At 37.8% G+C, this 225,107-nt stretch overlaps 3 protein-coding genes across 7 annotated transcripts; all 3 read right to left on the bottom strand.

Moving 5' to 3' along the window:
- Positions 1-328: 328 nt before the first annotated feature.
- Positions 329-159,745, bottom strand: CORIN (corin, serine peptidase). Of its 5 annotated transcripts, none has more exons than XM_068942966.1 (22): positions 159,561-159,745; positions 142,194-142,338; positions 130,925-131,377; positions 107,616-107,826; positions 83,780-83,961; positions 68,643-68,756; positions 57,489-57,596; positions 55,058-55,168; positions 54,045-54,161; positions 50,302-50,400; positions 44,065-44,296; positions 40,125-40,270; positions 37,533-37,640; positions 32,388-32,501; positions 29,585-29,695; positions 27,818-27,947; positions 14,481-14,603; positions 11,339-11,388; positions 9,519-9,693; positions 5,705-5,976; positions 3,835-3,968; positions 329-3,380 (listed from the first exon to the last, which is right to left on the bottom strand). In XM_068942966.1, the coding sequence occupies exons 1-22, from the start codon at positions 159,633-159,635 to the stop codon at positions 3,198-3,200; spliced, it is 3,393 nt and encodes a 1,130-aa protein (XP_068799067.1). In that variant the 5' UTR covers positions 159,636-159,745; the 3' UTR covers positions 329-3,197. The 5 variants fall into 5 exon arrangements, with proteins under 5 accessions (XP_068799067.1, XP_068799070.1, XP_068799068.1 ...); XM_068942969.1 differs by having other exon boundaries at positions 130,925-131,098; positions 159,561-159,722; XM_068942967.1 differs by lacking the exon at positions 159,561-159,745 and adding an exon at positions 159,021-159,152.
- Positions 159,746-163,204: 3,459 nt separating this feature from the next.
- NFXL1 (nuclear transcription factor, X-box binding like 1) lies at positions 163,205-215,620 on the bottom strand. The gene is made up of 22 exons (XM_068942953.1): positions 215,446-215,620; positions 213,802-213,972; positions 213,333-213,442; positions 211,086-211,219; positions 209,213-209,391; positions 208,879-209,040; positions 208,644-208,744; positions 207,872-207,986; positions 207,374-207,498; positions 206,065-206,187; positions 202,700-202,790; positions 199,568-199,688; positions 198,781-198,937; positions 197,960-198,051; positions 193,679-193,700; positions 187,595-187,735; positions 185,793-185,959; positions 184,939-185,008; positions 177,235-177,339; positions 174,592-174,678; positions 170,885-170,938; positions 163,205-166,519 (listed from the first exon to the last, which is right to left on the bottom strand). Exons 1-22 carry the CDS (start codon positions 215,603-215,605, stop codon positions 166,346-166,348), a joined length of 2,661 nt encoding a protein of 886 aa, XP_068799054.1. The 5' UTR covers positions 215,606-215,620; the 3' UTR covers positions 163,205-166,345.
- Positions 215,621-219,076: 3,456 nt separating this feature from the next.
- On the bottom strand, positions 219,077-223,715 carry CNGA1 (cyclic nucleotide gated channel subunit alpha 1). Its single transcript, XM_068940997.1, is given in 7 exon segments — positions 219,077-220,494; positions 221,345-221,451; positions 222,121-222,228; positions 222,591-222,701; positions 222,806-222,831; positions 223,223-223,298; positions 223,609-223,715. Coding segments are annotated over 7 exon segments (1,953 nt in total).
- Positions 223,716-225,107: the final 1,392 nt, after the last annotated feature.

The following is a 225,107-nucleotide window of genomic DNA, read 5'->3' as shown; positions in this document are numbered from 1 at the left end:
TTTTTTCAGCTTTACACCAGAAATAATTCAATCCAGAATAATTGCTGGCAGTGGTAATATTCTGAACTGGAAGCATACATGTGGCATAAACTAGAAGTTACACAGTGGTTGTAGTGCCAGACCCTCCACAAAAGCTGTAGTGCTAACAGGGCTATCATCAGTAGTACTTTAAACAGCTAGAGAAGGGGATGCAGATACCGGTTTTAAGGCTATTTTTAAGCATGACTGCTAAAGTTATAATTTTGTCCTTAATCACTTCACACCTCCACATTTAGAGAGTTGATGACAAAAAAAAAAAAAGAATAAAAACACATTTTCAACAGAAAAGTTACTTGGAAAATGATTGTGAATTTTTATTAGTACAGCTAAAAAGAAACACATCTGCTTGACTAGCTCCACTTGGAGCTACAGCTATGGCACACTTGAAAAAGAAACTGTAATCTTCATTATAACCATTATGGCAGCACACAGGGAGGGGCTTGATACACTAGAAGGATGAGTATGTTTGCTTATTTTATGTGCACATATAGAAAAAAAGCAGTATAAAAATACTCTTATAAAATTACAAATTTCCTCTTTACATGGAATGTTGTCGCACACAAAATTGCAGGGAAGGAGAAAAACCCTACTGCTCTCTGCTAAAGCCATTTGGGATGGGGCTCAGTCTATAATTCCTTCAAACTGGTCTTAGACAGGGATTGGACGATAGTTTTGAGCAGGACTCCCCTCCCTTGTTTCTTTGGAGAGACTGCTTGGAAACTGGTGGCAGGCCAAACCCAATTTATTAAAATGAGGAATTACTTTACATCTGATCATGTGATAGTGCCTATAGCTACATGAAATGATTATATGTTCTTCAGTGCTTTACTGTTTTCAAAGCTTCTAACAAACAACTTCACTTGGTGGAGCGATATCAGGCTGGGCTGTTCATTTCACAACACCACCTTTTTGTCTTGATCTCTGGAAAATGGACCTTGCTGAAATCCTCGCCTGTCAGCGTTGCAGCGGACTGTGGGGCAGGCTGGCTCTGGCACTCCCCAGGCCATGTTCTCAGGTGGCTCTTGGCCACAGGCCCCAGAGAAAAGCTAAAGGGGGGACTGAACACTGCAAGTTCCATACATTAAGGCAAGGGTATCAGTAACCCTCACTGCAAAAACATGGTCACAGCTGCATTCTCTCAGTTGTAGCTGGGGGAAGAAGAACAGATGTATGTTACAGAGAAAACAAATTCCCTAGTACCAAAAAAAAAAAAAAAAAAAAAAGCACTAGCAAAGCATTAGGTTTTCTTTGTGAGTATGAAACAGTGATACAATAGTCACATAAATAGAGTTTCAGAACCCATAACATAAATATTGAATATTTATTACTAATGCTCTGTAGAGCACGGTCTAATATGTCTAACATCAGGTGTGTTAAAGGAGGAGATACGGAACTTAAGAGGTAAACCTTTCACTAAAGTCTAAAAGTCAGACTAAACACTGCAAGTCAGAACAATGTAAATTAACTGTAATGTGATTAATAGTACCTGAAATGTCCTTGGCTGTCTTAATGCATGTTTCCACATATGGCAGTCCTGGTATTGACAAGGTCCTGCCACGTTGTCATGGGGGCATGCCAGAGGTAGCAGAGAGGGTCATTTTATTGTATGCCTCAGGCTGGATTCACAGCATACTAGGCACAGCACTGAAAACACCCAAGTTAGTTAGTTATAGCTGTTCTGCTCCCCAGTGAAATTCATGTTATAATCCTCAGCTTCCTGACCCAGGTTTTCAAAAGCAAGGAGGTGTGCAGAAGTCATCTACAGTAGTTGGTAAGAAACACCTCCTCTCTGCCAGGCTCTACTGGGATTTTTTTTTTTTTTTTTAATCATCTGTAGCCTCTCTTGGAGTCAAGGCTTAGCTTTTTATCCACTGCACAAAGCACTCTGCCTTGTCCATCAGGCTAGCAAACATTTGATCACGGGTCTAAGTCGTTGCTGATGAAGCTATTGTATTTTATTTCACATATTTATAATATTAATTTTGAGTAGGACGTAGTAACTCCAAGTCTTATTCAGCTTTTTCTTTTTCTCTCCAATGATTGATTGTTTAATCTTGCCAAGCAAAATGAAACTTCTAGTGCAAGATACTAGAAAAGACCTAGCCAAAACACTTTGCTTCCCAGTATTTAAAGTACTGCTCTGAGACATCTGAGTTCAAGTGTTTGCTCAGAACACTTTCTTTTTGTGTTTAAAAAGAAAAAAAAGAAAATTACATTTTCCATAGCTCACCAGCTGCTCAAACTGGCTCACTGTTAGAGGTTTAGCGATTGTCAATGCAAAATAAGGTTTAAAAAAAAATGCCAACAGGGCACAGATTTGATAAATGTGCTGATCTGTGTACTGTTGTCAAGACATGGGCATTTTCAGGCACACTGCAACACAGAAGTCTCACACTTGACAGGTAGAAACCATCAAAAACGCTGAACAACTAAATGTTGAACTCGGGTGCCTCAAGTTACGCTGCCCTGCCACCCAGCACCCTGCTGGCTCTATGAACAGGAGCAGTGGAGTCAGGGCAGTACATGGTTAGACCCATGCTAATTAGCCACCCTGAAAAAGAATACGTTAGCTCGGGCACACCAGCAGCATGTGGCTGGCACCTTGCGAGACCTGCGCCTGTATTCCTGTGCGCCCTGTGCCACATGTGTGCACGAGCTCAGCCATCTCCAGCACCCTCCAGTGCTTGTGCCGCCATGCCTGGCATTGCCCTTGTGACTATACAGCCCGTCACTGTCCTCTGAATGCACGGAGTTCATTCCTCATGACAACTGCTGCGTGAAATTGCATGTGCTACTGACTTAATAGTATTAAAATAGGTTGTTTTATAGTTTTACTAGCCTGTGCTACTGCTTAGTTTGAATAACTGAAAGGCAGAAAGTGTCTGATGTGTTTCTTTTAAACCTTTTGTTGTGTTTGGAATAGCAACACAACACAGCTAAAAGAAAAGTCAAAAAGGACTATTAGTTCTACCCCAATCTATATTCGCCAGCAGGAGGGTTTACCATTAACATACACTGCGTATTCCATAGCTCCACAGCAAGAACAGATAACAGCTTGAAACTCCTTCTCCTAGAGTTTCTGGACTGCAAAATCTTCAGGGTTGAAACGTCGATTCCTTTTTCCTTTTGTCTGTCAACACAGTTCTTAACATCTGGAGCTAGTTTAGCAGAAAGGTGTGGATGTATATTTGTCTTTCAATCCACTCAATAAAATGTGACACATTGCTGTAAACTCCAGGTCCCAAAACCTTGGAAAAGCAGACAGAGCCCCAAGATGTTAAACCAAACAAAGTCCAGCGCCCTGCAGGTTGCTCACACACAAGTGGTCCTCCACTGTCACCCTGCAACATGAAAGGAAAAACACAGTCTATAGGGGCTGCACATAGCCAACAGTCATATGGTTAAAGCTATGTCTCAATTTCTAGAGAGGTTTGCTTTTCGTAAGTAACTCAGCTGTAAAAACTGGCAGCACAGCTAAACTACATAGCAATATAAAGCGTTACCAGTATTTATTCCATTACATTTGTACAAAAAAAAAAAAAAGAAGCTGTACAATGCCCATACTAATGAAAAAAATATATAACTCATATATATGAACCTAAGAATCCTCAAACAGCACTTCATAATCATAAACTGAAGTTGATTACACCAATAACAACAGCTGTTGGGTTAAAATATGTAACCAGACCATACTATCATTTCTACAGAAGATGAAGTGTGCTATACATAGTAAGTACCATACTATAGATTTCTAAAAGCAATTGTTGCTGTGAGTTTCTTCTTAGAGTGTCCTACCATGCAAGAGTCCACAGTGCCAGACTCATAGCCAGCACATAACATCCTGCTGGTGATGGTTTTCATGTCAAAGTATGACTGGCATTGTTCTAAGGAAATGATGCGAACTTCTCCTTCTTGAAGCTTAAAAGGCACTAAAAAAACAGAATTAAGCATTAAACTACACACAAGCAGACAAGTAGTTATAATGTCTCTTTGAGCTAGGATAAATATTTCCATTAAAACAGATTTGAAATATTACTTAAATGTAAGGAGAGAAGTATTCCCATTTAGCACAAAACTCAGATGAAAGCAGACTTTTTTTTGCACTGCCTCATTGCGGGATTCAGGATTCTTGCGCTCCCAAGTTAGAGGTGTATATGTTGCATTCTGGAAAAGGACCAAGCACATGAGGCAGTGTCACACTTCCACTTTATTCCACATTGGCACTGAGAGATTGAGGAGAGAGAGCACCTTTATATGATACATTATTACTTTTAAGATGGGGGCAGTATTGGACAGAAAACAGTAATGCAAGGGAGGGGAAGGAAAGGTTTGAGCCATTTGTTCAGTGGCAGAATCACTCCGTTTTCCAGGTATCTATCTCCCATATTCACACTTGGTATAATCACCGGCTGTTTTGAGTTACAGTATGGGTAAGTTTGACCCAGAGAGTGCATGAGGAAATCAGAATTCAAAGGTATTGAAATTATTTTAGAGCGTTCAGGAGCCCATAAAGGGCTTCCTCCTACTGAAAACAGTTGACCTAGCTCAAATTCACAGGGAAGCTGTTAAACCTTGAGCATGAAGTACTAAACCTTATGTAGCCATGATGAATTTTACTGCTTTATAACGTAAAAACTTTGAAAGCATTTCCACAACCACATTAGAGAGCAAAGCACTTTTTCCATTGACCAGTGGTACAAAAACATTCTGTTATTTGTTCTGCCATTACATAAAAGCTAGTCTTAGATGGGTAGAGCTGCTAGTAAACAGACTGTCCCTCCCAGGTACAGTTTAATTCTGTGTTTAGGAATGCAGAACATGAATTTTCAGTTATAAATGGAACAATTTGTTCATTATTGCCACAGGTGTGACCTGGCTGCTAGAGGTGAAATGCCACTACTGAAAGGAAAATTTCTTTCTCCAGTGTACAGAATTACACCTTTCTCTAGTAATTACTATACAGAGAAGAGAGAAGCACAGAGGACTGAATGTAACCAAGCCAGGATATTTTTGCATATGAGGTATGCAGGCTCATTCTGTCAAAGCAAAGATTTGCATAACATAGTTGTTATTGTCACGGGACCCAAGGATTACAGTGGCTACAGAACAAAAAAAAAAAAACAAAAACCCACAATAATGTTTCTGTTCAGCGAAACAAAAACAAAACTTGTGATGATGCCAGGATGGAATAAATCACATCACAAGCCCAAAGTGTGACACAGAGCCTTGGTTTAAGAAAATCTTCTTTCAGCTTGTATGCCAGTACTTTCAGTGCCTTCTTCCACTACCTTCTGCTTTCACTGAACTAAGACTATTACCCCCTCCCCAAATTGGCAATTTGATATCTTCTCACAGCTCTGAACACAGCCTAAAAGAGTAAAATGATAACTATTTCAGGCGACTTTCTTGGTAGTAGTTCCTAACTTCTCAGCATTTTTGAATAATCAAACCACTTAACCTAGACGTGAATTTAGGAGCCTAAATTTAGGCTACTGATTTAAAAAAGCTAGGCTCTGGTCATAGCTAGATACCTTCATGCGTAGTTACAGTTCCTTAGTATTCAATAAGATCCAGAAATAATATAAGTGGATAAAGCTTTGTAATAGGATCACTTATTTGATTAAGTCAGTAGAATTTCCAAGAATCCCAAAAGTATTCATCTTACTTTTGTTGCCCATGTGTCCCCAGCCTGTGATGTAGCAGTAGGTATCTGGCTGAACCAACTGGTCTTTGCTGGGTAAACAGACAGGTCGCACATAACTTGTCTCATTGATATCTTCATGTAGTTCTACAATGCTGATATCATAGTCTACTACTGCTCTGTTGTAGCGTGGATGCAGGATAATGGTCTTCACTAGTCGAGTCTGCATGAAGCTTGATGGATGATCCAGATTGCTTATACCAAACACTACTTTCCAAACAGCTGCATTTTCTCTCCTTTGTTAAAAAAAAAAAAAGAAAAAAAGAAAGAAAGAAAAGGAAATTTTAATTGAGATAGTAAATGAAAATACATAACTGAGAATTTTTGTCTTCCTGACTTTCTGTACGTTGCACTTCACAAAACATTGCACGTACAAATACTACAAGAAAAACAAATACTTTATGTATCATATTTAGGATATATATGTAGGGCTTTCCATTTCCTTCCTGCTTGCTACCAAATGAATTCAAGTTCGGACCCTCAAAAGGCATGTAACCACCTACTTGCTGTACTAAATGCCAAAGGTTATCAAAATCATCCTGTGGATCCTGCCCAAGTACTAGGTGCTCACGTGCTCACTGGTGGGCATATACAAAGTTCTCAGGGAATTACACTGTTGTTCAGTAACATGCTGCTGACAGCAGTAACTCAAGCTGAAGTCCCAAATAAGTCTCAAAGAAGCAGTTTAATCATGAAAATTAAATCTTTTATGCTAGCCCTGGGAAAAGGCCCTTCTTACTTATTGGGCCCCCAGTCTGTGACAAGCACACTCTTTATGCCTAAGATCAAAGGTTACTTTGACTCTTACACAAAATTGTTTAGCCTCTTTTTTTTTTTTTTTTTTGGTAAACATCCATGAATACAAAAATGATGGCTATGGTTCAAATGGGAAGACTGAATTAGCATCAGTTGAGCCATGTGAGAAAAACATGGACTTCATGAAGGGCTTGGAGAGTATCATCTCTTGATCATACCTGGTAGCAAGAAGTCACAGGATCCTAGTTAGTCTGTGATTCTAAAAACCCTCAAAAAAACCCTCAGCATTTTCACAACTGATTGAAGATAGTGCAACTAAACACTTGCAGAGACTAAAGCTTAATGAAAACAGGCAAAAACAGCTTTTTTGGAAAGTAATCAACAGAATTGTGGTTTCTATAATTTGTAAAGAGCTTTGGTTGCTAAATAAAAGCTATTTTGATTTTAAAGTTACATGAAAATTGCAGTATTTCAGACTGTAATGATCTTTTTACTCTCATGCTCAGTTTGTGAACAATTTTTCCATAATGTGTCAGGATTACCTGCTAAGAATGTTCATATCCTATCATGTTTATGAACATTATAAAAAAAAAAGCATTGCTCTGAGAAATAAGAAGTTACAGCTGGAATGTATTATCATACAATGAGGAAAAATAATGTCTTGGATGCTTTTATGTAACGCATTTCAAACTACTCTGGACAAAACACAGGGGACTACGCTGATGAAATTAGCCATGGACACCATGGTTAACGTAGCTTTTTCCATTTATAACCTCCACAAGTATTCATGGCCATTTGCATTAATATTTTCTCCTGTGCTACTGATACATGGTCCTCGTGTTTGGGACCCCAAACTTCACAAAATACTTTTGTCTAATGCACCAGAGCACTTATAAAATATTAAAAATTGTTAGCTTATCTAGCTTGGTTTGGTAGATTTAGAAATATTTTGTATCGAGAAAACTTAGTAGTTTTAAACTGCAGTGTATAATGCAACATTATAGTAACCCACTCTGTAACACGTATGAGATCAACAGCAGACAATGAATGAGCTTGCTGCTTATGTAAGACATTATACTACTGAAGAGTGTAAAGATGTCAGGCCCCTGGGAACACAGCCTCTATCTCATCAGAGAGGCAGAAGAGAATTTCATACAACTCCTCAGTACATATTAAACCAAGATACCTTAGTATTTAAAAAACTTTTTGTCATTTTCTTCTGTAAGGCATTTAGAATACAAATGTGAAAGAGACCTCCTCAATATACTACTCTAAGCTTACATTGATATTATGTAGCCCTGTATCAGAGGTAAAGGAACAGCTCTAAAATGTAGTAGTGGTCTTTCTGCATTTGACAGAATGGGAGAATTTTTACTTCATAAATCTGACAGCTTCATTTTTCACTAATGAGAGAAATCTCTTACACATCAAATTCAGCAGCAGCCTAATATTTATGCAGGATCACCTGTAAATCCCACCCTTTAATTTAGAGCACCAGAAAAAGTTCTTCCAAAGGTAAATAAATATTCCAGAAACTATTTAGCTGTACTTAAAAACACATTAGAAAGAAGAGGTCCTCTTTAGGGAGGTCCTCGTGCAGGACCCAAAATCTGATAAATAAAATGCTCTTGTTTGCATTTTTATTCAGGTTTAATATTCTGTTAGTTTAGAAGGAAAGTTATTTAGGTTTGTCTTTGAAGTTTCTATTTTTTTTTCCCTCCTGTCTCAGTGGAATCAGTTCCTCTCAAACATCCTTAGGGCTTGATACGATCAAGAGTTTCTGATACCGATTTTGATAGTCAGAACTGAGGTCTCTCTGACATTACTTTCTCTAACATTTCCATAAATAGCCTTGCACTAAGATATTCATGCTATCGCTGACTTGTCTTCTGGCCTGGAGACAAGATCCAGAGACTGCCTCTGCTGCAAGGTACACTGAGAGCCAGGAAAAAAAAACATAACAACCAAAAATCCTACCCCCTACCCTCACCCCCCAAACTCAAATGCTGGAGAAATCAGTGTTCCAGAAATGAAAAAGATAGATAGAATTGAAATTATTCCTCAAAAAAGGAATGATTGAAGTTATAAAGAAATAGTCAAGATGAAACTGAAGTACCATCTTCTTTCATGCTTACCACAGAATTTCTAGTGGCTTAAACAGGAAGAAAAGGTGTTTAGTCCAAAATTTCCAATGAGCAAGTACCATCTGTGAACAGGATTAAGCACTGGTGACAACCACCTAGCAAAAAAGTACTTGCCAACTACATCAGAAAAATACACTTTGATTATCTTTAGAAACCCAATGGGAAAACTCTGGTGCAAGACAAAACAAGTAAGATAATAAGCTTCATTCCAAAATTTGTGTTTCATTAAAAAGACATGGTGGTTAGCACTGAAAAGCTGACAATGATTAAGACAGTTCCTAAGAGACATGCAAAATTCCCCTCCAGACAGTCCACCCACCACAGGACCTCAGATACCATGACTCAGTGAGTAGTGGTTAGTACTGACTTTTTAAATGATTGACAATTGTAATAAAGAACTGGCCAGTTAGTCTGTAATTAGAAAAGGCAGTGAACTTCAGCATGTCAGTTACACTGTGAGCAAATACTCATTTTTTATTTTTAATGACCACAACATTTTGTCCGGGGTCATTTCTATGCTGACTTCCAGATTGTTTTCTTTAATCTATGGCATTTGTATGAGAGTTACAGGATTAGAGAAGATTAGTCTTTTGCATATTTTTTTCCTGAATTTCCTACTGAAAGTCAAATCTGCTTGTTTTACCTCTCATTAGCAGTAGATACCAGCAATGAATAATAAAGCATGTCAGAACCTCAGCTGACGCTGTTTTATACCATTCACTTTCCCTTTTAGTCTCCAAAAACAGGCCTCCGTGATTTGCCATTCTATGAATGTCATCACCTGCCACCAATGTGTCTAGTGGAGGACTTGGTAATTTTCATGTGCAAGTTATATCCAATTTGTATACAAGCAGTAAAACTGTCTTAGCCCTTCTCACCCTTCAAAGCAATGTGCTACTGTCAAGACCCATCTTGTTGCAATCAAAACACAGCCACATATGTGTCCACTTGGCTCACTCTGCAGAGAGCACTGCCATGGCCATCGGCCTGGGCGACTGGTCCTGCCACCAAGGATCCTCTTGTTCATGCGAGCGGCTGGGCGACGGCCACAATCTAGTGAGGACCAGACACAGAAGGGATTTACTTTCTACCATGAACACAGAGTGTACAGGATGTTCTGGAAGAAACCTGGGTACAGAACAATACTAACAGAGTCGTTAAATTACACTGAACAATACAATAAACAAAATCATCAATGTTCACACATTAATATCAGGCACTTTGAGCCGTTTTAGTCCTTCCTTTACATCAAAGCATTCGCTCTCCTGAGATTAATTTTGATGGCTCAGCCTAGACAAATTAAACTATGAATCAAATTAACGGGAGGGAAGTTGGCCTTTGTTTATCTAAACAACAGAGCTACCCAGCAACCCTTGAGAAGGCGTCTTGGTTTTGTTGCATTGTGTTTCTGTCAGCTACCAACATGTTTGGGCTACTTTGTACTATACATAAGAACTGCCTCTGCAAAATTAGCTCAGCAATAAAAAGCCTTTGCTTAAGGCCAGGCCTGAGACAAATGTAACACTGTTTACTTATCTGCAAGACACAAACTTGCTTTGTTCATGGAAATCACCAAGGGAAATATTTGAAGATACTCTAGCACTCTACCCATTCTACTTTATATACTGCTCCCCTTGGGAATTGTCTCAGAGTCCTATCTGCCAGAGAATTAGTATTTTAAATATAGTTAGCCCTTCACTTTTGGTTTACTTTACATTCTGGATTTGTAAAGTGACAGACTGTTATTATTTATCCTCAGTCTGAGGATAAATATTATCCTATTATTTATCCTATTATTTATACTCAGTCTGTTTTAGAGAATGAATGAACACCATCAGTTTCTGCAATCAGCCTGCCAAGGGAGGATTCCTACTATTGTGTATACATGTGAGAGTTTAGTGGGGAAGAAATAAATCGGAGAAATGGTGATTTGTAATTTCTAATTCTCACTGTGTTCCCTCAGGTAACCTCAGAGGACATGCGGTTTTAAGTGTACTTAAAGCAACATAAGTTAGGAGCATTCCTTTAACAGGCTCCTATGAGGTGGGTTTTTTTGGTAAAGGCAGTAAATATGATTAGATTTGATTAGATTCTCAAATTTAGGTAACACTTTGTGATTACTCTTCCCAGTGTCGCGCTAATTTGTATTTTTAAGTGTTCTTCAGCAACGCTATCCTTGTTTGTAGAACATGACTTCATACAAGATGAAGAATTTCTATACTTTCAAACCACTTAAATTTACACAGTCTGCTATGCCCACAAATTTATATGTAGCTTTCTCCTTTAGGTTCCTCTTTCCCTTGAGATTCACAGCTACAAGCAGATCACAGCTTAAACTTCCAGGTAAATAGCCTGCTAACCGCTCTGGTGGTAAAGAATATTTTTGGCAACAAAGCAGTTTCAGCAAAATTAATTTCTGAAACCTGACGGCTAACAGAATTCATTTTGTGGGAGTGAAAGCCGGGCTAGGCTACTGCAGTTGACAATCTACTGCAAAAGACAGAAAAGCTGATGAAACTGAATGCAGTAGGAAAAAAAAGCAATGCAAAACTGGAGGTTGCAGAGGTCTAGTGGGACTTCAGAATGAACCCACATTAAGTATCTGCATTTTTTTAAAGTGTATTTTAACATATCTTGTCTTAAGAGCCTATATACAATTCACTTTGCCTATTTTCCCTGATATATACGTTTCTCTTACCTTCTTTAGTACAAAGAAGAGACACTTTGCTGCTGCTTCGACACATCTGCCTAAATATTGGAACAATAACATCATGGAAATCTCAATTAGTTGATGTACTTTTTGGTAATTTGCATATCAGCACAGATAATGTAGCTGCTGCTATGAATCAGCTGTTAAAATACCCCCAAACCGTATAAAGAAACACAAGGACTTTCTCATACCAGAAACATCAACATCTGCCAGTGTCTGCCTGGAGACAATTCAAAATATTAGTTCAGCTTTTTAATGCACTTCATGACTGGGTGCTACATATTTTGCAGACTACCTCTTTCTCTGGGCACTGATCCAGCTCTGAGGTCAGCTGAGAGGTACTTTCTGTCAATTCTTAATTTATGGCACCTGAAAGCACAGAGATTGCTGTTCTCCTCTTCCTTACAGCTGAAGGATAGAATTTTCCGTGGACCATCTTTGATGAAAATGTTCGCCCTAAAAGCTGGGGTACTTTGATGAAAGCCCCGGAAGTTTGCAAAGGTATTAAGACAACAGAAAGTAATCACTTCTGTTGAAAATTTTCAAGTGCGAAAGGAAAGAATGGATTCTTATGTTAAAGGAAGGGGTATCCTTGTTAAAACGGAGAACATTGTGGCTCAACTATCTGATTGCCTTTTTACTTCCACCACCACCATTTCCACCACTTCTTTAATTTGTGGCATGTATGTGCTTTTCTGAAGCAGATGCAGAGCTGAGTTAGACCGTATGCATGGATTAGCTATTCCCCAGGTAATTCTTGGAAGGCTGAAATTTTAGCAGGTAGGCAGTACTTTTAAAGTTACAACTACTTAACGAGAGGCTGCACTCAGTGTAAGTACGTACTAATGTGGGCACAACATCAGTGAGTCAATAAGCTCACCATATTAGCCCAAGGACTCAGGCCTGGATCTGTGTTTTGGCCAGGCCCCTGCTCCTTACATTCCGGATAGCCCATTCATATACTGTACAAATCAGCCTATTCTCTGTTCCTCTTCAGCCTGAAAAACACTGACAATAAAATTCTGTTCTTGGAGCCCCATGGAGCCAACTTCACAAATGATATCTGACTGAAAACAATTCTGAGGAGCATTTACATTGCATAAAAAAATACAGAAGATAACAGAACAGCCACACTCAGGAGAATAATTACTCCCCTCTCTGGAAGTTTCTTTGACTTGTGATGGAATAGCCAGTCTCCTAAAAGATTATAAGCTGTTTTGTGCACAATGCCTGCATTCTGATATACCTGCTCAACAAACTTCTGTGAAAATACTGGTCTATTTGTTGGTTTTTGCCAAAGTTTCTGGCACAGACATTTTACATGCTGAAGTTGATCCAGATGAATATACCTAGACTGTGGCGCTCAGGGGCACTTCCCAGGTCCTGAGCTGTCTTAGCTTCGTGCTGGGAAGGGACCAAATGCATATTATCCCCTGCAAAATTTGCTTTGTACTGGAAGGAAAGCCAGGCATGAGAGAAGAGAGAAAGCCATGATGTGCCCCAGCATGCCCTCTACTCCAGCTGGACACCTGGGAGATCAGACTGTAGGTGCATCTGCTCTGCAGCTTGCCCACAGCCAGTGAGGTCCAGGCAGCCTGACACAGTCAAAAAGAAAATGGCCTCAATCTTCATACAAGACCTTAGCTTCTGACCTTGTTGTTACCCATTTTTCAGATTCTAGGAAACTGGAACATCTGTTCCTACGTGTTACTTTCATCTCTGTAACGGCTTTATCAATTATCCACATTACTGATGTTTTCTCTGCTTTAACTTGCACTGGAGGTGAGACTAGATCTTCTGTCAAGTAACTCAGAGGCTCCAATCTAGCCCTTCGCAGATATATCACAGCTGACCACTTTCAAATGTGGCAAAGCACCTTGAAATTCTTGCTTTGCGCTTTAATAACCTAACACAACATGCTCACGAACCCCCCTTTGCAGCTGGTAACAGCCTAGGATGTTTATTATTGTATTAGTCTAGAGAAAAGCACCTAGATACCATTAGGCTAGCAGAAAGAGACTGAGAGAGAGGAAAATTAAGAGATAACAATAACATTTTGAAGTATCAGGAATCACCCTACTAACGGTCCTTTTTCTAGATTAATAGATACAAATTAACTTAAATGAATGGGCAAAATACTAACGTAAAACAAAACTACTACAAAACTGATATGTAGGAAAGCATAAGTAGACACTTGCAGACACAACCTCATTCAGTTTTCATCTGCTGAATAAATCAGCCACTGCAGAAAAGGATCCCTACAGATCATAAGAGATCATTACAAAAGAAAAGTAGGTGTGTTCCTCAGATCTGCTTCTTCATGCATGTGTTGTACCTCTGCCACCTGCATTTAGCCAAGACATTTTTTCTTATGAAACAGAAGTATTTTCTATGGAGGAAGGATGTTTTGGAAGTCTGTTCTGAAATCTCTTTCTAGGCTTTTTAGTTTAAAGAGGAAACATCATTTACTTTTTGAAGAACAGAGTCACAGATGCAGTCACAGATGGCTCTCGCACAGTTTTGTTCTCAATGCTTGAATGAGTTCATTGGCTCTTTAGTGTGATAGTCACACTTTGAATGTCTCAACCATGACTGAAGCCTGGCTTATCATTTAGCAACCCCCTATTTAGTAGGGTTAATTAAAAGGAATAGACCAACGTCTGAAGCAAGAAGAGCTGCTAAGGAAACCTGCTGTAAGTGGATATAGCTTCTGCTGAGGAAGATGTAGACTGTCCAGATGTATGAACCCAAACTACAGGGGCCAAAGAGGGAGATAAGATATTGCTTCGGGTTTTGCTATATATTACTTACTGGACTTTCTTGGTCAGCAGGGATTTAATGAAACTGTCTGGTCAAGGTGCTTCAGGGGCCTCCCCTCCCTAGCAGTGAATTGCTGTTAGACTTGCAGAATGAGGGCCTGAGGATTCACAAGGCTAACCCAAAAGAGACTACAATTCTAATAAACATTAAAATCATCACAGACTGCATCTTAACAAGTCACATGAGTATATACTGGGCTTTATATGCAGATACCTTAGAAAAATAGACCTTACCAAAAAGAGTCTGTCATCCTTCACTGATACATGACTATCCACGAAACTGAAATAAAACTTCATTAACTGTTTCTTACCCATTCACTAGAAGTGCATGTAAAGTGGATGCATTTTTATTCTTCCAATCTGAGTGCAGATTCAGCCATTTGTGATGCTGCAATTCCTCATTTTCTTGTACAATTGTTGTTTTTGATGGTCCTCTGAAACAAATAAAATATATTTATAGATCTTCCAGTATGTCCCTGTGTTACAGTTATGAAGGGAAAGAGGCTTTAATACCTCCTGTTTACACCAAAAATACACAGTTGAAAGGTATTTCAAAGCCAGCTGTGGTAGAATCATAGTTTGGGGAATGAAATCGCCTCAAGAAGCCAGACCAGCTAACATCATAGCTAAGATTATATGTCTTTCACATAGTATTTTCTGAAAACTGTAAGAACGAACAAGAAGCAGGACTGGAAACTACAAGAATCTTCTGGTGGTATTTTCTATACTGCAAACATACCTCTACTTGTTTCATTAATGCTATATTTGACTAGTGAAAATGTCTTAAGTTTTTTTCTCTACACATTTGACATTTGCTTTCATTTGCCCATTCTTTGTCTGTTTAGATTGTTTTCTTACCAAATTACTATTGGAAGTAATATTTAGTTGACTTTATGCTATTCATGATGATGATCAACTCATAGGAAATTTAAAAACATCATGAAATCAATAATCTTTTAAATGAAACGTGGGACATGCATACACGTTGGTGTATGCAAATGTATAAATTCAATTTTCCTCTTTTTTTATCTGTGGCTATTAAAATATTCCATCTTTCTCCATAGTTCTTCACTGTGAGAAAACTAAGAAAAAGAATCAAATCCTCAGCCACTTGACTGGGTCTTAAAGATTCATCAATTTTTTATCATGAGAGTATTAATTATTCTCCTAGATTAATTCCTACTTCAGTGGGACAATAGGATTATATTTAAAAAGCATGTATTAAAGCAAAAACGTACCTTCTTTTCAAACTTTTATGTGTAACACAAGCACACTTAACTCACTATGGGAAAACAAAAAGATCAAATGTATAAGGAAGTGTCAGGCTAGCCTAACCCAGAATATTGTTATCATCTCTTACAGAAAATTTTCTCAAATATATATTTTAGGCCAATTTTATATAGCTGCCAACAGCTCCATGGCCACACAGAACAGGTCAGAAATGGAATAGAAAATCTTTAATCTACCCCATTTCTAGGCAAAATCTTCCTGCAGTATCTGGAAGGCAAGGTTCACATGAGAGTAACACAATACTGTATCGTAAAGTTCCATCAGAATGTGCACAGCAAAGACAGAAGAGTCTAACATTTACCCCTTACTGAAACAGAGATGATTGCTAAAAATAAATACATATTTTGAGAATGGGGGTAAGAAAGTTAAAAAGGAAATTACTCTTTATGGGGGAAAATATTATTGGGGCAAATTATTTGCATGGCAAATCTAGAGGAGCTGGCCGGGACAAAGGGAGGGGAGAGATATGTTATTTTAAATATCTATTATAATAATATCTATTGTTTTAAGAACTAAATTGTTCATCTTGTTGATCAGCCCTACAGGAATATTTAATCCCCCGATAATCTAGGAATTCTCTATGACTTTTAAAACCCTTTCATTTACAGGAATGTACAGTCCTTAAGGCAGACAACTAAGAACTCCTTTATACAAGCTAACACTTTAAGGCATGTTATATCTAATATAAAGACAAGTTCTCCTACACTATGACTAAGTTAAGGTTGCAGTTTACGGCACCCAGTGCACTTAGTATGATGCCGACTGCAAAGAACTGAGTGAAGCTTCTGGTGCAGCCCCCCATCAGTACTGCCCTATATGCATTGATATAGTAGGACTCCTAGGTTCCTCTGGTGGATGAATCCCCATGCAGCTATACCACCTGCACACTGGGTAACCATACCACTGACTGCATGGCACCAGCACAGCAATACAACTAAATGATTACTTTATTAAAGCAATTTAGTCTGACACTAAGTCTAAGTCCTCATGTTACCTATTCAGGACTATTGTATTCAGATGAGCACTTTTTGTAGTGCTCTAAACTGTAGTGAAATACAGAATTTTTTTTTACTATTAAAGCCTATTTTTATTTTGATTTTTTTATTATTTTGATCATATTTTGATTATTCAAGTCTCCTGCATTTTGATTATTAAATTTGATTTATTAATTTGATTAATAAAGTACATTTTGATTACTTTTAGTTTTTTGATTATTAAAGCCCACTGGAAAGGTGTTCTAGCAAAAGCAAAGTCTTATGCTGAGGACTCACAGCAGACTTTTTTAGTAGGGCTGTTTGAAATATTGTTTCTACAATTCCCTGCCTCCGAAAATATAATAAACAGATCTTCATATGTATAATAGGTAGAAGAAAAGGATTTTTTTCCTAAATTCCTATCTTTGGAAATCCATAAAAATTTAACAGTAAATAGCAGTCTGAGTCTTAGTAATAATATCTGAGAACATCTCTGAGTCCAAGTCGCCTACTTTGTTAAACAAAATCAATCATAGGCGATAATGTCAAACCTGGCATTCCACAGCAAATTAACAGAAATCTGAAAGTAAGTTAGCATGGTTTCACTAAGAGGTACTTTCATACATCCATCTCTTCAGTTTAGTTATTCCCTGATAGACTCAAAACAGTGAAAAAAACTGCTGTTTTTGTATATCAAAACTGCTAGATAGAAAAAAGAGTGTATTTTTGAACTAGCTCTACAAGTCACACAGCTTTCCAATACATCCACAATTAACCTTCATAAGAAAAACAGAATATCTCACTCTCCTTGTCAGCAGTGAGAAGAATTTCCAAGGACTGCTCTTCTGAACACTGGTCATGCCAAATTCTAAATCCTAGCTTGTGGAAAAGAAAATGAGAAAAGTTCAGAAGAAGTATGAAGGGCCCTGAAAAACACCTTTCAGACCAAGCCTCTCCTGACAGTACACTGCAATGCCAGCCAGGTTATTAGTTTGTCTTTAAAGTCCATCTTTCAGTATTACTCGCATTTCTTTTTAAAAGCCTTACTAACGTACAGTATCCGTTAGCCAGGTGATTGCACAAATTAATGAACAGCTAAGCATGATGTTTTACGGTAAAGTTGCTGTCAGTGCAACCATACGGAAATGTTTTCAACAGGACTGGCAGAATTAACTAGATTCTGAGGTCCTACCCCTTGATCCTATATGCTACATTACTTATTTCTTGGAGCCTCCCCTGGGCATATTAAACAACTATCACTCCATGATCTACAACTCCAAATGTGTAGGCATATATTAACAAGCATTTTTAAAGTCTGTGTTTTTCCCCTCATTTAAAGAAAAAACTCTTTTGCAGCAAACAGCTTTCTCCATCAGTGCCTCCTTATGGTAAACACATATAGCTGTCTCCTTTCTTAGTCTCCAACATTTTCTCATTCTTTCTCCCACCAAATATACACAAACTTGATTTTCTCTTAAGATGACAATCTGCATTATTAATCTTCTGAGAAAAATTATGTTCAGCAGTTCATATTTGTGCACAGTGCTATTTTATGTGGCTTTAACCAACTATCTGATCTACAAAACACATAATGCAGAAAAAGGTGCAAATGTCATGTCATATCTGGCTATAAACCTAAATTGCCCCAAATACTAGATTATTTTGTTGAAATTTTTGATTTTAGATTATAGCTCCAGATACTATAATCATCATAAAACAGACGCGTGCTTCTAAACCCAGGTCCCCATCCTGCAAGACAGTTAAGCCCAAAAGCCCCAGTTCTAGCTGAAGAAAAACTGAAGAAAGTTGTTCTGGCTGAGTATACAGCCTATTGGCATCCAGCAAGAGGCTGCTATGCCATACCTATACGTTACAATAGAGATTGCATAGCACTCAGCGATCAGGAGGGAGGAAGAGCATTGGTCACTCATTTTACCCAGGCTCATTCCGTTCTTCAACAACACAACTGGCAGCAAGTTCTACACTGCTCCTCTTCGAGCTGCAGCATAGAATTTCTTTTGCAGACAGAGCCTGAAGAGAAGGGAAGAAGGATCTTCCCTGACAAACTGGCTACTCAATTCATGGTATGTATTCTCTTCATATGAATAATTTCTTTTACTGAGTTTCTTACAGACCTCAACAATGCCTTTTAAGTTACTAAAAAAGCATTTTGAATAAAATAAGACTATAGCAGCTAATTACTTGAAGACTTCAGTCTACATATTTGAGGTTGAAATTAGCTCTCTTTCCAAAAGTTAATTTCAGTGGTCTTCCAGAGTTGACCTAAATTAAGTCAATTTGCACAAAAACCATGTGTGTGGTCACATGTAATATCTTTCAAGATTTTAGGCAGCCAAATAAAGAAGCTTCTTATGACACGTTTTCACAAGGCTCTTTCACTTTTAGCAAATTTTTCTTTTTTTTTCTTTCATTTTGTTTGCATATTACAGAGCAGCTTTATTCAGAAACTTTCTGATTTTAGATTAATGCTTTTAATTATTACCCCCACTGCAAAAATTATCAAAATTTTTTGACTGAAACCATGTTTACCTGGAATACAGGGTGCAGTTTTGTGGATCCTCAGTTCAAGAGGGATAGTTAGAAAGTTAGAAAGGATAGGGTCCTGCGAATGGCTCCTGCACCAAGGTGTCTAGGAGCCTGGAGCACTGATGTACAAGGAGAGGCTGACGGAGCTGGACCTGTTTAGTCTTCAGAAAAGGAGGCTAAGGGGCAATCCAAAAGCAACTTCCAACTATTTGAAGACGAGTTACAATGGTGATGGAATCAAACTTTTCTCAGTGATGCCACACAATAAAACAAGGTGAAATTGCCTACATTTGCAGCTTAGGAGATTCATAGCGGATGATAGGAAATACTTTTTCATCAAGATGGTAGTGCAGCCCTGGAACAGAGTGACTGTGGGATCTCAGTCCCTCAAGCTTTTCAAGACTTGGCTAGATAAAGCAGTGGCTGAGCTGAACTGTAGTTGGTGATAGTCCTGCTTCACTTGGGAGCTGCACTAGATGATCTCCAGATGTCTGTTACAGTCGGCATTTTTACAATTCTGGTGCACAGAACAAATACAGTGTAATAGATAGTACCTATGCCGAAGAGCTTAATCTTAAACAATGCTGACAGTTACTAGAACAGTTTTTTTCACACATTAGAACATCTTCTAACATTACAGTATAGTCACTGAAATACCTACATCACTTCAGACATTCGTATCATGGTAATGGTCATATAGGCCTATTGGGTGGTGAACTTTGGATCAGATCTTCCACCAGAGTTTCAAAATAACTTACAAATCTTGCCAGAATCCACTTGACTATATAATAACTCATGGTAATATTTGCCTACAATCATTTGAGTACTGAAATGCATTATAAGGTCATTTTAACACCCATGGGCTTCTAAGAATCTGTTACTGTAAAGACCACAAAAATTTAACTGACTGTCTCATGTGGGTATTACATATCTGAAATAAAGATTTATGTCCAAAACAACTGGGCTAAAACTTCTGGGCTCCCAGCCAAATAACAATCTAATGAACACACTTCAGGGTGCCTATAGTCTCGGTCTATGGGCTTCCTAAAGGCCATGTCAAATGTACCATAATTAGCTACATTTATAACAGATACAACTGCAGACAGCAATGTTTTACAATTTTTCCTCCTCTACGTTTGACCGTGCCATTGAGCTCTATGAACTGATTCAAATAACTAGCTTAATGGTAACACTTGAGCTACAGCTTATGCTAACTGTGTGGTAAAAGACAGGTGTGGTATCTTTTACCCAGGCTTTTACTAGGTCCTCTGCCTTATTTTTAACAATGAAATAAGATTAGGATGCTATTGAAAAAATTCCTTCCAAAAGTCTATCTCTCACTAAACAGTTAACCAAAGCAAAAATGTCATAGAAAACTCAGTTGAAAGGGATGTTCTAAGGTCACCCAATCCATTCCCCTACTCGAAAATATGATTAACTACACCTAAATTAGCTTTGACAGATGTTTGTCTACCCTGTTTGTTAAAATATCCAATGGTGGAGATTCCACAGCGTTTCTAGGTAATATATTCCACTTAATTTAACTACCCTTACACTTAGCAATTTATTTCTAATGTTTGTTCCAAATCTTCCTACCTGTCATTTAAGCTCATTATTTCTGGTCTGTTTCCCATTGGAAATGATGAACAATTTATTCCTTGCTTCTTTGCAGCAGCCTTTCACTTTTTGAAGGCCTCTATGCCTCCCTTTCCCTGACCAACCACCCAGCGCTTTCAGCTTTTCTTCATAGACCATGCTTTCCACGTGTTTGGTCATTCTTGCTGTCCCGCATTCAGACTTTTCCCATCTAGTCCAAATCTAATACAAGAGGAATAGAACAGAGAACTTACACCAAATGTTGTACATAAACCTTTCTGTTTATAAACTATGCTTGCTTTTTGTAAAACAGTATGGTACTGTTTCCTTATGTTCAACTTCTGACCATTATATTCCCCAGGTCCTTCTCTTACAGATTTCTTGCGTTGGCATTTTCCATCATATATTTATTCAATTTATCCCTACATGTACTATTTTCTTAGTATCCCTGGCATTAGTTATTTCAAGCCATCTCACCAGTCTGTCAAGAAAACTGTGAATTCTAATCCTGTCCTCCAAAATGCTTTCAGTTCCTCCCAGCATGATAGTGAATGAGAAATCAGTAAGCACTCCATCATCTGAATGACCCACCACAACACTGAATATCACCCAGACATAGGACAAGTCCCTCTAGCCTCCAACTAATACATCTTTATGGTTTGACAGTGAATCATTCTTATTATTTCATCTTTGTCCATATTTCCTTATTTATGTTAAGTCATATGACATAGTACGAAAAGTTTTACTAAAGATACATCACACCTACTATTTCTTCCCTATTCACAGTGTTTCTACCCTTTCAAGGAAGGAAATTTGGTGACTCTGACATGTTTTGTTATTCATATATATATGTTTTCTGCCATTAAGACTTTACGTAAGTGTTCTTTGATAATTTGTTGGCAATTGAATTTAGGCTGACCAGCTGATAAATCATCTTCTTTTTCCTTTTTTAATGAGAGACAGCATATTTAACAGTTTTCAGTCTTACATAGCCATTCTCCACAACATCTCAAAGATAATGGCTACTGTTATTGCCTACCATAATGGAGATCTGCCGTAGTCATATATCTTAAGCCAGCCCAACTCCTTGGAAAAGTGCTATATAAGCTGGGTTTTTTTTTTTTGTTTTTTTTTTTTTAACTCTAGCCCTAATTCTTAAGTCTTTGCCAGTGGTGGCTGTGTTAGTCATCAGATTGTAAATAACTGTTAATGAGTAGAAGATTAACATTTTCCACTTATAAAATATTGTCTTGGGAGGTTTTTGTTGGTTTTGTTTTGTGTTTGTTTGTTTTGCTTTATTTTTGTTTAATATCCCTTGGCTTTTCTGATTCTTTCCATAGATACTTATGCTCTTCTTTTATATCTGTCCTTACAAGTTTGAGCTAAATCTCCACTTTCTCCAGAATTCCACTTGGAGTTTCAGGTCACTGAAGAGTTTATGTCTTTGCGAAGTTAGTCTTGCTGCTTCACAGAAAGATATCTGTAGGATCAAATGAATGTCAAAGAACACACATAATTCTAACACATCTAATTTCTTTAGTTTAAGAAGTTGTATTTAATCTAAGACAATTTCCAAAAACGTTTTTTTGAAGATCATACTATAAAATCAGTCACTTACAAAATCAGAAAGGCAAGACATTTTAATTTACACTCGCACTTTAGTCTATCTGAATGTGAAATTCTAACTTTAATTCTCCCTATTCCATTGAGCAAAAGTATCTCAAATCTCTCAAATTCTAAGTTTAGAATAAAATACATATTTCAATAATCCAAAAGTCAGATTCTTTCTCTCTTCAAAGTAACATTCCTAGATTCAGCTTCTATAATTCCAATGTTTTAAGCAGAGCAGGCTTGAAAGAGGAAGCTTTGTGGTGTACCAGAAGGTAATGAATAATGTATGTATGGACACTAACACAAAACAAAGCAGGCTTATTTCAGAATTGGAATAGCATGTTTTTCCTGTCTGTACTTACAGGTGAATTTAACTTGTTTCTCACACTTGAGCAGAATTCTATAAAGCCATGGTTGTACTATGGAATATGGAGTAACAGATCAAAACCTTGATTTTAACAACATTGAAATCAGAAGAAACCTATCTGGAGATATGATGTGCAAAGAAGTGGAGACATGGAAAATGGAAATTCAAAAAATTCAGAGCATTTGTGGACATGTATGATTAAATATTTCTTAAAATTTCTGAAGGGATTTACATAATCATTATGCTATTTCCAGATTTCAGAAGGCCTACATTCTTATGTCCTAACTGGAAGGCAGTTCTACCCTATCAGAAATGAATTAGCATGTAATTATGTTTACAGAGATTCATATGGTTGCTTGTTCTCGGCCATTTGAGTCACTGAAAGTTATAGAAATTACAATGTATGATTTTGTAGCTAAACTGAGAAAAAAACATTTTGGACTGATCTAAATTCAAAATTTGAAATAAAATTTAGATTTTGTTAGCTGGAAGTCTTAGTTCAACTTAAAATCAGATTTAAAGTCCTTCATTTAAGCTTTTTATTTTAAAAGATGCAAGTCACATTTAACACAAAAATATTGGTTTGGAACAAAATAAATGTTAAGCGCTTCATTTTAAGATGTTGAAACAAAATACCTAATTTGAGCAAATTTGATTTGAAAGTCATTGGGGAAAAAAAATTGGATTTTATAATGTGATTTATACAAGCTCTGACATAACATCGTTTGAAAACACTGTTTGTGACCAATCATTAGAATAACAACCTTTGTTTTTTGTTTTTATTTTAGTCAAACAATAACAAAAATTACTTTTTTACTTAAGTAAAGTACCTAATCATAGAGCTAAAACAGTGCTGTATGAGGTAATTAAAAATACAATTAAGGACTATTTGAAGCAGTTGTCACAATTTGCAAGGAATTATTAGTTTAAAATTTCTTTGAAAAAAGCCTTCTCCAAATAATTTTATATAAAATTTTAAACTACCTATATACATGAATGATGAGGCATAAATATTAAATATAATAAAATAAATCTGTAATCTATTGCTTTAAATCTATGTATTCTATGTATAATTGTGTTTTACCATTGTCTTATGGTTTCTCAAAACTATTAAAATCTTCCACATCAACCACAACTTGTACTGTTATTTTTGGTAAATCTTATTTAATAAATTATTTGCTGCTCCTCTTCATAAAATAAAAGTAATCCAAAGAATTCTGTGTTCTTTTATTTTATTTTAAAGTTTTAATAGAATGCACTGCTGCCATGGTCAAAATTAATGTATTCAAGGTAGGTCAGACATATTTTACATTCTGTTGAGTGGGTTTAGAATTCCAGATTGAATTAATGAATTGAAATACTTCATTCATGACAAGGAATTTGATTTACTACCTGTCATGTTTATTCTTGGAGAAAATAGAGTAGATTAAATTCAGAAGTTCAGATTTCTAATGTGGATAGAGCATAAGTATTCTAATTAGTTTTCTGTGATATTTCTAAACAAGTAAGACACTATACTCAACTTACATTATTTCTGCTGCAAAAATAGTTAGAAATTTAGTTAGTATAATAACTCATGTTAGAAAAAAGAATATTGGTCCAGCAGCTTGAACTACTCAGTGCAGCAAATACTAATAAAGAATATTGTACCAAAGGGACAGAGTGAGAAAGCATTAGGAAAGACGAAGCCAGGCAGCAGCAAGCAATTGTCCTTCCCCTTCCACAAATCCACACGCAGTGGATGCTGTGGCAGGGAAAGAAAGGAAAGGAACTACCTATTTCAATGGATTACCAGTGGCCCAGCCTCCAAGAAAGGGAGCAGCAGCAGCAACAGTAGTAACTAACAGAGCTTATACTGTAGGTTTTTTGTGGGGTTTTTTTTGTAGTTTTTTACAAAAGCTCGCTTGGGAAACAGCTGTGCTTTTATGCTGATACAGCTAGATCAGACTAAGTAGTTCAGATGAAATTCCTCTTTACTCAGCTGCTGAAGCTTATTATTATGACATTTGTCATTTCATCCTAGTTCAGGAAAGAAAGAGAAACTATTCACTGAATTTCCATAGAGTAACCAAACAACTCCACTAACTTCTGTTTTTGTCAAATTTCAGGTCTCAGCAGACCATAGTTTTTATTACTGTTTTATCAACAAAACTGTGGACTTCGGAGTATGTTAAAATGGTCTTCTTCAGCAAAACATCAAGACAAACCTAGTCTTCTGAACATGCACTACTGTCCATCTTCACCAGTACAGTCTCTGCAGCACACCAGTGATATAGCTAATAACTGATCTGAGCACTGATGGCAATCTTTTCTGTTCTCTACCTGTAGTACCACGAAACCTAATTGCCAGAGACATGCTTTACTGTACTTAAATGTTGGCTCACTAGGAGGCCTCTAAACAAAATTATCTATGCTGAGATGAAGGGGCTGTCATATCAGATGATGCGATAGTCCTATCTGGCTGCAAACTTTATAAAATGTAACACTCAAACTATAAAAACAGTTCCAGTTAGGCTGTTAGCATTATAAACAGAAGTTCAGCTCATAGCTAGCATCCTTTTTGTGCTAGAGGAAAACATGAACTGCTAAGTACATACACTGCAAAACTTGAGCAACAGCCATGATTAGTCTGAAGCCTTGCAGACAATGCTTGGACCTTAGACAGTTTTCTGTGATGTTGCATCCTGTAACTGTTTTGTGCTGTGAAAAACTGGAAAATCACAACACCTGTGGCGTTAGAATTGGCCAACAACCAGGAAAATAGCCCGAGTTTAGCGCAATAGGCAGAATAGTAATTGGGATTTGTCATTTGGGAGAACATCAGTCACAGACATCAGTTATATGTTGCAGAGCTATACAGAAAGTAAAAATATCATACATTCATTGTAATTCTCAGCCTAAGATACTAAGAGGTCACAGCTTTGAATCTCACATGCACTGTTTTGCTCTAAGAATAAACAGGACATTAAACCAAAACAAAGTATCAGCATAAGCCGTTGTTGAATAAATTTGCATAGCTACCCAGCTGGTGGTTTCTGGAATGTGGTGTAATATGGACAGAATTTCTATGTTCACAGCTTTAATTTTCTGAATGACTAAAATGAAATATTTCCAATTAAGGACATCTGAAGAAAAGCACAGCTCAAACTATGTTATCCTTGTAATGAAACATGAAAAATGCTTAGGAAACAAATATTTTTTTCATCATTATTTGAGCTTTATACAATATACAGTCTAACTCACATGTACCCTCAACGCTGATTGGAAATAACTTACTAAGTACGCCAATGTTATCAACCTTCCATTCAGATTTTCTTGTTATTATAAGTCTAATAAATAGTGCAGGAGAGAATGGAAACAGATGAAGTCTGTGGCTTTAAATCAGAATTCACAGTGGTAAGAAATCCCATTGCATTATTTAATCTTCCACCCTTCCATATAGCAAATGTTACCCTCTGTGACACTGAATACCTAAGCAATATTAAAAGAAGAGTTAAATAGTTTATATTAACTCAAATTACTCCTTTCTGAAATTAGTTCTGATGCAGGCATTATAATCTTTGGACTTTTTTTTAATAGATCTTCACAGCTAATTTAGTATGTTTTCTGCAGCGCCACTCCCACACACTGGAAGAATAGCTAAGAAAATCAAGCTTCAGGGACTGACAAAATCAGGCATTAAGAATAGGAAAGAAAAACACTGCTTTAGTTTTCTGAAGTATTAGAAAGAAGAAGTAAAACTATGTATTACAGACAAACTCAAGTAATAAAATTCAGATTTAAACTGAAACTTTCCACAGCCCTTCACACAATCACCTGTTACTACAAAAAGGATTTATAGAAAAATTATTATGAGTCTTTCTGTTAGAAAATTGATTGTGAAATTTAAGAAATATTTGCGTCTCATACATTGTCTTAGAAGTGATAGGCTTGATAATTACTTCTGCAAGCAAGCGTTGTTGAAGAAGCACAAAGATGCAAGTTTCTACTCATGCTAACTTCAGTCTAGACACACCTCTGAGAAAAGGAAGGAATCAGAGGTCTTGTGATAATTTGAAAACCTTTCACATTTCCTAAGAGTAAGTGTTAGAGGAAGATAAAAAATTTTGATGCTAAGGCTATTAGACTAGAATAGTAAGGAAAAAAAAAGCATGATTGAATACTGAGACCATCAGTTTATTCTTAGACAACAAAGAAGTAGTAAAAGCAGTAACTACTTCTGAAGATACCAAAGGAGTTTAAGCTTATTAGAAAGTTATATAAAGTTAGAACATAAAGACAATGTCAAGATTATTTGAATATATTAAACTAGCTAGAGAAGTATAGAATTACTGTGTTAGAATGGCAGGCTGTCCATTCCACACAGGTGGTCTGTGTATTCAGGATCATATGTTAGAACTGATGTCAAGTGTCCACGTAATGCAAGATGATACAGAGTAGGTTAAGAGCAGATGCTGTAACGCAAGCTCTTTATCCTCACGTGTTTTTTGGGAAAGGTACAAAGAACAAGATTGCACATGACTATAGGTAATGGGAAAAAGCAGATAGACTCCAGTCTGGGGACCAGACACTGGCAAAAGTTATCCTTTTACACCATTAGGCTTGTCTATTCCTAGTAGAAGACAACTTTGGATATCAAAGCAAGGTACTTGTTTTGATAGCCAACAGTTATACTCTGCATCAAGTATTCCATAAAGTAACTATTATTTTAGTGCGAATGCACTAGGCATAGAAGCTGTACTTTTTCTGAGGTCCAAACAGAAAGCTCTGTCATCACCAATTCGTTGTTCAGAGATACCTAAATTAAATATATCTGGCTGCCCTAGCTCACAAAATTTATTGCAGAACCCAGGCAAGCTTACAGAAACTCTCTTCTGTTTCATAAGACAACTCTGCTTTAATTGTTTAGGAATACATAGAGTATGACATTTCCAAGTGATTCTAAAAACTCAGAAAAAACTGCAAGTTCATACATTGAGGCTAAGCAAGAGAATATTATCTTTTCACCACACTCTTTTAATAACAACTGTGCAATTAATATTTGTAAAATAGTAAAAAGTGCCTAGATTTAAAGAACTTTTACTCCTGCCACTGTTCAAACAATTTCATTACCCCTTTTCTCTATGAACTCTTTCCATACTAAGTCCATACTAACATTGCAGGGGGTCATGGTGATCAATGATCACACAAACACAAACTCATCTAACTCCATCATGTCAATTCTCCTAAGAAATTCATCAATGCTACAAACTACTGACCTTACCCTAAACCCATCTGATTGCAGGCCAGTTGGCTCAAATTTTCTTGCCACTCATCAGCACAAACATGGTAATCAGTAGCTGACCTGTGAATTGTCAGGAACATCAAGGAATTCATGTTTTTAGACAGGGTAACTGCAAATAAAAAGAAAAATAACTTGACTATTATTTCACATGGTTGGTTTTACATATGGTGCACCGAAAACATATAACTTCAGTCAAAAGTGTCTTCCACTCATGGAAAATGCTGACACTTTTGCTCATTGTCCATTCTCAGTAGATGCTTAATTTCAAAATGGAGGCAACCATGGCTATGAAAATCTTGGTAACATTGAAAAACTTGAGACAGCAAACAACAAAGACATCTTGAGGACTGTTCACACATGTTTCTGATAGCCTTAATCTTGTTAAATGGTATTTTACTCCTCAAATAGTCCAGCTGAAATCACTTAGGTAATTTATGGGAGGAATGCTGCTTGACAGGAGTGATAACATCATTTGATTCTCAATAGTATGCATTGTTCCTGTCAGAACAATGTCTGTGTGTGATTAGCAACAGAAAAATCAACTGCTGCTTACAAGAAAGAGTATGACCATTACTTCTCTGTTAATCCATATATAAAAGTGTGTAAACTGCTTTTATAACACATAAAAGCTTCTCAAAATGGCCCCAAATGAGCCAATAGAAATGTACATCCCTCTCGTGACTCTAGGCTCCTGGATAAGAGGGAGGCTTTGTGTGCAATGTTTCCCAAAATACATACTGGTTTTTTTTTTAAACTATTCTTCTCACTTTTGTTTGGATAGTACTAATCTTAACATAAACAGCCATTAAGCATTTTTCCTATATGCTGAAGGTGCTTTTGATTCTCTCCCCATAAAAACATGTATTCATCTTTGATTACTGCTTTTCAAATATGCATTTCTAGAACATTTCATCCCTGTTGCACAGGTTTTACTAAATATTGTTGTTTACTTATGCTTATACAATATTAAATGTTTATACAATCTACTTCAATATGAATATAAAATATTTGCTTCTATGAGCCATGAAACATCTTTTTTTCTACATTTGAATAACTTACAAAGCATCTCAAAACTTAGCAATATAAAATCCTTTCATGTACAGAAATACATTTTGACTCAGTAAAATATCAGAGTAGGATATACCACTGCTTTCCAACCTGCTTCTTTTCAGTACGATTTTTATGAAATCCATCTTCATTTTTATTTAAAGAGTAATGCTTTGTGAGTTCTACTTTAATAATACACAGAAGCATGAGGCTCATTCTGAGTATGGACAGCATTAGCAGATTCCGTCATTCTGCAGGTCCGTACCCAGTGCAATGTGGAGCTACTAGAACTATCTTCCTCTTCTAAGCTCTGAACCCGCACCACCGTGGCCAGTGGGGATTTCACACTAAATTCCATGAGTACAGAACTGGGGCTTAGAAGTTTTGCCTAGATAAATTCTATACCCGAGTGTCTTCCTACTCTCCACACTGCCCACAAGTTTCCAGATTTTATACATCATCTAGAATTTCCTTGCCACTTTTGTATCTTTGATGCTTCCCACTGAGCCTTTCCTTTCTCTTTTGCCTACTTTCTCTCCTGCTTTCCCAGCCTCAGCCCAGCCTCCTTTCAGAAACAAAGGGAGCAACTCTCCACCACTGCAACTGTATTCTACATCAAATCACCATTGATTATTACCATTAATTTTGCCATTACCCAAACATCACTTCCAGGCAGAGTGCACCAAGGGGGAAACTTACCACAGTTCCATTCATCTGAGCTGTCACTGCAATCTACTTGTCCATCACACCAGAGCTCACGTGGCACACATTCATGGTTGGCACATTCAAGTTCATCCTCCTCACAAAAGGCTGCAAGGACAAAAACATGTTTGACTCTGAGAAAGAAACGATCAACATAAAATGTACACTGAGACTGAAAAAGGTGAAGGAGGAAGAAGGTAGGCACAGGTCAAATTTATGGAGCAGTGAGACAGACTTGCAACAAAATTCATGAAGGACACCACTGAGGTAGAAGGTGGTTGCTGCCACTCGGTCACAGAGGGCACCACAAGCCAAAAGGAAGGAAGGGCTTCTGAACATGGCAAGATCTGTGGTGTATGCGCCAGTCTATCTTCTTTATTCAACATCATTTGTGGTCTTGTCATATGAAACCTAGGCTCTCACACAAGCCTTAACCCAAAATGTGTTCCTTGCCTTTTAGGAGACTGCTCCAAATCTGTTTATTTCTTTGTGTTCTTCAAAAAAATTATATTTTCCTGTAACACATATATTTTATTTCAGCCACAGCAAGTTCTATGTTTCTTTTTTGGATCCTCTTTTGCTATTTAAAATCATGGAATTATTATTTATCCTGGAGTTGCGGAACTGATGTACAGAGAGACTTGCTTCAGGTTACGGTACGCTGCTAGTTTGTAAGGAACCATGAGAACTTCCAATTCGCAAGAGATTTTAAGTTTGCCCCCAACCATAACAAAAATCCCCCAAAAGGCAGGTGTATAGCATTACAGCACCTTCCTCATTAACACATTTCTCTTCCAGCTTTTCTATAAATCTCATCATTAAGGAGTTCTGGGGGTCAGGGAAGAAAGTGCTTGAGAAAAGTTGCATTCAGCTGTGCCTATATTTGGCTGTTGTATACTGTCTATATTGCCATACAAGCTAAGCATTTATTTGCAACACTAGTGGAAAGAATGAACTCCACAGTGAAAATTACATAGAAATAGAAGGCAGTGCTGCCTTCTGTGACATAAGTGATCATTTTGGCTCTGGAAGAAAGCATGAAAAATTAGAAAAAGCTCTCTCATTCTGCCCTCCAGAGAGAGTATATTTCAAAAGCTGGAAGTCCTCAACTGAGCAAACTTTGCTGCCATTTTGGACTATTCATGCCCTGACACAAAAGCAGAAAGGAAATACAGTCTGATAATTAAGAGACCAGGCTAACCTAAGACCTCAGAGAATCTTTTCTCTGCCGTGACCTTATTGTGTGATCATGAGTGAATCACTCACTTTCTCTGTGCTCCAGCTTGTGAGAACAGCGTATTAAAAACTGTGATGCTCTATTTAAGTCACAGGAGACATATATGCTGTGCAGCTTAAGTCTTACAGCTTTTCTGAGATGACAGAGCTTACTCCTTTGATCTGCAATGATTCTCTCTTTATAGGTCTGAAAGTATCCAGATCTACAGATTTTTTAAAAATTGTCAATTAAAAGCCAGAAAAATTTGAATAGTCATGATATGCTTTCTATAAAAGATAAGTGGTTGTATGTATCCTGGCTGGAATTTGTAGATACCTTTAATACCTTCTTCCTTCTTTTTTAGGCATGTAGACCCCTTGGAAGACAAACAGTGTAGTCTTCACAGTGAACAGAATATTAAGAAAGGTTCTGCCTTCTCCTAAGGAGAAACATTAGATCCAGTGATATATCTAAGCTGTCAATCATTTTCACAAATACATTCATATGCTCCATATAGCACAGAAAATGTGCCTATTGTCCTGTCTCTGCTAGCAGAACTCCAGAGTCAGAAGCAACTTTTTTAAATTTGTAAAATGTATTTCCTACAACCCCAGCAAAAATGCTGAAATACTGTGACTGCCCAGAGAACTGAAATTCCAGCTCTCAGTCAGCTTTACCAAGCATCTCTTCTTTCTCATGCAGGCTGAGTCTCGGCCAATACGTCTTTTCCAGTTCCTACTCTTGGACACACACCCATGCAACAGGTTTTCTCAAAAGAAGAGAATTCAGAGTACCACTAATATAGTCATGAAAGTAAAGCAAAATTCTCACAGCACCCACTCCTGGCTTCACATGCAGGTGGGAACCCGCAAAGCAGCTGCCATTCACAGGTCCTCCACCTCTTCCCATCCCACCAGCCAGCTGTGTAGTGGAAACAGAACATAGGCATGCTCCAGCTCCAGCTTGCCTATGGGGAAAAGGGGTCTACTACCCAACGTCAGCAGTTTGGCCCAATTCATATACCCATACTGTCATTTTTCATACTAAGTTTCATACCTCTGATACTTTATCACAGTTTAGAAGTAGGAGATGCCAGAGAGGCCACATGGGAAGAAATGTCAAGCAGATGAATCAAAGAAAACAGGGAGACATATGAAAGTTACTGAAGGACAGGACAGAAGGATAGTCAAGTGGAAATGAAGAAAAAATGACCAGTGAGCAGCTATATTTATATGGAATAAAGCTGAGAAAAGCTGGAAAAAGAAGTCAAAGGGCTACAAAAAGTAAAAAGAAAAGACACACAAAGCTGTGAGGAGCAGAAAGAGAGAGAGAGAAAGGGAAAGAGAGAGGGAGTGACCAAAGAGACAGTGAGGATCTAAGAATGTGAGAAGCAGAGGACACAACGTGAGGAAAGAGAGAAACTGGTGCCACAGAAGGACTGAAAAGGAAACTGAGGGAATGACTGAGCTTTTCTGTCTGGAGAGAATCTTTTTATCTCAATTTATTCTGGACTCCAGAATCCCCAAAATGTGTTCAACCCTTTACACATTACAGTAGCTACCAACAATCTGCATAAGCACTTACAGCAGTTCTTTTCATCCATCTTGTCAGGGCAGTCTGGGAAACCATCACAGATCATAGTGTGCTTGATGCACAGCTTCTTCAAAGGACACTCCCAAAGACCTCTTTCTCTACAGCCTGGAGACAGAGAAGCACAGTTCTGAAATACTTGCATGCAATATCAAATGTCAACAGCTTTTTTTCTTCCTTATCAACCCTAAATTTTCAAAATATTTTGAGATGTAATTTAAGAGTTACTAAGAACTAACTGGGAAACGGAATTAAGACTGTCACAATGCAAACTTGTTCAAATGGATAAAATACAATAATACTTTGCAATACTTCATTGCTTTTTAAGAAATGATCTATATCGTGCCATACATACTGATTTAGGCATTAGCTCAAATACTTATCCATACACAAATACTCTTGAAGTGCATTTACTAGTAATAAACATTTCTAATCCTGAAGTCTGTGGAGTTTCCTTTAAAAGTGTACCATACAGAGCTTTGTTCCTTCAAAATTAAATCCTATAGGAGCATGGAATCTCCATGAAACAACATAAAGATTTTTACTTTCCTGACAGAGTTAATATAGAATCTGATGCAGATCAGAGTGGAAGGTAGGGAGATGCTGTAAGTATTGACCATGAACAAAGTTTTCTTAGTTCCAGTAATCTGAGACCAAACAAGTTTTAAAAGATTACAAGACCATTGGCTGTGTAAATCTTCAAGAGGATATATTATTATGCACAGAATACACTGCATTACTGTCTCTTCAAAGACCTACTAATCAGCAGCACTGATTTGCTAATGCTTCAAGAGGCAATCCTTTAAAAACTGTGTCAAAGTGCTTTGATTATAAAAATCCTGTTAGCCAACTACAGAAAATTAAGAATGGCCTGAGGTATGTTTCATTAAAAAGTTTTCTCGTCTTTTATCCGCAATATTTGCTTTTTACAATTAATAAAGCACCTCACTGTGATATCAGTTTAAGAATGAATTACTTCAACACACTGTCCTGTGCATATGACATTCTGATTTTACTGGAAGCCACAATAATCAACGATAACATAGAGAGTTCTCATGTTCTACTGACCAAAACAGATGTAGTTTTGATTGCCTCATTTGGCCGACAATGCCAGTTTTCATTTTAATCCAAGCTCAAATTCAGGGGACAGCCCTCACGCAAACACACAAAAATAACTTGGGTATATGCTCACATACTGCCTTTGAAGCAGCACCTCTGTTTCCCCAGATCTGGAACTAAAGCAGCATATCAGTGGTAAATTACCAAAATGATACATTGTTTCTAAGAAGTATTATTTCAGAACTGAATTTTTTATAAACATGAACCAGAGAATCACTGCTAGCTCATATGACTATGGGAAAACTAGTTGGGTTTTAATCAAAACAGGATGTGTAAAGTGCTTGATTTTGTTTAGATTCAACAAGCCATGTAAAAAAATTTTATGCACACAGAGAAATAAATAGCCTTCCTAAGAAGGCAGGAAGCGTTGGAGGACAATGAGTAACTTTGTGATGGCCAGGAATGAGGCATTACTGATTTATTCTCTTTTTCAGCCACTTAGTACCAAAACAGAGACCGTTTTTAATAAAAAGACAATTGCAAGGACAAACTCATAAAAGCCATGTTACCATCATTGATATTAGGTTTAGCTCATGTTATATACTTATTTCTTTTCAACCTAAGACTAATGTTTAGGGTAGAGGTGCCAAAAGCTTAAAGACGATTTTGTGATATTCCTGTCTGCTTATCTTTAGTAGATTTCCTATAAAGATAGAAAAGTCCAGGCTGCGGCAGGGATGTGCAATTTACATCTCCCTAGAGAGATGTAAAGAAGAGGTTTAAGCTATTTACCCAATTCTAGACCTCAGTTTCTGCTTCCTGGAAGCATGGTGATTAGCGTTTCTGGAAATATTTTAACAGCAGTGGATCTCTTTCTAACATAAGAGTTAGGCTTATTTGAGCATGAAAAAGAATTTCTTTGGGGTTTGGTGTAAACCTCTGAAGCTAATCAAAGAATTTTCTCACTAATTTTCTCACTTAACACCATTTTCCAGTGTTCCTTCTTGAAAACAATTGTGATAACTATTAACAAAAAATTAATAGAAATGAAATAAAACCTTTATCTAATAAAGAAGAAAGAGAATGTCAGTCATGTTAGGAGCTTGATATAAGAACAAAATAAAAAAGATTTAAAAAAATCTAATTTATGAACCATTGCAATTTGTTAGCTAAAGTGTTAGCAATTAATTAATTATGCTTTTTCCCTTCATTACATTTCATAGCATTTTATTGTGGGGTGTTCCATGGCTCTCCAAACCCTGAGTGCAATAGGGACACAGTCACAACTCCCCAGGAAAAATTCACTACACAGATTTCCGTGTTCAAATATACTGTTTTGTTGGTAGAAGGCCAGTTACCATTTGGGGGCGTTTCTATTCCTCCCCAAATATTTTTATGACATAGACTTTTAAATTAAAGACAATGAAATGAAAGTGAACACAGAGATCAGAAAACTTATCCTTACATTACTCTTGTCTCAAAAATACGTTTTGACAAGAGATAGGGATTAATGTATGATCTTACCTTCATTCTCCTTCTAAATATGAACTGAGTTATCATTTGCTATTCACAAATACATTCCCCAGGAAATTATTATTAAGTCCTTAACAGTAAGACCAACACATTTTTATATCAGCTAAAATACTACAGTCAGATCTCAGAAAGCAGAGAATGACAATATTGTTTTATAATGTTATATCCTCAATTCCTTTAATAACCTTCTATGACCATCTTCTGCTCTCTGCCAGAAGCACTCTGGTTCAGCAGACAATAAATTTATACGATCAATTACAATCAAGCATATTTAATGCCACAAACTCTCTTCACTTCCCTCATGATGATAATTTTCAGAAATTAATTTCCTCAGACTCTCCCAAAATGCACTCCAAAGTCTCACATTCAAAACTCTGGGTCAAATTTTCTCCACATATTCTAGTCTAAATGGCACAGAGACCATGTGAAAGCATGGGAAGGGATTCCAAAAGGGAGAAGACAGTGGGTGCCAAGCACAGCTCGGCTTTGCACGGGCAGAATATACTTTAGTCCCTTTGGAGTGTTCTAGCTTACCTTTTTGGCCAGAGTACCTCGAGCATCCAAAGGCTGTATTCTAACAGAAATAGATTTGGTCATCCCAATAGAAGCATCCTTGTCATTTAAGTCACTTCAAATACAATCTTTTTTTAATTTAAATACTGACTGTTATTTAATGGCATGAAAACTATTTCAAAGAATATAATATAATGTAAGCTAGCCATTTATACAAGGAAAGATCAACAAGTTTTGATTTTGTCCTGCACACATGAGATATGAATGAGTCAGAGACAGTTACTTCTGCAGCTTTACAAGGACTGGCTGTTCTTCCGTAACAGCATTACCCATGGTCAGTGTAATGTCACTCTGACAGCTGTAATTTCCTAGCAGATATAGCCTTTCATATTTATAGAAGCTGATAAGAATTCTGTTGATTGCTACTGACATTCTGTCTAGACCAGAGAGAGAGAGAGAGAGAAAGCAAGAGATCGACTCAAGAAATTAATTTTATGTATCAGAACAATATTTCATATGTTAATGTCTGGGAGTACAAAATTAACCTAAAAGACACATAGCAATTGCTGTTCTCAGGAATTAAGTGGTAACAAAAGTATTTGATGGGGAGGACAATCAAGACAATTGATTCAGAGGTAAAGTGATTATAAACTCTGAAAAGTCACTGTGATCATCAGCTCTGCCTTTCCTTTATAATCTATACAAGAGAATGACCTAGAATTAAATTCCATTTCAATAAGCATATCTTTTTTTCTTTTTTTTTCTTTTTTTTTCTTTTTTTTTAATAAGGAGGAGATGGAATGGGGAAGGAAGAACAAAAAGAATATAATCTTGATTTGAAAATTCCCAAAGGCTGAGAACATATCAGTCCTTCGTGATTTATATATACATCATACCTGTACCTATACAATACCTATACAATAGCCCTTGGCTATTCCAATCATTAAAATAACCTGCTGTTAAAAAAAGCATTTTATAGAGCTGACAAGTTTGAATTTAATCTAGCTTCAGCTTTCAGGTGTTGGTTGGGATTTTGTTTTTGTGCAACTGAGTGGAGAGTCTTTTATTGCCACAATTTTGCTGCCCACAGAAACTGTGCTTCCATCACCTCTTAACCTTCCCCCTGTTAAGCAAAACAGAGCGTGTCCCTTAATCCTACACTGCTGGAGTGTTTTTCAATCCTTTACTCATATTTACATCTCTCCTCTAAATCCTTAGTGATTTACCATTACTCACTAAGGATTTAGAGGTGAGATGTAAACATGAGTAAAGGATTGAAAAACACTAGGGATACCAGGACAACATGTAGATCTCCACAAAGGCTACACTAGAGCCAAATAAGGAAATATTATAAACTCCCTTGTCCTTCTCAAAATTCTCCTGCCAGTATATACAAGGGTATATATGATCACGAGATTTGTTGGTTATTCTGAAACCCAATAATCCTGAAGTTACGAGTCAAGAGTTTCTCTACCTTAAATAAGTTTGTGGTTATCACTTCAGGTGCATACCTGCACCTATGGCTAGAGGTTGACCACTGGGAAAAAAACACGTAACTCTTGACACTTGCAGTACAGAATCCACTTCACTAACACAGACCTTGTGTTAATCCATCAAAATGAAAATGTTGCTGTATATACACTTAAAACTGCATTTACAAATTCAAGATTTAAACTGCCAGGAAGTTAAGTTTCAGCTCAGAAGAAACCTCTACCAGCATCAACAGACAAAAAGAATCAAATCTGTAGTTTTTTTCATCTCAAATACTAAATGAACACACATACACCTGGATTACAGTTAACAGAATCTAATATATTAAATATCATAAATTATGTTAATCAAGAAGAATGCTGGCTAAAGTATTTTTACTGACATGAATCTTAAAAATCACTTTCAAAAATATTTTTCTTACAGGAAAATGGCCTTATCCTTTGAACTGTCACACTATGGTTGAACTAACTGAAGAAAAACAAAACTACTTTTCTGATGCTTCAAATTTCTATTCAAAAAATCTAGCTTGTTGAATTTATTTACCACAGCTTTCCTCATCACTATCATCCTCACAGTCAGCTTGACCATCACATCTTCTGGATGCCAGGACACACCTCCCAGATCGGCACTTGAAGTGACTGGGTGAGCACTCTGTCAATGATAAGGAACAAGAGAAAAACAAAATTCCATAAATTGAAAGCTTAATCATCATGTGGCTATTTATCTGTCACAGTGACTGTTTTGAAAGAGTAAATGACAGGAATAGAAACCATGTGAGATAGTAAACAAGAACTGTGTAGCAGACGAGACTATTCTTAACAATTGCAGTGCAAACGGTGTGAAGCACTGTTTTCCAGAGCTCTCACTCACATGCTTCTCTCTCTCAAGTTTCAAAGTTTTCTGAAATTACGGGCATGTAACATTTACATTGTGGGCACAGATTTTCTAGCTACTTTGCTCACCACTGTGGTGTTATGTGAAGCAGAAAAAGATCATCTGATGTTCTGAACAGAGTATAAGAAATCTCCAGGACAAAAGGTTCTGATTTTAGCAGATTTCTATCTGTTTAAACTAATAAAACCACCTTCAAATGTACAAATCAATCATTACATCACTTCCACTGCATTTTACAGAGTACCATTTTCAGAAGGCTTTATGTGACAATCTGTTTACATGCTTTTGAAAATCCCACCCACTTCTTCACTCTGTATAGCTCAGTGACTTGGATAAACAAACTCCATTACACATTAATTTTTTTTTTCTTCCATCAGAATCTCTCAGATATTTAATACCATGCAGCTCTTTGGGTAAATTTTAGGATTTGATAAACTGTTGTGACAAAAATATCATCAATAAAATTGGAAGCCTGAGAAAATAACATTCTAATGAGAAAAACATGGTGAGCCATACCACCAACTTTTAAGGATAAGTTACTATGAATATAACTAAGTTTATGATACATGCTATCTTAGCACAGCAGTACTCTTGGATTCAGCACTGATTGGAAAGGAAGTTAAGGGGTTCAGCACATTGTAGTTTCTCTGCCAATTATAGTTTAAGTGGGTATATCATCTATTTTTTGCCATCACTAACATTTTAAAGGCTCTCAGAAGCTTAATTTCTTTCGTTACAGATTTTTTTTAAGAAATGTTTATACAATATTTTAAATTTCCCAGGGAATACTGTTTCTAACCAACATTGTTCGGTGATAAGATAATCAACAGGCAACCAATCAGCCTAGCAGTCAGATTCCCTTTAATTAAAGTGAGAATTTCTGAAATTTCTAATTTTAATTAGTGAACAGAATTTAACTCTAGAAACAACGTACTGTAGTCCTCTACAGAGTTGTTTATTTAAAATTTAACCAGGATACGTTATGTGTAAAAAATGAATGATATAGCAACACAGCAAGGAAGGTGAAAGCCATTTATACATGAGAAAATTAAATCGCATTATATTTCTATAACTTGCTACGTTGTTCCAAAAGTTTGGTTTTCCTTTTCTTGCATACTGCTTTCTAATAACAGATAACTCCTTTCCATCATCCCATTGCTATAGGGGGAAATTATCTCCTTGTTTCAGTGTCCCACTACAAAGGATTTTATTATTATGGTATTACATGTTTTATAAAACGACTTTGCTTAAAGAGAGTGCTTACCGCTGTATATGCTTTACTGACTTTTCAGAATGCTTTTCTGTATTTGTCAGCAATACATCTTCACTAAAAGAATTATAAACCAATTAACTTTCACTCACTTCAAGTTCAAAAGACTGTGGAAAGACCTCCATCACCGTGTAGGTGAGTAGGAGGAGAGTAAGAACTGAACATGAGCAGCATTTTGTGGACATTCTAGCACCCATCATCTCACTGTTTTCCCAGCTACTTCACTGACATTTTGACAAGAAAAAGAAACAGCATGTCAGAATCCCCACAGACCTCACATCTGCTCTCCTCTGGCAGAAGGAGAAGTTGCACAGCAGTTCTTTTTATACATACAAAGAATATGCAGAATCATTTAAGGCAATTCCATTCTTTTGTTCTATGTTCACACCCACAATGAGTAGTATTATGGCTGAACTCAAGAAACTGAAATTTGTCAGTTGCTACTGAAGCTGGCTTGGCACAATGCTCTAAAAAACCTTCCCCAAATGAAAACCAAGAGCAAACAACAAGTGGCAAAGACACTAACATCCACAATACTTTTCTCAGAGCTCTCGTGGGGCTCAACTTCTTAATGCTGTCAAAAGTTTACTTCCTGATTAGGAAAGCATTATTATATAATCTAGATAGGTAAAAAAGTGAAGCATAAACATAGGCAAGCAGTAGGTTAGCCACAAATCTCAACTTATTTTCCCACGCTGAGGGTAACTGATCCTTCCTTAGAATAGGAATTTTTTTTACAAAAACTTCCTCTTATCTGAAAATTGTAGATAGCTAAATGCAAGAGGAAATTCTGAGATCTGATTTGGAATCTTTTCCACAACTGGTTGACCACATCAGTATTTAAACTTGCCCTACATGACATACTATAATTTGAAGGGGAAGAATGAAAACAGCCCTCCCGCCCCAAATCAGTGACCTCAGGGAACCTAATTAATCTTTAATTTCCCATTAAATGTATTTATAGGAGTTACCTTCTACATCTTCATCTGGTGTTAGACAAGTTTGGTTGTCTGAGTTCTCGTCTGGAAATTGAGTGCAGTCAGTGTCTTCTGGCCACTGCAGACCTACAATGCCAAGTACAGACTCACAGCGTTCCTTCGACTGCTCACATAAAGTCCTGAGAACACAAAGTGGAGTTGCATAAAACTACTATGGAAAAGCCTTAGGAATTCCCAGTTATTGGAACTTAATAATCCTAGCCAAAGTTAAAGAGGAAGAGCAAGGAAATATATGTTAATCAGATTTCTTTATAAGAAAAAATATATACCAAAAGACATATTGCTGATGTTGATACATGACTTTAAATTACTGTATGCAAGGTATTACCTGACTTATAACGTAATAGACAAACACCACTCCTTACAAACTCCCTCTCCTCTGTAAGAAATGGCAGCAAACCTTTTCTAAGAAGCACTGCCTTTTGTCCTTCAGGAAAAAAAGCCAAATACATATTGTACCAATGAAATGCTACCTCTTCTGATAAAGCTACCTCAGAAACCATTGTACTACAGCAGAATAGATAGCATTTGAAGGGCAATGTAGTACAGAAGAAAGTTTTGCCTCTGTCAGATTTCAATGGACATAAGAACAGACAGGCTCTGAATATTTTGAGTGCATTTTCAGACACTCACAGGGGATACAGTAAAGAACAAACCAGGCTAACCCAATCCTGGTCTGGAACCATGGTTCCAGAAAGACAACACATCTTAAACCCGGAAACAAAAGAGCAAAGCACTCTCCAGTGAATTCAATAAAATTATAAGTGTGGACAAAATCAAAGCATAGATCAATCTAGTTTTGAAGGTGTGGTTAGTTACAGCAACAGAAGCCTTTAATGCACCTAGAAAAGGGCAAGAAAATAGTCCTGCTGTTGCATATTCATTTTTTACCATAAGAACAGAAGACTTGCCATGCCAAATCAATTCAGGTGACCTCGATTCAATCCATCCAGATTCAAACCATCTATATATCATATAGATGGTATCATCATTTAGATGATATCATCTATGTATCATAATATCCTGTCTCTCAGAATACTCTGTGTCAAATGTTTCAAATGCATAGAGAGAACATGCATAATAGGAAATTTCCATAACATATTGGGGAAGGATCATTTTAAACAATTAGCAACTACCTATGACCAGAATTGTAGGCTGATATGCCTCTAAATACTATAGTCTTGTATCTGTGGAATTGTGAATCCCTGTTTGTTTCAACTGTCTCTTTTCAGTGAGTTCAGTGGTTATGGTACCAGTCAAAACGCTGCTTTTCATTTTTGTGGGATATTAACTAGACAACGTGGCATTAAGTACCTCAGCATCCTTTCCATCTCTTCCCCCAGACAGAAACATACATTGTTCTTGGCAGGTATTTTCCAAACTGGTCTTAAAAATTCTTCAGTGAGCAAGATTTCATAAACTTCCTTACCAATCATCCTAATACCTCAATATCTATTATTTTCTTAGTATCTGGCCTATATATACTTTAAATCCACTATTTCTTGGTTTAACATTGGTGAACATTTTGAACAATTCATTTCTTTTCTATTTGAAGCTTACCTTTACTATCTGAAAGCTATGATGCCTCTCAATAGTCTTCTCTTGTCTCTAGACTCAGCAACTCATTCAGTCATTCCTTGTAGATCATACTTTCTAAACCTATAATAATTTCGACTCACTGTTGCAAAGAAATGCCCCCTCTGTTCTTATATGTTGAAAAACATTAAATAGGAGGATCTTACCATTTATATATTTTTCAGTTTTCTTCACGTCACTTTGAAATTGACTTTTATCTAATCAACTTTTCCAAATCTTTCTTCTAGGAAGAAATTCTCCTTTCATGGAAGACATTTTATTCCACTCATCATTTTACTTTAATACTTTGACCAATGCACCATTTTACTCCTGTAATCAGCTTCAGGAAACGGAGTGACCAAAACATAGCAAAAAGATCAACTAAAGGATCCTTAGCCTAATTTGAGATAGCAATATATTATTATTATCTTCAATTTTAATGTTGTTTTGGGAGATTACAAGAACAAGGTTAGATCTTTTTCTGCACCAGATGATTCACTGTTGAACTGAGCAGCTGGAATGAAGACCTGAGTACTGCACTACATTGTGACTGTCAGGTCTTTTACTTATCATATATGCTTCAGAAGAAAGTACAAAACATTTAATAGTCTTGCTGAGATGCAGTGAGAAATCTGAAATCTGCTCAGCATCTCACAGATTCAATCCATAGTTAAGATCATGTGTAATTACAAGAAAATAGAAATTTCTGTGTTTATTCCACATACACTTCATCTATGAAGCTCCATTTGAAGTCAACGGGAACCGAGTACGTACTTAGCTTCAAGGCTCGTTTCATCGGGACTGGACTAATTTTACCAGTGTCTTATCACAGATGAAGAATGCTGTTCAGAATTTGAAAGCGTACTCGATAGATGACTGAATGGCCTGAATAACAGTCACATCTGTTCTTTCAAAAAATCTCTTCATCTGTGCTCCTTACTTTAACAAGCCTCATGGAAGACTTTTATATTTAAAAAATAAATCATGATGATCAAACTAGTAGCAAAAAGATTATGAAAATCTTTACAAGAGGGAGGATATACACATTATATATACACATATGATCATGTATATATATGTATATATACATACATACATACATATATCTTTATATAGAGGGAGAGTAAAATTAAAACCATTGGGTAGTACCACCTAAAATGGAAAGAACAGATCAGTGTGCCAAGTATCAAAAATTCTAATATATCTCTGATAAATGTATTTTATAGCAGATGCAGAATTACAATTTGAATTTGCAATTCCTGGTTGGAAAGTATAATTTGACTTGGAAAGTTTACCACTGGAAAATTTCATAATTACTGGAAAAGACAAGTAAAGCAATACATGCGTCCTGTTTAGCTCAATTAATCACTGCTATCCTTGAACAAGACAATTGTTTTGAAAAGGCAGCAGCAGATTCTTAGAATGTGCTCCGTGTGTGTGCTGTGTGCTCAGACTGCAATATTCTGCCCTCAGGAACTTCCAATTGTACTTAAGTTGATCTAGATTCAGATAAGATAGTTATAAAAGTAGAGCTTTGAATCCCTTCCTTTGCATCTATCCCATATGCAATATTCTAACTTTCCTGTTAGGTTCCTATGTGAGAATTAAGCATTATCTTAGTAAATCTCCCTGCGTCTCACTCTTAACTTGCACTAAGAAGTATACCACTAGATAAATAAATATTATCTATTTGTCAACAGTGTTACATGATGGGATGTCTTTGCACATGTATTGCAATTTTCAGTACAGTCTTCTTTCAATACAGTAGAAAACTATGTTAACCAATGAGGACAGTTGAAAAGTTAATCTGACAAGTGTGAAGCGTAAGTTAGTATATAATAAAGAATGACGTGGCAAAACTGGGCTATATATTTCTATGGCACTTCTCTAGTTTAGAAAGGAAAGCATGATTAAACTTTTTGTTGTTTGGATATATTTGGATAGGGCTTTGCATAGATTAAGTGATACACAAATTCAGAGAACTATTGCGAATGCTTATGTTTCAAATTAAACTAATTTTTCTGCATTTACATACCCTGTATAGTGGTACAGTTCTAATCAAACGCATAGAAATGGAAAATACTTCATAAACTTACCCAATAAACAGATTTAGAAAATTAATTGAACTGAAATTCTTTTATTTGTTTTGAAAATTTCAGAAACTAATGAAATGCATGTAATAAACTACATTTAATGATCTTACAAAATATGATTCTATAGCTGTTGCTATGAAATTCCAAAGCAAAAATTCTAGCCTTTTCAATGAAAGCAGAAAATTGGGAAAGACTAGTATGATAGACAACGTTAGTCAAGAATTAAATTAGGAAAAGTATTGTACCTGCAAGGTGGGATCCGCTGACTTGTGTGGGGGTCACATTTTGGTACTAAGATTGTACAGGCGAAAAACATAAGGTACTTATAGCAGTTGGTCTGAACCAAGGCTGGGAAAAGAGAAGATTCCCAGCTGATAGAGGCTTCCTTCTGAGTCCTGTGGCCCAGATAGTTTGGATAATTAGTATAGTTGTAAGGCAAGTTCATACAGAGTTCCAGAGTAATTGGTTCACACTGACCTTTCAGGAAAAAATAAAAAAAAACAACCCACAAATGGTGTAAGATTTGATGAAATCCTGAAGAAGTAATTGCACAAGTATTTATCAAATTAACCAGTCAGGAGGTAGGTCATGAGAAATACAAGTTTCAGCGCTCGAGACTCCATATGTACCTTACTCATATCAGTAAAGAAAGGAGGTTTTGACCTAATAAGCTCCTCAGAGACTATTCATATTCCATCATTAATATCTTTCTGGGTAATAAGATTTAATAAGGTACAATAAGCCATTCTTTAAAAAGAGATTTATTCTTTTCAAATCAAGCTTCTGATCTTTTTCCAAGCTGGTGCCCTACAACAGCACACTTCCTACTGTGGTGCTATGCTACCATAATGCACCTTATACCTGCAGGGTAGTTGTCAAAATTAAGAGGATAATACAATAATTCAGTCTGGAAGGGATCTCAGGAAGCCACTAGTCCAACCTCCTGCTCAAAGTAGGGTCAGCAGTGAGGTCAAACTAGATCACTCAGAGCTTTATCCAGTCAGGTCTTGAAAATCTCCGAGGATGGAGACTGCCTCCTGGGCAGAAACTCCTGACAGCCTCTCTGGATAGACAACAGAAAGCAGAAAATTATTTCTATTTTTGTTGCATCCCAAGAAGAATTGCCTATTCAGACAATTCACCCACAGAAATAGTACTATAGGTTTGTCTAAGACTGAAGGAAAGTAAATATATGATTGTCTCTTTTATTATACCTCTTATTTATGCAGCTTTGGTTGATTTCTTGAATGCCCTTGTAGGATGGCTCTTTACCTGTTTTCAGTATGATAACAGCTTTCACACTACGTTTAGAAGGCTTCCATCACATTATGAGCAACAGTATCACTGCACGATTGGAAAAAAAACACCTTGAATCTCATGCCCAATTCTTTGCCATAAGGAAGCAGAGTAATAAACAGAGCGTACACTCCAGGTGACCATCTGGTTGAATTTCACAGAATTCAGGCAACCCAGATTTTAATCTTTCTTTCTGAAGTCTATCTCACAGTTTAATAGATCTCGTTACTCCCTTATTTGTAGTATGTATAATTACAACTTAATGAGTGGACAACAAGGAATAAAATCCATTGCATCCGTTATCCTAAATCAACACCCGAACTTATGCCCATTTTTAATGTCTTAATATTTTAATTATTATCCTGCTCTACATACTTTATAGGAATTAGATCCACATAGAGCAAAATCAGAGGTTGTACTAGATAGGAGAACATATTATTTACCTGCAGTAACTCTTTTGAGTTCTCCAAATTACAGCTTCAACAGCAGTGAATAGGATATTTGTTCTGTTATTCTGAAAATGTTGTAACCGCATTATAGTGCCAGCCTAACCTGATCAAAGATCATCACATATGGAGAGCATCCATCATATTCAATATTATGAAATGCTGCCTAGGCTTAGCCAGTAATTTTCCAACAAAAGAGTTATTTGGGTCAGAAAATGCTTCTTTGTCAAAATTGAAATTTTCCATGGGAATTCTCCTTTCTGACTGAAGATGAAATAACTCTAGTCAAAATATGAACAGTGAAAATAACATGAATACAATAGTTCTTCCAGATGTTGTGCAAGAAAACCTCTCACAAATTCTCTTGCTGTTCCATTGTGTAAAAACAATTAAATATGGACTGGATCAGAAAGGGAGAAAGACATCTAATTCAGATTATGTATTATTCCTGTTGAGAATTACAGACTATTGCCCATACTATGATGAGGGAACACCTTCACTGGAAAGCTCTTTGGTTTCTCATAACATTGAGTTGGAACATTGTTTTAAAACTCAGATATCACAAGCCAAAAAAATTCTTCCAGTATGTTGTAATATAATCCTAGCCATTTCAACATTTCCCAAAATTGCTGTCTATACATATGATGAGATACAAAAATCTGCGTTGATCAGGGAAAGGTTTTGGACAAACTGCCTTGGACCATATTGGCTTATTCACAAGGAAGATGAGTTCAAGAAGGAAAGTGCACTTCCAGCTCACTCGCATTGCGTGAAAGACTGAGCTGCAGTCAAATGACTTGAGACACTGTTGTCTTTTACAGTACTGCAGTCACTGTTTACAAAATGAAATTTGTGTAGGAAAAAACTGCCTGACAGAGCCTCTCCTACTACCACTTGAGGACAAAAGAATGAGGGACTGGTGTGGGGAATTCTCATAGGCAAGCTCAGGAGGCATGGGTTAGATGAGTGGACAAGGAGGTGGACTGAGAACTGGCTGAATGGCAGACTGCAGAGGGCTGCGGTCAGTGGCACAAAGTCTCGCTGGAGGCCTGTAGCTAGCAGTGTCCCCCAGGGGCCAGTACTGGGAACAGTGTCATTCAACTTACTCATGAATGACCTGGATGAAGGGACACAATGCCTCCTCAGCAAGTCTGCTGATGATACAAAACTGGGAGGAGTGGCAGATACCCCAGAGGGCTGTGCTGCCATTCTGAGGGACCTGGACAGGCTGGAGAAACGGGCAGAGAGGAACCTCCTGAAGTTCAACAAAGGCAAGTGCAGGGTCCTGCACCTGGGGAGGAACAGCCCCATGCCCCAATACAGGCTGGGGGCTGACCTGCCGGAAAGCGGCTCTGCAGAGAAGGACCTGAGAATCCCGGTGGACAACAAGTTGACCGTGAGCCAGCAACGTGCCCTTGTGGCCAAGAAGGCCAACGGTCTCCTGGGGTGCATTAGGCAGAGTGTTGCCAGCAGGTGGAGGGAGGTGATCCTGCCCCTCTCGTCAGCCCTGGGGAGGCCTCGCCTGGAGTACTGTGTCCAGTTGTGGGCAGGACTGGAGCATCTCTCCTAGGAGGAAAGGCTGAGAGAGCTGGACCTGTTCAGCCTAGAAAAGGGAAGACTGTGGGGGGATCTGATCAGTGTGTCCAAGTATCTGAAGGGAGGGTGTCGAGAGGGTGGGGCCAGACTCTTCTCCGTGGTGCCCAGCAATAGGACGAGAGGCAGCAGGCACAAACTGAAACACAGGAAGCTCCGTCTGAACATGAGGAAAAACTGCTCTATTGTGAGGGTGACCTGAGCACTGGGACAGGTTGCCCAGAGAGGTTGTGGAGTGTCCTTCCTTGGAGACATTCAAAAACCACCTGGACACGATCCTGGGCGATGCGCTCCAGATGACTGCTTGATCGGGGGGCTGGACTAGATGATCTCCAGAAGTCCCTTCCAACCTCAACCATTCTGTGATTGTGTGAATTATGTGCTTTCCTACTTTCTGGGTAAGGCTGCTGCAGGTGCCTTGTTTGCCAGCGAAATAAGGACCACCTGTCTTACGCACATGACTGGAGACCAAATAGCAATTAGCTGTGAGTCTGCTGTTCTTTTCACATACATACATTTTACATGTTTAGTAAGCAGTTTCTTTAAGTTAATAGTTTTTAAAAAAAAAGAAAATTACAAAATGCTCTTTTTTTGCTCACTCTAAAACTAAACCACTGCATACCATTCCCAAAATGTTTCAGTAATACCAAAAACTGATATGCCACATCCTGAGTAAATTTAAAGTTGCTGCAGTTTTAAACATATAAGGCACGATTTTAGTGTAATGCCTGAACCTTTCGGAAGCTTTATGAGTAAAAAAGCTACAAAACATCAGACTAAGCAAAGAAGCCCAGGATGGTGGGTTGATTTTAAAGGAGAGCCTCCTCAGAGCACAAGAACACCCCACTCCAATGTGCAGAAAGTCAAGCAAGTGTGGCAGGAGGCCAGCTGGCTGAACAGGGTTCTCCTGAGCGAGCTCAAACATAAAAAGGAAGAATGCAGAAAGTGGAAGAGGGAATAGGTCACCTATGAGAATATAGAGACATTGCCCAAGCATACAGGCGATGAAGAAAAGCCAAAGCTCATCTGGAGTTGAAACTACTGAGTGATGTCAAGGGCAAGAAGGGCTCTTATAAGTACATTGGCAGCAAAAGGAAGGCTAAGAAAGTCATGGGTCTGCTGCTTAGTGGGGCAGGGGACCTAGTGACCAGGGACATGGAAAAGGCCAAGGGATTCAGTGCCTCTTCATTCTCAAGTTTGCACTGGTGAGGTCTGCCCTTTAGCCTCCCAGGTCCTTGAGCATACTACTAGAATCCGTGAGAGTGAAGCAGTTCCCACAGTACAGAAAGTTGGAGGTAAGAGCACTTAAGTCAACTAGACACACACGAGGCCAGGGACCATATGGAATGCATCTGAGTGTGCTGAGGGAACTGGCCAATGTCACTGCAAGGCTGCTCTTTTTCATCTTCAAAATATTATGTCAATCAGGGGTGGTTCCTGATAAGTGGGAAAAGGCAAACATACCATATATTTTTAAGATGGACAAGGAGGAGGATCCAGGGAACTGCAGGCCAGTCAGGCTAACAGGAAGATTAGGAAGCAAATCCTCCTGGAAGCCATGTCTGCACATGAAAGAAAAAAAAGGCAACTGGGAGAAGCTAGCATGGATTTACCATGGTAAAGTCATGCTTGACTAACCTGATTGCTGCCTGTGACAGGATGACTGGCTGACATTCCCTTTTATTCAGCACTAGTGAGAGCACATCTGGAGTACTGTGTCCAGTTTTTTGGCTTCCCAATGCATGAAAGACACTGACAGACAGGAGTGAGGCCAGCAGTGGACCATCAAGCTGGCTCGGGGCCTGGGGCATATCATACACAAAGCAGAGGCTGTGACAAGAGGGTTCACTCAGCCATAAGAAGAGAAGGCTAAGGGAAGATCTCACTGCTCTTAACAATTATCTTATGGGAGGGTGTAAAGTGGATGGAGCCAGACTCTTCTCAGAAATGCACCAGGGTAGGATGAGAGGCAACTGACAAGTTGGAATACAGCAAATTCCATTTAGATATAAGGAAAAAAAGTTTTACTATAAGGATAGTTTAACACTGGAACGGGTTGCCTATCCTTGAATATATTCAAAACTGAACTGCATGAGGCTCAGGGCAACCTGATCCAGCTGGCACTGCTTTGGGCTAGATGACCTCCAGATGTCCCTTCCAACCGAAATTATTCCATGGTTCTACATAATGTAATAAAGCATCTTGTTAACATTATCCAAAAAGGCTACCATGTAGTACCAAACAGTACCTTGCAGGGATAATTGCTCAAATCCATAAAGCCATTATAGGATATGTCTACACATTCATATGTAAGTGAGGCAAGCTTGCTATGCCCATGCACCAAGGTGACCTGAATTGATGAGATTCTATTAACACATTTTTAATTAATGTGTGCTTTAATTAATAAATCATTCTGATTTCCGTTCTGCTCCAGTTTCAAAATCTAGCCCAACATATTTCACTGTTCACAGTGCTGCATTGCACAGGTGAGAAAGAGAGCTACTTAGAAGCAAGTGAGCGGTGGGTACAGGAGGCTTGCATGGTGTGGTATATAGCACAGGACACACAAAGGAAGATATGCCATGAGGAAGGCCTTGCTCTCCTACAGTATGCATCGGTCAGAAGAATAACTAGTTTTGCCAGTTTGAATACCAAAATTCTTCCCAAGGAAAAGGGCCTTCTCCAGACTACTAAATAGTATCACTCTTTCTTACATTTTGAAAATAAATTAGTAGCTCGCACTTACGCTATGTTGTTTCCTTTGTGTATATACTGAATTTCAGTTAAGAAACAGTTAAGTTAAGAAACAGTTAAGAAACAGTTAAGTTAAGAAACAGTTAAGTTAGTTAAGAAACAGTTAAGTTAAGAAACAGTGCAACTGTAAACACTCATTAATAGTGTATTAAAAACTCAGAGGAGGGAAAAATCTCAATTTCAAACATTATGACTATCTCTTAGTACGTTATGTTTACAATCAAGAGTTATGATAAAACTTTTGTTTGCACTTTGCAATTTTCAACACTTAATCATTATACATTTGGGCATTAGATAGTAAATACAAGTATTACTTACTGTGCCCTGCCCTGCATCTTCATTACATTCTAAAATACCCAAAAAAGTGACAATATGAACATGTGACCTACTTACTGCAGTTTGTCTGGCTGTCTCTCATCTCACAAAGAGAAGATCCACAGGGATCAGGACAGGAAGTACATCTCTGGTCTCCCTCCTGACAGAGGGTTTGACCTGCAGAAAACAGAAATTTACTATTCTAATGATTTACCAGATCATTAAAAATAACTGAGTTTACTGGTGAGAAAATATAGACAGACTCATCACAATTAAGTATTTCCCTTATATAATTGAGTAAGTACCTTATAATACTTTAAAGTTGGAAGGAAGAAAAGTGTGTAGCAATCTCCAGATACTTTTCACTTTTCTTTCTACACTTAATATGAGAATTTATATCCAATTCTGAATAAGACCGAAAGCCTTTTACCATGATCCTGCTTGTGGCAGAGTATGAAAGGTCATGTTAATCAGATTTCAAATGGAACAATAGGTCCTAGCTAAAAGAGAATAATCTCTGGAAATTATTTTCCAGTGCCATTCAGCTGATCTGCTTTTCATTTTAAGATTGTTTTGGTGGACAATAAAAACCATCCTGAAGAAAGGCCATCAGAACTGAAGCTTTATTGCTCTTCTCGGCTGATTAAAAAACAAGCAGGACAAAACCCTACGATGATCTAAAGATGGATATTAAAATAACAGAAAACAGCCCTTCATCAAAAAGCTTCCAAACATGTTACCTGGATAATCAATGTCTCAGACAAACCCCTGACCTTCTCTGTCTCATAGCCGTACCAGCTCCTCTCAAAACCTTTAAAATCTTTGCTAAGACACAGATACTCAAAATCTCTCCTTCACATGATTTTTGCAAAATCAATAATTTAATTTAATCTAATGTTCTTGAACACAAAGACTGAATAGCTTGGATTTTATCACTTCATCCCATTTAAAATAGTTTATGGCAACTATTGCTTAATATTTGTATTGCACTACTGCCCATGAGCATTAATTAGTTGGTCATGACATCCCTGTATTAGGCACATAGAGACCCTGAAGAAACCAATACCTTGTCCCAAAGAACTGACCATCTAGCTTATATAGCTTAACAAGGTAGGCATATCAATCCTTACCTCTGAGAGTTAACTTTTGCTTCCTATACGGTATACACTGAAGCAATGGAGATGCTTTCTTTTGCTGTCACAACTGACTGTCATATTTTACAGAAACATCTAATCGTAAAATGGAACTTGAAAGGCAGAAAAAACCTTTTGACTTCTAAAATTGCTACAAAATCTTTGTATTTTAAAAGTTTACTCCATCCCCTTCTTTTCCTTCAGTGGAAGAGTCTCAACTCTTTAAAAAACTCTGTGTGCTACAGTATAGAGTCTTCTAATCCCAGGATAGTCAAATGCTGAATTTCTATAACCATAAACTGCCTTGTCTACTGGAGGGATTACAGACCCAGCTGTGAGTGCATCTATATTAGATTTCTATTTTAACAAAATGAATGACAGCACTAATGTCAATAGATGCCTTAATTACATTTCCTTAAGGTATGTAGGGAAGGAGCCTATTTTTCTCATTCAGGCACAGATGAAGCTAATGGTCTTTGGTAATCCTTATATGTATAGCTTCATACTCAACAGCTTTGTATCCTCATATGGTCAAGTAGCAAGTGATTACATCTCAGCCTCACGTTTCTATGTTGATTTCACATATTTACTATGTTTGCAGCAAAATCAATATTCCAGGTCACTTCAGTACCAACTTCACCGCCTTTGCTAGGCACATCTAAATTCCTTAACTTGTGGGGAAGAAAAGTCTTGGCATTTAGTGCATGTCCTATTAATATTTTCTCCAGTTGCTCAAATCAACTACATACATAAGAAATACATAAGAAAGTTACAAACTGAAATTCTGCCTTGCTTTTCCATGGACTTTGCAAGGAACTAAAGAGGAATTGCCCAAATGAAGCTCAAACTCTGCCTACATATTCTCAAGTAAATTTAGGCAAAACAAGCTATGGTTGGCTAAGAAGGTTTCTGCACTATAGAATGTTGCAAAACACTAGGCAGAGGTTTTTTAATATTTAGGAACGAATAACAGAGCAAGACAAACTTTTTTTTTTTTATCTAAAAGCATTGCAATTCAATACCAAGAAGAAAAATCTTTTAGGATATAGGCAGAACATTGACAACATAATTGTGACCTCTTCTTGCTTTTCTGTAATTAGTATGCTTGAATCTGTATTTGTTCATTTTACCAAAAAAAGATTTTTAAACATTTCTTCAACTTTCACAGAGGCAAAAAGCAGTGAGAAACAAATACATCACTAACTTTTAACCCAGATCATGCATCAAAGTTTTCAGTGAAGTTCTCTTTTACTAGGGAAAAATAATTTTAAGAGGTTTAACTTAAGTGAATTTGAAAATTTGAAATGATTTCTTCTAGAAGGCTCTAAACAGTTTTATCCTTTCCAGTTTATCCCATTCTCCTGTCTCATCTCTTTCATATTAATAGCTATCCGCAAGAGAAACACAGATGATGGAATTCATAGAATAAAACTAAGGATGGACACCAGGAGAGATGAAGAATAAAAACTGAGCACTTTATGAGATTACACAGTCAGAACTTGGTCCTAGATTTTTATATTGCCAGAGTCAGAACTGGAAGAAATTTCCTGCAAGAGTTTTTTGTAACTTCATCAGGCATTGCAGAGAAGAATGATGTTCATTTCTGTGTTTTATATTCTCAGCTATCTTTTGGAATAGAGATATTTAAACTGTACTATGAAGATACAGAGAACTTAAGGACAGAAGGAACTGAGTAGAAAACATGTACGAAATGATTTTTTCTAGCCTCATTTCCTAAGGAAATAAGGTTTGTATAATCACACTGTGTACTTATCTTACTTTAACTTATCGGTCCTATTCTAATGACCTTTGAATATGTTGTCCTATTACCACTATGTCTGACAGGACACTCGAGTTTTCTAAATGAACTGAATTCTTAAAAGTTTCCTGCACGTAACACTCAGATGAGAAAGATACTAATAATTCTCCCACTGAAGGAAAGGTTGCAATGTGAACCTATACCTTATGAGATGCAAGAGAAAAATATGAAAAAAATATGCAAAATATATGAAAAATACCTTCCAATGCCCCAGCCATGACAATAGTTTTAGGTAGAGATCACCCCGTTCTGAGACGTCAAAAGTTACCTTAAGAAAAAAGTCCTTGGGAAACCAAATTCCTGTGCTCAGGAATCTACTTGTTTTCCTTTCCTTTCATGCAACCAACCATGAGACACCTAGTATGAAAACTTATATTCTCATATATTTTTTCTGTTAGTCAGTTTTCCACTCTAAATCATTAGTATACTGATGAAAACATTCTTTTTCTGATTCCCAATTTCTGATAGAAAAAGGATTTTCTTGAGAAATTTCCTGCTGAAATGATAACAGTCCTTGCAATAGTAGCTTCTAACTGCTGTAGACAATGTGAATATGTATTTTTTTATTTCAAGTAACAGCTGATCAAGTCAGTTAATCAAATGCTATGCTAAATATATCACCTCCACTTCTTCAGCTTTTTAGATTTTTAAGGACTAATACAATTATGCTTACAAGTCTCTGTATGAAAGCAAGTAATACAATTCTGCTTACAAATTCCTTTGTGAAAGCGGAGATTAGACAACCTTAGTAAGTGTTACCTGAAAGGCAAAGTAGGTTCATTTGACAGATACTTTTAGCTAAAGGCACTTCAGAATATGGCAGCCACTGGTAGGTTCAATAAGAAAAGTAAAGTTGTGTATATCCTTACTTTCATTGCAGTTTTCTTCATCACTTCCATCTTTACAGTCATTATCTCCATCACACTGGAACGCACTGGGAATGCACTGCCCATTTTTGCACTCCACTAGACCCTGACTATGACATGCTGGAGAAAAAAGACAACATTCTGATTAACTTAGGTTAATGAAGGTCTCAGTTATTTTTGGACATCATACCGAAGTTATTTCAGGAGGCTCTGATAACACTGCTTTTCACCGAAGTCACTAGACATTTTCCATTATAATAGCTGTGTTTTCAATAGCCTACAACTGTGCTGATTTTTAGGGACGTAAACTTTATATGCCAGGTGTTTGCAACAGGTTGAATTCAAAGTTCAGTTGTTTCCAAGGGAAAAACACCCATAATTTTTACTCATACAAAGATTCTGTCACCTTTTCTCAGCTCACTTATTTACATCCCCTTGTTTGGATTAGGTTCTTAGATTTCAGGGAAAACTGCAGGACAGTGGTTGCATGGTCAAGCACCAAAAGGCAGCAAGATACTAGAACCAAAGCTGCATGAGCATATGGGTTATGATAACCTTAATCATTTTAAAACATTTGCTAATTCCCCATTATTTGATATGGCAACCTCTACATTCTTCTGGTATAGTTTTGTGTATATCTTTGTCATCGTCGTCATCGTCATCATCATCGCTGGGAATACAGAAGTTCAAACCATGACAAGGTGTGATAGGTCAAACACAGACACCAGAAAGTCATCACGAACTCAGAATGCCATACAACTTAAAGAGGACTGGAACACTGCAATTAACAAAAAGCTAAAACATAGAGCAATACTGATACCTTTTCGCAATCATAAGAAATGTTTAATGATATTTGTTGCAACTGTCTACCAGAAAGGACATTTGCCAGTTACAGCCTTCTGAAATCAAATAAGCTTGTGTTTTTTTCTTTCCAAGTATACTTATTATATAACATTTAGGGTTTGCTTTTTAATGAAAGAAAAAGAAAACTTATCTAGAGATTTAAGGAAACTTACAGCAGTTGATTTCATCTGACTTGTCTATACAGTCATGGTCACCATCACATACCCAATCAGCTGTTATACATCTTCCATCTCCACACTGATGATGCATCACTGGGTTACAATCTGAACACAATGTAAAAATAAGGCCAAAAAAAAGGAATGATATATTAGCAATTGCATAATTTCTATGTTTGCTCAATTGTTCCAAGCCTATAAGCTGATCATTTTTGCTAACTCCTGTGTCTTAGAAAATTGTGCCTTAGTAAATTCCAGTAAGATTTTTTCTGCATTTGCAAATTTTTTTGCAGATGGCAGTTACATATGTTCTGAATACTACTGCCTGTTTAGATAATGTTGTGTCCATTTAATCTCTCCGGTGAACAGCTATTTCCATTTGTAAATAAGCAAAATTTTAACATTTATTAAGTAGCTTAAAAGATCTTCTGGCTTCCCATCTCAAGGGAAGATTTTCAATAAGCCAACTTTTCCAATTACCATCAGAGAAAATCATTCCTTACAATTACCTTTTACTAAGAAGTAAAGAAATTGTTTTTCAACCACCATATTTGCTACATTTAGTCAGAAACTGTGAGGTTTTTGCACGTAGACAGAATTTTTCATAAGAAAGATCTAAGAAGAAGCTAGTCTAATCTTTATTTTAGTCTTTTTTATCAGGATGCTTCCTCAAATAAAGAAAAGGATTCTGTTGAGAAGGCTGAGTAAAAGCAATACACATAGTTGTAAAAGCTCTTAGAGTACGTCAAGCTTAAGAGAGTAACCATTATCAAACCATATTTGCATTTTACCTTTAGTGTACTGTTTCTTAGGGGTTTGGCGGAGGGGTGGAGGGAGAGTTGAAAATGTTTGACATGTTTCAGTTTCTCTCCAAACTGACTAGCAATCATACTAATTCACTAAGTATGGAGGGTGAGACATAGATATTATGATTTAGTGGTAAAAATCTAGCATAGCTTATGAAGGAAATGTTCACAAGGCATATTACAAGCAGAAGTATCTGGCTCCACTCCAAGTTCCCTGGAAACTTGATGAATACAGTTTGTAGCACTTGGACTGCATTAGTATATTTGTTCAGGTATGGCACCATGATTGTCCTCACTTTATCATGGACTTAATAAATTGTACACAAAGTGCCTTTATGGTAATGCCTAAGGACTAAGGACTTGACCTTGGAAATGCTATGGCCTGGCAATACACACAAAGTATTTCAGTGCAAGCATTACAATCTGCCCATACATTATACAAGTTCAAAATGCAATATAAATACAGATAAGTTGGTAGGGAAAAGGATTTTGAATATGGTCCAACATTGCTGTTCAAGTTTGTGATTTATTCACTCCATCCGACTCAGGGCCAAACCAAATAGGTTAACTAACGCAGTTTTCTTCAGACAGTTAAGCCACCCTGTCTGACTTTATACTGAAACAGATAGGGAACACACATGCAGTTCAGTCTGCCAAACCTGCTATGAAGCCATTTGTAACTCGTACAAACAGAAAAAGTTGGATCTGAATATTTTATATAGAAAAATGATCTCAAGATAGATGTGGTAGGATTCAGGCTAATGTTTAAAAAAATCTTTCATTACAGAAGGTTTATGAAAAAAAATCCAACCATCACCAATGAAAAGTGGTAACAAAATCTTTGAGTATTTTTAATCTGGAGAAGAAACATAATAGAAACCTCAGAAAAAAATTATACTTTGATCTTTTGGTTTGAAATTGTGTGTGCTTTTTCATTAGAAAAGAGAAAGAAGAAAATGAGAAATAATATTTTAACTTTTAAAGAATTATTTTAAAGTAAGTACTTAATTCTTCTCAGGCGCAGGACTAGGAGCAAAAGTTAGAAAAAATAAGGTTTTATGTCTTTTTAAAGTTTTCAAATATGACATGTAAAGATTATTATTTTTATGGTGAAATTCCATTTTTTTCATGAGAACAATTACAGGTAGAAAGACAATTATAACAAGGTAGAATGTTCAAAGTCAATCAAAAGAGCATTCTAAGGAGCAGCAGATTTTGATGATCAAAATATGCAAATTCCTGATGAAGTTTATGTAAAAACAATTTAGCCGTAAAACTGTCGGCATCTCCAGTTTGTGGCCTCTTCTAGTTTGCTTTAGTCTCAGTTAAATCCATCCAAGTCAGCAAGAAAGCAGCTATAACATCTTAACTAAGTCTAAAACAAATAACAAATCAGATTGTTTCTACAAAACATCATTACCTCCAAAATTTAAATAAACTCCAAACTCTACTTTCTAAACCTTTTCAAATTGTTTATAAAAATGTGTGAATTGTTTTTACTTTGCCCAAAAAGAACGCCACCAAGGTACATTATTGTTTTAGGCAGTGTAAGAAAAATGATTTCCAGTCTAGGCAACACTACCATCTTAAAGACTTCAGAAACATATAAAACTTCCATTTACCACAGTTTTGTTCATCACTAAGGTCTCCGCAGTCATCATATCCATCACAAACAAAGGTATAATTGAGGCATTTTCCCGTGTTACAACGAAATACATCGTCACTGCAATCTACAAAACAAAATTTTGCAACGTGTCAACATAACATTGGATTGTTTTCTTATAAAATATCAAAACCTGAATAAATTAACTAAAACAAGATTAGCTAAAGATACCCTCCAATTTACAATACTACTCAATGTGTATCAATTTTTTTTTAGACTTTAATATGGAAGAACAAGAAAAATCAAAAACATTTTTGGACATTTTTATTTTGTTTCTACAAATTGCTTTTTATCTGTATGTCAATAGCAGGAGGGAAAAGAAGTCCCTGCATCATAAAAACTGTACTTGATTCCGCTTTGCTCTCCTTTCATCTATCACACACTAATAACTGCAAGGAAGTCATCTACGAGGAATTTTTTGGGACACTACACAGAGTGCTCAAAATGGATTCAAGCTGTGGAAGAAAATTAATAACAAGAAACTGAAATATTTAATTCTGGTCACAGATTACATCCTGGTAAATAAGCTAGCAACCAGATGAACGGGGAGAAAACAATGTTACCTCAGTCTTGCTGACAAAGACGACCAAGATTTCAAGGCACAGATGATTTTGTCCCAGGTTTTATCCATGGAGGAACAATACAATGCCTTTTCCATTAATATAGGTGCTGCTTGGAGTCAATAATTTAAAAAAATAAGAACTTTAATGTACTGCAGGGTGAAGATAAATCAGGGCAGTGTTGTTTCTAAAAGATACTGTGCACCCAAAATCTCACCATGATCACACATTCAAGGCAAAAACACTGCACAACTGTTTTGGAATTGGAGATCATCAGCCTTATGAAGAAATGCATGCATTCTCATGACTTCTTATACATCATCATTGTATGCTTTGAACACATAGTAAAAGATGAATTACCTGAGAGCTTACTTTTTAGGTAAAGCTTTTCATAATAATGTAAGAGATTCCTCCTTTTTTTCCCTCATATGTTATCAACCACATCCAGACATGGTGCTGTGTGTCAGTGACTGGTAAGACAGATAGAGTAGCCCATTTCCATAAGAGTAACATTAATTTCTCTGATCTCAATAAAAAGGTTTTTCCAGCTGTCTTTTATTCTAGAAACGTTTTTTCCATACTAGGAAAAAGTACAGTAAACAAATAACTTCCTAACATTGCCTAAGGAGAAAGTGACCTTGCTACAAATACAGACCAAAATATTCAAATATTTATACACAAAAAGTTATCAAAGAAAGTAGTGGGTTTTATAGGCTATATTACTGGGATAACTTTGAGCATCTGACATTGTTATTAGATGGAGCTGAAGCTTCTAACTGCAAAATGAAGATCTGCAGACCCTGCTTTTGAGCGTGCCTTTGATCTTCCAACAGTTACAAAGGATGAATTATGTTTTAGGACAGGTTTAGGTCCAGAATATGGCCTGACGCCTTCTCTTCAAGAAACACTTAACACTGACATTTCTAAGTGAGTTCAGCCTTTTTTTCCATGGCTAACACCTGCAGTAAAGCCCTGATGAATATTCCCTGAGAATACTCAAAATGCATGAATAATATCAATTTTAATAAAAAACATGGAATCCACATTGTAGCTGGGAAAAGAGAGAGGAGATAAAGTAGGGTTGTTTGGTATCTGGTCCCATTAGTAATAAGCTGTGAATACAAACACAAAGTTGGGAAGTGGGAGACCCAGTTTCACTGTCCTCTTCTAGAAGACTTTTCCTTCACATCCGGCCTTTCCAGGGAGAGTGCCAGGCCTAGAGAACAGCTGGGTGGACAATCCCTCCTTCCTGCTGAAGATACATCACTGCAAACAGGGAAGTTCTTTGTGTCATTTCTTCTTGGAACACAAGGGCATTTTACCTGAGCCCGTTCCTGCACAAAATACAGAAATTGCCCACAGAGCAGGACTGGAACCCAGGTCTCTCTTCCCCAGCTGAGAGGCTCAACCACTAAATAACAGAATCAGACTACCACTTGTTTCTCTCTCCTCTTGGCCTGCAATTCCTGCATTCAAGACTGCATAGCTTCAAATGAAGGGAGTCCTTCTAAATACATTATACACTGCTAGGTATAGTAACCTCACAGGAAGTGTGTCATGGGGTTTCTGTCCCTCCAGATCAAAGAAAGTTGAGAATCCAAGTCTACCATCTCTTAGGTGAGCTTTCTAACTACTAAGATGCAAAGGCAAGAAACTACCATACTCAAAAAGCATGAAACTCTACCTTCAAGAAATCTTACCCTGAAAAAAGGACTTCGCATTCTACTTCAAGGTGGTGCTTAATAGGTAGCTCTGAGCCAGGTATTTATGTCTCAGATAAGTGCAAGAGCTCAGAAACTTCCCAGTCCTCAGCATTCCTTCCTGACCAGATCTAAGAACCTCTCTACTAAGTGATGAGGATTTTTGGTTTGTTTTTCTGGCTTGCTTAATGCTCTCTAGGGACTATACAGGGAACCTATCTCCCTAACTTCAGACATCTGAATCACCCTGCTGAGCACTGGTACCTATTTTTAGGTCATAACACCTAAATTGATATTAATTTGATTTCACAGCTCTGATGCTTGCTGAATTTACTGTTGCACTGCCTTAATAGTCACATTAATCTGTTAGTAGGAAAGGAAGTAAGAGATCTTAAGAGTCAGCAGAATATGATAAGTTTTGGAAGTCTGTCAAGGCTACACAAATGTCAACTTTAGAATATGCACATTAATCATTTCTTGCCTTTCTCCCACAAAAATCTACCAGATTCACATCATCTTAGTAAGTCCAAACAGAATTCATAGCACAATGTCAAGAACAGGGCTTCAGGACATGAAACAGAATAATATCGCTGTCATGAGTTTTGTAGTCAATAGTTCATTAGCTGAAAAAAGGCAAAAGGCATGAAAACAGTAAATATAAACAACCCAAAACTAAATGAAAATACGTAAGTTCTAGTTTCATGTAAGTAGAACAATAGCCAGTAAACATTATTTGTTTTGAATCTGCAATAGCATGAAGTACTCTGGCAACCCTTTATCCTCCTTGATCAGCTTGTAACACTGGCAGTTTTCTCTGCTTCTATTGCTCCTTGAGGAAATGAAAAAAAGCTGTCTTTTCCTACAGTGCTTCCTCTGGAAAAGTTCACTGTTTAATTTCCATCCATGCCACAAATTATACCTACATTCATACCTCTGTAGCTGCAGCAGTGACATTTAGAGTATGACAGCTCTCAGGCCCACATAGACAGAGTAAATAAAAAGAATACGGACTTCATTGCAAGGAAATATAATTCACTTGAAAGTAATGAATAAGAAAATCTAAAGTTCTTAACATTTTCATCAAAATATTGGTAATAACATATAGGAAATACTTTTTTCATCACAATAAAACAGGCATCTGCAGCCACCACTTGTAATAGGTACAACTTAAATTTCATTAAAGATGGGGCAGTTTTTATAAAATTAAATATGACTTCCTACTCCATACTCCATTAAACCTAGATTTATTTTAAATTGAACAATCTTTTCCATTCAGCAATCCTTTGACCTCTTTTCGGGTATACCCTGTTTTCACCACTTCACTCTTGCATCAGGTATTCTGACCATGAACTACCTCAGTTCAACACTCAGAGGTGCTTTTAGGAGTCCTACATTTTAAAATGACTATTTTATTAGATTTGTTTAAAAGAAATGAGAAGCAATGCTGACTCATGGCACGAGTTCTGCTACCAATTACCTCTAGGACTAAACAAGACCTTAAGTCAGTCTAGACTGTGGGACAGAGTGACACATGCATAAACATTTTCTTCTGAATTTTATTATTAGAATGGTCTTCCTGATCTTATTCATCCTTCACCAAAGAAAAGTAATATTAAGAAAAAAGTACGTAGGACAACAGTGTGTGTGTGAGTGTGCTCAGAGGGATGTAAGAGAGGCTGTTGCATTTAGTACATTACATGTAAGATTCACTCCTGAAGACTCCTCCTGACAGTTCCAAGTTACGGCACTAATAACTTACGTACTTGCAGAGCAGTGTCGCAGCCTCTTTGCTGTTCGAGTTCCTACGTGAGAGCTAACTGATCTGAATTCTGATTCCTCAGCTTGTGCCTTGTGTTGCACAAGGTCACATAGCAAATGGAATAAGGAACATGACAAAATCCTAAGTATCAGTTTTGGGTTGCAGCTATGTAGACATTTGTAAGACATAAGAAATAAAATTACAGTTCTAAAAAGAGGGATAGATTTTGCCCAACGCTAACTACTACTCACATAACTCTTATATCCCTTCAAAGGGAGGGAGGGAAAAATGCATGCCAGGAGCCAGGAACAGAAGAACAATTGCATCATGTGATCAATTGATACAGAATACTTAAACGCAGATTCTAGGAAGAATTAATGATATGAAAAAGATGAAACTCAGAGATTCCTAAGTTTCTTGCTATATATACTTTTCAACATTAAAACTAAGGACGCAAAAGAGCAAGATTCACCTCACACATCTTCAGACATCTACATATGCTTCTCAGCTAGTCATTTCATTTCTAGAGTATCTAGCCCATTTTCAATGTCTATTTAAAATCAGGTGATTCATGCATCTAAAGTGTCTGCTTCTCTCAAACGACTCTCCATACAGCCACTTAAGACACTTAGCTCAGATGGAGACATCTGCCCAGGGACAGATGAACCCTTCTCTAATGTGCATAACTTTATAACTAAAAATCAGACACAACTCTTCAAATCGATGGCATCTAAAACCAGCATAAGAAGTCCTACATTTTGGGATCGTTTTGACAGAAACCTGAACATTGCAGGGGAATGTATCTGATTACAATAACATTTTTTTATCTGCCAATTATGAGTCAAACCCGAATGAGCAGTACCCTTGAGACCATAGGCATGGAGGTGAATGGGCTTCACCTCTTATTACCTCATCCTGCCACAGCACAGGGCAACCACAGTTCAGCGCACTCATCAGGCTACTGCATTTGACTCCAAAGCATCAGACAAGCAAGTTGTTCTACTATTACTATAGCCAACTTTTCTTTAACAAAAGTATGGGAGAAAACGTAGAGATTGGTAACAGAAATATCAAGATTAGTATGAATGAAATTTGAAACGCAATGAGCGTGTAAAAACTTCAAAAGAAACAGCAGAACAAGAGTTAAAGGAATGCTATGTGTAAATTCCCATAGAGCACACTATGTGTGACTTTATGTAAATGATTCGGCAACAAGAAGATGAAGAACAACCTGACTTAAGCTAAGAGGAAGATCAAGAATGTCACTGCAGATACACAAGACAAATAAAAAAACAAAACCCATGAGTCCCAGGAATATTTTTCAAAAAATGCACACTTCCAAAGAGTGTAAAATGCTTGTCAAAAAAGTAAATCATCACTGTCAACGAAAGAACCCAAGACATTACAAGGACACAAAACCCAGTGTTCTTCATCCTCCCTGTTACACACAAGTGATCCTGGTCAGACCACTTGTGCACAAACATATTGGTGCTCATAAGTACGTGAGGTTGAGAGAATGAAATCTGTGAGAGTGAGTGAAAGCAGTTCTGTTTAGTACGAATACTGTCTTATAACTCTATGAAGTCTCCCATTAAATTTTGTCACACTAATTTCCTACAGAAACAATGACTAATTTGAATGACTTGATTTGCAAACAAAGCCTGAAGTTAAATCATTTATACCAGTTAATAATACATAAAGTCCAAAATCTTACTGGAATTATTTACCAGCAGTTTCTCTTTCCGCATTCCCATATCAGGAAATGACAAAGTAATCGGGTTTAGGTCACAAATAAAAAAAAAATCTTTAAATCCAATTGCAAGCAAGCAAGCAAGAATATTTTAATTTGAATTGTAAAGCATACCTACACAAAAATTTTTCCAAAATCTTGTCTTTATAAAATTATACATCTTTTTAGTGCATTCAATTACACTAGCAAGCTTCAGTATTTTGAATCTAAATCAATCATCTTAAAAGATGCAATAAGTTACACTTCAAAGACTCCTATCTCCAAATTCTATGAAGTGCTTTAACTATTTATTTAGATGAAAAAATATGCCATCTTTTACCTTTCTGAAGCTCTACGTGCTACTGCCTAGACACATGAAGGAGTTAATTTTATTAACATATATCAAATCAAGCTAAATGAACTACTGTAACCCCAATATAGTTTACAATCGAGAAAAATCCATTTCCCAAAAAACAAAAAAATTGTCAACATTAATTGTTGTCATCCCTAAGAAATCTACTTGCTTGCATTCTCTTCCAATCTTATGTTACAGCTCTTAAGGAGAAGAGGAGGCAGAGCAAGATCTCAACAAGGAATGAGCCTGAAGCACATCAGAGACTGAAACGATGCTGGAAAGCACAGGGAACAGACACATGGTCAGGACTCCACTGTGATAGACAAAGAAACCTCTTAAGGGCACAAGAGCACTGTGCAGAATTTACTGAGAAAAAGGAAGTTCATGAGCTGATGGAAATCAAGACTGGAATAAAGGACCCAGCTTTCAAGGACTTGAGAAGAGCTAACGTTGGCCCCTTCAGGGACCTTCTTGGAAGAATCCCATGAGATTGGGCCCTAGAAGGAAGAGGGGTCCAAGAGAACTGGTTAATATTCAAGAATCACTTCCTCCAAGCTTAAGAACTGTGCATCCCTATGAGCAAGAAGTCCAGCAAAGTGGGCAGGAGACCTGCATGGATGAATAAGGAGCTCCTGGTAAAACTCAAACATAACCAGGAAGCATACAGGAGGTGGAAGCAGGGACAGATAGACCACTTGAAAGGAATATAGAAACATTGTTAGAATATGCAGGGATGCAACGAGCAAGGCCAATGCCCATTTGGAATTAAATCTGGCAAGAGATGTCAAGGACAACAAGAAGGGCTTCTTCAAATACATCAGTAGCAAAAGGAAGACTAGGGAAAATGTGGGGCCGCTACCGAATGGGGTGGGGGCCCTGATGACAGAGGACACAGAGAAGGCAGATATACTGAATGCCTTCTTTGCTTCAGCCTTCTCTGCTCAGACCAGCCCTCAGGAATCCCGGAGACCGGGGAGAAAGCCTGGAGAAAGGAAGACTTTCCCTTAGTCAAGGAGGATCAGCTTAGAGATCATTTAGGCAAACCTGACACCCACAAGTCCATGGGCCCTGATGGGATGCAAACACAAGTGCTGAGGGAGCTGGTGGATGTCATTACTGGGCCACTCAATCCTTTTTGAAAGGACGTGGAGAACAGGAGAGGTGCCTGAGGACTGGAAGAAAGCAGACATCCCCCAGCCTTCAAAAAGGGCAAGAAGGAAGAGCCAGGAAACTACAGGCCTGTCAGCCTCCCCTCCATCCCGGGAAAGGTGATGGAACAGCTCCTCCTGGAGGCCGTCTCTAAGGCATGTGAAGGGTAAGGCAGTGATCAGTAGTCAGCATGGATTCACAAAGGGGAAATCACGTGTAACCAGTCTGATAGCCTTCTGTGGTGGAATGACTGGCTGGGCAGATGAGGGGAGAGCAGTGGATGTTGTCTCCCTGGACTTCAGCAAGGCTTTTGACACTGTCTCCCATCACATCCGCATAGGCAAGCTCAGGAAGCATGGGTTAGATGAGTGGACAAGGAGGTGGACTGAGAACTGGCTGAATGGCAGACTGCAGAGGGCTGCGGTCAGTGGCACAAAGTCTCGCTGGAGGCCTGTAGCTAGCAGTGTCCCCCAGGGGCCAGTACTGGGAACAGTGTCATTCAACTTACTCATGAATGACCTGGATGAAGGGACACAATGCCTCCTCAGCAAGTCTGCTGATGATACAAAACTGGGAGGAGTGGCAGATACCCCAGAGGGCTGTGCTGCCATTCTGAGGGACCTGGACAGGCTGGAGAAACGGGCAGAGAGGAACCTCCTGAAGTTCAACAAAGGCAAGTGCAGGGTCCTGCACCTGGGGAGGAACAGCCCCATGCCCCAATACAGGCTGGGGGCTGACCTGCCGGAAAGCGGCTCTGCAGAGAAGGACCTGAGAATCCCGGTGGACAACAAGTTGACCGTGAGCCAGCAACGTGCCCTTGTGGCCAAGAAGGCCAACGGTCTCCTGGGGTGCATTAGGCAGAGTGTTGCCAGCAGGTGGAGGGAGGTGATCCTGCCCCTCTCGTCAGCCCTGGGGAGGCCTCGCCTGGAGTACTGTGTCCAGTTGTGGGCAGGACTGGAGCATCTCTCCTAGGAGGAAAGGCTGAGAGAGCTGGACCTGTTCAGCCTAGAAAAGAGAAGACTGTGGGGGGATCTGATCAGTGTGTCCAAGTATCTGAAGGGAGGGTGTCGAGAGGGTGGGGCCAGACTCTTCTCCGTGGTGCCCAGCAATAGGACGAGAGGCAACAGGCACAAACTGAAACACAGGAAGCTCCGTCTGAACATGAGGAAAAACTGCTCTATTGTGAGGGTGACTGCAGTAGTGTTTCTAGGTAATTTTTGCTTTTAAACAAATCTGCGGAGTTTGCTTGCTAGAAGAAAGAGTCCAAATATTTTTCTCCATCTGTGTTCCCCAAACTTCTTGCTTAGATTACTGACGCAGCCAAAATAGGCATTTATCTACACTAAATGTGTTGGTATTATTTCATTTTCTCCATTCCCCCCAAGGTTTAAAACAAAAATTTTAAAATAGATATCATTCTAGATAAACATTTCCTAGAACCAAATAAAGCTTGGACTTAAAAAGGGAACAAGTTTTCCATGTGTTGTTCTGGGTCCCATTAAACTGGAAAGCTATGTATTTATAAGCATTACCAGTTAGAATTTAGTTTATAAAAAATAGAACAAGGCATATAAAATCAAAATTTGATTTTCTTTCTCAGGTATCACAGCCAAATTGCTAAATACTTAATGACTACATGGTGAATATCGACTATTTTCATTATTATGGAAAACCTAGTCACAGTAAAAATTACTGCTCAAGTGTTGTGCATGTAAAGCATGAACTGAAATACTTTGTTATAGGAATGAACCTAAGACAAGACTTAAACATTCATAGCATATACATTGAACAAATAAGAATTATTCTAAGATTTTATAAATTAATCATGTACTAAATTTAATTACAAGCTCATTATAAAATTAAAAACTTCAGTTATCATTAATGAACCCTATAGGAAAATAGCAGGCTCTTCATACTACTTACACACTTAAAATTTCTATATATTGGCTGGCTTTGAAGAAAATATATTTTTAGGGTTAAAAGTCACTTTTGCCATTCATTTTTTCTAAATAAAAGTTGAGTATTTTTGCTTTTTTCCTCAATAGAAGAATAAATCCTGTCATTCCAATGAGATTAAGAAAAAAGCTGTGCTAACTCATTGTGGTGGTATTTGTCAGAAAAGGGGACATGTATTGTCAAGATGCCCAAATATCTCTTTGTAGCACTCTGAAGATGGAAGATAATGAAAACATAATAATGCACCTTTAAAAGTGTGTTTAACTTAAACCAGGAATAAGACATTGCCATGCATACTTCATAATTTTAGTGTTATTACTTGGTAATAAAAATAGCTACTACAAATTAACAGTAAGGTTGTTCTAGGTATCTTAATGGTGCATTTCCATACCTTAATAGGTTTTGGTAAAAATGTTTCTGTAACTGTGGTGACCAAAGAATATGAGAGGGGCAAGGATTTCAGCAGAGACAGCATCTTTTATCAGATAAGCTTTCAGGCAGACAAGTCCTCCTTTAGGTTTGCTGTTTCTGTTCTATAATTAAAGGGCTTATCTGACAAAAATTTGTCTTCCTCCTCCCTCAACTCTTACCAGCTGATCTAATAAAAGATATCCTTTGCTTATAAACCATGTGTCTTCTAATATACAGGTTTTCTTTTAAAGGTAACCTTAACTCATTAAATTTATAATGCTTGCTGTTTTGAGACATGTAATTTTTTTCCTTATATTACTGAGTTCCTCTTTGCCCATTTCTAAGAGAACTTGAACACCAAAGTCTCAGGCATTCTGAAACTTTTAGACTATATTAAAAACTGAAGCTAAGCCTGACAGGAAAAACTCAAAGATAAAAATATGCAATACTTGTTACATAATGGAAATTACATAAATCTCCATTAAATAAATTGTAGACTATTAAGGAAAAAGCATGCTGTAAACTCATTCATATTGAGACAAGGAGAAGATTGCAGCCAGACATTTATTCCTTAGAGTATCCTGGATAAAATCTATCAGCAGCTTTCTCAAAGCTTTCTCATGGCGTCATGAGTCTTGGAATGCCCAGGAGATACAGGCTTTTAGATCATTAATGAGAAAGAAATCTTCTGAATGGGGTCTCAACTGCATAAATTGGAATTCAACTCAAGGACTGATATTTTCCAAAGTCTGAATGCACAGCACTATAATGTGGCATCATGTTATACAGGAGTCGCTATTTACTCCATGTTCCCCATTTTTTTTATCTTTCAATTTTTTCCCTTTTCATTGTTTTCCCACTGTACATTTGTTCAGTTTTCCTAAAGGTAGTTGTAGTTCTAGGATGTTCTTGTCAGCACGAAAAACCACATTGGAGCTCTACAGATACGCACTATAGGGGAGAATGAAATAAGAAATCAAGACATTAAGCATTCATATCCATTTTTCTTTTCTACAGCATCCTATACTGATATTTATCTAAACAGATCTCATGCAGGTTGAGGCCAAAACTTGCTAAGCAGATGGTTTTGCATCTACTGTAGAATCATTGCCAAGGACTAGAAGAAAGATGCACTGAACACTTTTCAGTTGTTACCTACCAGGAGTGTTATTTTTTGGATATTATTGATCCATTAAAAAATTGCCCCAAAATACTTCAAACCTCCACATTGTTCCTTGTAGAAATCTTAGCAGGTCAATTACTAATGAAATTTGCTTCCAAGCATAGACTTTCAAAATCTAAGACATATTCTGTGGTCAGACGGAGCAAAGCTAAACATATTCACTGGCAACTCAGAAAGAGTTCAAATGCTCATATATGCAAATACCATGCAAAGCTCTTAAGCTGTTCCAATATTCTTCTCTAGTTTTTAGGCTTCCCTGACTGGATTCAGTATTTACTTCAGTAGAGCACCACAGGGCTTAAGAAACTTACTGCAATGGACCTCATCACTCCAGTCATCACAGTCATTGTAGCCATTACATTGCAGTTTCCCTGGGATGCAGATCCCACTAGCACACAAGAAACTCTCCTCTCCTCCACACAGTGCTGGCAAAGAAGAGAAAAAATACATATGTTAAGCTGTTCAGGGTGAAAATAAATAAAAGGAAATGAAAGATACTTTGAACAATGAGTCTTAATTGATGCATTTAAAAAACAAACCCCGAAGTAATCAAATTCAGGCACATTCAGGGTGGCATTTTTACCTAGCTTTGGTTATTTAAAAATTAAGAATTTAGATTGAGTTAGTCAGTGAGGTTCCATATACCACTAGAGGAAAGAGGAAGCACCTCTGCAGGGTAACTCTTAAAACAATGACCTTAGAATGGGATTAAATATGCTTCTTCTTTCCATTGAATAGATACTTGGGATTAAATATCCAATTGAAATTACAATAAATGAATCTTCCCAACCTACGTGTTCAGGCACAAGACCACAAGGTTGAGATTGAATAGAGTCTTAACACAGGCATTTTCTACAATGAAAATATTCCCCAAACATTTTTATAACTCCCTGAACATTAGAAAAATAATTTTCTGATTGCTTCATTATTGCTATTCTATGTATTGGGAACTGAGATACCTAGAGAGACACACAAAAAAAAAAAAGCCCTAGGGCTTTGGATATCCCACTGGAGATGCCTTGCAGGGCCATGATGTTCAGAGGGAGAGGACTCAAAACCTTCTATAGCTCAAGTCCTTCAAGACGCTTAAAAATAGGGAGATACAGATCACTATTAACTGTTTACATCTTAGCCCATGAAGTAGAGGCCAAAATTCCAAGCCTTTGCTTTAAAAACCTTTGGCTGAAAAAAACCTTCTAAAGATACTATTATATGGTGACCCAAAACAAAGATGTCAAGCAAGCAAAAATTATACGGGTTTGCAAAGCAAAGATGTCAAATAAAAACCAAATACTCAGTACAAGATCTGTTTTTCTTTTTTTTTCCAAAAGCTACAACTAACAATAATTATAAACAGCAAGGCTAAACAAATAGCAAGTTTCACCTTCAGTAGAAGATCAGCCATAAAAACCTCCTTGATTTTAACCATACATACTTGAAGTGAGAAATAGCTTTTGGAAGTGAAGAAAAACATCTGTGAATTTTCCAGAGTAAAAATTATTAAATATAACTATGTGTGACAACAGTAAGTTCAAACAATGAAATCTCATGAAAGGTCAAAATTCTGTCCATAGAAATTACTTGTAATTCAGCTTTGCACCTAACTTTGCCAAGAACAATAAAGATCTCTGATTGTAGCCTTCAATCTTCACCATAATGCAAATCACAGATATGACAAATCAGCAGTTTCAGCAGCAGCAGTTGCAGAATCTCTTCCTCCGCTAAAGCCATCTCACACCTTACCACAACAAAGCTCTATATTTTCCATTTCAAATTGTCTAAATTTGCCTAAAGTGCAGTTCGTATTTCTTCTTCCTTCACTTTTTGAACTTGATACTTTAGCAAAGCCTGGAAAGTATATTTATAATCTCATATCTCAAAAGCCTATAAGATGTATATTGAGGATTTTCATGGTAATTTTGTGCTCCTCATAAAGTGTCTAACAAGAAGTGCATTCATAGAGAATACCCTTTAAAATCAAACTAAGGAAACATAACCAAATATCCAGTGACACAACCTTTAGTAATAGGAGTTGCTGTGGCCTCAGTTCAGTGCTGCAGTAAATGATAGTACAAAGGAAATACACTACATAAATTTCAAATTAAGTCAACAATTAATAAATCAATGACTATGAAGATGTTTATGTTAACATTTTATTTAATTTTCACAGTGAACACGTATGTTTAGCCACCAATAACGTGCATTACAGCTGTACTCAGAAGAACTCCTTATATAACTGCCATATAAAATCATTATCCTTAAAAGAAAGTCTTATGCACAATAGCATGTTTATTAAGCACGTTCTTGGGCAAATGAAAACTGAGCTTAAGTGAAAGATCAGTCCTAAATCTCATGCACCACTAACGTCCCACTTAAACTCCTCTTCCTGGAACCAACATTTCACTTACCGAAAGAGGGAAAGTTCTTTGTAATCTTTCCTAACAGAAGTCTGTTGTGAAGTAAATTAAAGCACACAAGTGATTACATTTTATATGTCTTCAGAAGAATACAAATATAAAAGTCAAGCAAAATGGAAAGCAAAGTGATGCTGCTGAAATCTGGGTATGTTTCATGAAGTATACAGAATACTAAAGACAGAAATGCGAAATTACTGAAGTACACTGGTAGACTGTAGAGTATGGCTTTAGAGTCATCCCTAGGTCAGCTCTGCTACTTTCCCATATAAGTTCTTAACCTCATATTTAGGACTTAAGTCGCAATAATACATCCTTAGTCACCTGGATGAACTAAGAGGTGTCCTGTTCATGATGATGTCTAATGGATTATGCACAGACCACATAGTTATCTTGCATCCTATGTAAACCGCTTAAACTGTTTCACAGAAGTAAAGCTAGTAACTCATTACATCTCAGCATGTGTGTTTAAATCAACACTCTACAAAGACAGTAGTTTGGCATCAGCCTTACTTTTAGCCCCATTCAGAAGGTTCACGTGGTCACTCTGTCTATCATGTAAACAGCTGGCAAAATATATAGCAAGTCTTTGGATCTGCAAAAGTTGCAACACAGACTTCCATTTCACCTTTTCAAACTTATTCTTAGTTACCACTTGGCGAGTGTTTGTTTTTGCTGTCTTGCAGATATCACCGATTTGGTGGTAAACTTTTTTTTTTTTGTATGAGCATCTTCTTTTCTGCGTTTTGCTTTTTCCAGGTTGCTTTTTAGACAAGCATCAGGCGCTGTTCAGCATGCTGTCAACTTGTCTGTCTAACCTTCTGGATTCCTTTACATTGAAAATACCTCTGTGCTCATTCTTTCCTGGTGGACGTTGCATGCTTTGATCCCTTTCATGAACGTTTTCATTCTCTTTCTTTAGTCCTAGATCTCTTTCTCTCAGCAGTTTCATCGGTAAGCCAAAATCCAATGCCTCAACTGAAACATTCAGTTTTCTTTTTAAATGGACTTTTATGCCCTGCTGTCTTGGCTCTAGACTAAAAAAGCTAAGAAAAAAACAAATAAAGCCAAGTGTTCTCTGTACAATCTCACATTTTCTGAAGCCCACAGAATGCTTCAGGTAACTTTTCTCAGCTGCTCCATTATCACTCGTAAAAACAGCTCCTCATCAGGTGGTTTACTGCTGTTCTTTGGCAAGTATTAAATGAGTACTCAGTCCTTGTTTCCATGATTCCTATTTCTATTATTCCATTATTTCATGATATGTTTCTCTGCTAAACAATACAACGTTTTTACAGGCCTGAGCTATTCCTTAATGCCTATTTGCTCTGTTTATGAGATCAGTTTCATTTTCCTATTACTTTCACTCTTCTAGCTGTTAGTCTCAAGTTCAGGTAGTACGGACTGAATGACAACAAAAAAGGTCTCCGCGCTTGCAAAACTAAAAGGAGTTAACAAGAAAGAAAACAGTCAAGAAACATTCTAACAAAAAAAAAAATCAAAATCTACCAGATCTATTACATACTGAACAAAGAGTTTAATGCAAGTATATAGTCTCTCCATGTAATAAAGATTTGACAAGAGGCAATAAAAACAAAATGAAATTTTTGTGAAATTATAAAGCAATAATTATAGAACTTAAGTCCTACTCAAAATTTTCTGCAGGTTTTCAGTTTCGAGGAAAAATTTAAGAAAAATGAGATTTAATTTTGCTTTTTCCAGGCGTTCTATTCTTTCTTACCTTTTTCTAAAGTGGATAAAGAAGAACACAAAGCAGAGACAAAAAGGTTCTCGTGGAGGGGGAAAAGACCTCTAATGCAATTTTTTAAAACTCACTGATTTTGATTAAAGAACACCACTATACTACTCCAGAAACCTCTAGTACTACATGTACAAAACAAGGTGACTCATAAAAAATTCACATTCTTTCTATAATATTTATGTCCATATATAAAGCTTTTATACAAACAGATTTCTAGAGTATGAGAAAATGGTTAAAGAATCTTTTATAATTTTGAGTGTTAAAATAATAGTAAATGCTTTTTCCTAAAATCCTTTCTTTTATATTTTCTGATTTATAAAACGTCCTCCATTGCTTCGTCATTCAACAGTAGACAGAAATTTTTCTTTAAAATCTCATTACTTTCTCTAGTAAAATTGAATTTCATGACATATCTATTTTTAGCACTACTAGTTTGACTTGGTTTTTTCATTAGTGAGAAAAGCCAGCTCGTCCAAAAAAAATCCATCTATGATCTTATTTTTTAAAGATCAGCTGATTTATAAACCACTATGAAACAAAACCATATAAGAAGACCGAGATCAGGCAAGATGTTCATAAGGAAACAATGTTTTATGGTTTCCAGAGATAAAGGCTCTCTTCCCAGTTCTGCCACAAACTTTTTGCATCACCTTGGACAATTCAGTTAAACTGTGTCTCAGCTCCTTACCTACAAAAAAAGAAGAAACTTCTCCGTTTTCTTGGGCTCTTTGAGGAGAAAAGTCATTAGCCTTGGTACACTACAAACTATTATAAAGTTAACGCTGCAGGAACTCTTAAGAACTTATTTTTCACACTGATGAATTGATATTCAAGGTTTCCTAGACGGAGTGCAATACATTCCCATTTAGGAAAATATTAGGATAGCTCTCAGAGGAACATTACTGAATGTAAGACGGTCAAGAGGAAAAGCTGAAAGATCAGTCTCAATGGAAGCAATAAAATTTTTGAGATAGAACGAAGCCATTTACACTGCCAGCAATGAACAACACATTTTAAAAGACAAACAAGCGGTCTTAAAAAAACTATTACACCTGTAATCTGCCCTTGAGACTAAAGAAGGAGCCTTCAGGGTGCCTACAAAAAAAATATCGTTTCTGGTCACAGTCAGCCTTTCTGTATAGCAATGTGATATTCATTCTCCACATTTTTTTAAACTGCTACGTGCACAGTGGATGCTGTGATGTACCACTGAGTACCAGACATGCCTAAGCATGCAGAGCGTGTTTTTCAAAAGTGACAAATAGCTCCAGCTTACACTGACTGCAAGTGCAATTAATTACCTAGATTTCCAATTTTGTTTTTGGTCTTGGCATAACTGTTCTTCCTATTACATTATAGCAATAGACACATACACAGAACACACTCTCTCAGCGCCTCCATTTTTACTCTTAACTTTTGACAGCAGGGAATTATTTTTTTCAATGTATTTACATGCTTTTCTAAGCCTGGAATATTATTTTATTATCCCCAAGAAATAGGGTAATTTTAGACTTAGTCAACTGACACTCTTGTACAAAACATGTGCTTGTAATAAAAAGTTACATGAATAATATCAACATCTTTTCTGTAACATTCCCAGGTGCACTCTACTTGGGAGCACATGATCTTGATTTTCCAGTAAAAACATTATTTTCCAATTGTGTAATGGGGTCATGGATACTGCAGGGAAAGATACCTATGCAATTTCTTTTCAAGAGGGCTTCTCATTCTGCAGCAAGGCAACCCAAACACATACGAGATGTTAAAACAAAGATTTTGGAGTAGTTCATGCCATTTAAACCTGATCTTTTATCAGAGACAAGGTAGGGCAAAACCATCAGAACCATCCTTTTGCACACCCTTAGAGTGTGCTTCCCAGTGGGTTCTCCTCACTATCTGCTGCATTATTGGATATGTTTGCTAACTTCTGCCTGTGGAGTTATAGCCTCACCTCTTTTTGGAAGAGTGCTACAAAGTGCAATATATGATAGTCTTAACAGCAACATAAGATTAGATAGCATTCACATTTGAATTTCACAGAGGAAAAAACTGAGGCACAGAGAAATTTTAAGTCAAACTTATATGAAATAATGAATAATAATTTTCACTGCCCAAGCTGAGACACATCAGTATGATTTTTTTCTGAAAGATTCTGACGCCATTTTGGATGTCCAATGTACAGCTCCTATTTCCTTTAGTTGTACCTGAAAAACATGTTCCAGTTGCAAATCAAACCCCAGGTATACAAACTAAGAGTGCAGTTAATCAGCAATGTGCAAAGAAGAGTTGTGAAAATTTTCATTCCAGTGCCTTGGTCAACATTACATAGGGTATCTGCAACAGTACTAGGGAAAGGATCTCATTCTATGTGATAGCGTTATTATTTTTTAATTATGAGCCAATCTTTTCTTCTTCTAGTTTCCTGCCTTATACACTGCACACTTTCCAATTTCTGCAATCAGTAAGCAATACAAAGGGCCCTAGAAACAGTAGCCTTCCTTATAGGGTCTAATTCTCTGTAGACCAGTGTTTATCCCGGAAATAATGATCCTGGGTACAAATAAAATAGAACATAACAGAACACTGGAATTTGGCAGTCAAGAAAGGTTGTTTAAGGTTGGAAGGAAATCTTTAACTGCCTTTGAAACCTTACATTGTTCTAACTTGCTTATTAACAAAAGAAATCACATAAATAGATTAAAAAGAACTGTCAGAGGAACCCTCTTGATGTTTACTGATCCGTGCAATCAGCGTAAGTCTTCATTTGTACTAAGAGCAACAGGAACAGACTTTCACCTCCTATGTGAATAGGCCAATATAGTACAAAGGCAGATAATAGGAAAAATATTTATCTGATCGTTTTTCCTAGACAGAAGAGAAATAAAGAGGAGTTCCACACTCATTTTTGGACTGTGGACAAAAGAGCGCTCAAGCACTTACAGATCATTCTAACTCCATTCCCTCCTGATACGTCCCTACCCTGCTCTGCTCCCATCCATTCTGATTCCAGTCCCAACCCACTTTTCCATTTCTCCTGTTACCTAAAGTGAGCACTTTCCTATTTGTCTTGGATGCTATATGCAAACAATAGGAATATTGAAATTACTGTTTTCTTTCTCTCAGTTGTAGCACCTAGCAGCAATCAGAAAGAATTATAAGAATAATTCATCCCACCTTTGACAGCCTTCTGACAGACCATGACTGGATATGTTGGTCCAATCAGTGCAGTGATTAATGCAAGGAGAGCACATGCACTGTGAATACCTCCAACGAATGTATCTTCTGCTTTCTACCAAGCTTGTGCGAGAAGAGTTTTTCAGGCTAACAATTTGATCTTATCGCCACAGACCAGATTTTAACAGAAATGATAAAAGCCTTGTCTTGTATGCAAAAACAAACACTTTCACTGAATTTCAATATTTGACCTAAAACATAGAGGATTTAGAAATGCAATCATTTATATGACTCTACTGAACACAGGCAAAGAGCTGCATACTCAGAAATGCTGGAGCTAATTGAAACAAAGTGTAAGAATAAGAAGAAAGAAAGCCTGAAATAGAAGTCCAAAGTAAAAACTTATCAATAACTCCACTCAAATTTGCCAAAGTCATAAAAAGTTGTGAAGGTGTTACTAGAACGGGATGTGTTGGGAAAAGTTAGCTATTTGTACCTGCGCCAATAAGTCACACATTTTTTTAACATCAGTGAGCAAAAATCCATGCATCTGAACTCCTAAGGAGGACAGAATGTTAGATGAACAGAAGGCAAAATAAAAGGGAAGCAGTTCTGGCTGATAGAAAAACAAATTGCTAGTGCTTGTTTCAGGCCTTTGAGAGTAAGATTTAAAGTCTGGAGTCTTTAAACTTCCAAAATCCCTGAGCAAACACCTCCTGTGGCAAAAAGTGTTTTATTTTGCCTGCACCTGGTGTACTATCAAAAATATCTCTGAAGTGACAAGATCATTTATGTCCTGTAATTCCCAGCTGGATTACTGGAATGCTATCTATAGAGGATTATGCCTTCAGATCTCTGGAAAGCTACAGATAGCACACAATGAAAAAAACATACTACTTTACAGCCCTCAAGATTGACTTCTGGTTGCATTTCAAGCTATAGCAATTGATAAAGCACTGCATATCTGTGAAAAGGATCGTGAAAAGCACTGATCATTTTTCTTCCAGAATGAAGAATAATAATAATATTCATTGTTCTATGCAAGAACTAGGAGTTATCAAGCAAAATCACCTTTAAAATAAGGCAAAGGTGGTATTCTTCATACAATGCACAGATAAGCTACGAAATGTTGCAGCATGATACTACAGATGCTAAAATGTACATAGATTCATGAAACAAATGAACAAAATAGAAGAAAAATCTATGGTGGGTCACAAAGCGCAGAAAAGTACTTGAATCACAAACTGATTGGAAACTGGGGGAGTATTCTCCTATTCTTCTGTAGGCATCTGATTTTGGCATTTTTTGAAGACAGCACTGCAAGCTAGATGGACTTTTAGTCTGACTTAACACAGTCTTTCTTACATTCACAATAGCACAGTGGGACCCAGAGGAATCCCTGTATTCTCTTGCCTACAGATTTTCATCACCTGCTCCCTGTGTACCCTGAGATATAGCAGATGCATCTTGTAGCTGTCAACTCTAGAAAGATCTGGTGCGAGAATCATGATCACAGAACTACAGAAGCTGGCAACTCCTTCCCAGCAAGAAACTTTCCATCTCTCTGTTTCCTTAGGATGCAAAACCCTGTGGGAGAAGAACACAAAGGACCTCCCTCTTCCACTCCAGTGAACTGACCTAAAAAGGCCACACGGGAGACTCCAAGTTGGAAACAAACAGGCAAAGAGTAGGAAGGTAGGCAGAGATAAATGGTGAGGGAGGCAGAGAGGGAGTAAAAACGAAATCAAAGGACATAATAAGATATAAAATATAATATCTACTGCGTCAATGGAAGTAAAGAGTTGGGTGCTTGAGGCAAACAGTTTCTTTGACTGTGAATGTTTCCTCACAAGATACACCACAATCCTGAAAAACATTTTGTCTCCTTCAAAGAATTGTTTTACTACCACTGTTTTTGCAGCTGATCGGTGTCAGTTTTTCATATTCGTAGATGGCCTTTGTCCTCTTTTCACCGCATTAAATGAATGCAAGGCCACAAAAGAAAGCTAATATTTTCCTGATTTTAAAAGATTTTTCTTAATTAAATTCTGTATTGGATGTATGTAACTAGCCTTTCAATGTCTACAGAGAATCTCTCTATAAACAGATACTGCTTCTGAGTTTCTGTTCAAAGCTGTTCATTCTCTAAATTCATACCAGTGTGGAAGGTCCTGGAAGATAAACCTGGCAGCACGGAAAGAAGTATCACAACAATTTTTATTGGTGTTTGATGCTAGGAACAAATAAATGCTCTGCATTAGTTCAACATATGTTTAGTTAGGAAAAATAGTAGTTTTCTTGTATGCATTGCATTCATTCTCTTGAGTCTTTTCTGTGTTATTTGCACTATGGCAGCTTACACAGGACAAAGTAATATATGATGAGAGATGCTAGAAGAAAATTTGAACTATTCAGCTGAGTTATTGCAAAACTCGACGCTAAACCTGGGTAAAGGCAATGTTGTTACCATAGCAGAGAAACAAATTCTACTGCTGAAGTTTATAGTTGTGGCATTAATACATTTATTAGCTATTTGTTTTTGCAGTACCTTAAGGTGGCATGCATAAAAATAGTGACCTTTATTAGACTTGTTAATGCAGTGCTCCAGTTAAACACGTCTTATAAAGATTAAGATGGGCTAAGAGCTCCTGCGGTGTCATCTTCAAACAGATTAAAGGGTTCACTCCAGTTATTAATGCATTTAGCCTTTTCATGCCCCCAAACATTGCACGGCATAAATCAAAATGCACAACAATTAATTTCTATGTTTTTGCCAAGAAAGAAGATTATCCAGGATATCAGTACCGGTTCTCCTGCTCAGCAACCATTGTAACTTTTCTAACCAGAAAATTTAATTCAAAGATTGTATGCAATTGACAAACTGCTCCAATAAGCAGTGGGTAAAAAGTTCACCAAATTTTTCTGTATTGCAGAATAAAAAAGTTCTGTGTTATTTATAATTTCATAGGTTTCACCGTTTTGGTGCAGAATTCATTCCTTTTTACAGATGTAAAGTTTAACTACTAATAGGAGCACATATGCATTTGTAGTATATAGGAACGACTAGAATAGCCAGAAACTATTGGAGCATGTAAAGTCCTTTTCCTATGTCATTCAAAAAACCCAAACAAACAAAAAGAGGACTATTTTTTCAGGAAATTAACAAAAGGAATAAAAAGTAAATTAATGCCTCCACTAAATTTGAGTCAAAACTAAAAACCACAGCATTTAGTGTAATAGGAATGAAACCGTGGTCACACGAGGACTTGCAATAGAAGGTACATGAAGAGAAAGTGCTTTCATATATTTAACAGTCAGTTCACAAAACATTGCAAAAACTATCTATGGAGAGATAAAACCTCCAAAGAGAAAACTGGCTAGTTTGTCTTTGAAAAAAATGCCATGAAAAATATTCGTATAATTTGGCATAGCCTATAGCTATTCAAAAAAATAGTCTTCACTGGAAAAAAGGTCTTATCTGATTTTTGTTATATACATTTTGCATATCAGCAGAGAGCACCTTTCAGCACTGACAGCGTAAATAATAATCAGCATAACAATGCAATGGAATTTATAATCTATACTTAAATTTTAATTTACTATGTCTTTCATATAATTTTAATAGTCTTAATATATTACAAATCTCATGAAGTGCAATTTGAAATGTATAAAAATAAATACATTTTGCAAAGAAAATATTATGTCTGTTTCTGATCTGATTATAATATTTTGCCCACATCCTGTTACCTGGGTCTCGTATGCATTGTTTTTAAAAGAAAAGCAGAACTGGACATTCATAATGCCTCTTCAGTATAATGCAGAAGTGAACACTGCCTGCCAGTTCTGGACTATCTCTTACATAGGTTTCATTGTATAAAGTGCAGAAGCATCAATATTCACTGCTATTTTTGAAAGCGTTTTACAGTCCAGATTTATTAAAAAATAATTCCAGTGCCTTCCTGAGAACTCTGTATTAATGAAAGTCAGCTCAATGTGTTGCTTTACTTCTCATTCAAGCTCTTGTTTTTTCTCCACTGTTTAACAGCATCAGCGATTGGCTGGTCAAAGCAACTAAAATAACAGAGAAACACAGGGACAGTTGAAAGAAAGAAAAACAAAGCTGAAATATTTCTGTGAGGGGAGGAGATGCATAGCAGCCCCCAGGAATACTTCTGAGATTTTTTTTCCACAGGAACGTATTACTGAATTAATGTGGAATGAATAAATGAACCAATAATGGCGCTTGAGCAGGAAACCAGGATTCCTAAAGCTTTTATGTTCATAGTAGCTGATTTTCTCAACTATTGGTTGTCCACGGTAAAACACTGAGAGATGAAAGAATAAAGATTCAGAAGGTGACTTGCCAGAATATAAGTAATTTTTATGAGCTTAAGTAATACATGAAACTGCTATGTTATTTCATTGTCAGTGGCTTTTTTCCTGCCAGTCCTTACTGAACAGCAGTGTCAGGAGTTCCTAACATATTTCAAAATCATCCCGTCCTTTACCATGCTCATAACTAAATACCATCATTACCTTAAAATATGGTCTCTTAAATTAGTGATATTTTATCTTTAAAAGTTCTAATGTCTGCTTGTTCTGAAGCAAGTTATAGAGAATCTTGAAATTATTGCTTTTCAACATCCAGGTGTTGTATTATTTGTGTTTCAGTAATGCAGGTATAAATGTTGGTAAGGATGCCATATTAAAGGGGATAAACTGAGTACTTTTCCCTCCCAGATGATGGTAGAGAAGGACTGAGAGGAAAGACTCATTCACTCTGTCTCCCTTCCTCCTTTTGGCAAATTTGGCTATGTGTGAGGTACCTGGGCTTTTCTATACACGACCTTTACTCCTTCTAGCATAGCTGGGTAACTCATGTGAAAGGACATCAACCTGACTGATGCAGCCCTGCCTAAAAAATTGCACCTTTTCCTGTGTAACTCATTTCTTAGCTGGGACGGTTTTAGTATAGTTGCACGCAGCTCAGCTTTATCAGAACGTCTATGGCCACCTCAGGCATGTCTGCCAGATTAGTTTCTCCGTAGCAGTAAAGTGCTTTAGTGATTTAGACTGCCAGTGGAAGAAAATTCTAGGCAAAGAGATAAATATCAGCAGTGACACATAAACAAACATATATCCATTAGATAATCCCAATTCTAACTAATAAACATATATCAGGAAAGCTGATAATTGTCCTTGAGATAAATGCTCTGGATTCTAACTAGAAAATCAGTCAAGCATACATTCTTCAACAGAGCTTGGAAAGTCATGTGAAGTTCAAGGCTTTTTTGGAGGAACGGCAATTTTCAGTTAAGAAAATGTGGAGGGTATACAGTGCTTAGTCACAATTTGATGAAAAGTGCTGAGGGAAAATTTTGTTTTGGACTGCATTATACTTCGTTGAAACAAGCAGGTATAAGAGCCAGACCTTATTATTAATAAATACAAGGAACAGCTAAACCCCAACAGGCGAAATGCATCCTCACACAAAACAAAGTATATGCAAGGCATATGTGTGGGCAGGGAGGGCTTCATTGCACACAGCCTGGAGGTATTAGTCCCCAAGAGAAAACACAAAGTTGAGATATGAAGAGCATACAACATTGCCAAGGACACACTCTTGGAATATCGAGAAATTTAGCTCTGAAAAAAGCCTGAAGAGTGCTTTAGGATGAGGACTAGGTAAAAAGGGATTGGAACAGTGAACCAGCGGCGGCTGTTTGATGCTGCTGTGTTCAGAGAAATAAATTCTTTTAAATATACAAATTGCAAACACAAATATCTAACTTCAAAATTAACATTTTTCTGCAGGAGAAACAACCTGGGGAACCTTGACTCTTACCTTTTTCAGTTAAAAAGGAATAGCATTAAAAACATTATTTTAAACAAAAAACAACCCCAAACTATTCCCTATATGATTTCTTCCACATGTAAACTGTTCATATCCAGTATCATGAATAATAGCTCATGTAAACAAATTATTTTAAGATGTCGTTTGTTTTAAACAATAAAATGTCAGAACTGCCAATAAGTGGCATAGGTCTCTGCAGTCTTTCAGGTAGGGGCAATTAATTTCACAATCAGCTCAAGACATTTTCCTCTGGTGAGAAACAGTAAGCTTCCACCGTGTACTTTTCTGCTACTCATGCAATTTACCATCAGACAGATACAAATCCTGCCATAAATATTATGGAAGAATAATCAATCAGGCACTATTCTAACAGACTCTTCTCTAGAATTATGTAATATTAAATCTACCAGAAGAGATTCTGGAACTTGCAGGTTTCAGAAGCCAGCAATCTCTCTGGCTTGATCTACCAAATCAGTCATCAAGATTCAGTGGGGCTTTTGAATGCTTCAGCCAACTATGATTTGCCAAAAGTTAATAGGTATGTTTATATCTTACCTTCTGTTCAGTATGTGTACCATGCATGAATTGAACCCTAGGTATCTAATATCCTGTTCTTTCTTCAGAGCTATAGCTCTTTCTGTGCGAAGTATGAACATGCTCAATTAATGATATGCTAATCACTCCTTCTTTTACCCTCACTGCTCAGTATACAAACCCTTACCGTATTTATATATTGACTATATAAACTCTTACCTCATTTGTTATTTGTGCCTGCCATAACTATATTCCTAATTTCTATGGTGTTCATCACTATGATATCAAAGACATCAATGCATTTGTCCTTACAACATCCTTGTGAGGAAAAAGGATGGGTTTATTCCCATTTTACACATGGAAAACTGAGGCGAGGAAAAATTATGCATTTTTATATCTACTTAATTAGGATTCCCATTTGGAGAGGAGCATGAGACCTAATTTTTCAGCATATTTAGCATATATTTGTTTCATGTAGTGAAAACATAGCTCCCAGTGGCTTTCATTACAGCAACTTGCCCAAATGCTCTTCAGAACTCTGCGGGAGACTTATGGATAGCGTTCAATTTTCCTGAAAGGCATTCAACTGTCTTCAACAAGACACAGTTCTTCATTGTGTATTTCCCTGCCACAGTCATTACAAGCTTCCTTCACTTCATGACCCCTCAACGCATGCCCTAACACACAGAGGGAATCCCACTGAAAAAAGGACTTGATCACATCATTAAAGGCTGTACCATTATGCATATTCAGAAAATGCAAGGAGAATAACCAAGGCTGTACAAAAATTCTTAATTGTGGTATTACCTAACACGTGAAGATAAACTTTACAACCTCATTTATATTTTAAGGTAAATTCGTATGTATAATTTTTTTAAACAAAAAATGAAAAATAATTTTCAGCATATCGGCGTATCTTCTTGTCTACTGTCACCCGAAAGTCATTAACACAGTTAGAATCTATAGATTGCCTATACAAGCCCTCTGACCCTCAGGCTCACATGATGATGCATATCAGCAGTAAAGCATCATCCTCTCTCTGGGCCAGCAGCAGAGGAACACAAATGGCAGCAAGAGAACTCCAGCAATGGAAGAAAAAAGAGAGTCAGGCTTGCTGCTTTCAGGTCTGATCTCACCTAGATTTGGATCCACAGAACACAACAGTGACTCTGAGGAGATGGAAATACTTTATATATGAGATGCTTCTGGAGACCTTCCGTTACAAAACTCTAAGGAGCCACTACTGGGTGTATGCAAACCAAGATTTTTGAATAGTTTACAACTTGATCAGCTTTGAGTTCATTTTTACAGCAAAGACAAAAGAGATGCATTTGAAATTTGGCCCGTGTATCAAGTTCCTGCTCCAGACTAGTAATCTTAGTAATCTTGGTTAGAGCTTAGCAAAGAAAAAATCAGCAGAACTTTATTTTAAAGGGCATATTCCTATCTCTAGCTTCTTTCTCTGAAACAAATGAGATTTTTCTGATTGCCTCAAATCAATTCAAGTCTTAGAAGAATTCAAACTACACAATTAAAGCACCGCAAAACATGACAACCAGGCTTTATCTTTATCAAGGTAATCTGAAGTCACTTAATAACAAAACTAGAACTTATAAATTTCCTCCCAGATTTTATCCTACAGAACAAAATAAATGCATTATTAAATAGTAACTCATGAACATAGTCTAACACTTAAGAATGGAAACATACATTGCTTTCCTTTTTCTTGGTGTGGTGAGAAGCATACCCTTGTGGTGGTGTCATTTTCAGTTTTGTTTTGAAATTGAGAGCACTTGAGGAATTCTGGCCAAGAAGCATTTACCATCCCCAGGACTGGTTCACACCCTTCTTTTGCTGCCTCACAAAATGTCCTGCAGGGCAGGAGACCTCGACTGGAGAAAAGAGACAAAGATAACAACGATTATTATTCTAATAGGTTGTGAAAACTTTGAAAAAGAGAAAAAATAATAAAAGAAAATTAAACATATTTGAATAATTTTATGTTGTACAAAGCTGCACCAGAAAAGGTGATCTAGAGCCAACTCTTCATTATTCATTGAAGGTGATATCAGGTCTGGCTTTCAGGCCAAATTTAAGCCCAAATCAGGGTCAGAGCAGTCTGTAATTTCAACTCTATGCAAGTTGACACTGAGATTTCATCAGCAACTGAACCAATGTAATGGTGTAGTGACATAAGACAGGAGAAGGTTTGCTCCCTTATCCTCTCCCTCCTCCCCACAATCGTGCAGTCCTACTCCCTCTGACTTTTGCCAGATGTTTCCATGAGGTGATGAAAAAATCACTAACCTGAAGAAAACTTTGCATGTTTTTGATTGGGTAAGTTTTCTGACAACTTCAGCAAGTTGAATCTGCTCATGGAGGGAACCAACAACCACCAAAGCTAAGCTGTAGTAAACCATAGAACCACATCACCCGCATTTATGAGCTGTTACACTGATTTCCCCTGAGCATTTAAAATATCCTCAGTGCCAGGAAAAAGACCAAAGACAATAAATACCAGAACATGACTTATATTGCATTGAAAAAGGAGCAAGATAAAATGGTAATTTTTAAAGCATCACAAGTTTAAAGGAAGCATACTTGTCCATTTCTTACTCTGAGATATATACCTCCATAGCTATTTTTTCATTACTCTTCCTCTACACAGGAGGAGGAATTAAAATAGGTAACTATGAACTGTCTCCAGTTCTACACAGTTAGACTCAAAAAAGTCAAGCAGAAAGGCAAGAAAATCTATGAATATGTTTACTATAGATCTGGAAAAGGACAAAAGAACAGTAAAGTCACAAGATTACAGGTGGCATAATGTTAGCCTAGTTAGTCAAGATCTACTAAACAAAAGATAACAAGGAATTTCAGAGAGCCCTTCGCCAGGTTACGTAACATGTGGGAGCTGTAACTCAGGGTAGACTACTGCAGCATAATGTACCCAGGAAGGAATAACTGAAAGTCTACATGCACAGTGCTCTGCTTTACTGCCAGCTTACACTAACCTTCTGTCTGAAAACTGTTCTGGTGGAACAGAGGAAAAGCTCTTGCACAGTCAACACTAGTCTTAGTCGTAAAGAACACCTTTCCTGGCAAGGATCAGCACCATCTGTGGGAACACTTCTCTCTGTTACTTGGCAGAGTGGACTAACATAAACTATCACTGGAGCATAATGGAGTAAAACCTCTCAGTAAGTAGGTGCAATTGTACCTGAGAGTGCCCAGACACAAACAAATACCAGAGCCCAAGTGAGACCCATTGCCTGCCTATGCAACACTTTTCTCATCCATGTGAGCGCTAAGTCAAAAAGATCACTGCTGGAGAGCAGTAGCACTGATGGAGCTTGATGGTGCCATCTAATAATACCAATCTGTTAACACTGAATAAATATCTAAACTCCAACTTGCCAGCATGATAGCCTTACACAGCCTCTAGAGCTACAAAGTCTGTTATACTCGTGAAGAAGTTAGAAAGAAAAGAGGTTTAGATATGCAGCAGGAAAAACAAGACATCTGAGTGGTCTTTGTCAGGAGACTGCTAACCTTCTGAATGCGGTAATAGAAAGACCTAAAAATGGCAAAATTGCTCTCTCATATACAAGTGTAATGACCTACCACTACATTTTGCCTACATGTGGATTCCTTCATGGCATTTACTTTAGTGCTCTTTGCATTTCTTAAAATATTTTTTTAAAATTACCAGCAAAAGATTGGGAAGCTAATGTGTATTCATAATTTATAAATTAAACCATATTTATGAATTATGACAAAAAAACAGAAGTCACACACATATTCAAACCAGAATAGATTTCACTCATGTTTAAAACAGTTCAAGTTTTCTTGGGCCTAATTAAGATCAAGGCACATATTCCTAAGAACATAACGAAAAATGTAACTCTGGCTCTGACTTGCAAGTAAAATAGTTTTTGCCTGAAAGCATTATTACGTATCATTGGCTCTGTTTTATTGCAAAATACGATATAAATTGTAATTTTTTACTTACCTTGAAATCAAAGTTTTGTCATTCATTTCTATGCTCAGGGAAAAGAATGATGATTTTCTAAAATAATGTGCTGTTTAAAATATGATTAGCATGTTAACTTAATATGTATTCATTATATTCTTAATGATACTTCTGGCTTTATAATATGACATTTTATTCTACACAATCATTTTTTTTAAATTCACCAAGACTGGGAAGGCGTGTCTTGTCTTATTAATTTTCTTATCCAATTTAGAAACACAGTTATGAATGTCCATTGTCTTCACTGTCTATAATTTCAGAGTCATCTGCTGCCTTGTAACAATACAGGCCAGGTACTGACTGGCTGGGAAGCAGCTCTGCTGAAAAAGACCTGGGGGTTTTGGTAGACAGCAAGCTGGACATGAGCCAGCAGCGTACCCTGGGGCAAAGATGTCAAACAGTATCCTGGCCTGTATTTACAGTCACACAGCCAGCGTATTGAGGGAAAGAATTGTTAGAATGCATCTGGATACTGTGTCTGGTTTTGGCTGCTCCAATACAGGAAAGACATTGATAAACTGAAGCAAGTTCAGCAGAGGGCCGCCAAGCTGGTCATCGCCTGAAGGACAGGCTGAGGGAACAGGACTTGTTCAGCCTGGAAAAGAGAGATCTAATAGCAGCACCCCAGTACCTACTGGGAGGTTCTCAAGAAGGCAGAGTCAGGCTCTTCACAGTGGTACATGGTAGCAGGATGACAGATAACTGGCATACGCTCTAAGAAGAGGTGTTCAGACAGGATATAAGGAAAAACTTTTCCGCCATGAGATCAGTCAGGCAGTGGAACAGGTTGTCCAGAAGGGTTGGAGGTTTTGAAGACACAAGCGGATAAAGCCCTGAGTACATAATAAATATACTTCTGCTTCACTGAAGAGACAAGTTGTATCATGTTATTGATGAACATATTCAATAAAATGAAACAATTTACTATTTAAGTTCTTCTGTTGATGGAAATTTGTCTAGCAAATGAGAACAAAACTGAAAGAAATATCACAAACTAACATGAAATGTGGAAGCTATGCGGAATATTCTGAAATGTTTTTCATAATGTTGGACAAACTGCAAATGCCTTATTTCTTGATGTTACTGGAATCTGGAAACAACTTCAAGAACTATTACAGAAGGAATTACCCAAAAGAAGTCAAAGTGCCTAGCCAATGATTCAGTCAGAATACTGAATCATATATATATTTATACATACACACACTTTTAAATATCATTTTTGCTTATTTTAAGTAGATTATAATAAGTTTAGCCATTAATTAAAGTTTTCATATTTGAAACAGTTAATTTATTGCAAAAAATGTTAAAAAGTAAGACTCTTTGAACCCTTACCATATTCATTATCGTAACAACAAACACTTGCTTCAGCGTTTGAGAAGGAACAAAGGGCCTTTTTCAAGAAATAAGTTGATCTGTCACTCAGGTCTGCACCTTGGAGAACACCTTCAACCTGCACTTGATTCTATGTCTTCACATCCAGGCTACATTTAGGTACTATGTGTCTCCGACATATGTTTCCTCCTGTGCAGCAATACAACTTTTTGCAGTTTACAATTAAACTACTGGAACACCTTTTTCTTGGGCTTTAGCAAATGCAATCTTGCTCCATTCATACCCCCTCAGAATGTCAAAGAAAAGATCTTCTTCTTAGCATACCACTTAAATCATACCTTTCTCTATGCATCTGACTCCTGGTTCTACTTTCCCATCCAAAAAATCAAGCTGAGAACTCCATGTTCAGGCATGAATAAGTGGCCTGAACAGAAAGTGCAGAGTACACAACAGCTCCCTTACTTACTTCAGTGTTTCATTTTACCGTAACAGAGAAAAACACAATACCGCTAGGAACTGTCTGATATTACAGCAGTGAAACCTGCAACCAGGGAATAAAAAGCTGTTAGAGCTGCCTGACTACTAGAAGCAACAAGGAGAAATTGATGGAAGGCAAAATATTCACTGGCATGAGTCTAAGCATTCTATTTTTAAATAAAATAGCACAAATTTCAATTTTTCACTTTGACCTATTGAGATGAGTTATGTTTTCTGAAGTTAGTATGGTTTTCTCTGTTTATTAACTAACAAGAGGGATGTGCTGCCAGTGTCCTTATTGACACACTCCAGTTGTAACTGCAGCTTCAGAATAGAAATCTTTACAGATATAATCTCAAGTAATGCTAAGGTCTTTTACACAATATTAAATGACCTTTAAATGCTGCAGGATTGAAGTTATCTCAGATATAAGACAAGGACCTTTATCTCTAAACTTGTCTCTTGCAGCTCCCTACTTGGCAGCTTCCTTGTTGCCTGGAAATAAGCACTTGCATCCTAAAACAGTACTTTTCACCACCAGACTCTGATGTGTTGAAAGGCAGAAAGTTTTAGCACCGTAAAGCACTATCTGGCTGTGTGCAAAACCAAGAACAAACAGTCTGTCCTGATAACAGGAAGAGCTGCCACTTACTAGTTCTGCACACTCTTGGCAAATTAAAGGTTTGCTGTCTGGCCTGGAACGTCTCTGCGGATAAAGATGTTCTAAAACATTCCTCCGTTTTTTACAGAACCCATCTTGATACGAAGAGAAAAAAAGGCATAGCAAGAGCACTGCAGCAGCCATCACTGTTTGTCTCCTGACTGGGGCCTGAAACACTCCCCAAATGCAGGGGTTTTGACAGTGCAAGTGACTGTCTCCAGACACTTTCGTTTAGGGTTTGGGATTTTTTTTAGCTTTTCTTTTTGACTAATCTACTACTTCTAAAAAGCAAATGAGCATAATCGCATCTGGGCAGAGGTAGCCACGTGAGCAGTTTGACTGGTTTAACTGAGGCTCAGCACAGAAAATGCCAGAAGAAAAACCATTTACTAGGCAAGGTGCTTGAGTTCCAAAATACCTGTAGGAAATAAGATGCCATAAAACTAAAATGGAGTACTGATTTTTTCTGTTCGCAGCGGTCAGCTATTTAATTTATTCAGACTGATATGTTTTCATCTAGCTACATACAATACTACAAAATTACATTCCAGTGAAAAAGTATAAGATGTTTAAGCAGTGATCATATTTCCTTATTAACTGTAAACTGTTCCCACTAACTCAATAGAGCATACCTTACGACTTCAAACTGTAAATTACAGGCAGAGGATTCTGTTGACTTTCTTTCTGTTTGTTTGTTTGTTTTGATTTTTTTGAAGAGGTGATAATCGCAGGGTCATTTCTTGACTTTAACAAGTCTGTGACTGTGACTAACCAAACTTATACTGCTCTTATGATTTGTAAAAACAAGATTGACATTTAAAAGGAAAAAAAAGCAGTCCTTGAGGACTCTCAGATAAAGCTTTACACAGTGTGAAATACTCAGAGTTGATCCCTGTCCTCCTCAATCCACATCTAAATCATTAAATTCAAAGCATCACACCTGCAGCTACAGACTGACAGTTCTGCCAGACATTTCTTCTGGCTGATGCAGAAGTCAAAGACACAAAGGCAGGTACATAGTAGTATGAGCATGTTAATTTCAGCAAATGTAACTATAGCAAAGCTCAGTCAGGTTTTTAAACGTCTTTCAACCTTTTAGTCACTCATTGCGGTAGAAATTTTACATATAATACTTTAAAAGATATATTAAAATATAACTGTGTAAAGTTACATTTCCACATAACAGCTAAAAAGCTTCCAAATGTTTTAAGAGCTCAATAATTTTTTTCAGTAGATTCATTTGCACATAAAATGATTTACATCTAAAGGTAAACCACAAATATAAAAAGTTCATCTCACTTGTTTACTTTACGCGATTCTCAATCTGAATATTTCAGTGCAGTGTGAATGTTTGTATGTATACATAGCACAGTTATAATTTAGAAAATATTACGTTTCTAAAAGGCAAGTGTATAGTGTTTAAATAAGCTAAACAGAATTTATAGTCTCTAGAGAAGCTTTCACAAATCAGAAAATATAAGATTATCCACCAATTACTGCAATATTTGGCCTAATTTCAATATTCAGTCATGTGTGCTCCATAAATTAAATATTTCTGGATAATGATCAAATTTAGTACGGATATATTTGCTTAATCTTCTGAAAGATGAAAAGTTGATTAAAAATCTCCATCTTGATTAGTCTCTATTTACAGCAGCTTAGAGACTAATCATTTTAAAAATAAACTGGCAGGTCTATGAAAATCTTATCACAATTTATTTGGCGCCAAAGGCAGGGACAGGAGGAGTTGATAATGTATTAGGGTGCAATTCTGCTCTTCAGATTATTCATGGAAAAAAACTCTTGCTGAAGATAACGTAAAATTTTTTAACTGTGTAGTTGCTTTCTCCATGCTTAGAGATTCACACCTCAGTTACTTTAGCTGTATATAAAAGTCTATCAGTGGAAATTATATGGTACCAAAAGAAATAAAAATGTTCCTTATAGCTTATTAACACAGGGTAAATAGAATAAATATTGGTTTTATTTTTATGGTACCTTTTGAGAAGCTGAAGAGAAGCCTCTTTAGAGAAGCTTCAAAACACTTTTATACCAAATATTCATTGAAGCTGAGACATCGAATACAGTGCGCTCCAAAACTGTTACGTTAACTGATTTTAAGCTTCCAAAGAGGCTACACAGTGCCTGAAAGCAGATGATCTGCCTTGCTCTTTGCTCCAAACACCTAAAGTTCATTTAAATTGGAATGCAAATTGCCTAATTACAATAATACATGTATATAGTCCTTATCACTCACTTAAATCAAAGATATTTTACCTTTTTAGGTGGATTCTTCTCATAAATTATTGCTTCTATAAAACTGACTCTTCTTCTTTGCGAACACATTACCATTCACAGGGCTCATCAGTTGACTTTATAAGTCACTTAAGTGGTTATTTTGAGCATTAAAACATACCAAAGAAGTACATTACAAGTAGTAAGGCGAGGAAAGATCCTTAGGTAATTATTTACCTCTTGCTGCAGAATTTAACAGCTTTTCCAAGAAACAATTGTTCAGGTTGATTAGAGGTTTGGCTTTCAAACTCAGCAGCCACTGAAGGCATGGTTATTCATATGTCTTTTCTGAAGGCAGCACCACCATATGCAGCTCTTGCTCCCAAATGTCTGTTTCTGCTTCTGTGCTGCTTTCAGTTTTGCTGTAACATCTGTTTGCAAGGCTGTATAAGAAGCTAGGTCAAATAACAGATCCAGCTGAAAAGTAATGTAATTAAAAAAAAAAAAAAAGTATTCAGTTTTCTCATCTGACTTAGTGTGCAACCCCAAAAAACTAGTGAATTGACCCCTCCAACAGGGAAAAGGCAAAGCAGGAATAAGCTATCAGGAGCAGTAGAGCTAAAAAATTGCTAAAGTCTACAAAAGTATAAAACAAAATATACAGCTAATCAAGATAACTGCTTACGTGGCCACACAGTAAGCCATATTCAGGTACTGAGCCAGGTTGAAAACGATTGTGGAATATTTTGCTGGATTATTTTTTCAGCCAAATAAATTTAAGAAGTTTAAACTGGCACTGCTACCCGAATAAATATTAATCAAATTACAGCCTTGTTATAGAGCACCATGGGATAATCCACTGTATCATTTACAGGCATAAGAGCTAAAAATGATTATGGATCCAAAGTCTGATGCAGAATAAAGGGATTGGTTATACAAATATGGGAAACTGCTGGTGGGGAAGGACAAACTGAACAACCATGAAACATGCTAAAATTATGAGAAAAAGAAAACTGAGATTATCCTTTGTGTTTATACAGTCCTGAAATCCAACAATTGAAGTTACAAGCTGACATGCCAGCCATTGTTAGTTCTAATTGTCATTAATGCTTTTCGAGATTTTCTAACAATAAAGACTTCCACAGAATATGAATGTCACAAAAGGAAGTTTGTACAGAAGAACAAACACCCACATTCAGCATTAGTTATTCACAGCAACAGTTCTCGGGAAAATCTTTCTCTGTCCCATGATGCTACGTGCAGAGTAGCATTTTAAGAGACACTGAATATGGGGGAAATTAATAAAAATAACATAACGACTTTTCAACTCATGGACTTAATAAATGGGTTGTTTGAGGCTTCAGTTTCACATCATCAAGAAATTGAGCTGTAGCAGAATCATGTATTTTTTTCTTTCATTGTTCAGCTTTTACCTCTATCTTGCTACTTATCTGGTTGCTAGTTATCTGGAAAGACTGGGTTCTCTTTTCTGCCTTTAGAAATGGTTTTAAATCTTAAATTTGTTCCTTTACATAGTAAAAACATCAAGAAACTAAGATCATTTTCAATTTTTTTCCATTATTTCACTAGAAAAAAAATATAAACTATTGAATCTCTATAGTAACAGTTAGAGAAGGAGTCTGAACTTGTCATCCATTAAACATTTTGTAGTATCAAATGCAGAGCTGGATGCATATATGTTTCTGGATTCCCACCTTGTTTCTAGCTAAAATGCATATATGGTTTACCTAAAGCAACTTTCTGTGTATAAATACAAAGATGCATAATTAGCCTCAAAAGGACTACATAGGACCCACAGCTTGAGAAACATCTAACATCTCAAAGGGTCAAAAAGGACTCAAATGCAGTCATGGCAAAAAGCAGCAGCAGCTCACTTCCACCAAGGTGGGGCAGTGAAGCATGGCTCCAGCTGTTTACACAAGATTAAGGCTCACTATTAATTGACTGAATTGCTGGTAGATGCTCATTCTTCTGCCCTGCAGGGACTGAATATAAGGACTTACAGCCACTACATAAAGCTAATTCTCACTCACACACTCAAGAATATTTAAGCTGCTATCATGAGGGTGGCAAAGACAGATGAGCCACAAGAGGATTACTTTTTTCCAAAGATTGAAAAAACCCTGTTTTATAAAATCAGAATGGAAAAGAAGATGGAGATAATGAAAGGACTGCCTGCAGCATGAAAAAGCAAGCAATCTGTTTATATATTATGAGACCATGAAAGTCTCAGCACTAAATAATATGGAAAAAAAAATGGACTAGAATTAGTTCTATGGGTCCATATAGCTGTCTTATAGTATTTCTTCTAAAAATTATAGGTCCAATTAAGACAAGAAATTAACTGTTCCTTAACAGCTGTCACATCTGACAGCAACAGGGAAAAGATAGCTAAAGAGTTAAACTTGCAAAAGACTTGGAACATATCACTGAGTGTGATATCCAAGTGTATCATACTAACAAAGAGCTAACATAGAACTTTGAAGAATTTTCGGGCAGAGGAAGGAAGTAGAAATTCCTGAATCCAGTGAAAGTGGAATGAGGAACAAATCCAAAGATACCATTAGATTAAAAACTCTCCTCCCGTTCCTCCAGAAATGAATGAAGAAGGTATCAGCTGCTATTGAATTCAGTATCTTTGGCATCAGCTACTGTTGAACACCTCCCTGCAGGCCTAGCAATACTTTTTGGAGAATGTGGCCAAACTCAGCTAATGTCTCTAATGATGGACACACAACGCTCTCTATAGTACAGTTTTGAATTATCAGTCAGTGTAACCATTTCTTTTGTAGATAAAATGTAGATAAGTTATTTTGACTGAAAATAAAGAGTCATTTCTATATGTGTAAGCAGTAGAAAGCAGAAATACAGTCCTATGAAAAGGAACATCCACTCCAACCTCTCAATCACTTTTCAGATAGCTGACAGCACCGAATGTCACAGCTGAACTTACAATACCATAACAATCAAAAACACTTGAGGGATATCCTCTAGAGCAGAAACATTTTTTTCTAAACATCTTGTAATAGTTTCCAAAGTGCTATGCAAATGTCATCATATAATCATAGAAATTACTACCACAAAAGCACTAGCAAAATCATTTAATTTTTTTCTTTTTGCACAAAGACCATGCACGATCACCTGAGAGAGTACGTCCTGACTAAGGCAGCCAGGCCTTCCAGATGTTGGACTGATCCCATCACTTGATTCAAACATGGAAGTGCAAATGAAAGAGATGCAGCAAACTAATTTATTACAGCTATAGTTCAGCCAAGAATCAGTTTAAACAAAGATTATTAAGAATATCGGCACCATTGTGAGCCAATTTTGCAACCTTGTACCACCTGCCAAAATCTCTCCTAAATAAGTGAAATTTCTGCAAATTCTCTGCCTTAGAATTATGACTCAATTGCTGAACGCATTATTGATTTAGTTTACTCTATAGAATATCTCTTGCAAAAAAAAAAATAGCTTTTAATATGCCTAAGAATCCACGTTATAAGTTCTTTTGATGTTGGCAAACAAAACGCACATTTGGCAAAGATAAGCTGTCACAGTGAAATGGAAGTCCTCTGAATCTCATGAAGCTGTTTCGATTTGCTACAGAAATTCTGGAATAATGGTGAGTAAAATGGAGATTAAGTGGGCTGCAGAAGCTATACAAGGGAACAGAGGACTTACATATTGTGTCATTTTAAAGCTTAGCCTTCTGGGGCTTAAGATCCCAGACTTGACAGTGTTCCTAGAACCCACCAGCCAGTTGTATGGTTGCCAAACTATAGGATTTCCCATATAATAAAACTGTGTACTCCATATGCAAAGCATTCAGGGCATGACTCTCTTGTAATTGTATAGGCTTCTTGGTATTCAGGAAAGTGGCTACTATGGATAAATTGTGTTTAGGAAGCAGATTCAAAAAACCTTAGAAACAGTCTTCCCCCACAGTTGACGTGGATATATACATCCAAGGCATCACCCTTAATACACCACCTATACAAGCAGCTTTACTTTGCACATGACTCTGCATATAGCTGCTCTATATATTTGAATGCCCAAGATCCTAAAGGCACTCAAAACTGTGCCTAAAGGGCAGCCCTCTATTACCGCAGGTCACTCTGATAGGTGCCTTTAATCTCAGGTAGTTTTTCCAGAATGCATGCTTCTGTGTGGGTTTCTGAACGCTACTGAAAGGAAGACCTCGAGAATCACCCTAAGCTAAATTTTTCGAGCTTCATCTTGTCAGGAGTCCTCAAGAATCACAGGTGTACCTACTACTCACTCCCTCTCTAGGTTCCTGTGTGGAAATTTGTTACTAATCCATTATCATGCTGCTTCCTCACATTAACGTTGTTTCACAAACACTTTAAGGCTGACGTAAGCTGATGTTGCCACAGAAAGTTGTCTTAGCCATCCCCAGACTGACTTCTGAACTCTGCCTAACATGACTTCCCCCTCTCTTTTCGTGCCAGCATGACACTTTATGCTGGTATAGTATGAATCAGATCAGTCATTCCCATTTTAATTTAGATTAGTTTCCTGATCCAATTTAACATGGCGCTGAACAAATATTTTTGCCAGGGCAAGGAAAGGCCAGTAATGAGCTGGACAAAAACAAGCAAGGGGGTAGAGTAAGATTGATTCTTTGAGCACCATTACTAAATTATGCCAATTTAAAGTGTACCATGAAACAGCTGTCTGCAACATTTTCCAGAGAGATTGTGGAACCTCCATCCTTGGAGTTACTCAAAACTCAACTGGATGTGGCCCTAAGCAACCTGATCTATCTTTGAAGTTGGCCCTGATCTGAGCAGGGGGTCAGATTTGATGAGCTCCAGAGGTCCCTTCCCACCTATATGATCCTACGATTCTAATTTGCCTGTTCTGCTTTGTCTGTGAGTAGTATGGTGCTTACACCTCCAGCACGGTAATAGTAGCTTCTCTCAGGAGGGGGAAACTTACGGAAGGTTAGTATTTTTCTAACTCACTCTCATTATTTTTTAACTGAAGACGGTTTAAATTTAATTTGTTGATATGCTAAGCATTAAAAGAGGCATGAGCTGACAAGCATGGAAATCCTTGGAAAATCCTTTGACCACTGTTCAGTCTGAAACATTCTTTATTAACTCCTGCACAAGACAGGGTACTCATATCTATTAGTGAAGCTTTCTTACAGTAAGGTTCCCCCATCTACATCTTTCTGGTTTTGAATCTGGATGCACAACTCTGATAGCATTAATTCTCCCCCAGTCTTTGTGAAAATGCAAGGGATTACAGAAAGCTTCTGTGCTACAATTACTCCAATTTACTAAATGAAATCTTATTTTGTAAAAAAAAAAAAAAAAAAAATTCTAGCACATATATTAAATTGTCAAGTAAACATTAACAAAAGGCCATGTTCATTTTCTTATCTGATGTAAATAATGACTTTAATTACTTTGAAAGACCATTATTTATTTATGAGTAATATACTGCATGTGTAGGAGACAGTAAGGATGACCTGTGATCCCTAGTTAACATACCAGCTTAGAGATCAGAAACCATAGCTAATAACGGACAATACAAACAGCAAAACATCAGGCCAACAGGGCTGGAGGCAATCAGCCAGTAAATTATACATTCATAAAATAAGCAGTCCTCCTGATTTCCTTTTCTGCCTTCTTCCCTTGACTCCCCTGGGCAATGTTGTAAAATATGTTTTCAAAGGGACGTTCTCATGCCCAGATTGTTCTTAAAAATATTTCTCTGCTTGATAACCTTTCAACTGTGGTCTATCTGCAACTGCTCCCAACACATACTTTGAAAGAAAATCATTCTGTCATTTGGAAAGTATTCACAGACAGTATTCTAGATCAGTGGAGAGGCTGAAACAATGTACTCAACTTTTGATGCTGACCGCTATGGCAAAAGCTTGCTTTACACCCACCGGACCAGACATGACTTTGGCCAACACAGGATGCCATTGTACACTGTATATTGCATTTTCTGCATATTTCTGGGTCTTTTCAACCCAGCTTTTACCTTTTGAAGTAATTTCTTAAATAATCCCTGCCTTCTGTATATTGAGTTCTTCTCTAGAAACTATACGGATCAGTAGTTGTAAACAGACTCTATTTGTGCACAGGGAAAACAGAATTCTCTGAATGGGAGAAAAACTTCTCTTGAGCATCTAACTTCTCTGTCCTGCTTTCTCTGTATTTTGGCTCCAATTTTTCCTTCCCCTACACTGCATCTGCCATCTACTGGCTCATTAGTGTAAAACAGCTTGAGAGCCGAGACTCAGTTTCAGCCTCTTTTAAGCGAGGGCGTGTACCTGGCCAGCTCCAGAGCCGCCTCCAACTATTAGGAGGGTCCGTCACACAGAGAGTCTTTCTCAGGCCCGCCCACACAAGCTGAGTCATAACCTAGATAGAAAAGTTTTCATACTTTGCTTATCACTCTCTTGTCAACTCAGCACATGAACTGTGATTTTTCAGACTTGTGAACAAGCCAAAATTTGGGGGGGTTAGCTTCTTTAAGTGTAGCTATAGGTACAGAAACTTTATTAATAAAGTGCAGAAGTCCCCCTAAAGTAAACACATCTTCTATTCTACCTCCCTTATTTTCCTACCCCCAAGAGCCATGATAAACAGCATACCACTTATTGGACCAAACTTCCTGCCAAATGTCAAGTTCCATTCCTCAAATACACGCCGATACTAGAAACTCTTGGCAGTTACAGGAATGCTTTTTCATAAGCAAACCAGTTTTTCTTCCTGTTTTTGCCCAGGACAGATATTAGGCATAAAAAAATGAAGAAAGGGCTTCCTCCCTCAATTATACACATTTGGAAAAGGGACCTTCTAAGAAAACATGTTAATAACTATATATATAGACAGTTCAACCAATTCCACATCTTTACCTATACTTTCAGTTTGCACTGTTTGCAAGATATATATTTCTCACCTCTGTACTGTCTCAGCTTGGGATCAAGTAGCAGTCCTTAGTAGGTCCTAAGATGAGGAAAACTTGTTGACTTCAAAGTCTGAGTTCTGAGGGACAATTCAATGTGTAATCTTCTCATTAGCACATTTTTTCTCCTTGATAAGTAACAGTTACACAATACTGATAAAATTATTCATTAAGCATGAAATTATGAGTAACACAAGCTGCACTGAGAAGGAAGCTATAATAAATATGCAATGCTAATTTCAGCTATGTTATAATAATTATGACATGCCATTTTTTCAAGTTTCTTCATTGGTTTCTTGAGAATACGGTCAATATCAATCTCTCAGACATATGTCAGTATCCCTTTCTTTGAAGTCACATATATATCAGCTGATTCTTAATGTCTCACTTTACCTCCTGAAAAACATGTTCTGGTGACTGGACAACAGACATAAAATTTTCTTTCCTCATCAACAATCTTTGATTATAGCAGGAGATGAGGTTTCATGATTTCTTCTCTTCCTTTAATTCATTTATCTATGCAAGTACTCTGTCACTTTCTGAAGCTGCACATTGTAGATTTTTTTGTTCATATATAACTATTTATTGCTTCTTTAATTTTCATTTGAACTATCTCTAAGATGATTCATTATCCTTTTATTTAGGAAAAGAATTCAGATATGTTCAGCACTTTCACTGAAACACGGTTTCAATCATGACATTGTATATTACATTTGTTGTTGTACATAAATATTTCCAAAAATATACAGGAACTGTTAAGTGCTGTTTGATAGATATCTTAAGCAGACACTGTTGCTACTTCAAATCTCTAAGTTGCATATTACCTGCCAACCGTCCCATTTTCTTGTCGCTATAAGGCAGTTTCAGTTAGTCCATTATCAATTTCTGAGTGGACTGGAGCTGAAACTGAGTATTTATATTGTACGTGCAACACTTTGCCTGTTGTTCCTGATCTTATTTCTCTTAATACATGGCATGTTGACCATCTGCCAGTAGCATCTTTATTGTGACCAGCTTGCTTCTAAAATAATTAGATCATGTTAAATTTATTATTATAACCATTAGTGAAATTATAGCTATTAGAAGACATATCAACCAGTAAAAAGGGTATAGCAAAAGAAGTATTCAGATGTTCCACTGGTGTGGGCTTTCTCAAGCAACATTCATCCTGTGTGTCCCTCAGTTTTTCTGTCAAATGGAAACAATTGTATCAATTTCCTTTGTAAAAAGCTTTAAATCAACAATGAAAGACATGGAAATGATTAACAGTGGCAGAGAGAGCATGTTATTTGTGCAGGTAGAAGTTCATAACTTTATTGTGCTCTCTTCCTCTCTAATTTTTGCCTTCATTATCTCATAGGATTTGACCATAAAGTTTTCACTAGCTGGTCTCTGAGGCTGTGTAGCTCAAGTCACAACTGGGCTTACATGAACCACAAACAGATTTAAAAACTGAGATTTGGATTATAACTTGGTTATATATTCAAAGACAGATTTTATAGGTTTGTTATAACGGTGTCTTTTCTTGCACATAATCAGTCCATTGGGCTCCCAAGGGCTCAAAGTCAAGACAGGGCAACACTTAAAACAAAACACATGTGATTTCAAACTTTCTAGATACAGAGCACCTCATGCACTGAATGTCACCTCTGCTATATTCACGATAGAAAAGTTGAAGTTTATAGTCTTCTGTTTCAAGGAAGATATGTCAACACATTCTTGTGTGACAGAATATAGAGCAGATGGATCTCTTTGGTACACAACCAGTGCCAAAACCCCAGCTAGAATATCCTTTTTGAGTCATGTTAAGTTGGTCTAAAGAAGCACCATCAAAAGCAAAGGATATTAAAAGGAAGAAGCAACTCCCACAGTATGTGAAAAGCCAGATTACAAACTCAGAAAATAACCTGAGTGACTGGTAAGTGACTGGTAGCCACTTCACAAGCTTCTGAAAGCAGCCTATACTCCATGTGTTGGGGTCATGGCAAGAAACATGCTGGATGGAATCATAAAAATAAAGCTAAAAGAGAAGATGAGAGAAGGTAGGATAGGAGGGAATTATCCCACCTTCCTCCTCAGAGTACTGGCAAGTGATCATCATCAATGCCATAGCTTAACTCTTTTCAATCAGGTAGCAGTAATCCTAGTGAAATCACCTCAGATAGGATTAAGGTAGAGAATATGAAGTTCGAAACGTCCTTCTAGGAGGGTTTCTCAACACAGCTACCTCAACAGTGACTCTGTTGACTGTAACTTTGCAAGGATGTAAAATGTAAACATTTTTATACAGTGGCAAAATGGCAAAGTTAGCTGTGCAACTGTAATCTAGCATCTTTGTGCAGATGGATTACAAGAAGATAGTAAAGCAGCCATGTCACAGACTAGCTATCAGACTGCTTACCCAGAGTTTATAACAGTTGCCAGTCAACAGTCTTGGCATATTCATCGCTTTTGTTACCAAAATTAGGTAGATTAAAACAAGATTGAAACATGCCTGTGTAAGACTGCCTATTAAGACTCATACATATACAATATTCATGCACAATTAAACGTTATGCACTTTGTATAAGAGATAGTGACTTAAATGCATACTGATACTTTCCTGTTCATACAGTCTTAAAATAAAAATTCTCTTCAACTAGATGAAGTTGACGAACTATGTGACTCAGTTAACATTTTCTATTAAACATTCTAAAAGCCCCAATTAACTCTAAGAAATAATTTTTATATAATGTCCTATTATCTTTAAAAGTCTAAATATGCACTGCGATAAAAGAAAATCAATAAAAATCAACATCACCATGAGCAGGAGGAGCAAAGAATATGGATAAGTTTAGAGTGTGGTTCACAAAAGCAAGAAAAGGAAACAATCACACCACTGCTCTTATTTGTGGGTTATACAAAATGTCGCAGACAGGGCTCCCTAGGTCTATGAAGTTTGATTCTTTTCCATATTCTGGGAGGACTTGGAAGAATTTTTTTTCCCCCTTTCCTTCCTTATAACTTATCCCAATTTTTTTTTTAATTGTTATCTGCTTATAATGACACTCCACATGTTTCTGGATTTGTTTTCAAGGTATAATATTTCATCATGGTTTATATCCTTATCGGTAATGAAGGATTTTATGTTCTTCCCTTTTTTTATAAATTATGGAAAACAGGTGAAGACAATGAACAAGATAAAAAAGAGAAAAAAGAATTATCACTATGAGTCATAATAGCAGTTGTTCAAAGGATACTCAACCGCATACAAACTATTCACAGTTTTTTAAAACTATATTTCTATTAACCTAATTTTTACTAGCTGAGTATCTCTTCCATCTCCACCATATTATGTAGCCCTCTGCTCCCCTCTTCAGTTTTCTGAGAGTCTTTACCAGGCTACTGTTATTCGTAGCATGGACATTACAGCAGAACAAAACTATTTAAGTTACATATAGACACTGATATGACAAACTCCTTTGTAAGAAACACCCTGAAAATCAGAGAAAGTATTTTTCCTTAATTATATTATTTTCTTCCTTAGAATGATGTGGAGAGAATAATTTTCAAAAATGAGAAAGATGGATTACAGCAGAGAATTTTTTCCTCTGACATTCAGTGGTTACTGGATCATGACTGAAGCAAGTAAATGATAGTAAGTAACATGAATCTGCAGGTTTAACTAAAGATGAATGATAATGTTGTACCTACAGATACAGGATAAAAGAGTAACAGGTTTAGTTTTAAGCTCTACTGCAAATTTCTTGCTCAATCGTCATTTCCGTAGCTGTTAACATGACAGTATAACTTTCTCCTCCCATCCTTTATCTGTTTTGTCCAGCTGGGCTATAAACTTTCAGGGACAGAAGGCTGCCCATCAGTGTATGCTTACACAGTATCTAGTACAAAAACCCTTGATCTCAGATGGCCTCTTTGGGCACTGACATAAGAAAAACTACTCCACAGCTTTATTTTCAAAGATCTCTGACATGACAAAAGGCATAGGGAATAAACACATACAGGAATGAATGGCTGCATTAGAATTTTATCCTGAGGGCATATTATGCTTGTACTTTATAATCTGCATTGCCTCAATGCTAGTTTCTAGGCAGAGCTTAATTTAAGTTTGACCTCCAAAGATTTATCTCTTGGGGTCCCACAATGGAAGGGGTTTTCTCTCTTCTGGTATACATTTCTACATAGACAATCAGTGGAAATACTCAAGCTGTTAGTTTCTGCTTTAGAAAGCACCAGGACAAGGAAGAGGTGCTCTGGGAATCCATATCTTCAATTTATTCCCAGCACTCAAAATCAGAAATGAGCCATGTACATAGGCCTTCAGGATCTCTTACAGCTTTCCTATTTTAACAAGCCTTTTGATGAATTATGATTATTCACACAATGTAAGAACTACTAAGAAGTATCCCTCGGTTGAATTATGCAGTTGTAAGGTGGCCCGCTATGAATTACTCTATTAATTTTGTAGCATTACATTTTACCCGCAATTTGGCTTTATGATGCAACCTTTTTCTTTCAAAAATCTGAAAGTACTGAAAACTATTTTTTTCAAGAGGATTTTTTTTTTTGTCTTCTTGGACACAATATGTTTCCCTAAAGGAAGCAATGATCCCAAGGAAGCAATGGTAACTGACCATTGACCCTCTCTCAGTGTCTCCCAACAGTAAAGTAAAATTCATTAGCTTAAAACACCACTAATCCTCACCAACAGCTCTGAGGATAGACCTATCTTACAATAAATAAGGTATAGTAATGTAAGTGTTGCATTTGGTAGTAATTGGCTACAAACTAATACTACCCAAAAGGATAAAGCTGCTTTCTCAACCTTGAATGTTCCAGAAGTCAGTTAAGTACATCAACTAGTTTAAAACAGTCTTTAACAGTGGTGTCACTTTTCAGTATTGACTCATGTTCTCTCTTAGCAGTGCTGCTGGGCTGTGTTAAACTAAGAGTGGGTTTTTAAAGTCTAATTCTGAAATAATATTGGAAAGATCTCATCTATTCATCCGAGGGGGAGGAAATTTCATAATCCTTTTAAACAAATAGCCTTTTTAAAGGTACAGCTATATATTTTTTTTAAAGCAGCAGGACAGATTGGTCATACATCTAGTTTCTGGAATGAAATATGGCTTTGAAATTAAATTAGATTTACTGCCACACGTGGTTCATACCATAGCAAGATACAGAAGAATAATTTTTAAGGACAATAGCATTGCGGTAGTACTCAGAAACTCCAGTACCTAATTACACCGTGCGCTACACAAACACCGAAGATGTTCCCTGCCCAGAAACTTAATCTCCTTCAAGTGTTAATAAATACGATATTTATAAACATATGAAAGATAAAAGTGAAACAGACAAATTCAGATATCAGAGCAAAGCTGTGTAATTACAGTACATCAGATGCCAAGGATTAATGTTTGTAACTTTCCTTCTTGTGGCTTCTCCTAACACATTGTTATAATTACTGCTCCCATGGCTGAAGCTGCCAGTACAGACTCTCCCTACAGCACCTAAAAATAAACATCTGAACATCACATGGTTCATTTCTCTCTATTGTCTAAGCAGCATTTGCCAAATTATACTTTAAATAAATTTGAAACAATCACTCTATAAAACAAAGAAGTATCAACACGAGCTTCTCTCTAACTTCAGATGAAAAATGATCATTAGAGATGCACTAGCAGTCAGAATGAAACAGCTGTAATTCACTGGAGGAACTAGTGATAATAATGTCAGTAACATAGATCTGTATACTGTTGTATGTTTTGCAATACTGTATGTTAAAAACAATCAGATATCCAAATAAAGGGCTACTACACATGAATGTATCCCCATTCATTTCCTCAGAGTATATTACAGTGACTCTTCTGCTTCTCCAGATTCCGTATGTTCCTAATACTTCTCAAATTCCTCTGTTCAAGAGACCTAAAACAGCCCTACCTCTTCATTTTTCGTATTTGTGTTCAACACATACAAAGAGACTTTCCTGTATTATTCCAATTAATTATTACTAATTATTATTATTCCATTAAAAATATGGACATTATTCATATGAACAAAGGACTTTCTTCAAAAACATTCCAGAGTCACTGATAAGACTTCCCAAATTCAGCCTACATTTAACATGTCACCATTCTCATTGAGAGGAGGTATTAATTTGGGGAGGGAGGCAGGAGGGCTAATAACTATATTATGCAAGTATTATACCTGTTTTTCTTAAAGCTGCCTAGACTAAATTCTCTTTCTGAAAATGTGATTCATAGTTACATTATTTTAAGTCATCTGACCTTTGGGATCTTACAATAATAAATTTAAATTTACTTCAACGTGTCTGACATAATTTTTTTTCTTCAAATATCTCCCTCCTATGCTGACACAGAAGTTCATACAGGTTATCAAATATAAACAATGAAAAAATTGAAAGGGTGAGCAGTCACTGCAATTTGTTGAGGACCCTGTGTTATTAAACTAGGGACAGCTGATACACTCAAAACAAATGGACCTGAATCATCTTGAATAATCATGTTTCAGATGCATCTTATGCAAGATTTTGAACTCTTCTAGCTTCATGGTGTAAAAGAAGCAAAGTCATTGTCCTTTATTTCTAAATAAAATAGAATACATTCTGATTCCATAAATGCTTTGTAAAGGCAAAACCTCTTGCTACAGATTGTTCACCAAATATTGACAGTAGAAGGGCTGAAAAGAGTTTCATACCTTTGTATCTTCCAATAAATCATTAATAGTCAAGTTCAAGCGCTTGAACTATCTGTACTTACCAAGGTAAGGCACAGTATACCCAGCCTATCTACAGCTTTGCAGCAAAGACCATGATCAGTCATCCTGCTTTTTAAACACAAGCAAACGCAAGTCATCTTAAAAAGACCTAGGGACCATCCAGAAAGCGGAATGAACCTTAGCACATCAGTTATACTTCTATGATGGACAGGTGGGAAGTGGAAGTTTTTCAGTTATACATAACAGAGAATGTATCACAACAGTTATTGTTAATGGGGAGACTCCAGCACTTTTAGCTCTCCTCTGTAAATCTAACCCTGGGATTCTGCAGAACGATAAATGAGCCATTAAAGAACTTATCTTGTTGACTCCTCTGCCTCACAGTGAGAAGGAACCAATTATCTATTAAATTCAAAAGATTTCCTCCTAAAAGCTCTAAAGACTTCTTAGGATGTATTTAATAGTAAGTGTTTGCTATCAGATTGATAGCAATGTGTTTGGGAGTACGATATTAGTATTTCAGTTATTTGTATTTTTCACAGTCCTTGTAATAACAAAGAATTTTTTTAAATAGCTGTTTTTAAGAGTTTTAATCTCTAATGTTTTTGAAACACTAGAAGACTGAATCTGTGTTGTGATCTTAGCTTCAATAATAGCTCCATGAAATGTTAAAAAAAGTATATAAACATGCAAACACACATATATGTACGCATATACATAAAGTAAGCACAAAAACAAATCATGAGATGCTGCAGGCCTCAGGTTTTATATAAACAAATCATTCAAAAAATGAATAAAATATTTAACGTAGTCCTACTTTAAAAAACTGAGACCAATGGCCAGAAACGTGGGAAGTCATACCCCAAACGAAGATATGAGGCTTCTTAAAAAGCATTGTTGGCCCTGAAAGATATCTGTTTGTCTGCGATAACTAAGCTCCGCAAGAGAGACAATAATCAGAAAAATCACTAATAAGCGCCTACAGAAAAAAATGTTATCGTTAAAGAAGAAAGTAGGAATTAAACTAGGACAACTCAGGTTTAGCAATCCAGATTTAATAAACCAGCACTTCAACGATCCAAACTTTGGTTCTCCTTGAACTTGCCGCTCAGTCTGCATTTTAACTGTCACCCGTAATACACTCAGCAGACATATGATTACCTAAAGTGAAATCAGATTCTAATGTAATCCTGCAGCATTTACAGTCTCATATTGAACATTCTTTCTGATCAATCTGCAGGGGCCAGAACAGTCTCCACAAAGAAGATTTTAAAATAAATACTAAAGGAGGCATAGTGACTTCCAGGATGTTAACCAGGACATGGAAATCCAGCCCCAGCTTTGACATTAAAAATTAACAGCAGAAAGTAGTTGCTGTCCAAAAAAAAAAAAAACAAACACATACACAAAGAAAATCTCTCTCCCTTGAATCCCACAGTATTTTAGTAGCTACTCAAAACTAGATCAAAAACCCGTACGTTCCAAACTTTAGTTTAACCTTTTTTTTAATTACCAAGACAGCTGTCATAATGCAACCAGATCAGATATTGCTCCATTACCTCAAGCCTGCAAAAAAGATGTCTTCAGCAAAGAAACGGAAATAGAAAGTTCTAAAAAGTTATTCTTTTACTACTCTGAGTTATAAACTTTGCACCTTTGACACGCCCCATTCACTTTCAAGAGGATTATGAAAGTCAGATTCCAAACAGAGCAGAATAAATGAACTGACAGAGAAGTGGCCTGTTCCCCTGTTGCTGAACCTTTAAATGCATCAGTTTACTACATGAAACAACTTTTCTGATTTTGCTGTATGATTTCTTGAGACAGTAGGTAGTTTAGGGCTTTATGGTATCAGATTCTTTAACTGGAACAATTGCAATATTGAATCTTGAAAAAAATCATTAATTATGCAATGAGTTAAATAGGGTTAATTGAAAATAGTTTTTGGTAGTCTAACTAAAGTTGGGCACACAGGTATAATTGGATTAAACAGGTCAGTCAGTCTAATAGTCTCATTCCACTGTTTCCCATGCTGCCTTACTTCAGCCCTAATCCTAGCTATATAAGCATCTATAAGCTTTTTTACTGGGTTAATTTTCTGTCTGTCCAGTGAGCTTAACTGACTCAGCCAGAGATCATTCTGCTGCAACCAAAATGGTAGGCATATATTGCCTGGAGTGGGACTAGAGCCCTGAGCGGCAACTATGTTTTAGCTCAGTGTACCTCCTCTCATAAAACCACACTTTCGTAAGCCTCCTATGCATTCTCAGCAGCACAGCTTTCTGCTTCTTAGTTCTTGTTAAGTTAACTTAATCACTTGCTCAATTGCCATATTCTCTTCCACTGAATTTTGCAGGTAATGAAATAAGGAGAAAGAACTCTCCCCTCTCTCTTTCCCTCTTCAGAAACATCATAGAGATTGTGTACTTACCAAGAAACAAAAAAAGTTTGTGCTATATTTTCCTTTTAGCACTGTTAAACTCATTAATCCTTTTTCAAACGAAGCTCAAAGAAAAAAGTACACGCATAAGATACTAATGTGTAATTATGTAAATGCAGAATCAAGATATGCCTATGTAAACAGTTTATCTCAGTCTCTCTGAATACACCCTCATAAAACATATGTAAAAGATTAGCTTTTCTTATAGAAAAGACTAAAAGTACTTGAAACGGCTGAATGTTGCATTAAGAACAAGAATATGCTTTTCCTGACTATGTTAAATTTTAATTTAACTAACGTCCACCACACTTTATGCCAATGCTATAAATATTCAACGCATTTATATTGCTACATAGCATTCCATTTTGGCACATCCATATTGGATTGATGAGGTACAAGAATTCTGCACAGCCTTTGTTATGAAAATAAACCTGACTGACCTAAAACCACAGTTTTAGTCTATGTATTGGCAATACTTTTTCTCAGAGAATCCTATTGCAGTTGGTTTATTACGGCAAAAATGTTGTGAATAGCTTTGACAGACAGGCGTTTTGCAACGAGGTCATAGGTTTAGTTCAGATCTGCCCTTTTCTAATTAGCTAGACAGTATTTTACCATAATTGGCTCTAGTCACTGACTGATTTTTGTTCCCAAATACCTGTCATCACCGTCACTGATGCATTCAGGAAGAGCAAGACTACAGCCAAACAGCATGATGTGTTGATAGCAGCTGAGACGGTTGAGATAACTGAAGAACTTCAGGAACTTTTCCATTTCAATGCTTTTGACAATGGAAATAACTGAAGTTAGAGTGGTGTAGTTATATGGCAGCATTTGGCACTGGCTGTTGGTGATATTTATGCAGGCACCTGTGAAATCAAAACAACTAAATTTAGAAAAAATGAGCCAACTATTAAATAGTGATACTAAGTATATATAGAATTTACTAGTTCGTATATGTAATACATAAGCAACGCCGGTACCTCACAGATAAGATGACATTCCACAATGCTATCACAATACTGTCCAAAAACAAGTATCTAAGAACAGAAGGGATCTGGATAAGCTTGGCAGTTTAGTTTGGATAAGGAACCAGCCTCTTACAGATTTTCACAGTTCTCTGACCCTCTCAGTCTACAGAACTAGACTGGTTGCCAAATTGCCTTCTGACACAAGCTGGAGGAGCACACTATAAGAATAGCCTGGATACAGCCAACTTTGGCTGAAATCAAATACAGTAGCAGCATAGAAAAATAAGGCTAATTAGGACTGTAATGTTTCTGAGGGTTTTGAGGGTTCCACCAAGTTTCTACTACCATGCTGCTTTGTAGCTGCTCTTCCTGCCAAAACTCAGCAACTTCCCTATCTACTTCTCCCATCATTATGGTCCTGCCTCTAGAATCTTTCTTTTCTACCCTACCGATATAGAACTATCTTCTTTTATAGCTTGAACACCTACTCTGTCCTAAACTGTTCCTGTCCCACTCTCTAGCTATCAGTGATCCTTCTTTGCTCACACTCCATCATTTACAGTAGGCTTCCTCAGCTATGAATGATCAGCAGGTTAACATATTACATGAAGTTCCAAGAGTGAGTTTCACAAAGCACATAAAATTCAGACTTTTCAGCAGGAACAAACTATTAAAATCTAATACTCACAAGAGCTCCCTAGTTTGATGACGGCCTTCCTAGGCCATCTAGATCAGCTCTGGTATCATTTCTTTAAATTCAGAGCATGTCCATATTGTACAATAGGCAGGGATCTAAGCCCATTCTCAAGACCAGATTCTGCCACTAATCCTACTGTAAAAGAACCAAGCTCATGTTACATGACCACCCCAACAGTAGGGTTTCCTGAAAGAGGAAAACTCTGACTGCAGAGTCCAAGCACAAGTTTAAACTCCTGGTCTCATTATCTGAACAAACTGGGCACAGATGGTGTCAAACATGGTTGGTCCTAGTCCACCATCAGACATTTTGGAACTGTCTCCTTCCAAGCATTGTGTAGGACACTTACACCTGACCTCCTGACTCAAGAAGAGCTGGGGATGTAAAGCGCATAGGATGTAGCTCTAAGGGCTCAGCAAATCTCTTCTTCACCTTACTGTCTCACATAGTCTTCATTGTCTAAATGCACTAGTGGCAAAAATTCAGAATCTCCTATCTATGCAGGCTATATACACAGATCTAATCCTAGTTCCTTCATCCTCACATAAGAGTTAGGAAAGCAAAGTATAGAGAAGAAAAACACCATTACAACTTTTTCAAGTTGCAATATCCTTGAAGGGATCAACACAAAAAGTTAGGTTTCTTATTTTATCTACACGTGGTAAAATTCAGTCCCTACTTTTTCTGTGACTGATAAGTGCACTCATAAAGCTCCCCCATTTGTATTCTCTCCCTCCAGAAATCTCAATAAAAACAAGGATTCAGATTTTGCCTCCCTAAGAGAACAGTCTCCTCCTCACACATCCACAACTACACAAGGCCCCATCTTAAGACATTTTTCCCCCTCAATACTACCAAAAACAAATCTTAGCATCACTGTATACCCATCTTCTGCTACAATCTCTTCTCACTCTCAAAGTACAGTGAGTGATGGAACTATTCATCCAGGAATCATACTTTTCATATAATTCTGGGTCAGATTCTCAGGGTCATATCTCTCGTGCTGATTCACAATTAGAGGTAGATGCTGGGAGGTCAGCAAAAGTGGTGACCTTCCACATTAAGAGAATTTTCAAAAAAGCGCAGAGTGAAGTTTTTTAAAGTGTCTATGTGAGTTAGTACCACACACCAGTGACTTTCAGTGCAACTTGTGCTCTGAAGTTATATAGGTGTTTTGGAAAAATACCACCAGGATGATCATCAAATCTGCCTGTTAGGCTGTCAGACTGAAAGCTGGTGATTCCCCAGATCTAGAAGGGGCAAGGGAGAAGAAAAGGGAAAAAAAAGAAGGGAAGGAAATTCACTTCAGACTCAGTCATTTTATTTTAAGAGCTGTCAGAGACTGATCATCTCTTTAATGACTATTTGCTTTGTGACTTTTGCACAGTATTTTGGCCTTCTTTTAAAAGTAAAATCTCCATCTGTTTTTTGCATTATATTTTGTAATTTAAAAAATTCTTTGCCATTTATTTGTACCGCAAGGCTTGGAAAAGCTTAACAGTAACACAAAAAAGTTCTAATTTAAAGATTAAAAATACTGAAAGCTTTTTACAGCAAACAGTCTTTAAACTGCTAACCTTGTAACAGTGATCTCTTGCCTGCATTCTTTTGGTGATGCTCAGATAACATTTTCAGAAACTGCTATAATAAGAGGATGACACGCCCACTCAAAATCTTGGGCATGCCCCCCCCCCCCAAATACACACTAAAGATATATAAATAAATCACATGATGCTAAATGGGGAGGAGGCAGCCGCAAACCTTAAGAAAGCAGAATTTCAACAAAACTATTTGTTAACAGCAGTAACTGACACTTGGAATACACAGAGGTAGAAGACACCACCCTGGAGTAAGGTTATTAGATGTTTATTACCCTGAAATCCCAGAACGGCGAGGGGAACCCCAGAAACCTTGCAGGGAAGCGAATGGGCTGTCCCAGCGTCAGCCCATGGTGAGGTTTGGGGGGACATGGGTTTAAGGCAAATTAACAGGCTACAGTGCAGGTTACTGTGCATGTGCTACAGATAACAAGGGAAGACGTAATTTTTTAGGTATACAGATAACAAGTCCAGATTGATGCCTATGCGGCACAAGTCTAAGGGTCATGATCTGCTGTTTCTCATGGATTCTGCACACCAAGTGTTTTGGCAGTGGAATAATTGATCAGTCAACATTCTCCTATCTCCTCGCCAATCTGCTGTTCACCCACTACACTATTCAAAAAATCACCACCTATCTCCTGAGGCACTATGGCAAAACAGTCCCTGCCACAGCATACCCAGGGGCAGTGCCATTTTGCCCAAGCTCACATGCATCTGCTGCTTTGGATCTTTTGCAATTCACACACTCTTGGCAGAGATGCACCACAGTTCCTTGGAGTTCTTTGATCTCTTAGAAGTACTCAGTGACTGCATAACACAGCACTGAATTCAATTTTCATGGCCAAGATGGAATTTTAAAGCAATTGCACAAGAACTTTTAAAAATAAAGAGTGATGGAAGAAGGGCTCAAATCCAGGACCTGCCCTAGTTACATGAACCATTTTCAGTTCCATAAATCTTGCATTCTTATACAAGGGCTTTCTTTCAACATCCATCCCAGGCACGTCTGTATCCTGGAATACTCTCCTGCAAAGGGGATGCTTGGGTTAGAACCCTGTCCCTCTAATATGGGGCTCAATCCACACCTTCTATTTTTTTATGTCATTTACCCAGCAAGTAAATTACCATGCAGCAGGTGAGCATCCTGTACCCTCCACACCTCTGAGTCAAAAAGAATAATTGCAGGGTAATGGCAAACAATGTATCATGATGCCACACACATCCTGGATTCTAACTGCAAGAAAGCAGCTCTGCAGAGAAGGATGTGCGGGGTCCTGGTGGACAAGCTGACCACCACCAGTAATGGCCAAGACGACTAATGGTGTCCTGGGCTGCATCAGGAAGAGCGTTGCCAGCAGGTCGAGGGAGGTGATCCTGCCCTTTTCCCAGTCCTAGTGAGGCCACACCTGGAGTGCTGGGTCTAGTTCTGGGCTCCCCAGTACAAGAGAGATGTGGAGCTACTGCAGCAAAATGGCTACTAGGATGATTAAGGGACTGGAGCATCTCTCCTGTGAGGAAAGGCTAAGGGAGCCAGGCCTGTTCAGCCTGGGGAAGAGAAGACTGAGAGGGGATCTTAGCAATGTGTATAAATATCTGACAGGAGGGTGTAAAGACAGCCAGACTCTTTTCAGCTGTGCCCAGTGACAGGACAAAATGCAATGGGCACACACAAAACACAACTAGCACAAACTGAAACACAGGAAATTCCATCTGAACATGAGGACAAACTTTTTTACTGTGAAGCTGACTGAGCACTGGAACAGCTTGTGGACCAGAGAGGTTGTGGAGTCTCCATCCTTGGAGACATTCAAAAGGTATTTGGACAGGGTCCTGGGCAATCTGCTATAGGATGGCCTGCTTGAGCTGAGGGGTTGGACTAAATGATTTCCAAAAGCCCCTTCCAACCTCAACTGTTCTGAGATTCTGTGAACTGCAGTAGTAACAGCAGTGCTGTAGTCTCAGAAACCTTCTCTGGTAAACTAAGAAAAGCTACCTTGTGTTATCACAAGTTTAGTTCTGCATGAGACTAATTACCTCAGGAGAAGCACCACACTGGTTCACTAACACAGCATGGAGTTGCAGAGCACAGATGCATCAACTTTCTCCAAGCTAGCCCACAGACCTCTAATCCAGCAGCACGCAAACATATCATTTCATCTTCACAATCAAGGCCTGAGGAGACCTTACTGAATGTTCTATTTTTCTCTCAGGTTCCACACAACTGCATAAGCCAGGAGACAGACATACTTCGTATAACACGTTGTTTCATAGCCAGGTTGTTTCACTTAAATTGAGACAAGAACAGAACACGGCGATTCTCTCTTCTGACCAGTTGCATAAAACAAGCTATTAAGCCCCTCCATTAATTCTTGCATCAAGCCCGATAGCTTGTGACAAACAGAACATGTCCTTAGACAGGCAAGGGCATTCAGTGCCAGAATTGCTCCATATGTAGATAAACAGTGATACAGCCAAAGCATTCTAAAGAGTAAGGAAAACTTTATTGTAAGAGACACTAAAAGTAGTTAGTGTCAAGTAGGAGGAAAGTCATCTAAAATTTAGACAAAATGAACCACTTTTTAATGAGGAGTGGATATTTAAATGAAAAGTTTAAACAGATAGTGTAAAAATAAAAATAAAAATAACAGTATTCCAATGTTTTTTTCCTAATAAAGAGAAAATTCAAAGTAATTAATAAATCTTTCCACTGACCAATAGCCATAGAAATAAGAAGAGGTCAGTAAACATCAAAATGCATAACCATTCCACCAAATTATGAAATGCTGCCTCACATGTACAGGCTAATCACATTTTATAAACTATTCTTCACTCCAGTGCCAGAATGCTAATAAAATACAGGAATGAATCTGACTGATGGGATAACATATTAATACCAAACATGTTACAAAACAAGTAGAAAACAGACCACAGGAAAAAAGTATTACCTAGGAAAAAAGAGCAGTGAATGGGAATAACAACACGTGAAAATGCTGTTGATCAGAACAGCATGATTCCTAATTATAGGGGTCATTTCTGACATTCAGCTAAATGAAGAGTTTTCTGTTTATCACTGGCTAATGACAAATGGACTGAACTGGTAGCAAAGGGCTTCCTCCTATTCCAGCAATTGCAATGCAAGTCTATGGTTTTGTATTTAGCGCTGCTGAAACTAATTTAAACCACACTTTTTCCACTTTCCCTCTCCCCTCTTTGGCTTGTTCCCAGACTGTACCAAGCATAAACTGTATCTGCAAAGCTGCATAAGTGAAGTGGACTAGAGAATGGAGCTGACTGAAAATAATCACCTACATTCTTTCCAAAAAAAACAATGCTTACGGCAGCCTCAGAGAAACAAAACTGGAACTGCAGCTTAAGGTCAATCAATAGTTTTAGTTTTAAAACATTAAACTTTGTCTGTAACGAAAAGGTCATGATTCCTCACCTACCAGTGGTCCTTACTTCTGACCATGCAATCAACCAGCTCTGGGAGTTGGCCCAGCTAAAAAACAACCTTCTTTTTTTTTTTTTTTTTGGAGGGGGGGGAAGAAAGAGGAGAAGAAATAACTATTGCACTTGGTTCAGATCACTGAGCTCAATAGCTGTTTGGCAGCAAAACATTTGTTCTAGGACAACAGAAGGGACAGCATAGCAGCAGGTGCTAGCAGGTAAGAACAGAGCCTGCTCACAGGAGCTGAAGCAGTGCTTTTGCAGACTGTCACCACTGCCGAGCTCTGTAAAACACTCTGAGACTGTTATGAAAAAGCAAACTGCACCAGCAGGATCAGCTCTTGTCAATGAGACACGAAAGAACATTTTAACTCTAAAAATTGATATATCAATTTGATGTGACTCTGCATTCTGAATGCATGCTTCTTCTAACTTGCAGCCTACAAAGAGATCTGGGATCTTTCCTTCTCGCATCAGCGGTTATAAACGTCATGTAGTTAAATGATGTCTTCAGTTAAAGCTAATGGGATGAACAGTGTGAACTGGCCTTGATCCTGGCTGGGATATATTGTTGCTAGGATTATCACAGTAGATCCGCAAAATAAACCTCTGTCTCAGATACGCAAAGCATAATAAAGTACATGAGAATGCTTGAAGATGAAAGCATATCCCAGGCCAAGTTTGATGAGATCTCAATTAGAAAATAATCTTTTTTAATCAGAGCAACTTTTACACAACATCATTATGGAGAACAAAACAGCATTCAATTTGCAGTGATTACCACCCACTTTGTTACAGAACTTAACTTAGAATGTTCTAAGCACTAAGTTGTGCAGCTGCAGTTCATAAATTCACTGGTAAAGCCTCAGGAAGGCACCTCTGGTGACATCCAGGAAGAAACAGCAACATTCACCTGGCTCTTTCCTAGCGAAACTTCTAACAACATTGAATCAAATCTCACTTTTAATCTGAAAGTATCTTAGAATCTCAGTAAAAAAAACCAAATCAAACCAGACTCATCCATTCTAACTTGGAAGCTTGTCTAACTTGCCTATAGCAGCAATTCACAGACTTCTTGATATAGGAACCATCTTCAGAAAATCAGTTTTTTTTCCAATCCAACATTGCCATGTGCTCACAACCTTAAAAGGATCTTGTGACTCTATTTGATTTCAAAATCTCATATTTGAGATATATAAGGCTATATAATGCCTTTTTCCCCCCCATGCCCTGTTTCTACTGCATATCCGGATTCTCATGGAATCATTCTTTTGCTGAAGATCAAAGTAGTATGGCATTCCACCTCAAATCTGGTCTTTTCAGCAAAACTTCTCTCCAGAACCCATTAACGTCTTCACAAATTTTAATACCTCTTTTAATTTACTGTGACATCTTGGCACATTTTTCATTTCAATTAAAATAGAAGACAGACTTTCTGGCCTCCCTCCAGCTATGAATTTCTCATGTGCAGTCTACTTTGGACCAAAACTGAATTTTAGATGTTTTCTCTACAACTCAGGAAAAACGTCCCACTATTTGATTTTCTTATGAAACATTTCAATATATGTCTGCAATCAGAATCTATCCTTTGGAATTAGTCAGCAGGGAGATTTGCAAGCTCTTTTCCCCCAGTTCAAATATCAGTACTTAAAATGAACAGTTTTATAACAAAAGCATAGTAACTGCATTTTTTCGTATGCACTTTGAATTGAAAACAGCACAGTAACTGCATTTTTTTCATATGCACTTTGAATTGAAAACCATTTCTTCAATTCACTGCAGCCTCAGTTTCCTCACAAGAGAGACTGCTGGCTGCTGAGTATGTATGTCAGACTACTGTTACATTTTCAAAACATTTTCAGACACTTCCTTGCACTTTCTCCACACTTTTGGAAAAGCTGTGTATTTTTTCTCTTTCAAGACACATTATACCATAACAGAAAACATCAATTAATCCTTATAGAATAGCACACAGTCATATTACACTGTAGAAGAAAATAACAACGTGTACACAAACCTTTTGGTGGAAAAATGCCAACAGTTTTACAATTAAAAATAGCACTGGTGGGACTGAGGGGTGAAGGGAGGAAGTTATTCCTTTTAATCCCTCAGAAAAGTACAGTTAAATTGAAGAGAATAGATCTTAAGAAATTTAAGAAGCTAATTATATGATAGACAATCAATAGAATCAAAGTAGTAATATTGTTGTTGTCATAAGCTTTAAAACTACAAGAAAAGTAAGGTCTGAAGGAAAAAGATCTCTTTAATTAGAATAACTGACATAGAATAAAGTATTGCTAGCATCTCTGTCAAAGGAAAATTCAACAGATAAACTCAAATGATTGATAAGTGTCTTGTCCTGACAGTTCTACCAATGGCTAAACCATATCACACAAGCCTCCTGCCAACAGCTTTCACTGCTTAACAAGTACTGACTACTGTTTTGTCCCATAGGAAGTCATAATTACAATAAAACTTAGACATAGCTTCTCTCACTTTATTTCCCTTGGGTTTTGCTACTCCTTATGTGATTTAATGAGAGGATTATGCTCACTAAAACTTGTCTTTTTCCCAGCTTTTTCAGTTGGTCCAGCAAAAATATTGTCTTTCTTTCCAAATTCAAGAACATGAAAGAGTAATTAACAATACTGAAACACTTCTATAAAGCAGATTAGTTTTGACTCGTGCATTGCTGTCCTCTTTTTAAACTTTTATTTTAGCTAACTCAGATCCCACTTAGACATGTCACCTTTGGATAATTTTCATTTGATTCTCACTGCATCAAGGTGCCCGTGCTGAGAAAAATAAACCCCACGCTAATGAGGCAGACCAACTAGATATGGAGATATATCTTGCATTGGACTCAGACTCATGTGGAAAAGTCCAGTGAAGTTGGGATAGAAAGCCCAAAGAAAGGGAATTTTTAGGCCATCTTTCTGTAAGGAAAGCTAGACAGAAGCACAGAAGAGAGGAACATGTGAAAGATGCAGTAACAAAATTAACTCCTTTGGAGAATCCCTGCAACAGAACAAAATCCTGATGAGTCTCTATGCTAGGCTACACAGTATACAGGAGCATGAACTGGAAGAAGACATAGTATGGACAAAAAATCAAGCTGAAGCTGTGGAAGAAAAGTACTTTAAAAAGGGAAAAATCTTAAGTTTTTGTTTCTTTTCAAGTCTAATCAACATCTCTGTATCATTTTGTACCACTCTCACTACAGAGAAAAAGTATAGAGCTCTCACTACATCCAAAAAGTACTCTGTGGCTTTCTCTACAGCTGTTTCTGCCAGGATAAGGGCTTACACAGACACATTTTGTACAGCAGTTTGAAAGTGGTAAAGAAACTTCACAGATATCTGACCATTACTGCTCAAAATATGCCAGTCAAAGTCAGTCACAATTTTCTTCATACTTTCAGGTTGGAACCAGTTCACTTATTTTTGTTTTTAAATCATCCGGTTTAAAGATCAATTTTTTTTTTTCCTTTTTCTCGTGAGATCCTGGTTTCTCCTAGCATTTCCCCTTTCAAGACCACCGAAAATGCTCGTCTTTCAGACATCTGTCCTACATTTGCCATTGTAAATGGTGAGACAAAGAATGCATTTCATTTCTTCAACAATGTCAAGCTCTTCTGTGTCTGCATGATTCTCGCCATCTGTTGGAGACCCCTGCTGTCTCCTTCCCAGAATCTCTCTTGTTCTGGACCCAGTGGAAATTATTCTTTATATAACTTGACTTCCTATGTAATTATGTTTCCTTTCATTTTCCATCTTTACCTTGCCTTTACACTCTGTATTATAATGTCAACTTCATCCTGCAATTTCAACGGTTGTCTTGTATTGTCAATACATCTCTTATTTTCAGATACAATCTGCATGTCCTTGTTTATACACTGTCTCCCTTCCACTGGTCATAACAATCAGTAATTATAATCAGCACATATACAATCTATCTTTCAACATGTCCCACTTTGGTTGTTTTTCTTTGTTATTTTCTTTTACTTGGGTTTTGTCCAACCTTTCTGCACTTAAAGCTTATGGCTTAAATAAGATTTTTAAAAGTTGTTTATATGAGATTTTTAACAACGCTCGTCAGTGTGTAAGCTATTCAGATACAAATCACTTGCATCTATTTAAAAATAGATCGTAATCAGTTATTCTTTGCATTGTTACCTTAGGCCTAAAGAACTGTTATACTGTTATTGTCAGTTACTACTCAGTTCCATTTTGTCCCTCATAGAACGCTGAAACACTTAGAATACATATATTACAGGTGTATTTTTATCCAAATAACATACTAAATAGTTATTGTAACCAGTGTAACTAGTCATCTTTCCAAAATTAAATTTCCTTGAATGACAGGATAACATTTGCAACTATAACTAGTTCAAAGTTATATGTTAATGTAAACATTACCAATATAAAGAGTGTTCATAATTTTATTCTCCAATATAATTTGAAACACTAAACTGAATAGCTGAGGCTGCTGTATTGAAAGATTTAATCTCCTCTACTGGATGTCCAAAACAAGACATTCAGCTTTCAACAGCACCGAACATCCACAGTGCACAAAGGCTTAAATTAAAACTATATCTAATGAGAAGTGCATTAATTCAAGAAAGCACAAATTGGATGTATCAAATCAGAGGTCACAAGTTTGGAAAAGGTTGCAGAGAAGCTCTCTGGCAGACTAGGGGTACTTAAGGGAATTCCTAACTTTAGCACTCTGCTCAAGTTCCAGATAAGAAACTACCTAAAAATCTTTAGTACTACATACACACACACACTGCATGTGGGGACAAAAAGGTAGGCTGCGGGATAAGTAGCCTCTTCTTTCAGGACTACTAAGCACCAGCAGACCCCATTCATATTAATAAGGGAGGTCCAGTCAAAAGATTTTGCAAATTCATGTCAATTTTAGGAAACTGTTTTTGCTTTAAAACACGTTAGAAGTCCCAAAAAAGGAATACTCTTTCAATGCTTTGAAATAAGGTCTTTCCACTGGTAAGTTATATATATTCTCCTGTTACAACAAATATCTACTTTAAGAATAAAAGGAGTTTATGTTATGAGATCCCCTATGTTGAATGGTATTAACATTTATAACTAGAGGTTACCCAGAATTTATCTAAAGATGCTAAAAGGTGCTAAGTGAGTTGTTTTTGAAGATTTTGTGTCACTGGTGGGTAACATGAATTTCTCACACCTGTGCTGAAGCGTAACAAAGCTTTAATGTGTATAATGTAAAAGTGTAGCAAAGGGACATAAGATGAGTCATCCTATTTATATTCTGAAAGCATGTTCACCATTTAAAGGCATCCCAGCCCTAGAAGGTATGTGAGATCTTTTGCTCAGAATGAGATAACTTCTCTGTAAACTGCCAAAAGACGACTCTATTTGCCTACTTGTATATAAGTTTGGGTTACTGAATAATTGTGTTGGGTAGGACTCTATTTAGAATGCCAAAATGCCACAGCCAACACTGATAAAGTATACTTTATGTTGCTGATTGCCTATGAAAATTAAAATTAAAGTCAAGCTCAATGAGCTTGTTCAGCATATCTTTTCTTGGCTTAAGTTATAGTTAATTTCAGTTTGTCATTCAAAATATTTTTCTTTGAAATTTGATTTTCAAAACGCTTAAGATGACTCAAAGAAAAATAGTTTTCCACAAGTATTGTAACATCCAGTCGGACTTCACCTGAAGGAACCTTTGTTATTCTAGAACAGCTAAAATCAAAATTAAACACCTAGCAAGTAGCACAGTCATAATCCTATTTTGAATCAAAGATGATGGAGAGTGGCCTTGCAATGACATCAGCCAGCTCCCTGAGCACTCACAGATGTATCCCATCAGGGCCCATGAACTTGTGTATGTCCAGTTTGCTTAAGTGGTACCTAACCCAATCCTCCTCCACCAAGAGATAGCCTTCCTTTCTGCAGACTTTCTCCCTGATTTGGTCTTCAGGGCCTGGGATTCCAGGAGGCTGGGTAAAGACTGAGATGAAAAAGACATTCAGTACCTCTGCCTTTTCTGTATCCCTTGTCACCCAGGGTCCCTGCCCCATTCACCAGTAGGCCCATATCAACTTGTCCAAGACTAGCTGAAAACAACCGCTCTGCATTTCATTTAGATCAGCTAATAAATTACATAATTTGAAAGTAACAAGTGATTGTCAATTCCCCCTTGCACTCTACAGGTACCAAAGGGAGAGGTGATAAGGGCACTGACCCCCTACAGTATAGAGAGAAAAACAATTTGTTATCTCCCGGGTCAGAGAGAAGGGATTAGCCATTAGCAACATACAACCTGTATTTTAGATCAGAGCCGGATTCTTATCCTAAAATGTTTTTAAAGGTGATCTGTAACAGGCTACCAAATGGAGGAAGCTGTGGAATACCACTCCAGTTTGCCCCAGATACATTTTCTTCAGAGCTTAATGCTGTCATAAATCCTAATTCAGCTATTCTCCTGATCAGAGAAGACTGTAGAAGACCAGGCTCTCCCCTAGTCAAACTCATTTTCAGAGCCCCACGTCTTTCACCAAGGTACTTTCAGCCACTCCCCTTCTCAACTGAGGCATATACTTGCTTCTATAATCTCTCAGGCAGGTACAGCTGTAAGCAGGTAGTTTGTTAAGCCGTAGGTGAGGCTGAATACCTTCCCACACCCATTAGACGTGAGTTGGCCTATATTCCAGTTCTGGTATTTGGATTAGTCATTTCCTAATTATAGGATTCTTTAGAGAAACTGGAGACATATTTCTAATAACCTACCATTAAAAACAAAAAGCACAAAATGAAATTAATTTTAGGATTTGATATCTCTTTAGAGAGAATTTTCCATAGCACATTAGGTTGGACTGCATTTTCGTATTGTTTCGAAAGATGTGCATGACTTTACAAATGTGTTTTCAATAAGGGAAAATGAATGTTGGCTTGACTGACACCACTTAATTATGTGCTAATACTGTTACATTCAAAACAATTAAATAGTGCTTTGTAAAAGATGCACGACAGTTGAGGTACTCAGCAGGCTATGAATAGGACCGGCTATGAACAGACTGTGCCTGAGCTGTCCCAGTTGTCTCTAGTTAACCACCTTTCTAGAATAGCCAGATTACTCTTCTGATCTGTTCTGTAAGACATTATGACCACCTTTTCCAAGCAGATCTCAGTGATAATTTATGCCCACCTCACTTTTGGACAACACTAGTATAGCAAACCCTACCTAAGCCTCCCTCTAAAATCTGTTCAGAAACTAAGAGCAGAATACAGCAGCACACTTAGTAAATAGCACACTGCAAGCAAGTGAAACCTATGCTTTACAAACTGTAGTTTCCTGTTTGCAGATTTCCAGGTGGAGCATAAGATCCTGGTGTTGATCTATAAAGCCCTGACTAGCTAAGAACTGACCAGTCCAACAAACTACTGACTTTACAAATGTGTTTCAATAAGTTAGAAATTTTCCCTGTAGAAATAACTACAGAACTATACTATACAGTATACTAGAAGTATACAAGTGACTATTTTCCCTGTGGAAAATTTCCACAGCTATGCTTTTCAGCATATGTGATTGTTTCACTAGGGAGTACCTAGCCATTGTCACTACAGCCTAGATTTGAATTTGATAGCACACCTGGCAAAGTACTTGTTGCAGAGCATGATATATGACTTTTTGGGCCCTTCCTTTATTCTGAGCAGCTGCTACTGACTGTCCCATCTATATCACTAGATTTTACTTTTGAGGGTCGTATTTTAAAAATATCCAGGGACAGACTAACTGTGTTTCTACCACTAGGGTCTGAACACTTTCGTTCACTGATGAGCTTAGCTATGTGCATCAAAGGAGTGATTCCTTAGAGTTCCGGTTATATTAAGTATTTGATTGTTGTGTAAACTAAGAAGAATAATTACAAACATTTACAGGCATCATAAGTCAAAAAATACCTTGTTTTTTTGCATAAAAGGAATAGTTTAATACACAGGTGTCTAAGAGCTTAACATAATTATGATGATGTTTCCTATAACTGCATACCAGTTCAGGTGGCATTTAAACCTTATAAACATGAGGCCTGAAAACTGCCTGTGCAAACTGAGATCATTAACTCCTCATACTTCAATTGCTCTTCCCAGAATGAGAAGTCTGTTTATTTCTTTCATGTAATTCCACTCATGAATGCAGACAGTATCCCTCAACCTTGCTTTTTACAGATCTTTGTTTGCTTGCCTATGTTAGTTACATAACGAGCAACCACAAGTTTCCCCATAAAATTAGGGCAAAATTATCTCAAATAGTGATTTTGAAATAGTCCTCTGGAGGCCTCTAGCCAACCTGCTGCTCAAAGCGAGATTGTCACCAGCACTAGACTGGGTCAGCCATGGCTTTGGCTGTCTGAGTCTCAGAAACCCACAGCCTCTGTGGGTAATGGGTTCCACTGCTGCACTACCTTTCTGGTGATGAAGTTTTTCCTAATGTCCAGTCTGAACTTCCAGCTTTTTATTTCATTAGAGAGCATCACTAGGTCATTTTTAAAATTATCACTCACAATAAAGGCAAGACAAGCAGATTTTGTCTACGGATCAGTAAAAATTAAATGACAAATGTGTAATAAACTCAGTTTTGCTAAATTAATCTTTAACTGTAGTGGTCAATTTATCACTTTTTTGAATTCTCATCCCCATCATCATTTAAAATCATGTTGCTCATTCTGTTGTTCTTGGGTTTCACATTATTGCAGAAGGCAACAGTGACTGCAAATCAGTCTGTTGTATCAATGCTTTGACCTTCCATCTTTTTTAACAATAACCTAGATCCTATCATTCTGTATTAATGATAGGTCTATATCCACATCTGGCTGCAATCTATCTTATATAATCCGAAAGAGATGATGCAGAAGCATAAAGCAGGTCAACTTCAATCAAAAATTAAATTACACAAAGCTACCTGAGGTAAGGTATATCTTTTGAAACTAAGTGATCAACAACCAACAAAATAGAACAGAATACATATCAACAACATCGCTTTGTTGAAATAACCACATAATTGATTTTAAACACAGTTTTGGAGTAAGTTAAGCTGATAGGTCTGAAAATGAAGTCAGTGGCTGCAATTCTCAGCCAATTATCTTAAGATACCCCTTGTGTTCATTGTTCCCATCCTTGGAAGTTTCATGGCAGGCTGGGCATACGACCTCTTGCATAGCCTCTTGGTCAGTTCATAGTTCAACTTTGACAACAAACATCTGTTTAAACTGTTTAAAAGGTGTAAAGCTGAAACGACTTCTGCTCTTCACATCTGAAGTATGGACATCCATAACTCTTGAAACACACACGTGTGGTTTAAACACTGGAAATAAAGTCCCCCACACTAAATTAAAGCAACGTGCTGAAAAGCTGAAGAGCAAAGATACATAAAGAAGTGAAAATGGAATTGCAAGGGGGCATGTAACAGTTATTTCTACTACTGCTTATAACATTAATTCAAAAAGACATGTGAGGTCTGTCATTATTACTCTTTACTGCTCTCTTTACTACATAAAGAAATGTTTCACCGAAGCGTACTTGGGTAGATGATCATCCTCCAACAAAATAGCTGCAATAACGTGCCATGAATTTAAAGTAGAGAATTAAAGGCACAAGCTCAGCTGGAGGCAGACGTATGTAGGTGTTGGCATCCTCATTACAATTCTCACACAAGTCTTTGAAGTTTTTGCTAAACTGCCAGTTGCCTGAGAGGAGCAATGCACCAGGTGTTAAAAGCTAGTAGAGTTTTTTCTTCCTCATAAACACAAGTTGCAAGGAAAATTCTCTATATTATATGTAGAGAGTAATCACATCTGAGAACGCATTGTATTACACTGCCAGGTAATACATCTTGTCTGCCAGAAACTTAATGTTTTCCCTTGTCAAACTGTGCCTACACACCCATACGAAATGGCAATGGTGGAATAAGAGACGGATGAAAACCAGATTCTTGCTACTGAATTTAGTGGAAATTCTCCATGTGTTTCTTTTTGTAAATCACTAACTTTGCCATTTCAACAGCAAATTTAGTTTAAAATTCCTAAAAGATAAGAAAATCTGAATGGCTCTAGTGATTATTTTGATTAGTGAAAAATGCATTTGTTAATGAGGACCACATTGCCCAAAATTTGGCCAGCTTTTTGATTCATTCCTTTAATTTGGGGGAAAATTTGAGGTATAGGTAAGATTAAAAAAACAAAAGCTACTGCTGGAAGAGGAACCATTCTCAAGCATAAATTCAATCACCAACAAAATGAATAACTACCATACTAGTCTACTGATGTTTGCATTTGTATGAAAAAGCAAAGTTGAGTGACGAAGCTCCTGGCCCGGGACTTAAGAGACTGCTGTCCATGCCCTTGAATGATATTGACCTACTGGGTGACCTGGGCTAATCAGTCTAGCTCTCTGTGTCTTTGCCCATGTACCTGTAAAACAAGAATACTCACAAAGGCTGAACAGGAGTTTTTTCACTCTGTAAATGATTTCAAGATTTGAAAAACAAAAACCATTTTTGCATCAGGAGAAAATAACGTTTCAACAATGTTTTGAACTTCCTTTGTTGAAAACAAAAATATCTCTAAATATCTACCATGGGCCTAAATGCTGTTATTATCTTTAATACAACTGGTACTGTACCAACCTCCCTTCATAAGTAAATATAAACTTAGCTAGAAGACAAAGTGATTTATTAGGTCACTGCTTGAGATACTAGGAGTTAGGCAGATACAAACCTGTGGTCTGATTTAGGATGCAGTCACTCAATACTGCAGCTTCTGTAGAAAAGCACACCAAAGAAAGAAAGGAGTGCTGGGGAGGGAGAAAAATGTTTATTTAATGTATAAATTGGACATAGTTAAATGATAATAAGGAGAGTTAGGATGGCCTCAAGGCTGAGCAGAGGGCTGCAAGTTAATGAAATTGCTCAGCTGCAAAGATGTGCATGAAGTCTCAAGGGTCCTTTCATAACATGAATATGTTATTTAGCAAAAGAGTAAAAGAAGCAAACAAGCAAATATAAATGCTATGACTCTTGAAATTCTGCTTAAAAAGTTCTCTGATTCAGTATCTCACTTTTGCAAAGGCACTTTTCTCCCAAGCAACCACTTGGGGTTTGTGGGTTTTTTTCATCTTCCTGCACACTTGTGCAAGTGCAAGGAGCTGAAGCAGAACCAAACCCATGTTCATCTGGGACTCGCACTGTTCCCAGCACTTTGTCAGGTACATTTAGAATAAGCCACACCTAGAAAAACACGTCCCTCATTTCTATCCACCCTGATCTTTAACGCAGTTCTTCTCCCGGTAAAACATCTAGAGGCCCATAGTTCTCCCTTGACTCCGTAGCATACCCTCAAGTCATGCAGTCTGCTCCTCGGATGAAACATCCCCATAGGCCACCTCTTCTGCCACCAGATGATGCCACCTTTCACTGACACACCGAGGTAAGTCTCTCTGCTTCTCTGCAACAGCCACTTTACATCCTCCCAAAGCAGACGATATCTTTGCCCACGTTCCCTTCCTCTCTCCCCCCAGTCTGCGTCTCCTTGCCCGAGAGTGCCCTTTGCAGCCAGTCCCTTTGCCTCTGCCCCGGCCCCAGGGTCACGGCGGCCCCGTGCCCCTCGCCATGCTGCAGCAACAGGCCAGCAGTGGCACCACTCTCCAGCAGCTGGAGATTCGGGCCGGGCTCTGCCCGGGCATCTGAAGGGAGCTGCACAGCAGCCGGAAGAATGGGGCTGGTGCCGTCCTTGTTCAGCAGCAATCAAAAGCTGCAGGCCCTGTCACGCCCACCATAAAGAGCTACAGTTTTGGGGGCTCTGCTGGAAGCAGTTCTCGTTTTCTCTGTTCCTCACAGTTTTTATGCGTGCTGAGGTATGACGCAAAGCACAGAAAGGTATGAGAGAGGATCAAAACGTAGAGCGCTTTGTCACATTACTGTTCATATCAAGATCAGAACACTGTAACGGTTTTCCATGAAAACTTTTTTGTGAAATGGCAGTTGTTACCTTGACTGTCTGCTAGGAGAGAAGTATTTGGCACAGAAAGAGGCGCTATTAAATATATATACATGAATATCAGTGATCAGAAGAAACAAAATCAGATAGTAATATCTCTGGTCTTAGTGCATATTCCACTAGTCTACAGAATGTTTTTCTAGGAAGATTCTCTCTCTCTCTCTTTCTCCTTCTTCCTGTCTCCCTAAACCATTAGTATTGCAAAACAGGGAGTCCGTTTCATTTGAAATGAAAACATTCCTCTCAATCCAATACACTTGAGACCTCCTGATCAATCTCTCGCTTTGCTGCATAATTGCAGACTATTTTTGTCTCAGAAAGAAAAAACTACTGATAAAGTTGCAGATAGTTATCTTCAGAAAACATCCTTTGTTCTTTAAGATAAATTACTATTTAATCATTCTTTTTCTATTATGCACTGATTGACAGAGGAACAGAATAATATGGCACAAACCTTTAAATTCCATGCATACAGTCTATTGAATGTATTAGTTCACTTAAGGCTCCTTTCCTAATGTTTTTGCTGTCAGGAAACTCTCCTATGAACCATCCTAATGACTTAAGACCATGGGCCATGCCTTTAAAACAACACATTTAAATCTGAACTCACACGAACTCAAATAATCTCAACAGGAAAAATGTATTCCTTCACTTTCTTTCTGACAGAGGAGTAAGCACAGGATACACTTAGCTCAGAAGCTAGCCTTTTTCAGGGGTCAGCATCACACGATGAAGGAAAGATTACTAGAATTTAGGGCAAGTAAGGAACAAGCACCTATAATAACAACTTCTTGCAATTTAAAGTCTAGAGACTTTATGAGTCAAAGATTACAAGTTTAAAAGCTCCCAACGGACCAACCCATCATGACGCTCTCCAGACGCTTCTATACATCATCCTACGGCAATGAACTCCAATACATAGGTTCACATTCTGTGAAGAAGTATCTCTTCTTGCTTGTTTTTAACCTATTTTAAAGTATCTCCTTTTGTTTCTTTTTAGGTCTGACAGCCTAAAAACAGTGGGCACCCACTTAATATCCTGAAGAACAGTGAGTAACTGTTCCCTGATCAACTTCTCCAGGCCGCTCAAGATTGTATAGACATCTACCATAACCTCTCATTCCTCAGCCATCTGGTTTCCAGGAGGAAGAGTTATGGTCTATTTAGTATCTCCTCATACCTAAGCCATTTCTATCTCCACTGGTTCTGGTTGACTGCTGTTTCACTTCTCTAATTCTACTACTGTCTTTCTAAACTTACAGACTGGCAAAATGAGATGTTCTGTCTTCTTTCTGCACCCTTTATGGTAACACTTAACACTCTGTCTGCCTCTTTGTCTCTTCTTATTCTGTCATGTCTATGTGTTTCCTGCCAAATCTATTCTTCGCTAGAGTTTCTATCAAAGAACCTCCTTTCATATCAAGGATATTTAAAAAAAAAAAAATGTGTGCCATATATGCCAAATTTCATTCCTCTTCAGTTAGTAACTCAGCAATGTCTTATTTATTTTGAAGCCTTGAGTGAATAACACACAGTCACAATGTTTATTATTCCTCTTACTAATGTGTTCTCAATGTCTTCTGTTGATACTGTGATTTAACAATAAAGCAAATCCAGTGCTAAGGATACCAACACTGCACTAAAAATGTTACAGCCACATAACTGTAAGTTCAAATGCATTCAGAAAATTTGGACTGGTTGATTTTGTACTGGCAGTTTAAGTTGTATGAGATATCATTTGTCTTTTAACATCCAACATAAAAACTGCATAATGTCCAAGTTATGCACTCTTACTAAATAGACAGAAATGCATTCACGTGCCCACATTTGAATCAGATGAAATTTGTATTGATGGATGATCAAATAGTGCACGGATCCAGGACTAATGGTCATGAAACTTCAGCCTCACACTTCATTTGGAGTTGAATTCCCTTATGAGATGTGCCTAAGAAACTCAAATCTCCATTTTACATGAGTTCAGAAATGATTACATAAATTCATGGGAGAACACTCATCAAGACTCACTATGGATCCCTGGAAGCTGCTACCATATAATGTGGAAGTGTCTCAGTATGGTAGCCCTATTCTGTTCTTCTCTAGGCATCTGTTAATAGTCACAGTGGGATCCAGACGCTAAGCAAGAGAGACTTGATTTAATTCACTACCATTGTTCTTAGGTAGTCAGTTTTATTTTTTCCCCCCAAAATCGTTTTTACTCCAAAAGACTATTCCAGCCTCACTATGCCAAAGTTTGTTTATTTCTCTGCTCCCAGTTTTTTCCCATCCCCCTTCACAACAGAATGCACAAGAACTCTTGTGGAGCTGCATAAGACATCAAACCATGTCCTCTATTACCTTAGAGTTCTTCAGGAAAATAAGTTTAGCGGAAAAGGAGTGATCAAAGAAGAGACCTATGGCAAGTATGAGGAGTTAATTTGCAAAGACCTGGATAAGAGTGCGATAGCGACAAGCCCTGTATATTCGTCATCTCCATGCTTTGGACAGCTATGGGAACGCATAGTTATTCTGAGACTAAATTCTTTTGAATCCTCAAAATACCTTAACACACACACACACACACAAACACAGAATTAAGAAAATTTCCATTCTAAAACAAATAAACAAAACACTTGAACAGGGAAAAGTACCATTAAAAACTGAGAGATTATTAATTAATAGTAGACCCGGTGTGCACTACTAGATCCTGGTTGGGGGTGGGGTGGGTAACTTAAAGAAATATAACTGTTTGTTTGTTTGTTGGGGAGTTGTTTTTGTTTTTAAGAAATACATGGCATTTAGAATTTTTCTTTGAAAAAAGTTTTGTCCTTTTTTTCTAGCACAGAAGAAATCACAGCTCCACAGTAGAATCCCAAATAATCGTGTCTACTGAACATATATGGTTTATGCTAGCTACAGTCATGCTGCTGTTTTAGAACGGACCGCACTTACTGAAATAGAGCATGAGCTTACAAATCCCTTCACGAACTACAAGTGCTTTTCTGTACTCTACCAAAAGCCAAATGTTTGAATGTTCAGAAATCCAGTCATAAGGTTGTCCTGAGCCACTGTAGCACTGTCACTGCATCAACTTCCAAAGAGGGGAAGATATCCATGAATACCTCCCATACACACAGGTACACATTATACCCATCTCTAAAATGTGCATCCACAATAGTTCATTCTGTCTTGATAAGGAAAGTTTTGCACCATTTAATCTATATTTCCTGGAATTCCATATATCTCAAATATGATGATTAGGCAGTTAAATACAAACACATATAAACAGATAGTCTTATGTTTTAACACTATATCTTACTCTTAATATCTATATGGTTACTGGTTCTATCCAGTTACTTAGACTGCAATGCAAAGACACCATCTTCCAGAAGAGGAACAGCTAGTTAGACCCCACAACACATTTTAAGGAAGCTCGAGTTGAGAAAAAGAGGCAACATATTGTTTTACAATTTTGCCCTGTGTTCATTAGCAGGCTAACTTCAAGATGTCTTTCACTGTCATAATTATAAACAATGATATAGGTTGGAAGTATCTGTAATATAGCCTACTATGCTTCTATGCTATTCCTCAGTGCAGTGATAATTAATCAAGTTTCCAAAAAAGGTAAATAAATGAATCACCATAGGATACAAATATGCATTTTCACACATGTGTTTTCAGTCTAGGGGGAAGAAAACAAGAGAGAGGTTCTGTTTGCTAAACATTTTTCTTACATAGACTTACAAAAAAACTGAACCCTTCAGATGACCTGTGGAATAACCACAGTCCAACAGACTGAAAGAACAAAAATTGACAAATCATCGATTCACATTAAGTTATCATTTTTCAAGGCTAATTTGTGAGTGAGAAAATAATTTTTCACTGAAATGTTCCTCAAAAGGAATCTATTCCATGTACTAGGGCTTTAAAAAAAAAAAAAAAGAAAAAAAAAAGAAAGAAAGAGAGTCTTACTCAACGGTTTTCCCTACTTTTACTTCACTTTGGAAAGAACAAGAAAATGGCATACAGAGAAGTTTCTCCATTTCCCAAGTTTTATCTGCATGTTTGATGATAAGGTAGGGGAAGGGAGAGAGGACCGACAAACCCATGAAAGGAAAACTTTCAGAAGAAAACAGCAGAGCAAACAATTTCTGATATGACTTCAGTCTGATCATTCTGACGTGAACAGTACATTCATTAGATAGTTCAGATAAGTAATATCAGGTCTTACAGCTTAACGAAGCACAGAATCCAGTAGAGGAATGTACATAGACATTTTCCTGAAAATAACATATAATTCAGTGGCCTTTCAGATAGGATCACTACTGTCAGCCACCATCCTGTCATTCTCATTTTATTAAATATATATTTGAAATCTCTATAAAATCTCTATAGAGTCTGCCACTTTTAGATCATGGGTTGTCCCCTTTCATCTTTGTCAGGCCGCTCTAAGACTTGGAAAAAGTGTTGCTTTGTGCTCTGATGAGATCATTAACAAAAGAATGATATGCAGTTAAAGAAGAATAAACTTATTTCAATATAGTACCCTAGTGTTTCATTTGTTACCAAAACAACATCAAGGAACCTTTCACTACCAATAACATGATATATCCATAAAATGACCATGGTACCAATGAAATGCACCTGCTATTGCAATCAGACAAAAAACTGATTACAGATATTTTATCAGTTTTGTTGTTATTCTTTCTTGATGTTTTTATTACAGTCCTCACAAACGTCACTGTCGAACAGTAACACAAATGTCAATTGTATTGCTGCATAGAGAAACAGCTTCATGTTAGAGAAGAATTTGTCCACTAATATATAAAAAGTTGAAACTGTAATTATGTTCCCAGTTCAGGAAGGTACTTACCTTATATATAACTTTAACAAAATGTAGAAAATTCAATATATAAACCAAAAGCAGCCTGCAATAACTCATTTTCAGTCTTGGTAAGCATACATGATTATAACCAATTGAAGAATGTATTGCAAGCTTTCATCCTTGAAAGAAATTTCTACATCTTCTTCAACAGGGTTGATCAGATGTTTTGATAATGAACTGACTGCTTACAACACGGAATATGCATGATAAAATAAATTATCTAAAAGGAGCTCTTATTTCTCAGAACTCATTGGTTTGGGAGCTAGACCAACAGTACGTTCTGTACTTTTTAAGTCATAATTATGGAGCCAAATAAAATATAAACTTACTTTTTTTCTGATTCATTTTTTTTGACACAGATGGACGGGTAGGACTTAATACAGGCAGAGTCACCATCCTCTCTGTGATGTTAAAGGATACATCCGCGGACCACACAGTCTCCTCTTTTGCAGTAGCAAACAGCTGGGTGCTGTCTTCAGGGACTTCTGCCAAAACAGCATCATCTGTAGAATCAGGATTGAGCAGTGAGCCTTGAGTTGGAGGATTAAATGAATTTTCCTTGAAAGCACCTCTAAATATATTTGAGTTCTTATTTATTTGGTCAATGTGAGATAAAGGTGTAGTGGTCCAGGAGGGGATGTACGCACTGAGATCCCCTGCGGGATCAACCTTGGAACTATTTTCAGCCATGTTTGGAAAAGGAATGTCAGATGTTTCAATTTCACCAGTAACTGTGAAGACCTCACTTCCGTTTGAATAAGAGCATGTTTTTTCTAGCACCCCTGGAAGAGAGGGAAAAAAAGCACGAAAATTACCATCACCCTGAAAGAACAATTTGCTTTGGAAGGCTAATACTAAGTACAATAGCATAGACAAAAAAAAGTAATTTTTATTTCAAATTTACAGTTAAATAAGATTAAAGAATTTCTTATAGCAACAGAATAACAGAAGCACAACCAAACAATAGGTGTGACTGCTGTAGGATAAATGGCTAAATATACTAAAAAGCCATTTTCCAACACAAATAAATGCTTCCATGAACTAAAAATATTTTAATCTTACTCATAGTAGGTCACTGAAGTCTTACGAATTCATAACAATTACACGTAATTAAGGGGGAACTCCAACATGTATTTGTTCTACCATTATGTTAAAAAGATTAGCAATAATTTTCTTTTTATCACATCTTTACTTGTAAAGAGTCGCATCAAATAGTACCACCATCTTTAGAAAGCTATTTTGGAGCTTCACTGGAGCCAAAATATTTTACATTCACCAGCATTTAAAATGGAGAAAGGTATTGTTTTCTCTGTACAGGATTATGTAATTTAACTATGACTGCTGAATATAGATTTTGTTCTTTGCCATCCTTCTCTAATACTGGTTTTTAAATATATAGCTATATCAAATATTTTAGGTAATTGCAATATTTAATTTTTTGTTGGTTTATTATACCATAGACCAACACAGAGACTTCGCTTAGTTGTATGTTGAAACAGTTGCAAAATATTTTTAGTTCACAAATCAAAGCAGCTGCATAACACTAAGGATATCCATCCCATAAGCATCAGGAAATACAGACTAAATTGTAAGATAATCTACTTTTTACTTGTGGCTGTTACAGAAGTATTTAGCTAATCTAAATAATAAAGGAGGCATCTCAATTATATATAGCACACAAAAATTATGTGTAATAAAAATTACAGACATTCTTTTTTACCAAATATATCAGAGAAGTATGTAATGCTATAAGAGAAGCACTGCTTTGTACTGTGACGTAAGAAATATTTGACAAATAGCAAAAGCAATTTTTGCCAGCAGTTAGTCATTTAAAACAGTTTAGCAATTGTAATATACCCAGTTCAGCTAGATTTAGTTACAAATAATTAAAAGGAGCCCTTTAAAACATAAAATTCTCACCAGCTGTTCTTAAATACCTTGGTAACAATTTGTAGTTTTAATAACTTTCCTTACTGTCTTTTATCCAAGTTCAACATACCCAGAAACAAATATTCTGTGAAAATAATCTTATCTGTAGAGTCACTTTTGCTATTCAGGTATTATTACTTCAACAACAGCTATCTTGTTAACACAAATCACAGGTTTTTTGTTATGAACTTCCCTCATTTAAAATACTGCACACATATACGTAAGAAAAAAGATTCTAAAAGCTGTGCAACATTGCTAGAACATGACAGGATTCTACTCCTATCAGTGATTGTTAAGCATTCCTCTCACATTAATTGCTTAAAGACAATAAAGTAAAAATACAGGGGTGAAAAATATTTTCCCATTTAAGGATGGAACACAAATAAAACAGCTTTTCTTAGCCAATATCCAAACAGAAAGTCTCAAATATGGCTTCCCCAAGCTGGGCTCTATATCAAAACAAGAAAGCTTTCTGCTTTTCCTGTCAGTTCCTTTTCTTCTCTGTCATTCTTACTGCTAGCTACAGGCCTTCAAGCCAAAAAGATGGTCACATCTGAAGTGTACTAGCAAGAATTCATCTCAATTCATTCTCTACAAAACTTGTGAACCTGAGGAAAGTCATTCAGATTCAGCCTTTCCACTCTGATTGTTTTTTCACTTTTTAATTTTAAATTTTAATTTTTTTGACTGTTTCTTCACAGGCTTTCCTACCGATTTGTTCTTTCATCGGCTCATTGGTGCAGATGACTCTTAAGTCTGTGCAACCCCCACTGCCACATCTCCTGGTCTTCATTTTCAGTTTAGTTATTGCATTTACCAAAATAGTGATCACATTTCAGTCAGACACTGTTCACTCTCTATCACTCCAGGTCCCCTCTCTACTCTTTTAATCCCAGGTGCCACACACGACCCACAACTGCTTGGGTATCCTCAGCCCCTTCCCCCTGCTGTTATAGAATCCCACTTCTCACCCCCTTCACCTGTGTTGTGGCCAGGTTAAATCAGATCACCTGTGCTGCAACTGAAGGACTGGACAGGAAGGAATCTTTTTTTTAATCAAGGCTACAAATAACCAACAATGCCACAAGACCTAAACTTGCAGTCTGGAGTAATCTTGGATTAGGAGGTTTTAGAGGTAAGAAGAAAAAGGAACCAGATGAGCTGAGAAGAGAGATTCTTAGTGTTTCATTTTCTACTGATGAACCTTGGACTGGAATTAAGAAGAAAAACTTGTAAGGTTCCTGAAATACAGTGAAGTTCATTGAAACAGCTACTGTTTGGGATATGCTATAGCTTCATCTATCCAGATTGGGTTATTCTGGTTTCGGTATCCCTGATAGTGAGTAAGTCTTTGACTCTAACTTCCTTTGGAAGAACCTAAGGGAGCTTTATATTTATGCATATGATGGTTTCTGTTTTTATACCAGTGAATGTTCATAATTCATTGGGGATTTAGGAGTTTACTATGTGCATTTTACAGAAGCAACTGAAAGTCTCCCATCTGCAAGTTATTTTGGCAGCAGTTTTTCTTTGCTTAAGTCCCCTAGTCAGCCCAAACAGGAAGAATGAATGGGCTTTGATTTTATAAATGGGGACAGTAGTAATATGATTTGCTAAATCCTTAGGAAGCATGCTCAGAAACTGTGCTCACTTGTATGTTGCATTACTTGAGTGCTTTCTTTTTTTCCAAATCAAAATTTGAACCTCTATGATTGAGAAACCTACTTTGTTTCAAATTTCAAGCTTCAGTAACTGTTTCTGTAGCTTTTATTTTTTTTTTTAATTAAAATGAACTTCTTTTCCTCCTTTGGAGATGTGCATGATTCTTTCCTGTAACTCAAGAACAGCTGAGGGGATTTTGTTCACATTCTCTCTCCTCCTCCCTAGGCTCTTCTTTTCTCTTCCACTCATCACAAAAATAGGAAAAAGCCTGGAAAATGTCAGCCCCAAAGAGCTATGAATAATGATTTTAGATAACAATATTTACTCTAATTTTATCTATGTATTTCTCAGCAGAATACTAGGCAATACACTGCAAGTCAGATAAAAACTTTTTAAAAAGTTGAACTTCTGGTTTAATACAGTGGACCAATAAACACTGCAGTTACCCATTTGATTCTATTCTTCCCTCCCTTTTTTTGTTCTCTATCTAAAATTATAATAGCTATGTCTATTATTACCCATAAGATCACTTACTTCTACTGAGTTACCCAAATGCTTGCTTGTTTGTTCACCCCACCTTTACAACAATAACTCTTTTGTTCTATTTTCATAGTTTCCTGGTGATAACAACTCCCTTCTCCTCCTGACAGGTGTACTACATAATGAACCTCTTATTAGAAAAATGGCCTTCCCAATTATACTTTAGCTAACAGTGAGTATTATTAAATTTATTTTTAACAGTTCTTGCCCCTAAAATAATAAGCTTTACAAAGAGCAAGGGGAGGATGGGGAGCAGAAATTTGATATTACTGGGAGGGAGGTCTATGGTGCCTGGGTACATGTAACTTTTGTATTTCCGTACTTCCAAATCTTTGTATTTAAGTTTTACCTTATCCTTGCAGGTTTCCAAACAGCTGCTTAAGACTGGAGAAGTTTAAAGAATCCAGTTTTTCCACCTCCTAGATCAGTGCTCCAGCAATTGACTGTCACGTATTAAGTCGAGCACTCTCAGCATTAGAGTGGCTTTAAAAGAATGAGTTTTACTGTACTCTTTTAAAGAATGCTCTTGGATAGTATCAGGAAAGGTCTCTAGACTCTGTGTCCCAATGGAGTGCATGCATTTGCCTGGACTCTAGTCCATATGCTCTTGAGGAAGGTAGGCAGGCGTACACTTCTGCTTGGTATTCTCTATTGGCTAACTCCAGGTGACAGCTTTACTTCCATTTAATATGTGAGGTTTTTGGATGATCTTCCTGAGCCACCTTGTTCTCACATCCTCTCATCCTTCCAGGGCACAAAATAGGACATTCGAGCACATGATTCCTGGCTATACATTACACTCTCTGAGTTAGGCTCATATTTTATTTGGATCTAGTCCTTTCTCCTCTAAAATACTACACCATATCTTCAATTTTATATTTAGCTTACTGGAGATTTTTTTTTTTTTTAACAGCATCAAAAACCCTGAAGGAACTATTTCAATTACAAAATAGATTAATAAAGTATTGATTTAAAGCATCACACTTTTCTTATGAAATAAATTAGTTCTCATCTCAAGATTCTTATCAATGCCTTCTAACAGCCATATAACACATAGCATATAAAATGCAGAATGCACATTTTATGTGCATACATGTACATTATCTTAAACTGTTCCACAGATGTGAGTTCGTACAGAGATGCAGGCAGTATACCACAGGCCAGATAGTTAATTAGTCATGAAATAGATGCATCCGTTTTGGATTTGTGTGTATAGTTACAGCTGGACACGTCCAGATGACAGAAGCATATAGCATGCTGGCATTCATTGTTTGCTACAAAAATGGGAAACTGGCACCAAGCTCATTCAGTTTAAAGCAGTGCTTTGCCAACAGTCTTACTGATCACTTTCCAGTTGCTGTTCACTATTGGAGAACTAATGTTTTATTTAAAGATCTGAGAGAGTTATGAGATCTGAAACAATCACAGTGTTCGGGCCATTAAATTGAGAATCTGGCTGTGTATACTGTGGGTGATTTCTAGTGATTCACAGCAGGAAATCTTGAAAAGGTCAGGTTTATTTAAAAAGATAATCAAATAGAGCAAAGAGGCTTACCAAAGCATGTATAATGGATGAGACAGTTGAACTACAATTTTATTCTCTGTGCATTAATGTAACTAGCCACACTGTACCTACCCACTGAGGTTTCTTCTGCAGAGTCAGTCCCTATGGCTCTGTACACTCTAGAGGAATGGGCACATCACTGATAATATGGAGTTACTCTGGCATATCAAATCATTGCCCATTAGCTGAGCTGCAGTAACATTACCTTAAACAGCTTAGCAGCTGCCCAAAGAGCCAAGAAAGAGGTTAGTTGTAAACTTTTTTTTTTCTTTCATCCTAACAGGTGAATAGGGTAGAAAAGGGATCCATTCCCAAGTAAAAAGGAACTGAAAGTTGACTGTGGAAGCCAGCTTTTAAAAAAGCTGCAGAATGAAGCCAGGTTAATAAGGTCCTATGCCATAAGAAGAGACTCTCTCCCTTTCACCAGCTTTTGACTGTCAAGCAGCGAAGTCTCAGCAAAATGTCAGGATCAGATTAAAGAACTGGAGAGGATGACAGTAGCTGCTCTCAACATTAACAGCTGTTGTTGCCTGACAGTTCCCAGTTATAGTCATAACACTGTGATCTAATCAAAATTCATTTCTGATGTCTGTTTCCTCCTAGTTTCTTGAGCAAGACGGGTCATGTATCTAGAAATTTTTATAAATGAAGCTTTTCTTAATCTAAGAAAGAAAATATAGCATACATACAATGCCTCTATTTCAACTCAGAAATTGATCCTGAACTCTGGCTGTATTAAACAATCATTTTGCACTGGCTAATAAAATAAAGTGTGGCTGGCTCTTTAGGAACCAATTATACCATACCGGAATCCATGCTTCAGACACTATGACTATCTGTCTGTCTGTGCTGGATGGACTGCCAGACTTTCATTACCATTCTCTAGATCACAAGAGCAATTCTCCAGTAACCTCAGTGATGCCTCACAGAGGACATCTTCACCTGGAGCTATATTCACAGCACCAACTTTTTCTCCAAGCTCCCAGGAGAGTCAGTTAAGGTTTGCTAGAGTAAGCTAGTTTTTATAGGCTGGTCAAGTAGAGGCTGATTTAGGATACACTCCTTTGGATGTTTTCCCCAGTTTAGCTGTGCTAACAAGAACAAATTCAAAACTGGCAGATCACTTATGTGATATATACCATCTTCCATCAGAAAAACTCCTGGGACCAAATGGCTTATGTATATGTTAGTGTTATTCCTACATTTGGATACCTCTCTTACAGCAAATTTCACCCTCGGTATTGAAAGTGGAATTGTTACTATTTCATATTGCTTTAACAATTGCAATTTTGTGTCTCCATGCTGCCAGTCAGTTTAGATTGTGAGGTCATCTCATGTCATATGCCTTGAGGCTTGACATCACTTGGAGAGCTATTAGGATTTCCAAATGATTCAGCAATCAAGATGCTTTCTCTCTGGAGTCTGTTCTACAACTTCCCCTGAAGATTTAATTTCATCCGTGCAGCAAAAGATCCACTGTGGGCTGGTATAGTTGGGTTCCCAAATGTTACAGGAGTCTTGATATATGCATATTAACTGATCAATGGTCAGGATCTAACAGCCACAAAGCTAACCCTGGCAGTCTTATTACAATATACTTTTCCTTATGTCTATTCTGTGAAGGAGACCCAGCTCCTTCTGTGTTCTGTGGAGAGGAAGAGAAAGCAGAATATGGATCTTACGGACTCTATAATGATCATTATTCAACCAGTGATGTGCAAGTGACAGTATCTCTCAGGTGCACTGAATCTTGCTATGGTTTTCCCGAACAACAGAATGATTTGGGAGCTGACCAGGCTGATACATGGATAATAAAAATCAGCTATTAGAAAAAGTTTTGTTTTTAAGAAGGATATGATGAAAATACTAAATACTGCCATTCACACATAACACTTGTAGTAATTATCACTGATAGCCACAATTAATCTCAAAATACATGTCGGGGCCAAAATACAAATATAACATTGTATGCTGCTCGTGTGAGGATGCTGAGAGAACCAAAACCTCAATTATTTGCATATCCAGAGCAAACAGTGACTCTTGAACACTTTCATTGCAATTCTTATTCCTTCCAGTGTTGATGGACTAATAGATTTTTATAACGCTATTTTGCAAAATGCACGAATGCCTAACATTGTGCATAGATAAGAGTATGCTGCTTGCCTGAAAGGCAAACTTATTTGATGTGATCCTGCAGTGTGATCATATGCCCAAAAATTACATCTGGACTGCAAATGTTTGAAGTAGATGAAACCATTCTTTATGTGCATCATAAGACTTGCTCTGAATTCTACAGAAAAAAATAGACAAAGTGTTAGTTGTGGAGGGCTGTTAACAGGAGGTGGCAAAAGACTACATCAGTATCAGTTCATAAGAGAAATGGAACATCTACCACAGAATCTATTTATCACTGGGAAATAAATGTAATACTGATTTTCCTTTGTGGACCTGTAAGTATAAAGCATGTTTGTTTCCCCAGCAAGATAACTGCATTGCTAAGCAACTATGGTACAATCACAAAAATTTGAAATTTGGCATTAAGCTCGCCACTTGTGAATGACTGTTTAAAAATTTAATATTTCAAATGGTTTAAAATAATTCATCTCTCCAAGGAAAAGAATGAAAATGCCAGAGATTTTTCATTCTTATAAACTCTGGAAATTTGCACCTTAGTAAAGTTTGCAGAGGATGCATTACTTAAGGATTTTTTTCAGTGTAAGCAAAATGGGTCATGGACTACAGATTCGCATACAGATTTAAGGTGATCTTCAGGCTTTCCATTTTAAAGAAAGAGGGAGTTATTCAGACCATGGAATCAGTTATTGCTTGTTTTCTTGAAAGTAATGAAAATTAAACTAACTATAATGCACAGCAAAAACTTACGATGTAGTCTTGTGAGATGGCTCTCAATGTCTTAACTACTGCTTCTGCTTTAATAAATAAAACAATATTCATTACAAAGTTTTCTTCTAAAGGCCGACAAGCATGCTACAATCCTGGTAAGCGAGGGACAGAAGAATATGCAGAGCGAAAGACTGTAAGCATGGAAGAGACATCAAAGCTGAGCAGCTCAACCTGATATTTTCTTGTATGGACCATAGAAGGCTTTCATCCAAGTAAAGCGTACCTCTATTCATCATTTGCTTTGTCCTTTCTTCTTTGCACACAGTTCTAACAAAATAACTTTTCCAATAGCTTTCACCTTTTTTACCCTGACTGTAAATAATTTTTGAAAAGCTGATTAATGGCATATTCTCAAAGCATGCACCCATGGCATATGGGTGCACCCACGGCACCTCAAGCAGGATACTCCAAATTGCTACAATACAAGTTTAGAGCTCTACCTCTCTGCTTTCACCCATACCAACTTCCCAGTTTGTTCAAGATAGAGATAATGGTGTGCAAGCAACATCTCAGACAAAAGGAAAGTGAATGGAAAAGTTTTCAGGTGTGTAGATACTTTTTATGTTTGTATACCTCATTCAATTAAAAAAATACAGAAGGAAAAGAATAATTACCTACAAATTGTAAAGTAAATGGTAAACAAAACAGTAAACAAAATGTTTTCCTGCAAAATATAATTTTCTTATGAGTTAGTTACCTAGAGTCAAATCAGAAAAGTTCATGAAGTTCTAAGAAAGATACAGGCACTCCCTACTTATGTTTTAAGCACCAGTAAAAGATACTAGCATGACAGTAATAGAACTTAACTCCTCCATTTTGTCAAAAGACAAGAACAGAAGTTCTTATACACAGAATAATTATGTTGGTTGTAAAATTCATTGCCTTGAATCTAGATCAATATGTTACGTGAATGAACAGGAAACGTAATAATACCTTTACAACATATATTATAATAAAAATTTGATAATAAATTATTGAAATGGATAATATGCTACTTACATAAATGTACTGTAGACATGCTAATATATCTATGGTTCACGAAATAAAAGCTAATAATTCATTAAATTATAATTTGAGAATAGTAACAGGTAACAATGACAAATTATAATGTTATTAATATAGACACCTGTCAGTCAGGACTGTTAATTCATTTCTTATGTTGTAAGTCATCATATCAATACTGGACTGTAAGAACATTCAACTCTTATTGATCTGTATAGAATATGAATTACTGTTCTGAATACAATAGATTTTCAGTACGTAGAAGAGACTATATTACACACATTTCAGAGAGGCCCACAAAATTTGTTCATTTAATTTCAGACGTCAGATATATTTGCTTCTGGGCTATCAATGCACATAAAACTAAAGCTGCTAACTGAGAGAGAAGAATACTAAATTATAATCATCATAATTCCCAGGATGCTGAAGGGATCTTTGCCAATTTTTAAGTTTAGGTAATAACACCAAGCCTGATTCTTTACCCTAAAATAATTACATTGACTTAAGAGGACATAGTCCTGATTTTTGCTACAGAAGTAGGATCAGAACAAGTTCCCTTTCCCTGAAGGATTTTATACGATTTTAATGAGTGTTATGTCGATACATGTCTCAGCTGACGTAAATACACCTGCTTTTTTTATCTGCTTTCTCACCAAAGAATGAAAATCTAGGGCAGAGGATATGAAGGATACAAATGGAATGTTAAACATAAGGAAAGCAAATTGAATGGCGTCATACTTCCTAATTGCTTGATCTTAATCCACTTCAGCCTGTTCTTAGTTTAAGGATACATACCAAGACTTAGTTGTCAATCATCACATTCATTAACTTTGGTTATTGACTTGCCTAACCTAAGCTAAATGAAAAGAACAGGCATAAAACATCTTGTTGCAAATCATCCTCTACAGACTGAATCGAGAAAACAGATTTAAGTTGTCTTGATTTTGACAGAGCTGAAGGTGCTATTTAGACCCGTGTTCAGCTTCCTCCCATGCTTGCTAACTGTTTGTATGATAGGTGTTGAAGCTGCGATTTTAAATAGGAATATAGATTTATATTTATATCTATATACACTCATACATTTTACCATACTTGTTACTGCTCTGCTTCTGAAGTATTTAAGGAAATATTTTCATTAACAAAAAACTGAAGTAAAAATCCAACAATCTCTCATCAATGAAAGCAAAATAGACTAATTTTTTTTTACTAATTGTTCCCAATGAAGTAAAGTTTTAGCCTAGCATTACTATCTTTCTCAAGAGCTCTGTAATTGCAACAATTTAATGCCAAGATATGTCAGCTTCCCTGTAAAGGTAACAAAGCGAAAACTTTTTAAAATTTTGTGGGTAATGAATTGTTAACTTGTTCACTCTATAACAGACACAAAGTTAGTTAACAGATTAAGCCATTATGAAATCTAATATGTCTGGAACAAGTTTCAGCAAAACATAAGTAGGGGTTTGTATTGATATATACTTCATATTTATAAGAAATATACTTATTTTGCTTTAGTGAAACAGTGTTATTTTGTAGGCTGTTCAGAAAGATTTGTGGCTATAAGCTAACCTTCACCTGAAAAGCAAAAATTATAATTGCACATCAGTGTATGAAATTAAGGGACAAACATTCTATTCCACTTAGTTATTCAAATGTCCCTAACCTGTACATCAGACAACCAAACATAAAAATATACTTGTAAAATGACTGCTGAAAAAACATCTATATACTACATTTTCAAGGCAGTACGCGCATCAAAAATCCACTTTCAGAAATTCAGAAAAGGTTTCCCCTTTTTTACCTTTAAATACATTTTAAATATATAAATCTAAATATGATATCTATTTCTCTGCAACATATACTATTGGCTTACTGTATGAGGTAGATGTGCTAAAAGATGTCTTTATGCCTACAATTACATTAGCCCTTGAGACTGCAGTCATATTTCAGTTTTATTCTCCTTACTTAAAAACTTATCAATTAACTCCATTAGCACTCACCTGCAAAGGTAAGCAGAATCACCAACAAAAGGATAAGGGCACAGATGCATGGAATCAATATTAGGAGCAAAAGTCGAAGGAACTTGGCAGAAGCCAGTTTCTGGGAGCAACCATCCCCCATATTATCCTCATCTGTTCTTAAAACCTGAAAAACAAAAGAGCATAGTTTTATGATTCTGGTGTCACTAAGTAACTCCTATAGTGTATTTAAGTGCAGTCCTGCCCAATACACGGAATAAAAATATTATTTAAATATGTGTTGTAAACAGTTTTTAGATTCTTAATGAAAAGATATATACAAACTTGCTTTTGGTAGACAGGCTAGAGTAATCCATATTATATATTTTAGTTCACCCTGCAATATCTACCAACTCATACCTTCAGTAAAACTTCTAAACATTTCTGATCAGCTAGGAGAAAAGACATTTCATTTGAAAAATGTTAAATACATCGTAAATCGTAAGTAAAAGGTTAAATACAGCTTATTTTATAATCAAAATAATTGTTATTAATTATTCAATAACTCTATCTTCTTAGTTTCTTTCATTAAGGAATTAAGAAACTATTACCATCTCTGTTTTAACTGACAATAGAAGTGAAAAGGACCATTCCACTTATTATCTACAATAATGGTTTTTTTCATTTTCAAAGGACTTTATGATATTAGAATTTATTATAGCATTCTGTGGAGCTAGCTGATAATATGTTCTGCAATATAAATGAAATATGGAGGACTAGAGGAAAACAATGTTCTGAATTCAGCTGAGCTGCACAAAATGAAAATATTTAAACATGTACAACAGGCTGAAGCCTAAATATCTATTTATGATATACATAATAGGGATAAAAATCATTTTAAAACGTAACTTAATTAAGATCATGATCTCATATATTAGAAAAATATCATACTTTTTAAACAGGAACAACAAACCACAAAATTCCAGGCATACGTTTACTAGCAAGATTGAAACAGTTGCTCTGAAGTTAATGCATTTTTAATTCAGAATTGACATTAAAAATATTTACAATTTTACCTTTAATAAGGTGAAATAGGATTACAGAATCATTAATTCCAGATAACGTTATCCCAAAAGATGACTCATCAGTTGAGTATGATGAATAACAATTTAGTCTTTTTGTCAGAAAGATCTATCGTATTGAAGCTGGCTTCCTGTTTTATGGGTTACAGGCAGTGACAGGACACAAGAGCATGAATGCGTCCGTTACCCTGTCGGCCTCTTCCCAAACAAATGGGAAAGAACTCAAGAGATAGAGGTCTGTAACATATATCTATCAATCTTGTAAATGACAGTCTCCACATGTTATGCCCTTGATTGGCTCTGTTATAAATGCCTTTCTGTGAAGAATAGGTTATCAGACTGAATGGCACAAATGGAATTTTAACTATTTCTTAAGGAATTGTTCCACAGAGTCTATATTTATACCCCTCCTAATGTCAGTACCCACTTTCCTGCGTTAGCTGAGAAGACTGTAGGAAAAAGTGGGATTTACAGTGTGATTTTCTGTCATTCTGCAATGTCTCATGATCCAGCATGACAAAAAGCTATTTGTAAGGAAACTTTTCATGTTAATAATATTAGAATTTTCACCTATTTTTGATACCCGTGGCTACAAGACATTGCAGATACACTAGAAATGAATAGAATTGCCTTTGTGCAGTTTTATGTGGTTTTTTTTCTGATACCACTAAACATCGTGTGTTATCTGACCCCCTTGAGAACCATCCAGTACGGTGTCCTATGAGACTTTTTCTGTTACTTTCACCATTCGATGCATAGATCAGATAATATTGAAAACTGATACAGTAACAGTATGGTAAGAGGCATTAGCAGTTTCTCATTTGATAACGGCTGCACCTTCTTCCTATCACAGTGATTCAGTCTCAGCAGTGTCCTATTGCTAGTCTTATCTAACAAGCAGGATTTAAGCTGATGGTCAACTTAAACATGACAGTTTTCTGAACATCTGAAAGCGTCAGCTCAGAGTGAGAGTAATAAGGTTGTCAGCTCTGTCTGCTGACAAGGTTCAGCCTGGGTGAATTGGTGTGATCTTCAATCTGATCATTACCACTTCCTACAACAAGCTAAATATAGAGAAGCTGGGGGGTTAATTGGTTGTCAGAAGTGTTTTTCTTAATCCACATATTATTCAGAAGTTGAAAATGCTGCAATCCAAGATTTTGCAACATCTCAGCTAAGTTACTTCCCTTACCTGCAAGTAACACCTCACATATCCAGGCGTGGATACACAAAAGGATTTTGCTGGCTTTTAGGAACCTAAATCCAAGCAATAGTTAGAAATTCCTGCTTGACTGTGTAACTTCCTAAAGTCCACACTTGTGTGCCTTTTGAAAGTAAAGTCTTCAAGATTACCTGAAATTTTGCTTCTGACCATGCCCAGATACAGCAGCTCAGCAGCTCTTCATGGCAGCTCTCACTGAATTTCACAACCTTGGTTTGCCCCTACTAAATTGGTTCCCCTCAGGAGCTCTGAGCATAGGTAACAGGAGTAACACAGCTCTGTTATGAACACAGGTCTCCCAAAACAGCTGCCAAAGCTATTTTTGAAAGCAGAGCTAAAGAAAGAGAAAATGATGTAAAGTTGCCCTCTCCATCAGTACAGTCGTTACAGTGCTCCCACAGGAAAAGAAGCAATTGAGCTCAGTTCCCTCTTCAGCCTGAAGCAGTTAAAAATGATAAAGGTCTACTACTCAAAAGAGTATTGCAACCATCTGAACGTGGACTCCTCAAGAATCAGAACACACTATTGCTCAATGTCATGATACCCTAAAAAAAATCCACAGTTCTGCCAGGCCAGGTAATAGGGAGCAAGACCATCACTGCCCAGTGATTAGGGCATTCAGAGGCTGACCCTTAATCCCTTCAAAAGAAAAACCAAAAGACCCTAATTGCCCTCCTAAAGTAATGATTCTCAAGCAAAATGAAATTCTTGCAAATGGCAGTCAAAAGCGCCCAATTCTACTCACTGTACTATAATGTATATATTGACCCATTACTACCCAAGAGTTTGTCTCGAGAGTGCAAAACTTACGTCATCAGTAACAACGGAATCATATTCCCAAATAACTGAGAAAAATAGAAACAGTATCATCATCAATTGTATTTGTTCTCCCTGTGCGGAGGAGGAGGTATGGAATGTTTTGAAGGTACATGAGATCTTAGTAACTCAAGGCACATGTGTATAAATAAGAGCAAAGTTAACATCACAGTTTCAGTTAAGCTGGGAGAAACATTAAATGTGTCAGTCCCAGTGAAAATAGTGAGCTTCTGAAATACCTTGTTTGTATGTTCCTCTGCTTCTGTGAGAAATATTTTTAAAGGCTAGCAGCACTGTGGATACTAGCCACACAAGGTAAACGTGCCTGCTAAAGAAGGACCTCAAACATTTTTCTAATTAATTCCTGAAAACAGCAATAAACCCCACTCTTTGAGGTGATAACTTACTTCCACAGATTTTAAAAGGGACTGTTGTATCCAAATTTGCTTTCAGTGACTGCTCAAGAAAAGAATGCTGGATTGTGCTCTCTAAACATGCTTCTCTAAACACCATGAATTGCTAGTTTTGTATAATAACAAAGTAAATATTTATAGACAACTAAACAGCATGTTCTATTTTTCCCTTCTACAGGAAAAGACTCATGAAAAACACTAAACCCATTTAAAATCATCATCAGTGAGTCAGCAAGCATAAACTTAATAAATGCTAGTTTTCCACTACTTGAACATCTACTATGGAGTTTTTTCCCATCACTTTCTGTGATGAATATGAAATAACTAGAGGTAGTGCTAATGGTTCCTATATCAAGAATAAGAATGTAATGAGTTGTCCTGGAGATAAACGCAAATGTATTACACCTGCTCTTTTGTATTCCCAGGTAACATTTCTTTTTCTCTTGCCACCAAACACTGTAATACACAAGGAATACATGCACCAATTTTAAGTGTGCTAGTATGCTAATGTCTCTGCATAAATTTCAGGTATGCTCTGTCCTCCCAGTTCTTCTTTCCCATCAAATCTCAGAAGGTTTCTTTTCTAGTTTAGCAAGGGGTCTGCTGCAGGTTGGTACTTTCCTTGTAGCCCTTTTTTAGACCAGTAAGTGACAAGGAAGCAGGGTGTACTTCAAATCTCATTAAAAACTTTAAACTCCTAACCCCCAGACTTGACTGACAGACTTGAAGAGAGTAACACCCCAAATGGACAAAGAATCCAAAACTAGACATAAATAATAGAATTTTAGAAAGAAATTGGCCTCTAGAAGGAAGTAGAGGCGCTACATGCTTATTCACCCAGCCCGCTTTAGGGACCGAGATTAGTGGCTCAGAAAAGAAACTAGTCTTCCTCAACTACCTCTGTAGTTAATAGTTTCTCTGAATCATCTCTAAGTCTGTAAGACTGAGGCACCTATCTTCCTTTCCAAGGCAAGGGCAAGAAGACTGAGAAGCAGAATCCTTAAGGGCAGACTGAAAGAAACCAACCCTAAACACAAGGGGAGTTGGCATGGAAGAGATTTAGCACAGTACTGCACCAAAATATATCTTCAGAATTTAAAGAATATGGATGCAAGTTCCTTTCCTACCACCACCATTAATTAAACTGCAACTTTCACCTTTGGCAAAACAAAAACAGAAAGTTTGATTCAAGAGAGACGTCTTTCAATTAAATAACGTATACAATGTAGTCAGGAAATTTCAGTGTTTGGTTTTCAAGGTGACAAGTCATTTGCTTTTAATATAATCAATTTCTGTATTAAATGAGGGGTTAGAATACAGGATGCTTAAAAACGTAAGATTTTTTTTCTGACGGCTAAGACACTCTGTCCCTAGTTAAATGGTATTAAGTGCTACTTATGTGAGTGCCATTCTTTCAGTATTGACTGCAATAAAGGAAATACATCATGAACTAACAAGGAGCCAATTTCTGTTTGGATCTTTAGAAAATCCTAGTCTTAACTAGGACTGCTGGCTCAGATTGCTTTAAAGTACACTACTCACACTCAATTTTCTGAAATCACAGGGGCAGAAAAAAGTAAGATGGAAGAAAAACACAGTCCTCTCTGAATACAGGAAGACTGAAAATTCATTGGACCAAAATTCAGAACTTGTCTTCTGCAGGACAGGGGAAAAGTTGATCATAAGGATGGCATTTCAGTAATATGCCTGTGAAATTATGTCACAGAAATGACAGATTACAAATGACAAAAATAAGGATTACAAAGAAAGACAGAAGACAACTGTTGGATCATAAACATAAAAATCCCTTGAGCAAGCCATATACCAAAATACAATGCAGTGTTTATACTGGAAAGAAAACAAGAATGAAATATAGAAGGAAGGTTGTTAGTGGACAAAAATATAGGTAGGCTTGTAGAGGTCCTCATAATGTCATTGAGGAATCTGCTGTTGGGCCAAGCAATTATTTCTGTATGGAAAACATGTTAGAATATGAAAACTATCTGCAATCCTTTCCATATCCTTGATAGTGTTCCTATTCTAATGTTGAAACGGTGCTCTGTGTTGTCAGCTCTTGTGATTTTATCAGGAATCTTAAAGCTGTAGATACTGTATTCACATGAACATGTCAGCAATTTCAGCTTTGCTTTCCCCCAAAGGGAAGATGGTTTGCAGTTCTCACTGTTACAGAACAAAAACTGAAGACGTGAAGTGTCAGTGTTCAAACATATGACAGCATATAAAAAGGAATTTAATCATACTCATTCTTTAATCCCTTTTTGACCAGCTCACAATATTCAAATGCCTGGGAGTGAATAACAGAAGTTGAGAATGTCCTACAGTTTTTAATGGTTGTGTCCTGTTCAGAGGAAAATCTGGGAATAAGCAATGCACTTTTTGATTATTCTTCCTTCCAAAAAATATAAGACAATGCTTCATCAGTCACTATAATGAGTAGAAAGCATACAATTAGTCATCCAAAAGCAGAGATCAAGGAACAGGCAAAAAGTCTCCAAGTAAGAGAGATGTCATATAAAGCTAGGCACATCCTTCCAAGAGAAATATTTAGTTGATGGCAGTTGCCAAGTCCACCTGGATTCTTCTGACTGAAGCAGAAACCTGAAACATCTTTAACCTTCTCAAATTATTTCTTCAGTTAAGGTAAGTAGAGGTAACCATATGCCAGTGATGATTCTTATAGAAGACAAAATGTGTAAAGTAAGGTGACTGTTTGCCTTTCAGGTTACCCTACTTGTCACTTTTCCTGTTCCATGGCCTTTCAAGCTATTACTAATCCAAGATGAGACACAACATATTTTAAAATCCAGATTAGGGAACTCTAAAAGTCACTGATCCAGACAAATGAAAATGTTGCGATATTCTTTCCTTGATTTCTGTAGCATAAGCTTGATATTCTTAATTCCTGACAAATAATTTCAGCAGTTTTATGTGCTGAAGAGACAGCTTTGGGAAGAAGAAATTTGTGGATATATGCATGAGCAGCTGAGAACTGACAAGGTGGCATTCAAGTATGTCTCACCCTTCTCTGACAGCGCAATTCTGATGCTCCAGCTTCAGTTCAAGATGGAGCTAAGGGTAATTTTGCTAGAAAAAAATCCAGACACAACAATGGTGTTCCGATATATCTGGTTTTTGAGATCCTGCGCCCACCAACTATAATTCCTTTGGAGTACGCCTTTCAGTACTGTCCAAACGCAGTTACTTCAATCCCTTAGACATACCCATCCTTGCTTTAAATTTTCTAGATGAGGTACTAAAAGCAATTGTAGCCACTGACACAAAGATCCAAATCTGAGTTTTTGTCTGGGGTAATAGATGAAGGCCATGCTACCAGCAGTCTTATCACTGTCCGAGCTACTATCTTACAGTGTATCCGTTTAAAAGAGTGCCAGCTCTGATACACTGTTTCCTTCATAATTCATTCCTGTCTCCCTTTCTGAAGGTTTTGAGGGAGGTGGAAATAAGCTAACGTCACAGGCGTAGGCACTACAGCCAGGAGATGTGTAGATCTGAGGAGTTTAGTCTCATTTCATCTAGATTTTTGGGAAAGATTCCTCTGCTTTATTTTTGCACTGCAGTGGATTATAAAGGCACTTTAAAAAGCACCCATGTGATACTGAAATAAATCTAAATAATTAAGATAATATTTGGTCTCCCTGAGAAAAGTTGATACAGAAATGAGAACGTTATTCACATGCAAAATATTGACATTAGGAGACCCTGACAATTACAGGTGAGCTACGCTTAACTTCTCAGGGAAAGTGGAGGAGATAGAAATGACAGGAGTTCCTTGGATTCCAGGTATCTAGTCTGATACCAATAACTGCTCTCCACTTCTTTTAAGCTGAGAATAAAACATGTCCCTTAACCATGATTAAGTGATGATCATGACCATCAATTCTGACCCTTCCTCAGAGGAAGGAAAAGGATATTTATCACTACCAGAGAGTAGTAGTGATGCTATTACTCTCTTGAGCAGTAATATCTTTGAATATTTTCCTTTTCAAATGAAGTGCTGCTGAGTAACAATTCTACTTGGGGATAAATGTTAATTATTTACCTGCTTATCTACATATAGTACATGTCTACAATTATATATATATTTATAATTTCACTAATGTAAAATTGCAACTACAACAATGGATGCTTCCCATGTTTACAATGAAACTTGGCTGAATTTTCACAAACAGTCAAATTAAGAAATAGTTCAGTTCATAGCAAATGTTACAATTCTAAGCTCTTTCTTTATTATTAATGACAGTTGGTGGAAAGATATGTGATGATGCCTTGTTGTATGAGCTAAACAAGATTTAGTAAACATACAGAAGATATCAAAGTTTTTTTCAAAAACTAAGTGTGTCTACAAAGACATTAATTTTAATAACTAGATTGTGGTTAGCATTATCTGGTATTTCTCCACACCAGAGCTTGAACATCCATTCAGGCTACCTCAGCAGGCAGTGGGAAAGTTTGAGGGGAAATTAATCTTCAATTAATACAGGATTTATGCTTGGGGGGGGTATTCCATTTTTTCCAAGTTTCTAGGGCTTGCAAAGATTACTCATTTGAAAGTTTAAGCAGTGTCATGTTGTTTTTCTGAACAAACTCAGAGAACACTTTAATGCTTTCCTGTCTACCCAGAGGCTCACTGCACAGAGGTTTGCTAAGCAAGTAGAGCAGTGACGGCAAGTCTCTAGCTGTACATCGCTGAAATTCACAATTCCACAGGCAGGAGAGAAACTGACAGGACTCCAGCTTCCTGCTTTGCCAGGAATTCAACGAGTAGATGCAAGCACAAGAGCCATTAACACCAGAAAGCAAAAATCGAAACCATAAAAAAAAAAAAACTTAGCTGCCTAATTTGTGCCAATAAAAAGATGCTGAAAGAAACATTTCTGGGGGAAACAAGAAAGCTGAGTTAAAGGAATATCTCCTCTTGAAAGCAACAAAAAGAAATCCTGCCTGTGCTGTGTCACTCACATTCAGTGAATCAGTTACTGCCTATGTAGTAATCCTACCAGACACGCTATCCCAAACAAGACAACTCGATCCCATTACTGGATCTATCTCTCTTTCTGTTAATCCCTGACCAGTAGGCTCAGCCTTCTGAACTTGAAGGTGATCAGTATATCATATATCTATCCTGCCCATGGTTCAATATACAATTATTTAACCTAATTAAAGTCAGAAGCTTTCAATTACATGAACTGGATGCCAAACTGTAATACAAGCTATATAGATGGGAGATTCTTCTTAAAAGCACTTGTCTCCTTATGTTTCATGTACTTTTTTTCTCTAAAATGTATATATTATTCTCATACTATAGACTTTTGCTAAGATAAAATCAAAATTTTGGATTTGAATGTGTAATGTTAGCTTTGCACTACTGACTTTTTTCTGAACAGTGAATAAAAAGATTATAACTCTTGGACCAAGGATAACAAATCAAAGGAAAAGCTACAGTTCAGAGTCAAAGCAAAGCTTCACCTGTCCAAGGTAGCTGAATTTTTATTTGTCCTCTTCTCAAAAATGAAAATGGAATTAAACAAGGTCACTTACAGGTCACTAAGCTACTACCTATCAGATTTAGAGGTGAGTAATTCATTTTTCAGTAGGATGCCACATCATTCAGAAACATGTCATCTTTGAACATTTCACTTCAAAGGGAGAGAATAAAGGAAGACAACAGAAACTACCAGGCTATCTTGACAGAGATGACTGGAAGAGGTGACTAGACAGAAAACCTATTAATTATTGTCTAAACTATGAAATAATGAGCTGACAGAAAAAAAAAAAAAACTAACAAACTTAAGTGAGTTAACAAGCCACTTATGATGATGTAAGTTTTTAATGATGAGTTTGATATAGCATCAGAGCTTTATGGATCGCATAAGGATTCCTAGGATGAAAACTTATGTCTAAGACATTGATAGGCACCACATAGGCAAGCGTGGGACTCACGATGGTGCAGCCCAAAGAAGAGGAGTTTGCTCTGGGGTGCTCCCCAGGAGTTTAGGAACCCTGGGTGCACCGCAGCAGGAGTCACCACACTGTGGGGTTGCTGTAGCCCTCCAGTAACACTATGAGCACTGAGCAAACCTAGTCAGCAAAGGGGAAGTGACATCACAGACTCACGCTGTAAGGATCTAGGTACTGTGAAATTTCACACTGGGTTATCTGTTGAACATCCACACTGATATCCATTGATATGTATACTGTTACCACCCTGTTGACCATCTTATTGGTATCCATACTGTTATCAACTGAGGCCATCTGTTCTACTGTCTCACTGTGGTCCGGCTTTGATCAATTGGATAATGAACTAAGCCTGGGAGGGATAAAAGAAGTAAGCCACATACATCTTGTGTGGACTCAGACTCACTGTCAGCCGGCCTGTGGACCCAACAACCCACCCGTCAGCAGGGACGCCCCTACTGCCAACTGCCAGGGAGAACCCAAATCATCTTGGCACAGCTCAAGCGTGGTGAGAATAATCTGGGAAAAACTGTACCGGAGGGGTGGCCAATAAAGACAAGGAAAGGACGAGAACAGTCATTGTACCATGCATCCATGGCTTAACCATAGTGCTCTGGTATGTGCATTCTATTTTGAGTTCTTTGCTATACTCTTTAGCTTTGTTATACTTGTAGACTGTCTGATGTTAACTGTTTAGTGTTGTTCAGTGCCTGTCATATGTGCAGAACCGCTTAGCTCTGATAAATTATTATATGACAAATTATGATCTCTTCAGTTCAGTGCAACTAACCTCGGAATCTGAAAGAATCCCAGATGCCCCTCTAGTGGCGCGTCACAATCAGCTAAATGATAACAATCTGGTGAATCAATTTGTCTGAGAAGAAAAATCCTATTGTATTTATGACTTGGATGAAAACTTAAAACTATTCAATTGAATTGCCATCCCTAGAACAGAAGTCAGTTTTCCTCCCAGTCATATTTTCTTTAGGAATCTACAAAAAAGCTCACACAATAATCCTATTTATGATGAGGAAAAAGCAAATGAAAACCATCTGGGTCCTTAGCCCTTCTAGACCACTATCAGCACTATTCCATAGACTCTAACTTCATAAGGAAATGTTAATAATTTCTAAACAGATGCATTCTTCATTTCAGACTTCCCTTCCAGCCTTGTTTGCATGCACTGTGAATTCTGTAAATTCCCACCCTATAAAATGGCCCAGCAGGAACACACTTATGTTTAACAAAGGCATTTACTATTTAATTCTTTTGTTACGTAGTTGCCACAAATCAAATAGCAATAAAAAGGATAGCTACTTACTCCATAGTTTCTGATGTCATTTAAGATAAATTATCCCTTCAGACAACATTCATACGTGAACAGGACTAGTGTCTTCCAAGCGGTAAGCTGTCCTTCAGCAATGTCTGTCCCTCAATAACGTGTGACATAGAGAATACACAGGCAATTAAGATCACTGTGGGCTCAGCCTCTTCTGTATTTCTTCCTGAAGATGGAGAAAGGTTGCAGGAAATTGGAAAAAAGCCTGGCAACTGTTAGAACATTCTGCATCTATAATCTCCAGGTCCCAGGTTCTGTGATCACTTAAACGTAGGCAATGCAGAGAAAGATTTCACCTTGGAGGCAGGAGCACCAGAAGAAATCTCCATGCCACATTGCAGACCAGGGGAAGTCCAGAGCAGACAGAACTGTATGTTACATGAATATGAAGCTGCAGGTTCAAGAGAGCTGGAACTGAAAGCTCCTCAACACTACTGGGTGAAGAAGATTTAATTGCTCAATGTAAAAAAGGCTACTTTCTTAAGAAAAAGGGAGCCTTGGAATTCAGGAATAGTGCAGCTTTCAGGACCACCGGCAAAGAGGCACTGATCCAACCTGACAGTTTTCTTTCCCACAGGTTTACAGGAGCTCTCCCTCATGGATTATTCTATGAGGAAAAGTCTAGAGACCTCAATTTTTGTGCCCTCTCTGAAAAAGGCCAATAAGTACATATTTAGTACATATCTAAAAGCTGGGGTCCTACAGAATGCATATCATTTAGGGAAACAGATGCTTTCCAAGAAGGGGCAGAGTTTGAATCCTCAAAACATAGACTTCACTGCTCCAGAGCAGCTCTGTCAATAGCAATACCTTCCTGATTTTCACTTTTAATAGGGCAACAAGCTAAAAACTACATTATACTGGCAACGTTAGTAACAAGAAAAAAGAGAATTATAAACTGTGTGATACTCAAAGAAGCAGATGCTGCAGGGATTCGAGCTAATGACATGGATGGTGAAAAAGAGCGAGGGGGTGGCTGGATTCACTTCATCCCTTCGTGAGTTTGGGATGAAGGAAGATAGACAGGGGGCACTGCCACTTTGCTCAGTTGTGAGAAAACATACTTTTCCAAGGTGATGTTATTAACGAGGTGGCCACAACTCCAAGATAATTCTTCACCTAATTACATGGACATCCAGTGAGTAGGCCATGCTCCTGTGGACACTGCAGGCCGAGACTGTGATTTGGATGCACCAGAAGTACAGGCCATGGCAACAATCAAATAATACTGATATCTATTGCTTCTTTAACCTCCAAATGTCCAGATTTTGCAGAAGAAACCAACTACAAATAACAGCATATTATTTATATGTGTAAACAAATAATGACAATTATCGCTTTAAATTATTATGGTGGTTTGAAACCACATCTGAGGACAATCTATCTTTTCAGGGGAGCAATCTTCTGACCAAGGTAGGCACAGGCTGAAACCTAATTCAGGACTTCAGAAGTGGCAGCATTCTTATCTCTTTTTGAAACATTAAGTTCTTTCTTGATCATTGTCTCGTCATTATTTTTACTTCTAGGGTGTGAAATCATTATCTCTGTTTCTTTCATGTTTGTTGATCACAAAGACGTGTTAAAATTAAAAACATTAATTGGAAGGTAACTGTCTCTCCCACAACAGAATAACAGAAGTGAAATAGGTTGTTATCTGACGATTTAAAAAGGGGGGGGGGGGGCGGTGGAAATCACCTGTAGAGTTTTAAAGCACACGTCTATCCGGACGCATGAGGAAGCTCTCAACGCCCCGGCAGTGCGGGGAGGAGCAGGCCTGGGCCTGCTCGGCAGTTAAAAGTGCAGCGAGACAAGTTGGGCGGTTAAGACGAGAGGAGCCGTTAGCGCCAGGGCGGCCGTTAGCGCGAGGCGAGCCGCTAGCGCGAGGGGCCCATGCGGCACCCAAAGTCACCCGTTCCCGGCGCTAGGACCTGCCGGTGGGGCTACCCAGCTGCTCTATTTTTACTACGGTATTTTCTGCATTCAGACTTTCCACTGCAGGCGGCCCGGGTCAGAGGATCCGCTCTGCCGGGGGGAATCTGACAGGTCAGCTCAGCGAGAGTTATTTATAGAGGGGCGTGGGGCAGAGGGAAGGGATGCAAACGGCATCGTATTCTTCGGTCGCAGGGCTGAGAAATGGGAGGGTCACCCAGGAACAAGCCACCCCCCCCCCCCCCCCGCCGGCGGGCTCAGCGCAGCCGAGTAAGGCGGTTGTGGCAGGGAAATCCCAGGCGCTGCGCGAGGGATTTTAATGAAGCCAACAGAACTCGATTTCTGGGCGAGGGGGCGGCACAGCCTGGCCGGAGATCACCGAGGCCGGGACACGTGTCTGTCAGAGACACGGTGCTAAGGAGCAGCGCTAGCTCCCCCCGACTCAGGCCCAGGTGCTCCCCCTTCCCTCTTTCCCCCTCCATCTTCCCTCACACTGCCCCTCAGGAGGCGAGGACGCAGGTCCTCATTCTCCTGGTTGCGCATCCTGGCAAGAAGAGGAGGACTTTTGTCCCCTGGTGCCCAGATGATTTCTCAGGAAAGTCCCAGACAAAACTGTGCTCCCTCAAACAACAAACCATGACTGCAGAGGGTAACTAAGATGGAAAAGGGTGGTGGAGCTGGTCTGGTACTGCTTTCAGAGGTTCTTCTGCATGTGAAGGCCTCCTCAAGGAGGATTTAAGTTTTCATTATACTACTGCAATAACCTGTTGATAAAATGGGGATATCATCCACCCTTTTTCCCTGTGCTGTAGAATTGTTTTTGATGAAGGTAAAACTGGGACAGAGTAGAAGCAGCAATATTTCAAACCATAATCAAACTGCCCCCCCTCAAGCCCTGGTGCTTAGCTGCCTAGTCCTGAAGGCATTTAAAATCAGGCGTCTGGCTGCTACATTTGGAGGTGCCTAAGCTGCATGCGCATGGCTAGAACTACCCTACCTACCGTATCTGGCCTGACACCCAGCCATACCAAACGCTGGCTGGCATTCCCCCAGCTTCATAAGCATTTGCTGAGGATACTTGACACGCTGACAGGATTTGACTCTTCCCACACAATGTAGCTGCCATCTTTCAAAACCTGACCACACCAGGAGATGCTACCTATTGCCTTACTGCATGTGATGTCTGTTCAGGCTGAAAACAGAAGACCTGGCATCCATGGCCTTCCCATCCAGATGGGGGTCAAAGCCACAGCTCCCATTTCTTAAGGAAGTGCCATTTATGCTCATCACTATATTTGGGTGACCTGAATCTGGCCTCAGTACAGCAAAGTGTCACAGAGCTCAAACAGCCACTGGGACACACCAATGGAAGCACTATCTTCCCACTTTTGCACAAAGTTTAGAATTCAGCATTCATTGATTAGAGCTTCTACGTAGTGGCAAGAGCAGGAGGTGCTGGGAGCCTTTGCTGGATCTAACCCGCCTGATATTCCCTTGCCTGATTCTGCCTGGAATCACCAGTCACGGAAACACCACTGCCTCTCTAGTGAGAGAGAGTTCTGTCTGGGTGTTTATCCACATTAGCCTCTGAAAGCACTCCTCTCTTGGCCATGGAAGTAATGACAAGAAATTATATGTTTGGCAATACGTGGATTCAATAATGTTCCTCAAGGGAGCGGAGTGCTAAGACCTAAACATGTGTATCATCTTAGCCAAAAAAGAAAAAAGAAAAAGAAACTCAAGAAACTCCTATACTCAAGTAAGCCTGCATTTTTAAGTAATTATTGGCACTATTTAGAGTCATGGCTTTCATTCATATCCGCAGACATCATCTAATATATAATTATAATCTAAATAATAATACAGATATATTAAGTTGTCCAGTGTGCATTGCACATTTTATATGTATAGAGCACCTCCATTCTTGACACATTTCAAACCAGCTTATACTTCTGATTCACTACACACTCTTATCTACCACAGGCACGCAGTGGAGGGCCAACAAAGATTTTTGGAGAGGAAGTAAATGCTTTCTTCCGTCCTTCATAGTCCCAGTCTCCAAAAAAGAAGGAAATACAACATTTTTGTCCTAATGGTCCTATCAGATAATAACAGAGCACAAGCAGATTCCTCTAATCTGGAGAAGTGAACTGTGCTGCTTGGCTTCCTTATCACCCCAAGAGTCTTCTCAGGAAAATGAGCTCTGTTGGCTTCCTTAAAACAGCTTACCTGAATAAGGATTTTACATAAAGGTTGAAGGGCTGGGCTCACAGGAAGAGAAGCTTGGCTGTTTGAGAGACTCGCATAAATGGCTGATAAAGAAGCAAAAAATAATAAGATACATTTCTTTTCTATATAAGTTTTAGATATTGTTTGAGATTCCTGTCTCCCAGGGGAATTCACAAATTCCTACAAAACTCAGAAGTTCAATACATTCAGGAGATGTCACCAACCTTTACAGAGATGTATAAGGTTCTATAGTTCCTTGTATTACCTTTTTGTAGTTGTTTATATTACCTTAACGATGCATTCGATGCATTCATACAACGTTACTGTCTATGCTGCAAGAATCACAGTACCTAAGAGGCTTATAACAGAGAGACCCGAACCTAAAGAATATATTACAAAAACAAAACTAAAGAATTACAATTTAATACTGCTGACTGGTTCATCTTGTAAGAACACAGGAAGGGTAAAAGTAGCCATATGGAAAAATCCGTTCCTATAGTTCAGCCGCTGAAAGCTAAACCTTCCCCAGAGACCCCATGAATGCATTAAAAGCTCTAGATATTTGATTTCATTTCAGAGTTTCACCACCTCAGCCAGACTGCTAATAATTTAAAATAAAGGTTAATTAATTAATCGTCTGCCATGAAATACATTCATATCTGCATTTTGAATCAAGTGGAGAACGGATACTACCAAAGTATCCTGCGGTATTTACAAACTTCAAAAATGCTTTTATACCGTTTTTGTCGCTTGACAAAATGACAAAGAATGACTTTAAGGGGCATTAATCTCTACCACTGTCTAAAGCCTAAAGTTAAGCACCGTTGGGTAAAGTTTAAGGTACTAATCGGTTAGACAGAGGCGATGCCTTTCCCTGAGCACTCTTACTCGCTCGTCGCGGGGCCTCGTAACTAACAGTGTGCTAGAGAGCGCGCCAGGCGGCTCTTGCGCCCCCGTGCACCCTCCCGCTCTGCAGCGCACCCGGGCCGGCCCCGCCGCGGCGCGCGCTCTCCGGGGCCGCCGCTCTTCACCTGCCGCCTCCTTCGCCCACAGCGCGACGCGCACGGAAGGCACCGGGGGAGGCACCAGCTCGCCGGGCGAGGGCAGGGCAGGGAGGAAGACGAGCTAGGGCTGACTGGTTTCTCGGCGGCGCGCTAGCCAGCCCGGACAAGCGCCGGCCACGCACAGACATACACCGTGTAGCCTTTCCCATACAGACCGGCAAAACATCCTGCTCCCCGCTCATTCCTCCCACTAGGGAGTGCGCCGGAGGACCGGGAATACCCGGGTTATCCCCTTTGGACACTTGTAACCACCCAGGTATTCTATTTCTCCCAGCAGGGATTAACTGCCCGTTTTCGCTTCAGATTTCACGGCCCCCCTCGGTGACCCTCCAAGGGAGCACCTCTCCCGCGGGTGGCGGCGGCCAGCGGCACCACCCGGCCGGACAGCCGCCGGGAGACGGGGCGCGGAGTCCCTCCGCCACTGAGCCGAGCCCCGGGTGCACCCGCCGCGAGGGTGCAGCCAGCCCTCCCTGCCGCCGGGCGGGAACTGCCGCGCCGGCTCCCCAGAGCCCCGCGCTGCCGGAGCCGGCGCGGACGTCCTTCGGGAGGTGAAACCCAAACTTTCCTCTGGCAAACGCTGGCCGGGGCAGGCACGGCGCGGACCTGTTGCCTTCGGACTTGGCGCAACTTCTGCCCGCTCGCTCCAGCAGCCAGAGGGATTTACAGATGCATCAGCCCCGTTTACTTCCCCCGCTGACTTTGTGAAAGAACCGGGGGGAAGGAGCCGCTAAGGTTGTCACAAAATGCTAATAAAGATTGATTATTAATCGCGACTTACCTACATCTTGAGCTCCTGAACTCCGCTGTTCCCCGCGTTTCTCTCGCACAGCCGTGCAAGTCGGGGTTTAGACACCGCAGCGCTGCACGACGGCTGTACGGTGACAGCCTGGGCACGGACGGGCACTTATCCCGCCGGCGCTGCCTCCGGGAGACAGGGCGCTGTCCCCGTCCCCGGCACAACCTCCTCTCCCTTCTAGCCACGGGGCTGCTGCCGCTGTGGGAAGCGGCTGGGCTCGGAGCGGATTTTGCCCCTTCTCCGCTTGTCCGAGCAACCTGCCGCTGGGACCCAGCGGCCCGGCGCAGCGGGCGGGGGCCGAGCCCGCGGCGGCAGCGCAGGCTGTGCGCCGCGCACGGCGCGTCCCCGCCGGGGAAGTTTCCCATCTCCCGCGTGGGTGCGGGCCGGGGTTGTCCCCACGAGTCACCAGGGCGCTGCTCCCGAGGGCGCCGAGCGGCGGAGCTAGCGGCCCCCCCAAACCGCCAGCCCTAGGGACCCCAGGCGGCGCCACGCGCGGAGGGAGCACCCCGGGGCTCGCCTTACCCGGTTGGCGGAGAGGACCTGCCGGTAGCGCTCCTCCTCCGCAGGCAGGGCAGGGAACTGTTGCATGGAGAACATGCTCTGGCTGCTGTTGAATCCTCTCCCCTTTCACTGCCCCCCACCCTTCTCTACCGCTGCCTCTGGCGAGCCGCGGCCGCTCGCCTCCCGCACATACACACTTGTCGGGCTCGGGGCGGGGGGGGTTCCGCAATTTGTCTGCTCCGTAGACTCCCCCCCACCTCCTCCACCCAATAATAATAAACCTCCGCGAGAAAGCAGCCACATCCCCACCCCTTTTGCACACAAAGGCTCCATCCCTTGGGGATAAGCTGAGACACAGTCGCTTGCTGATTTCTCCCCCAAGCCGTTCCCCCAGGGAGGACGGGTGAAGCGGGAACAGCCTTTGCCCCCGGGGTAAATGACGCTTTATGGCGCTGTCAAGTCGCGAAGGGCTTCAGGTTGCAAGACAAGCCCGAGGCAGTGGATAGACCAGGTAGAAGCCGGCGGAGCTCGCCCCCCCTACCTTGCCGCCGGCTCGTCGGGGCTCCGCCGCGAGCACCCTCGGGCCGTGCGGATGCACTCGGGGCTCAAGCGGTCGGAGGCGGCCCTGCTGCACAGCCCTCCCGGCGCTCCTGGGCGCCGCACCGGAGCGCGGAGTTCAGAGAAAGGGCCGGGGCGGGGGGGGCGCAGCCCGGGCCCTTCCCAGGCACGGAGCTCCTCCGGGGGACGGGAAGCCCGCCTGGCCTCTGGATGCTCTTTATTTTACAAATATGATCATGCAGCAGCCTTAGTTTCACGCTCGAGATAAGAAGTTCCCTGCTTACACCATTGCAAAGCTTTTCTGCTTAGCACAAGGGCTTGCTCATCTCCAAGATCAGAGCCGAAAGGTATTTCAGCTGGGCTGGGCGATTCCCAGCCGTACTGAACCCGGCGAAACGCCGAGAGCCGCTCGCACCGCCTCCTGGAGCGAGGAGCCGGCTCCGCCGCGCAGCCACCGCGGCGCGATGGGAAGCAGGCAGCAGGGCAGCGGCGGCGAGGGCGCCATTTACGCTCCCTGCCGCGGAGGCGAGTCGGGGGAGCCTGGCGGGAGACCCTGAACGTTAGTACTCGGGCTCCAAAACAAAGCAGCGGCAGGCTGGCAGCGCCCTCGCCCCCCGTCGAAAGTCGTGCCAGGCGCTGCCGGCGGCACAGAAGTGGCCGGGAAGGGGGGCTCCAGCGAGGGCTCCCTCCGCCCCCCGGCAGTACGGGCGGCTCATTAGCTCCTTCCCCGAAGCACAGCTCCAAGTGCAGCGCACGCCCTCGCGTGTCCCGGCCCGCTCGCGCGAGGCAGCGCGGCGCAGCCCCTGAGCTCGGTCTGCCGGGGCCCCGCGCGACGAGGGCCAAGGGAGAGCAAGGGGCTCCTGAGGCCCTAAATGCCAGATGCACAAATGTCCTCCCTCCCTCCCTCCGCGACAACAGCTTCTAAAACGTGCATTTGACTGCATTTCCCCCCTCCCCCCCAATATCTGGATCCATGTACGTGGAGCCACTCAAGTCTGGAGCCTTTAGTGAGCTGAAGCCAGGACCCACCTCCGTAACTGAGACCACAAGCACAATCCAAAAAAGCCGATCAACTCGCCCGGAGAAAAGCACACTTAACCCACAGGAGTGGGCACTACCAGAACAGAAGCACTGCAGGACCCTTCCAGCAGCCACAGTTAGTTGTCACTGCGCCCTGGCTCTAGCACTGGGGTTTGAGCTTCTGCTTTACAAGTACAAAGGCTTCTGGTTTTTACTGTGCATTTTTTGGTGCTACTGAAGTGCCATCATTAAAAACATAAGCCAGAAAATGCTTCAAAATGTGCTCATAACAAAAACAACCTAGACACGAACAAGGCTCTAGGCATGAACATGGCTTCTGTTACTGGTCACCGCTCTGGCTCTCATATACTCCTATTCAAAATAATCCAATTCTGCATTCTTTTCACCCAAAGTTCCCTCTGATTTTTTTTTATTGCATCAATAAAGGAAAGGCATGGGACAAGACTTGAAGCAACAGCATTTATATAATGCCTCCAAATCTTTTAATGGAAGGCAACATTATTTCAGGCTGTAATGTTGATTAAAAGGTGTTAAACCATAGTCCATTACTTACTACAGTATTTCACAGAGATTAGTTAGCAGTGTCAAAAAATTACGATTAAAAACAAATGAAAACTGAAAACTAAGAGGCGCACTACATGGCTCAGATCCCAAAGCAAGCTTGGCCTTGGTCTGAGGATGTGCTCTCTCTGGCAGTAATACCGTGAATTCCATCCTTAAACCAATCTCAGCTCCTAATCTCATACTACCTCAAGTTTGGGAGCCACTCAAACTGCAGTTTACATAACCACAAGATTCAGCCATCCTGATTACAAAGTACAGCACACTGAGAAAGACTGAGCCAAGTTCTGTTTTTTTGGCAATTTTTACAAAAACCACTGTGTTAGAAATATTTAGATTAAATAATATTTGGTTGAATGAAGCCACTTTTCCCTTAGACTATTGCTCATTTCTAGACAGAAATAAAAACTGCCATTTAGTCTACCTTGAGAATCACTTCATTACATCATGGATGATGATACTGATACAGTAACCCTAGCAGAAACTTGTTTTCTGGTAGAATAGCATAAAAACACTTCAACACAGAGAACAAATAATTCATTAACGTGCTATCATTAGTGGAAAGAAGCATGCATGTCTTGTTAACTTGTAGCAAGTGTGACTTAATTTGATTTTTTCCTCTAATTTTTCCCATGCATTTCACTTCCAGGTAAACACAGATCACTACAGAATCCTCTCATTTTATACTTCTTTAGAGCAACTGCTTGGTTTGGTTGAACTTGAAGGGCAGATATGAATATAAATTAACATTCATAAGGCAGGAAAAGGGAGTACCTTAAATGCTCATGAACAACAAATGGTAACAGGGTGAATTAATAGAAAAAGAGGTATAATTGAACTTAACAAAGGTGAGGAGAAGCCTCACCTGTGCATGACCATCCCACACAACAATACTCCACCCAATACCATGCCCCGCAGAGCAGCTACCACGCAAATAAAGCTTCTGCTGCCTGGCACAGGAACATCCTACAGACCAAGTATGCTCTTTGCTCTCTAACCCCACAACACACATGAATACATCGCTCTCAGAAAAGCTGATGTATAGCAAAGATACTCTTCTAGATCTGAAACCAAAACTGAGACACACTCATAGCTCAGTGCTTTAAAGGCACAATCAAGCATAGAAGCTTTTATGAACAAATTTTGGTACTCTCTGCATAGTAATATTTCATTCTCTTGTCGTTAACGTCTGGAAGAACATCTTCAATAATTTATCTACACACCCCTGTGTGAGGACAAAAATCATCTAAGTTCATCCCATCCATTTTATCTTAACCTACTTCTCCAGCCCATTCTCATGATTTTGTCAGAGCAATCAAATGAAGGAATATGATCACATAATTCCAGTATTAACTTAAGTAGTAAGAACCATCACTGCCAAAGAATCAAAGGATCAAAAGGAGCGACTAGTTCTACTACAATTTCCATTTCAGTACACCAGTCGTATTTATGCATTAGAAAAGTTGGCTGCATTAAGGATACTAGCACTTGAAACAAACAAATGATTTTTCAAGTTGCTTTTGATGCATTTATTGTCTGACTTGATTTTTACATTGAACTATCATACACAATCTCCTTGTTATCGTTACAAGGGACAAACCTGCCCAAGGAGCTCACAATCCAAAACACTGACAACTTGTAAGCACCTTAGTTCAGTGGAGAAATGAGAGTGCTCATGAGAATGTAGTCAAAATCAGGAAGAATTCCTGAACAATTTTTCATTGTGCATGTAGCTAAATATTCTGAATGTTCAGTCTCATCATTATCAGACTAGTCTTTTTACATTTCCCTTCAGCATCAGCCCAAACCATATCATTTGTTTCAATACATGCTTGTCAATATGCGTTTTCTTTGTAAACTGTTAACATTCACAGTATTTGCTCATCATGTTGCACATGTACATTTAAATTGCTGAAAAAACTACCTTCAGTTCAGTATTTCCCCTCTAGAATTATTATCAACATTTAATGTAGACTGAATAACAGCTGATTTCATCTGTACCTTGTACTTCCAAATGTCGTCATGCTCACAACACGCAGAGCTCCAACGAACAAAAGACAAAATTAACCGTAAAAAACAAATAAAAGCCAATCATCTATTAAACTGCAGATCGGTTGAACCCACACACTTTTTTATGCCAAGAAACAAAGATCTGGTTCAGCAGGCACAGCTTATAGTAGGCAGACCAATGGAGTGCAAATGAGTCAGATGCTGCTGTATGGTTGGATAAGATATACATAACTATTTTGGATAAAATTTCAAAGATAAGGCTGTCTCACGCTCAGGAGACGACGCTCAGGAGAGACACAAATCCTTTAGCAAGGGGAATATGTCTGTGCATATACATGAACTGAATGAATTTTAACCATCAGTGTGCTTTCTTATTATAATAGGTAAAGATGATCAACAAGAAGCAGATCTTTCCCTCTTCAATGTTTCACATAAATACGACAAAATATTCAAAGCAAGAGAATACTTGCATCAACTTCAAGCATGTAACTCAAGTGCAGTTTGTTTTTACAACTATGCAGGGAGAGATTTCTTCTCAGTTTGCCACAGAGAGAAGGAGAAACTTTTACATTGTACTTCTTTAAAGAAACAGCTAACAGTAAACATGAAAAAAAAAAAAGAGCTATTTTCATGTAAGATAAAAGCTGCTTCCACAATGGCCTCACTCATGTTGACCTGAATACTTCAGCTACAAAGGTATCTCTTTGTGTATTTGGACAATGGATCAGTTGAAAACACTCTTCTCTCAGTGACAGGAGAATTACTGGCATAGCAGTCACATAATGGCATTGCCTCACTAAAGAAACAACTTAACACTTAGATATGGAATTATCTTCTGGGCATCAATATTATAGAAAAATATTAAAGTAAATAACATGGAAAACGGTTTATTCCTTATACTATAAAACAATTCACAAAGAAGCGACTGTAAGTGCCTGGGGCAATTTCAACCAAGTCCCTACCTTTACATGCTAATGGCCTGATACACAATGATGTGCGTGCATTAAAAAAAAATAAAAAGATTAAACAATGATAAAATACTATCAAATAGCACCTATCCAGGCCACATTTTACCAAGTTTTCCTCATCTCTTATTTCATCCAAAGTAGATAATCAAAGAAATTGAGATTCTTTTTTCCAATCTGGAAATCTATATACAATCTAGAAGCTGTTGCCTATTTTTGCTTTCCTGTTTTTTTTTGCTGCTGCTAATTACAACTGGAGATTGACTCAAACTAATATCAAGTCTCTTTACAAGTGGGCTAACGTTGACTAAACCAGCTTTCGACCCAACTGCAGTCTTCTCTACTAATTCATGCAAACGGTCCTGCTGCCTTTACAGAATTTGCAATAAAATTATATGCCTGAATCACAGGGGCAGTCTAATGTCCTTTGCTGCTAATGTGGAAAGGAAAAACCCACTAACAAAACTCCATAAGCCACCAACTTTGTGCCTCATCTTTCAAAATAAGCAGGCCCTTTTCAGCTAACCATATTGCTCATGTATCAGCATAAAATTTCTAGCAGATTTAAAAATTCAGTTTTCTATTTAACTTGCAGTCCCTTAGCTGAGACAATGTAGCTTCTCATACAGTTCTGAAGCTCTGTAAATCTTTCAGTTCTACCAGCAAACAGGACCCTGTAACATTTCAGTACCGACACCCTAAAGCAAAGTATTCTAGTATCAACAAGAAAACCTCTAAACATTTAAAAGATTAGACAGTTTATACATGATTAGCAAGCACCATCCATATGACTTCAGAACTACATATAATTGTACAGTTAAATTATTCAATTACTTTACATTTTTGTACATCTATGCAAATATTCAAATGTGACATTTGTTCATAAAAATACTAAAGAGATGCTCTAAGTTTAGTTTCATATTACCCCTTGTAACCAAGACCAGAAAGTACTGATGAGAACATCCCCCTGTGCACTAGAACTATTTCACCCATGTTCAGTCCTGCATCTGTCCACTAAATGAAGCTTTCAATTGGTTTAATTTCGAGGCAGAAGGGGGAGGGAAAAAAAAAAAGCAGTCTGTGAGGCAGCCCATTTTATTGTTTGTGTTACAGTAGACTCGGAAGATAGCTCACATTTCCTTTCTCTAAAAATTCTGATATGAGGCCACAGATTATTCAAATCTAACCGATGTGAAGCTCCCCATTAGTTATCATTAAAACTGACAAGAAGCATAGGAATTATTGTATTTTGTGTGATACAATATGAAGACTAGCAAAGTACTAATCATTAACAAAACACTAAATTTATTTTACTGGAAGCAAATATTCAATAAAGCATTTTACGCTAAGCTATTCTTAATATTGTGAAATGGAGACACAAGTAACAACGTAATAAAATAATTAACAGACCTCAGCCAGACAAGTTCCATCAGCACTTCAGTATGTAGACTAAAACCTACTATTTCTTTACTTTCAAAGTCTGAATTCACAGTTTTGTGCTGTCAATGTAGTAACACAAAAGGTGACACTCCTTCCCAACCCTGTACTTTTTTGGCAAATAGTATACATATATATTCTATGCATATTAGGTTCTATTATACACAGACTAACATTATAGCAATAATAGCTACCTAAAGCCCCATTGAGGTATATTCAATGTTAAGAGTCATTTCAGTCATTGTAGACCATGAGCCATGCAAGCATCACAACAGCAACTCCAAACACTGGCAGCATAATGAGGTTCTTATACTTTTGCCATGATGATTGTTCAATTTCTACTTCATCCTTTCTCCTCTTATTCTTTCTTCGCCCTTTTAACCTGTTCTCAAAAGCTTCCAATTCAGCCTAAAGAAAAACAGGAGAAATAGTTGATGCTGTGTCAGGATTAAGAACAAGGAAACATTCAAATACAAACAACATTCCCAAGATTCATTTATAAAAATAACTGGCAGCTAATGAAAGTTACACATCTCTTGAAGATGAGATGGCAGCATCACATCTCACGATTATATGGCACTCGGCTTCCCAGTATTAAGCAATCATTTAGTTTCTTATAAAACATTGCCAAAAATGTAACCAACTGAAACGTTACGTGAAATTTTTATCTCAGATTGAACATGTTAAGCCAAGACAAGATTGCTATTTCCATTGTAGAGGTTAAAATAATATATTTTCCTATTAAAGAAAAGTCCTCATGAGTACTTTTAAAACTAACATATCTGAGAGCATAAGCTGAAATCTAAAAAGACAACAAATCCCTGTGATAAGGATGTACTCTCTGCCGACCCTAAGAAAATCCATCCTTTTTTCCTCCCCAATTCTCTGCATTTTGCATGCTCAGCTAAATTTTAATTTAGCAGCTCTAATCTTAAGAAATAGAATCTGTTCTGCCTAAGTGTTAACAACGCCTCTATTTGACTGCAGTAGGTACATATCACTCTGCAAAAGAAAGCATGTGCCTTCATGCCTGGAAACAAAACAAAGGGACTGGGAAAATTAAAAGGAAAGTCAAGCTTCCACCCCTAACAGCAGTTCCAGGGTCATGCCTAGATTGGAGCGCAGGAGAGTGGAATTAGGCAGCTTGGAACAAGGAGTACAAGATTGGGGCCAGACTGCAAAGAGGAAAAACAAGGACCCTTGGAGCCAGCTGACTGCTAGGAAGAACTAGATCAGAAAAGCTGTTCTAAAGGAGAGTCAGGACTCAGGTCAGAAATAGAAAAGCTGTGACAACGATGCAGGTTTTGGGGTAGATCACCAACTACTAGAGAAACATGGGACAAGGAGCTAGGGAACAGAGAGATATTAGATAAACTTCTAAAAAAGAATGGAGATCGGAGAAGTAGAGTCGAGGCAAGCTGGGAAAGGCCAGGCAAAAAGAACAAGACTGAGCTGAAACAGAAAAAACATGGACAGTGAACCGAGAAACAAAGCCTGGCTACAAAAGAAAATAGATCTACATGATTACTACAGTAGTGCTGCCAGGAAGAGCGGGACTAAGACAACAAGGTAGGTGCATTAAAGAAACGAGAATGAGTCTGCTTTGAGAAATGGACAGAGAAGTACTCTCCAGTAAATACAATTTTCCTTTGGAACTCAAGACTGTATGATGTCTGGTATTCCTCTACTGACAGAAAATATTTGTCAGGGTTTCACAAAGCACATCTTACTTCCCTTCTCGTGCCAGACACCACTATTAGCAGGAGAAGAGGACTCATTTTGATGTCTATCCCATTGTATCCTAATAAAGGCAGGAATTGTTGGCACTTCTGTTGGCAGAAAAATTCAAAGTCCCATAGTCTATTTGAAACAACTTAACCCTCCTTTAGAAAAAAAAAATATTTTAATGAAAGGCTAGTATGGAGTTCTTCGGTTTTAGACATAACATAGTAGGATTTTGTTCTACACAGACGTGACGCAGGGGTTTTGCAGGTATAATTATAGCCCTGTGATCTGCAAGAGTTAGAAGCAGAGAGCCTCAGGTATTGCAGTAATCTGAATTAAGATAGGATTTCAGCAATAATATAAAGGGTACTGGAATGCTTACCTAGCACTCTTTTTAGAATCTGGCTAAAAATATATGCATTATAAAAACTAAACAAGAAACAAGTACACATATTCTTGTATACAGAATTTGAAGATTTCATTGTCCTTACAAAGCTACCTATAGATTTTATATAATTCTCAGAGTGTAACCTCAATGACCTCTGAACAATACAGTAATGGTTCTGACTAGTCTTCAGCAAACTACCCTATTTTTCAAGCTAAACAAGCTCTAGTTTTTGTATACAGAGTAAGAACTTAGCTTCTCTGTCTACAGACAGATTAAAAGTAAAACGAAATGCAATTATTTCAAACAAAGGCTAAAGGCATGAGTAGGTGCCTAACCTAGTCCTCTCCCCTTCCGCTAAGCAGCGAGGAATTCTATCCCTAAATGATATTAACAGAAACCATTAACATAGCAAATACCAAAATATAAAACTGTAGACTTAGCCACAGCACTGACTGGTACGTGTATAAAGGATTTACTAAAGCGTTAATCAAAACAGGCCTCAAGAAGCTGTGACTATCATACAAATAGTTTATACAACACTGTATTAATTTGATCAGGAATATGGTACAAGATGCATACTTTTGTCAGAAGGGAGTAAGAAAATACATTTATTGAGTATAAAGTGACCCAACACTCTATGATAGTGAGGTGCTCCAAACTGTATCACCAGATGGCAGATTTATGAGATCAAATTGGAAAGGAATCAATCTTAGATAAAAGTATCTGCAGTATTGGCGGACAGGAATGGTGTGCGATTCTAGAGCCTATGCATTAATTACTGTGGTCATAGTGCAACCTTTGCTATTGTGCTATACAACTGGCCATTATTAACTAAACTGTTAATAGGCTTGATCACGTATCGGTGAAGCCTTCCCTCCCTGAAGGCAAGGTCCATCCTTTCCAACCATAGCAACCACCAAGTTGTTGCCCCATATTGCAGTGGACTGCTGGACTGACACTCAGACTTCACTGAGCATTTAAGTAAAAAGCGATGGCGATGTGACTGCAGAGAGAAACAATTACTGCTGAAGATTCAAGAAGACAAAACCAATACTGTACACCGTGCTGGTCAAGCGATTCTTCTGTAATATTTGAGAAGTTTCAACACAGTGACTTCTCCAGACTGACTATAAATTAAGTGACTATGAGGCAAAAAGCATTAGTCCCTGGATGCCTTCTTGCCTTCCTCCACGAAAAACAATCAGTGCAATACAAACACAACAACTTTGGATTTCTAGTTTAAGAATTTTATCCTTATTCTTTTTACCTCTGCTTATATGTCCATTAGTACCCTTCTGTATTCAGCTTGCAGTACTGTCAACTACAGATTATCACTGCCCAGACAAAAATGTTTCACGTATTTGCATGCAAGCTACACTTCCTGACCTAAATCCTGGAACTAACATTTCTAAGCTCAGCTCAGAAAAACCGAGCCAGATGAACCGAGTCATATAAGGGCATAAATACATCAATACTGTAGACAGCTGAGGCATGAATGTAACAATAAACATGACAAGATGACCACAAACCAGTGCCTGATGCCTTGGACAACAGGTACATACCGCATGCTTGTCCAGCATCACGGACATCCTTCCATTAAAAAAAAGTAGGCCTTGTTAGAGCATTGATTAGTGTGCACGATGCTTTAGTAAAGCCTTTACGCAATTACTCAAAGTAGGCATAACTCAAGTTGTGGCCCGCAGAAGAACTGCCTATGCAAGAACATTCTAATGAGATTGGGCAAATAGTACAAGACAATCAGTGCAGCAAACACCTCCCTTACTCCCTTTCAAGCAGAGGGTGAACCATTGCTCTATGATAAGGATAAGAATGGAATGTGAAATCCAGATGAAGATGCAAGTTTAATCTAATACATAAATGTTTTGATAAATTAGTAAAAGAAGAGTCATACATCACCTACTAGACTTGGAACGTGATTTTGTGTCAAACACTCTGTCACAGGCATACATGCATTAATTTGTTGGAAGGAGTTCATTAGAACTACAGCCTCTGGATGATAAACCTGACCAAGCCTTTACCATCTAGCCAGGCTTACAACCGTCCTTTGAAATAAGCTCAGTATTAGAGACCAGGGCAGCTGGCATGGAAACTTCGTGGATTACAATGCTGTCAATAAACGTTCACCAAAAACGGACAACAGCAACAGCTAATGACAACAATAGCAATTACAGTAAATACATTTTTTTCACCCTCAGAGACCTCAAAGTATAATGACTCATTTATGCTTCCTCATTCTTTCATGGCTGAAAAAAGCTTCAGCCAATATTTAAATGGTTATGGAGCCCACTGAGCAATCCTGTTTTGTTTTTTTTTTTTATGTATTACAAAATGTTTAATAAAAATCCAGAGTATACCTGGTATTTTAAAAATAAACTATAATATACACAGTACTACTAATGCAACATGAATCGGTTTAATTATCATTTTGTGTAAAATTATGAAAATTGTTTGGGAAAAAACATCTAGGCTTAACCATTTTAAGTCATTCACAGCACACAGACTACTTAGTGTAAGACAATAGCTGACAGAAAGGATTGTGAGTATCACTTTATGAACTGTATCATTAGCTGCATGTAAAATAAATGATTCAGTAAAAGAACAAAGCGATGCAGCGTGGGAGGAGAAAGAAAGGTTGATACCTGTTGTCTTCGTTTCTCTTCTTCAATAGCAGCTTTGGCTTCAGCTTCTTTTATCTGTCCAGACACAGAAAATGATGAGCAACTGTTGTTTACAACAATTAAATCTATTTTATTTGCTCACAGAATTATAATTACTTTTTATAGACTGGCTCTCAGCAAGAGCACGTAAAACCTCTATTGGGTGAGCCTTTAATTTATTTAGATCATAAAATATTCTGGGAAAAAGTCGTATCATCCTACGTTTAAGAAACAGCAAACACAGAGTGGATGCTACCAGGTTATAAACTGGGCTTCTGACTAAGTTCGACCTGACAAGCATAACCAACAAACATAAAATCTGGGGGAAAAAAAAGTTCATTCACTAACAGCCAGGAAAAATGCTAGTGATAGTTACTAAGGTGTCAGCATCTTAACCCTCAACTCAGCACCATTCATGTATACAGATATTATCTCTGTATGTAATTCACACATACATATTCACATACGCACACATTTCATTCCAAGTGCTTTAAATACTCCATAACTACTAAAGTGAAAGGCAATTTCTACATTTGTACTGAATACGATATATTCTGGAAAATGCATACCCAAACTGCTTTATGGCCCAAGAGGTAATGCATACTGTGAATGCAAGTAAGTGCTTCATCATGCAAGAGTCATTAAAAAAGTCTTCACACTTCTATAGAAGTTTTTTGTAGCCTTTGAGAAACCAAATTAAATACTAAGAATTATTAGGGAAGGAATGGAACAGAAAACACGTCAGTACTATAAACGAAGGTGCCCTTGAATCTAAGCTCCTGCATTCAGTTTTGGTCCAGCAATATTAGAAGGATGTGGAGCCTGAACAAACACAAAGGATAACAGGATGGAGTGGCTCCCATCTAAAGAGAGCATAACTAGGATTTGTCTGGTGAAAAAACAGGTGATCAATGGGACGCATAAAATCCTGATAGGTGAGACGAAATAGGGATAAATCAATTTTTTTTTTTTTCACAATACAAAAGCCAGGCCCATAGAGTGAAATTATCAGGAGGCAGGTTCAGAGGGAAGTATTTTTCTCCCACCCAATGTATGGCTAAATTTAGAAATTCAGTAACACAGGATGTTAAAAATGTCAAAAGTTTATGCAGGCTAAAAAAAAATTAGGCAAACTAATGAGAGAAAAATACAAAGACTGCTAAACAGAGACATCAAGCTCTAGTTCAAAAGTCCCCATGGTCAGAGATCATGAGATCTACAGTAATAGAAGTAAACAGGGAGAGTATATTAGGGAAGTATCACTATGTGATCTGCCTTCTCCTTGTATACATTTCTTGGCCCTTTAGTGCTATAGCCTCCGAATTACTACCTTAGCACAGTTAATTTCATGGCATAACTCAGATTTTTGGTTTTAAAAAAGATCTTGATCCTAAAACAAATGCTGGGGGGGGGGGGGGGGGAGGAAGAAAGGTGTGTATATATGTATAGATATGTTTACATACCTCTATATACAGGTTTATCATGACTTGCATACTACCAATGACAATTTACTAAATATGGTTTGCACAGACGGAACAATCCAAAAGCTCTTGAAGACTAGATAGGATGCACACTAGCTCATGCTTTTTAACACCATAGCAGAAACACTGTACACTAAGGACAAGGCCAGTGTTTGCAGGGCTTGGACAAGGCCATCATTCGTAGGTTTTCAGGTGACTTTTTTTGAGATACGTGGTTTAACAATTCTAAAATATTTTTAATTAAGAATTTTATTAAACTAGACACAGTGATGGAGCCTCTCTTTAGAAAAGCTTACAAAAGACCTTTTCAGCCATGGACATCTGTAGTTGCAAAGTATGGTGCAAAAAAACTGCACAACTAGCCTCCTGATGTTTTACTGCCATCTAATGGCAGAACATCAGCTCCAAAAGAAAAAAAGCGAATCACAAACGCGGAATAAAGCAACAAAAAAAAAAAGCTTTTTACGCTGGTCTGGTTATACTCGTATGAGATTTACAAGTGAAGGGAAATTAACCAATATAATTATTGTGTGGAAAAATATTTCTAGAACTATTTCTTTAATAATAAAACCTACAGTAAAAGACACTTGGAATTACTCAGAAGCGCATACTCACTAGTTGCTCTATATCATTTAGTAAGAGTTAACACACTTCATTTTTGGAAACTGATGGTCACTTTGCAATGGTGCAAACTAAATTCTCTTTCTGAACGGCTGCAATTTTTAACAGACACGTTGTTCAGTCTTGGCACATTGCAGTAAACTTATTTTGTCATTTACTAATTCTAGCACATCTTTTCCAAGTCAACACAGGCTGCACAAAATTGCCTAGTGAGAATGAAAGTAGTACTTTATAACTTCAGAAAAATAAACAAACCTATATTTTTCTGTGAGGATCACACACATAGCTAGGTTATGCCACATGACTGTAGCATCGCTTGTAGTAGAAACTTGCAGTCATTTGCTCGTTACATGAGACCATTACTTGCTGTAGATTACAACAGCGTAAGCAAGAAATAGGAAGTAGTATCTACCTAAGTAATATAGTAACTTAGAATGAAATAGCTGTAAAATCTTAACTTAAGGGAATAATTAGAAGTTCTCAAATACTGCTGAAATAACTTGTGATAGAATACAACTATTCTTCAGACAGACAACTTATTTCAGCAGGATCGCTTGTTGCTGCCTTAAGGGAATTCAGCCATTAGCTAGTCCAGCTACATCCACACTGAAAGGTACTCCTGCGTCTCAGCTCATGCAGGTTTTTAATTAATCTACCTTCTTTCATGCCCTCCAGGTCCTACAGACTTAACTCCACACTCATACTGCAACCGTCTGTTGTTGCTAGGATTTTTAGAGGTATATCCCAAGAAGCTTTTCAAGCTGATCAACCAGTAAAACTGTAGGATTTTGTTTATGCAGGCTCTCATAAGTATCACATATCAATCCTGAACAGAAGGAGCCTGCTTCTCTTTTTCTGAGCAGAAGCAGACAGAAGTCAGTTTTACCCGAGTTTTTCGGCTGCGTGTCTACTACATCTCATACTTACCCAATAAAAAACAAGCAACGTATGCACCAATTCTGTTTATGTTTCCATAAAAAGTTTATTAAAGAGAGGTAGATATTCTGTCTCTCTATGTGCCATTTTGCAGCAATTTCTGAACTCCATAAAACAGCAGAACTGGGGAGAGGTCAAATTTAAAGCAGGCTGCAATTGCTGAAAACTCCGTTACTCTGCTTCAGGGTAACTAATATAGGGTGGTAGGATCACACTGTCATGAATGATCAAGTCATCCAGTGATGGCTGCACAGTTTCCATGAGAAAGAGCAGCTCTTAACAATGCTCTGTGAAGTAGCTAGCATTAATCCTACAGTATCAAGGCTTTTACCATCGTTGATCATTGCTCGTTCTCAAAAGGGAAAGAGCCAGTTCTAACATACGCACGTGCATCCACACAAATCAGGACGATAAGAGTATTACATTAGCATAGTGTATCATTAAGTTAATTAACACTATCTGCAGACAATGTTATTCTCCCCACGTTAAGCCAAATGTAACAGTCTGAAAAGGCAGGTTCTATTAAACACACATCTACTTGATTATGTTGCATTTCTTGCGAATACTGCCTTCAAAAAATAATTTTGTGCTCATTTTCCCCCCCTTTCTTGAAGCAGTAAGAATAAGTTATAATTGCGATGGATAAATTACCTCAGATGCCTTCCGTTTCATTTCCTTGCATAATGCATCACATTCCAGTGAAATTTGGCCTTCTCGTATCTTGCTGCACTGTAATTCCTGTTAAGTAAAATTTAAAGTCTTTCATAATCCTTTTCAATATACACAAAATTTAAATTATAAAGTCAATTTCATTATGAAAATTATGAAAAAATCAAATTTGCTAAAACATTGGTTACACAGAAGACAATAAAGGTAATTATTAAATACTGTTCAAATCTTTGACTTTGTATTAACTTTTGTTCTTTTCCATTTTCCTTCTTTCTGATCAGCTACACTGAAAGCAAGAATAAAACAAACGGTCAAGTTTAACCCCTTCCTAGCCTTTCTTTCGTTTTCTCACTTCTTTACCTAAGACAAAGTAATATAATTTTGTAGATTCTAGCATAAAGAACTAGCACTCAGACTCTCAGCAATTTCACGTACATTCTCTTCACTAGCCTACAAATCATCAATACTGCCTGAGACTATGATCTGGGGGCAAAGATCTGGTCATGAAAAAAATTCTCCACCCTTTCCCTTGCAATATTATGAAGACAGAAAAAGAAGCAGAGCGAACTGGTATGTTATCTATACTACTAGTCTATCAAGGACTTTGTTGGGTAGGTATAGCAGCACAACATGAAACTACATTGGCTTTTATACTGTCAATGATATGCAGGACAAGTTGTGATTTTTCATCTTGCATACAAAAAGAAATCCATGAAATTGGTATGAAACATTAAAAAAATTCAACTTACAAATAAGACTTTTTCTAAACATGAGTTTTAAATATAGGTACATTTTGACAATACATTTATTTCTGCAGTGCTTAACTTTCTTTCCAATCAACTCAGGTACGTTAAAAAACAACACCTGACCAACACCATTTTAGCAGAGATGGCTAAAAATACAGTCTACTAGAAACTGACAAACTTACAGACTCAAGTATTTTATCTTTCCTTACATTGTACATGCATAATGTCATGATGCAACACTATGCCCACATTTATTTTAGAAAAACAGTTCTTTAATTTAAATGCTAGAAGAAGGAAAAAAAAAAATCTTCCTGTTCCATACTCAAAGCAATTAAATCACATATTCGATATCAGTTGGGCTGGTTCAGTGACTCCTATAATAATAAATTGCTTAAGAAAGACTGATATAGGACTCCAGAATTTATAGGATCAATTACCTGACTCTAATAACAAACACAGAGGACAGAAAAGTGAGCCTCAGTGGAAGAATGAGACAGCTAAAACTGGCCCAGGCAAAGCAACACACACAGTTATCTTTATGAGAGTGTGGGTGACAGGCCTGTCTTCATCGCAAAGAGAATTACCAAAGGAAATTTAGGCGATACCAGCAGGAAGCATAGACACTGGTAAGGTTCCTCTGGTAAACTGGGATTATGTCTTCAGCATCAGGATGCGATATATTTACAGCGCAGCTTGGAATAGGTGTCCTATAAACTACAAGCTTTGATAATACCATGCATAGACAAAAGATAAGGGTATTTCTATAGAGGAGAATTCAGTAGTAAACACTGGATAGTAAATTCTGCTCCTTGTCTTCACAATCACATGAAAGACTGCAGACCTTACAGACCAAATATACAGGCACGCTACTGCATGTTTGACCCACACAAGGGAAGCTTAGAGATTCAGTGCTGGCTGGAGACAACGCAGCTCTGAGTGGATACGGACGGATGGGGGACCTTTGGAGTCAATAGGTACCTGCTACAATCACTGGCAAGGGCAGGTTCATAAGGGAATCGCTAAAAAAAATATCCTTCACATTATAGAACCAAGACAGTTTCACATAACTGCAACTGAAAAAAGGTCCACTTATCCACAATCTACGGTTCTGCCATCATTTACCCTCTACAATATAGTTTTCTGTATGAGAAAGAGCAGGGATTTTGGGTTGACCTGCAGACAGTAGGCCAGTATTTCAGATACAATTCTTTCTGCTCCATTTAAAAAAAATTAAGAAAAACCCAAACTCTTACTTCCCTGGGAGTCAAACAGATCATTTCTTGACTATTTAAACAAGTGGGCTACCTTCACATAAAAATTAATGACCATTTGTGACAACCTCTCTTTGTATTATTCCTCATAACCAAATTTTCTCTTTTTTTTTTTTAAGCAAGGGCGACTGAGCACTGGAACAGGTTGCCCAGACAGGTCGTGGAGTCTCCTTCCCTGGAGATATTCAAAACCCGCCTGGGCGCGATCCTGTGCGATGTGCTCTAGATTACCCTGCTTGAGCAGGGGGTTGGACTAGATGATTGTTTGTGATAGCAAATTTTAGATTTAAAGTAAGCAAATCTTTCAGAGCAGCAGGCTTGTGAGGTTCCACTACCTTTCTCTTTTAGATTGGTCAGAAAACATCCTAAAAAGTGTATTTCAATGTTTCTTGGCAGCACTCCTGAACTGGAAATCCACAGAAGTGAAAGATACGTCTCGTCATTTGGGACAATAAAATCTGAACTGGCCTAAACATCAGCAGCTGTATAGTAAGATACAATTCAGCACTAGAATACTAAAGAATAGGTGATATGACACATTTTCCATATTTTTCAAAAGTGTGATGAAGGATGATGCATCTTTCTCAAAACAGTAATTGAGAACTTACCTTTTTCAGTCTCTTACAAGGACATCTGAGTTTAACCTTCTGGTTGCAGTTCAGAGGACAGTCACCTGAATGGCAAATCTCTTTACATCGGTGACCACATGGCAACTACAAACAACAAAAACCAAAAAAGAACATCCCACATCAATAGATTCTTTCTAACTATCCAGTCTTCTATGAACTGACTTTATTAAAGCCATAGTTAAACAGACAAACTCAGTCAGCTTATCGGTTTTTCACTTATGAAATAGATTTTTTTTCCCCAAGTGTTTGCCAGTTATTCACAGTATTTCAGTTCCTGCAGAACAATTTCCCCTTAAAGATTTCACTTGCACAGCTTGATTAAAATACAGTCATCACTGTAGTGATTCATTCAGCAATAATTACCCTACCTATCTCGGTAGGGAGGGGAAGAGGCAGCACACAAGTACCTAAGGCAAGAAGAAACTGAAAATAGAGATCAGGAGTAGTGTAGCTACTTACAGATCAGAGAAAGAGGGAAGAATGAGAAGTACCAAAAGTACAAAAATACCACTAAAGACAATTTTAAATGTAAGAATGTTCTTAACTACGCAAAAGTCAAAAAGAGGTTGCCAATGTTCTTATGTCCCCAATGTTCTTATTAATTTCACAAAATCCTGAATTTCTGCATTTGGTAAGTTATCCCATTTCTGGTACTTGAGAAAGACTACTGTGTTACAAACTGAGACATCAAGTATAGTGACGGTTAGAAACACAGCAGTACGCGCAGCATTATAGTGGATACACAATGGCACAAAAGCAAATCGTTTCACCTTGTTAGGAACTTGCTGAAAAAATACCTTGCTCATACACACGCCCATATAAACTCTTTCTAATAATGATATTCCATTTTCTTTTACAAAACCTAATGTTGTTAATAACTGAATTTAGCATCTCACGTAAGATACCTGATTCACTTATTTATAAAGTTTTAAATCCCAAAATGATTTAAAAAAATGGTACCGGACGCTGCTCTTCGTAAAAAGTAAAATTTCAGCTGCTAAGGGTCACAAGGGACTAAGTACAGCTTGGAAAATGCTGTAAGAGATATAATTAAGATATACGTTTTTCACAGATGTGTACATACTACATCACTTCATTCACAAAAATGAGAATATCACATAACAATTACAAAACCCACGTATATATATTTCTTGTTGATTAGAAATTTTGATTCTTAGGAGTAGAGATGAACTGGTTTAACGTAAAGCCTAAAGTCATGGAACACAGATAAAACAGAACATAAAACCTTCCATCTTAAAAAAAAAAAAAAAAAGAAAGGAAAAAAAAAGAAAAACACACTTTCATGCCAATGCTAGTCAAATACTATTATTACAGTAACGTATCCATTGGTGGTTTGCTTTTTCTTTTTATTTATTTTAAATTGCTGTCACAGCACGTTTCACATAGGCTGGAAGGAAACTAAGTCCTCAAGTCTAGACTCCTCTTGCTACAGTCAGCCACCTCATATGATCCCTATATGACTGGGCCAAGCCTTACACTGAAGTGAGTCTTTTCTTCTACTATTGTACTAGGGAGGCTGTTCCAGGACTTCACATCTTCAAGAGGTAACACCTTTTCTCTAATTTCCTAAATTTATTCTAGACAGTCTAAACCCATTTGTTCTTATCCTCATATTGAAATATTTCTTGACTGTCCTTTCATAAAAGACTCTTCATCCCCATAGCATTCCTTTCATTGAATTTCAACCAGCTTAAATCAGTATTTCTTGAATACAGTAGCCAGAACTGCATATAATATTCCAAATGACATCTCAGCAGAACTTTGTACAATGCCTTAATTGCACCTTATTCTTGATAGAATATCTTGCCCAGTACATCTTCAGCTCTCATTTACATTTCTCTCCAGCTAACCACGCTGCAACAATAAGAATTTTTGCTGTCTCCCAAGAGCTTATTATTAGTCTTTACATGAATGCTCTTACCATTTTTTCTGTAACTAATAGCATGCCCTGAAGGTTATCTGCTTCTGCATCTGCATTTCCTCCGTTGTCTTGTACTGACAACACTCCACAACTGTTTTCAGAAAATTCCAAGATCATTCCTATTTTCTGGTCTCAAGGTAATTTCTGAAAACAATGCAAGATCAGTCCTCAACTCAATCCTTGTGTAATTTCTTTATGTTAATGCCTCTTTCGTCTAATACTCATTTTTATATATGTGCCTATGTATATGTACACAGACACACACATTTTTTAAGAAACAGGACTGACTGTTCCCTTTAGCCCACCTCAGCCCTTGTATTAATCTTCTTTATTTGGACTAGCTAACTGCTGTGTGGCATTGCCTCCATTGCTCTACTCAAGCCTGGCATAGCAGATCTATTTCCTTTAAACAGAGAGAGGGCAAAGAAATCTGTCATCTTGTCAAAGACAGAACTCAGGTTAGTCTGGCACAATTGATCGTCAGTAAATCTATCTCGCATTTTATCTTATTTTGAAGAGATGAAGGGAGAAACTTGTTTGAGCCTCGAGTTCAGACTACTACTCAGGAACACGGAATGAAGCCAACCTGATTCACCAGTACAATTTTTCATTCACAGGTCTAAGAGCTGAGGCTGCTCACTAGTGAGCGCTAAGAGACACCCTTCTCCTACTCCCCACTCAAGAGCATCGTGCGCAATCAGTAGCAATGTTCTAGTCTCGCCTGCAAGTCACCCTACACAGGCCAAACCCTTCTGTGGTTATAACTATCACTTCTAACTTCCACTTCCATTAATAGTGTCAAAGCCCAACAAACTGATTTAACAGCTGACAAACGTAAAGAGCTGCAAATTCTAGACAGTAGCCCTCATCTGAACTTCCAGGGGTTCCTGCAACAGAAATTCTTACGTTATACACCACTAGAGCAAAACTTGAGCAGTATATATATGTGTTTACTCCAATACTGAAATCTCTGTTTACACATTTAGTTCTCCCTGTAAGCATACGCTGCTCACACTCAGGGGATGCAAGACAAGGAAGGTAGCAGTGTAAGTTTTTCTACTCCCACACCAATGCAAAAACAACATTTAAAATAAAGAGGATCAGTTAACTGAGTGGCAAAATCAGCATTTCCCTCATGAGCTCAGTGAACAGAAGCAATCCCATCATTTCTTCTGCTAGACAGTGTAATGGGAATGGCTTTGCTTGTTTTAAAGTGTACAAAATGAGCTAACTATGTGCTAAAAGAAAGCGTTTGTCCTGTTAGATTTTTTGCACCATACAAAATTCTTTTGTAGTCAAGAGCCAGTGGACCAAGGGCCAAAACAAACAGGCTTTGTGATTCACATGTCAAACACTTCAAAAGAAAGCACTTTGATCCACAGCCCTGAAAACAAGAAATGCTATGAGCTTTTTCCCTCACTTAGGGAACTCATTTAAACCTTAACATTTCGTCCCACGATGAAAGAAACAGTCAGCATTTATGCAGGCTTACTGACTTCCACCAGGTAACTGACACATTCTGTTAATGCAACTGTAAGGAAAGCATCACTCTTTAGTAGCAATCCCAAAAGCTAAGCACAAAAGATAAGTTTTTTATTTCCAACTCAAGTGGCAGACTTTTCAGTTTAAAAGCATGGCTCTGCTTGCACAGCTCTGAAAACCTCTATTGCTTATGCCAGACACTGAGGAAAAAAATCTTACGGAACGAAGCAGTGCATTTGCCTTTCAAAACTAAATTTTTAAAAACTATGTACATTTTCAAGACACATTTACAGAATTATTACAGAAAATAAAAGTTACTTCATACATAAAAATAATTGATAGCCGTACTCTTAAAAACTTATGACATTGTCTCTACTGTGCTGGCACGTTAAGATAGATTTATCACAATATGGTCACGTATTTCACATCTAGACAGTCTGCACTCTTAAAGTACTGTTATTTTGTCAAAAATTAGCAATTACACAGAAGAATGTACATGACAAACAGAGATCCACAGATACTGACATGAACATATAAATCAAGAAAACTGACAGACCATGAACATTTTATTTAAGATTTATGCCAAAGCATCTGCAAACATGATCATAAGAATGTAATCACTACTGATTAAATAAAAAGTTAGATTTCCTTCAACAGGATATCTCATTATTGCTAACAAACAGGAGAAAGAACTTTTAATTAAAGCTTCCCGGCCAACAGCTGTGGCAATACCAAAGCCTTGCTGCTCCCTAAAACTGAAAGGAAATGCAAGCTGTACTGTATAATACTAGAAGTCCTTTTTTAGTTTTATACTACTAAAGCCAAAACAAAAGCATTGAAAGCTGCCAAGACTTTCAAGTATTTTTTAAGGCACCAGACAATACAACTAAGTGATTTTCATAATCTCCGTAAGCAGCATACTACTTGTAATTCGAATATAGTATTATACTGTCTACTACAATTTCTATTATTAAAAAAAACAATAACAAACAAACTCAAACATTTCCAATCAAGGATCTCAGTAAAATACTGTGTTCTACAGAACCTAAATTGCATTATTTCAAGCTTTGGTAGAGTTACGTAACACCCTGATTTATAGCAAGCAGCAGCTTCACTGAGCTCTTCTAACAACCCAAGGTCAGCTTCTGACATGAAATAAGAAAATTCACATAAAACACTAACTTGAAATTTACTTGAGGCAGTTAGAGCTGCACACAAAACACTCCCAATTTGTTTTGGGGCAGAAATAATTTATTTATGAACTGTACAAGTTCTAAGTTTTGTGGTCCTATCCATCTTATCTTTTGGCCAAGCTGCTTGTAAATCCTTATTACAAGGACCCCCAATTAGCCTGATCTATATATGCTAGGGAGTTGGGGGGGGGGGGCGGGGGGCTGTTAAGACTGCTCCTTCAAATCATTTTTCACATATCAATGAGTCCTTTAACAGAGACTATCTGTGTTGTGATATAGCTAGGTAAATTTCTCAAAATTACAGACAAACATTGCATACGTAAAAACTGACACAGTATTTCTAGTATTATTCAATAGTCACAGAAAAGGGAAATTAAAGTATTGAATTTTTCAGAAAAAAGATAAAAAAGGCATATCGTACTTCTGAGGCTATCAAAACAGGATCAGGTGAAAGTACAATGAATTGTGAAACAAAGATTCAAACTCCCTGAAACAGGATAACACTAATACTTTCAGGTTTCATCAAACTCAGTAAATAGAGCTACAAACACAGGGATGGATGGGGAAGCATTTTTACATCATCAGTTGCAATAAAAGACTCTTCAGATAGCAGGAACTACAGAAAACTTTATTTTTCAACGCATCTATAGGAACAAGAATTCTGGGGGATAAAACAAAAACGTGGATTATCCAACTGAAGTTGATCCTGTGGGCCTGAGCCTTCTTTCACGTCCCATTCTATTGGCGGGGGGGGGGGGGGGGGGGGGGGGACAACAGGGGACAACAGACAACAAACCAACCAAACACATCATAAGCGGAATAGGGCAATTCTGAACTGCAAACTAGAATATTCGTGACCACTACTAGAGGAGTTTTAAATCACAGACTGAGTCTTGGGAATACATCCAGAAAAATTACAACAGATACATTAATCAAGGTCAAAGATGAGACATGGAAGAGATCTTAGAAGAAGCTGAAGTACAGGAACACACAGTTCACGTTAGGAGATGAGAAGCACTTTTGAAAATAAAGAGGAAGTCTTAGAACAAATGAAACCAAAGTAACAGACAGGCAAGTGAAAGGACAAAATTAAGAAGTAAGTGGACAATGAAATAATATCCAAAAGTGTTCCCTGACCAGGAAGAGAGCTTTTAGACATCCAGATGAGAAAACTGTGACAGGCACATTCATTTACTTGTGCAACACAAATGAGAAGGACGAACAAAAAAACATCAGAAAGGCATCTACAAGGGCAAAAAAGCAGAAGATAAAAGAAGGTACACAGTAGGGAGCACAGACTTCAGTGTGGGAGGTGTCAGGAATTTGTTAATGTTATCTTATCTGAAAAAAGAGCAGCAGAGACAGCTAAGCAGTGAGCAGGAATGCTACAAATTTTTGCATTTGTACCTACTTAAAAAGTAAAAAGGTTTCTAAGTACTACAAGGATTCAAATTTGACAGTTCTGGCAGTGGAAAGCTAGGGAACAGGAGAAAATTTTGAATCCAGAATTATTACACAGGGGCAGAATTCAGAGCTACAAGAGATTAGGTAAGAAGATAGATGTTTCCATCTGCAGACACAGAGTGCGTAAGTAAACCAGCATAAAGGAATCAAGTGGAATCAATGAAGAATGGGTTGAATTAACATATTTATGAGCAGTAGCTTGACATTGCATGTGACAAAGACAAGGCAAATAGAAAAATAAAATAAGTGATTATGAGATAAAGCATTTTCCTTAGTACAAGCTTTTTTTTTTTAATTCGTGGAAGGAGAATTTCTCAAAAAAGTCACAAGAGCTTAGCAGTGGAAATACTTTCCAAAATATTCCTGACAGTATTCCTGTTGTTCTGCTTTGCAAATTGTCTTTTCTTACAATGAGGAATGGAGTGAAGAAAGGGCTGTCACCTTCACTGCAACTACTGACAGCTACAGAACAAAGAAACAATAATAATAATAATAAAAACCACCATGGATTTCTGGAAACAGACAAGCAGCACAATCACAGGGTTAGAAGGGAGTAGGAAAGATCATTTAGCCCATCCTTTGGTCTTAGAGCAGTATGATCCACACCTGGATCAATCCTGACACATGATAAGCTGTTATGATCTTCACTGAAAGTTCTGTAGTATCTCCACCCAATTCTTCCCACTGCTTCACATGTCTCACTAACGAGAAGTAATATTTAACACGAATCTTACTTACCGATATACCTAAACCCACCATTTCCTAGTCTTTGCATCATGCAATAAGGATATTATTCTTCTCTTTTTTGCAGCACACTTTTGTACACCCAAATCCTGCTCGCATATATCCTCCTTGTTGTTCTCTTCTTCAGGCTGAACAGTCTCAGTTCTTCCACTTTCCTCATACCTTAATTCTTGTCACTCTTCTGGATTCTCCTCAATTGGCCCAGTACCCAAAATTAAACAGCTCTTTAGCTGAAGGCTACCAGTACTGAATACAGCAGGAAGATTATTTGGCTTGCCTTATATTTTAGACTACTTAGCATATATTTCACTTCTGAAACTTGTGAAGTCCAAAATCCTTTTTTTTTTTTGTGTGTGTGTGTGTAGAACTACTACACAGACCATGATTACTAGCCCTGCACTTAGCCAAGAATAATCAACCACAACTAAAATTCTCAGTATTTGTACTAACCAAATGGCATCCTATTACTCTGGGGCTATATCTCCAAGATCAGTTTTTAAACCAGCTTAGAGGACGTGCTCTCCCATTTCAGCCTCATCTTTGTGTTTAATAATTCAGGCCATTAATGAAAGCGTTCACTAGTACTGCCATGGGAACAGATCCCTGATCCTTCAATACATCCTTCTGAGATGACAACAAACATAAAACTACCCTCCGAGTACAATTTACTAACAACTTTTGTATTTATCATTTAACATGATCATCTAGACTAAGCTTCTCCAGCTTGCTTGTGTGAATGGCCTACGAAACTGTATCAAAAACCCAGCTAAAGTCAAGACACACATACACCTATTTCCCTTTTATCCACAAGCTCCAGACATCCGTCAAATTGAGCATCTCTTTGTTAATATAACTTACCTCTTTTGGACACTGATTTTTGCAGGAAGTAAGAAGATCCTTTTCTTTCAAATCAGCACAAGTTAGTTTTCTGTAAAAGCAAACGTGTATTCGTGATAAATACCAAATTAAAAACAACACAAGTCAAGTTGGGATGCATTTTAAGTATTTATGCCTGTAAAGAAAAAGTATGCTCCACATACTATGCAACTAACAATACTAGGTCTCTATCAGACAAGAGCACATAAATTAAGAGGATTTGAAGTACTTCAAGGAGAACACACAAAGAAGGGCACGTAGGACAAAACTCAAATCCACAAGTCCATCTTACATTTAGTAAAAGCTAGCACCTCCTTGGCCCCTCCAAACAATTAAGAAGGGGCACAAACGATTACAAACATGTTTTCTAATTAAAATAGACAAACCGAAGGACATTTCATTTTAGAAGTCCTTTTTTTGTAAGTCTTAGTTGTAAAGACCTTTTACACTGACTACATTCATTCAAATTCTTGTTATAAAATTCTTCCTTATACATTATAAAAGAATTAACTACATATAGATTAACTACATTATACACATTACTATATATTTACATAGTTACAAATACTACTATATTCTAAAAGAATTACAAAAAATCAGTTCTATGGAAAAGAGTTCTGCCCATGACGCTCCATACACTTTTAACAGTTTTAAGCAATAACACCAAATACTACACTGGCAAATTTCAAATAGAATAAAACCTTACATTATAGCATATAATCTTCCAAGAAAAATTTTATAACTTGCCATCAGGGTTACTCCCATTCCCAGACATTTCAAATGGTTCCCAGTTAGTAGTATTTGTCAGAACTGAATCCAACTTATCATCTACTTACAAGCATTCAATATACAGAACTGACAGTTTGCAGTGACACTTTATTTTAAGCATCTGAAGGCATGATGGGCAATCCCCAGGATGACAGGGCAAAACACAACGGTGAGGACAGCCAGATGGCCGTGGCTTGGTACACTCCTCTTCACATTGCAAACATTCTGGACCTGCCTAACAAAATAAAAACAAATTACCAAACAAAGTGCCAAACGTTTGTTTGCTAGATGATATTAGCAACCTTTATATATAGGAACAGAGTAAGGGTATTTTTTTTCCACAGGAATCCTGCTACTCATTAAGATATCCCTCATACAAAATAAACGTCACAATATGCTTTGAAAAGAAAAGCGAAAATGCCATTGTTTGTAGGTCAAAGAGACAGAATTCTGTTTTCCCTCCTGGGCATAAAGAGGATCTCATAATCGCAGCGCTCTGGAAAAATCACCATTAAGCCTGCTAATTCTCTAAAGAAAACACTATTAGAAAAAAAAAAAAGTAATTTCATATTCAGAATTAACTCTTTCCATTCAACATGTTCTTGCAATACTTTAATCACAACATATTGCCCTGTAATACTGAAGGTTTCTTTGCTTGCTTTTTTGATTTTCAGAAACAAGTCAAACTTTAAGCTGTTTCACTTCTATATGTGTATTTTGGTTTGTATAATTTTCCAAAAAGCATTAAGTTAGCAATACGTTGGGAGCTGCTAAGCCTTGTTTCAGCTTTACATAAAACAAAATCTACGAGAGCTGTGGTGTCATTTTCGGTGCAGGTCAAGAACTTAGGTCACAGCAAGGCATATTAAACTCCATTTCTATTCCTATTTTTTCTTGATGACTCATCAAGAACCCCAGTCTGCAGTCAAATACACACAGATAAACTGATTTGACAACTGATATGCATATGATTAACAATTGGACCTATACAGCACAATAATTATCACAGGCCAATTCTCAAAGATCCATTTAAGTCAGTCAAATTAAAGAAGATTCAACCAAAAATGACGCTACACAATGCTTCTCTAAGAGGACCACTTCCACGTCTAGCTTTCACTTTATGCTGTTCAAAATACGGGCATAAGGGTTTTAAGTACAGCTCCCCACCACCAATTTTCTTTCAAGTTTGTCTTCTGCTTATACAGCTGAACTATTTTTGCTGAAGTTTTAAAAGGAACCTTTGTACAGCGGTCATTCACAAAGTAACTCCCCAAACGTCACATCTCAGGAAGATACTAGCAACCAAAAGTATTTTGAAAACTGTGATATAAAACTTAAGCAACAGTAGGTAAAGGCAAACAACTGGCCTAAGTTTTCTAGCACATGTGGAACAAACCTTAATTCCAGACAGAAAAATCATTGTTCAGACACATAAAAAGGAATTTAATTAGTCAGTTTCAGACTACTTCTGCAGCTCAGTCCCCATTAACAGAACAGAACAAAAGTTCTAAAGGTCAAAAACAACTTGAGTTTATAAAAATTCAGAGAAAATAGAGAACTGAAATTTACCCATGCTTTGCAAGTATATAGACTCCCTTTTTTGAGAACGTACAGTCTCATTCAAACTGAGCTAGGCATAATCCTTTCACTGGTTTAACTGAAGATGTAGGAAGACATCTTCTTACAGTATTAACTGCAGAAGCTCGAATTGCTGCCGTCCTCAGTATTAACATTGCTCTCTTGCTGCATGTTACATGTTGCAATAACAGCTCGTACAATTAATTCTCAGACAAAGGCTCCACAATCATTAATAGAATGGTACAATTTGTAATATACACAAAAATAAACGGTAAAAAGGAAATCAGCTTACCTTCTTTCCATCTGCATTACTGTTGATTTTAGTAACGTAATGGCATTCTTTCACACAGGTGTGATTCTGACAATCAAGAAGCCGCCCACAAAGTCTTTTACATGAGTAGGGACCTGCAGAGTGACATGGTAATGGACTAACCTATAAATTAAAAAAAAAAAAAAAACTATAGTGTACAGCATCATCACAAAGAAATTTTGATTCCAAACATCTTTGTCAATTTAAAGAAAAATTCACTCAAAGTCTACTTGACTTTAATAGACTTCAGTATCCCATTCCAACATGGCCACACACTTGTTTTACACTGTGATGTATCAGGCGGGAAGGCCTGCTTTATTAATTAAACAAGCTGTAAGCTGTCTAACTTTCACAGCATAGCCCCTCACCCCCCTCCCTTTTTTTTTTCCTGAACACACTATTACATTCTCCAAGCTTTTAATGCAAGTTAGTCCTTCTCTCCAAATTTCCCTTGTGCCTTCATTAAAGATTCCCAAGGCGCTTTACAGCTATTACAGAAGCAGGTTACAGTCTGTTTTCACACAGACAGTATTGCTATGGTTATCACACAAACAAAACATCTTACAATTCTAAAATTAAGGGCTAAAAACTTGCAAACTGAAAACAGCCCACAAGCCAGAAATTCTAAAAAACAAACACTGACTATATCAAATATATCTCCCAGGAGCAAGGAGGGGAAGAAAAACAGTACTGTGACAGGACTAGGATCTTAATTCCTTATGGGCTATTTTACTGTCTAGTTTGAGGTTAACACTCCAGCTAACAGAGCTTCATAGCGCAACTCAGAGTATCAATTTAGGAACTTAAAATTTTCATTAGCACTGAAATGGAGTGTAGGCTCCTCACCTGGTTAACTCTGTTACTTTCCTAGAGTTGAACAGTGCGAGTACCCTCCATACCCCACGTACAGTGGGAAGTCACTGCTCTCATTTTCTAATCACCATATAACATTCACATGAAAAATCTAGTTTCTGTGATGCTACCAAAAACCTGTCGTGTGTGGGAGCTTTCTTTTTAATACAACAATCACTTTACAGAGAACTACTTGTACTACTTTCACTTTACAGAAACTACTTGTACAGCTACTGTATGATGGGCTACTGTGACATAAATTATTTTGGCTGGACTAAGGGTGTCATTTTATATTACAGCTTAAGCTGACTGAGCAGCTTCATACTATATCCCTTCCACTTGTCTCCACTAACTCTACACTCCTAACAGCACACTCCTACCCACTTACTTTGAACAAGTTCTAGCACACGTGTGTCTTAACAGCAAGTCAATTCAACTAAGGAAAACTGCAGAAAAGGAATTAATTCAAAAAAAGTTCCTTTTCTTTTGCTAGGATTGCAACCTGACTAGCCATATAATAACCAGGCAAGCACTGAAACTAAAGCAGGGAAGGGGATGGAACCGCACATGTCAGAGTGAGGAAAATTCTCCCTTTAACACTTTAAAAATGTCTTTTTCCCTCAATCATAAAGTAAAACTAAACAAAGTAGGATTTGAATCCACTTGCCTATAAAAACATTTTCTGGACCTACCCAACAAGGGGTTGAGTTCTGCATCAACTCATTGTAAAATGCCATTCATTCACAAAAACGTCTTAATTCCTTCACTCATCATCCCAACCCACAAAGACTGTGAACGGGAGGAGTCTGCACAGCAGGCTGGACAGCAAGCATGGAGAAAATGCTCAGGAGAAAGCCTTAAGATTGTGTCCAACTACTCTCACATCTCGGTGTCAAACGTGAAGGTTGTTATGCTGGTTAAAGCACTAATACAGCTGCGGTAAGTAGCTTGAACGCCTGGGACACACTCCCCACAACTCCATCTCCCATGGTTTATTCTTCCATTGACCCAAATGAGCAAAAGCCAGTGATAGGCCTAATAAAAAAGAAGGTCCCCAAGCAGGAAGTGCTATACCAAACACACGTGCATGCACACACAGCTTTTATCATTCCTAATATTCATTGTATCCTATCCTCCTCCAGTCTGAGAGTCACAACTTCATCTCTCAGCATCAACACAAGTAGCTAAAGGCCACTGCAAGGTAAAAGGAGGAAGGAAAAGACGTACTGAACACGGAAACCTGCCACTGCCCACTTCTCTGCCTTCCCTTGCTCCTCCACTTCCACTCGGATTTTCAGGGCTCTTGGTTCTGCTGTGGCTCAGGCAGTGACAGCAGATTAGGGCAATGATTTCCATCCTCCTCTCCCCCCATGGAGTTAGTCTTCCATCAAGTAAAGACACAACCATTAGCTCCAATTAAAGAGCATTAGCAGAAGCACACAGCTGAGCACGGGCAGAAGTAGGAGCACCCCTTCTGGTAGCATCCCTCGGGTAAACCAGAGCAGATACAATTTTCTATTGAAAGACAAGCAGAAGCAGTGAAGCAGGCAAGCCAGTAGGCATCAGTGGCAGCGTTCAGACTGCCAACCGCTCAGAGCAACCCAACTTTGCCAGCTGCACCTAGCATAGCTTCAGCTTGCCTCTCTCACTTCCCTGTAAGCCCCTCTCTTGGGACTTCTAATTTTACTGCACTTGGGACTAAAAGAGATTGTTTTGGTCTCAACTGCCACTGTAATGAAAAATAGAATTTTAATTAATTTAAATCTACTTTTATATTTTCTGAATTGTTTCTTTTTCTTGACAGCAGTCATTCTGTGTTGCAATTAGTAAGAAACCCAAAGAACAAGGTAGAGAAAGTCTTGCTTTTTAAGTTGGAATGCACTTCCGCTATGATTAAGTAGAAGTTGCTACTACTGCTACAGAGATGAGTATCAAAGAAATCCACACATGCTCCCGCAGGTTGATGAGCTGAATATTAAAGAAAGCAGATGAGAACCAAAAGTAATTTATGAAAAGAGGCATCGTTTTCAGGCCACAGGCGTTCCACAGGATAAGGACAAGGAAAACAAAAGGATAAGACAACTTTCAGAAGCTTTTGGTAAATGTATTTATCTGTTGGATAACAGACACATCAGTTCAAATATGAACAAAATCAAGTACAGTTTGGCAAGGAAATTTTTTTTAAATATTCATAATCCAGATAGTCATAAAGATTAGTCTAATCAAGTTTTACCTTCAGCCATAATAACGCTCTTCATTCTAAAAAAATTGAACCACAGCTAAAAAGGACATAGCATAAAAAAAGGAAAAAAAAAAAAACAGACAAGCAGAGCCATTCAGTTCTGTTCATGACACTTCTATTGCTATAGTCTTTACACACAACAAAAACTACGGGAAAAAAACACTGCATTGGCATACAGAAAACAGAAGTTACAGAAAAACATTAATTTTTTTTTTTACGAAAATAGATCCAGAAAAAAAGTTCTATCTGCCTGAGCAGAATGATGAGACTGACTTTACAAGATATTCAAAACACTCATTGCAGAAACAAAAGCTAGACAAAACCAAAACATTTCCCTTTGAATAAAATCTAATGAAACGAACTAAAACTTTATGCATGAATGAAAATCGGAAACGAAAATTAAAACCACAAAAGAATTAAATATCACAGATAAGCGTAATACCCCATCCAAAAATATATTTATATCCTAAATATAAGAATGATGTTATTGGCTATTTTAGATATATGTAAAAATATTCAAGAACTTTACTACATAAAGTTATTTAAGAGAAGGTTGCACACTGCAGCTAAAAGAAATCTCATTGTAAGTTAAATATCATATAGAATCATACTTCTGCTCAACTCAGATTTGATACAGTTATCTGAAAAGAAAAACAGTCTTGTCTCAAGCGGTGGATTGCTTGTTCTGAATATGCAGACATGTAAGAGTTAGAATTAAATCAACCTTTTAAAATACTTTTAAAAGTGTCAAATTGAAACTAAAAAAAAAAACAACAAACTTCCCCAAACTTCATCAGTATTAAAAAACTAACACCTACACAAATCAAAATTATAGTTGAAATGAAAAAGTGAAGACATGAAGTCTGTTTATGATAGTATTAGAATCCAACTGCTAATCTGACTGCTTTTACTATCTTTCCTCTACTCCTCTTCCGCAGGCATCTTGGTAAAGCCCAAAAAATCCTTATAATTCTTATTTCATTCCTGGTTTCTTTCTTTTATACCTCCCAAGTTATGCAAAATAACAGTCCAACATAAGTAATAATACAGTAGAGCAACGAACCCCTCTTTGTAGCAGAAAACTTGAGAAAGTTGCTGCTTCGCTCACCTGTAAAACGTTCACACTTCCCAGCAAACCTCACCTTAGGGGCTGGGGACTAGCACAGCACGGCAAGTGTTCATAAAAATATGCAAGTTTTTTCTCTTGCTAACAAAAATAAATTAGTCTGAGGCAAGACTACTCATTAAGTCAATGAGGCAGCAGAACATCGAACGTAGACTTTTTTCTTCTTCTTTTCAGAGATCTCACAATAACATGAAAATGCATAAATGGACACTAAATACACTGTAAACATCCCATCTCTCATACACATACACAACACCGAACCGTTTTTTCCCCCTCTATTGCTATCAAGATCTCAAAGATTAGGACTCTTAATTCCACTCCAGAAACTGCTAAATGTGAGCAGGAAAAGCACTGCACTTTGCTGGCTCACAAAAGAAGAGTTTAGTCCAGAATATCAGAGAGTACAAACAAAGGTAAATCATTAACATTAGATTTGATGAGATATTGCTTAGTTTCTATACTAACCTATAAAGAAAACACAACCCAAATCCATTGATTGGTGCTGTTAAGACTGTTAATCAACTGAGAAGAGTTCTTTTTAAATTATTCTATAATAAGCAATATAAATATGTAGCAATTAGAACCATCTTCTCTAATAAGCAGAGCCATACTGTCTTGTATCACGGGGAACGGACTATAAATCTCACAGCTGTGTAGATCTGAACAGTACCAAAATCAGTTACACTATCTAGAGGAAGCTACACTGGGTCAATGAAACAAAGCTTACAGTTTGTTTATACATATATTCATTAAAGATAGGACTTATCAAATCTCACCCTATCACAAGAGATGTCATTGGCTCAAAATAAACAGTGTTTCAGGAACCTACAAATTTTACTGTGGAAAGCAAAAACAAAAATTAACTGTTCCAAAAACAGCAACAAGTACACACACGTGTTCTTCTTATCCATTTTTCACAGCACATTTTTCTTCAGCAAGTGGCAAACTACAAACTAGCTCTACGGAAGCTGTATTCACAACCTACTTGGATCAATAAATGTACTGCAAGAATATATCAGCATGAAAGACTGCTGGTGTATGAACTTTGTTATACACCTGCCATACCAAAATACACGCTCACTTTATCAAAAAAAAAAAATGTAGAACACAAATTAAAAGATTATTTAAAAAAAATACCAACAGTACCAAAGTCCAGCTAACACAACTGTAACAAATCTAATTCCATTTTAAGTTTGTAAAAAATTGTAGAAAGCAGTAAACACTCTTCGAAATAGTTTAGCCTTAAGATACCAATTACATTTTCTTCTGAAGTAAGCCAAAATAGATAATTTCTTTCTTTCAGGTTAGAAAACACCATATGCCAAAAGAAAAGCTAACAAGTAGCACTGAAGAAGAGTTTCCACTGTATTGTCCGGTTTTACCCATGTATGCCTAGATCCAAGTCACTAAGACTTTTCCTGTACCACACGCTGTTCCTATTCCTTATTAAAAGTAGACACAGCAGTTAGGAAAAGTAAAGAAAGCATATAGGGAGAGAAGAACAGCTACAGAGTAGGAAAAAAACCACAAGTGTGGGAAGTAACGAAAAGGAAGTAATGAAAAAAGACGACATCAATTTAAACACCAATTAACCAACTATGCAAAGCTACACAAATAGCTTCATAAACCATGAGTTTAAATTTTTGACTAAGTCTAAAAGGTCAAATGTTTATATATTCTTCAATAAGGTACTAAAATATCCTCTGATAGGTAAGCCCTTATGATAACCAGTTCACCAGTTTTAAAATGCAAAAAGGTCATATAATGTTTCTTTAATACCTTTCTGCAGACTGACATCAAAGATACACTTCATATTCCATTTAAAAAGCCAATTTCTATGACTCACCTCATGCTGCCCAAGACACTCCCTGTTAAAGAGAAAAAACATCAGATTTAGAAAAGTATTTCTTTCTTTAAGAAAGGGACTTAAAGCAGTGACAGTGTCTTTCAAGAAAATAATGTAATTTATCATCAGAAAACATGTACAGACTAGTCCAGGCATCATACGCAGCTAAAAGGCAGGTCCACATCTAGTCTGCTTTTGTAGCACAATAGCTCATGAGCTAAGAGAAAGTTAGCTACCTATGCAGGTCAGTGCCCTCTCTTTTTCAACAGCTGTTTGGATTACTGTGTTTTATGGCAGCAATCCCAGAATCAAGATTTCATGTGCAGATTAATCAAGGTGATATAAAGGAATACATAATTTGTATTTTAGAACATTACCTGAATTGCTTCCAAATACATTCTCCTTTGGCTCTACTAATATAATCACTCCATGCTTTACATTTATTTCAGAGAACTGTGTAATTAGTCTACTCTTATGTTTACAATTCCATCTCTTTCAGAATGATCTGCCATCTCTAGGGAAGAAAAAACTGCACACTGATCAGAATTGTGAAGGTATTGAACAGCAATTCATTCAACCACTGGCCTCCATAAAAATTAAATCACTTTTTTCCACAATTTCTTTTAACAAGTATCTTTTTCTTTCTGCCTCTGGTTTCATATCTCTGTCATCTCCCCAAATTATTGATTTTTCTACTTAGATCTTTTTAGGGAAAATACTAAAAATAATATTAATATTCAAGCTAAAATACGTTTAAACAATCTCCTAAAGATTACAGACAGTATTAAAAAAAAAAAAAAAAAAACTTCCCCAATAGCTTCTCTAACACGAAGCAGCTACCAATAGCCACAGATGGTCTTTAGGACAACAGGAAACAAGCAAGAGCAACCAGTCCTTCACCTACTAACAGAAAGTAGATGTAGCACAGGAGCTTGTTCTGGGCTCTACACAATCCAATTATCAGAAGACTATCTACAGTCTAAAATAGTAAACACTTAATTTGGCTTCTAAGACCTCTGCATTCCATTGTAGTACAATTCTGTTCCACTACAGGGGAAAATCCAATTTAATACGTCCATAATAGAATATTTTATAACCACTACTAAGCTAGCTCCTTACTAAGGTTGAACATCTATTCAGACCAGTAGGAAGGAGTCTGCACTCCTATTGGAGTTACACCCAAAGAGAGAAAGCTTTAGGCATACATATAGCGGTAAGCTGTATTTACATAGTCTGTTATTAACATACTAATTGAAATATTATTGAAAAGATTATTAAGAATAGCCAGCATGGATTAACCATGTGCAAATACCACTTAAACAACCCGATTGCCTTCTGTGATGTAACTACTAAATCTGTGGATGAGGGAGAAAGCACTGCATGTCATCTACCTTCACAGTAGCAAGGCTTTTAACATTGTCCCCCACAGCATCCTTGCATTCAAGTTGTAATGGTCTCTACAGATGAACTACTAGATGGGTGAAAAACTGGCAGGATCATGGCTAAAAGGGTAGTAGCCAATTGTTTGTAACCTACTTCAAGGCTAGGTGCCCAGAGGAGACATTCTTTCTCCTGGAAGGGACAAAAATGCATCAGTTTTGCAGACCACTAAAGAAGGGTGCAGCTGATGTACTCAAGGACAGGCCTGCCATTCAGAGAGACCTAAACAGGCTGGAAGAATTGGCTGACAGGCACCTCGTGAAGTTCAGAGAAAACGCAAAGTCCTGCAACATTCCCTGCACCATTACAGGCTGGACACTGACTGGCTGGAGAGCAGCTCTGCTGAAAGAGACCTAGGGTGCTGACGGACAGCAGGCTAAACACGATTAGCAGTAGGCTAAACGTCAGCAGTATACCCTGGCAGCAATTAAGGCTAGCAGCATATTTGTTCCTATCAATGAAAACGCTGCCAATAAACCAAAGGAACTGATTATTTCCCTTTATTCAGCACTTGTTACACCACATCTGAAATATCATATGCAGTTTTGGTCCCCCAGCACAAAAAGGATATGAATAACCTCAAGCAAGTCCAGTGGATGGACACGAAGATGGTCAGAGGGTTAGAGAACAAATCTGTGAAGAGAGGCTGAGAGAACAAGGCTTGTATAGCCTGCAGAAGAGAAGGCTTCAGGGGGATCTAATAGCAGCCTTCCAGGACCTAAGGGGAAGGTACTAAGAAGATGGGGCCAAGCTCTTTAGTGATGTGCACAGGAGGGAAACAAGAAACAACAATCACACTCTGGAACAGGGAAGATTCTGACTGGATATAGAGGGGAAAAAAAATTACTGTAAGGATAATCAAGCACTGGAAGAGGTTGTCCAGAGAAGCTGTGGAGTCCTCACACCTGGGAGTTTTCAAGACCCAGCTGGACAAAGCCGAGGCAAACTGGCCTGATTTCAGTGTTGACCTGCTTTTAGTAGCACACTAGACTAGGAACGACACCCCTCCCTCCCCAGATACCTTCCAGCCTGAATGATTCTATGAAATTAATGAAGCAATTTTCCAGAAATTCCTTTTTAACTCTTCATAGAAACAAGTACCAAATATCTTCAGTTCCAAAACTCTGGCCTTTCATGTTCAAAAAAGGTTCCAAAACAACTGGAGGAGGGGGAGGGAGAAGGAGGGACGGACAGAAAACCCACACACTATGCTCCACAACAGTTCCTGAATACAGTTATTAAAAAAGTATTACAAAACCTCAATGGTTAGTTTTGCATGTAATCCTTGCTCTAATCACCATCCACACAAAATATGATCATCTCCCACTACCGTCCATTATCACATTAGCTCAAATGATAGCAGGCTAGTAACAAATTTAGAAGTCCTTATAATGACCTAAGGTGTCAGAAATTCTGTTTTGTAGCAATACATTACTATATTCCTACTTTTTTTTTTTTTAAACTCATGAAGCTTCTCTCATAACCTTCATGAGAGAAAGAAGATTATAGCTATAATAATAAATCAAAAACGTTTGGACACTCCAGAATTAATGTAATTTTGTAATGCTAACCTTAATCTGTCCCCAAGCACTATAAAAATGTAATGATGCTACCTCTAATCAGAAAACTAAATACAGCTTTTCCAGTTTGATTTCCTTCTCACTTAGTAGACTGACGTCTGAGGAGGAGTCTGTAGACTGAAGGAGGTGATTTCAAGGTAGGAATTCTAGAGAAACCAGGAGACGTGTCCTACATAATGCACAATGTTAACACAACAACCTTTGCTGAATGCCTAAATTAGACAGTTCCTGCAGACCTCTACCCAAACCTTGAAACCAGACTGTTCATAGGTACCCTTTAACTACACATTTTTCACCTTTTGGGGGTCTGGCTTTAAATGTTAAGCTCAAATATCAAAGTCCTGAGCAGTTATAGCTTTGTACATATAAGGAATACAATACACTATAGTATAAACCTCAAGAAATCAAGTCCTAAACATATCTAAGCAGGCAGTTTGCTCTGGATGTTTTTGATCATATTCTTCTATCTCTATTCCTCATTTTATGAAATGAGAATAGAATACTCCCTCACTAAAGAAGGATGTTTAAAAACAAAAAGGCATTAACGCCTGTGAAGCATGCAGAATTTTGCGTTGGGCTCCAACGCAAAAACCCACGATAAGCAATATTTCTTTTCAGAACAAGGTTTGAATTTACAGTCCTAATTCCACTACGTAAACACAAACACTACCAAACTGAGGGGAAAAAAGGGGGAGGGGGAAGAAACTGCCATTTTTTCCCTACGTCCTCAGCATTGCCACATAAAGAATTGATTCAGCTCTACTCAAGGAGCAGAACCTTCTGGACAAGCGTAGAACAGGAAGGAGAAGCAGGCAGTTAGGATGAGGGATATCCATTAATAAGTTAAGATGCAAGGCCAATGCACTCAAAACTAAGAAACAAAATAGCAACTTGTTAAGCAACAATTACAGTGCCGTAAGCTAAACAAGACAGAAGCCACATAGAAAAAATTATATAATCATGTCACTGGAGATAATCAAATTACAGTAGCTGCCTTTGCAATCTTGATACTTTTAGGGTAAGCATCTGTGCGTGACGTGTCTTAGAAACAATCACTCTTTACTTATACTATCTGTCCTTTTAAACAAGGACCACATGTTACTAAAAGGTCTATTAAATAGAGAGCAACGCTCCCAGTTTTCTGAGAATGGTGCTCGCATATGCTTATTGTATCTGAAGAAGAGAACATAGTATTTTCCATGTACATCCCTATAAGGATAGGGAATCTCTTTCCGTATCAATCTCCCTCCCCAATACTTACACTGATACAGGAACCTCACAGGGAGGGCATGGTAATGCAGTTTGAATAAAAGCTGGTTCAGATGGCTGTTCCCAAGGGCCTGCAGGCTGATGCTGGGAAAAAAGTACAACACCAACAGAGCACAGAACACAACTAGAACTATTTGCTCAACTACAAATATCCATATCATCTAAAAAGATCTCAGTTTAAGAAATCCACTTTCCGGTAAGTAATTTCTTCTACTAATTGTAATCTCCCCAAAGAACTCCAGAATTATAATTTCATTTTGATATGGCAAAGAATTAGAAAATGAAGGCCTATGGTCATATTGTTTAAATTAAGAAAAAAGTCAAGTAAAAAAATTAGCAAAACTAATTCTAAGTATTTAATAGAGGTAAAAATATTTTAATAGATCATTTACCACACAAATGAAGTTACCCTCATTCAAGGCATACGTTTCGTGTTTAAATATCACAAACAATTTCTCACTTCTAACTAGTGCAAACTGACAGTTTAGAGAATATCTGAAATAAAACTTAAGTCTTTATTTTTGCTATGTTCAAAAACAATTTGAAAGTAAACGTCAATAAAACTCTAGCCAACGCATTGTTTCTTGAGTAATTATAACTGCTGAAAGTTTCACAGAATACATTGTACAATACAGATTAGATTGTAACATAGCAACCAGAACCATTTCATTTCTCAGTTAAGTAGCAGCATACATACATCTATACTTGACTATTTATTTACTCTGAATTCCAGAAGCTTCCAATATAACATTAAATAACTATTTCTTAATCTCCAGAACACAAAAAACAAACCATTTCTCACTATATCCTTACCAAGCCAGTTTGTTTCACAAGTGCTTCATCATGGCAAGAAACAGGGCACAAATGACCACACGTTAATGTTTTCTGGCAGGACTGACGACACGGAGGACACCGACCAAAGTGACAGTAGTGTTTCTCCTGGGTAGGGTGGTGACAGGTAGGTGGTTGACTGAAGTAAAATCCAAGAATGAATCAATGTGGCAGCATGAAATATAAAGTTATAGTCATTGAACAACTGTGCTCAAAATTGAAATAATTGAAAAGAACAAGATATTTTTCAAAATAGTAAGTCTAGCAGTGGTAAATATTACCATCAAATTATGCATCAGCTCTAAATGAAATTGAAATCAAAGCTGGCTTTGCATATTCAAACAGGTGTCTCATTCCACACCCTACTGTGGGCTACTCAATCTTACCACAGCCCCACCAGAAACTATTCCCTAGTTAGCCTTTGCTAGTCTAGTTTTCTAGCTAAACTGCCTCATGGAGGTACTTCAAAAAAAGTTCCAGATCTGACTCAAAGGACAGAGGGGGACTACAGAATTAGAAGTGGCTAGTGGGACCAAACAGCCCTTGACAACTGCAAGGTGTTTGCGAAACCACAGAAAAGAAGTGCCCGATAGGAAGGATTGCTAACTCCCTCTCCATAGTCAAGAACAGAGACAACTCAGGGAAGTAATACCTATATCACATTAGAGAAAACATTTTCGTCTTTTAAACAGTTATATTTTACTACTTTCCTTAAGGACACCTTAAGCTCCACTAAAGAATTAAAAATCCAGCCGTTTTCTATACTGACCTGCACAGTTGTTTGCATTTGGGAGGCTTGGTAGTGCGCTCTCTGCCACAGGGCACTTTAATGACAGTTTTTCCACAGTTGCATTTCACATCTACAGTCTCTGGACATGGATAACAACTACCTAAAATAAATACATTAACAAAGTGATCATATGAATAAGCTACTGACCGTAAAAACAGTAACTAACATAACCCTGAATACGCAAATAACACGGTATAATTGATCTATTCTGTTTTGTCTAAATAACAAACCGTTACTTATTAAGTTCTGTTTAGCCTCATCATTCTAAAATAGTAGTAATAATAGTCATCTTGATTGCGTTACAGTTGTGCAACTGGTATTCAAGTGCGAAACTGTCCCAGGTTTAAGAAGATACGCCAACATCATTAAAACCCAGTCTTTTGGCTCACACAACACTTCAATATTGTTGTATTTCAATCTTGCATATATATGAAGACATGTTAAAATCTTCCATCAATTTTCAAAAGAAAAAAAAGGCACGTTAGAAAACTGGTAAGATGCTGTTTTGCAGATTGTGTGATATTACGGTAATGTTTGTCTTATCGGTATAATTAATAACACAACCTTTTTTCAAACAGATCCTCTTCGTTTTTGAAGTTAATCATGCTGCTAACACGATATATCAGAAAATATATTAAGGACAGTAAAATATCTGCATTTTAATTTATAGCTCCCCCACACTTTCTTCTTAGCCAGCTGCTAAGTTCTATTATTCAGTAATTAACAATAAGTACATCTGTTCTTTAAAAAAGAAAAAGTAGGCTTGGGATTTTTGTCTTACTAATCATGTTGCATTCTGAAACTTTAAAGAAAGCTATGCGTTGAAAGTGTTACTGACAGTACAACTTTTTAAACAATTCTGACTTCTTAACAGGACCCAAGAGGCAACACTTCAAGAATCAGATCTCTCAACGACAAAAAGCTGCTGAAGAAAAGAGGATGATAGTATACAATTTTTATATTGCAAAGTAAATTAAATTGTAACATATTAAGTGGCAGAGATTAACAGCTATGTTTATAAAATAAACTGAAGGGCTAAAGTTATGCTGCCCAGAGCGGCAAAGATGCATAGAGTTTACTTATACATCATATAAATGAAGACAACTGCCTACCTTCTCAAAAAGGCAGACGGACAGAGATCACGTATTAGCCTGACATTAGGTTGCGAGCATACTGTTCTCAAATCAACAGCTATAGTGTACTATAAAGTAGTAGGAAGTACAAAATATTTCTGTCCCACAGCAACAATTCTAAACTTCAGCAAGCAAGATTAAATACTTAAGACACAAAGATACGTAAATTCAAATCAAAACCAGATTGGAAGAGGTCACCTTTTCTGAAGGACCGCTGCTAAAGGCCAAGTATTCGGCATTAGCAACCTCTAATAATTCTGAGAACAGAAGGACCTTTAAAGGACCTGATTTAGCAAGCTCTTTTCTGGAAGGCACGCTAGTTCCTTTAAAATCAGTGGTCACTGAGGGCTGTTAGCTCACTGCAAAGTAATCTGACCTGGCATTATATACGGAATATAAAATAACTCATCAGAACTTTAAGCTGCTACAAAAATACTCGTGAGAGGAGAAGAATGCATCAGTATAAATAATCTGAGGTCAAAATCAGTGTCTTCGTGTCTTCACGGGAAATTATTTTCAAGCATTTTAACAATAAGCTATTATAAAATTCATTCAATTACCATTTACCAGGGCACACAGAAATTATCTTCTTTTCAAAACTTATCTGACACTACAGTTTTTAGCTTCATTAGATATAAAGTCTGGCAAAAATTAATATTTAAATATTGACAACTGTACTGTTTTGATAAATTACACACATTTTTAAATGTGCGTATTTTATGCTTCTCAATGTCTACTTTTTTTTTGTTTTCTTATAGGTACTGCTTTATTATTTCTATACTGCTGTTAGTCACTGGAAGTTATTAATGTCACTTTTAGCCAAGCTGTAAGATACAATAACTGGCTTTTATTTGATAGCAGTTAAATTTTAAACTTCATCCTATTATGCAGTATTAGCTCCTTTTAGATTTTAAAAAAAAATCTTTCAAACAAGAACTCTATTCTATGATTTAATTATGAAATAGCGCAAACTAATATAGAAAAAACTATGTTACCAGTTTTCTTCTAACAGTACGAAAAACATATGTATTTCTAGAATTTGTGCAGGAATGGTGAAGAAAAGGGACACAAATAATTAACAGAAAGAAAAATGAACGGCTAGTTTGTGGTGCCAGTTTTAATAGAAGGTTATCTGGGACAATTACTGTGTCCACCTGTCCTGTCTGCCAAGATTCACTAACTCAACAGCAAGACTGTCTGAACAGCTTGTGAATCATTGCCTGAAGTGCTGCAATTTATAGTTGAGAACATTAAGGTAAATTATACAGCCTATTCAGCTGCCATTTCAGCCGGCTGGTAGCTTTTGGAGGGAAAACTGCCGAGAGGACAGCAACTTCCTCCCCTACCAAGTGAACCTCAAAGCAACTGGCCATGACAAAAGCTACCAGGTGATTTTGACTGTTTTCAGCTTCTTTCCTTTTTAACCAAGGTCACTGGTTGCTGCAGTAAACTTATCCTGTTATCCTTTGTATAGTCGGTAACAAGCATTTTCACTGTTACCTGTAAGATACCAACATATATTCAAGTTCCAACAACGTTTTTTAGTTTAAGCCTACTAGTATAACACATTGTATTTTAGGATTTTTAAAGCCATCCAAGCTCAACCAGCAGTGATTTCTGTGCATATCTGAACATTTTTTTTTATTATATTGAACAAACAGAATTTAGAGAGAAGTCAAGCCACAGATTTTAAATTAAGTAGTTTGAAAGGGGGTGACATATATTCAGTGGAATGCTACCCAGGAAAATTACCAGGTAAAAACACTACGTTTGTTTTTTAATATGTAAGCTGTTAGGCTCTAACCAGCACTTTAGAAATCCTTCAAACACCCTGTTCCCCACAAAAACCCACATCCAACAGAGGAAGAGAATTCACCAAGTACCACGCAGGGTCATACAGGCACCAAGCTTGGCAAAAATATACATCCACACCTCAATGAAGTTCTGTCACTACTGGGAACCTTCTACCTCCTCTTACCTCTGTGGCAGCCGGAAGGACATTTGTGATTTCTGCAGCCCAGAGTCCGCCCACAGACTTGATCGCAAGGCGGACAGTTTCCAGAACAGCACTAGAGAAGAGAAAGAGAAAGAGAGAGAGAGAGAGAGAGAGAGAGAGAGAGAGAGAGAGAGATCTAACTGAAAATGTAGACGTTTCTGGTATAAGTTTGTCCTCTTTTATCTCCTGTAGTTTTTCAATATTTCTTAAAATTTTATTCATGTAATGTAGTCAAATATCCTCAAATTCACATCATGTGCAGAAAGGAGGCCACCTGTAAAGTTGCTTTAAAAAAAATACAAACCGCAAAATAGCAAAAAGCACACAAACAAAAGCAACTTTTCAATGCACAAAAAAGGCAGAGCGCTTCCAAAAAACATAATAGCATTAAGAACAATTTTTGCATTAATCTGAAATCATTTCAGATTAAAATACCGTAAGATTACACAAAATATAGTTGGTCCCATTACTCTGCAACTTCTTCCAGTTTTATACTACACTTGTCCTCGGCACAGAAGTGTTGCTAAATACTTTTTTTTACACCTTATACATTTGTAGTAAAGGTCAGAATTTTAGGAACAGTGATCTGCTCTCTGTTCTTACATAAAGTAATAATGTGGAAAAACACCCATTCTGTTCAAAACCCCTCTCAGAACAACAAGTTGGTGGATCGCAAGTCAGGGAAGAAGCCCATCTTCTCTACTAACTTGACACACATCCTCCTTCCAAGCTATATAAGAAAGAAAGGATGGTAATTAAGAAGAAAAACATGGACTTTTCAGCCTAAGTTAAAGATGCCAAGTTTTCATTTATTTGTTTTGCTGTCTTTCCACAAAGTTAATTGTAATAAGAATAATACACAAAAACAACTGAGAATATTTTTCACGCATTTCTGTAGCAAGAAGTCCAGCTTTCATAACGTCTTAGTTTGCACACGGCAGGCAACTTTTAAAATACTTTATTATATATACATATGTGTTAAGAGTTGTATTAACTGTGTGTCTGAATACCTATGGATCACATCCTACCACAGAAATCAGTCTAGAAAGTAAAAAACCTAGAATATCTCATATTGTCATATTTAGTAACCACTTCCTCAAAAGCATAGGAACGGCCCAAAGAAAGCCCTATTAAGGCAGCCGCAATATTAACTCCATTCATGGACTTTCACATTAGATGAGTCAGTAGCTTCTTCTCTCTTGAAATTAGTGCCCATTAGGAACTCTTTGCTACAGTAGGTTTGCTGCTACTTTATCTACTCTATTTTGAAAATTGAACCAAAAAGTCAAAAATATCTAGTTTCATCACTTGCTGATTTGTGCATGTGATTCTGCCTCTTTCACTGCAGAATGAGGGGTGTCTGCTTTTTATACTTGAAGTTAAGGTTCAGCATCTCGCCCGTTCTTTCCTGGAGGACAGGAAAAGAGGCTGCAACAACCTATACCCTCCAGAAAACAGGGAAGTGAAAGCAACTGAATTTCAACTATTAAAACAAAAAAGGTTTCTATAAATATCTGGGACAGTTCTTCTGTAAACTAGAGGAGCAGGTACACACCTTTGCTTTTTTCATCAACCTTCAGAGAACATGCTGTGTCTCTTTTGCAAAGGGGGAAGGAATGGGGTGCCAAGAGGAAATAGAGTTGAGAGCAATAGGAATAGGGCTTTTTTCTGTCCTATTTTCCCAGAATTTGCACGACCATACTAATCAACAAGTAAGACGACAGAGAAGCAGTTAAGTTTGCGAGACTCATTGTCTTTTACAGTAAAAAAAAAAAAAAAAAAAAAAAAAAGCTACTTTAATCTACTTGGTTTACCAGTTCAGCAGTAAATTACCTATTAACTCTAGATCTGAAGTCCAAGATTATTGTCTATGCTTGTTTAACTGCATCTTGTGGATCTCAGGTAGCATAGATGTAGGCATTTTTTCCCTCAGTCTAAGTTTATTCTTACAGATAAAATCTGCTGCATCTATCAATGTCAAGTCACATACTCTGAATACAATCAGCAGCAGCACTCTGCGATCCTGAATGCTATTACAGCAATAATTATATTCAAAATCTTTCACCTACGCATTTACGAGACATTTGAGGGTTAACAGCAATTCTGCACCCTATTTTTGCTTATACACTACATTTCTGCCACAAATATTTAAATTTTTTTCTTAATGAAATTACATAACTATTAGTTACACATACAAGAACCACCTATATTGAAAGTCTTGCTTTCATAATTTAAGTTTTAACATTCTTGTTTTGTTCACTAAGCTGTTACTTCATTTCACTTCATGAAAGGACCAAAACTACAGCAATCTTCAGGTGGGCCGTCACATAGGAAATTCACACTGAAAGTCAAAAGCTATCTTGCCTAGAAAATAGCTGTTTGAAACTTCAGTAACCTGCAAAATTCACCAGCACTTTTTCTTTTGGGGGGCGGGGACGGGGAGGGGGGAAGGAACAACAGAGAGGCTAGAAGATGAAGAAAATGCAGGAAAACACACTGAAAACAGAGAGGCTAGAAGGTAAAGTCCCAAGTCAACAAAATACTTCTTGCAATGCTTCAAGTATCAAGACCTTTGAACAGACATTCAAAGAACTTCCAAATGGGGAGAAAAAAAAAAAAGTATGTATATATATATGTATATGTATTCTGAAGCAACAACTATTATCATCTAAGTCCATCAACATAGTAAGGGCAACTTGCACACTTCAGTTTTTTTTCCTCCATTTCCCCACTGAATTTACACAGGCAACATCACTTAGCATTACAAATTTAAAAAAAACTTAAAATAGAATTAACATTTTGTTTTCTTGCATCAACAAATTGAAAAGACAGATCAGAGAGATATCAACCTTTCCTTTCACTTCAAAGGAGAAGGGAAACAGAACTCAAACTCCTGATTTGTCAGACCATGACAATTTGCAGTGAGAGATATTAGGGAACATGGTGGATTGCTGGGTTGTCAAAGTCAAGAGTACGTCCCTTACAAAGTTATGAGGGATGTTCAGCTCTTCCTACAAAGTAAGGAAACAAATGGATTTAACTACTGCAGAATGCATAAAGCATCAGTAACTACTCAAGTACCTGAAAGCAAAATTGCCTTCCCAAGCTGTAAAGTTGTCAAAATCCTCTTCCAGTTTTTCAGGTCTTTTCGAAAACTAAGTTTTTCTTGGCAAGCTACATGTTCAAAAAACTCTGGTATATTGCAAATTAATTGAAAAAGGACACTGAAGACAAACTTCTATACAATAACATGAAGCTGAACTACAGATTGACAGAGAAGAATAATATTTAGAGCTTTATGATTATATAAGCAATACATTTGAAACAGATCACCTCTAGACACTTACCTTTCTCTTACATTGGTGCTTTTGGCAATCACGAATTTTAGTACACTTTGTCTCACATAGATATGGCTTATGACATGGCATGCGTTTAGTGTGCTTTCCACAACGACATTGTTTTTCCACTTCCTGGGCAACAAAGCAAGGAGATAAAAGCAGGGCATTTTTAAAACAAAAGTGCATGTATGCAACAGAATTGGGGGGGGAAAAAAAAAAAAGGTGTTCTACTACCAGCTGTAAAGAAAACTTTATCTGATGGTAACGTTACAATGTTCCAGCACAACAGGTAATATATTCACAACATTCACCCTCTGAGCAGATTATCTTTCTGTGTTTTGTCTCCAAAAATGCATATGAAGAGACATGTGGAGTGCATCTACACTAGCACCTAACGCAGTTGAAAAAGCAGGACAAGGTTTGGATTTGCTGTATCCATATCGCCCATTTAGGCATCATGAAACTCATGTCAGCTGCCCCGCCTAGGCATGCGCCATGTATGCACAGAGCAGTCACGACTAGAGAAACCTGGGTCGACATTACAAGCAGTGCACTCTAGATGACACTTCACTGCATAACTCCTGCCTTGCTCCCACCAGGAGGGAAAACACATCAAGGAAAACACTCATGTGGGTACTGCAAGATCCCAAGTGTAAATGTAATACAAAAAAACTCCTCTTACACAGTAATTTGATAATGTGGACTCATTCATTATGTATCCAGATCATTTCAGAAATAGGACAGCAGATTTATCTGACCTCCATTCTAGCTATCACATGCTAACTACTTCCACAGTAGACTTTGCAGCCAAGACTAGTCCACAAAAGACAGCTGATAGACAGACCAGCAGCTTTACAGGCCAGACCACACAAGCTCCATATATATTCAGGACAGAGCAAGATATTTTCTTACTAGCAAGCAAACAACGTTATGTTACAGCATCTTCCACTTCACTAATAAGGAAATAGCATAATAAGAGAGCAACCGCAATGAGGCTGGAAGAGTTGGGAGAAATGTAAATATGTCTTAAAAGATGCTTTAATTAAAAATAAACAAATAACAAAAAAACCCACACGCACACTAGAAACTCATCCCTGCCTCAATAACTGACAACTGCCACGAAGATGCACATTATCTATTCAAGACATCTGTTAAATTTGCTCAACTATTAATCTGAACTAGGGAAACACACATGCCTTTTTCTAAACAGAAAGTTGTAGACTTTGAGAGAGAGATAACTTCATTTTCTCAGCGGTATACTGCAAACATAATGTTCTAAAATCCTAACAAAATGCGAATACGCTACAGTAAGACTAACCTGTCTGCATATTTCACAGGGACCTCGATGACAGCGCTGTGAACATTTATGGATGCCACATTCTAAAACTTTGTCACAACTATCACCACAGGTAGGCACGTCTTCTGTGCAAGGCAATGTAAACTCTTGAAAAAAAAGACAAAGAAGTACAAGCAAAATTGGAAGGTGGGGGGAAGCGAGACAGAGAGAGAAAAAAAAGCTCCATTAATGCAACACGATTTTGGATACCCCAATTCTCTCACTTTTTCAAAAGTTTCTCTAGATTATCCATACAGCCAATTAAATCCCTGGTACTAAATAAGCCTTTAAAAGAATTAAGCAAAAGAGTTTATATGAGCTTCACAGTTCACTGTTTGTAAGAACTTCTAATGGACCTTGCACTGCAGAAGCAACCTAAACTACTGACAGCCCAATGCTGCATTTTTTCCCCATTATTTTTATAAGCCTTGTCACAAACAGGCATTTTCCAATGAGGGGGCAGCGGAGGAAGAGGCTTACTTGATTTTTCACATGGACAGGACCTTTTTCCAGAACGAGGACAGTCTCCACAGGGACCAGCATGACAAACTTTTTCACATGTATGATTACCACAAGGCAAAGTTCTCCCACACACCTGAAAAACTCAGAAAACTCCAAGTGAACGCAAGAAAAAAAAGTAACAAACCAAGACTAAGCAAATCAAGAGGGAAAAACTAGAGGTGGAAGACGTCTGGATGGAATTAAACTTTTTCTGAGCAATGAAAAGTTAATTGTAATAATTTTATTAACAAATTGTATGTTTGCAGAGTCTGCTATCTCAAGAAAATTCCATTGCTCCTCCCCCCATTTTATAGATTTTTACAGCCTATCAAGCTATAGCTTAGGTCCTAAGAAGGAGCTACAAATACATTTCAAAATTGAATCAGAATGCTTTCACTCTGTTAACAGTTGCTAGAAGTAAATAAGCATGAAACTCTTATCTACTAAGCTGTTTTTTCATACTTCTTTTTGAAGATGACAGTTGAAATTGCAGCCTGAAGTACAAAGTAAAAAGAACATACAAGGTCAAATTCACTGTCCTAAGCTAGCATAATTTCAAAACAGTGAGATGTCAATTATTGTCAGAAGTGAATTAAGGCACCAAGCAGATCCTTCTTCAAACATAACTGCCTCTATTTTTATTGGCACTTTTTAAATTAAAAATAAAATTTTTTTTTTCGATCCCCAATACACTAAATAGCTTATTTTTCATCTTAGAAAATTTGGTTAAGTGCACCCTCATGCAACGTACCTGATCACACTGCCACTGAGGACTCGCACAAAGTCTTTCTGCTGTCCGTCTTCCACAGATGCAGCGTTGTTTACTGACTCGTGGACAAGGCTCACAATTTCCTAAAGGCAATTGTGAAGTGACGTTGAGGAACAGGAGTTAGAATTTTGGTTTTTTTTAATGTAACTGGGAAAAGAGCAACGCACTTTAACAATCAAGACAATTAGTCCTCTGAAATTTCAGAGGGCAGGTCTACCTGAGTGGCAAGGATTCTCACAAGCGTGCTGTCCACACGGTAGTGTTCGTCCACATGGCAGATGACATGACCATTCCTTGGCACTGCACCTTCGGGGCACTGGCTTAGCTTTCTTACAGTAACACGCTGTTGTGACCATCTTTGGGCAAGGTGGACAAGGTCCTAAGTGCATGGAAAAAGAATATCTCATTGTTGGCTCTTTAACAAAACGCAGCCTTCATTGATTTCTTAATTTTATTCCGAGAATTCCAAATCCAGTTAACAGATTTTAAGTACGACTGTATCACAACTGCATAAATACAGGTAACATAATCAAGAGATACAACAGATTTACCTGGATGACAAAGCAGCAAACATTTATGCCCACAAGACGGTTTGAATTCCCTCTCACATACTTGACCACAGGAGTGAGGTACCAGCCATGGATCCAGTGCTGGATCCTCCACTTTTCCACAATAACAGTAATACCTGGTAGGAGTTTCAGACCGTTTGTATTCAAACCTACATTTTGGACTAAAACAGAGAAAAGGGGCAGAGGGAGCAAAAGTTATCATCATTTCAGCTTGACAAGACTGTTACCAGACTACCGATTAACGTTTTCTTTTGATTTTACAGCTAGAGTAACCAATAACACTACAATTAAATTTATAATATACAAAAGTCTTGCTATATGTCAGGTTTTAAAACAGATGTTCATTAGAAAGACTAAGGAATCGTTCTATCACTGCAATCTTTCTTCCCTCTCTAAGAACATACACAAAGACATTTAGTGTAACACGCACCAATAACAATTTGTATGTCAAATACCACCAAAGGAACTTAAGTAACAGAGTTAACCTTCTTAAACAGAATAAAAATAAGATTAAAAGGTTTTTTTCCCCTCAAACAAGTACAGATTTCTAAGCTGCGTAAGACGAGATTTAGTGTTGCCAATAAAACTATACACAATAATTAAAAATGTATCTGAAAGAGTTTCAGTATACCAGTTCAGCATCTCAGCTATTATATTTCTCAGGGATTAAAGACCAGTATGAATTATAATACATGTACATTTCTTTGCAAGCATTGAGAGTGTCAGATATAAAAACAATATATTATTCCTAAAGGAAGACAGGTACCAAACATATGGAGCTGGTTGGTGCTACGGGCCCTAAGCATTTTCAGATGCAAGCCATGAATGAGGGAGGCAATACGTGGAAGAGGAAACAAAGCAGCTCCCATCTCTGTCTCCCCAGTGTAACCAGACAGGGAGCTCCTCTTCAGTGAAGGGCAGAGACTTTAAGACCTATGCAGTCATTTTTGTCAAATAAAATGTCAAATTGACCATTTAAACACACATTATAGGCCATAAAACATTTTTATAAAGCAATTAAAAAACTTTATCACGTGCTCAAATGTTAAATAAGACACCCTTCGCCTTAAAATTCTTTTAACATTGTGTTTAAAGACAGAACTAGTGTGTAGTTGAACAGACATTGTCAACCCGTACAAAACTCGAGACGCTGCCGGTCAACAATTTTTCACCTCATTTTCTAAGCAAATCTGCATGCTTGAGACCTTGTAATACTGATTCTGAAACCATGAGGTACTTTCAACCAAGTTTGACCGAAGGTTAGGCGTCTCAAAGATATCCCTAGAAGTTCCTACATAAAAGTAGGTGTGCAAATATAGGACAGAACGACACTTTCACAACCTTGACCTTCCTTGAACTTTCAAGCTCAAATCTACTAAAAAAAGCAAGGTTCTTTACTCTGGCAGTCATAATGCTACCTTTTCTTCATACAATCTTACATAAAACTGTAAGTCACTGGTCATCACCCTTGCCTTTATATAGAGGCTAGAAATCTCTGAACCTTACTATTTCAGAACTGATTTTCTTTTACTGCATATATTGGTGCTGATTTTAGAGTTGACAGGCAAATATTTAAAACCATTTAAAATGAAATATTTACTATGTGTTCCAACTTCTAATAAGCTACTGCTTTCACAAGTTAAAATAAAATTTGATGCAGCAGCTTTTTAATATCACTGTTAAATGGATTATGTTTGTGAAAGTTTCAAATTATTTCAAAAAAATAGAAAAGTACATCTTCTAAATTTATTTTTATAGTTTTTCATTTACAAGTACTGTTCCTTTCTAAAGGAACTCCAGTTCACATTCTTTCCACAACAAAAGCCGCATATTGAATGCGCCATGACGGACTCACCACGGCCACGGATAATCTTTCTTTCCAAAATCATCATCTGTCAAAGGAGAAGACACAAGGAAAAGGCTGTCCTTGGCCCACTTTTGGATACATGGCAGATGAAATATACAAAAGCATCCACAACAGCTCCAGACCTAAAAATCAGATATAAGCACCAATTGCTTTACATTAGGTTTCTTCCTCTTTCAACTGATGAAAATCCGTATCATTTAAAGGAATATAAACTTGCTATTTTTCAATTTAAAAACAGAGTTTCCAAATATAAATTGTATTTCTTGTAGCGTCAGATTAATACAGTTTTACTATTACAGATTCATACTTTGGTAATCTTTTCTTCCTGCTGTTGAAAGTTTTCACTGTAGCTTAAAAATATGAGTTTTACCATAGAAATGTTGGTTTGAATACACCTCTGGAGGTCACCTAGTCCAACCACCTGCCTGAAGTCACACTGCTGCCGACTTAGTTCAGGTCGGCCACATCTTTGTTAGCCAGGTCTGGAAAACTCTGAAGGCTGGAGTCTCCTCAACCGTTCTAGGTAACGTTCTGCAGTGTCATACTACCTTCCTAGTATCCAATTTGCACCTCCCAAGCCTCAGTTTGTGTTACTGTCCCTTGTTACACCACACGTAATTGCAGAGAAGAGTTTGGCTTCACTGTCTTCACAACTCCCCTTTAGGCAGTCACAGGCTGTATCACACTGTCCCCTTAAGTGTTATATACAACACTAGTAAGATATTTAAGTACAAGTATGGCTTTCAACATGCAGTCTTCTGTTCAAATAGAAAGAGAGGTGTAAAACCGAACAGAACTAAAAGCAAACGTGTTTAAGAGAGAATCAACTTTGCTAGTATTCCGTTTCCATCACTTAACCTTTATGTTCTTGTTCTCAGTGTACTGCTCTACCAATTCTGGAGTGAAATCACAAAATTTTGTTCAGGATATCAGTCTGCTGCTGGAAAGCAACTTAAATGTCATAAATGCAGTTTTATGACCTTGTTACAGTCATTCTAAGCTGACAACCTTTTAGACATCAGTATGTGGAAAGCATTGAGTTGATAAATGAAATGCAGCAGAAAATATAAGTTTGAACTTCTTTATTTTTTAATGCTATCATATATGACATTACTATAAAAATTATACTATGACAAATAGGAGAATTTTTCTGTTTACTTAAGAGAGAACAGCATTAATGACATAAGTTTCTAGAAGTTTGGTATCTAGCTTCCCAAAACTAAAGCTGAATAGGAGACATAAAGTAAATAAATATACTTGACTGAAACATATTCATGATAATCAACAAACCACTGAGTTATAAAAGACAACTTTAAAGTTTCCAAATCATTTCACTTCTGCTGAGAAATGAGATCAAGAGATAGAAAACTTTAAAAATCAAACTATAATTACTTTTCAAGGTCTGAAAATTGTAGATGAAACATATTAAGAAGTCAAAACATACTGCATCTTTTTCTTGAAAAATTTAATGACCACAACTTCACTGGATACATGTGGTATTTATCCAGCATAAGACTCTCTTTCTTTAAATGCTAAACATACAGTTGCAGACATGGGCCTACTTAGCCCATTGCTTTTATATTTGAGTCAAGTAACTACAACAGAGATAGGCTCGGGCTTCTCAAAGTCAAACAGAAGTTACTACATTAGCACTGAGAAAGATTGGTCCTGAAATCTCTCACATGAAAAATGTAGCTACCTGAAATAAGACAATCTTCTCAGACACTCGGACAAAATTGTCTGTCCCTCAACCTCTTTTCCCTAATCAGCATCTGTAATGAAGCTGATTTTAGTTTCCCTACTATAAATTTAATACTATTTCCTCATTTCCTAATATTTCTTCCTCTGCTGATTACTGCAACACAGTTCCAATGCTTAATGAATACACGATCGCAAGCGCTGGGCTTCCTGTACTACTTTTTTTTTTTTTTTTTTTTTTTAAATCTGCTGCTCTCTAAAACTTAAAAATAACTGTTGCCTATCATGATCATAAACGTGTTAAAACTGCATATTCTGATTACGAGCTATGTATATACAAGTACTGTTACTATAGAAATAAGTGCTTGAAAATTCCAGAACAGCTGAATGTAGCTTTTAGCATTCTTATCATTTTAAAGCTGTCCATCCCAAGAATCACTTTGGTAATATAATTAAATAAAAGTTACCCAGCCAGTTATATCTGCTTCATAATTATTAATATGACTAGTATCTTAAAGACTACTGTAAAATACTTACAGCTTGGTTCCTTTTAACTGAAGCAATGCAGATCAGACATGTCATAGCCCCAGACTGAAAAGCCTCATTCACATATTGTCTTGTACGTTCCAGTTCACTTGCGTCTCCATCTTTAATGTATAAATATTTTCAAAGCAATCAGTAATATTTAATCTGCTATTCTGCACATGTTGACACTGGCATAAAAGTATATTTTTTTTGGGACAGAGGCCAGTAACATATTACTACTATCTCACATTATTAAAAGTACGTAAGACACTTTCAAAATTATACATTGATTCTACAGAAAAAGACAAGAAATACAGCCAGCGCGCACTGCCCTGAATGAATACTTTTAGTATAAGAAAATACAAATATCAAAGTAAAATTCTTTCCCTCCAATTATCAAAAACTCTAATATGTAGCCAGTAACGCAACCTGGTTTAGGCACTTACACCCCAGAAAAAGTCAATATATGAAAATACTTTACCAGTTTGACTGGTGTAAATGGTAAACGTTTTGGCCAAAATCTTCCCCTGTTTTCCTTCAGCATCTTCATCATCATCTTCGGACGAGGAACTAAATTGGTCTTCAACTAGCTTTTTTGCTGCAGCCTGATTAGCCTTCTTAATTTCATCAAATTTTCTCTGTGAAGACAATTCTGTTTAAAAGAACAGATTAGAGATGATTAATATTATGAGTGAACCATACCATCATATTCAGTTCTTTATGCTTTCAACAACTTTTTTCTTTCTTGCTGATTTGAAGTGTGTAAATGCAGTATTTTGTTACATTTCCAATACCACATAAGAAAATGTAAGTTGCAATTTATTCTTTATTATTCGTTATCCAAAAAATTAACAGCAGAAAATGTTATCTCTTCAATTACTTTTGAAGAATCCAGCCAGACATACTAAAGTATACTGATTTATAATGCTGCTTTACTGAAAAGACACTGAAGAAAAACTTTTTCACAGCATGAGACAAAAAATTTCACAGGCAATTCTTGGTAACAGTAACTGTGCTAATTTGTTGAAACCCTGCAGGTATCTTGATCAACATCTGTTTGGTTTTTTTGGTTTTGTTTAAGATATGACTTTTATCGACCTGCCTCCACCCAACAAGTCTCCGCTGCAATAGCTGGTTCACGCTTTCTCTACATCTGATGGCGTTAAAAGTGACAAAGTTCTTTAATAGATGTTTTCTTAAGTTATTGCACCTGAAACAGAGGAAGAGTCTCACTTGGAGAGAAAAATGATATACCTTAGGACTTCATAATAAACCATACTGCCTTTAAGATAACATACCACAGACCTTTAAGAGTCATCAACAGATCACAGCTCTTACATTACTTCCTAGTTTTACATATTAGACTACTGTGCACAATATATACGTACTAGGGTTTGGCCAAGTTTAATTTTAAATTCTTCCTTCAGAAACTACGCTGCCACCTAAGTATTTGGCACTGCTCTACCTGCTAAGTATTTCCTAAGTTTTACCTCATACCCCTAACAACCTTGTGCACTAGAAAAAATACACCTTTCCCAAACAGGTAATGCAGTCAGTGTGCCAGACTTCCCTAACGCTTGCTCCGCGTGGGCAGCACGCAGGGCTCTCGGCAGCATTCCCCACCATACTGCAGGACCAGCTGTGCCCTGCTCCCGCCGCTACTTGAGATTTACTCTGCTGCTCAGAGGGTACTGACCGCGCTGCCCGAGGAGCGCCACAAATACAGACCACCCGCGGGGCTCAGCCGTACAGAGGCGCCTCTATTTTCCCCGGAGGTTTCACGAAGAGGGGCAAAACCCCCCCGGCTACGGGCGCGCACCGCAGGGCCCGGCGGGCTGAGCCCACGCGCACAGCCGGGCGCCGCCGGTGCCCCCGCGCATCCCGCCCGTCCTCCGGCGGGGTCCCCCAGCTGGCGGGCCGCGGCCCCCGGGGCGGGAGGAGGGACGGCACGGCGGGGCAGCGGCGGCCGGGCCGCCTCGCCGCTGCAGCCGGCCTCGGCGGGGGGGCCCTCAGGGCCAGGCCCACACCGGCTCCGCGCCCCGCGCCGCGCCGCGCCGGGTCGGGTCGGGTCGGGCCGGGCCGCGCGGCCGCCGCCTCCGCCGCGGGCGGGGGACACGACACTCACCGCGGGCCCCCTCGCAGCTGCTCCCCGCGGCCGAAGCGCAGGCACCGCCGCGGGCCCTGGCCGCTGGCGGCCGCGTGGCCGCCGCACCGCGGGGGGCCAGCGCATCCCCCGGCCGGGCGCGGCCCCTTCCCCGGCCGGCCTGGCGCCAGGCCGCCTCCATGGCTCCCGCAGGTGGGAGAAGGACGGCGGAGGGGGGCGGGCCCGGGCCCGGGCCCTGGCCGCTGCCCGGGGCCGCTCCGGAAGCGGCGGCAGCCGGCACGCGCCCAAGCGGACGAGGGAGGAAGCAGCGCTCGCCGGCCCTGAGCTCCTAGTTCCCGGGACTACAGCTCCCAACAACCCCCGCGCGCAGAGCGGCCGAGAAGTGCCGCGACGGGGCGCCAGTGGCAGCTCAGCAGACTACAGCCCCCAGAATGCACCGGGGGAGGGGGTGCGGCAGACCCCGGGGACGGTGGCGCACGCATGCGCAGGGACGCGGGTCCTTCCCTCTCCCCGCTTTCCTCCCCCCCCCCGCCCCTCCCCAAGTAGTTTCACAAGAAATATTTCCTTAGGAATTATCTTTAATTTTGATCAGGTGATGAGGGTCTGGAAGGAACAACCGTAAATAATCATGGTGTAATGCAGGTCCCTTCCCGAGGGGAACGGAGGAGCAGAAATCGCTGGGCGAAAGGCGCGTGACTCCTCTGGCCGTGGGGATCGCTGCTTTGCTGCCTGCCGGTCGCCGGCTCGTTAGGTTTAACAACGGCCGCGTGCGGGCCAGCAGGCCCCCCCCACCCCAGTCGGGTCTGCAGGAAGGCGCCGTCCCATTGCTGTCTTTTCTGCCGTGCTCTGAGGGATAGTAGGGTGTTTTGTGAGGACTAAACGTGAGCGTCACTTGCTTTCTGAATCTGTAGGTACTCGTGTGGCGCCGTTGCTGAGAGGGTGGCCCCAAAGCCAGTCCTGCTCACCTGCCCTCGGAAAACAGACGCGCAAAGGTAGCCTGGCCTTGGCATAGGCCTTCTTGACATCCACTGAGAAGGTGCATCGTATCCGTAGGAAGCCTTTTCCAGTGTCTCATGCTCTTCATTTTTTTTTTTTTAACTTGATATCCAAATAAGGATTTCTTTGCTGTTTAAAAGGTGAATTTCTTCTTACCTGCCAGTCTGGCTGTGGAAATAATTGACCTGAGCTCCCTTTCCGGTAACCTTTTATGTAGTGTGAGCCTGTTAACCTTTTTTTCTTTCCAGCTCCTCTTCTGAGAGTATGTTAGATTCAAAAACCAACCATTAAGCACATTTAGCAATTTCTCTGAAGTAATATTGAGAAGACTTTACTGCAAAAATCCATACTAAAGAAACTCCATACATCCGGAAACATTCTGACAAATAAATGCAACTTGAAATAATTCTAATTTGATTGGTATTTCCTTATGGCACCTATATTTCCTCTTGCTGTGTCAGGAGGAGACTTTATATTTAGTACTTTCTGAGCAAACATATGCTTGCAACAGTTAAATAATTCAAGATTTTAGATCATAAAGCTCCTGAATATATTCATTAGACTGGTGGAGGTCAATTATGTTTTTCTGTTTTATTTTGAAGTGTTTTAAATCAAAGGATTTTTATTCTCCAGAAAGTCCCAGCTAGTGACTATAACTCATGTCATAGACTGAAGGATCAATAAAACAGAAAAAAAGTGTGAATAGTAGCTCTCTGCCTTTATTAGTTAAAGCACATTAATATTAAATTCTGTTATGCACCTTATCACATATTTCTCTATTTAATAAAGTCTTAAGCACTACAACAAAGGTGAAAAGTGCTTTCTGAGTGCCTAGTAAAATATGACACAGCCCTGTAGATGTTGCTGCAATATAAATTACAAATTATATTCAAAACCTGCATTGTAAGAATGCTGATTGCAAAGCCCAGCATTCAAAATACAGTAAATGCCAGAATAATGCTTGTTCTTGTAAGCACTGATAGTGTTTCATTAAATGTTTGTGTACTCTTTCCCCTCACCAGCACATCAAGCCATTTGTCATTCAAAGCACAAGATCAGCGATGTTGTTCATTATGTATTCTATGCATTAATTACTTTATAACATTTAACCCTTGCAGTAAAATCAGGATTTATCTGTAGATCTCTGCCATTCTGGAGACTCGTCAACATTACAAAAATCAAAACAATTAGAAAGGAATGCACTTTAGAAAAGACTTATTTTACCCATTTCTACAGAAGATCCCATTTATAATATCTCCATCTTATTAAGGAGAAGAATGCAAGTATGGAGATATTATCAAGTGGCACTAATTTTCGTGCATATTTTTTTTAAGAGTGGCAGACATGCAGTCCAGTTGCCCAGCATAGTCAGACACCCTAAATAGACTCTAAGTATGCATTCTCTTCTTGCATTCCTTTTCTTCAGTCCTTGCCATCAAGCTTTTCCAACATTAAGTGGCTATGATCAGAATCTACTGAAAATACTCAGCCAAGTCTGGAACCACAGCTAATAAAAACCGTTTTGCCAGTGGAAAAAAAGACATTAATTGGGGGAAAATCCAAGAAAAAAATACCTCTTAAACCCATTGAAAATGTATCTGACATATGAAGCAGTAGATTTTACTATCTTCTTAGTAGTTAAGAATAGAAGAAAGAAATTTACTATCAATGAATAAAATACCTGGTCTAGGCGCTGTGTTCTTTCCCCAACAGCAGCTACAGAAGATGCTATAGCAAGAGTTTGGCTGCTTTCTACTGTCTCTTCCCCTTGCTGTCCGCCTGCATGCACCATGGTTATAGTGGGGACCCAATACGTTTTAAAGCACGGATCTTAAAAACGTGATAGTCCATATTCAGCCACCATATGATTACATGGAGCAGAATAGTCTTCAGTTCTATGTATTTATTATTATTGTGGAACGAACAGATATACTTTAAGCTATCCGGATTTCTCATACAAATGCTCACAAAAGGTTAGTTTTCCCCCCACCATATTCCAGTCTTTGCATGTAACATCCTTAAAAAAGCACTGTTTTAAAACTGTTCACTCAAATTTCAAGAAGTTACATGAAGTGGACCCAATGAAGTCATAATATTTTCCAGACCTTACAGTCATCAGTATTTACATTTGCATTGTGAATATACCTATTTTTATGTAATGTCCCATAATTAATTAATCTTGCGATATTCAAGATATTAACATGTTTGTTTATACACGAATTTATTATTATGATTCATGTGAATATTCAAATAAGTAATACCCTTATTTACCAAATATTCCTTCTTTCCACAAGTAGACATGAAGAAATTTTTTTAAAATATTCAGTAAAACTTTCAATGCTTACCGGTATACGATAGTATATAGATTGAGTGCATTTGCTGTACAGTGGTGTTACATAACGAATACAAAACACATTAGCAGGTAACACTGTTTGTTTGTGCCAGAGCAAGGTATTATGTTCCGTCCTCATTCTTGATTCTTTTTTTTTTCTTTCCTAAACCTGCCAAATATGTGCGTTGCTTGTAGGAAATTAGTGACGTTACCTCACCAAATAGTTGTTCATAATTAATAGACACATTCTACAAAGATGGGAAATGAAAGTATTCAGCCCCTTGCAAGAATTGACCCTAAGTCTTACAGGCAACCTCTAGTATTTTATTCTGCTTTTGACGCTCCAGGTTTGTCTGTGGGTGGATCTAATTCTTCCAAGTCTGAGAATTCATGCTCTATAACTGGCTTCAGTATTTTCTCAATTTGTGTAAGTCTTTTTTTCAGTTTCTGTTGTGCAGCATCATACTCAGCCAACAATCTGGCAAACTTTGTTTGTAATCTGTTCATTGCTCCTTCCATATGAGTGATCTTCTCTTCTATATCTTTAGGATCACTTCCTAAATTTGCAACTTCGATGTCCAGCAATCCATCTTTCATTAAAATTTGCTTTCCTTTCTCTTCCAGCATAGCCTTTGCATCTGGATACTCTGTTAAAGCCTCCATGAGGTCATCTTTAGAGAGACAAAACAAGTCCGAGTAACCAATACTTTTAATATTGGCTGTTCTTCGGTTTCCAGCTTTGCTACCTTTGATATTAAGAATGCTAATCTCTCCAAAGTAGCTGCCATCACTTAGGACCACAAATTGCGTAATTCCATCATCAGCAACTACTGCAAGTTTCCCTTCTTTGATAATGTACATCTCTCGTCCAATATCTCCTTTTCGGCAAATATAATCTCCAGGACTATATACTTGTGGCTGGAGTTTCAATACTAGTTCAACCAAGAGCCCAGCCTCACAGTCTGCAAAAATCCGAACTTTTTTTAGTGTTTCCAGATGAACATTGATTGCAATCTCTGCTCTTAGTTTATCTGGCAGATACTTCAAGACTTCCCTTTCATCCACTGCCTTTTTATTTGTCCACAAATAGTCAAACCACTTTATCACTCTTTTTTCCATGTCTTTACTTACATTCCGAAAATGCATATACTGCTTGATAGCATCAATCCTTGCTTGAAACTCTGCTCTAGCAGCATTCATATTGGAGATCATAGAACCCACATTACCAACAATGGTAGCAAAAATCAATACTCCAACCAAGAAGTCAACAACCACGAAGAAATACTCAGAATCCCTCACAGGAGGGGGTGTTTCACCAATAGTAGTCAGGGTCAGTGTTGACCAGTAGAGACTATAGACATACTTTCTAATCAGACGGGCAAATTCAGGATGGGAGGTGTTGGGATAGACCCATGTGTCAGCCCCAAATCCAATAGCTTTGGAGATTGAGAAGTACACACAGGCATTCCAGTGAATAATAATCACAATGTACATGACGAGGTTAGAGATCCTGAAGATATTTGGGTAGTTTGTCCTTGTTTCTGTTCGCTGGAAGAATTCAAACATACGAGCTACTCTAAGTAATCTGTTTATTCTTAATTCTGGGTAATTCAGTCCTAACTTAAAATATAAGAGATCAGTTGGTATGATTGACAAAAAATCTAATTTGAATTGAAAAGATGTCTTATATTTCTCTCTAAGCTTTTCTTCTTCTTTCACCAGAAGACCTTGCTCCAGGTAACCTAAAATCAAATTTTAAATATTAAATATTAAAAAGTATTTTGACTTCAACTTTCACTGCTTTACACTGTTAAACATCAGTCCAAATCTGCCTTGAACAATATTTTGGCTACAAGTTCCAGATACTACATTATTTTCTTATTTTTTATAAGCAATTGCTTACTTCCAATATTCCACTTAGGGCCATACAGTTCAGCTCCAGCTAAACTATACAGCTTTTAAAATTATACATTTCTAGCTCTGACTGTCTTCCCTCCACTGTTCTGCTACCTGATGAACATCTAGGGAAAAAAAAAAACGTTGCAGGCTACAGGAAGGGCGGTTAAAAGGAAGGTGAAGAGTGTGAGTGTGGGAGTTTCAGCCCCATACTGAGTGTAGCAACTCAATAGCTCTGGATATAAGATAAGATTTTAAAAGAAACAGTTGCAGCTGAAGTTGATTGGGTGTCTTAATTGCTCAGCGATCCTGAAAATCATGCAAGTATTTGAAGTGCCTTAAATACAGAGTCCATCTTTAGGCACTAACTTTTTAGAAGCCCCGATCCTCATTTGCCCATATTGTATGTTGATTTTGCCTTGTACACAGTTCCAGGCAGAACAGCTTGTATCTAGCTTACCACGTGCCAGGCGCTTTGTGTATTCCTTCAGTAAGGTGTCCAAGAGGTTTTCATGTATTTACAGTTCATGGATCTACAGGTCTTTTACACGTCTTTTGGAGATCTAATTTGATGTCTTTTTCGCTCTTATTCCCCGTCAAGAGTACCCACATGGTGAAAGTAATACCCTTCTGAAAACTTTAAGCTGCCTAATACAAATATACGAATAAGAATAATTAATCATTGGGTATACTTACCTGTTCTTGTCCTTACAAACATGTCAGCAACATAGATGGCATCAGAAACATAATCAGCAATGAACCATACTGCTAAGTAGTCATTCTGAAGTTCATCAAAACAGGCTCTGAGCAGGAAAAGAAAAAAGTAAATTATTATGAAATGGAAACAAAATACTTGCGTGAGATCAATGATGAATAACATAAGTTATCTATTTAGGGACATTACAGTTGTCAGAATTTTTATATACTCGTTAAAGATCTCTGCAATATCAGCCTCACTTTGAAAAATGTAGTCATTTTACAGTGCCTCTGCACATCTTGTTTACCTTTCTGCTTCTAGCAAGTGTTTACAGTTTGGACTACAGAATATTTTCAAGTAATCAGAACAGGAAAATGTATTGTGCAGTTATATGGAGAACTAATACTTATGTCAGCTGGGAATGTTGCCTAATAACTTCTCTAATGAGAGTGAGGTTTTATGTTGATTATGAAACTTTTCCAATCTTCTGTTAATAGCTATGCTTTTTATTCACTGGAATCATGAAAATGAAAAAAAATATTGAAATGTCGGATTCTGCGAAGTGAATCTGTTGAAGACGTAGAAATCCTGTTGGCAGGAGTGGTAGTGATTTTAAAGATGCTTTGATTTCTGTTTCATTTATTTTACCTGTTTTGTATCTATCTACTCTTTCTGATAATCAGAAAACTTTTAATATGGCTGAGAAGTACAACACTGTAATTACTTTATGAGAAATAATAGAGTACATGGAAATACACGTTATTATTTACATCACCTAGCAATAATCATGGTCCAGTTGTACATGACAGGCATTGTGATGCAAAACAACCAATTGTAATACATATTTCCTGCTGGATCGATAATAACAATTTCTTTCTTCTTCCTGAGTGATAGGCAGGAGAAAAAAAGGAGATTTAATAAGGGACTTAGAATATGCATAACAAATTTTGAGGAACTAAGCATTCCAGATAGTGTTATTGTAAAAAAAAAAAAAAAAAAGGCCTTTCTTCAAGTTACGCTTCCTTGCTTGAATATATGGAGAACATGAAACTGATTGTTAGATGTGACTACGGTCCCAAACTTCAGAATCTAGATTTTGCTAACAGTCAGACAACGACAGTCAGTACACTCATTCACTGGAGTATAAGCCTTTTGTCTGCAGGATGTCCATGAATGGATTCAGTTTTATATCAAAAGCAATTTTGATTAGACTAATGTAGCAGGATCTAAATGAGAAATACTTACTCGTCTTTCTTTTCTTTGTTCTTGGATTTATCTCTATTTTTGTTCTTTTCCTTTTTTTCTTTGTTCTTCTGTTCTCCGTCCTTTTCTTTTTCCTTTTTTTTTTCTGACTTGCTAAGGAATAGATTTACATTTTCAGTTGTTACAGATTAAGTTAGAACATATTTGGAAAGAAGTTAAATGTCTTACGAGTTAGTAGTATTATAACTCTATCTTACCTCTTCTTTTCTTTTTTCTTTTTCTTCTTCTCCTCTCTAAGGAAAAGAAAGATATGAGAGGCTCACAGGATGCACATAACCATTGCTTCCACAGTTATTTATTTAAAGCGTCTGAGTTCAGTAAAGTTAACATTATTCTTAAATGCCTGGCCTTGAAAAAAAAGCGTTGCTTATTTCTCCACACATATTTTCATTTTAAATTAACAGATATCATGCCAATAGCTTTGGTATTGGGAATGATCATCTACTGTACATATTTGATGTACATAAAGTTCAAATTTACATGGAATCTCTTTTGGGATTACTTATGTGAGATAAGTGTTTGTGAGGAAATGATTAGATATACATCGTTGCTTTTCATCTCTGCTTAAACAACAAACATTGTAGTACTCTTATTTTACGAAATTGCCAAGATACTTACTCATCTTTATTACTATTGTTGTTAATATTGTAGAGGGCAAACGCACCGGGTATATACCGTTGCCTATGGAATAGCAAAACAGGGTAGTTATGTGGTATCTGCTAAAATACAAAAATATGTCATTTAAACTGTCACAGAACTGTTTTCCACCATCTTTATTGTGAGCTAAGTTATCTAGGTAAATTGAAAGAGCGGGCATTTTAATCTGCTAAATATTTACAATAAGCAAAATATCTTTAAAACTTTATTAGTCTTTAAAACTTTATTATCAGAGAGTGAAGATAATTAGATGAAGGCAAACATCTGTACCAGGTTAATCCCATGCAAATTATTTAAAAAAAAAAATGAAACAGTAGAATTTAATCCAGCAAATTTGATTTACCTGTTTTCCCCTTTGTGCATCTGTCCAGGGTCCTCACTGGTGTCTTGCACAACCACACTGGGAACAACTGTACGGGAGTGATGGGTGTCAATCACTCCTACCTTCATGGTTAAATTTTTCTTACCTTTGATAAGAGAGGAAGACTAATTTCAAAAGGAATCAAGTAATTGCACAACTAGCAGAACTAATAAGCAATTGTTTTTGTTTAGATTAATCCTTTGTTTTCTTGCTTCCCCCGACAGAAGTAACAGTATTTCCAGCTTCCTCTCTCCTGTGCTGTTCCCATCAGAGAAGAAAGGGTGCTGTGGGTGCTTCAGTGTGCTGAACGACCCAGGAACTGCTGCTAAAGACAGCATTCAAACATCTTTCCCTTAGAGAAAAAATTAATTTAGTTCTTTTGCCTGAGCCTAATCACATACATTGAAAAACTTTTGACAATTGCCTATGAAACATCTACCACAGTTTCATTTGGTTTTGAACCAAAGACTCAGAAATTATTGAGTAGGAATGGATAAGTAGATTCATGCACAGGTGGCCTCATGGAAACCAGACTAGGACGCACTTTAACGGTCGGATGTCAAAAGAAATGTTGATATGCCTAACATCTGTGAGTCATACTCTATTGAGAGCAAAGAGTAGGTTCTGTAACTGAGAAGTTAAAGACAGCTGCAGTCGAGTTTCCTTACTCATGAGGGTGGTAGGATGTAAACACCTAAACAGAAATGGTGGGGCCTGTTTATGTTTAGTTTTGTTCATCTCAGTATTACAAAATTTTTAAATGCCCTGGTGTACATAATATAGTGCATTCCAGTGCGCTGACTTTTCAGCACTGCAATAATTAACTTCGGCTTTCCGTTTCCACCACAGTTCTTACAATCGTCTCAACATCAATGGGACCACCAGCTCTTTGGCCATGAATTGTGCCTACAAGAGTGATCTGCTCTTGACTGGGCCTTTTATTTAGGATTACAGCACAAATGCTGTTCACTACAATAACAATATGTTGAAATCAGAGTATAGACATGTCTATAAGCCACAAGCCAACAAGTCAGTGGCGGTATCACTGTAAATAAAGTCAAATGCCATAGAATGAACCAATCTTAAAGCAAGTACTTTCATTCATGTAGGCAAACACACTGCTAAAGAAAAGTATGACAGGACAGCTGCAGCATTATTGCCAGACTTACCTGGCTTGTACTATGTCTTTAATAGTCAATAAAACTAAAAATGTTCCTATACAGGAGATAGTAGGGGTGGCCCATGTTTCCAGAAGTCATCAAAAATGAATGATACATAGTGCAAAAAATAATATAGTCCTCTACATCACTCTACAAAACAGAAAAATGAAGATTGAAAATTAGGGTATATTCTTTCCAGGATATATACTCCAGCAGTGCTTGTCAGTTTTTAAAATGATTAAGAGCAAGGATCAGTTCTAAGATGGCTGTCCAAAAAAAAAAGGTAGTCCATAAGAGCTCGTAAGCGTTACATTCACTAGT

The sequence above is a fragment of the Struthio camelus genome, chromosome 4 (genome assembly GCF_040807025.1).
Source record: "Struthio camelus isolate bStrCam1 chromosome 4, bStrCam1.hap1, whole genome shotgun sequence".
Lineage (NCBI taxonomy): Eukaryota > Metazoa > Chordata > Aves > Struthioniformes > Struthionidae > Struthio > Struthio camelus.
The sequence above is the reverse complement of the archived record's forward strand: the minus strand, read 5'-3'. Positions and strand labels throughout refer to the sequence as shown.

What these genes read in the sequence shown, in the direction of transcription:
- NFXL1 (XM_068942953.1), bottom strand. Translation starts at nt 215,605, where the DNA reads ATGGAGGCGGCCTGGCGCCAGGCCGGCCGGGGAAGGGGCCGCGCCCGG. An exon ending in CATTTACACCAGTCAAACTG is followed by an intron (nt 213,443 to 213,801) that starts GTAAAGTATTTT and finishes TATACATTAAAG; the next exon opens with ATGGAGACGCAAGTGAACTG. An exon ending in CAGTTAAAAGGAACCAAGCT is followed by an intron (nt 211,220 to 213,332) that starts GTAAGTATTTTA and finishes TCTGATTTTTAG; the next exon opens with GTCTGGAGCTGTTGTGGATG.
- CORIN (XM_068942966.1), bottom strand. Translation starts at nt 159,635, where the DNA reads ATGTTCTCCATGCAACAGTTCCCTGCCCTGCCTGCGGAGGAGGAGCGC. An exon ending in AAAAATGAATCAGAAAAAAA is followed by an intron (nt 107,827 to 130,924) that starts GTAAGTTTATAT and finishes TTGATTTCACAG; the next exon opens with GTGCCTGCATAAATATCACC. An exon ending in CCAAGAAAAAGGAAAGCAAT is followed by an intron (nt 68,757 to 83,779) that starts GTATGTTTCCAT and finishes CTTCTTTGCCAG; the next exon opens with CACTGTGTGGAGGAGAGGAG.